This window comes from Trichosurus vulpecula, chromosome 1, assembly GCF_011100635.1.
Source record: "Trichosurus vulpecula isolate mTriVul1 chromosome 1, mTriVul1.pri, whole genome shotgun sequence".
NCBI lineage: Eukaryota > Metazoa > Chordata > Mammalia > Diprotodontia > Phalangeridae > Trichosurus > Trichosurus vulpecula.
This window is the reverse complement of record NC_050573.1, coordinates 103,752,467-104,015,691: the sequence shown is the minus strand read 5'-3', so window position 1 is coordinate 104,015,691 and position 263,225 is coordinate 103,752,467. Positions and strand designations below refer to the sequence as shown.

Genomic DNA, 263,225 nt, shown 5'->3' with positions numbered 1-263,225 from the left:
TTTCCTTCTCCAGCTCATTTTATAGGTGTGGAAACTGAGCCAAACAGGGTTAAGTGACTTGCCCAGGGTCACACAGCCAGTAAGTATCTGAGGCCACATTTGAACTCAGGAAGAGTCTTCCTGATTCTAGACCCAGAGTTCTATCCACTTCACCTGAGTTCAAATACTGACTCAGATACTTACTAGAGCCAATCAATTTTCAATGCATTTCTTATCTTTGTAATTGCATAGTCCCACCCTCCTCCCTACCCCATTAGATGGAAGATTCCTTGAGGGCTAGGAATGTATCATAGTTTCATAGATTCAGAAGTAGAAGAGAAATTGGAAGGCATCAAATCCAGCCCTTTCATTTTTATAGATAAAGATACTGAAATAGAGGTTCAGCAGCTGCAAGGAACACATAGCTGGTGAGAATCTGGAGTGGAATTTGAAATTGTCTTCCTCATTCCAAGTGCCCCGCCCCTTCCAGTATACTGTAATTGTCTTTCATTTTTCATCTCAGTAGACCCAGTTCCAACAATAGTGTGTTGCTCATAGTGGACACTTAATAAATGTTTGTTGAGTTGAGCCCCCGTTAAAAAGGTAGATTGGGCCAAGTACCTAATTGGGGCATAGTACACTATAACAAGATCAGTCAATAAATGTTTATTATGTACCTATTATGTGCCAGGTACTGTGCTAAGTAGGAGATATACAAAGAAAGGTAAAAGATAATTTTACCAATTTGGGATACTTCTTTAATGGGGCCAACTAGTCAGAAAATATGATGTGTGTGTATATACATATATGCATTTATGTACGCAAAATATGATGTATACACACAAAATATTATAGTAGACAGACAGACAGACAGATATGGACTACTTCTTAAGAAGGAGATTGAAAATATTAGGGCTGCCCAATCCTAGCACATTGAGTGGGTGCTTTATGGGAAATTTATGGGAGATATGAATAACAATTGCCCAAGATGAGAAGGCTTGGCTGGGTTGTGACATGTGCCAGAGAGAGCTGTATTCACAGATGCAAAGAACTATTGGTTTATTTGAAAAGCCAAATGCCCTGGAAAGAAAAACAAGATTTTGCAATTATGTCACAAACTCACCTTTACGATACTATTGATTATTTTAAAGCCTTAGAGAGTGAATATAAAACTGGCAAATTGAACGTTATTTAGACAATATTTACAAAGTACCAAAGAAACTAGTAAATTAAACTGATTCCATCAACAACATATGCTCCATTAGTTAAAATGCCAACCAAGTCAGGTTATTGGAACTCATGTAGGCAAAAAGAACTGGTAGTCTAACACAAGTTATTCATTTTTTGGACCATCATGGCGGCATCCTGGAAAAACAGCCTGTGTGTCTTCATTTGGGATAAATGTTTTCAAAATCTAACTGATCTAATTTTCATGTAATATCCCCATTTTTTTCTTTCTTGTGGAATGTGGAAAGAAACCTCAGTGAAATTAAAAAAATATTGCATTTGCAGCCAAAACCTTGTATTGTTGCTGGGAATAGCTTTTTAAAAAAGAAATCTGTCTAAATAACCCTTATATAGCCACACTTTAATTCCCTCACATTAAAAAATAGAACATTAAAATTAGAATAGAACTTAGAACATAGAATTTTGCAACCTAGAAGACTGAATGATAGAGCTGGATTGTACCTTAGAACATAAAATGCTATAACATAGAATGCTGCTTCTGAGAAAGATCTCAGAAGTCATTTAGTCCAGACCCCTCATTTTACAAGTAAGGAAATTGAAGCTCAGAGTGACTTGTAGGTTTTGCAACTAGTTAGTGGTAGATCCAGAATTAGAACTCAGGTCCCTTGACTCCAGTGCTTTTTTTATAATGAAAAGAATGAGTATAATGATCTTGGTGCTGGAAATTCATATGATAAACAAGAGGCCAGGCAATGGGGTGTTAATTAAGTAGGTCATTATTTTCAATTTCTCCTCAAGTTTTAGGACAATGTAGGGGTTCTTAAAAAGTGGTTCATGATTTCTTTTTTTAAAATTTTGATACCTGTATTTTCAATATAATTTGTTTCCTTTGTAATCTCATGTATTTTATTTATGCATTTAAAAATATTTTTCTGAGAAGGGCCCATAGGCCTCCCTGGACTGCCAAAGTGGTCTATAACCCCCAAAAGGTTCAGAACCAATGAACGATGAAATCTCATACTGACATGAGAATGGCTGCAGGTTCTTTAAGACACTGCCAGAGGCAAGGCAGACTTTATTGCCCAAAAGGCACAGAGTATAGCTAGACAATGAACTGTGTGTCTGCTCTCTGGGGACCAGCCTAACTACATTCAGGGAAGCTCATCCCTGGATTAACTACAAGGAAATGATTCACCATAGAAAAATCTTCAAGGCCATCTATTAATTTAAAGAGAAGTCAGAGCTTTATGACTGTGGAAATAGCACCCACATGGACAAAATCACAGAGTCTTCAAGCATTGAAAGGAGCTAAATCACCCATGATCACATTTCAACCAATGTCTTCCTCACACTTGTCTCAGAACAGATTATGAATAGATTAAGCTGTCAAGGAAACTGGCCATCAATGCATTTTGCCATCTCTAAGATGCTCAATCAAATCCCAGGAGTCTTTACAGAGTCAAGGCAGTGAGTTATTAGAGGGGTAAATGAGGCTTTTTTTAAAGGGCAGTTTCATATTTTCCTCTCACATTTCAGTCCTTCCGATTAAAGGTCACATTTTCTGCTCAATAAGCAAGGCAGAGGCATCTTTTTGGCCCACGCCAGCTTTAAGTTTTCAGTATACATCTCATTTATTTATGTAGTTATTTTTTTTTTCCAAAGAGAGCTTGCTGCCTTAAAGCAGGAAGCTAAACTTAGCTTTGACTTCAGCCCTGCCTCATACAGAATGCTCTCAGCTTTCCAACAGCTCCCTGGACCCCCAGCCTCAAAAATTAGAGTTGCTTCCTTCTTCAGCTTTCTTACCATCAGGGAGCCAAAATGGAGGAAACCCGTGGTTTCTTTAATATCTGTAGGATGAATCTGTTAATAGAGACTTACCTGTTTTCTGATGCGGTTGAGAAACTTCCAGGGATTAAAAAAGCTAAGAAGGTGACCTCTGAGGTCCCTACAGTGTACTTCTATGAGTTCTTAATGAAAGATAGAGGAATGGGTATAGGGGAGGCTGATACTTATACTTTAAATCCCCAGAAAATTATATTTTAATCCCCCAGAAAACCTGGTGAGGTGAAACAGGATCTCCTCTGGAGCCAAATGCCTGCTCTCCCTCTTGAATGCGATCTTAAATGAGATGATTTAGTGACAACCTACCTTGGGATGGGAAACTACTGCTGTCGATAATTACTTTTATTGAAAGGATAGAATCGAGGGTAGTGGGTGGGGCATTTTCTCCTTATTAAAGAGGCAGCTTTCACAAGGGTGAGTGAACCAAATAGCAAATAGTATGCTTGACCTTCTGGGTCCCTTCAAAGAAGGTCTAAGGATGTTTTTAGGTTCAGGTGAAACTATAAAGGAGAGGTAGAGAGTACCTCAGCTCTTAAAACTCTCTCTTAACAGTGTTGGGTAGTCAGGAAACTTTTGAATTCCTCTCTGACACTAGCTAGCTGTATGACTTTGGGCAAGTCATTTAACATCTCTGAGACTCAGTTTCCTCTTTTGTAATAGAAGTATTAGATTGCATTATCTCTTAGATACCTTGCAGATGAAATGTTCTGATTCGTTTTTGTGCCTGGAAACACATATCACATTTTTTTTTACCTTATAGTCCATTACTTTGCTTAGAGATGGGAAGTATTTTACTCTATAATATTGTAGCCATTACATAAACTGTTCTCCTGGTTCTGCTCATTTCCCTCTTCACAAGTTTATACAGGTCCTCCTAACTGTAATAATTTCTTATGGCACAATAATATTTCATTTCATTTGTAATCATAGTATTGTGAAGTAGAAACTCGATTATTTTAATTTGCATTTCTCTTATTAGTGATTTGGGACATTTTTATAATTGTTGGTAGCATGCATTTCTTCTTTTGATAGGGTCTTGTTCATGACTTTTGTCCATTTATCTATTGGCAATGTTCTCATTTTTATATATCTGTATCCATTTTATATTTACCTTGGATAACATTGTTCAAGAAATTTTCTGCAAATTTTTTTTTTTTGCAGTTCACTGTCCCCCTTTTAATTCTAACTGCCCTGATTTTGTTTGAACAAAATCTTTTTAATTTTATGCAATCAAAAATTGTTCATTTTATCTTTTATGATCATCTCTGTCTCTTGTTTGGTGAAGAACTCTCCTACCCATAGTTGTGAAATGTATCTCCTTCCTTTATTCTCTAAGTTGTTTATATGATCTTTTATATCTAGGTCATGTGTCCAATTGGAACTTATTGGGGTATATGGTATGAGATGTTGGTCTAAATCTAATTTCTACTAGAATATTTTCTAATTTTCCCAGAAAATGTTGTCAAATAGTGTGTTCTTACCATAACAATTGGTGATTCTTTACCATTCCATGAGAACTGGGTTATCTTTAACAATTCTGCCAAGAGCCTAGTTCTTCTAATTTTTACTTCATCAATCTTTTCACTAGAATGTCATTCAATACCCACTGTACTTATCTGAATTATCTTATGCACTTATCTGAATATCTTAATTAAATTTCTTCTCTGAAATTATGTCATTCAAGAAAAACGAGCATCAGAAAGGTTAAGTGATACGAGGGTCTACAGCTGAGAATTAGAAGAGATCCCAGAGGTCATCTAGTCTAACTTCTATCAGCATAAGAATCATCTAGAGATGTTTCTCATCATGTGGTGACCCAGACTCCATTTGAATATTTCCGGTAAGGGGAATCAACCCTAAAGATAGGTTAAGGGTGGGTTGCTGATCTGTTCTCATGGAGTGTGTTTCCACTTTGTGAATTCTATATAATGATAAGATCAAAGGTCCAGAGCTACTCTACCCTTGCTCTCTCAAAAGTACTTGTGTGCATTGGCCTGGACCTGTGAAACTTTCTTCAAAGATGGAACTGAGCAGCTGTCTTGTAACGCATAGTGTTAGAGAGTTGCATGGGCCAACAGGAAGTTGAGGTTCAACTCTATGGTCACATAGCAATAATGGTACATGTGAGAGAAGAGCTGGTCTTCCTGACTCTAGGCCCAGTTCTCTTGACTACCAGAAACCAAATGCTTCATGTATTGCTTAAAATTTAACAAAATATTTTTCTGACAATAACCTTGCAAGATGAGTAATGTCAGTATCATTGTCTCCATTTCATAGATGACAAAACTGTTGACCCAGGTCTTCTCTTGCATATTACGTTTGGTGCACTAAACAAATGTCAAGGGAGAAACACTTGCTGTCAGCGTCCAATTAATAAATGGGAAGGCTAAGAACCTTACTGTTGTGCTTAGAATACTTATGGCCTAACTGATTATGGAAGAGCCTGTCAGAGCCCTTACCTAATTCATCAACATGTTTCTGCGTCCTTTGTTGTTCTCTTAGTAATTCAGTGATTATGAGTGATCAGGGAAACTCTGTTCTGGGAAACTGATTTGTTTATACTTTTCTGTGGAAGGGCTCCTGTGGTAAGGGCAGAGGTTAAAAACAATCTCCTGGCTTCAGGGTGAGGAAATTGAGGGTTTTTAAATGAATAGTTTAAGTCAGCATTGTGGTTGTCAGGTCATTCCTGACTCTTTGTGGCCATATTTGAGGTTTTCTTGGCAAAGATGCTGGGGTTGTTTGCCATTTCCTCCTCCAGCTCATTTTACAGATGAGGAAATTGAAGCAAACAGGGTTAAGTGACTTACCCAGGGTCATGCAGCTAGTAAGTGTCTGAAACTCGATTTCAACTCGGGTAGATGAATTTTCTTGATTCTAAGCCCAGTGCTCTATTCACTGTGCCATCTAGCTGCCCTGTAAGTCATTTAGCATATGGCAAAATGGATTTTGAATTCTGTGAGATGTAGTTTCTAGTTCTGACTCAGTGTACCCTTGAGCAAATAGGTCAATCTTTCTGAGCCTCTTTTCCTCATCTGTAAATTGGAGACAGTAATGCTGGAACCTGAATGTCTCAGAAAGGAAGAACCAGGAAGAAGGATAAATTCAAACTAATGCAAGTGAAGAACACAGGAGAGGTCTCTCAGTGAGCTGATTATCAGCACCAAATGAGGTATAAAACAGAGAGACATATACTTGCCAAAGGGGTTGGTCACAGTATGGGGCAAATCCTGTACAAGCTCTGAATAGAAGGGACATTTCCTCAATGTGGTGAGATCCTCCAGATGGTTTTATTTGAGGATGAGATGATGATTGTATTGAACCATGGAATGTCATAAGGCCTCCTTGTAGCACCCATGGCACTTGTAAGAGATTGTGCCTGGCAACTCAGTAAATGGGAAAAATGAAGTGGATGAATAATCTATGCTATTCACATTATGCCAACTGAATGTAAAATCCATTGAATTCACAGCATCATAGAAGTGTCACAGAAGCAGGACTGGAAGTTGATCTCAGGAGCCATCTAGTCTGACCTGCACCTGAACAAAGGTATTATCTATAGTATTCTTGACAAACAAGGCTTTACTTGAGGATCTCCAATGACAGAGAATTTACTCCCTTCTAAGGCAGCCAAGAAGAGAAGTAATTGCATAGAGGCACAGTTAGGGCTGATGTCAGGGAAAATAAATTTTCTAATGACTGGATCAGTCCCAAAATAGGATAAACTTATCTATATATGTACATATACCCATATATTTATCATGGGTGGTTTGTGTGTGTGTGTATGTGAGCAAGAGAGAGAGACAGACAGACAGAGATAGAGACAGAGAGACAGAGACCAAGACATCCAAGAGAAAGAGAGAAACACACAGAGAGACAGACTTACAGAGAGAAACAGAGACAAACACACAGACAGAAAGACAGAGGCAAAGATAGAGACAGAGAAAGAGAGAGAGATGAGAAAGGAAGAAGGGGAGACAGAGAGATAGTAACAGAGAGAGAAGAAAAGGAAGAGATAGGAGGAAGTAGAGACAGAGAGAAGGGAAGATAGAGTGACAGGCATCAGACAGGCTGAGACAGAGACAGGATAGACACAGACACAGAGACTGTGACAGAGACATACAGATGCAAAGTCCATCATCCTATATCCTAAACAAATAATGGAAAAAGCAGACCCAGAATTGAAGGGAACCAGGTCCACTTACATTTAGGAAGCTGGGCAACATTTTCTTTTTTTTTAATATATATATATTTTTTTAATTTAAATTTATTTATTTGACATATTTAGTTTTCAGCATTGATTTTCACAATAGTTTGAATTACAAATTTTCTCCCCATTTCTACCCTCCCCCCCCACTCCAAGATGGCTTATATTCTGGTTGCCCTGTTCCCCAGTCAGCCCTCCCCTCTATCACCCCCCTCCCCTCTCATCCTCTTTTCCCTTCCTTTCTTGTAGGGCAAGATAAATTTCTACGCCCCATTGCCTGTGTATCTTATTTTTTAATTGCATGCAAAAACTTTTTTTTTTGTTTTTGAACATCTGATTTTAAACCTTTGAGTTCCAAATTCTCTCCCCTCTTCCCTTCCCACCCACCCTCCCTAAGAAGTTGAGCACTTCAACCTAGGCCACATGTGTATCATTATGTATAACCCTTCCACAATACTCATGTTGTGAAAGACTAACTACATTTTGCTCCTTCCCAACCCATCCCACTTTATTGAATTCTCTCCTTTGACCCTGTCCCCTTTCCAAAGTGTTTGTTTTTGATTACCTCCACCCTCATCTGCCCTCCCCTCCATCATCCCCCCCCCCTTTTATTTATTTTTTAATCTTCCTCCCTCTTCTTTCCTGTGGGGTAAGATACCCAACTGAGTATGTATGGTATTCCCCCTCAGGCCAAATCTGATGAGAGCAAGATTCACTCATTCCCCCCTCACCTGCCCTCTCCCCTCCTCCCACAGAACTGCTTCCTCTTGCCACCTTTATGTGAGATAATCCACCCCATTCTATCTCTCCCTATCTCCCTCTCACAGTATGATGCTCTCTCATCCCTTAATTTCATTTTATTTCTTTTAGATATCTTCCCTTCATCTTCAACTCACCCTGTGTCACACATATATATACACATAGATATATACATACATACACATTCACTTATATATATACATAAACATATATATATATATATATATATATACATATTCCCTTCAGCTACCCTAATACTGAGGTCTCATGAATCATACATGTCCTCTTTCCATGTAGGAATGTAAACAAAACAGTTCAACTTTAGTAAGTCCCTTGCAATTTCTGTTTCTTGATTACCTTTTCATGCTTCTCTTGATTCTTATGTTTGAAAGTCAAATTTTCTATTCAGTTCTGGTCTTTTTACTGAGAAAGCTTGAAAGTCCTCTATTTTATTGAAAATCCATATTTTGCCTTGGAGCATGATACTCAGTTTTGCTGGGTAGGTGATTCGAGGTTTTAATCCTGGCTCCATTGACCTCCAGAATATCGCATTCCAAGCCCTTCGATCTCTTAATGTAGAAGCTGCCAGACCTTGGGTTATTCTGATTGGGTTTCCACAATACTCAAATTGTTTCTTCCTGGCTGCTTGCAGTATTTTCTCCTTGATCTGGGAGCTCTGGAATTTGGCGACAATATTCCTAGGAGATTTCTTTTTTGGATCTATTTGAGGAGGCGATCGATGGATTTTTTCAATTTCTATTTTGCCCCGTGGCTCTAGAATATCAGGGCAGTTCTCCTTCATAATTTCTTGAAAGATGATATCTAGGCTCTTTTTTTGATCATGGCTTTCAGGTAGTCCAATTATTTTTAAATTATCTCTCCTGGATCTATTTTCCAGGTCAGCGGTTTTTCCAAGGAGATATTTCACATTGTCTTCCATTTTTTCATTCCTTTGGTTCTGTTTTATAATATCCTGATTTCTCATCAAGTCACTAGCTTCCACTTGCTCCAATCTAATTTTTAAAGTAGTATTTTGGTCTTTTGGACCTCCTTTTCCATTTGGCTAATTCTGCCTTTCAAGGCATTCTTCTCCTCATTGGCTTTTTGGGGCTCTTTTGCCATTTGAGTTAATCTATTTTTTAAGGTGTTGTTTTCTTCAGTGTATTTTTCAGTATTTTTTTGGGTCTCCTTTAGCAAGTCATTGACTTGTTTTTCATGGTTTTCTCGCATCCTTCTCATTTCTCTTCCCAATTTTTCCTCTACTTCTCTAACTTGCTTTTCCAAATCCTTTTTGAGCTCTTCCATGGCCTGGGACCAGTTCATGTTTTTCTTGGAGGTTTCTGTTGTAGGCTCTTTGACTTTATTAATTTCTTCTGTCTGTATGTTTTGGTCTTCTTTGTCAGCAAAGAAAGAATGCAGAGTCTGAGACTGAATCTCGGTGCGTTTTCGCTGCCTGGCCATAATCCCAGCCAACTAACTTGACCTTTGAGTTTTTCAGTGGGTTATGACTGCTTGTAGACTACAGAGTTCTATGTTCCACGTTTGGGGGGGAGGTGCCAGCTCTGCCGCACCAGCACTGCTCCTTCCCCAAGGACCCCCAACCCGAACTGGGCTCAGATCTTTGGCAGGCTGTGCACCCCTGCTCTGATCCGCCACTTAATTCCTCCCACCAGGTGGGCCTGGAGCCGGAAGCAGCAGCAGCCGTAGCTGCCCCACCTCCGCTCCCCTCGGGGCTGGAAGCCGAACCGCGAACTCCTTCCACTCCCGCAGCTTTTCCCACTAACCTTCTCAGCAGTCTTTGGTGTTCGTGGGTTGAGAAGTCTTGTAACTGCCGCAGCTCACTGAATCAGGGCGCTAGGGCATGCTCTGCCCAGTTGCTGGTCTTGTTGGTCCACGCTGCTCAGGCTGGACTCTGCTCCACTCCGTTCCCAGCTCCCAGCTCCCAGCTCCGTGTGGGAGAGACCTCACCCAGAGACCATCCAGGCTGTCCTAGGCTGGAGCCCTGCTTCCCTCTGCTGTTCTGTGGGTTCTGCCATTCTAGAATTGGTTCAGAGCCATTTTTTATAGGTTTTTGGAGGGGCTCGGCAGGGAGCTCAGGCTGGTCCCTGCTTTCCAGCCGCCATCTTGGCTCCGCCTGGGCAACATTTTCAATGATCATTTCTACCATTTATGCCATAGCAGCACACACACATGTATATATCTAGATCTAAATATATTCTCTTTCATGAAATGGCATGCCACTCCAGTATCTTTGCCAAGAAAACCCCAAATGGGGTCAGTCATGAAGGGTAGGACATGACTGAAACAACTAAATGTACATGATGGAAAGAATTGAAGGAAGTGCTTCAAGTGAGTAAACAAAAAGGGAAAAAAGACATTTTAGGAAGGGCATTCACAAACTAGAGAACTCAGAAGTAGGCGAGAAAACATGAGGACTGCACCATATGAGAATCCATTGAAACAACTGGAATTGTTTAGCCTAGAGAAAGAAGTGAGACATGATAATTGTCCTCAAGTTTTTGAAGGGCTGTGATGTGAAAGAAGAATTGAACTTGTCCTGCTTGTCTCTAGGTATAGAACTAGGCAATCATGGGCTCTACAATTACTGGACCCCGGTTTAAATTCCACCTCTGAGTAATCTTAGACAATTAACTTAACATTTTTCAGTTTCTTCATCTGTAACTGGAACTGGATTAGAAGACCTTTGAAGTCCCTTCCAGCTCTAGAGCTAAAATCTGGCGAAACAGGATTGAATAGGCATTGCCAAGTAGAAAACTTAGACTCAATCTAAGAAAAAACTTCCTAACGATTGGAGCTGTTCTATAAATGACCTTGGGGTGCTTCAGGAAGTAGTCAGTCTCCCATCATCCTAGTTTTCCAGTTGAAGATGGCCAGCCAGCTCTTGAGATTATGGAAGAAAGAGGGCATTTTTGGCCTGGCATGGGTTGGAGTAAATCATTTCTCAAATTCTTTTTATCTCTGAGAACTTTGGGGCAGCTATGGTATTTGGGAAGATCAATAGGGAATTAATAGGATTTGGAGTTTGAATTATGAGGATGAAAGAGAGAGGTTAAAGGATTAGACAACTGTCCTCCTTAGGAAGGGCAAACCCAGGCATTGCACTGTATTCCACAGGTGTTCTTCACTGCAGTAGAGAAGGGTAAGGTTGGACATTCAAGGATAGCACATGGCATTGAGTGTTTTGGCCTAGACCAGGGGTGGGGAACTTGTAGCCTCAAGGCCTCCAGGTCCTCAAGTGTGGCCCTTTGACTGAATCCAAACTTCTTGTGGACTCAAGGCCGCAGGTTCCCCACTCCTGGTCTAGACAATACTTTGATGGAGGTCCATTCACACAGAGAGAAGTAGGTGAAGAGCTCCAGTGATGGGTAATTGACCATCTATTACACTTTGGGATACCACCAACTGTCAGGGAGCTTTTCTTTACATTGAGTTGAAATATGTCACTGAACTATCCACGTATTGCTCCAAATTTGTCCTTTGGGTCCAAGAAGAACAAGTCCTAATAGCTCACCACTTGGAGACCTTTTTTTTTTTAAAATCTGCGTTAGAAAGCCATGAGAGACCCATGCTGGAGTCAGCGTGGCATATTATTATATCCTTATTCCAAACCTGTATGAAGTAATGAAGTATTAATTGATAATAATACTATAAGCCCCCCTAACACAGCCTTGTCTGTAATTCACACACACACACACACACACACACACACACACACACACACACACACACAACATATCTGCTGGGAATGTTCCCAGGTTGTTTGAAATTGAGATAGGAAGAATAATTTGAATTTCAGCATTGTGGACACTGTATTCCTCTTCAAGATGAAGTAGCCGCTTTCCCTGAATCCCATGACAGATGGGATGCCCAAACAACTCATGGAAGCTGATCTTTCTTTTGCCTCCCCTGATGTGTGAGATGGGTTTGGAAACAGTGGCTGGGTTTTGAGTACAATGAGGATGCCAACTTCTGAATGAGCTTCTGCCCTTTCTAAGCAGATGGTGAGGAATTTTCTCAGGGATATATTGTTTTGGCTTTTCTTTGCTGCTGAATATCAGTTGTGTGAGATGTAGAAGGACTAATGGTTGAGTGTGACTCCTGTGATCTGAATGTGTGATTAGAAAGTAAGCACTCAGTCCTCATTTGCAGAAAAAAAGCTAATCATAGACAATGACAGATACAAGATTGTATGATGATGTTATTATCTAATAAAGAGAACAAGGACAACTAATAACAATTTTTTTATTCCTTTATAGTTGTGACTATGGTCTTATGTGCAATTTGGAGGAAGGTAAATCTAGCAACAACTATGTGTCCCACAAAGGGTCACTATTACAGGGGACAAATTTCTGGCATCAAATATGGATTACCCACTAATTATGGATAACAACAACAAATGAAGAGGTAGATCATCTAACTCAACCAATTCATTTTACAAATGAGGAAATGGAAGCCCAGAAATTGACTTGTCTAAGGTCACATAGCTAGCTAATGATAAAGTCAGGATCTGAAAAACAGAATCATAGAAGCTACATCTTGTAATTGACCTCAGAATTCATCTAATCCAATGTATAATTGAATAAGAATTCATTCTGTTATAATATTCTCAACAAGCAGTCAACTATCTTTTGCCTGAAGATATATAATGGGGGAGGCATGGCAGGGAAGGGACAACTGACTAACCTCCCTGCAACTTCTACCCATTGCCTGTTGTTCTGCCTCTGAGACCAAACAGAAAATCTGTCTACACCTTCTCCCTCTCTCTCTTTCTCTCTCTCTCTCTCTCTCTCTCTCTCTCTCTCTCTCTCTCTCTCTCTCTCTTTCTCTCTCTCTCTCTCAGTTTTAAAAATTCTTTGCTATAAGGAATATAACAAAGTTAAATCTTCCATAAAAGTCCTATTATGTTGCCTTCTTGTAGTGTGGAGGTGACCCCAGGTTCGAGGTTTATGACAGTAGAATGAAAGCTATGGTAGGTTATACCATGTTGGAGGAGTTTTGAATATGGTCCCTGAAACAAACCAACTCTGCCTCCCAAGAATTAATCAATCAATAAACATTTATTAAATACCTACAATGTTCCAGACACTGCTAAGCTTTGATAGTCATGGAAAAATTGTCATTAGTAAGCTGGTCACATGTTGATAAAACATTTTTTTTGTCTTAGAAACCCATGAAAGGACAAAATAATAAGTAGCTCTCATTCCTGTGCATTACCCTTTCACATGTGCAGTGATGGTGTCAGAGTGATTGAAAGGGGTCAACAGGTACTAAGAAACACTATATTTTTTAGAATATTAACAATCTTTAATTTGACTGTTAGTCCTCTAACTGTGAGATCTTTGTCTAAGAACCAATGGGTGGAAATACTGCTGGAGGAGCTCAATCATATCAATCTTGACATCCCTGATATAAATGAAATCAGAAGAAGGCTGAACCATCTGAAGGATGGCTCAGAGGCCCTACTTGGAGCAGCAAAGAGAGGCCTGTTGACCTCTGTTAGAGTGATAAATTATTGCAAGAAGTCCTCCATGAAAATATTGCAGCTTATACATCAGCATCAATTGTTGAGGCCCAAGTAAATGATGGAGGAATTTTATGCAGAATTTGATAAGACCCTTCAAATCAAATCAACATATAAAATGGTATTTAGTGACTTCAGTGAGAAGTTGGGAAAAGAGGAGGTGAGGATGGGGAGAAATACATGGGAAAGTATGGCTTAGGAGGAAGAAATGAGAGAGGCCAAAGACTTGTGGATAATTACTGACCCATATGCCTACTCTGCTATCTGCACAAAATTTTCAGGAGGATCATCTCTACACAAATTGAGGGCATTCTTAATTGATTAAGTATTTAATAGGGAACTAGCTGGCTTTTGCAAATTTATTCAACGGCGGACTACATCTTTGCCATCTCACAATTGACTGAAAGATGCAGAGAGCCTGCTGTACTTCTTGTTGGTTTATTATAAAAAAGCAATTGACTATAAAGAAGAAAACACCACCTTACTAGGTCTTTTATAAGGGGTTTTCTATCCATAGATCAAGATCATTCAAGATTTCTTGGAGGATGTAACTCCATAAATCATCAAGTTCAATCACTTTAAGATTATAAGCATGCGTGGAGGCATACTACAGGGCGACATTTGCTTGCCAAAAGTATTTGGCAGACATACAAACACAGAATGGGGGTCAAAAGACCTCTGTGTGGATGACGAGGCCCTCTTAGTGCTCCTGTTTCTGGATAACTTTGTGTTAATTGCATTAAGCCCCACAACACTGCACAGTGTCCTGGAAGACGTCTGTAAGAATGTTTGGCCTTTCCATCTGTAAGGAAGAGGGAGAGAGAGAAGGACTGGGAGAGGGGGAGGGAGAAATAAAGGAAGAAGAAAGAACTGATTTCCTTGAATCCTCTGTCCATACATAAAGTAGGGCTAATTATAGCACCTATTTCATAGGATTAATGTGATAATCAAATTAGATAGGCTATGTAAAGTTATAATACTGTATTATCATTATCATCATTGTTGTTGTTATTGTTAACTGACTTACCTTCAAAAGCTAACTCTCTCCCTTTCTGGATCAACTGCCTCATCTGTAAAATGAAAAGATTAGACTCTAGTAAAAGGATGCTCCTTAAAGTCCTTTATAACTTTTTTTTTCCAATTTATTTTAGTTTTCAACATTCACTTCCACAAGATTTTGAGTTCCAAATTCTCTCCCCATCTCTCCCATCCCCCGAACCCGATGACAGCATGCATTCTGATTACCCCTTCCTCCAATTTTCCCTCCCTTCTATCACCACACCCTCTCTTATCCCCTTCCCCTTCTATTTTCCTGTAGGGTAAGATAGATTTCTATACCCCATTGCCTGTGTATCGTATTTCTCAGTTGCATGTAAAAACAATTTTTAACATTTGTTTTTTAAAACTTTGTGTTCCAAATTCTCTCCCTTCCTCCCTTCCCACTCACCCTCATTGAGAGGTCAAGCAATTTGACATAGGTTATACACATGTGCAGTCAAGCAAAACTAACTATATTTCCCCCCATCCTATCCTGCCCCCCCCCATTTATTCTATTCTCTCCTTTTACCCTGTCCCTTCTCAAAGGTGTTTGCTTCTGATTACCGCCCCCCAATCTGCCCTCCCTTCTATTACTACCCCCTTTCTTATCTCCTTCCACTCTACTTTCCTGCAGGGTAAGATAGATTTTGATACCCAGTTGAGTGTGTGTGTTATTCCCTCCTTAAGCCAAATCTGATGAGAGTAAGTCACTCATTCCCTCTCCCCTACCTTCTCCCCCCCACCCATCCATAAAAGCTTTTTCTTGCCTCTTTTATGTGAGATAATTTACCCTATTCTACCTCTCCCTTTCTCCTTCTCCCAGTACATTCCTTTCTCACCCCTTAATTTTATGTTTTAGATATCATCCCTTCATATTTAACACACACCTGTGCCCTCTATCTATATATATTCCCTCCAACTACCCTAATAATGAGAAAGGTCACATGAGTTACAAATATCATCCTTCCATGTAGGAATGTAAACAGTTCAACTTTAATAAGTCCCTTATGACTTCTCTTTCCTGTTTACCTTTTCATGCTTCTCTTGAGTCTTGTATTTGAAAGTCAATTTGTCAATTTAGTTCTGACCTCTCAAGAATGCATTAAATTCTTCTACATCATTGAATATGAATTTTTCCTCTTCATTGATTATACTCAGTTTTACTGGGTAGGTGATTCTTGGTTTTAATCCTAGCTCCTTTGACCTTCAGAATGTCATATTCCTAGCTCTCTAATCTCTTAATGTAGAAACTACTAAGTCTTGTATTATCCTGATTGTGTTTCCACAATATCTGAATTGTTTCTTTTTGGCTGCTTGTAATATTTTCTCCTTAACCTGGGAACTCTGAAATTTAGCTATAATATTCCTGGGAGGTTTCCTTTTGGGATCTCTTTCATGAGGTGATTGGTGGATTCTTTCAATTTCTGTTTTACCCTCTGGTTCTAGAATATCAGAGCAGTTTTTCCTGATTGAAAGATCATGTCTTAAGCTCTTTTTTTGGTCATGGCTTTTGGGTAGTCCAATAATTTTAAAATCTCTCCTGGATTTATTTTCCAGGTCAGTTGTTTTTCCAATGAAATATTTCACATTGTCTTCTATTTTTCATTCTTTTGGTTTTGTTTCATAATTTCTTGATTTCCTATAAAGTCATTAGCTTCCATTTGCTCAATTCTAATTTTTATGGAATTACTTTCTTCATTGAGTTTTGGATCTCCTTTTCCATTTGGTCGATTCTGCTTTTTAAGGCATTCTTCTCCTCATTGGCTTTTTGGACCTCTTTTGCCATTTGGGTTAGTCTATTTTTAAGGTGTTATTTTCTTCAGTATTTTTGGGGTCTCCTTTAGCAAGCTATTGACTCATTTTTCATGATTTCCTTGTATCACTCATTTTTCTTCCCAAGTTTTCCTCTACTTCTCTTACTTTTCAAAATCCTTTTTGAGTTCTTCCACAGCCTGAGACCAATTCATATTTTTCTTGGAGGCTTTTCATATAGGAGCTTTGACTTTGTTGTCTTCTTCTGGTTGTATGTTTTGATCTTCCTTGTCACCAAAGTAATATTCTATAGTCTGAGTTTTTTCTGCTGTTTGCTCATTTTCCTAACCAATTACTTAACTTTTTAACTCTTTGTTAAGGTAGAGCTCTGCTTCCAGCATGGAGGGCACATTGTCCCAGTCTTCAGGGATTTTGTGCAGCTGTTTTCAGAGATAATTCTAGGGACCTGTAACTTTCAGTTCTTCCAAGGTGGTATGATCTAAGAAGAGATGTGTTTACTCCTCTCCTGGCTTGTGCCCTGGTCAGTGAATGACTACAAGCACTCTTTTCTGCCCTGGAACTATGAAGAGGGTTCCTTCTCCACTGTTGCCACAAGCTCTGCTATGCCAGTGTTTCTCCTCACCCCAGGACTGCCACCTAGGATTGCCACCCAGATACAAGTATGGGAAAAGCAACAGAGTCCTTCCTCAGTGCCAGTAAAGAGATCTCTGTAATTTCCTTCTCATTAGTTGTTCGATCCCCTTACCATCTGTTGGTCTAAGAGCTCTGGAAGCAACTGCTGCCACCACCCTGGGGCTGTGCTAGGGCTGGGGCCAGACCTCTTTCACCCAGGTCTGACAGACATTTCCCACTGACCTTCTAAGTTGTCTTTGGCATTTGTGGGTTGAGAAGTCTGGAAACCACCTCAGCTGCCAGTGATTCAGTCACCTGAGGCCTGCTCCAGGTTTGCTGTAGCCTAGTCTGTGCTGGTACAGCCCACACCGGACTGCGCTCATCTCCAAGTCCAGTGCAACAGATCTTTCCCGTTGACTATGCAGGTTGTCTTGGGCTGGAAATTGTTTCACTCTGTTTTTTTGTAGGTTCTGCTGATCTAGAATTTGTTCAGAGTCATTTTTTACAGGTATAGGGAGGGGTTTGAGAAAAAGCTCAAGCAAGTCCCTGCTTTTACTCTGCCCTCTTGGTTCTGTCCCACTCCCCATAACTTTAGATGCTCAGATCCTCTATCTTCTAGGCAGATCAACAGATAGCCTGTATCATCTTTTCCCCTCCTATATGACTGAGCAGGAGGGCACACTAGTTTTTTTAACCTCTGGGGGCCTAAGCCATGGCTCATCTTTTTCTCCTATAGGTCCATATCCCTGCTTTTCTTTTGTTCTCCCTCTTTCTTTCTTCTTGTTACCACAAGAATAAGCATTCTTGAATTGGCACCTGGCGTTACAATTTGGTAAGAAATAATCCAGCACAATCTCATTAGCATTGAAAGTGATATTCTTAATATACAGCAATTATTATTTTGAGTTTTTTCTTCTAGATCTGTGATTTTATTAACATAGAGAACTCCTAGAGAAGAAATGCCCTCTACTAATACAGTTTGGCAACCATTCTGCAACTAAAAGTCTAAGAAAGTTGCCCAAAGGAATTGAAAGGTTAAAAACTTATCTCCAGTCACAAAATTTTTATTTATTAGCAGTAAGACTTGAATTCAAATCTTCTTGACTCCAAACTGGGAGGGGTGGTGTTGTCTGTATTCATAATACCAAATTGCCATCTCTTCAGAAGTTATTTTTTGAGTTATATGTTAGTGTTGAGTTTCCTTAAGGTCCTAATATACTTTCTAATCATGTTAGTTCATCATATACTCCTGTCTTTTCTGAAGTTCTGTTCATTACATACTCCTTTTCTGGAATTCTGTTCATTATATACTCCTATCTTTTCTGGAGTTCTATGTGTGCATGTGCGTGTGTGTGTGTGTGTGTGTGTGTGTGTGTGTGTGTTAAATTGAAACTTAATACAACACAATTTTCCATTGGCCAAATACAAAAGATCCCACCAGTTAATATTTGGGGAGGGGAGTTGAAATGTACTTTCTCCCAGCAGAATAAATAATTGTAGAATAAGAAACATACAAAATAGCTCTGTTTTTTAAAAATAAGAAAATTGAAATCTGAAGGGAGAAATGATGAGGTCAAGAGGGAATATATCAAAGAAGGCAAAAAAGAAACAATGGCAGATGACAACTGATCCAGGACAAGAAACCCATTGGGTTCAATTCAAAACTGAACACCATCCAGGATGTTCTCATCTTTGTTAGGTTTGAAATGTGTTCCTTCAATGAATATATACTTGGTAGGCAATATTATATACAGTCACTTGGCTGCCAGGGGAAGTGCTTTAGTTATTTTTTTGGCCACTGTGTCAACTCCTGGATCAAGTCTGGATTTCCTGATTATTGATTTCTTTCCCAGGATGAATAAAATGTTGTTTTAAGTTACCCTCAAAAAACAAAAACAAAAGCAAAAAAACCAACCAAACAAAAACCCCAAAACAATGACAAAAAAGCAAGCCTTAGAAATATGGTGAACACGTAAAATGTTCCCAAAATCTTAGCATGAAAGCTTAAAATTGCACTAAGATGTTTGGGACAACTTACAGAGCAAAAGAAGCATAGTGGGAGTGAAAGAACCTATTCTCAATCCTGCCTATGCCATTTACTATCAGTGTGACCTTGAGTGAATGAATCATGGAACCTCTCTGGCCCTCGATTTCCTCAAATATAGGGAGAGGGAATTGGAATAGATGATCTCTAAAATCCCTTCCAGTTCTCAATCTATAGCCCCATGACCTTTGCTCCCGATGTCTTGGGATATCCTACCCCTATCCTTCAGTTTAAAAGAGCTTTCAAAGCAAATGACATTCTTTCACTCCATCATTGAAATTTCCGTTTATTAATAAGTGGTGCGGCATTTCTTTATTTGATTGTTCATTTTAAGACAGAACATAAAAAATCAGGTAAGAAGTATCATTTGCATAATATAGATGGAAATCAACATATTAAAGTTGTTCAAATATAGGACAGTGCCAGAATATAAATTAGACATACAGTTTAAAAATTACAGGAAATCATATTAGAAAGAGCACTAAAGGCCACTTGTAGAAAAGTTGTGTTCCCTTGTAAGCCAGAATGTGAAAAAAGCGTATCCTTTGTAGCTTGGAGACAACTTCAGGGAGCAAGGCACCAGAATTCTATGCCATAAAAGGAAAAAAAAATAAAGTAATCCCCCCCAAAGGAAAAACAACAGGTTTGTAATTTTTAAACTATATCTTGTCCTTCAGAGATTCAAAATGGATTATTCTCTTGCTATTTGAAGTCACTTTGCTACATCAGGAAGAAAAAAAAAAAACAGAAATACCCAGCCCCATTCCGACCCATTCCATACCTATTATGGATGGTCTGCCCTGTCTGATCCTAACAATGCACGCATTTTTCTCATTCGGGCCCTTTAAGTGTATCAATTAACAACACAAACCATTTATTTTCAATATTTACCCTGCATTTGCTCATCTCTATACAAGTTATATCCTTTTGGGGGAATATAAACTCCTTGAGGCTAAAGATTCTTTTTTTTTTTCTTGGCCTTTGGATATATTGGACATTGAAAAAATGCTTTTGAGTTGAATTGGAATTAATTAAAACCAGAACTGAATATAAAATTGAGAAGGGGCATAGGGACTGAAGGGTCACTATTTTACAACATTAGATTTTCTCTTCTTTTCCTTACTCCTTGATGCTAGAATTTTCTTTTTTTTTTTTAGGAATAAAGACAAAGTAGATTTGTTAGTATAGAGACTCTGAAAGCAACACCTTACATATGAAAAAAAGGTAAAGACTTTACAAAAACAAAACAAAACAAAACAAAACCCTCCCAGTTCATTCTTCCATTGGGAGTTCCATGCCTGTGCCTGAAAGAAATATGCTGGTGGGTGAAGGGAGAAGCTATCTTTCTCCAGTAGAAAGGTGCTGACATCAGAAGAAAAGCCTTGCCTTCTGACCTTGGGATAGAGAAATTTCTAAATACAAAGAGAAGTACCCATTTTGTGATTTGCCCACAAGAGACCCAGAAGAGAAGGCATTTGAAAATAAATATGCTCCCTCTGAAGAAAAAACTGGCTTCAAATCTTAATAGTGAATAACAAGCCAGGATAGGTGTTGAGCCAATTGGGATATTTGAACCTACTCAATTGAATTCAGCAAAAAATAAAAGAAAAGTTACTGACAGGTTAGCATAAATGGTTTGGAAAAAGAATGAATCTCATGGAGTTCTGAGTAGCAAGCAATTCTTTAAAAAAGAAGTGTTAGTAGAAGCCAGTACAAAGTGAGTCATTCAGTATCCCTCGACACCCTCCCAGGCTTGAGAGCTCAAAGAAATTGGCCTTTAAGCCAGTTCAACAAACATAGAGCCCTCTCCTTTTGCTCCAGTGGTAGATTCCTAAGCACATTACAGCAAATATTTCTCTATCCTAGCAAATCTATTTTGAGACTTCCATGTTTATAAAGTAGTAGAGGACCAGCTAATAGGAGATATTAAAAAAAAACCAAACTTACTAATGTAAAATTAGTTTCCAGTAGGAAATCAGTATATTTGATATTGGAGAGCAGATTTGGCTTTGTGGTATTTACCTTTCTGGTGGTGAAAGAGTACTGTATGTATATATACATAAATATGTATGTGTGTATATACACACATACATATTTATGTATATATACAGAGGCATTTTTGGAGGGAGAAGCAATTGCCCTTTGGGGGCTGCCACTGGGAGCTTTCCCCCTCCTCAGTAGAATGTAACCTTCTTGAAGGCAAGGATTTTTTTTTTTGTGGGGGGGTAATCTTTGTATGTCTAGTGCCAAGCATAGTAACTTGCATAGAGTAGCTATGTTTGCTGAAGTTGCGAAGGCTGTTGAGGGAGATGCTGAGCAGAGGGTCTGCGATCGCCTTATTCCTTAGCCATCTCTAGTCGTCCCAGTGTGTATCTGGCCACTGGACCCAGATGGCTCCGGAGGAGAAAGTGAGGCTGGCGACTTTGCACAGCCCTCCCTCATTTAAATCCAATTCACTTTCATGTCCTGGTATCACCTCCATGATGTCATGGTCCTCTTCAAGAGTGAAGGACAAACAACAGCAGTAACTATGGACATGGTATCCTAGAAGTGTTGTCAGGGACTTTCTTGTTTTGAAACATCGGTGGGAAGGGGCGTTCCTGTGCCATTCTCACTGATTGGTTGGGATATCGATCTGTGTCAGGTCTGACAGCAGCCATAGGCAGCTAGCTGAAACTGGCTCAGCCAGCCAGTTAAGGAAAGGTGTGTTCTCCCTCACGACAGACACTTTCTTAGGCCTGATAAATCTTCCACTAACCCTTTACTATAAAATTCCTGCATATAGCCTCAGGGAAAAAAAAAAAAAAACCAATTGAGTACCTTTCCCAAATTACAGGAATTAAGGCTAACCTTCAACTGGGATCATGGAGGTTAGTATACGGATTCAATTCAACTCAATTCTGTTTGATCCAAATTCACTTTCATTCATTTCAACAAATATTTCTTAGGTGCCTACTATGTGCATAGCACTGTGCTAGATTCTGGGGATACAATGAAAAAATAAAAAGGAAATAATCCCTATTCTCAGGGAGCTCACATTTCTTCGGACTATTGAAATAAACTCAAACATTTTTATCTCCCTAGCTTATGATATTAAATGGAGAATCCTTGGACAAGTCCAGAGTGAACAACACCTGTATTTCTAAAATTGAAGCCAACGTTGTTGACTGCTGCATAATTATTCACCCTGCAGACTTTCAGAGAGACATTTGAAGTGCTCGTTGAAAATGATCGTTTTCCCCTAATACTTGTTTTGACCCCTGTCTTGCCGAATGTCAGGCTGATGTCAGAATGGCGAGGTTTAGAGGACAAAGTACATAGAATTCAGTGAGGATTTCTTCAATTACTTGGCCAACCTCTTGAGGCCTAAAGCATTTGATAACTTTGTTACGCTCGCTCTTGGGAGAAGCTTCCCCTATATTCATAAAACACGACAAAGACTGCCTGAAAACCAGGAAAACAACATAGTGTTTTCTGGGCTCCAGATTTTTCATTTGTAAAAGGAGGGTTTTGGACTAGATGACCTAAAAGAAACTTTCCAGCTTGAAATCTATGATCTTCAAAAAAAAAAAAATGGAAAAAGCACCCTCTGGCAAGGGTATCTAGACCTCTATCATAAATAGAAATTAACTACTGACATCTGGACCCGATCCCTAAATCTTGTTTTAGCCAAAAGGTTTCAACTTTCTCGATGACCCAAGCATGGAATAGCTTGAGTAACATCTGTTTCTACTTCCTTCTGACCCTTTGGTGGAAGGGTTTGGTAATGAGCTACGAAATAGAAGCAAAACTAGAGGTTCAGAGAAGGCTTTCTAATATGAGACCAGAACTTCCAATTATTTAGTTTATTAAGCCAAAACAGTTATTTAGGATCATGTAGATCTCATGGGACTTACCAAATTAACCTCTCTATTTGGTTTCTAACGTGACTTTTGTCACAATGGTGTGTGTGTGTGTGTGTGTGTGTGTGTGTGTGTGTAGATGCCACTTGGGTGTTGGCTATAAGGGTAGGGTGAGTCTAAGTAGTAGACCACCTTATTTGCTGGGATTGATGGTGGGGTGGAAGAAGGAAGCAATTGGAAAAAGTTAAAAGGAAAAAAAAGGGGTGTGTTGGCATGGTCTTAATGGTACTGGATCTTAAGGACTTTTGGTTGACTCTGTTGGGAGGATCTAAGCTGGAAGTGGGGGAAGGGAAAATTATCTCTTCCAAGACATGGGAACATTATCTTCTCTGTAAGGGCAGCCTCTGAAGACTCAGGACATTTGCCCATTGTTCAGGGTGAATAGGAAGGCAAACAAATGTCTACCTAGTCTACTGTATTGTACTGTACTGAATAAAATTTTTTATTCAATGTTTTAAATCTCTAGGTGCTGTCTGTTTTTAAATTTCTGATTCTTCTGTACCAGCAAATAAAGCGAACAGGAACACTGTTCCCCAATTACCAGTCATGGTGCTGAAGTAGAGAAATTTTAAAAGAAGTCATCATAGGATCTTAGATTTAGAGCTTAAAAGACCTTAGAAGCTACTGGGTCCAACCCTCTCAATCACAGATAAGAAAAATGGAGGTGAAGTTATTGGCCTATAGTTATACAGTGTTTGAGACAGAGTCTGAATTCAGGTCCTCCTGACTCCAAGCCCAGCAGCCCATCCACTGTGATAGTGTTATAAGTCTCAACGGGAATCAGAACCAATACATTACTCTCACCAAACCACGCAATTTCATTCATGGCTCTATGTGCCAAGCAAAACCAATTCATCAATTTGACTTGGTTACATAACTTTTCTCATTGGGAAGAAAGAGACGAAAAAGCCACATGGGTCTTTGGTAAGCACCCACCAGGCCCTTCACTTTAAATTGTCCCTGTCATTCTGTAGCATTTTTTCCCCAATTGTCCACCCGTGAAAATGTGAATTTAGCATACCATTGAGATATAATATCCCCTAGGGATTCATGAACTGAACCCAAAGGAACAGGGTCTTACTATCTTCCCATGGTAGTAATAGCTTTCTCATTTCAATTGTTAAATGCAAATAATTCAAAATGCAGAGGTATCACTATCAATAAATGCCTTAAGTTTACAATATCTTAATACTAAACATTTTAGGCTACCTGCCTCACCTCTTTTTTTTTTTGAGCTGTGAAAATTTCTAAAGTTCATAACAATGTGGAAAATTCCAGTTTAAGGCATTATACAGTATAGACACTGTATTGTGAAAATAAAAGGGATTCTTGTGTTCTGAATCTTGAACATAAACTGTTAGATCCTTGTTTCCATTACCTCCTTTGGCTTACAAAAATCAAACTTACATGTAAATGCCCTGGTGTCTAATAATTCAGCACTCTGGAAAACCTTTTGTGATGACACCAGGCTTTCATTAACTGTTTGTTGATAGGAATAAGCCATCCTTAACAACTACGATGAGACTTGATGTGGAATGTGAAACCAATTGAATCCTTTTGAAATACACCTTCAAATTGCCATACGTTTGTCATTGAAAACTCAGATCGAGAAATAAATTCTGGAGGATGCTCATCGTCACATAATCTCTGTTCAACAGAGAATCAGTGTGGCATTATGAGCAGCCAGATCTAGAACCTAGAAGATATGGGTTCAAGTCCTTCATCTAGCCCATACCGGCTTTGTGATTCTGGGTCTGCCACCTAACTTCTCGGCACTCTAGGTAGCTTCTTAAAACTTTAAATTTCAGAGAAGCTTCCTGACTGTATTGGTAAAGGGAATTTCCTTCTCTAGGATATTCCCTATACCAATAACATTACAAGTGCAACCCCTACTCCACATGATACGGAGTTTTCATGGGATTTTTGTCTGTAAAGACTGCTAAAGATTGGCTATGTAGTAACTCTAAGGGTGGGAATTTGAAGAGAACATCCCCATCACCTCCCACAAAATTCAAGCAACCTTTCAGGTCACTGACTCAACTAGCAGATGCCTACAGGAAATTAGTGGATTTCTCTTAAAATAGATATTCTACCATGGAGCAACAGCTTCAAAGACTAGACTTGGACTCTAGGCTAAGGCTCTCCAAGTTGATAATACCTGGGATGCAGGTGAGGGATAAAAATAGACCAAATCCTATCACCAATTGTAGGGATGTCCATCAGGAATGGCTATGTCTCTTGAAATGGATTTAGGAAAGAGTAAGAAGGAGGAGAAACCTGGTTTCACCTACAAAGGAAAAAAAAAATCTTAGTTAATCCAGAGCTCACTCCTTTGTTGAGCCTGGTGTGAGACTAGCCAGGTCAGATTGATAAATCAGAGCCTGAAGCCTCCATCTTGTCCTTAGAGGTGAGGCTGTTTAGAAGTTCTTATCAGCCCTCCATTATAGTCTTCTATCTAAACTCTCTTGCAGAGATAATAAAGTATCAATGTATTTGTGGAAACAGCCGTGTTTTCATGAGGCTGGATGTTCAATAAAATAGAAGCTTCTTAAGGATAAGAAGATTTCTGTTCTCGTCTTTGTATTCCTGATGCCCAGTATAGTGCCTGGCACATATATAAATGCTTGTTTATTGACTGGCCAGATAAAAGCTAAGCTCTCTGTTCTAATCTGATTTGGCTATGCTTCAAAGAGTCAGTTCATCAACAAGCATTTATCAAGCACTCACTATGTGCCAAGCACCATGCTAAGTGCTAGGGATGCAAAGAAAGGCATAAACATGGAGTGCTTTGAAAGTGGACACTTCTTTTAGTCTCTATTACCCTCTTTTACCTATATTACTTTATTATCTATCTTGTTATAAGGCTGGAAGCTTTTTCAATGTACAACAGAATCTTAACTTTCTTTGGAGACCTCAGAAATAATTTTGGATAAAGCTACCTGAACAAGGATAAGTGCTCATTCAACTTTCTCATCTCAACTTTCTCAAATGAAAGTGAGCTCACTCCCTACTCGGCCAGCCCATGGTAAATTATATTACTTAGCAAGTGCCTCATCCATAGAAGATGTTTCTAGAAAGGAGGCAAAAGTCTATTCTTTTTTGATCAGTGAGCAGGAGTATAAGTGTCCCCTCACACCATTTGTTATCTGTTAAGACACCAAGGTCAGGTTTCTAGGAGAGCATCAATTTCTTAGAAAAATTAATTGGTGCAAAGGTAGAAAGTTTGGTCACCAATCCCTTTAAAAAACTTTAAGTGAATAACAATATAGTGATAACTTAGCGATATTTAAGTCATTCCTGGTAAATGATGACCTCTGGATTAGTCAGAAATCAATGTCTGAGAAAAGTACATTTGACCCATTGGATCAGAGGCTCCCAATAATCCATCTCAGAGCTCAGTGTGGCTGGTTGAAAGGTGAAAGTTATTTCTATGATCACCTCTTGTGGCAGCAAGTCATAACGAGGACCACACGCTAGGTTCTCATAACTAGGTTATTCTCTCCTTAACCCTGCTCTGCCCCTCAACCAATCTCAGACTCCTCGGTCAGTACTCCTTCCCATGTGTGAACTACAAACACCATCAGCAACATCCTCCTTTCCCATGTTCCCCCCTCTTGTCTAAACAATCTCCAGAACTCAGAGCCTAAAAGAGTTGATTGTCCATTAGTTAATGTATAAACTCATTTACCAAAGCATCTGCCAGAACTATTACTCCTCTAGGCAAGATCTTGAAGGATTCCAGCCTTGTTAATATACAGGCGACATACAGGCACCAACATGTGCCTAATGTCTAGCTAACTGGGTCACTTTGATAAGAGCTAGTTCTTCAGCAACCAATAAACAACAGCTTTAAGAGGGACAGAACCAATACATACTTGTGCTGCCATTGACCAGGTACCCATCTGTGTGACCCAATCTTCATGAGAAATTCCACTACCAGAGTATATTATAGATTATCAAGTGGTAAAGAGAAACCTTAGGCAGATTGTGCTTAGAAATTAGTGTGGGACGCTGCTACAGGGATATTTGCTTTAACTTTTTGCTGATCCAATGTCACTTAAGATTGAAGTATTTTCAAAAAAGTGTGAGAGGAAGAATGGGTGAACATGGCTAAAGAATTCCTTACTAGGTGGCTGATTTTCTAGTAATGAATCCATCTATATTGAGCTAGTCTGGTCTTTAAGCATCAGATGTAACCAATTGCTGAGTCCATATTTGAATCCTTTCCACCTTGGTAACTTTCGATAGGCCAGGGTCACCTTCACACCTCCATACAATGATGGAGCACCCCATCAACAAACATTCATTTAACTTTTGGTACCCTTAATATGAAACCTTCACTTAATAAGCAATGAAGTAACAGATGGATGAGTCATTATAATTTGTGTCAATGGACGAAGTATCCCACAGTGATGCAATTATGCATTCGCTGAAATAAAGTAATAATAAATGACATTTATACACCTCTCTAAAGTTCTCAAAGTGATTTACATACATGATGTCATTTGAACTAATGAAGAAAACGTGTTGGTTATCATATTGGCCAATTCACACATCAATAAAGCTACTATCAGCCATTTTCTTGAAGCAAAATAGGCAGAATAAAAATGAGTGTATTGTATTTTACAATAAAAAACAAACTTTATGTTTTTTACTGCTCAATTGGAGCACAAAGTAACTGACATTCTGTGTTCAAGGTATCACAGCTAAGTCAGCCACAGAGAAAACACTGAGCCACTTACTACTTGTGTGACTTTGAATAGCAACTTTTCTGGGCCTCAATTTTCTCATCTATTAATTAAAGGGAGTTGGCCTAGGTGATTTCTAAGGTCTCTTGGATGTCTGTGATTCTAGTATAACTCTCAGTATGATTTCTGATCCCTGTTTTCTACACAGAACATGTAAATGGCTTAGAAGTCCTGAGTCCTGTGTTCTGCTGCTCTGACTTTAGGAAAGTCATTTAACCTCTCTAGGCCTCATTTTACTCACATGTAAAGATGTGATTAATGGGGATTAATCCAAATGATCTCTAAAGTTGAATCTATTCCCTGTGGACATTTTGCAAAAGATTACCTGCAGGGAATAGAAACTGGGCCCTTTTTTGAGCACAATGGGATTAGTAGCAAAGTGTTCTTTATTCGGTAAAATCCTATTTGGAAGCCTCAAAATTTTTTTTTCTAGTTTCTTTATAGATTAAGGTATCCATGGTATGGGAAAAGAGATAGGTACCCTTCCTTTTCCTCTGTATTATATTGAAGGAAAAATAACATGATATAGAGGTTAGAGGGCTGGCCTTGGAGAGAGTCAGACCTGTTTTCAGGGCCTGCTTTGGACACATACCAGCTACATGTGAACAGGGGCATCACTAACCTTCTCAGGGTTCCTACACAGCTCTGTAAGATTAGTTACAGAGAGGTTGCTAAATGGCCTCAGTGGAGAGAATTTCTGCTGTGGGAGGTCCATACATGAATGAAATCAGAATTCCTCCAAAAGTAATTATTTTAACTTAAGTTGCATCAAATTAATGCAGGGGGCCAGACCTCACTGCACTTGCTCTCCATTCTGGGAATTTCTGAGAGCTAGTGAAGTTATCAAGAAAATAAATTCATTATTTTGAGAGATGGGTGCAGATTTTAGGGCAGGTGCTAGAACACAAATGGGAAGTGATTCTAGAACTCACTGGAACTATGTTCTCTGTTTATAAAAGAAAAGGAGCATGGAATCTTCTATAGTCTCTTCCTGCACAGGCCCAATTGTGGTTTTTAAATAAGAATAGCAGATAGATATGTATTCTAGAAGAAAGTAGCGGTACCATTTATATAGTGTAAAGTCATGCAAAGCATGCTCAGAATGAAGCGGCTTCCGTGTGGTGTCTTGGAAAAAAAAATGCAGCTGTAAATCCCCATGGAATGGTGCAGTGACTAATACTAACACATGCATTGAATGCAGCCATTGGTATTCCAACTAGTAAGCTTTGGGTGTAAGAGTAAGTGAGCTATACAAAGTTTGTCTACATTACAAGGAGAGGCCATCCAGTGACCCCTCCTCCCCTTTTAAACTGGCTTGTTGGAAGGAGTCCATATGGAATCTGAAATCCCATCCCCTGTTGAAGACAAAGGCATAGAACCACTTGGGGTAAAGGGGTCTGTGTCTGTGTCGGTCTCTCCCTCAGCCAGGTAACGCTTCTCCCTCATCCAACTCGAGCCCCCATTTGGGCCAAAAAGGTAATCGTCTCTGTCCTGGGAGATGCTGAAGCCACTGGGTGAGCGTTCTAATTCTTCATGGTTGACAGAGAGAAGGGATAATGGTGTATCACTGTCCCTGGTGAAGCTCCGTCTCTGCCTGGGTGAGATTCGTTCCTGGTAGGGGCTGCGTAGCTCAGCTTGGGAGTGGTAGCTCACCCGAGAGTCTAGGAGAGTGAGGATAGGCAAGACGGTGGGTCTTTCTGCATAGGGGACTGAGGAGGGCAGAGTCCTCTGGAGCTTCTCCCTCTCTGATGGTGGCCCTCCTCCTCCTCCTCCACCTCGAGGCAAGCTCACTGGGTCATGTGCAAAGAAAGCATAGGGGCTGACTTTGTTGACAGGAACCTGGTGGAAGCTGTAGGGGGTTTCGTGGGTGCAGGGTTCAGAATAGTTGTAGATAATGGTTTTCAATTCAGAATATTGGTTCTCCTCTTTCTTCTCTACCTCTGCTGGGGTAGCAGTGGCCTTTTTGGTTGGGTAGTACTCTGTAACTTGGACTTGGAGCTGTTCCATGTGCTGCATGTGCATATCAACAAGAAAATCCAGTTTCTTCCCCATGTCATGAACCTGGAAAAAAAAGGAAAGAATTGTATTGAGTCATTCTTGATACCAGTTATAAGAGGTACCATGGTCCAGTCATTTAAACTCATTGAGCTTCAGTTTTCTCATCTGTAAAGTGAGAATGATAATATCCAAAGTACTTCCATTGTAGAGTTAGTTGTGAAGGTCAAATGAGACGAGGTATGTAATGTGTTTCATCAACTTTAAAACATCATATAAATGTCGGTTCTTATTCACTCCGACACTTAGCCATCGCTCAGTAATGATAAAAATTGCCATGTTTACAGTGCATTACACTTTGTTTATAAACTATGTTTTTGCTAACAACCTAGTGAAGCATTATTTTTGTTTATGTTTTAAAATTATTAGTAATATTTTATCTTTCCCAAATGCATTTAAAAACAATTTTTAACATTTGTGTTTTTTTTATTTTAAGTTACAAATTCTCTCCCTCCCCAAGATGTCAAACAATTTGATGTAGGTTATAGATGTTTAACCATGCAAAACATATTTCCATATTAGTTGTGTTGTGAAAAAAAAAGAAAAAATTAAGAAAGTGGAAAATAATATGCTTTGATCTACATTCAGATTCCATCAGTTCTTTCTCTGGAGGTAGATAGCATTGTCCATCATGAGTCATTTGGAATTGTCCCAGATCATTGCATTGCTGAGAATAGCTAAGTCATTCACAGTTGATCATCATACAGTGTTGCTGTTACTGTGTATAATGTTCTCCTGGTTCTGCTCAGTTAACTTTGCATCAGTTCATGTAAGTCTTTCCAAGTTTTTTCTGAAATCATCCTGCTCAGCATTTCTTATAGTACTATAAGTATTCTATTACTATCATATAACACAGCTTGTTTAGCCATTTCCCAATTGATGAGTATCCCCTCAGTTTCCAATTCTTTGCCACCACAAAAAGAGCTGCTATAAATATTTCTGTACATATAGATTCTTTTCTTTTTTCTTTAATTTCTTTAGGATACAGAACCAGTGGTGGTATTGCTGGGCCAAAGGGTATCAACAGTTTACAGCCCTTTGGTCATAGTTCCAAATTGCTCTCCAAAATTGTTGGATGAGTTCACAACTCCACCAATAGTGCATTAGTGACCTAGTTTTCTCACATCTGCCCCCCAACATTTATCAGTTTCTTTTTCTGTCATATTAGCCAATCTGATAAGTGTGAAGTGGAACCCCAGAGTTATTTTAATTTTCATTTCTCTGATCAATAGTGATTTAGAGCATTTTTACATATGACTATATATAGCTTTTATTTCTTCATCTGAAAACTGCCTGTTCATATCCTCTGACCATTTATCAATTGGGGAGTGACTTGTATCCTTATAAATTTTACTCAGTTTTCTATATAATTGAGGAATAATGCCTTTATCAGAGACATTCGCTACAAATTTTCCCCCTTGGCTTTCTGCTTTCTTCTAATCTTGGCTGCATTGGTTTTGTTTATATAAAAAACTTTTAAAAATTAATATAATCAAAATTATCCATTTTACATCACATAATATTCTCTATCTCTTATTTGGTGAGAAATTCTTTCCTTATCCATAGATCTAACAGGTACACTATCCCATGCTCCCCTAGTTTGTCCACAGTATCCTGCTGCAGTATTACTAACTTCATTTTACAAATAAGGAAATAAACTCTTACAGGTCAAAGAAGAGGGGACTAATGTAAAGAACCTAATTTTGAAGTAAGAAGATCTATGTACAAATTCTTATTCCGCTACTTATTAGCTGTGTGACCTAGGGAAAGTCACTTCCCCTCTATGAACTCAGTTTGCCTATTTGTAAAATATTTGAGTTGGATTAGAGAATCCCTAAAGTCCTTTAAACCCTAAATTATGGTTCTAGGTCACATAGCCAGAAAGTAAGGAAGCTAGGCATTGAACCCAAACAGTTCTTTGATTTCAGGTCTTCTTGCTTTAACCTCAAAGAAATGGTCCCTTCACCTGCAGCTTGAGGGTAACGATCATTCATTTTTTTATGACCCTATCTCAGCTCTCACTTACTTAGTGAAGACATGGAACATGCTTAGTGACTAGAGAGAGCATACTCAGGCACTTCTAACGCTCGGATGGAATATTGTCTCCACACGGAGATACCCCTTCAGAAAAGGAACTTTGGGTGAGTGGGCACATCCACCACAGAGATGATCATTCTCCTCTAACAACTTTTCCTCCCTTTGAATCGTAGCCTTAGGTTTGTAATGTGGTTACCTAAGTCAGGGACCAGTGTCAGATCTCATTTCTAACCCAATCTAAGCAAAGTTCTTCCCACATCACTATGCTCTTAAGTTAAAGGTACAGGCAGCGATAGCTTTGGAAGCCGGCAGAATTCATGTCTGGCTACATGGGTGGTATAGACTCCATATGAGTCTACAGTGTGATATAGCAGCAAACAAAATGCAGTTTTAGGCTGTATTAAGAGGCATGGTGTCCAGGACCAGAGGCATGATGGGTAGGCCCACTGAACTTTGCTCAGGCCACATGCTGAGTATTATGATCAGGTGTGGGTACTGCACTGTAGGAGGGACATTCATAACCTGGAGAATGTCCAAAGGAAGGCAACCAGGACAGTGAGAGGTCTTGGAATGGAATGGAATATTATCACATGTTTATATCGTGTACCTACTGTGTGCCAGACACCGTGAAAAGTGCTTTTTATAAATATCATCTCATTTGATCCTCACAACAATTTTGTGAGGTAGGTTATTATTACCTATTAACTATAATTATCCTCATTTTGTAGTTGGGGATGATATATAGTTGCCCAGGGTCACACAGCTAGTAATTGCCTGAGACCAGATTTGAAATCAGGTCTTCCTGACTCCAGTCCCAACATGCTATCCACTTATGCCATGTGAGGATGAGCTAAAGGAATAGATGGGGATGTTCAGCCTGGTCTAGAGAAAACTCAAGAGAAGCCTGATAACTATATTAAGTATCTGAAGGCCTATCAAGCAAAAGAGGGATTCAGTTGAGTTTGCTTGGCCACACAGTGCAGAAGAAGGAAAAATGGGTGGAAATTATAGACAGGCATATTTTAGCTCCCTACATAGATTTTTTTTTTACTTGATTAATGCCTGTTATCACCATATTGGCTGGGGATGGCAGAGTCGCTGTGGCCTCAGATGTATTGAGCCATTGCCTGACACAGTTAGTACTGTGGTTGGTTTCCCCCAAGTGCCTTCCAGAAGAATATCCATGATGCAAAGTCTATCTCCATCAGGGCCTATATTATTGGTCAAAAATATTGAAAAGAGGAGGAAGAAAGGTCTTGGGAGAAAATACGATTTTCTAAATGTGTAAAGAATTGACAAACAGAAACAGGAAATTTCATGAGTATAGCAAAACTGTGCTCAAATTGTTATATACTTTATTTAAATGAAATTTTATTATCTTACAGTTAAGAGAGATAGCAAGGTATAGAAGATAGAAGGGCCAACCTCATTGTCAGAATGACCTGGGTTCTGATCTGGCTGTGTGACCTGTCACTTAACCTCTATGTCCCAGGAAACTCTCTAAATCTGTAAGTTTGCTTGATGGTCAGCACTAAGAAATGGAATTTCCTGATTGGAAGTTCCATATACCAGTGAAATCATCTGTTCAAACAAAATAAAACAAAATAGACAGCTTAGTATGATTTACATGGGCTTCTCTAAATCAGCATGTGTTTTAACTAGAACATTTTAATATAAAAAAATGGATTGTGTTAAGCTGTTTTTTTAGTTCTTGAAAACAGGTTGAATTTTTTAAAGTTATGTTAAACAATTATTCTATACTTTCTTTCAAGTTCACCCCTCCCACCCTTTCAAGCATGCCCAGGTTATATAAGAAAATTATAAAATTTAATAAAATTTAATCTAATAAAAATTTAATAAAATTTAATAAAGTTATAAAAAGGGGAATTCAGCTTAATGAGTCTTGTCCAAATTTTCTCAATTTCTAAATAAATAGAGTCAGACTCAGTGATGGTTTATGTATTCAAATCTATCTCATCCTCTCACTACAGGGGACCTGACTTTTTAACCTTGTTAAATCATGTATTTTTTATTTTGTGCACCTGATTGAAGACATGAGAAGCAGTTTAGCGTAGGTGATATAGCAGTGGACTCAAAGTCCAGAAGACCCGAATTCAAATCTTTCCTCAGAAACTTAATATCTGTGTTATTGTTGTTCAGTAGTTTCAGGTGTGTTTGAGTCTTAATGACCCCATTTGGGATTTTCTTGGTAAAGATAGTGGAGTGGTTCTTCTCCAGCTTATTTTACAGATGAGGAAATGGAGGCAAACAGGTTTAAGTGACTTACCCAGGGTCACAAAGCTAATAAGTATTTCAGGCTGGATTTGAACTCAGGTCTTCCTGACTCCAGGCGTAGTGCTCTATCAACTGTGCCACGTAGCTGCCCTTAATATTTGGGTGGCCATGGACGAGTCACTTGATCTGTTTCAGCCTCAGTTGCTTCAGCTATAAAGTTGGACTCAGATGGCTGCTAAGGTTCTTTTCAACTCTAAATCTACAATCCTATGATTCCTATGTCCAGTGGAATAACATGATGTTCAGAAGTTGAGATTATATGAGATGATGACATAGAAACATTTCTTCAATGCTATAAATTGCATTCAGAACCCACCTGTCTTTCAACTTTGACGAATTTCCCCATCATGCTTTGGTCTTCAATTTCTGAGGAGGATGCTTTGGCTACATACGGATCATTTCTAGGAAAGAACCAACAGTCCCATGAGAGCATTGAATCCCATTCCGTTCTGCGATGTTATCTATACCTTTGGCACCTCTTGGGACCTAATGTCATCATACCCACTCCTGCAATGTTATATGGATAAATGATTTCCCCAGAATACTCATGAAACTCAATAGTTCAATTTGAGTGAGGGGAAATTTACATTCTACTCTCTTCAGTTTGACTTTGAAACTAGTGGATAGAAATCCTATGCTTTACTGAAAGATGATGATAACTGGAACCAAAGTGGGAAACAAGTGAATTTTTTTTCACTGTGTGTGCCTGTGTGCGTGTGTGTGTGCCTGTGTGTGTGTGTATGTGTGTGCGTGTGTATGCGTGTGAATTATTTGTGGCACCATTTTAGGTTCTATAGTAGAAAGAGTTTATGATTTAGACTCTGAGGACCTAATTCTGCTAATTCTTATTCTGCTAGTCCTATGATTCCAGAGATATCCTAAGGACAATTCAAAAACATTAGCTGTTCAAAAACATGCTGGCAATTGGTGGTACAGTGAGTAGAGTACTGGGCCTTAATTCAAGAAGACCTGAGTTCAGATCTGGCCTCAGATACTTAACCGTGGGACCCAGATAATCTCTGTCTTCCTCAGTTTCTTTAACTGTAAAGTGGATATAAAAATATCATGGGGTTTCTGTGAGAACCAAATGTGATAATATTTGTAAAGTGCTTAGCCCAGCATCTAGCGTGCTGCCATAATTCTAACTTAGATTTCCATGGTGTTTTAGGATTTGTTAGCTTTCTGTTCTCCATTCAAGAGGAGGATAGCCTAGGTGATGTGATACTCATTTAATTTAAAAAAAAATTTTTTTGGGCAGGGCAATTGGGGTTAAGTGACTTGTGCAAGGTCACACAGCTAGTACATGTGTCAAGTGTCTGAGGCCGAATTTGAACTCAGGTCCTCCTTACTCCAGGGCTGGTGCTCTACTCATTGTGCCACCTAGCTGCCCTGTGATACTCATTTTAAAAATGAGAAAATAATGTTAGAAAGAATGAAGTAACTTGCCCAGCCAGGAAGTGTCAGAGCCAGGATTCAAACTTAAGTTTTCTGACTCCAAGACCAGGGCTCTTGTCACCAAACCAAGCTGTCTATCATACGTTGTACTTCAAGCAAATATGCTATATGAAAGTCTTCACTTATTCTAAATGAAGAATCATTTTGAAAAAGGAATTGCCATAAGACTTCTTTAAATGCAAACTCCCCTTTTGCATTTAGGAAAGGATTTCCATTTGCAAGGACCCAAACACTGCATAAAATTCTCTACATGAGTTCCTTGCTTCTATTCATTCTCCTTCTCCACACCCCAAGTGAATAAAGTTGAGACTCAGGTCATGGAGTAGTGACTTTAGTGACTCTGAGTCAGGTCATTCTTAGCAGCAAACCTTGGAGACTGCTGGGAAGGATAGGTGAAGACTCCGCCTCGTTGGGATTTCTTGTGTTTGGGAGTAGACGGAGGTCCAGGGGTGAAGATCATATCTACTCTGAAAGAGAGAAAGAGAGAGGAAAAAATAGGATATACTATTCCAAAGAACCTATTTGGGACACTGGACCACTCACCACACAAAATAAGGCAGGGACCATAGATCTACACGCAAGAGTATTTATAACTCCAATACATCATCCATTTAGGCTGGGCAAAAATAGCTTCTTATTATTATGGAGAACATTGTGGGCAGAGTCAGAGATAGGGAGATAGATGCATCTTATTATTTCTCTTAGCAACCCTAATATATTAAGCTCTAAGTCTAGCTGGTCTTTGGTTTTTCTCCCCACTAAGACATCTAGTTAGGGAGATTTTTACTGTCAGCTCTAAAGGACCTGTTTTTAGAGGCATGAATCTTTTTTAGCTCTCTAGGCTTTTGCTGGTCATTAGAATGATGGATCTGACAATATTCTGCCGACATAATGCTTTCATTTCCTGCAACCTGCACCATTTCATGATCCTCATTCAGTGGAGCAGAAATGAAACCTCTTCTGCCTCTGCTCCATAACCCTGCGTAGGCAGCAGGCTGAAAGTCCATGCTGTCCCCAGGCTCATGAAGATGGTGCACCAGGAAATGGTCTCTGTGTCTATAATTGTCCACGCAATGGCCTCCTTTTGTCCCTTTCCAGAAAATATAGCAAATTTTGCAATGTAATAAATCCAGAAGAATGTAAGAACCTTGAAGCTAGGAACTATTTCTTAGTATCCCCAGATTCTAATGTGCTGTTTTGCACTTAGTAGGCAACTAACAAGCTTGTGCAGTTGAAATCACGCATTTTCAAAACTTTACTTGGGTTTGGCCTAAGAAAACACATACAGTTCAACAGAGTGATAAATCAGGCACCAGTGTATTCCTCCTTCCCATCCCCAACACCTCATTCACATAGAAACACTTCCATCCATTAATATTAAAGGCAGCAGAGATGTAATATTTGACTCTAAAATCATTATATTTGACTGGCGTTGAAAGAAACTTTAAGGACCTATCTTGCTTTATTGAATCAAGTGCCTTTTAAAAATAGTCAACAAATAATAAACACAGTAGGATGTTAAATTCCCTACATCTTTTCATCAATTTTGTGATGGTAAAGATGTGTTCTACTGTGGAATGCCTTTGCAAAATCCTTCTGCATCCTTATAACATGGTTGTCTTTCAAGTGTGACTAGACCATTACCATGGAAATTTTATATAGGTGGGGAAGTAGGCATACAGATTTGGAATTATGGATAGTTACTTGATTGCCAGGGGGAAGGGGGAAGGATGTCAGGCGGAGGTGTCAAACACTTGGTCGGTTGGCCAGAAAAGCCCACAAAATTCTGGAGGGTGGCTGAACTAGATAAAAATGTAGTTCCTGTCTCATTTTAATGTGCTGATGTATTAACAACAACAAAAAGGAATGTATGACCATGTATGGTTTTCTACATCAATATGCAGCACACAGGGAGTCAGTGTGCCCATTTCTCTTTGAGTTTGACCCCTCTGGTGTACTGGATAGAGATTGTGAAGCCAGGAACACCTGGGTTAAAGTCTTGCTTCTAACATTTACTGCTTTTGTGTCTTTAGGCAAATTATTTAATATCTCAGTGCTCTAGAGAACTCTCTAAGACTGTAAATTACAGAGAAAGTTGCAGAGTCTCACTAGTAGAGGGAATTTCCTCCCCTGAGATTTCCCTATACCATTGAAATAACAGGTCCATTTCTCATCCTTTAACTCTTTTGGTGGGTAACAATGAGGACTAAGAATTTCTCCATATCCTTGCTATCTTTCCCTCCTTCATATACATTGAGAGTTGAACCCCATCAGAGCAGAAGCTACTTGAGAGAGGATTGGTTTTTGCTCTTTCTTTATATCCCCAGGATTTAGCACAGTATCTATAGAAGTAAAGTGTTTAATCAATGCCTATTGGTTGATCAATTGAAGTAAAGTGTTTAATCAATGCCTATCGATTGATTCATCAGTGCTTTCAAAATTGTGCTGCCTCCAGCATGGGCCTTATATGGGTACTTTTGATCTTATTCAGAATATCATTGAAGAAATATATGAGCAAAAATAAGGGCTTGTCATATGTAAACAATAATAATATTGAGATGCAGTCTGGCTTAATGCATGGAACACTGGATATAGAGTTGAGAAGGCTTAAGTTCTAATTCTTCCTCAGATCCTTACTAGTTGTGTGACCTCAGATAAGTCACTTACCCTCTCCCAGCCCTAGTTTTCTCATATGTAAAATGGGAATGATAACAGAGCCAACCTCCCAGGCTTGTTGTGAGGCTCAAATGAGATAAAATAGGTAAAGCTCTTTGTAAACCTTAAAGAACTTCATAAATGTTGGTAATCTCATATGATATCTCATTGGCAAGAGTGAAGGATAAATGTTGGAAAGTCCAGCTGCTTATCTTCTTTTTATAATTTAATATTTTACTTTCCCCAATTACATGTAAAAATGATTTTTAGCATTCATCTCTTTTGCTTGCTCCCATGCTTTTAAAAATAATTTCTACTACTTTTAATAGTAGCTTTTTTTCCTAATTACATGTCAAGAAAATTTTTAGCATTTTTTTTTTTTTTTAGATTGTATCCATGTTTGTTTCTCTCAAAGCAGGTAGTATGCATGGTCCATGCATGGGAGATACGGTTTGGAACAGAGCTCACTTTGGGTTTGTACCCTTCCAACAGAGGCTGATATCACTCTATTATCATTTCACCCCTGGACAGAGAAAATATCTCTATACTGGACCACTCCCAGACATACCAGACCACTCCCAGCCTTGAGCTACCTAGACAAAAGAATCTCCACCCAAGCTTGAATAGAACACAAAGGTTAGCACTCATTCTTACAAGATTTTGAATTCTAAAGTTTTCTCCCTCCCTGTCCTCCCTTCTCCTTCCATATTCCTAAAATGGCAGGCAATTTGATATAGGTTATACATGTGCTGTCCTATAAAACATATTTCCATATTAGTCACAGTTGTCAAAGAAGAAATTGATGAAAAGGAAAAAAAAGACCCACCAACAATAATAAAGTAAGTGAGAAAAGTATTCTTTGATCTGCTTTCAGAGTCCATCACTTCTTCATCTGGATGGGGATAGCATTTTCCTTCATGAGTCCTTTGTATTTGTCTTGGATCGTTGTGTTGCTGAGAACAGCTGAGTCATTAATAGTTGAATTTCACATGATGTTCTTGATACTGTGTACAGTGTTTTCCTGGTTCTTCACATTTTACTTTGCATCACTTCATACAAGTCTTTCCAGGTTTTTTTCTGAAATATGCCTGTTCATGATTTCTTATTGTATAATAGTATTCCATTACATTCATATACCACAGCTTTTTCAGCCATTCCCCAATTGATGGGCATCCCCTCAATTTCCAATATTTTCCCACCACAAAAAGGGCTGCTATAAATATTTTTGCACATGCAGGTCCTTTTTGCTTTTTTATAACCTCTTTGGGATACAGACCTAGTAGCGTTATTGCTGGATCAAAGGGTATACATAGCTTTATTGCCCTTTGGGCATAGTACCAAATTGCTCTCCAGAATGGTTGGATCAGTTCACAACTCCACCAACAGTGCGTTAATGTCTCAATTTTCCCTCATCCTCTCCAACATTTATCATTTTCCTTTTTTGTCATAGTAGCCAATCTAATAGGTATGAGGTGATATTTCAGAATAGTTTTAATTTGCATTTCTCTAATCAAAAGTGTTTCAGAGAATTTCTTCATATACCTATAGATAGCTTTGATTTTTTTCATCTGAAAACTGCCTGTTCCTATTTGACCATTTGTGAATTGGGGAATGGATTGTATTCATATAAATTTGACTCACTTCTCTATATATTTGAGAAATGAAACCTTTATCAGAGACCTTTGCTCTAAAGATTGTTTCCCAGCTTTCTGCTAATCTAATTTTGGTTGCATTGGTTTTGTTTGTAAAAAAGCCTTTTAATGTAATGTATTCAAATTATTGATTTTACATTTTGTAATGCTCTCTACCTCTTGTTTGGTCATGAACCTGTAACTCACTTAACTTCCCCTTTAAGAATTTGGATGCTATACTACTTAGTGCACGTATGTTTAGTATTGATATTACTTCATTGTCTATAGTACCTTTCAGCAAGATGTAGTTTCCTTCCTTATCTCTTTTACTTAATTCAATTTTTGCTTTTTCTTTGTCTGAGATCAGGATTGCTACCCCTGCCCTTACCTTACATTATGTGTATCTCTCTGCTTCAAGCATGTTTCTTGTAAATAACATATTGTAGCATTCTTGTTTTTGCAGTCCACTTCCATTTTATGGGAGAGTTCATCCCATTCATATTCACAGTTATAATTACTGTGTATTTCCCTCCATCGTATTTTTCCTCTTGTTTGTCCTCTCTCCCCTTTTACCATTTCCCTCCTTGACAGTATTTTGCTTCTATCTACTGCCTCCCCTGGTTTGCCCTCTTTTCTGTCAATCTTCCCCTCCACCCCTGCCCCCCACACTTTTACTTAATCTCCTCCCCTCCTACTTTCCTGGGTAAGATAGATTTTTATATTCAACTGATTATGTTTATTATTCCCTCTTTTGGCCAATGCTAATAAAAGTAAGGTTTAAGTGATGCCCATTGCTCAACCTCCCATCTTTCCCTCCACTGTAATAGATTTTTTTGTGCCTCTTCATGTGAAATAACTTACCTTATTCTACCTCTCCCTTCCTTCTGCATCCAGTGTATTCCTCTTTTTCATCCTTTAGTTATTTTTTATGTCATTCCCTCAAATTCACCTTATACTGGTACCCTCTGTATATGTATATTCCTTCTAGCTGTACTATTAGTGGTACAATTTTTAAGAATTACAGGTATTATCTTCTCATGTAGGGATGTAAACAGTTCAGCTCCATGGAATCCCTTGTATTCTTCTCCCTTTTTACCTATTAGGCTTCTCTTGTGTCTAAATATTAGAGATCAATGTTCAGTTCTGGTCTTCTTACAAAAGCTTGAAATGCTTCTATTTCATATAATGACTACTTTTTTCCTCTTGAAGTATTATGCTTAATTTTGCTGGGTAGGTGATTCTTGGTTGTAGTCCTAGCTCTTTTGCTTTCTGGAATATCCTCTTTTGCTTTCTGGAATATCATGTTCTATGACGTTTAATGTTTCAACTGCTAAGTCCTGTGTAATCCTGATTGTGGCTCCCTGATATTTGAATGGTTTCCCAGTCATGTTGTAAGGAAAAAAAAACACAGACAAAAAGCCAAGAAAAATAAAGAAAGTAAAGAAAAAGTATATTTTGATCTGCATTCAGACTCCATCAGTTCTTTCTCTGGAGGCAGATAGCATTTTTCATCATGAGCCCTTTGGAATTGTCTTGGATTGTTGTATTGTTGAGAATAGCCAAGTCATTCACAGTTGATCATCATATAATGTTGCAGGTACTATATACAGTGTTCTTCTGTTCCGCTCATTTCACTTTGCATCAGTTCATGTAAGTCGTTCCAGGTTTTTCTGAGAATATCTTGTTTGTCATTTCTTATAGCACAATAGTATTCCATTACAATAATATACAACTTGTTCAGCCATTCCCCAATTGTTGGACATCCCCTTGATGTTTAATTCTTAGCCATTACTAAAAGAGCTGCTATAAATATTTTTGTGCATATAAGTCCTTTTCCTTTTTTTAAATTCCTTTTGGAAACAGACCTAGTAATGGCATTGCTGGATCAAAGATTATGCATGGTTTTATAGCCTTTTGGGTATAGTTCCAAATTGCTCTACAGAATGGTTTAATCAGCACATCACTTCAACTGGTATCTTCCTAATATCAAAAGAAATCAAGGAAGGCCTGCAGGACTTTGAATGAACTCCCTGTGGGGAACTGAAGGAAGGACACAGATAAGTTGCATGGGTCAGGCAGGCATAAATTGATGGTTATCTGCCTTATTGGAAGGAATACCCACAATAAGTAGGATATAGACCCACATTGAGTACTGGAGAAAGTAACTTCCTAGTCTATATGTGCCCTCTTCCCTTTCTTCAAACTCTCAACCACCATCCATAGAGATAATATTTTGAGTAGCTAAAGGTTGGTTTTAGTGCAAACCCACATGAAAAAAAAGTCAGACTCCTTCCAATCTGGTCCAATCCAATCGAATACAACAAGCATTTACTAAGTACCTACACTATGAACATCTCTACAGGTGTCTCTTACCTCAAGAAACATTCATTCAACTTCACGTATGGCCATGATCTCATCAATCTTCAATAGCAATTCTAAAAGGCCAGTGAAGAAGACTGCTATATGCCCATTTTACAAATGAATAAAGCAAGACCCAGAAAAGTTGTGTGACTCACCTAAATTCATAGAGCAAGTTAGGAATCCAGCCTGGAATCCATATCTCTTGAGCCTCAGTACAGAGTCACATTGTCCTTCAACCGTCAAGATTTATATAACAACTATTTTATAACTGGCATTCCCCAGGAGGGGAATCAATGTGGGCCAGTTGTGGTGGAACATACCTTTAGTCCCTGCTACCAGAAGGGGTGGGGTTGATGGATCACTTGAGTTCAAGAATTCTGAGATGGAGGACAGCTAATAATTTGGTGTCCATACTAAGTCTAACATCAATAGAGAGGGAAGTAGGGATGGACAAAAGGAGCCAGAGAGGAAGGAAGGAAGGAAGGAAGGAAGGAAGGAAAGAAGGAAGGGCAGAAAGGCAAAGAGAACCATGATCAATCAACAAGGGGAGTTTCTCCTTGTCCTGTCCCATGGCAATTTCTGGCCTTCCATGCATTTGAAATTCTTGTGAACAGCTCTGCTAACACTTAGCTGCTTCTTGCTCTGACGTGCTTGTCTTACCTTGTCTGAAGGTACTTTATTCTGGAAAGCATATCCAGATGTCCTGCAGAATACTGTTCAATAACATCCTTTACGTCATAAGGCCTCAAAGTCTCCTTGAATTTTTTTTTGTAGAGACGGAATTGTAGTATTCTGTATGTGAACAGGAGAGAGGATTGTTGGAGTCAGTGTAGCCCAGGGGTGGTGGAGCACATCTTGAGTTCCTGTTGCTAGAGAGGCTAAGGCTGGTAGATCATTTGCACTCAGTAGTTCTGAGCTGCAAGAAGGTGAAAAGCCAATTTAGGATCTGTCTTAAGTCCAGCACCAATATGGTGATCCCTGGGGAGTAGGGCCCTCCAGGCTGCCTAAAGAGGGGTGAGCCAGCACAAGCTGGATCAAAGTGCTCATGCCGATGAGAAATGGGTTTGTGCTCATAGGGGGCTATTGTACTTCCAGCCTGGGTAAGATAGGGAGATGGGGGTGGAGGGAGGAGAGAGAGAGAGAGAGACAGAGAAAGAGAGAAAGACACAGAGAGAGAGAGAAAGACAGAGAGAGACACACAGAGAGAGACACAGAGAGAGAGACACACACACACACACAGAGACACACACACAGAGACAGAGAGAAACAGAGACAGAAACAGAGAGAGACAGAAAAGAAAAAAGAGATAAGGAGGAAGGAAGGGAATGGAAGGAATGAAGGAAGGAATAGAAAGGCAAAGAGAATTGATAAGTAACCTGCTCACCTTTTGCATCTAATTGGTTACTAAATCTTATTGATTACATATCTGTAATTTCCCTCCCACTTGAGCCAGCCTTTCAATTCCCCCTGTCACCATTACAGTACAGAAACTTATTTTCTCCCACATAGACAATTTCAATAGCCTCTTAACAGTGTTTCCTACTTCCTCTCCTTTCCTCTTTTCAATCCACCTTTTATACCATTGCCAGAATAATTTTCCTTTTGTATAAATGTAGTCACTAAAAAAATCTTCAGTGACTGTATGACCTTCCAGTTGAATGAAATTAAAATCTCTCTGTTTGGCTTTTTCAGCTCTCCACTATCTGTTATCACTCTTGCTTTCCACTCTTTTCTCATAACACAGTGGTGTAGGCAGCTGGACGTAAAGCCAGAAGACCTGAGTTCAAATTCTGCCTCTAACACATACTGACTATGTGACCCTGAACAAGTCACTAAACCTCTCAGTGCTCTAGGCAACTCTTTAAGGTGACAAAGTTAAGGAGAAGGGGCTAACCCACATTGATAGAGGGAATTATCCTCACCTGTGAGTTCTCTATGCCAATGAAGTTATAGGTCCACTCTTCTCCATATCCTTATAGCGGTCCCCTCTATTCACTCTCATTTCCAGTCAAACTGTATCGTTCTCTGCTTCTCAAAGTGCCTCATGTTCTCTTGCACCTGGAATGTCTCCACTTCCCATATTCCCAGTCAGTTCCTGCTATAAAGCCCAACCCAAATGCCATTTCCTCCATGAAGTAGCAATGCTATGAAGAGCACTTCATGTAGAGTCAGGAAGACAAGTTCAAACTCTACCTCAGACACTTACTAGCTGTGTGACCCTGGGCAAGTCACTTAGTATTTAGACATCTGCAATATGAGGAACATGGACTCCTTGGCTTCTATGATGCTTTCCAGCTTTAAATCTGTAATCTTCAGTCTTTGCTGATTCCTTCCAGCCCTTCCCCCTCAGACCTCACAGTCACTGCATATCATAGTGATCTGTTTGTATCTTATACCCCAGCAGGACTATAAGCTTCAGGAGGGCAGGGATTTTGTCTCATCAAAACTTTGCTTCTGTCTCAGGCCCTGCAGGATGCTGCACACAAAGTATGCACTTCATAAATGGCTGTTTTTGAAAAAAAGTTACGAGTGACTATGAGATTGTGGAGAGAGAGAGAGAGAGAGAGAGAGAGAGAGAGAGAGAGAGAGAGAATGGGGTTTTGGAGGGGAAGATAGGTGAGAAAGAGGGAGGGAAGAGAAAGGGAAGGGGGAAAGGAGAGAAAAAGGAGAGAGAGAGGGAGGGGAGAAAAAGAGAAGGGACGGAAGGCAAAGAAGTGGAAGGGGAGAGAGAGTAAGGGGACAGAGATGGGGGAGGGGGAAGAGAGACACAGAGACACAGAGAGGCAGAGAAAATGGAACAGGCTCCAGGACAGTAGAATATAGGGTAGTACCAAAAGTCCATGCTCAAGCAAGAGAGCCTGCATTGGGAGTTCACTGGAGTCAACTCAAACAGGCTTGAGAGAGTGGATTGCTAAATTTTCAATATGCACATTTATACCATGGAATTTAGCAAACGTATAAATCAGGGTTTGATTTATTGTTTTGCTGATTGTCTAGACCAGAGTTCTCCAAAATGAGGCCTGCAGGCTGCATGCTGCCCATAGTGAGATTTATGCAGCCCACCTTCAAGCACAGAAATGTACATAAATGCTTTAGTAAACGAAGCCGAGCTACAGCAGAGCTCTCACGAAAATGGCAAATCAACGCATATTGTCTACTGTTTCAATAAAAACCTAAGGTTGGAGAGTCCTGGTCTAGACTTCAGAAAGCAATAGAGAAAATGTGAATGATGCAGATTAAATGGAAATGTGGAAATGTGTGTACCTTCCTCAGCCCCATCAGCTCTTCATGTTTGTTGGTTGTGACCTTGCACAAATCACATCATCTTTCTAGGCTTCAGTTCCCTCATCTATCAAATGAAACGGGAGGGGTATTGAACTAAATGGTCTCTCAGATCCCTTCTGGCTCTAGGTCTGTGGGCAATAAGCAACATTTTTCCTCTCACTTTGCCCTCAAATGGAACAGAAGATACCTCATAACCAATGCTACTAAGACCTAAGGCAGGGTTTTTTGTGGGGTGTGGAGAGGAAAGTGTTTACATATTATGGCTCTGAAATAATGAACCTGATTCCACAAAGTCACAGAAAAATCAGTCTCATTCCTGAGTGCATTGGGTATGGTGAAGTTAGACCCGGACATTGAGTCTGATATCTTAGACTAGGAGTGGGGAACTTGAGGCCATATGTGGCCCTCTAGGTCCTCAAGTGCAGCCTTTTGACTGAGTCCAAGTTTTACAGAACAAATCCTTTTATTAAGGGGATTTGTTGTGTCAAGTTTGGATTCAGTCAAAGGGCTGCACTTGAGGACCTAGAGGGCCACATGTGGCCTCGAGGCTGCAGGTTCCTCACCCTTGTTAGACCTATACTTTACTAGCTGAATACTTTGAGAAAGGCCCTGGCCCTCACTTTCATCATTTATAAAATGGGACTGATAAGACCTATCCAATCTATTCCTTGGGGCTATTGTGAAAAACAAATACAATAATAGATCTCTTCTTAATGTATCACTGATGATATATCAGCCTTTATGCTGTAGTGATAAATTTTGTGAATTAAAATGAAATGAATTTTAGTAAAGAGATTTTTTTCAAATCAAGTCAAATGAAGAGGTTTTGATCTTTATTTCTTATAGCTTTTCACTTGATAGGGAGTCCTAATACTTCAATGTTACATTTCTCTTCCCTCACTCATCTTTGTAAACTTATTTAGCAATCCTACATTAGAATTTCCATGCAGTAGGGAATAAATTTATTTCATGGAGTCCTTTTCTAATGAATCCCTTGGTGATTAATATGATCATATCTTAGTTCATCAGTCTTAAAAAGCTCTGAGAGTTTGAGAGCTGGTGGCTTTTTATATACGGAGGCATGCTTTCATTTTGCCTCTGAATTATTAAGTAAATATAAATAGACAGATTAGACTCTTATGGGTTCTAGTCTAGACAAAATCTTGTGCTTGATTGTCTTGTTAGAGAGAGAGAGAGAAAGTGAAAGAGAGAGAATATGAGGGGGAGAGAGAGAGAGAGAGAGAGAGAGAGAGAGAGAGAGAGGGAGAGAGAGAGAAAGAGAGAAAGGGAGGGAGGGAGGGAGGGAAGAGAGAGAGAAAGCAAAACAGGCACTAGAATAGTGGAGGAGACAAAGGACCTTCAGGCTGACTTGGTAAGGTCAGCACAAAGTCAATCCCTGCCTGCCTTTTCAATCAGAATAGTTATTGTACTTGGAGAACACTGCTAGAAGGTACATGGAAGCTATTCTGTGTTTTTTTTTTAGAGGAAAGAAAGAACCACTGGGAATTACTTGTTACTGTATAAATCACTTTCTCATGTAAGACCAATAGAAATGCTCATCTGAAATAGAATGTATGAAGCACTTTGCAAACTTTAAGGTTCTGTATAAATGTTAATTACTGTTATTGTTGTTATCTGCAGTGTAGTTATCAGTTCTGGGTACCATGTTTTAGGAAAATTTTGACAGGATGGAGCATGTCCAGAGGAGGGAGATAAAGATCTCAAGGGTCCTTGAAAATATTTTGGTGAAGAAACTGGGGAGCTGGAGAAGACTTAATTAAGGGGGCATGATTGCTGCATGCAAACATTTGAAAGGCTGGTATGTGGAAGAAGGGTTAGTTATGTTCAGTGTACCTTTTAGGGGAAGAACTACTATGTGACCAATGGGTAGAAATGGCAGGACCTAGATTCAGTTTAATATAAGAAAGAACTCTGTTAACAATTAGAGCTGTCCAATTAAGCCAACTTGAACTGGAAGTGCCCATCACTGATAGTCTTTCTACAGAGGGTGAACAACCCTGTGAGCAGACTAATATTAAAGAAGGATTCATTCGTCAGAGAGGAATTGGATAGAATGACTTCGGATTTACCTTGTAGTGCTATCATTCTATGAGTCTGTGATTTCATATTATATTCTATAAGAGGGAGTCTTTTAAATTTGGCTTATATTAAGTAAGGGTGGGACAGCTAGGTGGATAGAGCCTGGAGTCAGGAAGACCTGAGTTCAAATCCAGTCTCAGGAACTTACTAGCAATGTGACCCTGGGCAAGTCGTTTAACCCTATTTGCATCAGTTTCCTCATCTGTAAAATGAGTTGGAGAAAGAATGGCAAACCCTCCCAGTATCTTTGCCAAGAAAACCTCAGATGGGGTCACAAAGAGTCAGACATGGCTGAAGCAACTGAAAAATAACAGCAAAAACTAAAGGTGATTCTTACCTGGCCTCCAAAGTCTACCAAGTGCCAGAATTTCCCTGGCCACTCAAGGGAGAGTTCACCTCGGAATAGAAGTAATTTCTTGTTGTTTCACTTTGACTCCACAGAAGCAAAAAAAACATGCAATAAAAGCAATACCTGACTGCTCTGATGACCGACTTGAGTGTGGGGATCATGTCTTCTATGAGGAATTCATTACTGTAGCCCCGTTCTTCAGTCATGGGTTCTCCTGTCCCAGCATCTGGGATGTAGGATATGAAAACTTGAAAACCAGGTCATAGAACCCTGGGGAGCTTAGAGTCTCATTAAATTAGCATCCTGGAGAAGCAGTAGGGTATACTAGACCTGGAGTCAGAAGGACCTGTGTTCAAATCCTGCCTCAAATACTTACTAACTGTGGGACCCTGGGAAAATTATTTAACATCTTTGTGATTCAGTTTCCTTATTAATAAAATGAAGAGTTTGCCCTCTCTGGTCTTTTAGCTCTATGATTATTTTCTAAAAGGATTCCAGTTAATTAAAACTAAACATTCTTAGCTGTAGAGTCCAGGATTGCGTGGCATATGGGACTTCTAGTTGGAAGATTTGGGCTTGGGTATTGCCTTCACCCTTCACTAACTGTAAGACTTTAGGCATCTAACTTAACTTGGCTGTGCCTCAAGTTCTTCACCTGTAAAATGAGGATAAGAATACTTGAACATCAGTGATTGCCTAGTCCAAGTCCCTCATTTTTGCAGATGAGGAAATGGAGGACAAGAGAGGTTAAATGAATTAATTACCCAAGGCCACACAGGAACTAAGTGGCAGAGTCAGGATTCAAACCTGGGTCCTCTGAATCCAGATCTAGCCTACTCTCATATACTCCCTCAAGCTCTGTATGTTTCTCCCCCTCCAGTGCCTAGGACAGTGCTCTGTACACAGAATGTATTTAATACATGTTTATGGTGGCTAATGTTCTGTTTCAACGTCTTGGCATGGCATAGAGGTAAGCCAGTCATTTAAGGTTATGCCAGTGAAGCTCAAACTCAGGTGAGGTCTTTAGGTTGAAAGTGGTTTGAGTTTTATGTGTTTGTCATCCAAGGTTAGGTAAGTTTGGAGAGGCTTACCGTAGGTGATTGTTATTACTATTAGCCACAAATAGTCACAAAGACTGTCTATTAAGGAGTAGAAGGGTTGTGATTTGTGTTGGCGGTTAAACACATCACTGAAATCATCAATTCTTCAGATAGTGGGGTAAGAAATCTATTATTTGTGTGTGAACTCATATATACATATGTGCATATGTGTGAATAGAATTATATATGTGTATATTCATATATGTATATACACGTATATATACACATATGTGTATATATACATATAAGCCCATAAATTTATGTGCATATACATGTATATGTATATATACATTTATATATTCCTGTATTGTATACAGGAATATGTATATACACACACGTGTGTGTGTGTGTGTGTGTTTCTGTTCCCACTATTAAACTGTAAGTTCCTAAGGGCACTGATCACATCTTGTTCACTTTCAGAGTCTATAATGTGCCTAGCACAGTGTTACGTTCACAGAAGGCAGATGATAAATTTTCATCCATTGAATTATTGAGTCAGTGCCTGTTGAAATAGCCTGGTGTCACGTATAAAGTACCGGACTTGGAATCCAGAAGACCTGGGTTTGAATTCTGCCTCACTATCTGTGTGTTCTCAGGTTCGGTCTCCTCATCTGTAAATAAGGGAGGTTGGACTCGATAAGGACACTTCCTGCTCTACATTTCTGATCCTATAATTTATATTCTCTAAATTCCCAGTGAGTGAAGGTGGTGTCACTTCCTAATCCAACACATTGCTTTTCAGAAAGGAAAAAAAAAGTGTTCTCATCTGACGTCGTCTCTTCAGACATTCTTATTAATGTGGCTCTGTCCTAGTCTTCTTACGGGATGGTTGATTGATGACTTTAAGACTCTTTTTCTAGTTTAAGTGAAAATTCAGTTCTGGCAGAATGCTGCCACCGGGCACACAGGATTCTGGGACACAGATTTCCTTCTCTCTCCCAACCCCCACCTTATTAATCGTGCCCCTTTTGTGAGACCCTGAAGAGATGTGGTAATGAAGTGAGCAGTTGTGAGTCCTAAGAACTTCCCATGTACAATACATGCCACATAAGGTATTTATGTGGAGGAGGTCAGTTAGTGACAGCAATCACATTATAAGGGGGTAAGCAATACACTGTATAATAATGATAATAAAAATAGTAACAGGTGTATCTTTAGCACCTGAAAGCTTGCAGATAACTTTCCGAACATAATTTCCTTGGGCCTCATAAGAACCTGTGAGATAGGTACTCAGTGTATCATCTTCATCTTACAAAGAATTCAGGTGAGGCTCAGAGAGTTAGTCACTTGCCCAGGGTCACAGAGAACAAAAGTGTCAGCCAGGATTTGATTAGCAGCTTTTCTTGACTCCAAGTCAACCATGGCACCACGCTGCCTTTCCATATTTACTGTCCTCTAACGCTGGAGGCTCCTGAAAAATGGAGGCACTGTAGCCTTCCTAGGACATAGAGCAAGGGGCTTGGAATCAGGAAGATCTAAGTTCAAATCCTGCCTTTGCCATTTACTTTACCACATGACCTTGAACAAGTCACTGGAAGTCTTTGAGCTTCATTTAAAAGTTAAATACCCAAGAAGAGTCTCAAGTAAGATCATAGAGAGAAAGCCTATTGAAAACTTTATACAGCATTCGACAAATGCTAATGACTGGGATATTTCCTGAAAACTTCCCTCTTAATTTTTTTTTGGGGGGAGTGATTTCTCCTACCCCCAAATGCTTAGTGAGAATGCAAAAGATGGGGGTGGAGTGGTGGAGTTAGGATCGGAGGGAATGAGCTAGTCTGAAGATCCTGGGCAACTTCAGAGATACTTCAATGGAGCTGGGAAAGGAGATGAGCTGGAAAGGAGTGGAGGAGAAGTGAGAGGAAGTTGGAGGAAGGAAGGGAAGCTGGAGTTACCTTCAGAACTCTGCCAAAAGGCGTACGCTTTCATTCGGAATGCAGTCCGAAAACGTTCCTTATTGTTCAAGCCAACATTTTTTGGCTCTTTGGAAGGGCTTTCTTCTATGGCATCTACATTCAGAGGGGTAAATAGCTTTCCTTTAGTATTGGTACCACGAGGATTAGAAAGTCGAACCCGATCCAAGAGACCCAGCTTTTGGCTACAAAATAAGCAAAAGTGAACAATTTTCCTCCTTCAGTGAAGGCTCTTAACATTGCACGTCCATCCCTGTTATGCACCTCATATTCTAAGATCCCCTCACGCATCACCAGGAAAAAGGAGAACTGTGCTTTGTGAAGAATTTTGGAGTTAGAGAGGGGGACCCCTGATTGGGCATTGGGAGATATAATGTGTCGAGTCCTTTGAGGGTGGGGTGGGATTTAAAACAGACAAACACATCGACTGGCACATTATACAAAGACATTTGATGTGGGATGTCAGAGCCCCAAACATTTTAGCTCTGTGTTTGTTGCAGGGGCATATTTTGCACCTTTCAAAGGGCATCTCTCTCTCTCTATAAACACCATGTACTTCTTCCTCACAGAAAATACAAATGACTACCACTGGAACTATTTTCCCACCTTATCAACTTTTTTTCTGGTAACTAGATGGAATTCAATAACAAGGACTTATTAAACACCTACTATACACCAGGCACTGTGATAGGCAGGTAGGTAGATACTGGAGATTCAAAGATAAAAATGAAACAGTCCTTGCCCTCAAGGAGCTTACACTCTAATAGTGGTGGGGAGTAGGGAGGAAACAACATGTATATAGATAAGTCAATACAAAAAATTATATAAATATACAAGGTAAATGCAAAATATTTTGGGGGATGAGGAGGGAGCTACCATTGTATGGTGAGGGAGTACATTCAATACGCAGCCTGTATCTTTGTGGGCTGAGGTAGGATCAAATAGCAACCAAAGTAAGAAGTAGGACAACTGAGATATCTCCTGAGATAGGAAAGGTCCTTACTCACCTGTCTCAAAATACACGTTGGGTACCTGTGTGTCAGCTGGGTTCACTACCAGTTACTAAATATTAGAAGACATTAGGATACCTCCTGTCTACCCATTATTCAGTCACGTTTTCTTAAGATAGGTAATTAATTCTTAAATGGAGCAATTCAGGACAAAGGCATTCAGATGCTAGGTAGCCTGCACCAAGTCCAGTTTTTTCTTGGTATTGTATTTTTTTCCTACTCATGATAATAGTGACACACGCTCCCATAATGCTTTGGAATTTGTGAAGCACCTCCCTCAAAATAATCCTGTGATATAGGTAGGACAAGTATTATTATCTCTGTTTTGTTGAAGTGGAACCTAAGGCTTTGAGAGGTCAAAGAGGACTTGCCCATGATCAAATGGCTATTCAATATCAGAAGTTAGCTTTGAACCCAGATCTCTTGACTCCATACCTAGAATCCACCTTCATTACAATATTCTGCCTCAGTGAGGATGAGTGTTCATTGGACAATACTTATCTTTCCCAGGAACTCACACATTGCTTTGTATTTTACTTATTTAGAATCTACATTATTTCTCTGAGGGCCAGGACTTGTGCCACAGTTGTCTATGTACATCTCTTAGAGGCAGCTAGTGGGGCAGTGGATAGAGCTCAGGGACCGGAGGTCCTTTCCCAAGAAGCCCTGGGTTAAAATCTGGCCTCAGACACTTACTGGCTGTGAGCTGTGTCATCTCGAGTGAGTCACTTAGCTCGTCTGTCTCAGTTTCAATTGTAAAATCGAGATAATAGCAGCAACCATAGGGGTGCTGTGAGAATAAAATAAAATCATATTTGTAAAGCACATAGGAGAGTGCCTGGCACACAGTAGGCACTATATAAAAGCTTATTCTTTTCCCCTTTCCTCTCCCTTCTCTGTATTATCAGACCCTTAGCACATTACCCCTGTGAGCAATCATGGTATCACGCTAAGCTCACTCGATGTAGAGTCAGACAGACTGAGCTCCTATCACAATTCTTCCCCTGACCTGTTAAGTGACTTTGGGTGAGTCATTTTGCCTAGTTATAGGTCTCAGTTTCTCCACCTGTAAAACGGGCATAGTAATTCCCATGCTACCTACCTTACTGGACCGTTGTAAAGACTAGACAAGGTAGTAGTTGTCGAGGACTTAGTGAACTCTAAAACACCGCATAAATTTTAGCTACTGGGCCTCTAGATGGTCTAATGGATGGAGTACTGGAATTGGAAAGATTTTAGTTCAAATTGTGCTTCAGATAGCAGCTGTGTTAACCTCTTTCATCCTCAATTTCTTCATCTGTAAAACGGGGGTAATCACTGTGTCTATCTTACAGGGTTGTTATGAGGATCAACAGAAATAACATAAAGTTTTCTATAAACCTTAAAGTGAAAACTAAATGTTTATTATTATTATTATTAATGCTTTTTTTACTGAACTTTTGGATTGCATTGTTCTGAAATATAAGTACCCACCTTGGACACAACCCACGCACAACCCGCAACCTCCAGTCTCTCTTGATTATAGATGGAAGAACCACGCAGATTAAGGCATTGGCCACTTGGAAATAAGGCCCTTTCTGTATGACTGGCAGCAGGGTTTTTCTGAAATGCACCTCATGATGAATTTTGGAAGGAAGGATTATTCCCCATGGCCAAATCACTGTCAGAAATGCTACAGGCTTGGGTTGCTCCATGCCTCCCCATAGCTAGTCGCTAGCATTTATATAGCACTTTATGACTTGTAACGCACTTTACAAAATATCATATCATTTGATCCTAACAGCAATCCTGAGAGGTAGGTATTATCATCCCTATTTTGCAGATGAGGAAACTGAGGCAGGTGAGGTTAAGTGACTTGCCTAGGGTCACACAGCTATTAAGTATCTAAGGTAGAATTTGAATGTAGATCTTTCTGATTCCATATCCACTGAACCACCTAACTGCCTCACATAGGAAGGTTAGAGGTAGTCTGTGAGAGACAGTGTGCAAACACTGGGCTTGGAGTCAGAAGACCTGAGTTTGAGTCCAGGCACTGCCATATAACAACTGTGTGAGTCTGGAAGGGTTGTTACCCTTTCTGGGCCTCAGTCTGTTCGTCTTTAAAACAAGGGGAGTGACCACCCAAGGATGGCATCTATAGTCAATCCTTTCATATATAGTGGAGCAAGTATTGAATTTGGAGTCAAATGATCTTTTTCGAACCCAGGCTCTGCTACTTATACTGCCCATGTAACTTTGGGGAGGCCACTCAATTTCTCTGGCCCCTTAGCTCCTTCATCTATAAAATGACAGAGTTGTATTTGATCCTGTGATATGGCTCTCTACCCTCTGGTCCTGTCTCTAGTTAATCTCTAAATTCTTTTCCATATCTAACCTTTGGGGATCTGATAAACATTAAAGTTGGAAACATTTTGGAATTTTTTTTTTCCACCAGAGTTATAGATACAGCTGGAACTGTGTAGAGACGGATAGTTTCATGGGGAGAATTGGAGATGGACATCGAAACCTAATTGCTTACTAGACTGTAAGTTTTTTGAAGGTAAGAATGGTATTAAATTCGTCTTTGGTTTTCTTACTATCTTACAGTCTTTTATACCTCAATGAATATTTTATGAATGAATGAAGCATCTCTTATGTTTGCGTATGCCAGGAACTGGAGGTCTCTTCCCAAGAAGCCCTGAGATCAAATCTGGCCTCCGATACTTACTGGCTATGAGCTGTGTATCTTGAGCAAGTTACTTAACCCCAATTTTTCTCAGTTTCAGCTGTAAAATTGAGATAATAGCAGCAACCATAGGGGTGATCCAAGTGTTAAACAGAAAGCTATTGAGATTTATACCTCTCCTATGCAATTATCATACCATATTTTAGATTACGGTCTTTCTGAAGATGCCTCATTTTCTTTACTGAACCACAAAGTCCAGGAGGGCAAGAATCCTTTCTTATTTATCTTTATATCGACCCTTAGCATCTGGCACAGTAGTAGTCCCTTCACGTTTTTTTAAAAATTGGGCTTCTTAGAAGAGAGCATATGAAATGGAGGAAATAAATTGAAGAGCGATATTTTGCTAGAGCATGGAAAGCATTGGGTTATGAATTTCAGTGGCCTCTTGATACGGATTTAGTACTTTATAGATTTACTTAAGCTAGCTGTAGAGTACAGGAAGGCTGACCACACTACAGCCTGTCGGGAGATAAGTGTCTACAGAGTGTATACATAGATCATGGTAAGGTGCTTAAAGTAAGATTCATTGCACATGCTTGTTCCTGATTCTAAACCCCCATGTGTGACTTTGGAATAGATGAGCAAGGGTAAAGAATCTCCGGAGGTGGGTGCTGGGGTGTTTTAGCATTGAAACAGCTCATTGGGTGCAGGTCATACCAATACTATTACCTGTACTATTGGGTTCACCTCTATTTACTTCATACCATATGGGTCCCAGATGATGATTTATGAGTGTAGGGTGAACATGTTGTCAGAAATCGAAGGCATTCAAGTCCAAAATCTGTAATATCTGCTGCAAATTACTCCTTGTTATTATAGCTTAAGTGGCTTAAGTTTTTTCAGCAGTAGGGGGAGAGATCTTTTTGCTTTCTAATTGTGTCACTAGAAAATGAATACCTCAATGGATGGATGATCAGATGGTGGAAAGAGCTCATCCCTGAATCACAATAGCCAGGTCTTCTCTTTTCAGCATGGCTTTCAAGTGAATAATTCTACCCTTGTTCTCTGTGGGCATGGCAGGGTCTAGCATGACAAGCTCGTCTCAGAAACAGCACCTGATTTCTAGGAGCCTGCCTAGGAAGGCTTTTAAACACAGAGAAACCAACAACAAAGGCTAATTGGGTCCAGTTGAAAAGGGAGCTGGAGCTAGAGAAGAGAGAATGAAAGCCTTTTCATTTTGAATGGTCCAGGGGCTAATAAAACACAGTGAAGCTTAACCTCTAGGCCTTGTATGGTTATGATTGTCTCAGAGAACTGGGTAAAGAAAGATTGTCTTAATAAATGCACCTAAGAAAGCATAAGAAAAAGAAGTCAAGTTTAAAAAAAACACCCTAGATTTTATTTTATTTTATTTCATTGTCTCTAAAGAAAAGAGAATGTGAACAAAAAGTGTTACTTTTATCCTCTGGGTTTTATAACTGTATGTCTTTGCTACACAGCTCTCTATGATTACAAGGTTCAGAAAAGGGGGCAGCCTGCCTTGATGGAAGGCTTTCCTCACTTAGGAATTCCCTGCATCAATACCATCACCAGGGTAGTCCCCATCTATATTTTAAAACTCTAAACAGGCATATGGGCTGGGGTGGGGGAAACATCATTGAAGACTTAAACCAATATCCCTTTCAAGTGATCCAAAGGATAATGGACAGGACTCATGGTGGGTGTAGCTGGATGTAATATCTATGAGAATTTGCATGTGAAAAAAATGTTTAAAACACCCTCAAAGATATGTAAGACCAGAAAAGGGGGTTAGTTAGTTGTGTAGTAAGAGTGATGAATTACAGAGAGACAAGAGACAGGAGTAATTACAGGTATAATTAATTGAAAGAATGTTGGAATCAGAGTCAAAGGACTTGAGTTCAAATCTCAGTTCTGCCATTCAATAGTTGTGTGGCCTTGGGCAAGTCACTTAACTTTTATGAGCCCCAGTTTCTCCATTTTCGAAATGAGGGTCTGGACTCGATGGTCCCTTCATGCCCTAAATCAATGTTGCTATGAGACTTATCCTAATGGAGGATGTCTTGCTTGTTAAGGGTTCCTGTGAGTCCTTTGTATTATTTTAAAATTTTCTCTGGAGTGAAATATTAATGATAATATCAGTGACTGATAACAACAAGAACATGTAGCAGTTATGCAGAGTGTCTCAAAAATCTTTAAACTCTAATTGCTTAAAACAGCACTAAGATTTTTGGGACATTCTACATAGTACTTTGTTTTGGCAATTCGCTTTATAAATATCATCTTATTTCATCCTTACTATTATCATGTTATATTTATCCCTGATAATCTTATCTCCATGACACAAATGAGGGAAGGAGGGCCTATCATTATTCTCATTTTACAGATAAGAGAACTGAGGCAGACAGAAGTTAAGTGACTTGTCCAGGATCACACAGCTAGCAAGCAGCTGAGCCTGGATTTGAACTCAGGTCTCCCAGATTCCAGGTTTAGTGTTCTATCCACTGAGTCACCTCAGTGCTTCTATCATACCTAAATCTCCATTCCAACATTAGATCTGTGACTCTATGATCCTATTCCTTCTATGAGATTCTTGTCCTGTGTTCTTCTATAAATCCTTTATAGAAGATCTGCCCAGTGTATGGAGGGACAATTATTATCTCATGGATGGCATTTGCTACATGCACCAATAATGGAAAGAAAATATAGATAGAAAGAAATACCGTGTTACAGTTGATAATAAGACTTTTTGAGAACATTCAAATGTTCTTGACCTCTAGTTAAATGGTGGTAGTACTTTACCTGTTAAATTTGAAACTGAAGCTTAGGCCAAATGGCCTTCCTATTCTCCTCTACCCCTTGGTGTCCCAACTGCTCCCTTCCCTTGCCATATTGATCCCATGGCTGATCAAAAGATGCCCATTAAATGATCTGCTTCCATAGAATTTCACAAACACTATTTACTAGAGAAATCTCTGGATTGGGAGGAACCTGGATTCTAGCCCCAACTATGCCACTGTCTAGGGATATGACTATGAGAAGAGTCTAACTAGGGTAGGGTAACAAGGCTTTTGCTTCAGGTATACTGCTCTAGGGGATAGTTCTAGAAACACCAGAGTTTAGCATCTAATTATCTTCCTCATGCCCATGGTATCGCTACCCTAGTTATGGCTCTGTTTGGGAATGCCAATTAACTTTTCTGAACCTGTTTCCTCATATCTAAAATGGATATAGCATTACTTCCCTACCTAGCTTATAAGGCTTTTGTGAAGAAAGCACTTTGTAGAGTATTCTAATGAGTGCATAGAGAGAACACAATATACATGATCTCATTTGGTACTCACAACTGTGGCAGGCAGAGAGTGCCAGCATTTTTAATGCCCCCAGTGAAATTAGGGGTCCTGGAAGTAGAGAATAATATCTTATAAATGAGGAAATCCAATTCCAGAAAGGCAAATGGATTTGCCCAAATTCAGAGGGTTTGGAGCTTCCTCCTCTGTAAAATGGATATAATTCTGTACAAACTTATAGGCTTAGTGTGCAGATAAAATGAGAAGGTGCATGGGAGATGCTCCAGAAAAGTAATGAGTGCTCCATAAATATGAAGGGTAATGGTTATAGGTGACTTTAATATATGATTGTATAGAAAGACCAAGCAATTCCTGGAGGGGGCACAGTGGATAGAATTCTGGGACTGAAGTCAGGGAGCTCTGTGTTCAAGTCCTAACTTACATACCTACTAGCTGTTTGATCTTGGGCAAAGTCATTTAACTTCTGTCTACCTCCATTTTCTCATCTGTGAAATGGGGATAGTAATAACACCCACCTCTCAGAGTCGTTATGAGGATCAAATGAGATAATATCAGTAAAACATTTTGCAAACCTTAAAGTACTGTTTAAATGCTAATCATTACTGCTACTGCTGCTGCTGCTACTACTACTACTACTACTGCTACTACTATTATCTTCTTTCATAATACCATGTACTGGAAAGAACCCTGGACTAGGAGGTAGGATACCTGGCTTCTAGTCCCAACTATGCCACTGTTGTAGAAAGAGTCTAACTTGGACAAGGTAACTAGACTTTTGCCCCAGGTAGACTATTAACCAAAGACTACTGGTCAGCAGGCAGGCCTTCCTCATTCCAAACTTAGGACATTTCATTTGAGAGAGACAGACAGACAGACAGACAGACAGACAGAGAGAGAGAGAGAGAGAGACAGAGAGACAGAGACAGAGAGAGACAGAGAGACAGAGAGAGACAGACAGAGACAGAGAGAGAGACAGAGACAGAGACAGAGAGGGACAGAGAAAGACACACAGAGACAGACAGAGAAAGAGATTCGGTCCCATCTGCTTATTCAGTCTTTTCTATGCACCTCTTGCAGATATGTACATGTTATAAATAGCTTAGTAAATCAATGCATGCCACCAAGAACTGGACCTAGGGGTGAACAAAGCAGGCAGCCACCTAGGGTGTACTATTCAGGTTGGGGATTAGGGGGAGTTGTTCTCTAGAATGTGGAACATTTTTTAATATGAATTTTTATAAACAGACCCAATTGTAATGCCAGATCACTCTGTTCTCCATAGCCTGCAGTGATTTATATTGTGGGAAATGAAGTCCCTTGTTTTATAGCCAAGCGTAAAAGCCTGCAGAAGAACATAACTAACAGGGGATCCAACCTTGCTTTGGGGGCCCATATGCCTCGTTCCTGCTGGGATGCCACAGTAAGATTCCTCTTCCTGATTCTGCTAACAGTGTTTTCTATATTCTGGCCTTTCTAACCTTTCATCTCAAATGAGATGTTTAAACTGAAGACCTCCCAAAAGTCCTCCTTTTCATACCTTCTACTGTAGCCTGAAGATTCAGACCTTGCTCTCTTTTTTTACCTTAAAGGCATACACCAGGGAATAGGGAGTTCGTCAGCATGCCATGCACTCTGGAGTTCCCAGGCCAAAGGGAGGGGCAGTAACCAGGACAGCAAGAGAGCACACAACCTGAGGTACCAGGGAAGGAAGGGTGGGGTCTGCATTTATTCAAACATACAAAGAGGAACGAGGCAGTTCCTTTCTCTGGCAGTGCTGTGGTTTGATGCTCATCAGTGGGAGGAAATATCAGAAAACCACATAATTAGAAGAAGAGTACCAGCTGCTGAACAATCAGAAAATTACCTGGTAACAACATAAGGGCAGAGACTGTGTCTTTTGCATGTCTCTCAGAACCTAGCACAGCTGTCTGCATACAGTAGGTACTTACTCAATGTTTGTTGAATTGAACTAAACTGAATGATCCAACCTGATCCCATCATTCAGTGCAAATTCTTTGCAATCTTTTGAAGAGAATGAAAATTCCATTTACATCCCACTTCATTCTCTATTATCTGAAGTGTCCTCTTTGTAAATATAATAACAGCTCACATTTATATATATATGTATATATGTAATTATCTAACATTTATATGGGAGCATGGAGCTATATATAATATACATACATATTGGTATATGTATATACCCCCTAATATATATATATATATATAATATGTATATGTATAATTCTCTAACATTTGTAAAGTGATTTACATACATATGTCTCATTTGAGCTTTACCAAAACCCAACAAGGAAGATAGTATTAGTACCCTCATCTTAAAGAAGAGGAAACTGAGGCTCAAAGAGATTAAGCATTTTTTTTTTGCCCAGGATCACACATAAGTATCTGAAGCAGAATTTGAACCCTGGTCTTTTGAATTGTGTTGCTGGAGGACTTTTGAGAGCCCCTTGGACAGCAAGGAGATCAAATCAGACAATGCTTAAAGAAATTAATACAGACTATTCACTGGAAAGTCAAACAGTGAAGCTGCATCTTACTTTGGCCATATGATGAGAAGAAAGGATTCATTGGAAAAGACCCTGATGTTGGGAAAGATTGAAGGCAAAAGAAAAAGAGAATGGCAGAGGATAAGATGGACAGATAGTGTCATGGAAGCAATGAACTGGAGCTTGGATAGAGTCGGTGGAAGTTAGAAGGGCCTGGCATGATATGGTCCATGGGGTCACAAAGAGTCAGACAGGATTGAACCAGTAAACAGCAACAACTTTCTGACTTGAAGTCCAGCTCCCTAGTCATGCTCCTCTGTACAATTTCATGATTCAACATGGAGTTTTTGCTATCAGGGTCACTAGAAATGATGTCAGAGGGGATAATTTCATTGGGCAGGTTGCCAGAAGCAAAAAAGGAAGCTGTTCATTCTCATCTCTATGTGAACATGGTAGTGATAGGAGAAACAACATAAACTTCACATTTTTTCATGGAATAGGAAGTATTGGGAAGTTTTGCTAAGATGGAGTTGCTTTTGTGACCTCATATCACATGGGCGTCTCTTCCCTGAATGGGCTCCGTGCTCCCAGGCTACTTTGTAAACACATATTCCTCTGGCCTGTCCTCAGCATTTTCCACAAGCTTCAGGTCATCTGGGGTTTCAGACTTCTTGACGTCATTCAGAGAGGTTCATGCCACTATTTGGTATTTACTCTCACTTGTCTTTTTTAAATGTCCTTGAGAAATCACAGCTCAGTGCAGCAGCTCCCTCAGTGCCAATGCTTGCATTAGTTTCTTTAGTTGTCCCTCACTTTTCTCCTCATCAGGATTGCTTTCGATTGTCTTGCAGGAATTTTGCATTTAAGAGACTTTCATGCCTACTGAGCTGACATCCCCTTTAGTGTCTCAGAATGAGGTTTCAAATTTACATTTTTCTAAACATTTTGAAATCTGCTGTCTGTGATACACACCTGGATGTATCCAGCGTATCCTTCCTTAGCTATTAAAACTCTTAATACTACTTAAATTTAAGGGACGTGAATTGAGTACTATGTGTCAGGCATTGTTCTAGATGCCAGGACACAAAGGCCATAAGAAAACAGCATATGCCCTCAAAGATCTTACATTCTAAGAGAACCTCATGTAAAATCCCTTCCCTGCCGCCAGTCCAGGTTAATCCCACCACAGATTTCTCATAGTACTTTTAACTGACTCTCCTTTGCCCCACTGCATTATTTTTAGTGTTCGATTGTTTCAGTCCTGTCTGACTCTTTGTGACCCCATCCGGGGTTTTCCTGGCAGAAATACTGGAATGGTTTGCCATTTCCTTCTCCAGCTCATTTTACAGATGAGGAAACTGAGGCAAAAAGGGCTGAGTGATTTGCCCAGAGTCACACAGCTAGTGAGTGAGACCAGATTTGAACTCAGGAGTTGTCCTTCTGATTCTAAGTCCAGTGATCTATCCATTGCAGCACCTAGTGGCCCTATTATACCTTGTATCATATTAGTATATGTCCTATCCCTTCCACTAGATTTTGTGGTCTTTCATCCACCAGAGTGCCTTGTGCATAAAAAGATGCTTAATAAGCAGTTGTTGGATTGGACTGTATTGAACTACATTTGCTGACACAGTATTTTTCTCTCAAGGCTTCCCACATTGCATCTATTTCAACAATACTTCTTTGTGGATGGTCATCAGAAGATGCAGGGTAAAAACTCTCTTCATTATTTCACCTTCCATCTTAGAAATGAAGCAAACCATGAACATGTCAAGTAAAGAATTCATCAGATGATCTGCTTTTAACAGAGAAAAACTCCAGTAGATGAACAGAAAGCTCGATTCAAGTCGGCAAAGACTATAATTGACTGTTTCTAGGCTCTGTGCTATAGGAACAGGGGATACAAGACAAAAATGAAGCAGTGCCTATCCTTGGGGAAGCTTATATTCTACCGAAGAGAGTTTATAACTTGAATATAGTTAAGTATAATTATAAGGTATGGAGTGGTGGGCACAAAGGAGAGATCAGATAAGGGGATCTAAAGGAAGGAGAATACTAATAGATGGAGGGGGTTAAGGGGGGAAGAATCTGGGAAGAAGAGGCACCTATGATGAGCCTTGAAGGAAGGTGGAGATGAAGTGGCTGTACATTCCAGGCATGGATTAAGGCTTGTGATAATGGCCAGAGCCTGAAGAAGTCAAACTCAGAAAACAACAAATAGTCTAGTTTGGATGGACCACAGAGCAAGTGAAATGGAACTGTGTAAAATAAGATTAGAAAGATTGTCAAGAATCAAATTGTGGTTTATATTCCAGGCTAAAGAGCTTGTACTTTACAAAACTATTACAGTGGTCTCAGTAGATGGGATGAAGATGTGAACAAGGATTGTAGCCATACAACTGGAGTGTTTAACCTTTAGCAAGAAGAGAAGCTTGTTCTTTCAGGACCATGAATCAAAGAGGTTTTGAGGAATGGAGTAAAAGATACATGGGAGCTGATACTATTTGGGAATGAGTTTCTCATTCGAGTAGAAGACTTCTTCCGGTCAGAGGAGACAACACTGGGAGCTTAGGGTGATAGAAGAAGATTTGAATCACCATAGTGAGGATTATGATTCTTCATTACTATAGCTTACATTTTTGTTTGTGTGAGCTGTATCAAGAAATTGCTATCCATCTATTGTATTGGGTCTATCTAGAATTAGTGTTCCACAACAATAACATTTATTTTTCTTTTTCCTTTATCCTCACCCAAATGTTCTTCTTCTATTCTTTTAATATCTGATTTGCCGATTCCCATTATCTTTTTGACATATAATGCAATTCCTCCACTCCTTCTATTAGATGTTTCTTTTGAATAAAACATATACTTCCCTCCTCACCACATTCCAGTAATAGGTTTCATCCAGCCACGTCTTGGTGAAATAAAGATGTGTTTACATCCACATATAAAAATGTTAAGTTAATTTTATGATCCATATTGTTTGCATTAGTATATTGCTATTTCATGTCAAAAGTATTGTTTCCAACTGTCTTCACTTGTAAAGAAATGGGTACATCTTCCAACATCATTCTTTATATGCCGAACCCTGTGCCCTCCACAGTAGCTGATTTCAGTTTATCTAGGCACTTATCTTCTCTCACTCTCTCCACAAACTCAAATATCAGTTTGACACTCTCCTGGTCAGTTCAACAACCACTTACATATCACACCAATGCTTTCCAGTATATCTCTTGTTGGGGTGCATCATTCTGGGAGTTCAAGTCATCATTCATAGAGCCAAATACCATTCTCTAATTTAATGTTTAGAATTTGTTATTCACCTCCCACATCCCATGAATTGTATCCTTCTTTACCTTCCAAAGGCATAACCTTTAGCCAGAAGAATGGAGGAAAGCAGCACTTCCCATGACCTTTGATTTTTTATTCCAGGACTTCAGGGTCATTAGAGACTCAGTCTAGGTTTCTTTATCATTACACGAACCAATCAAAGTAGGGAACAGTCTGGGGGTTTGCTGAGTCTCCACATGCCAATGAGAAACATATTAGTGGTTTACTTAAGAGTTAGGCTATCTGGCATGACTCAGGCAAATTGCACTGGTTTTCTGAGCCTCATTTTATTCATTGATAAAATTTCATCTCAACTTGTGTTGAGATGAAAAGTGACATAGCAAATAGTGTATCTTGGTGTGAAGAAGACCTGGGTTCTCTTGTCTCTGGTACATTCTCTTGTGTAATGATGGGCAAGTCATTTCTCATTGCTCCTAGGCAGCTCAGTATGGTATGGTGCACCGAGACTCACAGGACCTGAGTTCAAATATTAACTTAGCTACTGACAACCTATGTGTGACTTAACTTCTCTAAACCTCAGTTTCCCCATTTGTAAAATTAGGGGATTAGATTAGATAATTTCAAAGGTCCTTTCTGGCTCCAGAGCTATCATCCTAGAAGGAAAGGTTACAGGTAAAATGTTAGTCAGTTATCAGCTGAGGGAGTTTCCCCACCAAGGGTTCTTCACATTGATGAAATCACAGGTTTATACTTATTCACTACCTGAAACAAATCAGACTTGCATTGTTAAACTCACTGGGCTGCTGGGAACTTTAGTGCTCTGTGAACTTTAGAATGTGCTATATATGTGTGCATGCATGCATGTATATATGTATATATACACACATGTACATATATGTGAGTTATTATGATTACTGATCATGCAAGGTTGTTCTGAGGATAACAGTGAGATAATAGATGTAAAAATACTACAAGCATGTGGAGGTAGTGTGATTTAGTCCTAGGGAAAGTTCTTAGAAAAGGAATTAGCTAATTTTGGATCTAAGGACAGTTCAGCCACTAATATTAATAGCTAACATTTTTATAGCACTTCCTGTGTGCCAGGCACTGTGCTAAACACCATACAATTATTAACCCATTTGATCCTCACTATAGCCCTGGGAAGTAGGTGCTATTATTATGTCCTTTTATGGATAAGGAAAATTGAGGCAAAGTATCATGCCCAAAGTCAGAGAGCTAGTAAATGTCAGAGGCTGGGTTTGAACTCAGGTCTTCCTGAATCCAGGCTCTATCCATTGTGTCATCTAGCTGCCCCTAACTAGTTGTGTGACATTGGGCAAGTCATTTCATTCCTGTGGGCCTCAGTTCCCTCCTCCAAAAATGAAAGGGAAAGACTAAAATAATGTTTAAGATTACTCTCAGATCTACTAGTCTATACTGTAATTCCCTGTAATGTATGGTCTTTTCCACTAATATTATTATCATCCCTTATGTTTGGGTATCTATCTCTGTGCATCTTCTACTTTTTTAAATTAAATTTTATTTTTAACTTATGGAATAAAACAAGAATTTCCTGGCCATCCCCCATGTCTCTCCTCATCTCCAACTCCTGGCTTCCCTGTCTTCCTTCAAATTTCAGCCAAAGTCACACCTTCTCTGAGAAGCCTCCCCTGGTCTTCCTTAATCTCCATGCCTTACCTCTGAGACTATCCCTAATTGATCCTGTATATAAGAGGTTTGTTTGTAATTGTTTTCACATAGTCTTCCCCATTACATTGTGAGTCCTTGGGAGCAAGAACCTGTTTTCACCTTTGTTTACATCCTCAGAGTTTAGCACAGTACCTGACACCCAGTAGATGCTTAATAAATTTTAGTTGATATCATAAGGAGAGAAAGAAAATTACAGTGGCATGTTCATGAACACTTGGAAAAGTAAGACAATGGGATTCTCCTGGTGGAAACCCTAGTAGGAAAGTGCTTTTTTTAAACATTTAGTTAAGTGCTATATTTTTCAAATTTCCTTCTCTCCATATGGGTTCTGTGAACATTAGGGGCAGAAGGTAATGATGAGGGCAAAGGAAGGACGTGTAGTCACCAATGACAGTGTTCATGGCCCAATGTTTGATCTTATATCTAAATTTTCTGGTGAGGCTGTAGCCAAAGTAAGACTCCCTACTTGACATGACATCTCTGTAAATGAAAGGAGAAGTTACTGAGATGGGAAGTCAAGTAGACGGGTTCCTCCCATTTTGGAATTCTCAAGAATTAACACAGGGGGACACTTACATACACAAAATGACTTAAGCAGAAAATAAAAAGTGGCAATGAGTGATAGTGCCCAGTCAAGAGAGTGGTTTTCTCCCAAAATAATAGCCTGTTTTCATAATCCAGGGGAAAAAAATGTCTTTTCCCCAGCTCAAGTCCCTAATGCTTAGCAGCAATACACAGATTCAGTATGATAAAAACCAATGGAAAGACATCTTGGAGTAGATAAAACAGCATGGCTTGAAATTGAAAGATCTGAGTTTGACTCTCAACTCTTCTGAAAGCTCTGTGTGACCCTAGGCAAGTCATTTTACTTTTTAAGGTCCCAGTTTTCTCATATGTAAATTGGGTGTGTCTGTGAGGAGGCAGAATTCTGAAGTTCCTTCAAGATGCATCACAAGCTATGATGCTCAAAATGATGAATCTCAGAGAAGAAACTAAAAGTGCTTTGTAAAACATCCAAGTGAGATGACAGATGTGTTTTTTGTGTATATTTTCATTGTATTTTGATTCTCTTTCAGCTGCTAATGTATATATGCAATGAGAAAAATGGGCAGTTTATAGAAGTAGGGCCTTTGAGACTGGGAGGTGGGTTCAGGTCCTGCTTTTGACCTGTACTAGTTATCTGTCTGACCTTGCAGAAGTCCACTCAGTGCTCATGGCAAACCTCTAAGATCATAATTAACTGGTAAACGACAATCTGCACCAGTAGAATGAGTTTCTACGTTAGGAGTTTTCTATACATTTGAAATCACAGGTCTCTCTCTCTCTCTCTCCTTACTGCAGTGCTCCTCCAACACCATTGCAAACATATAAAAATATGGGATGACTTTTTGGGGGGAGGTATTGAATAGTGATTTTGTTGGTGTAGGGTACTTTTAGATAGGAAACTCCCTCTACCAATGCACATTGGCAACTGCCAAAATCATGGAACAGTTCTGAGCTCACAATAATAAAGCACTTTAAGATTTATAAAATGTATCCCTCTCAAAAACCCTATGAACTGGGTCAAGTATTTTCATTCCCATTTTACAGATAAAGAAACTGAGGCTCAAAGGTGTTAAATGGATCACCCAAGGTCACACAATCATTATATACTCTTCTCAACCTCAGGCCCATGTTCTTTCCATTACATATCGTATTTCATTCTTTGTTCTTAGGAAAGTATTCTGTGAAATACAAAACCCCTAAGTGTGAGATATTATTATCATAAGATAATATAGGAAATAGAGGCCATTTGCTGTGAGCTCCCTCTTCTCCCATACTCCACATCTCAAAGCCTCTTGCCATTATCCTCTATTTTCTTCTGCCTTGTGTCAATCTCCAATGAAGAAAGAGGCAGCCATTCTCCCCTTCAAAGTCAGCCCCTCCATTTGTACTGGGCTCTGTCAGATTGTTCCCACAATATTACCCAGTTCTGAAGTCATCAATCTCTATCTACTGGCTCATTCACTGATATCTACAGACATGCCCAGATCTACCTTCTCCTTTAAAACAAATCAACAATCTATACATACACTTGATCCTATAATTCTCCTAAGCTACAGTCTTATAGTTCTCTTCCCTTTCATAGCCAAACTCCTGAAAAAGCCATCTACATCACTATTTCTCTATCATCTATAGGTTGTTCGAATGTAGCATCCACTTGGTAACCTGATATGAGAGAAGTTCATAGAATATTCCTTCTTCTCCCAGTATCCAGTTTGTGAGTCACCAGCAAATGACTTTGGGCTTTACCAAAGTAGATGGCAATGCCCCCTTTTCTCCTTCAAATGCGCTCACCTTGAAGTGGGCTTCCATGTCTTCATGATGTGATCTTAGAGAGCCTACTTTTCTACTACTAAATATTTTCCTTAATACCCTTACCACTAAAATCCTTTCCTGATGCCTTATCATGGCATGGTGATGAACTTGGATTCTTGAAGGCTCTGTAAGTAGAAGACACATTTCTGCAGATAATGCCAAGCTGGTATAGTGGAAGGAGCCCTGGTTTTGGAATTGGAGGACCTCAGGTCAAATCTCAGTTATAGCACTTCCTACTTATGTGGCCTGGTCCTCATTTCTGGTCCTCAGTATTTTCATCTATAAAATAAGGGTATTAGACCTGATGACCTTGATGGTGACTTCTAGTTATGTGTGTGTATGTGCGTGTGCGTGTGCGTGTGTGTGTGTGTGTGTGTGATTCAAATACAGGCCTGGTGATGGACAATATCAGTTCAACTGTTAAGATGTGGATAGGTTGTGATGTACATTAGAGGAAGGAGTGCCCATCAAGGTGAAATCATGGATCTTTTAAGTTATTGAAGCAGAATAAGGGGCAGCTAGGTGATGTAGCAAGTAAAACACTAGACCTAGAATCAGGAAGACTCCATTTCAAACCCAGCTTCAGACACTTACCAGCTTTGTGTCTGTGGGCAAGTCACTTAACCTGTGTCTCAGTTTCCTCATCTGTAAAAATGGAGATAGTAATAGCCCCTACTTCCTAAGGTCATTGTGAGGATAAAATAAGTTATTTGTAAAGTGCTTTTCAAACCCCAAAGTGCTGGCTTTTATCAAGAATAAATGCTAGCTATTATTAAAAACTCTCAGAAATTACTTTAAATATATCTTGTTCAGTTTTAATTAGACATTATCCAAGCTGCTAATTCAATGTGGAGTAATGAGTACCTCAAATGAATGAGGATTTCGCTGAGGGTGGATTGTTCTTTGTTCAGCCCTAGCTTGGAATTTCCCTTAATGGATATCAAGCATTCAATGTCTAGGAAAGAAACAACTTGATATCCATCATCCAGATTGTGCAGGGTAGACATAAAGCTTGGATTGGATTTCACACTATTGAATGCTGCACTATAATATTCTTTGCTTCAAATCAGAGCTTATTACAATGGGTCATTACGGACTCCATCCAAGGGAATTTGAAAACTAAACTACGCAGAGGATCTCATTACAAAGTGATCTTGAATAGTTCCATGTCTTGGTTGAGACAGTGCTCCCTACTAGAGAGATGTTTCAATTTATATCTTTGGAAAAATAAATCAGAAAGAAATACAACTTTCCCTTGGAAAGCTATTCATAGATGTCACTAGTCCTCTAATGTTGTCACCAGCTCTCCAAATGTCACTAAGGATGAAGGAAAAAACACAAGCCTTGGAGTCAGAAGTCATGGATTCTAGTTATGGCCCACACACTTATTCACCATGTGGCCTGTGGCGAATCATAGTCTCCCTGAACCTGTTTCCTCATTGGAAAGTTGGAGATAACATCTGCCCAGCCTACCTCAAATAGGGTCATGAAGAGTAAGATGTGGCTGAAAACAACGAAATAACAACATCAGCAACGTACTTGAGTGACAATCCCCTTTAACGCTTCTTGTCAAGTGGTCAGTACAGTTTAAGAGGATTCATGACTTCAGAGACTGCCCACTCCACTTTTGAATAGCTCTCATTTTCAGGAAGGAACTTTTGCTTTCTTTAAGCCTAGATTTGCCTTTTTGCATCTTCCTCCCCGTTCTGCTCTCTGGGATCAAACAAAACAAATCAAATTCCTCTTCCACTTGATAATTCTTAAATAGTTGAGGAAAGTGTTCATTTCCCCCTTAAGTTTTCTCTTCCTTGGATGAGACACTCCCTATTCATTCGACTGAACCTCATATGACAGAAGGCTGAGGACCTAGGATCATAGTTAATTCTCTTTTTGACTCTGTTCATCTATGCAATGCCCTTCCTAAAATCAGATACAATATTCCAAAGGTGGTCTGACTAGAATATGACAAGACTATTATGGTCCTCATCCTGAACACTGTATTTGAAGCCTAAGATTATATTAGCTTTGGAGGCTTCTAGAACACTCAAGTGACTCATACTGAACTTAGGGTTTGTGAAAACCAATACCACAAGAATTCAAAAATTCTTGAAATTCAATATGGTGTCTCTTCTCACTTTAATTAGTTTGATTGATTAATTATATGTCCTAACTTTGTTCTTAGACATATTTCTTCTAGGTCCTTCAAAACCAGCTATAAGTCCATTCATGCCTAATAAAACATCAACAGTTTCTGATTATTGAAAGTCATTATTAGTTTTCCACAGAATATTGAAAATGTCATTTTGCTAGACTCTGCCATATTGTTTCCTGAATCTAGTAAAAGGAACTCTGCCAAAAAGTGATAGTTTCTTTTGAAGAACAGCTTTATAAAGATGTTCGTGTCTCCACAATCTCACAATACTTTTTAAACCAGTTGTTTTAAAAAGTACATCACTAGACAAATTTGTGGCTCCATTATGTGCCACTCCATAGGTGTAATAAGGTTGAGAGAAGGGGATATTTAGTGCAAGACTTGTGATTGGAATTTGGGTCTTCTCTTGCTGTTACCCTTCCTGCTTTTGTTTGTGTTGATTGACATATCTCTTGAATGTGTGTGTATATGCATGTGTATACGTATATTTATATATACATACATACATACGTGTCTGTGTGTGTGTGTGTGTGTGTGTGTGTGTGTGTGTGTACTCTTTGGAGTATTCTTTCCTCCCGGGCATACAGTAAGTGCTTAATGAATGCTTTATCACTCTATCTAGTTATGAAATCTTTGTAGTGAGTATGTGTAAGTTGGAGGAGCCTGGGACTGAGGCTATTTCCTGAGAGAAGCTTGGTATTTCAAGATGTGAATATTCTCCCATCAAGAGAATGAGATCTTTGAGTGCCAGACAAAGATTCTGGAGGCCCCTAGCACTGAAGAATGAAGAACTTCATAATTTGATTTAATATTTAAAAGAGAGTTATTATTTGTAGAAAATCATTTAGATTTTAATCATTTAATCATTTAAATTTATCCAGTATGTGATTTTAAAGGTGGTATGTCATAGCATATAGTATAGTGTTTGTAATAAGGAAGACTGGGTTCAAATCCTGCCTCTGACCCTTATTAGCTACATGGCACCAAGAATGTTACTTAACATATAGTAATACCTTAGGACTTTTTAAGTTAGAGACAGGTCACCATCTGTATTGTTAGAGGGATTTCCTGCACAGGGAGTTCCCTTTTCTGACAGAATCAGAGATTCTTCACGTATTCATACATATAATTTTAATCATTTGATGTGTAAAAATATATACATTATATACATATATCTATATAATTCGCATTATGAATGTGTTTGTTTCACACTCTGGGAACCCTGAATAAAAAAGTATTGTATAAGGAAACAAAATGTTCCTAAATCTCCTTCTAAATATAGCTTACTAACTGGCATTTGATAGCACAAAGGGAGTTAACACAAGATGAAGCCAGAAAAATTTGCTAGCTTAACAATTCCATGTGAACAAGTGGAGTCCCTTTGGCTACAACATGCTAGCCTATAGGCAGGATCTTGATGACTTGGGGCCCTGATGTCATAGAAGGAATGAAGGAAGGAAGGAAGGAAGGAGGGAGGGAGAGAGGGAAGAGGGAGGGAAGGAGGGAGAGAAGGAGGCGGGAGGGAGGGAGGGAGGGAGGAATAAAACCTTTCATGATTCCTCTCAATGGTAGTGCCTTCCCCCTGAAATTATCTATAATTTATCTTGTCTATATCTCGTTTGTACCTAGTTGTTTCCATGTTGTCTCCCCATTAGAATGAGGCTCCTTGAGGGCAAGGACTGTCTTTTGCCTTTCTTTGTATGCCCAGTACTTAGCATAGTGCCTAGTACACAGTAGGTGCTTAATAAATGCTTGTTGACTTGAAGAAATTGAGCAACAAGGAACACCTACCTGGCTGCTGCCTCCAACTGCTCTTTTCTGTAAGGAATGGAAGAGGGAAAGAAAAGGTGAGATAGGTTAGAATAGCTCCCATTGCTGAGACCTCCCCCTCCCCTGCCTCCCATTCAGAACAGGCCTACAGGGTTTCTGTCAGAAGACAACAAGACTGAAAACAGGGAAAGAGAAAGGAAAATGGGTTGAATGTAATAAGGTAAAGGCATGAAAGACAGTGTGATGTAGGGGTGGGGCCCTAACTCAGATTTCTGTAATACTTTTTCACAAAAGCCTATGAAGTATAAGCATTTTTAAGGCCATTACACAGAAGAGGAAACTGAAGCTTAGAAAGGTTTTTAGCATCATATTAGCTAGGGAGTATCTGAACAGGAATCTGAACTCAGGTCTTACCCAATTTCAAATCCAAAGACCTTTCCATTATACTACACTGCCTCTCTGAATAGTTTTTCCTCAATGTTGCTCTCTTCATCAAAGGGAAGAGAGAAAGAAGAGGAGGCAGGGAAGACCAGAAGATGATGAGATAGGGAAAAGAATGAGGCTTTCCCCAGTCTCTTCTCCTCTTCCCTCTGAGGTTACCCGAACTTAATAATAGCTAGCATTTATGTAGCGTTGGAAGCTTTGCAAAGTGCTTTATGAATATTATGTCATTAGATCCTCAGAACAATCCTGGAAAATAGGTACTATTATTATCTTCATTTTACAGATGAGGAAACTGAGGCAGGCATAAGTTAAGCTAACTTGCCCAGTATCAAACAGCTAGTAAGCTCAGCTACTTGTCTGAGGCAGGATTTGGTCTCATGTGTTCTCGACACCAAGCCTTACTTACATCTATTCGCTGTGCTCCCTGGCTACCATGCACACTGTATGCATCTTGTATATACCAAGTGGTTTGCATTTTGACCCCTCCCCATTAGACTGCGAGCTCATTGAAGCCAGAAATTCTGTATTCTGCTTTTCCTTCTATCCCCAGCACTTAGCAAGGTGTCTAGCATATAATAGATGCTTAATAAATGTTTACTTGACTCACTGATTGAGAAGATGGGAACGGTGACATTGGGTGACATTAGCCTGGTTCTGCCCATACCCTGAATTGTGAAGATCATAACTAAGGCCACCAAAAGAAAGAGAGAAACACCTTCTGATACTTGTATTGTGTATTGGTCTGAATCTAGACTGACTTCAGGACATATTCCGGAATTTATCTTTAAAAAACAAAACCTTTATCATCAACCTTCTTTGTAAATGTCAATTATTATTATAATTTCACATGAGTGCACTTAATACTCTTGAAGATAACATTTGCATGCCCCTATGTCTTATCTGCATATAGATCTTACCTTTTCAATGGAATGTAAACTCCTTGCAGGCAAGAAGAGTTTTATTTTTGTCTGTGTAGTCCTAGCAGCTTGCCCAGTGACTTACACATGATAGGCACTTAATAAGTATTCCTTGAGTTGTACCGAGGTGTTCATCCAGCAAAGATCACTACTGATAAACTATTTGTCTAGAAGGGTCATCCTGCTTTAGAGAGCTCTGATTGGTCAAAAACTTTTCCTTAGTGTAAACTAAAATATGTCCTCTTCAGACTTCCATCCATTTCTCTTATTTCTCCCTTGGGTTAAGCAGAACTACTCAGAGGCCTCTCCCACATGACAACCCTTTCAGATATTCAGAGGGATAGCTTGTGTGCTGAGAAGTTCGGAGGGAAGTTGGGTGGTACAGTGGACAGAGTGCTGGCCTGGACTGAGAGTCAGGAAGACCTGAATTCAAGTCCAGCCTTAGAAATTAGTTAGCTGTGAGACACCAGGAAAGTCATTGAACCTTTCTTAGGTATATCAAGTGCATAGCAGATTTGAAAATGTTAAAGTGTACTATTATTCACAGATTAGGCTGGCAGAAGGGAAGAAGAAAAATCTTTGGGAAAGGCTTTTATGTCTGTGACTGTGGGAAAGTCATTTTGCTTCAGTCTGGGCCTCAGTTTACTCATCTCTAGAATGACTATATGGGACCAGACAAGCTCTAGTTTTTCAGTACTGTGTCCTAAGATAATATCTGAATGCTCAGAATGAAATAGATACAAAAGTGAAATGCTTTCATATCCTTTCCTTCTCCAAAACCTTCTGAGTCAGGCAGGGGTAAGGAAAAAAAAAACACTAGCCTAGCAATGTGCGTATATCCAAACGTATGAGTCAGTCAGTGATTCTCCCCAGCATCAAACATTCATTGTTTGATGCAGTGATTACTGTATCAGGTCAAAGATGTCAGAAGCAGAAGGCAAAAGTGTCACTGCACATTCTATTGACGAAGGCCATGAGAACTTGACAACCAGGGATGCTGATGTCATTCAAAGCAAAGCAATCTTTCGGGTTATTTTTAAAGATGCCTGGAAAGAGAGAAGATAAAGTAAAGGAAAGGAGAGAGGAAGGAGGGAAGAGAGAAATGAATAGAAGAAAGGAAGCAAGAGAGAGAGAAAGGGAGGGAAAGGTTGAAGAGGGAAGGACAGGGGGAAAAGAGAAAGAAAGGGAGAGAAGAAATAAAAATAAGAAAGAAGGAGGGAGAAAGGAAGGAAGATAGGAAAGAAGGGAAGGAGAAAAGGAGGGTGGGAGGAGGGGAGAGAGAAAGGAAGAAATGCAGAAAAGGGAGGAAGGAAGGAAGAAAGAAAGGAAAGAAGGAAGGAAGCAAGGAAGGGAGGGAGCAAGGAAGGAAGGAATGGAGGGATGGATATAGGGAAGGGTTAGAGAGGAAATAAGGAAAGAATAAGAAAAAGACAGAGGGACAGAACCTATGGGTTTGCACAAAACCATTCTGTGACTTCTTCTACGTGGGAGCCTTTAAAGTTTCTGAAAAGAGCTTTTGTCCCCACTGCTCCTCCTCCACCCAAACTCCCTTATCCCCTACCGAATCTTCTCTTCTCCAGGGTTTAGAACCACAAAAGACTTTAGGAATCACCTAATTCTCTTCAAAGAGGAAGATAGCTTCTCTATTTTAGTTGGATCAGAGCAGATTCTACCTGATACCCTTTTAACAAGACTCCTGGCCTTTGCCCCTTATCTCAGCATTCTTCCAAGTTCATAATTTCTTTCTTTTTCATGCGTATGTTTTGGTAACTGGGGACTCATAAAGTGATGAAATGGTGATGAAATTGTCAATGGATTACAAGGATAAGGATTTGGTGGAGGGGTCCTGCATTGGCCAGAATAGCTGGTAATTAGAGCAGGATGCTCAGACACTCTTGAGGCCAAAGCAATTAATTCAGTCCTCACTTAGGTCTATTGACTGCTTTTTAAACCCTATAGTTGTAGTCAGAGAACTTAGATTTGAGCTTATCATGTGCTTCTTCCTGTTTCCTAGATTCATAGGATAAATTGATGATGAGACAATATTTGTAAAGCACTTTGCAAACCCTAAAAGCATTATGTAAATGCTATTATTGCTACCACAAGAACAGTATCATCACACAGCCTGGGGTGCAAAGCCAGGTTGTACTTCACACTCTACCACCAACAAGCTTGTGACCTTAGGCAAATGACTTTCATGGTCAGGGCTTCAGGTCTCTCAGATGTGAGATGAGAGGTTGTCCAGATGATCCCTGAATCACCCCTTATGATTTGCCAGTCTATATTCTATGATCCAAGACCTCTTCCTCTTCATAGGGTTATAGACACATGTGGTTTCAAAATGGAAGGGACCTAGAGATCACCTCATCTAGTTCCTTTCCTTTTATAGATGAGAAATCTAAGGCCCATGTAGATTAAGTGACTTGACTAAGGTCATGCTGAAAAAGAAAGCCTTAGTAAGTTTTCTAACTCCAAATTTAATTCTCTTTTCATGAGGCTAGGCTCTTTTCAGTAATAACAACTAACATTTATGTAACACATTGTTTGGACCAAGCCCTTGCCTTTTATTTCATCAGAATAAAGAATTCCCAGAGAGGAAATTCACACTACAAATCCAGATGGACAACTATCCTGAAGTATATAGTCTTAGAGAATTTCCAAGGGCACTGAGAAATTAAGAGACTTCTCCAGGTGTCCTGGCCAGTATATGTAAGAAGCACAGTTAAACCTGAACCTTCTTGACTCTGAAGTCAGCTGCCTTCTATTCCATGCTTCCTCTCAGAGAGTATTTAACTATTACAAAATATATTACATGCATCATTGCATTTGATCTTAGCAAATATAAATATTACTATACCTACTTTATGGTTGGGGAAACTGAGGAAGTGGTCCTTTCCAGTTCTAAATGCATGACTCTGTGATCTGTGGTCCCATGACTTGCTTAAAGTGACACAACTAGGAACTAGTGAAATTGGGACCCTGGTTTTCTTATAGCAAATCAGTGTATTTTCTTCTTTGGGGCCTTTGCTCTAAGCATATAGGACATTAGAAGAGAAGAACCAAGTATCAGTCAGTCGAGAATTAGCTCTCAACATGTGCAATTGGTCAGGGGGGCTGTGGTAGAGAAAAGTCTGTAGAAATTAGCCCTTGATGTGGGGTACATTTTTGCATCCTCTGCTTGGTTGCGGTCTTCATGTCCTTAACTGTTCTTTTCTCTATATTCTAATTCAAGATAAAAGCCTGGGCCAAGTCTTTACCCTTTGTCTAACAGTCGATAAACATTTATTGACCTATGCCCGAAGGGCTATAAAACTGTGTGTACCCTTTAACCCAGCAATACCACTACTAGGTATATATCCCAAGGAGACTGAAGGCAACAGAAAAAGGACCTATGTGTACAAAAATATTTATAGCAGCTCTTTTCATGGTGGCAAAGAATTGGAAATGGAAAGGATACCCATCAGTTGGGGAATGGCTGAACAAGTTGCAGCATATGACTGTGATGGAGTACTATTGTGCTATAAAAAATGAGGAGCAGGATGAATTCAGAAAAACTTGGGAAGTCTTATATGAACTGATGCAAAGTGAAGGGAGCAGAACCAAGAGAACATTGTATACACTACAGCAATATTGTAATGGTGATCAACTGGGAAAAGCTTAGCTACTCTGATCAAGACAATGATCCAAGACAATACCAGAGAACTCACTATGAAAAATTCTATCCATCTCTGGAGAGAGAATTGATGAACTCTGAGCATACTTTCTTTACTTCTTTTATTTTTTCTTGTTTTTTTTGTGTGTGTATGTTTTCTTTTGCAACATGCTAATAGGAAAATATTTTTTGCGTGACTTCTTAAGTTTAGTTGACATTATATTGTCTTCTCAAGAGGTGGGAAGGAGAAAGGAAAATTGGAACTCAAAATTTAAAAAAAGGCTAAAAATGTTTTAAAATGTAATTGGGAAAGGCTTAACAAAGTAAATAGAAATGTATTAAAACATTAATTAAGCACCTACCATGTACCATACATAGTGCTAAGTGCTCCTTGGGGTTACTAGATTAGCCAGAGTTCAGAGAACAGTTTCAGTCCAGCAAAAAGTAAATCACACATCCCTGCAAAGGGCACATTTCATCTCTGCTCCCATCCTCCCCCATTCCCTCCCTAGAATTCTGTGTTCTGTGGTCCTATCCAGTCATTCTCTGTCCTAAGGCACTCTCTAGATATAACATTCTATTGTCCATCCTCTCCTGAGATTCAGCTTCTTTATAAAATTCTTTATTCAGTTTTCTAAAATTCTCAATGCTAAAGTCTCTTCCAGCTTTGGCATTCTGTATTCCATACTCTAAGACCCCTCTCAATACTAACATCTTTGTTTGGAGGTCTTTTCTAGCTCTAACACTCTATTTTCTATATTCTGACATTCTGTGTTCTAAGACCTCTTCCAACTCTTAACATTTTATATTCTATGCCTTAACAGTCTAGGTTAGATGCCTCCCAGCTATAGCCTCCTCATCCTATATCCTGTGCTCTGCTATTCTATGCTCTAGGGTACATTCAAGTTCTGAATATATCAACCTCTATTCCTATTCAAGTCTAATCTTCTAAAAGCCTAAGTAACAAAAAATGCCAACAAAATACACATAGTGTACCAATGGCCCCACAGATATGTCTACTTTCAAGTTGGCAATTGACTCCAATTAGTTGGGAAAAGGGACTACTTCCAGGGAAAATGTTCAAACTGGTGCTCTCCAGAGGCTCTTCAGAAATATGAGGACACATCCGGATGTAATCTTCAGCCTCTTCCTTGACAATAACAATGGCATGCCAGAATTCAGTGACACTTTTCCCCAATGGGCTTTTTTGCCATAATATAACTGCCAAGTGAAAAATTCTAGGGACCTTTTTCTTCTCTTTTAAAAATGTACTCTACATTGACTTCAAAGATGTTCCTAGTCTCACAGTAGTCATCTTTATCACGATGTATTACTACTGAGCCTCTGACTGCTAGATAGTTTCAATTAAGCACATACATACACATTCTCAAAAAGCCATATATACATATATAGACACATTCATAAATATGAAGACACAAACACACAATGTGCTCTTTTCCGAGATTTAGGAACGCATGGAATTTACGACATTCTTATTATCTGATTCTATTGTTATTTTGTGAGTTCTCCTAACTGAGATTTTGTGATTGTGAATGTAACATAAAAAGACAGGAAGGCAGGAAGGCACACACTTTCTGAGGCAAAATTGAAGCCAGTTATCTTGACTCTGGTATTGAGATTGATGACAATAGACCATAGACTGATAAGAATGAAAGGGATACAAGGCCATATCTATACAACTCCCTTATTTTACAGGTATTTCAATACAACTGACTATGCTAGAAAGAAGACTTTTGATTCAAAATGATAAGAAGCATTGTAGTCTCTTGAGAAGGAAATTGGTGTATTGAAAGTGGCTTTGAAGAAATACTATTCCTTCAAAAACCAACAATGTAAGGTAGATTGGAAATACTTAGATTTTGATGGAACCTATAATAAAACCAGATAATTTTAGGCATGAGGATTCTAACTGAGAGAATCTGAGAGGTTGAAGAGTTTGTAGAAGTTATCTACTCACATCCCAACTCGAAGTATGTCATTGGTAAGAAACGATCATCGAGGATCTATTTGAATACCTTCTGTGACACGAAACCGGGGGTGTTGTCAGCCTCAAATGAGATAATGGATGTACAGTGCTTTGCAAACCTTAAAACTCTATACGAATCTTTTACTAATGTTGTTGTTCATGCACATCACCAAGCCTCCACTCTGGGGATGAGCTGAGCTCAAGCAATGGTTATAGAGGAGTACAAAGCCCGTGCTAGTAAATGTTTAACAACCAGGCTCTGGGGAAGGGGGGAGTATGCACACACATTTTAAAATTTAATCTGCATCATTTACACTTATTAAGACTTGACAATCAATAAAATAATAAATCAGACTTTGATTTATAGTTATTGCTAACTTCAAGGGATGAATGCTCACACTGGAAATTTAAAAGTCAGTTCTCAAAAGCTGGTTAGAGCTGGCTCCAGCACATCCCTGCAGGAAACTCACTACTTAACAAGATATTCTTGAGCAGATATCATTGATATTAGTTGTCTCATTTATGACAGCGATTGAAATCAGATTTGACTATTAAAATTGTTATACAATGCCTGTCAGTTAGAATCAACATGCCAATTCTTTGGGCTCTCCAGCTAACTGCGTATCATAGTCTGGACCACAGGCCTTCTTCATTCACTTGTACTTTCCTGTGTGGATAGTAAGGCTAAAAATCATTAAAGTGTTTGTGGATCTTATTTAGGAGGCTCTGCAAAAGTATTTCAGGTATTGCTGCAATTAGGACAAAGTTACCCACAAACAGGAACTTCTAGAGGACCTCATCATCTATGTAGAACTGATCTTGCATTGGGACTGGTTCATCAGCACATTTATCTTGTACAGATGCCAAGAATGTACAATGAGCTAGGCCTAGCAAATAATAGGAGGAAGAAATTAGCCTGGATTGCTTTTCAGAAACTGTATGGAACTTTCAATAACCACAGGCTTCTTTCTGAAACAAAGGCCATATTTTTTTTTACCACTTTTTAACATTTTCCTGAGATACTACAATATATAGCTGTGAAGCAAAATACCATAGTCTAAAAAGAATTAGCCACCCACAATGCAGCAAGCAATACACACATGCATGGTAGGTGTGAAGTTGCATACCAAAAGTGGTACAAAAATATCATCAAAGAATTGCAAGACCAGAAAAGAACGAGTCACCCATGGAGCCAGGGGTGTGCTGGAGTTGGTGGGAGAGATAGCTTTTAAATTTTCTGTGCAAGTATTCGTACTTTGGAAATTGGCAAATGCTACAAATCAGGGCCTGCTCAATTTATTTGTTTGATTGGAGGACTGGAGGGTAGAGTATGAAGCCCCTTCCAATGCCTTTCTTTATAGAGGACAGAAATTGGACTTTTGGGCTCATTCTGCTTTGCATTTGCAAGGGTTAGAGTAGATGTGACTATAATTTTCTGACCTCTAAAGTCCCTTCCAACTCTAGGATTCTGATTAATTAAAAATTCAAATACAAATTTAGGGCAATGCTTTCTGACAGTGCAAATGAATGGACTCTTCACCCCTGTTCCATCTTGGTCAAAATGAATAAGTTGGTTTCCCTTCTTATGCATAGATGGTGGCTTTAGCTTAGCTCCTCTACTTCTGTGGTGATAAAATTATAACTAGTTTTATAATCTTTCCCTTTCTTTTCTCCTCCATCTTTTTTTCTATTCCTAATTTATCTCAGAGACCAAAATGATGGGGAGCAAGGAGGGCAGTATCAAGTTTGCTGGAGCTGAGGTAAGTGGGTGTTTGAGATGTAGCCAAGGTGGCATAGTTAGGCCGGGTTAGACATAGTTGGAGCATGTGAGGTGTTATCAAACCTGGTGAGACATGGCCAAGAGTAGTGAGGCATCTTCAGAATAAGTAAAAAAGGCTGGATGGGAGGAACAGGGTTATGGTTGAAAAATACAGTCAGGAGGGGTGAGGTAGAGTCAGGGCAGGTAAGACATGTCCAGGGCAGTCAACTCAAGCTGTCTTTGCCTTAGTTTCCTCATCTGTAAAAACAGATGTAATAATAGCATCTATCTCAAAATGCCCTTATTTTGATGACAAAAGTGAGGTAGTATTTATAAAGCACTTCGCAAAACTTAAAGTATATAAATGTTGTTGCTATGGAATGGAAACTGCCACTTTTCCCCACCTTGTGCTAGTGCCACTCAGGTATATTTAAACCTTTTTCTAACCTTCTCAGCCATTCAGAGATCAATACACACTTAATGAAATGTCAAAAGGAAGTTGGTTAGACCATGAATCAAAACAAAATCCATAAGCATCAGAAAGAAGTGTCACATACTATAAATTCAAGGGGGAAATAAACGCCACTTGCCTGAAATATGGAAAAGAAACGATGGATTCATAAAATCTCCAAGTAGCCACGAGATCAATCCTGTTGGGATTAGTCGCATAATACCTCCAGGCAGCCTAAGAAAGAGAATAGGGAGAAGGAGGGAGAGCAACAAGGAATTTCGGAAGGAAGGATTAAATGAGTTCAGATTTGTAAAGAGCTTAACAAAGTATCTAGTATGTAGTAGACACTGTAGAGATGCTCATTCCCTTTCCTTCTCTCTTCCCACAAGTAACCATCTAGCTTGCATTTGAAGGCATCTAAGGAGATGGAAGTTACTCCCTTCAGAGGCAGGCTATTCTATTTTCTGGACAATTTGAACCTTTAGTTTGTTATTTTCCATTTACTTTGTATATATCTTGTGTGTACATAGTTGTTTCTATGTCATCTCCCCCATCAGAATGTGATGCCCTCGAGGAGGGCAAGGATCATGCTATTTGCTTTTCTTTGTATCTTCAGTGCTTGGTACATTACCTGCCATATTATGTATACTTAACAAATGCTTGTCGACTTGACTTATAATAAGCTGAAACATAAATGTGCACAATTGAAGCTTCTAAGCATAATTCCTGGGTCTGCTCTCTAGTACAAAGCGGGACAAGTTTAATGCTTCTTCTCCATGTTGTTGTTTGGTTGTTTCAGTCACGTCTGACACTTTGTGACCCCATTTGGGGTTTTCTTGGCAAAGATACTGGAGTGGTTTGCCATTTTCTTCTCTAGCTCATTTTACAGATGGCAAAACCAAGGCAAACAGGGTTAAGTGACTTGCCTAGGATCACACAACTAATAAGTGTCTGAGGCCAGATTTGAACTCTGGAAGATGAGTCTTCTTGATTCCAAGACCAGTAATCTATCCACTGTGACACCTAGCAGCTCTTTAAATATTTGAACATAATTCTCGTGTCTCTTCTAATCTCCTCTTCACTGGACTAAGTGTCATCTGCAGTTCCTTTTCTTAATCTTTATATGGCGTGACCTCTCAACATGGTACAGCAGAAAGAATACCAGAGTTAGAGTCATAGAAACCAGTTTTAAGCCCTATAACCTGCATAACCTTAGGCAAGTCACAACCTTTTGTGCCTCAGGTTCCTCATTTGTAAATTGATAGACATAATGAACTCTAAAGTCCATTCCAATTCTAAAATTATAATCCCATTTTTTTTCATCAGTGTGGGGAACTCTCAATGTAGAAACTTCTTTTACCACTGAAGAATGACAATTCATATAGGTAGTATATAGCTTGAAGCCAGTGGGTTCAAACTCAAGTAAAAATAAGGCCCATTAAATCATACATAAAGGATGGATCCCTATGGATCACATATTGATATAAAAAACACATATTAATATTATCTGTGTTTTATAATATTTTTGTTTATTTTATTAAATATTTCCAAATTACATTTTAATCTACATACAATCTTTAATCTTTAACCAGTTCAGCTGGGTTTTGGGGGGGGGCGGGGTGCGGCTTGCAGCCTGCAGTATTTGACATCTCTGCCTTGGGGGCAATAAACAATGGAATGACTTTCCCATGGTCCCAGAGCTAGCATCATAGATAGGATGTGAAGCCAGGTATTCCTAACTTCAACTCACAGCCCTCAATATACAATATGTCACTCTATTTGCCATTTAACTAGTCATATAAACTCAGGCAAGTCATTCAGCCCTCAAGGCCTCAGTTTCCACATCTGTACATGATAGGGTTAGACTAGATTACCTCTGAGATTGCTTCTAGTTTAAACATTCTATGCTTGTTAAATGTTCAATAACAAATGCTTCTTAGTTGATTACTTAATAGATTGTGATTCTTAAACAAAGCTTAACCCAGCCTAGTGACAATAAACTCAAAGAGAGAGGGAGAAGTAAAGTAATGCTTTAACTTGGTTACTAGAAGATTAAATACAATCAAATCCCACTTTCTGTTTTTTCCTGACCCAAACTGTGATAGAAATGCTTTCCAAAGATTTTATGCCTTTCTCCACCCCATAATTGCTTTCCAAGGAAGGAGCACCCTCTGGTGGAAATGTAAGAAACTCTTTTCACATCATATTGGGGTTGTGGAAAAGCCACATTCTTTGTTCAAAGGCTATTGGGACATAAAAAAACTTTCATATGTCTGCAACATTTCCTAACACTTCACAGGCTTAGCTGAATTTAACATGGGAAGATGAGACTTCTACTCATGAAGAAGTGGTTTTTATTATATTTGGAAAACATTTCCTTAATCCTAAAGTAAACTTCTCACATAAAATGAGGCTAAGCCCAGGTCAAAGGAATGAATTTGGGGTGTGAGCTATGGTAGATGGACTCTATAATTGACCTAATTTATCCTTTTCATTTCTAAATGTCAGAGTGCCAGTTGAGGACAGACTCCTCTAGCCTTAAGCCTATTCTGTTTGCTACATGGAGCATCTGTCTTCAGGAACTACTCATTTTACTTCCAGCTCACCCTCTGATGTGCTCTGATGTCACTCTGGCTGCCTTGCCCTCATGCTGATCTCCTCCTTACCTTCCAAATTCCCTTTCCTCCCTTTCCTTCCCCTATCCGCACTTCCCAGATCTCTTCTCTTATTAGAATGTAAGCTCTTAGAAAGTAGGGACTGTCTTGTTTTCTAGTCTTTGTATTTCCAGCACATGGCACATGGCAAGCACTTAGTAAATGTTCTCTATCTGTCTGTCTCTCTGTCTATCTATCCATCCATCCATCCATCCATCCATCTATCTATTTCATACATACATGGATACATATAGTCACTTTTGCCACAGTTAGGGATAGAAGGTCATAAATTTGAAGGTAGGAAGGTGGCAGCTGCTGCTGAAAGTCCTAAAGAGGGTACCAGCATCTCTTCTACTCTGTTGGCCAGGGGACTACAGAAAAGTCCAGGCCTCTGGGTCACTGTTCCCCAAGTATTGAAACTGTGTTCATAGAGCTGCTTCTGTTGAAAATAAGGAGAACCAGAGAGTCCTGTGAAAACTCTTTGTGGAAGAGCATTAAAGCTCTGGGGAATCTGCTTCCCTGAATAGCTTTCTCCTCTAGAATCAGGCTGTGTTCTCTTATGTTGAACATTCTGAGAAAAGCCTTGTATATTGGGTTAAGGAGCAGCTGTCTAAGGTCTTAGGTTCAGAGACAATAAAAGAACAAGGTAATTTTAAAAATTCTGTGTCACATTTTTAGGAACACTGAATTTTTGATGATGTTCTGTGTTCTTCTCTAGTCTCTTGGATGTGCCTGTGACAAGGGTCATGGAACCCCGGGAGTGAGCCACTAAGCACTGGCACATGTGAATGCACAGAGAGAGAGAGAATATACTGGGATAGCATTATATTATCCAAAATTTTAGCTCATATCTTTACAATTAGAAATCCAGGGAAAACAAACCTGTATGAGCTCAGCTGCTGGTTTCCTTCTTTTCTCAAAATGTTTCTGTCGATGTTGTTCTTGTACCTTGAGAGCCAGCCCTGATCCAAGAATTCCCTGATTAAAAGGAGCATTGACAAAACCAATTAGAACAGAGCCCTGGGCACTCCAGACAATAATTCTGCTTTGTCTTTATATTCCCAGCACTGAACAGGTCCTGGCACATAGTAGGAGCTTAATAAATATATGTAAATTGATTGATTTGTATTCATAAATCCATAATAATAATAATGAACAATAATAACGTTTATATTCTGCCTTGAGGTTTGAAAAGCACTTTACAAATATTATTTTCTCCTTATAGTAACCCTGGATTAGGAGGTAAGTCTTATTACTATTCCCATTTCATAATTGAGGAAAATGAGGCTGACAGAGGTTAAGTGACTTGCCCTAGGTCACATATCTAGCAATTGTCTAAAGCAGGATTTGACTTCCTAACTTCAGGTCCATCGCTCTATTAGCCATGAATGTCAGTAGAAACGCCCTAGACAGTATAAAGTTATGCTTTTCAACCCTTAAAATGCTGTATAAATGTGAACATTCATAGGATTAGAGGATCACAGACTGAATGCTGAGAGTCAGTGGTCATCTAATCAATCCTTTCATTTTACAGATGAGGAAATTAAGGGACTCAGAGGGGTGGGGTTTATTTGTCCAAATTTTAAATGGTAGAGTTGGATTTGAACCAAATTCTTCTGGTTCCAAATCCAGTGTTTCTTTTGTTATTTTCAGTTTAGCTCCCTAGGACACTATAAAGAACATATGCCCCCAGGTGAACAAGAAGAATCAAAAGAAGTCACGCACTTGTTCCTCATCTACGAGTGCATTAGGAAGAATGACTTATCTGACACATGCATTTTGGCATTTAATCATCTATCATATCTTACCTAAAATAGAGGAGAAAACAGATTCTTGTCTATGCAATGGCTTTAGGTATGTCTATTTGGGAAGATGGTAGATCTGAGAAAGAAAAAAGGGGATCCCTTCGTGTTCCATTATCCATCATCTTGTCACCATCTGGGATAATCCTGGACCTCATAGAATTACCTCTATGTTCAACTACATGATCCTCATTCTTTCCATATTTGTCCCTCACTCCTCATCACCTCCTTATTTGTCCTATCTTTTACATACCTACTGTATTCTGTACGCTTATAGTATGAACTCCATGAAATCTACCTCGTCAGTGCTCCAGTTCAGAGCTCTGACCTTCCTGACCAGAAGAAACACAGGACAAAATAGACATGGAAAAAGTATCTTTAGGGAATTGGGTACCTGTAATGAACAGTGGAAAGAACACTGGAATAAGTGTCGGACAACCCAAGTTCAAATTCCAGATCCATTACTCATGTGTCCTAGGGAAAATATATTCTCTTTTCTGAGTCTCTTTCCTTGTCTGCAAAATGAGAGCTTTGGGCTAACTCTATATCCCATGATATGATTACTACTTATTTTCCCATTCTCTTTCTTCATTTCCCACATCTGATCCTTTGTTCATGCTGTCCTTCCCACCCATACACCCCCACACCACATCTAGAATTCACACTAGAATCTAGTACCTCAAATATTTCTTTTTGTTGAAATTCTTCATTTCATTCTAGACTCAGATTAAATACTATTTCCACAAAGTCTTTCCTGATCTCCCAGCAAAAAGTAATCTCTTCCTTGAATCTCATTGAATTTTGGATCTTTACTATGAACTGTTCATATTTTAATTTGTAAAGAAAGAAAGAAGAAGCAGCAAGTTGGAAAGGGAGCAAATATAATCCCAGTTTTCCAAAAAGATAGAGAATATAACTGGTCAACTATGGGTCCTTCAGCTTGTCTTAGACTCCTGGCAAAATTACACCATTCATGTTTTTTTTAAAGAGATAATGATCATTTAGAAAAGGAATCAGGGATCACAAAAAGCCAGAGTGGCTTCATTAAGAAAAGGTCATCCCACACCAATATTATGTCCTTTCTTTTTATAAGGTTATTAAGGTGCTAGGTCATAGGGATGCTATAGATATAATTTACCTAGATTTTAGCAAAGTGTGTCACAATGTCATATTGTATGCTTGGAAAACATATATAGAGATTGTTTGTTCTTCATTCATGAAGACATCAGGAAGATGATGCCATGACTTGCAAGTAAATTGGATTTAACTGAGGGAAGGCTGTGCCCAGTCACCAGGCTTACTTTCTCCTCTAGAGACATCTGGGTCCAGTGGCAAGATATAAATCAGGACAACTGGAGATGACCCCCATATGGACTAGAGGCTTGTGATCCACAGTTTAAGGAAGTGCAGAAGGGGTCACAAGTGGAAAAAGTTTAAGAAGCCCTGGACTAGACAATAGCATAATTAGATACTTTCAGAATAGGCTGACTAGTCAGATAAAAAGCAGTCATTTAAGGTTTGATGTAAACTTAGAAGGAAGTCTCCAGTGGAGTACCCTAGGGGTCTCTGTTCTGCCTTTGGCCATCTAACATTTTCATCAATAACTTGGCATGAAGGGCACACTTATCAGCTTTGCAGATGGCAAAAAACTGGGATGGATCACAAGTACAAAAGATGAAGAAGTCAGGATTCAAAAAGATCTTGACAAGCTAGAATATTGGCAGTCTAATAATTTAACTTAGCTAAATGTAAAGTACAAGATGGACAAAGTATGGCTAGACAGTCATTCAACCAAAAAATACATGGAAGTTTTAGTGGGCCATGAGCTCCAAATAAGTCACTCTGTGAGATAAAAGCTAAGAAAGTATAGAAGCAGAGAATTCAGGAACAAGGAGATCCTGTCCTGGTCACACCACACTTGGACTAATGCACTCAGTACTGGCTACCCTATTTTACTTTAGGAAGGACAGAGAAAGGCAACCTAGAAAGCAAAAAATCAATCCCTACATTCATGCAATATGTGTATTGGATGTATGTCAGCACAATGCTTGGCACATAGTGGGTGATTGATGAATGACTGTCGATCGGTTGGTTGGTTGAAGTAACTGGAAATTTTAATTTGGAGAAGGGAAGACTTAGGGAGGTTATGATTGCTCTTTTCAAATATATGATGAGCTGTCATTAGAGGCAGCTGGTTGTCATATTGGAGAGAGTGATGGTCCTAGAGTCAGGAAGACTTGAGTTCAGATGATGCCTAAGACAGTTACTTGCTATAGGTCTCTGGGCAAGTAATTTAATCTCTCTATGCCTCCACTTCATCTGTAAAATGGGAATAATTATAGTACCTGCTGTGAGGGATGCTGTGAGGATAAAATGAGATAACATGAGAATGATACAAACCTTAAAATAGCTACTATCATTTTAAGGAGGAGAGCTTAGACTTGTTCTGTTTGGTCCCTGATAGACCTAGAGGCAATGGGTAGAAATTGTAAAGAGGCAAATTAAGACTTGATATCAAGAAAAACATCCTAACAATCTGAGTGGTCCAAAGATGCCTGAGTAGGGAATGGATTTAACCATACTGGATATCTTAAATCAAAGATTGGGTGACCCCTTGTCAGTCACGTTACAGAAAGATTTTTTTTCTAGGAATGAGTTGGACATGATAATTGCTAAGGTCCCTTGCAGATCAGAAATTTTGGGATTTTACACTTTTTGTCAGTTGCCTATGTTCACTTCTCCAGGTCTGCTGAAACCTCTTTGAGAAAAAGGGCCATTTTAATATATTCTTTCATGTGATTTAGCACTGAACCAGAGATCTTCTAGTCCAGACCTTTGTTTTAAAGATGAAGAAACTGAGGCACAGGAATGTTCAGGAACTTTACCAACAACAAAGAGGGAGCAGAGACAGAATTAAGAACCAGGTCCATTGAATTGACTTTAGGTCTTTCCATTCCATCACGCTTTGTACCCTCATTGTTTAGTATGGTGCCTGGAGCATAGCAAGCACTTCATAACACACCTATTATTGAACAGAAAATTTGTTGTTGGTTTCATGTGTCTTATCTCTCCAAGGTGATTATGCACTTGAAAATAGTGAGCACACCTTAAACGTTTCAGTTTCCCATTATGACAGACACAGAGGAGGTGATCAAGAAAGGCTTCTCAAATTAAACTGAATTAAACATAAATGAAACCCTTCTTAAGGAGCTTCAATATTTCCCTGAATATTGTTTTAAGATAATTTTTATTATTTATTATTATAGTTTATATGAAGCAAATAAAATTTGAGTTCTAGTCTTCGTTAGACCTAAGTCACAGAATTTCAGAGCTAGAGAAGAAACTGAGAGGTCATCTTGTCCAGCCTCCTCACTCTAAGGATTGGGGGAAGAACCTTGAATATGAAGTCAGGAAACCTGGGTTCAGATCTTGGTTCTGATGCTTACTAGGTATGTTACTTTGGATGGGCTAAAGTATGGATGGGATAAAACAAAAACAAACAAAAAAGTGGGCTTGAAACCAGGGGTCCTCTGCCACTTTTTGCCTGTGTGACCTTAGACAAATTACTTAACCTGCCTGGTTTCTTCAGCTACACAATTGCGTATTTGTTAATACCAAACGTTGGAGATGACTTTAAACTCTTACACTGTAAAAGATTACTAGACCAGAGAAGGGAGATCATCTGCAACATAACACAGCTTAGAGAACTGCAGACAGAAGATAAAGCGGTCAGTAGGGAAAATGCGGAGGAAAAGACAACGTTAAAAAGGGTAAGAATTCATCCAATCTGCCACTTAGTTAAGCATTGTGCTAGCCACTGTGCTAGGTGAGGGGAAGATAGAAATACAAGTGATTCAGTTCCTAATTTAAAGGAACTTACATTCTAATGGCAAGGGGTGAGGACTACATGTTTAACAAGAAGGAAGTAGAAAATATATGCAAAAATAAGTACCAAGCAATTTTGGTGAGAGAGAGGAAAAAAGAGAGAGAAGCAGAGACAATGAGAGAAAGATAGAGACAAAGGTAGAGACAGATTTGGAAAGATTCACAGGATACGCAAAGAGACTCAGAAGACCTTAACAACCCTAGGCTTTGTTTTTGTTGTCATTAGTTTTGTTGTTGCTATTTCGTCCTGCCCTTATACTGGGGACTTCAACATACACATTAATTCTCCCTCACTTACCATAACCTCTCAGTTCTTACTCTTCCCACCTCCCTGCTTCCCTTACCATGAACTCCTTCTCTACTCCACCTCAGCCACACACACAAAAATCATATCTTTGATCTTGCCATCCCTCCCATGTACCGCCTCCGTGTTCAAGAATTCCAAAATACCCTTATCCAATAATAATATGTTGGATTTTTACCTCTCCTTCTGCCTTTCCTTACATAACCCTACTCTTCATTCACACCTTGACCTCCAATCCTCAATTGTCTTTCAGGCCATCTCCCCTATATTAGCCATTTTTTCCTCTTCTCCCACATTGAAGTTGTTGGTTAATTGGTTAACCAATTCACCTCTACATTGTCCTCCTCTCTTGAATCCCTAGACCTTTATCATATTGCTATGTCCAGTCAAGCCTCAGTCTTTGATTACTCACACCATTCATTGCCCTCACACCTACACATGTGCTGTTGAAAGAAGGAAAACACAACTGTTCTGACTGGATTCACTACAAATTTACATTACATAGCCTCAACTGGACCCTCATGGCTGCTAGGCAATTCTACTATACCTCCCTAATCAACTCACTATCCCACTCTCCATAGTGGCTCTTCCAAGCTTTATTATCCCTCCTCAAACCTCCCATGGCTCCACCTGCCCAACCCTCTCTGCTAAGAACCTTGCCTCCTATTTTATAGAAAAAATTTAGGTTACTTGTGTAATGTTAAGCAGGGTGGGATTTTTGACTGTTTTCTCTTTTGGAATGCTAAGGCAATCAAGTGCCTTTCGGGCAGGTAAAGTGAGACCTTTTGTCTTTTGTTTTGAAGTGCTTCTCAGCACTGAGGCAATCCAGTGTCTGACTCTTGCCTTTGTTTGAATCGAGAGTCATTGATTGGAAACAATGTATATGATATGGTGCTAGTGATTAAAGATCTTTCCCACACCCTTTTGCTAAGTAGGCACTTAGGGCCCTGAACAGGGTATATATGATCTGATGTTGGCGTTTTTTGCTAAGTAGACACTGAGCGCTCAGGGCGCTGAACAGGGTATATATGATCTGAGGTTGGTGTTTTGTTTTGGGGGCACACTCATTGGAAGGGTGTTGGTGATTTGGTCAGGTGAGACTCTGGGTAGCCATTGGAGCCCCCTCCCACTCCAGCTTTGAAAACCCAGATGTTGGTGCAAGGTAACTATGTATGTAATGTCTATGGTCAGACAGACAGAAGCCTGTCTGTTGATTTGTGTTATTTTGCTCTGTTTATAATTTCTGCTTGTAATTTCTGTTTGTATTTGCTCTGAAGTTCAGGGTGCTGACGTTTCCCCCCTGAACTAAGTGAATGATATATGTATGCCTAATTAAAGTGAGATTGTTAACCCCTTAAAGTTGCTTTCCTTAGAAAAACAGATCAAAGAATCTGTGCTAGCAGCCCTCCTGTGTGCTCTTGTTTGTCTTGCTCTTGTTCCTTCACCTCCACAGCAGCTGCTAGCAACATTGTTGTTACAACTTGCCATAAATTCATTTTTCTTCCCTCCTTTCTATCACTCATATACATTCTGCTACTATCTCCTTCTTCACCTCTGTCTCACATGATGAAATGACCTTATACCTCAAGCCAAGGCTAACCCCCTCTACTTGTTCAGTGATCACATTCCATCCTGTCTCCTCCAACACACTTCCCCCTCTGTGATCCACACTCTTTCACTCTTTGTCAATCTCTCCCTCTTTATTGGCTCATTATCTACTGCCTACAAATATCCCCATGTTTTCCCCATCCTGAAAAATACTGTCACTTGATCTTTCCATCCCTGCTAACTATCATCCTGTATCTCTTCTGCCTTTTGTAGCTAAACTCCTAAAAAGTCCATCTACAATAAGTGTCTCCATTCTTTCTCCTCTTACTTCTTAATCCCTGACAATCTGGCTTTCAACTTTATCGTTCTACTGAAACTGCTCTCTCAAAAGTTACTAATGATCTTTTAGCTGTCAAGTCTGCTGGCTTTTCTTAATCCTCATTCTCCTTGACTTCTCTGCAGCCTTTGAAACTGTTGGCCACTTTCTTTTCCTTGACACTCTCTTTTATCTAGGTTTTGAGACCCCACTGTCTCCAGATTCTCCTCCTATAATATCTGACTGCTCCTTTTCTATCTCCTTTGCTGAATCCTCCAGATCCACCCTCTAATCATACATGTCCATCAGGGCTCTGTCCCGAGGCCCCTTCTCTTCTCCCTCTATACTACTTTACTTGGTGATCTCATCAGCTCCCATGTATCTAATTACCATCTCTATGCTGATGATTCTTGCATCTACCTATCCTGCTCTCAAACTCTCTGCTGACCTCCAGTCTCATTTCTCCAACTGCCACTCAGATATCTCAAACTGGATGTCCAGTATACATCTTAAACTCAATATGTTCAAAGCAGAACTCATTTTATTTCCCCCTAAATTCTCCCCACCTCCCTTCTATTGCTGGAGAGGGCAATACCACCCTCCATCAGGCTCACGACCTAGGAGTCCTTATGGATTCCCTGGTTTCCTCACCGTCTCACACCCCATATCCAATCTGTCACCAAAGTCTGTAACTTTTACCTTTGAAACAGCTCACAAATATACCTCCTCCTCTCCTCTGACACTGCTGCCCCTCTAGTGTAGGACCTCATCACTTATGCCTAGACCATTGCAATAGCTGACTAGTAGATCTCGCTGCCTTAAGTCTCCCCCCTATTCCCATCCACCCTCTATTCACTCCACTAAAGTGATTTTCCTAAAATGTAGGTCTGATTGTGTCACTCCCTACTTAATCAATTCCAGTGGCTCCCTCTTGCCTCCAGGAGCAAATACAAAATTCTCTATCTGGAGTTCAAAGCCCTTCATAACCTAAACTCATTCTACCTTTCTTTTCTTCTAACACCTTGCTTTCTGACATGTAGTCTTTGACCTAGTGACACTGGTCACTCCATCTCTCAGCTCCAAGCATTCTTTCTGGCTGTCATCCATGCCTAGAATACCCTCTCTCCTTTTCAGTGGCTCACTGATACCCAGAATTCTACCATTAGAAATTTGTTCTTTTGGATTAATACTTTTTTAAAGTTAAAATGCAAATGTCCCCAGGAAGAAGTCATATTGTAAGTTTTCCCCAGAACTCCAAGAATATGTATATTCAGTGATGTGGGGGTCTCTTTCCATCGGTGCAAATTGAATCCCCTCTGTGACTTAGTAGATGGTCTTTGGAACTTGCTGTGGCCGTAACAATTATTCAGTCTGGTCCAGCAACCAATGTTGTGATGGGCCTCTCCAAACTTAGCTAAGTTGATACTCAGAGGACAGACATAAAGTCTGTCACTGGTCCCATATTAAAAGCCTTTACATTTTGGAAGGACTGGCTGGAACCTCTAGTATGCCAACATGATCTTTGAGAATCCAGGATCAATACACACCACAATAAAGTGTCATAGGAAGACAAGTGAAGTGGAATGTTTTGTCAATTGTTTATTCCTTGGAGTGAATGAATTTACTAGATCCTTATTTCACAATCTTTTCAAGAACCCTACATCATCTACTTCACAGGCAAGACAATAGCAAATCAGAAGGCCAGAGTTTAAATCCTAGATCAATTTATAATTAGCTGTGTGTCTTTGACCAAGTTTTTGGTTTCTTTGGTCCTCACTTTCCTAATCTGTAAAGTGTGTGTGTGTATGTGTGTGTGTGTGTGTGTGTGTGTGTGTGTGTGTTTGTATGTTAAATATTAGATGATCCTTTCAAGTTTTATAATTCAGAACTCAGGATCATGCACCATAGCTGCCATCCTCAGCACATTACCCCACCCCTTTACCCCAATCAATGTCCTTCCCAAGATACGGTGCTCAGAACTCAATAAAATCCTGCAGATATGGTCTGATGAGGGCAGAGGACAGGAGATTACCATCTCTTTAGTCCTGGAAACTATTGATTTACCCTTGGCCAGGCCATCGTCCTTATCTCCTGTGTCTCTGCCTGGACGTCAGTTAGTACACCAGCATGGAGGGCAACATAGCAAGGGCCCAGGGTTTTAGTACAGTAGGTACCACTAACTTGTCATGTGACCTTGGGTAGGTGGCTTAACCTCTCCAAGCTTTGGTTTCCTCATTTGTAAAATCAGTCCTTGAACTATTGACCTTCCAGGGTTACTATAAGCACCAAACAAGACAGTCTTTACAAAGTGTTCTACAGGGTGTTCCTAAAGTCTGGACACATAGACAAAAATGCATATTTTCAAGAAATGAAATGAATGAAATTTTCAACAACATTTTATTTAGTTGGAATATTAACAAATAACATCTTCAATATGATTTCCATCATTTGTGATGCAAAGGTTGATGCACTTTGCAAGATTCACGTGAACTTGATGCAATAACTCCACATTTCATATGCGTCCAGACTTCAGGAACACTCTGTATAACCACAACCTTGCAATTATAATGATACTTACAGCTGGAAGAGCAAAAAATGAGACTCCAATTAGGGAAAAGGTGGCTGCAATCAGACGGCCTTCCCAGGTTTTGGGGGTCTTGTCTCCATAACCAATGGTTGCCAGGGTAATCTGTACAAAGAACAATTCTGTCACGGTACAGCACAGCTGAGGTAAGCTCAGGGTAACCCTCCTAAACTCTACCCTCCAGGTCTATGTAAGTGCTGGTCTTCTAGGCACTTAAGCCTGTTTAAATAGATAGTAGACAGATGGCCTGGTAGACACTGGAACAGAAGGTTTAAATATATATACATACACACGTAAACATATACACACATTTATTTGTCTGTTGCATCTATTAAAAAAGAAGAAAAGCATGGCACGATACTTAGCAAATGTCAGAACAGTGCTCTTACTTGAAAATGACAATATACTATTTAATTTCATAGGAGCTATTTAATAAGGGCCTGTTTCACACATATATGCATATATAAGCATAGATATATGCATATATATTTATGTGTGTATATGTATATATTTTCAATGATCAAGTTTTATGGTTGTATATATGTGTCTATACACACATATATGTGAATGTATATATATGTGCGTGTAGGTATGTATGTATCTAGATCAAAGTTTCCTTTATTAGGACTATGGACAGATTGACAAATGCCCCTAAATCCAACAAAGCCATTTCAGCCTTTGGTTTTTTGCAGAATTAAGTGAAAAGGAATTAATAATCTTTACCTTGGAGAATCTCCTTTCTACTTCCTCTTTTTTTTCTCTCTGCATATATCAAAATAAACACATTGCATGTATGAGTGTGTAGGTGGTTGGAGTGGGGTGTGATATGAGAGGCAGACTAGATTGGATGGTGGCTAGAAGGCTAGCCTTGGAGTCAAGAAGACCTAGCTTCACCTCCTAACTCTGATATATAACTCAGGGCAAAGAGTTTTATCTCTCAGTGAAGCAGGTAGCTCTAAAGTTTTATAAATTGTAGACCAATTGTTGATTTGCAACACTGGAGAGAATTTCTATAAATATAGTTCCTCTACACTGACAAAAAGCACAGATCTAGGCCGCCAGGAAAAAATATATGCACACAAATATAATAATATTTTATCTGATACATATTATTGAGACATATAATATATACATTTAATATAATATCTATATGACAATTTATCTGTAATTTATAACTCATTAGAATTGTCTAGGGTGCCAAGAAATTGACTGGCATGATAAACATATGTGTATTTTTTGTACATGTATACATGTGGAACATCATGGTCTAGTCCAGTGGTTCTCAAATTTTAGGGGGTCAGGACTCCTTCATACCCTTAAAAATTAATGACCCCCCCATAGAACTTTTGTTTATATGGGTCATACCTATGAAAGTTTGCCATATTAGAAATTAATACAGCTTATTATCTTGAAAATAGTTTTGACTTTGGGGACTGCCAGGGGTTCTTAGACCATACTTTGAGAAACACTAGTGTAGCCAAACGTTGGAGCCAAAAGTAAGGAGATCAGGGTTCAAATTCAATTTCTAATACTTATTAGCTGTGTGACCATGAGGAAATAAATTAATTTCTCTGAGCCTCAGTTTTGTCTACAACGGTTTCACAACTCTATTCTGAGGAGAATGCTTTGCAACTCTAGGATGCTATATAGATGTGAGATACCATTGTCTCCATACTTTGACAAATGTTGCCATTAGTGATGTGTGTGTGTGTGTGTGTGTGTGTGTGTACACATGTGTGCATATGCACACAGAGCATTTAAAGTGCCAAAAATGGAAACAGTTGCTCTACCAAATAGTGAGCTTTCTATCACTGGAGGGTTGGGGCTCGATCTTCAAATGGAAGGTATGCGATCATTTGTCGGTGGTATTATAGAAGAGATTCCTGTTCAGATAAAAATTGGAAAAGATAACCTTTGATGATTTTCTATGATTCTAACTCTACTACATTTTGAAAATTTGAAATTAACAACCATATATAACATTATTTTTATGAAAGAATGCATTCAAAATTCCAAACCAATAACTTATAGTAGTGCTTTTGGGACACAGCTAAGTCCTGAATTTTTTTTTCTCCTTCCTATAGTCTATGTGGCAGCCAAAACATCAACTTGCTCTGCCTCAAGAATATTCTACATTCCCCCATTTCCATACCTTTGCTCACACTATTCCCTCTAATTTAAATTCTATTTTCTCTAAGCTTTGCCTATATAATCCTAAAGGCCCAGCAAAAATGCCGACTTCTCCATCTAGCCACTTGTTTTGGGAGGCCAGGGGATACAAAGGTGGAATATTACATAGTCTTTAGTCTTTGCCTTCAAGGAGTTTGCAGAGCTTAGGTGGGGCTTGGAGATATATGTGACTAAGTATAATATAAAGTAAAGAGTGACAAGAGCAAAGGAAAAATCCAGACAATGAACTCTAGGAAAGGGGAGAAGAGGCATTATTTTCAACTTAGGGTTGGTTGGGGTGGGGAAAGGGATCAGAGAAGGTTTCACAGGGGAGATGGCACCTGAGTCGACCCTTAAATTTACAAAAAAGAGGCTTTGGACAAGGAGAAATGAGGAAGGTGTGCATTCTAGGCCTAAGGATAACCTGTGAGAATGCACAGGGAGGGCATGGTGAGTTCAGAGAAGAGAGGATTGTTTAATTTACCAAGAACTGTAGGGAACACTGACTCTGACAACTCATAGCTATGTTTTTAACTTCTCTGAACCTGAGTTCCTTTGGTTATAAATTGAAAGTGAACATTCTTGCACTACCTACCCACCTCACAAGGTTATGAGGAAAGGGCTATATAAATGTGAGTTACAGAAATATTATTTTTGTTCTATCTCCATTATTCATGACACACTCTTTACAAGTTCAATAACAGCTCAGCAATTCTCTCTCTCCATGGCTTCTGAATATGCCCCAACAAGACTGTGTGATCTTGTAGCAGAGAACCTAGGTTCAAATCCAACTTCTGATGCTCACTGCCTATTTGACCTTGGGTAAGTCACAACCCCTCTGGGCTTGTTTCTTTATCTGTAAAATGATAGAATTGGATTAGAAGTGCCTTCCAGCTCTAAATCTGGGTTCCTATGATCTTTGGCAAGGGCCTTCCACTTTCTGGACCTATGTTTCTTCATCTGTAAAATGATGTGTTTGGACTAGATAAATTCTAGCTCTGCTGTTGTTGTTCAGTCATTTCAGTCATATCTGACTGAACCACATTTGGGGTTTTCTTGACAAAGATACTGGAGCAGTTTGCCATTTCCTTCTCCAGCTCGTTTGACAGATGAGCAAACTGAGGCAAACAGGGTTAAGTGACTTGCCCAGGCTCACACAGCTAGTAAGTGTCTGAAGTCAGATTTGAGCTCAGGTCTTCCTGACTCCAGGTCTGGCACTCTATTTACTGTGCCACCTGGCTTTCTAGTCCTATTACTCTGCCAATCTGTAATACCTATAATAGAAGCTAGCATTTACATACTACTTTGAGGTTTATAAACCCCTTTGCTTACAACCACCCTGTAGAAGAGGTAGTGTGTTATTATCCTTATTTATAGATGAAGAAAATGAGATTGTTAGAGAAGTGATGTTATTTGCCCAGGGTCACACAGCTAAATGAAACGTAGACCCCAGATCTTTTGACTCCAGACCTACCATACTTTCCATTAAAGCACAACTTCTTACAAACACGTCTTTGATCATAAAGGGGTTCAGATGGATAAGTCACTGTAAAATCCTCCCAACAGCTGAAGAAACAACACAACACTCATGCCTTACTGATGATAGTGGTCAGTAGCAACATCTTTTCCTATTAAAGATGGTGCATTAAAAGTGTGAGCTGATTTTAGCTGCATCGAGGAAAACAAAAAGGCAGCCCACTCCCATACCATCTTCTCTTGATTTCAACCACCATGTTTCCTTTCATCATGCGCCCCATGGCTAATCTCAGAGAAGCTGTATGGGCTGTGACTGACCAGGCCCCACCAGAGCGCATCAGCGTAGGTCTCAAACTCTTCTTTCATCTCCACTCCTTGAGCATCGATCTCAGGCACATCTTTCTCCACCAGGTAGACAAGAAATGAGGAAAGGATCAGCGTCAGGAACCCAATATACCAGGCAGTGATGAGTTCCTGCAAAAGAAAGCAATTGAGGAAGAGCATAAATTGATCTCTTTTGGCTTCTGTAAACAATAAATTTGTTGCATTAGGGAGGGAATGAAAATGGAGACTAGAAATGAAACTGGAAAGATCTGACTTTATAATTCCTCAACCCTGGATTTGGGCTTGAAAAACAACTCAGTGCATATGTGAGTTACCACAGTAGAACAATTTTTCTAGCACAGAACCAAATACCAAAGGGCTTAGGTTCAATGCCCAGCTCTACCACCTACCTGCTGGATGATCTTGGCCAACTCACTTGCCTTATCCGAACCTCAATTTTTTGTCTATAAAATAGAGATTATCATATTTCCACAGTCTCCCTTATTAGGAACCGGCCTTCTTAGTCATCTTTGGCAGTACCATAATTATAAATTAATTCCTTGTTCATTTCTCTTTTTAAGGATAGGGAACATAATAACTCACACTCTCCCTGATTTGACTCCAGACAGAACAATGGATTTTAGGAAAGTGGGACCCGACAAGGCAGAGGATCTGGGTTAGCAAGCACCTTTCTGGTTTCAACAGGATAGGCCTTCCTTGATTCAAACCAGATTTGTCCCTAAATCAGGGGAGTAGAGGTAAGTTTCACTGGCCTTAGGATCTGAACTAGAGGCTGGGCATAGAAATGTGATGCTGCCTCCAACTAAAGAGCGCTGAGCCACAGACATAAATTATAACAAGAAGGAACTGGCCATACTACCTGATTAGCCTGTTAGTGGTGGGAAGGATGAAAAGAATCAGGTTTTAATAATTATAGCATACAGATATATGAACAATCTGTTTTAATAAATAAATAAATCACAGTTGCTTAATAAATGGATGGCAGATAAATAAATGTTTGTTGACAGGCTGACTGACGTGTAATAATTAACTAATAGGTCTGTTGTAAGGATCAAATGAGATAAGGTAGGTAAAACAGTGTGTGTGTGTATATACAAACATACAAATATACACACAGCACATATGCACATATGTACATGCATACACATATGAGATAAGCTAAAGAAGTATATGCCTACATTTATATTCATATAGTATATATACATATGTTTACAAATACACACACATAATATATGCATATAAACATGAGATAAGGTAGGTAAAGCAGTGTATGTGTACATATGTATATGTATATACATATACATATACATGAGATAAGGTAGGTAAAACAGTGTGTGCGTGTATATACAAACATACAAATATACACACAACACATATGCACATATGTACATGCATACACATATGAGATAAGCTAAAGAAGTATATGACTACATTTATATTCATATAGTATATATACATATGTTTACAAATACACACACATAATATATGTGTATAAACATGAGATAAGGTAGGTAAAGCAGTGTATATATATATATATATACACATGCTTGCATGTATTGTGTGTATGTATACACAGATATGTGTGCATATATACACATACACACATATCAGATGAGGTAATGTAGATAAAGCAGTATGTATATAAAATATTTACACATATGTATACATGTATAGGCATAGCATATGTATATATACATGCATGTACAATGTATGCATATGTATATACATATGAGATAAGATATGTTTATATTTATATTTTTATATTATAAAGTTGATATATGTGGATATACTTTTACCTACATCTATCTATTTATCTATCTATCTATCTATCCATCCATCCATCCATTTATCTGTCGATCTCTCTATCTGTCTGTCTATCTTCTATCTATATATCTCTGTGTATACGCATATATATCCATTTTATAGGAATAATGATAGCTTACATGGACTAGCACATTAAGGTTCATGAAACACTTTCTATTCTTACAATTAACACCAAGAAGGTCCTTCATAACCTGATTCCTTCCTATCCCCCCAGTCTTTTTTTTTTTTTTTTTACCTCATTCCCCTCCAGTACTCTGCCATCCAAGGACTCTTTCTTCCTTGCTGTTCCTCATGCACACGACACTTATCTCACAACTCCTGGAATGCTCTCTCTCCTCATCCACACCTCCTGGCTTCTTTCGAGTCTCAGCCAAAGTCCTATATTCTGCAAGAAGCCTTTCCTCGTCCCCTCTAATGCTAGTGACTTTTCTCCAAGATGACTTCCCCAATTGATGTTGTACATATCTTATTTATACGGAGTGTGTACATTAGATCCTCCATTCGATTGGGAGCTCCTTGAGAGCTGGGACTATTTTGTTTTTTTTGTTGTTTTGCTTCTTTGTATCCCCATTGCCTACACAGTGCCTGGCACATAATAAATGCTAGTTGACTGATTGAATACATATCTAACAAACTTGCGAGGTAGTCACTCTTTTTATGTCTATTTTACAGACGAGGAAACTGAAGATGAGAGGCTTTATGATGTATCCTAGGCAAGAAGGCTTGCAAGATTACTAGCACATAGCTAGAAAGTGTCTAGATGTATTGGGTAGAGAACCAAGCCTAAAGTTAGGAAGACTCATCTCCCTGAGTTCAAATCTGGCCTCAGACCCTTTGCTAGCCGTGTGAACCAGGGCCAGTCACTCAACTCTGCTTGCTTCAGTTTTCTCATCTATAAAATGAGCTGGAGAAGGAAATAGCAAACCATTCCAATATCTTCACCAAGAAAACCCAGAAAGGTGCCATGAAGAGTTGGGCATGACTGAAATGACTCAACAACAAAGTAAGTGTCTGAAGCAGAATGTGACTGCCAGTCCAGCACACTATCCACCTGTTACATGAAGTGTAACCCAAGTGTAACCCAAGCAAAAACTGGGTGACAGCCTCCTGGGTATGTTGCAAAAAGGATCCCTGCTCAGGTACAGGCTGGATTACATGGCCATTGTGGCCTCTCCCAGCTTTGGTATCTTGTGTTTCTTGCATCGTTGGGGTTCCTGTAAAAAATCTGAATGTTTGTACTGAGCTAGAAATCTCCTCCATGTGCTTCCTGGTCCTCATTAAATATCCTTCCCCCTTCTCTTGTTCTTGGTCCAAGCTGTCGATTGATTCAGCACAGTTTGACCTGCCACAAAGTTTTACTGGCCTGACCAAACAGATTTCTAGGTAAGAAAGTCCTGACCTATAATGGACTGGATGCAGAAACATGGGAAATACCCTTAACAGAGTCATGAGGAAAACGCTTGGAAAACTTTAAAGCTACTGGAAACCATAACAGGGGATGAATTGTAGCAGCTATTTGGTGGCTAGAATTAAGTACAGAACAGATGGATAAGCTGTAGTCCTGGCTCCAGCACTAGTTTCCAATGTAACCTCAGGCAAGTCAGTCCACATGTCTTTGGGTTTTACTTTCATTTGATCAATGGGTCTCAAAATGTAGCATGAGGATTCCTGGGGGTCGTCCCCAGACCTTTCCAAGGGGTCTGCAAGGTCACAACTACTTTCCTAATAATACTAAGATACTATTTGCCTATTAAAATATTCCTCCCTTTCCCCCATTACGTATCTGTGCAAGGCCAGATTTTCTTTATAAACTTCAACCAAAACAACATATTACAATAGATTAAATGCAGAAACAGATAAGAGAATCCAGATGTCTTATATCAAGCTAGAAAATAAAGACATTTGCAAAAATATGTAAAACAATACCACTCATCTAATTTTGGGGGTTTTAGAAAATATAGTTATATTTTTTAAAAATATATTATTTATGTTGACCTATGATGCATTTCTTTTTGTTATTTTTAAATAAATTAACAAATAAATATTTTGAACATTTATCAGTCTTAATTTCTAATACAGATATAACTGACATTTTCAAAAAGTTCTTTGGGTTCCTCAGTCATTTTTCAGAGTGTGAAGGGGAACTAGGACCAAAAAGTTTGAAAAGCATTGTGTTAGATTATAAGGATCACAGATTTCTAGTTCGAAGAGACTTTAGAAGCCATTTATTCTAACCTTTTGGCTTTATAGATGAGAATCTGAGGACTCAGATGTAAAGTGACTTGGGCAACAGAAAATCACACAAGTCAGGGGCAGGATTTGATCTCAAGTTCCTTGACTCCAAATCCACTGTTCTTCCCACTATGCAAGAAGATGACTAGAAGAACCTTAAATCCCATACAGCCTTAATGTTCTTGATTTCTAAGATATCCACAAACTCCACAATGTGGCCTTGGCCTAGAGAGTACCTCACTAATAAATCTGGCTCTGATTTATTGATAAGCGTTATAGTGGAGATGGCTATAATCACACAGAAGGAAATCTTTTGTGGGGTTTGGAGAACTCAACCCCCTCCCCGCTACACATTCTGAGAGAGTTATAGAATCACAGAATCCCCTAGTGATGAGAGTTGGAAGGGTCTCGTCCAGAAGATATAGATACCTGTATTGAAGAGATAGACCCTTGTAGTAGAAAAAGCATGGGAATTAAAGCCAGAGGTACCCGATTCAAATACCAGCTCTGATAGCTACTTCTTGGCATGGCACTTTTTTCACTTCCTTGGGCCCCAGGTTCTTCTTCTATTAAATGTAGATGTTGGACTAGATTGTCTCTGAAATCCCTTTTATCTCTAAATCACAGGATCTGACATTTCATCATCACTGCCACCTCAAGCTCAACATGCCCTGAAGAAGCAAGCTTATTATTTTTTCCCACTAACCTTGCCACTCCTCTAGTCCATGCATGGCAGACTAGGAGTGAGTTACAGGCAGGAGGGTGCTACCGTCAGCTAGAACCCACGAGGCCAATTGTTAAATTTTCAGTGTAAACATTTATACCTTGGAAATTGGTAAAACGCTTAGAGCCAGGGCTTGGTTTATTGCTTTGTTAATTGTCTAGATTTAAGAAAGTAATGGAGAAAAGGTTGATAATTCAGATTAAGCTTAAAAATGTGTTCTAGGTGCATTTTCCCCCCAGAGAGCCAATTGTTAAATATTTATCAGCATACCACTGGTCAGAGTATATACCTAAACATTTTCCAGGTTGGTAGGATTTATGGAAGATAACTGTCTCCTGGCAAAGTATGATATTCCACTTGGAGCAAGACTGATTTATACAGGTAATTAAGCGAACCCCAGGTGAGGAAAGAACAGTCTCAACATGAGGCAGAAAAGATGATGTCTAAGCAAGAGGAAGAAAAGCAAGGTTAGGATGGTATCAGGGAAAGATGAAATCTAAAGGGTTGATGTGTGTAGGAAAGAGGACCAGATCATAGATTCAGGCTGGGAAATTGATAGGAGATCAGGAAGCAAACTGCCGGGAGTATCAGGGAGTTAGAGTTTGACTCAACTCATAGACTCAAAGTTACAGTCCTTTAATGGCAGCTGCTGGTGTCTTCTGCCCTCCTCCAATGCCCTGGCATTGGAGTCAGAGTCTGGTCAGAGTCAGAGTCTGTCTCCTCATGCAGACCCACTGGGGAGTGTGCTACAGCCAACACAACTTTACTGTGCAAAGTACGCCATACTCTCTGGTCCCATAGTTCTTTATCCTTGTTTATAATCTACATAAGGAAGAGGGAAAGGGAAGTACTGGACCTGTGCTTTCATCAGTTTAGAAAAATCACTATTTAAATTACCCCCTCCACCATTGTGGGTCAGCACCTTTTCTGCAACTTAGAGTCTTGGAGAGCTACATAGAGCATTGGTCACACAGCTTGTATGTGCCAGAATTGAACCCAGGTTAAGGTTTTTGTAACAACCAGGCCAGCCCACCTCTGTAATGTAGATCAATGAATTTTGCTTGCTCAAGAAAGAATACTCCATATGCATTATATATAGTTTTGCATCCTGTTATTGGTAACAAAAGGCCTTTTTTCCTGAATCCCAGTGAAATTCCCCTGCTGTCTCAACTCTTATCTGGGTCAGCATTCATTTGAGAGTTTCAAACTTTTTTTAGCTAAAGCTCTACTATGTTCCCTAGGGAGCAAGACCCTTTGGCAATGTAAAAAAATATGAAAACTCTTTAGGATATCCTATTTTCTGATTACTTGTGCAATTTATTGGAATGTCATTATATATAATATATGTATGTGTATATGCATGTATATACATATATATATATTTATATGTATGTAATATATAATTATCTCTTCCATATTGTAGGGATTAAGGGATAACCTCAATCTGGAAAATCTGCCTGAAATTTTTTGGCCCTCCCTTCATACCAGAGAAAAAGTCTGAATTATTATGGTATTAAAGGATAAAATACATTGATATCATAAAATACTATACAACTATTTTATGCATTTATGAGTTTCAAAACTTTTTCTGTGTCATCTGCTGGCTGTCATCTGCTGTGTGTTGTCTGTGGTTTCTGCAAAACTCCCCCAAAATTCCCATTTAATTTCTTTTGCCAACCCATTATATATTGAAACCGTGATAGGGAAAGTCATGATATGAAAGAGATAACTGTACACACCTGAATTGCTTATTATACATAATGTAACAAAATTAATATTATCATATTATAATTATTATTATATTGGGGCAGCTAGGTGGCTCAGTAGATAGAGTGCTGGTTCTGGAGTCAGGAATATTCATCTTCCTGAGTTCAGATCTGGTCTCAGATGCTAGCTGTCAGACCCTGGGCAAGTCACTTCACCCTGTTTGCCTCAGTTTCCTCATTTGTTAAATGAGCTTGAGAAGGAAATGGCCAACTACTCTAGTATCTTTGCCAGGAAAACCCTAAATGGGGTCAAGAAGACATTACTGAAACCATTGAATGACAACAATTATTATCTTAATAATAAGTACCTATTAATATACCTAAATTGTGTGGAGAACTGGTTGCAGTTTATAAAATGGTGATGATACTCAGCTCAGCCTAAACTCTTTGGGGGAGGCAGGATAGCACCTTTGTTCCTTTAGAAAATAAATATCTGCATCCCAAGCAAAAATAAAGATGAGCCTTCTGATCTCATTCATACTATCCTTTTTAGCCAGTCACTGTTCCTCCCATTTTACAGTTGAGGCAAACAGAAGTAGCTTATCCAGGGTCACACAGCTAGTTGGTGTCTGAGGCTGGATTGGAACTCAGGATTTCCGTCTACCTGACCACTTAGTTGCCTCTGCCTAGGACTTTTTTTGGATAAAAAGAGAAAGTTTGTGAGCTATCTTGGGGGTGAGCTGCTACTCTCTTTTTAGGTATTATTATTACACATAGGTGCTATTACCTTAGGCTCTCACCCATAGATCTGAGATTGCAAGACCCTGTACTGCCCAGATAGATTCCAAAAAGCCATCCCTGGTGCTGCAAGTCCCCTGAGACCTCCTGAACGTTACCACCCAACCTCTAACTAGACATATGAAGAACTGCCATCTTTTTCCTCTAGTTGATCTGAGGCAACGGGTCTTTGGGAAGCTCACATACCAACTTGAGAGACATACCTGAGGAATGTTCCATCTCAACACCAGTCATCCCAAGACCTCTACTGCCTTACCTTCTCTGTATGTGACCTCTTTCTTTCTTTCTTGGTTATGGTGGTTAGTCCAGCATGAAATCATTTAGAGGGCAATTGCTGCTAAATGTTGGAAGTAGTAGGAATGGGACACTTTGATTAACTATCTTATTCAATTACCAAAAGTAATTTTTGAGGTATTTGTAAAAGAAGGAAGGTATTAAAAGAAGGAGGAATTGTGTGTTCCACAGATGTGAACAATTTCCTCCTTCCATTATGCACACACACACACACACACACATACACACACACGTATATATACATATACACGTATACACACACATACATATGTGTGTGTATATACACATGAATGTGTATGTGTGCATGTGTATATACATGCACACATATATGATGAATGTATACAAATTCAGCTGCAATATCATACTGTTGAATCATATTAAGTCTAAAGTTGATTAAAACCATTAGATCTATTTCAGAAAAATTACTACCTACCTATAATTACTAACTACATTACTAATTAACTAAAAATTACTACTACGTAAAAATTACTAACTCCTCTTATGCTTCTGAAGTTGGCATTTTGAACCCATGTAAGATTTTCCATATATCGTCTACTGAATTTCATTGCATTCCATGCCTTTCAAGACATGGATTAGCATTTATTCCCAGTTTTGTGACGTCTGCAAATATGACAAGCATATTTGACAGTGCCCCATAGTCGGGTTTATAGGGTACATTGAAGCCCTTTAAAAGGGGAGCTAGGATCAGAATCATAATATCTAAGAGTTGGAAGGTTCCCCAGAGGTCATCTAGTACAACCTGTATGTGAAGAATGAATTTCTATGTGGTGAGATTTCTTTTGCTCCAGAATTTTGCCTGATGGAACGAGTTAAAGCTGGGGTTTTTAGAAATGCATCTTGTTGGAAATTAGCTTCAATAGTAGGTTTGTTTTTTGAACACAATGGGGTTGATTTGCTAATCGATAGTTTGTCTTGGGAGGCAGTGTGGAAGCTGACATAGATCTCAGCAAGTCCTCCCATCTCCGACATCATCTTTTGAAAACACAAATAACTGATGGAAAATTACTGTCCACAGTTCACTGTTTTCATTTCTCCATTGCTACAAGCCCTTCACAACCTAACCCCTTCCTAATTACAAAAACATTAGTTCAATGTAATTCGATAAATGTTTATTAATCAACTTCTACATTCAAGATGTTGCTAGACAATGAACACAAAGGGACAAAAACAAAACAGTCCCTACCCTCAAGAATCTTACAAGCTTTTCAAAGGTGGATAAAACCTGTGTGCAAGTAAGCACAGGACAATGCAATTTAAGGACAGAAAGCTAGTAATTTTTTAGTTGCAATGGTTATAAATTCATTTGGGGTGGGCAGGGATTCAATTTGCTTTCTTAAAGTTGGGTTTCTCTTTTAACCACTTGAAAAAGAAATTTTGTTTACTTGCCTTAAGTATTTTTCTTCCTACAGATGCAAGACATTTTTAAAATTGTAGGGGGTATTTAATCATGTAAAAGTTAAGTAAGCTTCATTGGCAAATCTTAAATAGCTTCGAAGCTGATGCTATTGGTTTTTATGTCATGGAAAATTGGAGTCTCACCAGGGTTGCTGATTTTCTGCCTTAAAAGCAGAAATTTATTTTTGTATTTAGGTAAAGTCAAGAAACAAAACCTCCAGTAGTTTCATTTTAGTTAAGGGGAAGGGTGGAGATAGAAGAAGGAATAGATCCAAAAAAAGTAGATGATGAAGGAAAAAGCCCACGGAATGACTATTTTGTCCCTTCATCTCTACCCCTCAAACTGTGAGATAGCCATTCCTTCTACATTCTTTTCCCCACATCCAGAAAATCTGCTGCTTCTCTCCCTCATGAATAATTTTTAAAAATTTTTTATCTGGTCACCAAAAGAACCGATGGGATATGAATACCAGAACCTTCTGCTTCTCCCCTAGTTCATGGTCATCTTATTGGGACTTATGTCCAGGAGAGGGAATATGAAGAGGGAATCACCTAATATCTCAGTAGCAGGAAAAAATAAGATGCCCCCTAAAGTGAGCAGTTTCTTCTCAGGCCCAGACAGAGCAGGGATCTATGTTCATTTACAACATATACTTTCAAAATTAGTAACAGCTCTGTAAATATACTCTTGTTCTGCAATAGCGCTAGATTTTCATGTTCATAGTGCAAAACATTTGGTTCAAATCCATTGTTCTGCCACTTACTGTCTGCATGAGCTTAGGAAAACTCTTTCACCTCAATGTGTTTTCTATACTCATCTGTGAAACGAGGGATTTTGGCAAGATGAACTCTAAGGCACTTCTAACTCCATATCAAAGGTCTATGATCTGATTCTGTTGGAAAACTTCATAGAATCACAGACTTTCAGAGTTTGGAGGGCTCTGAGAGGACACCTAGTCCAATTTATATGGAGAGTGAGGATGGAGAAGGAAAGAGAATCTTCTCAACAATATACCCAATATTTGCTTAAAATGTCCCACAAAGGGGATCCCACTCACTCCTGTCAGTCCATTACATTTTTGGAAAATTCTAATTACTAGAAATTTTTCCTGGCATTGAGTGTAAATCTCTACCTAGTTCTTACTTGTAGGGCCAAACTGAACAAATTTAATCCCTCCACTATTTGACAGACAGTGGCATATACTCTTTGCAATCTACATATTTGCAAAAGTCCTCCTCCAAATCTGCTCTTTAAATCTACACATTTCTCCCACCAGTCCTCATACACATCTATCACGATGAATAACCACTGTCCATTTAGGGACGTTGGGCAAGCTGACTTAAACTTTTCTGTGATTCAGCTTTCTTATATCTAAAATGAAGCAATTATAGTTAATGGCTTCTAAGGTCCTTTCTAACTCTAAATCTATCCTCTTATGATCCAGTGCAACATATAGTAAGCACCGTTTACATACAAAGGACTTTGTTAGATCCTGAAAAATAGGGAAAGTTTAGTTAAGTTACTGTTCTCATCCTCAAGGATTTTAGCGGAGATAAGACATAAACACAAATAACTAACAAAGCATGGTATTACATAAGTGTACCAGAGAGAACAAAACAAAGAGCTGTGTGAGGTCTGAGGGAGAGCACTGGGAAGCAATAAAAATACTTACAATGAAGGTAAAAAAAGCAACAGCAATATTAAGAAGTCTTTGATGGATCTATGATATCATCAATGTGTGCATTTCCTTCACTGGTACATAGCTCAAACTGTCCATACCTCCCAAAACCTTTGCAACTTCTTTCCATGTTTTTACATGAACCATCAATCACTCAGTCAACAAGCATTTATTAAGCACCTCCTATGTGCAGTACTGTTCTAGGCAATGGGAACTCCACTGAGGATCTGTGCTACCTCCCTCACAAAAGTTTCCTTGATACCCCTAGCTGGTGGTAATAATCATACTAATAACAATGGTAAAACTCTGATTAATTCAGTGACATGTCATAATTCCAAAGGACTGATATTGGGGAATGCTGCTCATCTCCTGACAAGAGACCTGATGGGCTTCCATGCAGAATGGCACATTTTTTGAACCTGGCTAGTACAGGCATTTGTTTGTTCAACTATGCATATTTTTGTGAGGGTTTTTCTTTAATTGTTCAATTGAGGAAGAGATAATAAATACTTGTCAATCAGAAAAGTAATAAATAAATTAAATTATGACAACAAAAATAATATCCATTATTATTGACTAGGAGATTTGTGGAGGAGATGACATTAGAATTGGGCTTTAAAGGATGAGTAAGACTTCCCCAGGGAAAAGGGAGGATGGAATATAGTTCCCTGGCATAGCCAAAAGGCATAGGGCTAGCAGAGAAGGAATGTGGTTGACTTGGCCAGACTTACTTTGCTGTGGGCACAAATTGCAGAACCCAGGAGTTTCCAGGTGCCACCCCTTCTGTCCATGCGGAGCATGCGCAAAATCTGTAGGAACCGTAAACTCCGGAGTGAGGTGGCCAGGACGTTGCCTTGGTTTCCAACAGCGACCACTGGCACTGAAGCAATCAGTACAAAGATGTCTGGGAAACAGGAGAGAGAGAGAGAGAGAGAGATGGAGATGGAGTAAAAGAGGGGGGAAAAGCACATTAGGGAAAAATAAACAAGCACCCTCCATTTAGGTCTATTGAGTTGCCAACTTGCCATGTATTTTTCCATCTGGGGATGAAAAGATCAGAAGCTACACATAACCTGTGTTTGAGGAACTCAGGCAGCTTGTGAAATCTTTGGCTGAGACACCTTCCCAAGCTACAATTTATCTTCTGGGACAAAAATGACTAATCAGGACCATGAGTTGCTTCTTTGCTTGCTATGGCCAAAGGATTGAGAACATTATTGAGTGAGTGCTGAACTCACTAAAGTGAGCAGGCAATTGATAAATCAAGAAGCATTTATTAAGCACCTACCATGTGCCAGGCACAGTGCTAGGTACAAGGGATAAAAATGTAAAAATGAAAAATTCCCTGCCTTCAAGGAGCTTACATTCTATTGGAAAATTTGGTTCAAATGTCACCTCTGGTATTCACTAGCTCTGTGACTTTGGATGACTCACTTACAATATTACGATAGTTTTTAAGATGAGTTTGATAATATTTATAGTGCCTTCCTAACAAGGTCATTATGAAGCTCAAAGGATATATTATAATATATTTATAGCTGGAATGGACCTTAGAAGATAAAGTATAGATACAGGAAAAGTGTTTGAGGAAGTAGGTGACATAGTAGATACAGTGTTGGACCTGGAGTCAGTAAAACCTGAGTTCATATCTGGCCTCAGATACTTCATAACTAGGTGACCCCGGGCAAGTCACTTAACCTTTGCCTGCCTCAGTTTCCTTATCTTTAAAACGGGCATTATAGTAATACCTACTTCCCAGTGTTGCTATGAGAATAAGATGAAATAATATTTGTAAAATGCCCTGTAGATCTTAAAGCACTGTATGAATGCTAGCTGTTGCTATTGTTATCACAAACTTTAAAGTGCTATATAAATATCAATTATTATTATTATTAATGAACCTGTCTGTATTTGGCTAGGAAAGTCCTCAGGAAGTTGACTATCTCTGGGACCTAAATCTAAGCCCTTGCGGTGTGGTAGGATCTATACCACATGGCCATGGAAAGAAGCTCATGTTTATTGATGAGGAGGCTAGGGTCTGGGGTGGTCCCAGGACTTCCCTAAGATCATACAGCAAGTTAGAATAGCAAGCGTGATTGGGAGCAAATCTGGGATCTTCTCTTCCTTCCCTCAGCTGGTCCCAGTGAAAGTGCATAAAAGCACAGCATATCTTTTGAGACCTCCAGGGCTACAAACAATTTTTTTTCCAAGGGTGGGACCTCAAAAATTGTTACACAAACAAAGCATCCTAGAATCAGAACAAGTCTCAGAGGTCACTTAGCCCAGTGGTGTCAAATGCAAATAAAAGCAAAGCCACTAAATGGCAGTAGCCATCTGCTAGCCACATATTGACTTAGTTTTTAAAATAGAATATTAGCGATGATTTGTTATATTTGTATTAATTTTTAAAAAATATTTGCAAATTATATTTTAATCTGGTTGAGGCCATACTCAGGAGTATTGTGGATAGCACAGCTCCTCCTATGTCTTACCTCTGATCTAGCCAGGTTCTGAGTAAGACCCACCCCCCATAATATCAGGGGCAGCTAGGTGGCGCCATAGTGCATAGAGCAGGAAGATTCATCTTTCTGAGTTCAAATCTGGCCTCAGACACTCACTAGCTGTGTGACCCTGGGAAAGTCACTTAAGCCTGTTTGCCTCAGTTTCCTCATCTGTAAAATGAGCTGGAGAAGGAAATGGCAAACCACTCCAGTATCTCTGCCAAGAAAACCCCAAATGGGGTCACCAAGAGTTGACGCTACTGAAATGACTGAACAGCAGCTATAATATCACATGACTTGCTGCAGTTGGGAAATCCTAGGGCCCTGTGGACTCAGACTTTGACTATGCCTACACTGATAACGTTTCATAAATATTGTACAAATTATGAGGGGCACGCATCCTAATAAGAATTCCCATTTCCATAGCATTCCGTGGCTCACCAAGTACTCTCCTTTACAACATCTGAGACATAAGTGGTGCAAATATGATTATTCCCATGTTACAGCTGAGGAAACTGATATCTAGTGAGATGAAGTGACTTGCCTATGGGTACAAAAATAAGTAGAAGTTCTGGGACATTGAAAAATCAAATCTCGGAATCTCAGAGTTTGGACAGGGCCTCAGAGCCCATCCTAGCTATGTGACTATGGGCAAGCCACTTAACTTATCTGCCCCTGCTTCCCCATCCACAAAATGGGGGTAATAAGTGCATCTACCTCCCAGGGTTGTTATGAGGATCAAATGAGATAATTGAGAAGCATTTAGCACACAGTAGTTGCTTCATAAATGATCATTCCTCTTCTCTTCCCTATCCAACCTTTCCTGAACAAGATGGTGTAACGCAAAAGCATTAGTTCCGGAGTCATGGGACCTGAGTTAAAAATTTGCCTCTGCCACGACTTATGTGACAAGTCACTTAATTTCTTTGGGTCTTAGTTACCTCATCTTTAAAATAAAGGGTTTAGACTAGCTGACTTTGGTGATCCTTTCTCATTCAAAATCTGTGGTCTGCTTTGTGATCCACTCAAAATCATATGACCTATGATCATCTGGCCCTTTGAACAAGAATTTCTTATACAGACATCATAGCAAGGAATCAACGTCCTAAGAAGGATTTTTTTCCTCTTGAGGAAGGAGCCCATTACACTTTTGGACAGTTCTCCTTGTCAGGAAGAGTTTCCTTATAGCAAGCCTAGCTCTGCCTCCAGGCATTTTCTATCTCTTGCTCCTAGTATCTACTCTCTTGGTAGAACAAATTGAATTCTCTTCTATGTGATAGTCTTCCAAATATTTAAAGACAACCATTCCCCACCCCCCGCCCCGCAAACCCATGCCCATCCCAAATTCTTTTCTTTTCCAGTTAAATATCCCCAGTTCCTTTAGCCAATCATCACATTTAATGACTTTGAGACTCTTCACCATCCTGGTTACCCTCCATGCTCTGGACACACTTTGGCTCATCAACACCCTTCCTAAAAATGCACCTATAATTGAATAAAATACTTTATATATGGTCCGACCAAGGCCAAGTAGAGAACAACTTTCACCTCCCCTAGTCCTAGACTCTGTGCTTTTCTCAATATACCCTAAGATTGTACTAGTTTTCATTGGCTGCTAAATCATATTGTTGACTCTTAATAAATTTGCAGACCACTATGACCCCCAGATAGTTTATAAAATAAACTTCTTTCTAGACACACCTGACCCATATTATACTCATGAAACTGATTTTTTAACCCTAGTACAAGATTATATTTATTCCTACTCATTTTCAACTCCTTATATTCAGCCCAACATTGAAAAAAAAAGACTCAGGGAGAGGGGTAGTACATATCAGTATTTGAATATTTGAAGGTTTATTACATAGAAGAGGGCTTATATTTAGATTTATTCTGTTGTACCCCAGGGATCAGGAACAGGAGCAACAGATAGAAGATGTAAATAAGCAAATCAAGTCTAGATGTCAGGAAAAAAACTTCCTAGCAAGTAGAGCTTTTAATAAAAGAGTAATATGTTGCCTCAAGACAAGATGTGTTGGGTGTGTCCCTTTTGGAGGTCTTTAAGCAGATGACCACTTGCCTAAAATGTTATAGTAGGGGTTCCTTTTTGTATTGGTTTGGCTTGATGGTTTCTAAGATCTCAAATTTCATGATTCTATCATCTTCTTTGGATGTTGACTATAGGCAAATATGTTATCCATTCCTCCTAGCTATGTAGAGGAAAGAATAAAAATAACTCACATTGGTAGAACACTTTAAGGTTTGCAAAGTACTTTCTTTGTAACAGTGCTATGAGGGTTGAAGTAGAATTATTTTAGCCCCATATTATAGATAAAGAAGCTGAGGGGCCAAGAAGTCAAGTAACTGATCTAATATCCCACAGTTTATAATATACAAGAGAAAATTTGAATCCATATCTCCTGACAACAAGTCCAGGTCTCTATCCCCCCCACCAAATGGGATCACCAGAGGCCTTGCCTGTAAGCCCCTCACTCTGCACTCCCTAGAACCATATATCATCATCTTTACTCCTTCCGTTTTCTACCCTGTCACCCTACACACCCATTCACCACTATCATTGCCTCTGGAAAGTATGTTAATGGACTGCCTTCTTGTTTTGTTCACTGTCTTTATGACTTTGCAGACTTTCTTTTCCTTGGCCACCACTCCCTACATATGTCTCCTCTATTAGAATGTAAGCTACTTTGAGGGCAAGATTTGTCTCACTTTTGTATTTGAATCCCCTCCACTTGGCACATAGTAAGGGCTTAATAAATGCTTTTCACTCATCTCATCACCCCTTATGTTATGCTTCATATTTTAGTAAATCACTATATCATGTGAGTATCTCTTTAAAGAACTAGGGATGATTAGTCAATTGTAAAGAAGATTAGGAGAGATAGGAAAGCTATTTTTGAAGAAATGTGATGTGAGAGAGAAATAAGACAAATTAGAAAGATACACTAGATCAACCAATGAAAGCAGCCTTAGGCTTAATAAGAAAAAGTTTCTTTGCAACTTAAACTGCCTAAATGTGAAGTGGGTTACCTAAAAAGGTAGTGAGTTCCCCATTACCAGAGGTCCCCAAGTGGAAGCTGTATGACGACTTGTTAGAGATGTTGTAGGTGCATTTCTTTCTCAGGTAAGAGTGAGAATAGATGATCTCTGAGGCTCCTTAGAAGCTGAGACTGTTGTTCTAAATGAGTAACAGAGCTCACAGTGGGACCAAGATATTTCCCAAGGGAAACAACTTGGGGAAGTAAGAGATTAAAGGAAATCATTCGAAATTTCAACTATTAAAGGGAAAGTGAGAACCAGGCTGACATTATTTACAGAAAAAGTAGGTCATCACTCATAGTGGGTAAGGAGACGAGATTTTTAAAGCACCAGGACATCTGCTTCTCCAAATTACCACTGATTTTGGATGATGAAAGTGCCTCTGTTAAGAGTTGTACTAGATTATTTTTGAGATCTCTTCTTACTCTAGGAGTCTATTAAAATCTATCCCCACCCCCGATGCCTGAAATTTCACTGTTAGAGGATCATTCTATTAGGTTAAGACATTGTCATGTCTAGCTTTTTTTTTTTTCAAAATTCCAAAATTCCTGGATTGAAGAATACATTAATTTATTCTTAGCTATCATCACCTTGGGAAGCTAGGTGGTACGGTGAATAGAGTTCCAGGCCTAGAGTCAAGAAGACTCATCTTCCTGAGTTCGAATCTGGCCTCAGACACTTTCTAACTGTGTGACCCTAGGCAAGTTGCTTAACCCTGTTTGCCTCAGTTCCTTATCTGTAAAATTAACTGAAGAAGGAAATAGCAAACCACCCCTATCATATACTTTCTTCCAAAGGTAATGCAAAGCACTCAACAAGGAAGGTTGTGATGGGGAAGGGAGAGAGAAGCAGGGATAAGTTTGCATGATGTGGTACTCGTTGCTTTTGATTATGTGTTGATCATGTTGGCAGCTAATGGATAAAGCACTACACCTTTAGTCAGGGGTACTGGACTTCAAATCTGGCCTTAGACACTTACTAGCTGTGTGACTCTGGACAAGTCACTTAACTTCTGTTTTCCTCAGTTTCCACATCTGTAAAGTTGGGAAAACGATAGCACCTACCTCCCAGGCTTGTACAAGGATCAAATGAGATAATATTTGTAATGTGTTTTGCAAATATTAATGTGATATACAAATACTTGCTATTATTATGCTGAACATTTCAACCACAAATTCACCATATATATTACACACACACACACACGCACACACACACACACACACACACTCTTATTGTCTTCTGTCTTCCCTGATAAAATGTACATTTCTTGAGAGTAGGGATTGATTTTTTCCTCTTTTGTCTTTTGAATCCCCATTTCGTCACAAATAGTAGGAGCTTTTTGAATGCTTTCTAACTGATTGATTGACAGATAATGTGAACAACAGGACTTTGTAGCCAGAACTCTAACTACTGCACCACCTGGCTGCAGCTAAAACAGGTTAATGAAAGCATCAATAAAGTTGAATTGGACTAGGAATTTGTACTACCCCACTCCCTCTATGAGCCACACAGTGAGTGGTTAAATGTCTGCATTATATTCTATCCAAATTATTCTGTGTTCTCCAAACCTCACTTATAGAAAGGACTCAGAGACCATGTGAATTTTCTGTCACTATTAACCCTGAATCTAGCCATACCTCTGTGATGCCAATCAGTGATTAAAGATCTTCTACCCCCCTCCTCAGTGCCCCCCCAACACACACACACACACACACACACACACACACACACACACACACACACACTCACCAAGCCCTTTCAATAGGCCTCAGGTGGGGCTAGTTAAAAGAGGCTTGATTAGAGGCAGGCCTATACTCTTTACTTACTAAGTGTTAAGCTGCAGGCCTATACCCTTTCACTGATTGGGTATGAGGCCCTTGGGCCCTAAGAAGATTGTATATACCCAAAAGGTAGCCATTAAGGTCAGAATTCAGCCCAAGGAGAAGATGTAAGAACTCTGAGACGATAGAGTTGAGAATCTGCAGACTAGCCAGCTACAGAACTCAGAGAACTTTGGAGAGATGAGAGAGAGCTGCAGAGAGAGTGGAGACTGGTGAGTGGAGACCAGAGAGCTTCAGAGATCAGAGAACTGAGGTGGGGAGAGAATGCAGGCAAGCAGACAGTTGGGATTTGTGAGTGATTACAGGAAAGCTCCAGCAGGGGGGAAGGTTACGGGATGACTTGGTTCTTTGCTGTAATATTATGTTATAATTTCCTTGTTGTTACATTGAGATGGACTTACTGGCTTTGGGATATAACTGTTGCTATGTCAGGTTGGAGTTATTGGTTTGGGGACTTAATCCTCTGGTGTCTAAATAAATGTTATACTTCGCCTGCTTTCTACCTAGAGAATCTCTTATACTTTGCAATTCCAAACTATACAGGCATGCTCATGGTCATCTTTGAGGTCATAAATCTTGCCTTATTGATACATCCTCATGGAACCTGCTCTAGTTGATGCTAACCCAGTACTGCTTTTGCTGTAGTCTGGCCAAATGATTCTTTAATGATCCCAAAGAGCAATTAATTCAAACTCTCAGAGGGTAGCCTATGAATTAGGAGAATTTGGCTAAGTAAACACCTATTAATACAACCTTACATTTTTTCACTGTAGAAAATCAGAACATTGAACTTGGAAGAGACTTTAGCCAACACCTAATCCAACTTCACTACCTTAAAGGTGAGGAAGTTTAGGTCCAAAGAGGGGAAATAACTTTGACTAAGGTCACACAGTGAGTGAGTAGCGGAGTTAGGACCCAGGCCTCTACAATAAAAGTGCAGTCAGTACTCTCCTTATTTTCCTAATTGTATTAGAAAGGATCATGTGTCACACCAATTAATCAAACCCCTGACATATTCCTAACACTGTATAAGGCATTGTCAGTTCTGGGACATGAAGAATAGGTTAATTTTTGTCTTTGTAGCCTCATTTTCTCTCAAAGTGTCTGGCACACAGTAGGTATTTAATAAATGCTTGTTGACTGATTTATCCCTCAAAATATAAGATATGGTATCTCCTTCAAGGACATGACAATCAATATGGGTACATGAAAATGAAACTTCTTCATCCATGATAGCCTTGAGCACTTGGATGACTTGCTTACTTTTATCCTATAAAATACACATAATGGAACAAAATGATGACAACGATCAAATCCAGTGTTAAATTTCTTTAGGAGGTCCATGGAAATTTAAACAGTCATACCTCCCAAGGATAGGATTATTCACTAATTTATTTATTCAGTGAGTATTTGGGCCCAGTGCAATTCTAGAACACCAAGAAGTATTTATTAAACTTATGCACAAAGTGCTGTGCTAGGTAGCTACAGAGACAGAAGGAGAGCAGTCCCTGTTCTCAGAGGAGATGCACTGAAGGTGGAACCCAAGATGTACACAGACAAGTAAATTCAAATTATATAAAAATGTACACTAGAGGGGGCTCAGGAAAAGGACACCTCAGATAGGAGGTAGCATCTGAACTGTGTCTCCGAGGCTGGGGACTAGACATTGTCAATACCCTCAAGGAGCTCTTGTTGGGGAGATAAAACAGCCATACAAATAACTACAATACAACTTCAGTATATGATAGATGACCAATCAATTGTAAGGGAGCCACAGGAGGGAAAGAGCTACTCTGGCTGGTGTCACCAGGGAAAAACTTCCTTGAGGAAGGGTAATTTGAACTTGAACTTGAATTGAAAAACTTTAAGTCTACTATAATTTGAACTGAACCTTTGAGAAACAGCATAGCGTAGGAAAAAAATAACCTGGAACCTCATTGTTCCTTGACTGCTATGCAGCCTTTGACACTGTTGACCACTCTCTTTTTGTTGATACTCTCTTTTCTGTAAGTTTTGGAGACACTGCTCTCTCCTGGTTCTCCTCCTACCTCTCTGACCACTATTCAGTCTTCTTTGCTGGATCCTCATCCAGATCATGCACTCTAATCATAGATATTCCACAGGGTTATGTGTCCTGAGTCTTTCTTTGCCTCCTCTCCTTTCCTCCCCTCCCCAACCCTCCCCATCCCTCCTCTTCCCTCTCCTCACTTTTCTTCTCCTTCTCTATTCCTTCACTTGGTGATCTCATCACAGATTTATTTACCATCTTTATACTGATCTCTGTACTTGCCCAGGGTCACCTGGCCTACGTTCCTGAGGCCAGATTTGAACTTAAGTCCTCCTGATTACAAGACTGGTGCTCTATCCACTGCACCACTTAGCTTGTTGGCTGACTATACTTCAGTTTACTCCTCTGTTATATTTGGATTCCAGACTTGAGGATCTCTATGATTCTTTCTAGTGCTTAATCACAGGATTCTATGATTGAATAGTGATTGTAAAACTAGACGAAGGAGCAGCATAGAGGGCATTCTAGTAAAGGCAAGACAGTCAAGAAACAGAGGCCATGCTTAGGGGACATCTAATTCAGCTTAAGAACAGGGTGATAGGGGAATGGTAATAGATAATGGTAGGAAAGGTAAGCTGAGGACAGATCTCGAAAGGCTTTTAGTGGAAGGTTGAGGCCCTTAGACTTAATCCTCTAGGCAATCTTTTCCACTCCAACAAACATTTATCAAGCGCTGCTATAAGCAAAGTATTGTGCCTACCCTCAAAGAATCTATGTTCCTGACAATCCATAAGTATTTGTTTCTACCATATTGACACCATGACATAGACCTTCAAAAGACTGAGTGTCATAAACTTCCTATAGAATGTGCCCATTCTGAGTCATATAACATTTATCTCTCATTAAGCACAGTTGATGTGGAAGGGTCAGTGAACCTTCCTCCTTCCTCTTCCCCCAGGTCTTTGGTTGGGTCTTTCACTGTTGGAGGTAGAAAAGAACAAGCTAGGGAGCACAGTTGTACTCCCATGTTCTTCCATTCAAACATTAAGCAACCAAATCTTACCCAAGCACCCAATATATCAGTTATTTAACCAAACAGCAGTGTCTTAGAGCAAAGGTGTCATTAGAAGATTTTCTGGCCAAGATAGCCAGGGACTGGCAATCCAGTTAAGTAGAAAGAGTAGGTACCTACTAGTAGGTACCATTGAACTAGTCAGGCAAGTGAGTCAAGATCAATGAAGCCAACTATATGACAGGAAGGAATTGACAGTTACTGTGGGTTTAGGTAGGCAAGTAGGCAGGTACATAGGTATCCAGGAAGGAAGGGAGGGAGGCAGGAAGATAGGTAAAGAGGGCCCAAAGTCCAAGAAGTCAGAGAGACTACAAGAACAACACTAGTGATTAGAATTGATCTCTGATTCTAAGGGAGAAGCTTTTTTTTGTCCCTGTGTTGTATTCTACTTCCTGAGTATGGACAGCACAGGGCCATACACAGTCATCTTTACCATCAACAAATATCTACATTCTTTATCTAAAAGACTATGTTTGAATGTCAGGAATTTGCAGGGGGGTGTCCTGTCTGTTTCAGAGGGAAGTAGTGTTATATAATAGAAAGAGAGGGAGGCTTAGAATCATAGTGATAAGGTCTTCAGAGGTTATCTAGTCCTATTCATGGCTAGGAATGAAGCCCTCCTACAATAATCCCAAGGAGTAGTTAACCATCCTCCATTTGAAGATTTCTAGTGCTAGGTAAATAGTGTGTATGCCCAAAGGGCAACCAAACTGCGCATACTTTTTGATCCAGCAATACCACTACTAGGCATGTATCTCAAAGAGATCATAAAAAAGGACCTACCTGTGCAAAATATCTATAGCAGCTTCTTTTTTGTGGTGGCAAAAAGCTGGAAATTGAGGGTATGCTTATCAATGGGGAATGGCTGAAGAAGTTGTGGTATGTGAATGTAATGGAATACCATTGTGTAATAAGAAATGATGAGCAGAAAAATCTTGGAAGATTTACATGAACTGATGCTGAGTGAAGTGAGCAGAGCATTGTACGCAGTAACGACAACATTGTACGATGATCGATTATGAATGACTTAGCTCTTCTCAGCAAGACAATGATACAAGACAACTATAGAGGACTAATGATGGAAGAGGTGATCCAGATTCAGTTAAAGAACTGACAGACTCTAAATGCAGATCAAAGTATACTATTTTTACTTTCTGTGTTTTTTCCTGTTTTTTTTCCCCTTTTGCTCTGTTTCTTCTTTCACAACTGTCACTAATACGGAAATATGCTTTACATGGTTCCGTATATGAGTATATGTAGGTGTGTGTGTGCATGCACATCTATCTATAAAACCTATGCATATCAAATTGCTTACCATTTTAGGAAGAGAGAAGACGGAGAGGGAGGGAGAAAAATTTGGAACCCCAAATCTTGTAAAAATGAATGCTAAAAATTGTCTTTACATATAATTGGGGAAAATACTATTAAAGAAAAAGAATGGGAGTGTGATTTAATGAAAACAAACAAACAAAAAACCAAAAAAGTCAAAAGACTGGGTTTGAGTCCCAGCTCTGCCATTTATTAGCTATGTTAGCTGGGTCATATTACTCTACCTCTGAGTCTCAGTTCCCTTAATTATAAAATGGGGAGGGGGGGATAATACTTGGACTATTTAGTTTATTGGGTTGTCATAAGACGAGTGCTGTGTAAATCTCAACTATCTCTATTTTCACCGCTGCAGGGATAGAGATACTAGGACTTCCTCCCATCAAACTCTCAAATAGTTTCTCAAATGAATGATGTTTTGTTTAGGTCGTCACTTTTCAAGATAGGGATATTTCCTCCAGAGAATTTCTTTGTTCCCCAAAGCAAAACAAGAGGAACATTGTGAGTCTCCAGTACTTACCGAGCATACACAATGGCTTTCTTGCAAACTTCAGTCTCCCCCTCCATCCTTTGTACCTGCAGCAACATCCTGCAGCCCAGATCCTCAAAGCAAACTCAGCCCCAAAGATGAAAATGGCAAATGTTTCCTGCATCCAAGAACAGAAAGACTTGATTAACTAAAATCCAGTTAGCCAAAACCTACAAGTTGTTTTTTTTTTCATTAAGTGGCACTCGGGTTTGAAGGGCTACCGCCTCAATTTTAATGTCTCTAACAGAATCGTTCAGCTTAGCAAAGCAATTAATTCTTTTTACATGGACTCCTCTGTTTTTGTTTTGTCAGATAATTAAAAAAAATTTTTTAATGTACTCAGAGCCTCCAAATGATAGTTAAATAAACAAATCATCTGATTTGAGAAAAGGAATCAGCACAGACAGTTTCCTAATCTCCGGGTAGTTAAATTAGAAGTCATTAGCAAAACAGTAGCTGTGACATACCACATATGAACAAAGATTGATTTTGATACTCCTCCAGTCTCTCCAGGATGATGCTGAAAATTCCATTTCCTTGTTGCAACTCCAGTGAGGTCCCTTTCAGCTCTCTTTCCCTCTCAATATTCCACTCCACTGGTCCAGATCAATAAATATTTACTGACTATCTACTAGGTGTCAGACCCCTTCTTTCTCCCTACCTGAATTGTGTCTCTCTATTTTCCATTTCCTGTCTTCCTTCTTTCTGCATCTTGCCCTAACAAACAATGCAAAGTAACAGTACAATTTTCTGACTTTTAATAAAGTTTTAAGGTTTGCACAGTGCTTTCTATACCATGTCTCATTCAGAGACCACAAAGGCTGCAGGGTTCTGAGACTGCCTAAGGAAAGAGGAAAGGTCTATGGAAATGGTTCTCTTCTGGAAACACCGCCATTTCTTCCTTTTTAAATTTTTTTTATTTATTTCTTATTTCTTTCTTTCACTTGACTAGCTGTGTCAAGAGGCATATTATATGCTCCTTCTGTCCACACTTTTATCTCTCTAACTTTGGAATAGGCAATCCTCAGTCTCTCTATAACATGACTTCCTTATAGAATTGCACAAAGATAATTTCTACTGAAGCAACTTATAAATCCAGCGTAACTGTAATGTGATGAAGGAACGATATTTTTTGGCTTTTCCCTTGCCAAAAAAAGCCATTATGGATTGGAATGGGCTGCTACCCTGCCCTCTATTATAACCCTGGGCTTATTTCTGACTTCTAGCTACTCTAAGAACATTACCGTATTTCCCCATGTATAAGGTGCACCTTAATTTGGGGGCCTGAAATTTGAAGAAAAATGCATTACATGAAGTTATTGAAACCAAGTTTTATTCATCTGTTCATAGCTTTCAGGCATCTTTTGGGCAAGTCTGGTGCATGTATGCGTGCTTAGTCTATTCTGTTTAATGAACCTGAAGCACCAATTGTGTCTTCCTTTCAAATCAGTAACTTCTTTTTCATCAGCATTTCTTCTTGCCTCACGCTGAACCATCTTTGTGGACACAGGAATTCCAATTGGCCTTTGCTCTTCAATCCATATCTTCAATTCCCTCTCTAAATCAGGCCATTTTGCTGACTTGCCTCTCATGGCCTTCTTCTGCCATAGTGTTTTTAGTAGGGTTTCTTCTTCCCATAGCCAGTCTCAAAGTGTTTTCTCAGTTGGAAGAGGACCAAACTTATGTTCAGCAGCACGAATCCCATTCACTTTTGCAAACTGGATCACTTTTAACTTGAATTCAGCACTGTACGAAAATCTTTTCTGAGCCATTTCTGGGCAGAACGTGGCAAAACGTAACCTAATATACCATTAACAAATGCGAAACAATGAGTGCAAAGACAACAAGGGTGAAAAAGTGGGAAATGCAAATAAAAAAATCTACAACCACTGTATAAGACGCATCCAGTTTTAATACCTCAAATTTTCCGAAAAAAGGTGCATCTTATACATGGGGAAATGCAGTAATATCTGTTTTTTAAGTCCTGAATCTGAACTTCTTACCAGCCTACTTCATCCTGGCATAGCAACAACCCTAAATTCACCAATAGGTAGGTAGCCCACATGTTAACAACAGGTCAGGGTTAGCAGGACCTTTAGCTTACCAATAATAGCAGCCAATCTCCTGAAACAGTCTCGTACTCCTTGAACGTGGTCAGTACTGCCAAGATTAAGCACCCCAGAACGATTAGAAACCTAGAAGGAAGAGAGGAGATATAAGAAATCTGCAACCATTTGCTCCTTAATTCTTATGCTGACCATAGGATGATGATTTAGAGTTGATACAGCCTCCCCCACCCCACCTCTAAGCCTTGAAACCCCTTCCCAAAAAGATTATCCCCACTTAAAAAATAAATTCTACCCTTTCCAGGTAATGTATTGCATTCTCACAATCCACCTAGTCTGGGAGGTTTTCCCAGGGTCTTGCCCAAATGGCTCCTCCTACAATTAAAGACCATTATCCTTGATTGGCCCTGTGGAGCAGCTGAGAAAAGTGATCCTTTCCTTACTGAGAAGGATTTGGTTCAATGGTTAGTGCCAGGAGCTTGATGAGAGACTAGCACAGTGGACATGCAGTGGCTAACTGAAGATCCAATGGGGAGGAGATATGATGAGATGTTAAGGCTCTCTGACCTTCTCCTCTCTGCCTGCCATCTGGTTGACTCTACTCTCTTTCTACCCATCTGTCTTGTTCTGTTATCAGAACGAGGTTTTCCCTTTCATCTTTCTGACTTGAACCTCTAGTTATAGTAGAATTGTTAAGATCAAATGAAGAAATATATGGAAAGTGCTTTGAAAACTTTAAAGTGTTCTCTCTCTCTCTTTTTTCCATAAACACATACACATACATACAAACATACACACACACATACACATATATGTACACATGCATATATACATACATATGTTGACTTTCATAATTCTCATCCACATCATTGATTTAAACAAATTTGACTTGACTTGAGAGCCCAGGACTTTGGGCAGCCAGAATCTAAGAGTTTCCAGAATCTTATAGGCCTTAGAGGGCCTCTTCTAATCTGTCTCCTATACAGCTAATGAATGCCCTCTTTAACACTTCTATCAAGTGATTATCTAGCCTCAGTGGTTGCTGAATTCCATGCCATTCCCTTGTTCATATTACCTTTCTGTTTCTTATTGCCTGAAGGTCTAACTCCTTAGCCAAGCATTCCCAGGGCAGCACATTTCATGTTTTTCTTACCTCTAATTACTAGGTAAAGAGGCACTGTATGGTTAGAGTGCCTAGAACATGTTGGCTGTGTTACCCTGAGCAAGTCACTTAAATACTCAGTACTCTAGACAACTCTGTTAAGACTTCAAATTGCAGAGAAGATGCTGACCTGTGTTGGTAAAGGGAGTTTCCTTATATAGGAGTCCCCTAACCCAATGAAATCTCAGGCCTAGTCACTATCCCTATGTGTATTATTAGAAGGTTCTTCTTTATATTAAACCAAAAATCCATTTTTTCTTGAAACTTTTATGAAATTATGCCTGTAGAGTAAAGCAGAAAAAGTTTAATCTGTTTTCCACATATTTAAAAACTACGATTTTTAAAATATCCACAGTTCCTGCCATCTACTCTGATTTCTATATGTTTTCTCCCATTGGAGTGAAAGCACCTTGAGGATAGGGGGTTGTTTTTGCCTTTCTTTGTATACCCAGAACAGTGTCCAGAATATGCTAAATACTTAATAAATGTTTGTTGATTTAACAATTTCTTTTTTGAGCCTCCTATGGCCTGGCTTCATCTTGGTCTTCTCTGCACAGGCTCCAGCATTCTAACTTCCTGTCTAAAATGCATCACTCAGGACTGGACCCAACGTTTGTATCCCCTGAGTTCATGCTCTCAATTCCAAGTCATCCCAAAATTTTGATCTCTTTGCTTCCAAATCCAACCAGGAAATCTGGTTTCTACCTATGACTTGGTGTTCTTAGCTGATCTGGGCCCTGGGTTCTTCTAACCCTGACGCGGTGGTTCAGGTAAAAGACCTCTGCTACCCTCTGCCTTTAACGTGCAGTGCTACATTCTTAATGGGGGGGAGCAGGAGATGAGTTTCTTGCTGAGGCCTAATGGGCATCCAGAATGGGAGGAAACTTCTCATGGAGCTTCCTTGGATCTCATGGGCTGGCTAATAGAATTAGAATGAATGCATAGAATAAAATGCCAACACCTAGAACCAGCGCTGTCTGTGGCAAGTATCACCATCTGGAACAAAGAACCTATCATGCACCTTCTCTTTAACTTTGTGACTTACAAAGTGATAACCAGAGCAATGAAGTGAGTGGAATCTGAGAGTAAGATGGAGCTTCAGAGGTCATCCAGCTGTTTCCTATACACCCCTGCAGCCTTGGGACAGCTCCCTTCAACATAGCTAGTGGCAGGGAGGGTGGCACCAGGATTGTTACTTGTCCTGTGACGGGGCATTCATTACACTCTAAGAGTTTGACAAGACTGAAAAAGGGACTAAACAACATCAGTAAGAACAGGGCAGTGCATCTTTAGACCACTCTATGTGTTAAGAAGCTTTTCCTTATGTCCAGACTAAATTTGCTTCTCTCTAAATCCCACCTACTGGTCCAAATTTGCCTTCTGGGACTAGGCAGACCAAGCAAATCCTTTCCCATGTGACATTTCTCCACACATAAACACACACACATATGTATGTATGTATGTATGTGTGTATGTATAGAGATAGATGTAAATACATAGATATGAAGAGAGATACACATATAAACATATATACATATCTATATATACATATATTTATACATGTATGTTAATATTTACGTACATGTCATGTGCACATCATCCTCATGTCAGGTTCCATACCCCAAGTTCCATCAACTTATCTAGATAAAGCCTTGTTTCCAGTATGCCTCTTCCCATCCTAGTTGGCTTCCCCTGGAATTTCTTTACTTTATCAATTTTTGGTTCCAGAACTGAATACAAGAGTAACTGTTGTCTGAGCAGAACAGAATACAGAGGCACTATCATCACCTTGGGACATTATGCATCTACTAATGAAGCCTAATGTTATATTATCTGCTTTCCCTTCCATGTCACACTATTGACTCATATTAAGTTTACATTTGTAATACTGTTCTTTGTTTTGGAGTGCTTCCCAGAACTAAGGCAATCAAGTGCCTTTGAGTCTTGCCTTTGTTTCAATCAAGAATCTTTGATTGAATGGGGAAGCTTTGATGACCTGGAAGTCACTGGAAGGACTAGGTTACACACACATACGCACACACACATACACACACACACACATACACATATATACATATATACACATACATACACATAAATATACATACACATATACATATATACACATATACACATAAATATACATACACATATATACACACATATATGTATGTATGTATATGTATGTGTGTGTATATATATGTGTGTGTGTGTGTGTGTGTGTGTGTGTGTGTGTGTATAGCATTTTGCCTGGGGCTCACTTATTGGAAGAGTGTCATGTGGAGACACTGGGTAACCATTAAGGAGCCCCTGGCTTTGAAAACCCAGATATTGGTGCCTCTCTCTCTGGTAACTATGTATGTTTAGCTTTGGTCAGAGAGCTAGAAGCCTGTCTGTTGATTTGTGGTTTTTACTCTGTTTATATTGTCTCTGTTTGTAATTTCTGTTTGTATTTGTTCTGAAGTTCAGGGTGCTGTCTTTTTCCCCTGAACTAAGTGAACAATATATGTATGTTTAATTAAAGTGAGATTATTAACCCCTTAAAGTTGCTTTCCTTAGAAAAGCAGATCAAAGAACCTATGCTAGCAGCCCTCCAGTGTGCTGGTGTTATTGGCCTTACACAGCCACAGTAGTGGCAAGTAGCATTGTTGTTACAACATTCCATTAAAATCCAAAGAGTATTTTCATTCATCTGTTATCTTGCTATGTCTCCCTTGTCCTATATTGGGAGAGTTGCTTTTTTTTTTTAAACTCAAGCATAGGATTTTATATTTTCCATATTCAAGTTCATCCAATTAGACCTACCTTTTCCTCTAGATAATTGAGAGAATTGTGGATCCTGAGCTGGTTACCCATGATATCTTTCTTTCCCATAAATTTTATAAGTATGCTATGTGTGCCTTTGATTCAAGTCAATGATTGAAATGTGCAGAAAAGAATCAAGGGCAAATTCCATGAGCACTCCATTAGAGGTCTTCCTCCAACTTGACAGTGACCAATTAATGACTATCTTTTGGGTCCATTCATTCACCCAGATCCAGATCTACATAATCATACCATCATATAGCCTACATCTAATCCATGGCAGCTTTGTCAAAAGCTTTGTCGAATTCCAGGCATGTTATATCCACAGTACTCCCCTAATAATTATACTCCCCTGTTGCCTATTGCCTAAAATTCAAACTTCTAAGGCAGGCATTCAAAGCCCTCTCCAATGTGCTGCCACCTTACCTTTCTAATCTTATTTCATATATTCCTATCCATGTGTCCTATACCACAATCCAATTGACTTATCACTGTCCTCCAAACACATCTTGAATTATCATGCCTACATACTTTGGTTCATATTGTTTCCTTCTCTCAGAATACCTTGCTCTCAGCCTCCCAATGCTTCTGCCCATTTCAATCCTACCCATTCTACAAGGACCAATTCAGATTCCATCCCTTCCATGCAACCTTCACTGATTCTCCAAAATGAGTAATGATTTTCTCTCTAGGACTTCACAAAACCTTTGGCTTAAGCATTTCTGATGTACTTACTGTATATTATGTTTCTTTGTGTATATGTCATATTATACTGTCAGACTGTATATACCAAGAAAACAAAAAATGTTAGCTCATTTAATCTTTACAGCTACTCTAGGACCAAACACAAAACAAGCACCTAACGAATATTCTTGGGAAACATCTTTCCCCATTCTGCTGAAATTTCACCATTCGAAATTCATTCCTTTGTGTAAACAATATATTTTCCCCTCTGGTTGTCTTTAAAAATGCAAATAGCCAGGAAAAGTAATACATACAATAAATCCTTACTAAACTAGCTTAGTAGATAGCTTTTTTCTCAGACAGAAGGAACCTGAACAGCAAAACTTGGTGAAAAGGACATAGGACTTGGAATCAGAAAAACTGGGTCTAAGTCCCAGATAACCATCCACTTACTATCCATGTGACTTACGGGCCAATTGCTTGAACTATCTCAGTGTCCTTATCTGCAAAATAAAGATAACGATACTTGCCCTGTTGTCGGGCAGTCCAAGAGGAAATTTAAATACTTCAGGGGTTCTTGGAATCTATGCACTTTGTTTTAAATGCATTCTAGTAAGTATATTTCAGTAAAATTGGTTTCCTTTGCAATCCCATGCATTCTATTTTATTTTCTGCATTCAAAACCATTACTATGAAATACTCTGACCATAGGCTTCAGCAGATGTCCATAGGGGCGAGGGACCTATGACACACAAAAAAGGTGAAAAGCCTCTGGATCCTGAACATATTCTATGTTTGAAGACCCTTTCCAGGTCTGGTATTCCATGGTCTATGGTGTCTTCCATCTCTAAAATTCCATGTTCTACATTCTAATAATTTGTGTTCTCCGGCTCTTTCCAACTCTAAAATTGAAATAATCACATGATAATTTGGTTCATTATCTCCCTCTGTTGCTGTGGACAACAAGGGAACAGATAATCAAATGCCATGTACCTCGCTCTCCCATCTAGATGGAATGCTGTGAATTTGTCTTTAGCCAGAAGGGGGAAGCAAAACTCTGCATGCAGTATTTCTCAAGCTCAGGAGCCATCTAATCCATTCCCCTTATTTTCCTCTCCGACAACAAATTCCATCCCCTCCCCAAAATAATTTTAATTCCTAAGCAACCCCCAGAGTTTACTTTATGAGATTGGACAAACAATGATAAAATGATGATACTTCCTTCTAAGACATTCATCTAAAATGCTAAAATCATCAAGAAAGTCCTCTCAGCATAGAAAGAGGCATGAGAGAAAGTGGGGAGGGGGGAGTTCTTGGGTTTCTTCCACATCTTAATTCACTGCTAAAATATGCACAATTTTTGTAAGTTTTTTTTGAGATGTCACCTTGTCAGCTGATGTCATTCCTACATGTTTAAAGTGGGTGACCCCTCCTGTGACAGAGTCATCCACTTCCTTTCCTTCTTTCTGTTTTTTTTTTTTCTGGCACTGATGATTCTTTCTTGGCTTTCTTTGTACTATTCATTCTCTATAGTGCTCTCCCCCACCCCTCCCCTTCCCTTCCATCCTTTCTCTCTCCTTATTCAGCCTTGTCTTCTCCCTCCTTGGGCCTTTTAGCTCTTTCTTCTTCCCAGGAGCTATTGATGAAAGCAAGCATAATATTGTGGCTCAGAACCTTTTGAGGGAGAATGGTAGCCCTACCTAGGGCAAAGAAGCAAGGGCTTTGCTCCAAGGCAAATAATTTAGAAGGCGTTAACAGCACCTTTCTGGGTGTACTTCCTCTCCAAGGCAATTTCAGCCACAGATGATCTCATCCCCCAAGCCTTTCATCTTGTCAGCTATTCCAAGCAGTCATGGTAGGCTTTCCCCTTCCCCCATTGGTACCCATTAGCATCCCTGCTCCCTCACCCAGTACCAGGCAGCTTCCCTAGCAACAGACAGCATCTTCCTCTTCAGCCCATCTTATCCACTGGTGTTCCTATGCCCAGCTCCTCCCCTAGCAACAGCAGAATGGTTCTTCCCCTCCTCCTGAAATCACATGAGGTGTCCCACAGTGTGCTGCTTCTCCTCCAGACCACACCCCAGAAGAATCTCTCCTATTCCCTCTTTTCATTGCAACTTGCCTCAGATGGAAATTTTTCTAGTTATGGCTCAGGGGAGTACCAGTTTAAGTAATAGCTAGCTAATAGCTAATAATGCCTAGCATTTATATAGTGCTTTGATCCTTAAGGGGTAGTTTAGGTTACATGTCTTTTAGGATCCTGGGCTTCTCTTTAAAAATTTTGCCAGGAAATACCAAAAGTACTTTGGTAGATGGTCTTTATTTTTTTATAATCTTTTTATATACTTTTGGGGGTGAGGTGAGGCAATCAGGGTTATGTGACTTGCCCAGGGTCACGCAGCTAATAAGTGTCTGAGGCTGGACGTGGACTCATATCCTCCTGACTCCAGGTCCAGTGCTCTATCCTCTGTGCCACTTAGCTGCCCCTAGTATGTGTACTTTAATAGAAAATGTACTAGGCTTAGAGTAAAAAGATCTAATGGCTTCTAGTATTTACTGTACCACTACCTGGCCATGTGACCTGGCAGGGAAAAATTACCTCTTCAGGTTTCAGTTCCTTTACCTATGAAAGGAAAGTCTGAATGAGTCTGCCTTGTAGGATCATAAACTTAGACCTAGATAGTACTTTAAAGGTCATCTAGTCCCACCTCTTGTTTTATAAAGAAAGAACCTAGGCCTATATAGGGGGAATAATGCTTAAGTTCACACATATAGTTCCTGTCGGAGCCAGGATTGGAATCCAGGTGAACTCTATCTAAATCTAGTTCACTGTACAATTTTGCTTCCCATCTGGGAGATCTCTCCCAGTTCTAACATTCTATGACTCACCAGGATTTTCCAATCACTTTCTAAGGGCAGCTAGGTAGAGCACGAGGCCTGGAGTCTTCCTGAGTGCCAATCTGGCCTCAAATACTTACTAGCTGTGTAACCCTGGGTAAATCACTGCACCCTGTTTGCCTCAGTTTCCTCATCTGGAAAATGAGCTGGAGAAGGAAATGGTAAACCACTCCAGTATCTTTGCCAAGAAAACCCAAATGAAGTCATGAAGAGGTAGCCATAACTGAAAATGACTGAACAGCCATAACAATTACTTTCTAAACGAGATAGTCAAAACTCAAGTCTCATCCTCCACATCTACCACCTTTTCCAGCTTCCAGAAAGAAATGTAAAAGATATAATCAACAGAAAGGAAATGAGATGTGTAGATGTATCTATATCTAGATATATTTATGTTCTGTCTGTCTCTATCTTTTGTCTGTTTGTCTCTCCCCTTTCCCTTCCTTCTCCCTCTCTCCTGCTGCCCCATCTCTTCCATCCTCCCTGCCCCCTTCAGAGTTCTCATCTCTTCTGTGACTGGCTAACTCAACTGCCAGTGAGCATCAGACCTGTCAGTCACAATAGAACTAGCATTTAAAAACTTTCCTGGCTAGCGTGATGTTGAATGGCAGCTCAGCCAGCTAGTAATTTTGGTGGAAGGGAGAAGGTGAAGGACTCTTCTCTCTTTACACTAAACTCCAATTTGGGAATAATTTGCCCAGAAACAAACTGCTTTATTATGGTAAGATTAATAGAATCACAGAAGGGAGCATTCAGAAGGTGGCTAGGAAGACCACCCCTTCAGTAGCCCCTTTGGGAGATTTATCTCTCTACAACACTCTTAAGAAGTGATCCTCTTTTCTCCACTTAAACACCTTGAGTGCTAAGGAAGTTATTACTTACTGAGGAAGCCCTTTCTACTTTTGAAGCTCTAGTTATTTAAAAGGAACAGATTCCCTCCACCACCTCCCATGTTGGCTTTTTGTTCTGCCACCCTGTGGTTTTTACTGGTCTTTGTTCTCTCTTTGGGGGTAAAAGAATAAAAAGTCTGATCCATCTTTTCCGCGTCATCTTATACATTTGATGAAAGTTAATGTATCTCCAACTCTCTACCAATTTATTTCTATACTAAACACCAGTAGTATTTTCAGTCCTCATATGTCATGGTCTCCACTCCACTCATCACAATTAGCCTTGTCGGGGCACCTTTCAGATCATCAATAGAATAAGGCAGAATAAGAGTGGTTCTTTCACCTCTCATTCTGGACATGATCCTTTTTAACGTAACTGAAAATCACATTAGTTTTGAGGCATGTGATATCATTCCTGAATCATGCTCAGCTTGTGGTCCACTAAAACCCCCAGGTCTTTTTAACATGAAATTATTTCTAATCATATATGACCCATCCTGCACTTAAATAATATCCTGCATCAAAATACAGGATCTTATACTTAATTCTCATTAAATTTCGATGGAAGCTTGTGCCTTGTAACTATTTCTGAGTCTGGATAAATACAAAATATCGGCATCCAGTCTTGTTCTTCAGTAAGCTGGCAGGGATTTGATGGGATTTTCTAAGTCTGTTCTTCTCTCCCTTGTTTTACAATACAGGATCAGAAACAAACCTGGCAGCAATGATATAGTGTTTGCCAACCTGCCATCTCTCTCTTTCATCCCTCCTCTTCCAATGCAAAAACCAGCACAATTTTCCATGAGCATAGCTGTAGACACTGGCTCTTATTTTCAAGGAAGGTATTCCATAGGCAGAGACTTAAAGGTAGCAGCAAGCGACACAAGAGAATCTGTCTGCTTGCTGAACAGAACACTCACTTCTGTCTGAGTCCCTGACCCTACATACCAAAGAATAACTACTGAGGAATGGTGCCTCATTTCCAAATACTTTTTCTTTTCCCTGCCAACCTGCCCTAAAACTCTTGGATTTATGAAGTAGAATCCTAGAAATTTAGAACTGGAAGGGACCTTAGAGCAACTATAATAGATAGATTTGTATGTTTATTTAGTAGAAGGAATTTGCACCCTGGGAGTTTTCTACACCAATAAAATTACAGTTTTGTACACACACAAACATACACATATGCATATGTTTATAAGATCTTCCCAGTCTTCACAATCTCTGCAAAGTTCTGCAATGTGTAAGTCTTTCCTTTTCCTTTTTCCATTTCCTTTCCTTTCCTTCCCTTCCCTCTCTTCTCCTGTCCTCTTCCTTCCCTCTTTCCATCCTTACCTTTCCTTTACTTTTCTCCTCCTTCTTTCCTTCCTTCCTTCCTTTCAACCTTTTATCCATCTCCCTCTCCCTCCAGGTGCTCCCGGAAATAAAAGCCTATTTTTGGAATTCCAGTTCCATCAATATTCTGTGCCTATAAGGCCTGAAACACTACACTTTCTAAAGAACTGAGATTGAGGGTCATCCAAAAGGACAATGGAGATGACCTGATGGCCACTAGGAAGACAGAGTGAATTAGGAAGAATTAGGGACAGCAGAACAAATACTGTTATCAACAAAGATATGCTAAAAGAAGATGTGCTGATCAGCTGTGCTCTTATAGGTATCTCTGCAATGTCTAGAGAATTTAAGGAAAGCTCCCAGCACATTATATGTGTCCTCTGTGATGAGTTTGTGGGAGGAAATGGGTGAGCCTCAAATAGCATGGGCAAGAGTGGCTGGGTTGTGACCTGCATTACATGGATGAGATCGTAGATCCATTGGAAGACAGGAATGTGTATGTATGTATGTATAAGGAATCCAAACCCTAACTGAAGTATGAATTATATGTATAATATATACAGATATATGTAATGTATATATACACATACATATTATATATATATATATATATATATATATATACATATATATATGTATACACACACAAACACAAGGAATCCAAACCCTGAGGTATGAATTCCCTTCTACAGCCATTCCAACAGGAGAGCTCTCTGAGATGAAGATTTTCCTCATCCCTTAAAGAAAAAAATACTGAGCCAGTAGGAGAGAGACAAATTCATCAGAATGTCCTGTAGATATCTTAAATTCAACATGTTCAAAATGGAACTCATCCTTCCCTCCAAATCCTCCCCACTTCTGAACTTCCCTATTACAGGGAAAATTTCCCTATTTCAGGCCCTTATCACCACATTCTTGGACTACTGCAATCATCTACTGGATGGGTTTGCCTGCCTCAGTCTCTCCTCCATTCAGCTGCCAAGTGATTTACCTAAAGCACAAGTCTGACCATGCCACCTCCCTACTCAGTAAACTCCATTGGTTCCTCACCACCTATAGGATCAAATATAAAATCCTAGAACTCCTCCCCAACCCTACATGTACATCTTCTTATACTTTATGACCACAGACTCCACAGACTCTTCAGTTCCTCAAAATACTCCATCTTCTGATTCCCCATATTTTCATTGGCTGTTCCCCATGCCTGGAATCTTTTCCTTCCTCATCTCTACCTCCACAACTTCCCAGCTTTCTTCAAGTTATAGTAAAAAATCCCGCCTTCTACATGAATCCTTTCCCAATCCTTCTAGTGTCTTCCCTTTGCTGACTATTTCCTATGTATCTTGTATATATTTCATTTGCACATCGTTGTTTGCACAGCATCTCTCCCATTAGATTGTGAGCTCCTTGCGGGCAGGAAATGTCTTTTGTTTTTCTTTGTATCCCCAGCACTTAGCAAGGTGCCTGGAAAATATAGCAGTCACTTAACAAATGCTCATTGATTGACTGACTTTCTCTTCCTGTCTGCTGAGTGTGAGGGAACTGTGAGAGGCTGTCTCTTGGATGCCTCATGGAGGATACAAGGGTCTCTCCCCATCTTGGTATCTATGGTGACTGTTCATACATGGCAGTTAAGAGCATTTCCTCATCTGGTTGAGCTTGAGTCAAGGTCTCAGGGACTTTGATGTTTCTTCTGATCCAAGTTGAAGAGGGTGTTTCCCATTACAAACTCTTTTAATGGGAGGGTGATCGTGACTTCAGCTGAAAAAAGGAAGTTCAGAGGAGGGGCTGTTCTGGTTTGGATGTGAATTTAGAGTGCTAATGGAACAACCGGGTGGAGATGTCCTGAAGGTTGTGGGTCTTAGGGTACTGCAGCTCAGCTGAGATTTTAGGACTGTCTATAAAGATTTTAGAATTAGAATAGAGATGATAATTGGACTCAAGGAAGCTGATTAGACCAGCTAGAGTGGGCTTGGAGGCTTGTAGAGGGAGAAGAGGACCCAGGATAGAGCCTTGGGGGACAACCCCTCATAAAGGTCAAGGAGCTGATGAGAAAGACAGACAGGAGAAAGACAGACAGAAAGGAGACAGGAGTGTCAAGTCAAAGGAATATTGAAGAAGAGAGGGTAATCAAGGTGCCAAAGGATATAGAGAAGTCAAGAAGAATTAGTATTAATCAAAGGCACTTGGACTTAGAAATGAAAAGAGATCATTAGAAACCATGGATAGGGTAGTGTCAATAGAGAGGAGGGAATTGGAAAAAAAGATTGTAAGGAGTTAAAAACTAAAAAGACAATGATAAATTGGAGTTAATGAAAGGAGACTTTTGTTTTTAGAAGTTTGGAAATGAGAGGGGGAAGATACAGATGACAGAAGCTTGAGGGACTTTGAGGGTCAAGTGGAGGTATTTTTTTTAAGGATGGAGGAATCATAGGTAGTTTGGAAGGAGTCACATTGAAGACCAGAGAGTTAGAGGGTGCGATCTCAGATACCACCTCTCAGAAGAAATGGGAAGAGGTGGGATCAAGGTATAAGCAGAGGAGTTGATTTTGGCAAGGGAGTCTCTCACTAATGTTACAAAGGGTTTTTGAAGTGTAGATCATGGAAGAAAGGAAGGAAACAAGCATTTATTTACTATGTGCCAAGTACCATGTTAAGTGCAAACAAGCAAAAAGAAAGACAGTACCTGCCCTCAAGGAGCTTATGTTCTGTGATATGGGTATCTAAGATATTGGTAAAGGGAAGTAGGTTTTGAAGTCCAAAAGTCAGGAGCAGAGCCAGAAGAAGCAAGGTTGACCAGGCTAGGCCTGTCCACAAAAATGAAATCCCTAGGATCTGAGGGAGCTTCTAGGATGACAGAGCAGCTGAATCCAGAAATCTAAAGCAAAGTCTAGAGGGGAATAGAGCCTGCATGGACTGAGCCTCTCCACAAACTGGAGGCCCCAGGAGAACACCTTATTGGGGAAGGGCAGGCCTGGCAGAGGGCTATTCCAAAGTGAGAAAGCTGCATAGATAGTTGGATGTACCAGAGTGAGGGGTCTGCTGGCACAGAGAGAAGTTCTAGGGCAATGCAGCAGTGGAGGCATGATTTAAAATTCTGGATATCAGGAGCAGAACCAGGAGATGAAGGAAAGCTGACCCGCCTGGACACCTCCACAAAATGGAGGCTCCAGGCATCAAGGGAAGTTCTGAGATGAGATAGCAGTTGAGGCATGGATTTGAAGTCTGGAAGTCAGGAACAAAGCTGGGAGAGGTGACAAGGGGCTTTAAGGCAAATGGCCTTGATTTTCTCAGTGAAATCTAGTCATACTCTCTATTGTTATAAATGTGTATTGTTGGTATTATCGTCTATCTCCCAGGGCTGTTGCAAGGATCAAATCAGATAATGTATATAAAGCATTTAATAACCAGTAAGCACTATTTAAGTGTGAGTTATTAATACATTTCTAACCAAAAGATGGCAAGTAAGAAAACATCAGCAACCACCAATCCATATGTTTGCTTCACATCTCTAGAAAATCTTCCCTAATATGATCCCTATATGCACTGAGGTTATTATCCTTGTGGAAAACAGGAGATGGGGAACAGGTAAGCTTTCATCAGCAAGAACAGACTGCATCCTTATGATTATACAGTTTGTTGAAGAATGTAGAAAATATAAGGTTCCCCAGTGATTATTATTTGTTGATTTTTAAAAGAGCATTTCTCTCTGAATGGCAAAACTCTCCTCAGACAAAATCATTAAAAAGACCTGCCACTTATATATCGTTTTAGATTAAAAAAATGATTTTGCCCACAATGGGCAACCAGGTGGCAAAGTGGCTAGAGCTTTGGACCTGGAGTCAGGAAGACTCATTTTCCTGAGTTCAAATCTGGCCTCAGATACCAACTAGCAGTGTGACCTTGGCCAAGTCAGTTAACCCTGTTTGCCTCAGTTTCCTCATCTGGAAAATGAGCTAGAGAAGGAAATAACAAAATACTCCAGAATCTTTGCCAAGAAAACTCCAAATGGTGTCACGGAGGGTCAGACATGACTGAAATAACTGAACAATGATTCTTCATAATAAGGGAGACAGTCTAAGTACAATTAGCCTCATATCACAGCTAGGAAACAAACAAAAAAAACTATAAAAATTTAAACAGGTATGTTCAGGCTTTCCTAAACATAGGACATTTTAAAGTTTAATCTGTATTATTAGCAGTTTCTCCACCATTTCCTTAAGTCTAGACAATCAATAAAACAGCCAAGCCCTGAGCTATAGTGTTTACCAATTTACGAAGTGTAAATGATCACCCTAAAAATTTAACAATAGGCTCTGGAGCTGATAGAAGGTGGCTCTGGAACAGCTCTGGTTTTCAGTAACTTCCTGTGCTTGCACGCTATTAAAAGTAAAAGCTGGGGCTCAAACCAATGTCTCCTGGCTTCATACCTCATTCCACTACACCATCAAATTTTTATTATTTATTCTTATTGTTGTTGTTATCCTATATCCTGAATTGATTTGTTTGAATCAATATTGAATTATAAATACAAAAAAACCAGGCATCATCTCCTTTCTGAAAATTTGCCAACTTAGACTTGGCATTTCAAAATCAGTTTCTTGATTTCTAAATCTTATTCCTACCAGGCAGTATGGTAGCTATATAAACAAACCCCTGCTTTAAAGTTTTTTTCGGAGTTCCAATTGACAAGAATTAATAAGTATTCAGGCAGGTGGGAGTAGGTAGATCTCATCTGCCATGAATATACAATGGTTTATTGGAAGCTAGAAGCTCCTGTCTTAGGAGAGAGCTATCAGGCTTCCCCAGACAAGTCCGTTCACACTGCCACCTCATTCAACCCTCCCTGCAAACAATGTGGTCTGACAAAATATATGACAGTCCTATTTGCTCTGCTGCCACCTTACTAGCTCGATGTGCTTTATATCCTGTTTTCATTTGACACTTTCAGATAAAGTCAATTCTATCAAATTTCCTGCAGATCACTTTTTTCTTCCCCAGTAGGCTCAAAATGATCCCCATTAATTCTGTCCTGCCATGACAGTGTGGCAGAGGGGCCAAGAACAGCAGGCGTACACAGTGGGCAACCCCTCAGGGTTTCATTTTCCTCATAGAAAATAATGGGGTTGGTCTATCTGGATAATCTTTAATTTCCTTCCAGCTCCTAACAGACCATGTTCTCTGTTTTAGTATTCTTTGTGGGTATAGTGGAAACGGCATTGTACTTGTAGCTAGAAGCTCCCGTTCATCCTCCAGCTTTGAAACGAGCAAATCACTTAACCTCACCGAGGCTGTTTCCTGATTTATAAAGCAGGGCTAATAATGTTTATACAGCCTACTTCTACGTTACTGTAAAGAAAACACTTTGTTAACATTTGTTATAGATAAAGGCAAAGAGGAACCTTTAAAGATAGGATTAATAAGTTTAGAACTAAAACAAAAAGCTATTATTATTTGCAAGGGGGAAACTATAGAAGCTTTCCCAATAAATGTAGGAGTAAAACAAGGATTATCTCCTTTTCCTGCTGTTATTTGACAAAATTCTAGAAAGGCTAGCATAGCAATGACAAAAGAATAAATTAAAGGCATAAAGATAGGCAAGGAAGAGATAAAGCTATATGTATTTGCTGATGACTTAGTGGTCACTTAGAAAGCCATGGAAAAAAAGCAAAGAAACTGAGACAATTTATAATTTTAGTAATATAGCAGGATGCAAACCCCACAAATATCTATAGCTTTTTGATATAGCAGTAACAAAATCCAAGAGTGAATAATACAAAGGAAAATAATATTTAAAAAATAACTATGAAAGTGCATGAAGTGTCTGTGAGTAAATCTTATAGGACATATTAAAGACCTGTATAGACACAATTACAAAATGCTCCTTAAAGAAATAAAGGCTTAAATAACTGGAAGTATGAGTAATGTCTGCATTGTGCCAATATAACAAAACCACAATGCTACTTAAATCATAAATTTAGTGTTAAATCAATAAGAAAAAAAAACAAGGGTATAATTTATAGAGTTAGACACATTACTTTTTAAAATTTTATAATTGCTTCATTTATAAAGGTAAAAAAAACTCTGAAAATACTGTATATGTCAAATAATTGGAAAAAGGGCTAAAAATATTGGGGCACATTAATATATTATCGTATAGTCAAAATTACAAATATTGAGACTATAGAAAGACTGTGAAGTGATGGAGATGGAAGAAAACAGTCAGAACAATATATATATATATATATATATCATTATAGAGTTAGACTTAGTCATAAAACAATTCATTTAGAAGAACAAGATATCTAGAATCTCAAGGGCAACATGAAAAAAGTAAGGATGAAGGGGAATAGCACTTATAGATTATTGATCATACTGTAAAACAATTATTGAAACCATTTGGTATAAATTAAGTATAGAAAAATAGATCAGTGGGACAGGTTAAATAAAGAATTATAAACAAGTAAGTTCAATAATCCAGGGTTCCATAAACCTGAGAACATGAATTATTCAGGGAAAAATTATCTACTTGATGAGAAATAGTTGAGAAAACTAGAAAAGTTTGGCAGAAAAGATTTAGTTCAACAACTTGCACCATATGCCACAATATGCTCAGAATACATATGTGACCTAAATATTAAAGATCATACCATAAAAACTTAGAAAAAATCATATCAGATATCTTTTGCAGATGTGGCAGGAGCAGAATTCTTTATCAAATAAGGGACAGAGGCAGTCAGAAGATAAAAATAAAAACTATAATGAAATTAAAATGTAAAATATATTACATTAAATTGAAACACTTTTGCACAAACAAGATTAAATACAACTAGGGTAAGAAGGAAAATGTTCAATGGGAAACAGTCTTTGCAACAATATTTCCTGTGAGGTAGTGATATCCAAGATGCATAGGGAATTAACACAGATATATAAGACCAAAATATAGTTCTTGGCGGACAAGTCATCATAGGATATGACCAAATGGTTTTCAAAAGAATTCTAAATGATTAACAGCTATAAAATGGTTATTTTAAATAGTGATTTAATAGTAAGGGATATACAAATACAAACAACTCTGAAGTTTCAACTTACATCCAGAAAATAGACAAAGATGAGAAAAGATGGGAATAGTCAATGTTGGAGAGGTTGTGAAAGGACAGGCAGGATAAGACACTTGATATAACTGTGAATTCACTCAATAATTTGGAAGGCAATTTGAAATTGTGTGAAGAAAGTGACTAAAATTTCCATGCCCTTTTAAAGAGAAATCTCACCATTGGGCATATGCTTCAAGTAGGTCAATGATAAAACTAAAGGTCTTTTATATTCTAAAATGTTTATAAGTCATCCTTTTTGCAATTGCAAATGCCTGAATACAAAGCACATGGCTGTTGATTGGGAAATGACCAAAGAACATGTGTTATATGGATGCAATGGAATGTTATCTGGAAACAATGAATTAGAGAAGCATGATAAGAATTATTTGAAGTGATGCAAAGTGAAGTAGACCCAGGAAAACAATATACATAATGACTACTACAACATTAGGAAGTACACAAGCTAAACATTTGAACTGAAATGTTATGAAATTACATTGATCAAAGTTGGCCTGAAAAAAGCTATGGGACTTTATGTTCCTCTTTTTTTCACAAAGGTGTTTGTGGGTATGTGGGTGTGGGTGTGTGGGTGGGGTGGAGGGGTGTCGTTATCAGTGTGGAACATTGTATATAATGTGAATACATATTAATGTTTGATTTTTTTTGGCTCATTTTGTTGAATTTTTTATTTTCTTTCTTTTTTTATTATCCAGCCAGTCAGTCAACAAGCATTTGTTCCATGTTTACTGTGTGCCAAGAACTGTGCTAAGAACTGGAAATAGAAATACAAGCAAGAAGAAACAGCCCCTATCCTCAAGAAGCTTACATTCCAGTGAGGAAGGGAGGAGAGAAGCAGGGAGAGGAAAGAGAGAAAATACCCATACAGGGCATGTTAGTGAAATCCGGTGAGGTAGAAACAGATTTTTCCTCAAAATGATGTTCTGGGAGGAGCTAATCAATGAGAGAATGAGGGTAGTGGGAGAGAAGGCAATATTCTAGGGTGAGGAAGCCATGGAAGCTGAGGCATGTAGTGAAGCTCAGAAAGTGAGGAGAAGAAATAATTATAAGAGACTGCTCTCTAGAGTTGAGAGGAGGAAGGCACATAATGGGAAACGATTATGTAAAAATACGAAAGATAAAAAGAAAAAATTAAAGTCCTATAAAAAGGTAAGGCACTATTATTATGTTTCAAAGTTTCTTTTATGTTCTATGGGTTGATCTCATGTACCATCTGCTTTATCAGTCCTTGACCTCTCTAATTGTTAATGATCTCTCTCTCTCTCTCTCTCTCTCTCTCTCTCTCTCTCTCTCTCTGCCTCCTTCCCTCCTTTCCTTCCTTCTTTACTCCCTCCCTTCTAATTACTTTGTTCTATACTTACTCTTTTGTACATGCTGTATCCCTTCAGTAGAATGGAAACTCCTTGAGGAAAAAGGGCTATCTAATTTTTTTTTGGTAGCCTCATCTCTCAGCATAGTTACTTATACATAACAGATGCTGACTGAAGCCCAGTCTCACTAAGTATCGGGAGTCTCATTACCAGAAGGGTAACCAATAGGTGGGGAATTTGCTGGTCATGGCAACAAAGAAAATTGCAAAATGGCCCCCAATCTTCCATTTCTATAATGAAATACAGGAAAAATCAAGCAGATGAAGAATGCTTCTGTTTCATATTATGACATTATCATTGGCTACCCCATAGAGTTAGCACATCAGTACATATATCTTAGATGGGCACTGCAGATGGGCAATGAAGTGGAGAATTATCTCCTACAGGGCTTTAGAGACAATATCAGCAGGCAAACTTGGTGGGAAACCTCTCAAACCTTCTTTATATAGGAATAGAAAAGCAGGTTTGCTGTTAGGACACTGCAGTGTTTTTAATGACACTATAGTAGTATTCCTTGAAATGCATTTCTATTTTTTCTTTTTATCTCTCTATCTCTCGACCTACCTGCCTACCTACCTATCATCTGTCTATTATCTATGCATCCATTTATCATCTATTTGTTTGTCTATCAACCTATCATCTGTCAATTCATCTATCATCTATCTTTCCATCCATCTATGTATCTATTTAGCCTTCTAGCTATCATCTGTTTCTATTTGCTTATTTATTTGCCTATTGTGTATCTATTCATTCATTCGTCAATTTATTTATTTACATTTAATTAAAGAAAAATACTGATACCACTTCTTTTTCCTGCCTGTGATATTTACTGCCTTTTAACCCTCTGGGCCTCAGTTTCTTCATCTGCAAGATGAAAGTATTGGATCAGATAACTTTTGAAGTCTCTTTCAGCTTTATTTCTATGATCTATGATTCTATAATTCTGTATCAAAACATACCCACACCCTTCTCAAGATTGAGCTCTCCCTTGTGACAAAGAAAAGATCAAAAACATCCAGTGTGATGATTGCATCCAACAATGTATGCAGTGCTCTATTACTCTCTCAGTATTTCCATGCATCTTTGACGAGAGAGAAAAGAGAGAGAGAGAGAGAGAGAAAGAGAGAGAGAGAGAGAGAGAGAGAGAGAGAGAGAGAGAGAGAGAGAGAGAGAGAGAAGAGAAGAGAAGAGAAATATAGGTGACAGAGGTAGTTAATAAAGATAGGTAACAGATGATAAAGACAGGTGATAGAGATAGATAGATAGATAGATAGATAGATAGATAGAGTGAACTTTATTAAATGCTTAAATGTGTGCCAGGGACTGTGCAAAGCATGAGAGGTACAAATACAAGTAAACACTCAAAGAGCTTACATTCTAATGGGGGAAGAGAATCTATAAAGGCGAGTTGGAAGGGTACAGGGAGAAAAATAATAAATGAGGGACAAGACTGGTGATGGGGAGGAGGTAGAGCAAGACAGAGGGGGAATTGAGCCAGGACTGAAGTTAGCATGGCTGAGGCCTTTCATGAAATGGTGACAAGGCATGAATTTTCCCCTTTTTTTCTCTCTCTTCTCCAGAATCTTCATTGAAAACCTATCTTTTTAATATTAAAACTCTGCCAGTGAGGCCATTAGGATGCAAGTCATGGCAAGCCCCTCTCTTGGAAGAATAAAAATTACAGGTGACCCAAAGGGCAGCAGAGAGATGCAGAGTGAGTGTCAATAGGCTATAGCACATTACCATATGTGTGTTACACATGAGAAATTGCATAAAAGGCACCAGAGAGGAATACAGATCAGAAAATGAAGGGGGCATGTCATGGATGGAGAGTAGAAGGCAGCAGCTTGTGTTGCATTGGTCCTGACGGAAGTTAAAAAGGATCATAAGACACCCCCCACATCACTTGGTGGAATCCTCTATGGAAGACTTATGGATAAGAAGCTGTGTGTGACTTGCAATCTGCACTGGTGGGGGTGTGCCTCCATCAACGAGATCATGGATGCTTCAAAGTACTGAGTCTTATCTAGTTCCAACATTCTAGGTTCCCTGATCTTTTCCAGCTTTAACAATCTATTCCCTATGAATGAATGAGAACCCTGAAAAGATAGAAAAGAACCCAAAGCTTGAATGTTTGGAACCTGGAGCTTTTGATTGGCCAGCATTCACTACATGTAATATTACCAGGGCTTAGCACAGTTCCTAGCACATGGTAAACTCTTGATAAATGTTTGCTGACTGACTTACTGACTCAGACTTTCCAGTGCTGGGTAGAGTAAGACGAGATCACCAAAGGTTTTCTGCGTCATACCAAAGCACCAAGTTCTCTCAGCATTGTCACACACGTGCTCAGACAAAAGAATATAGGGCACCTCAGAACATGCTCCATGGAATTCATCTGCTAGTACTTCACAATGAGAGGTGTCTGGAAACCGTGCCGTGTGAGGACTGCTTAAAAGAACTGGAGAATCTCAAGTGCAATTGTTTGGGTCTCTCTGTCACTCTTTCTGCGAATCTCTTTCTGTCTCTGATTCTATCTGTCTCTCTCCTCCTCTCTGTTTCTTCCCCTCTCCTTCCTCTTTATCTTTTCCTTTACTCCCCACTCTCTACCCTCTTCCCCCTCTCTATCTCTGTCTCTCTCCCTCCCTCCCTCCCTATCCTCCTCTCTCCTCTTCCCCTCTTTGCCCTTCCTCCCCTTTCTCTCCCCTTCTCCCTCCTCCTAGCCACTCTCCTATCCTCTCTGTCTCTCTCTTCCCCCTTTCCCTCTCTGTCTCTCTATCTTTATGCCTGTTTCTCCCCCACTGAATGTTTTCTTCTCTCTCTTTCTGTCTGTCTCATCCTATCTCATAACACTTTGCAGATAAGTAAGATAGATAAACAAATATTTATTAAGTATTTGCTATGATACAGACATTATGCTAAGCATTGGGATACAATATATAAGTACAAGCAAGCAAGATGGTCCCTACACTCAAGAAACTTACATTCTAATCATGGAAGACAAACATAAAGCAGAGCTGTGGGTGGGCATTGTGAGAGTTACATATATTCATTCCTTTTATGGAGTTTTCATATTATAATTTGCATTATATTGATTTGAGAACACGGCTTATCTCCACCATCAGATTATAAGCTTCTAAGCAAATGGTGCTGAGTCTTATTTATCTTTGTATGCTTTTCAGTTCCTAGCACAGTACTTTAAAATACTGAATTTATTGCTTAATAAATATTTGTTGAATAAATGAAGACATGAACTAATGAGTTAGTCCATGTGGAAATTTATACTTTTCAAAACACTTTAATTTCATTTTCTTCATCGCAAAGCAACCCTGTGGGGACAGGGCAAAGAATACTTTCCCCCTCTTATAAATAAAGAAAATGAGCTATCTTGATGTGAAGCTCTAGTGTATTATTAAGCCACTGCAGACATCCTCAGAATCCCCGAAAAGGGGCAGGGTTATTAAAACTGGCCACTTTCTTGACTTAGTGCTTAATAAATAATAAGGAATTCCCTTTGGAATGTTTTGCTGGGGGCTCTGAGTCTGAATTCAACTTGTGGTAGCCACCATTTCAAAGGATTTGTCTTCATTAACCAATAAAAGGCATTAGAGAAAGTTGTTTGACACTTTCTGCCTAAAGGCTATGGCTCTTACGTAGGATTAAGCACTTGTTAAATATGGCTGGTAGTTCCCTGCTCTTTTCCCCTTGGACCTCGTGTTTTATTGGGGGCCCATTTATTTTTTCTTATCTAATTTGAATAATGGAAATTCTACCTCTTTAAAGACTTTGACCTTCAGTTCATGTAGAGGTTAAGAGAGTGGAGGCGGGGGAATATGAAGGCCTTGGGCAAGGTTGTCACATTATTTAAACATTTCTCTCAAGATGAACAATAGCAAGAGGTTTGAAAATGACCAGGACAAATATTCTAAGTACATCTGGCTTTCTAGGCCACATTCTGGTCTGGTAGTATCAGATAATGTTGCTTATAACTCAAAGCATGCATGCAAACAAACCAAACAAAACCAAAAGAACCCAAAATTGCAGTTCTTGAAATGGAAAGATCCTTAGACGACAAACCAGATCAAGAGCCAAGTCTTTGCCTTATAGGGAACCAGCTGCATGAATCTGAGAGCATCCCTTCATCTTTCTGAGTTTTGCTCACCTACTCTAGAAAATAAGGGTAATACGAATCAGGGAGGACCCTTTGTTGTGGAATGGACCTCTCCCTAAGCATCAATCCTTTCTGCTACATCCCTAACAAGTAGTCATCCAGCATCCAGTTGAAGTCTGGAATGAATGACCCCTTCACTAATTCAAGTTGGCTACCTTAAGCTAGCCAATCTGGCTGTTCTCAGGATTGAATGAGATCCAGGAATCCTGGAATCTCAGCATTGGAAAGGTCATCCAGCTGAACCCATAGCCGGATAAGAAGTTTTCTCTGACAAAAGGCTACCTACCCTTTTCTTGAAGACCTTTAGGAAGAGATAGTCTATTACCTACTGAGCCACTTTTGGATATCTTTAATTTGCCTTTTTTTAAAAAAAAAAAAACACTTTCACCCATGACTTTCCAATTCTTCCCCGTGAGGCCAAGCAGAGCCATTCTATTCTCCATGCAATCATCACAGTGTCATCAGACCTGAACACACTTTCCAGCTGTGGTCTGAACAGGGCAGAGTACAATGGGACTATCACCTCCTCAGTGCTGGAAACTATGCCTTTTGCACAAAGCCTAAGATCGCGTTTATTTTCTTGACTACCGTATCACACTTCTGATTAATGCTGAGCTTGCGGTCCACTAAAATTCCCACTGGGCAGGAAGACTCATCTACTTGAGTCCAGATTGGGCCTCAGACATTTACTAGCTCTGTGACCCTGGGCAAGTTATTTAACCCTGTTTGCCTCAATTCCTCATCTGTAAAATGAACTGGAGAAGGAAATGGCAAACCACTCCAGTATCTTTGCCAAGAAAACCCCAAGTAGGGTCACAAAGTATTGGAAACACCTGAAAATGACTAAACAACAACAACAAAATCCCCAAATATTTTTCTAACAAATCTCTAAATAGCCTCATTTTTTTTACTCGTGAATTCTAGTTTTTGACTGTAAGCACAAGATGTTACACTTATTCCTATCAAATTTCATCTGATTTTATTTGACCCAGAATTCTAGTGTACTGAGACCTTTTTGACTCTTGAATTTATCATTTAGTATAGTAGCTAACCCATTTGGTTGACACCACCTGTAAACATGACAAGTACGCCATTCATATCTTTACCCAATGAGATATTGATTAAAAAAAATTAAGCAACAAAAGTCCAAGAATGGATCCTAGGGGCATTCCACTGAAGACCTTTATCTTGTCTGACAAAATATCATTAAAGATTATTTTTAGAAATATGATCTATAAGAATGAAGCACATACCTGAAAATGCTTCACATAAATGTCATACAGTAGAGGAAAGTAATGTGTGCTACTATTTTTATGGAATTTTCAAAGCACTGGGTGACACCGTTAATGTTCCTTATTGAATCAAAATAGAGAGAGGGCCGCCACCTTAGCCCTGCTATTCTGATGTCTAAATTACTGTATGGGGCCAAAGCCTTGCAGGGGCTGCCTAAGTGATATGTGTTTGAGCTTATTTAGCACAGCATAATGGAAAGCATCATGAATTTGTAGTCAGAGAATATAGGTTCTGACACTTCCTACCAGTGGGAGCTTGAAAAAGTCCCTTTTCTTCTTGGGCCCTCAGCTGCTTCATCTGAAAAATGAGGGAATTGGACTCCTGGTCTTTTACAATTCTAAACCAAATGATACCGTGCTTAAATGTGCTAGCCCTCATAAAGGTGGCCAGCCAAAGGAGAAGGCCAGAAAATAGGGTTTCCAGCTAAAACTAATGTGTAAAAGAGTAGAGAAATCCCTAAAAAATGTTGGCCTTAGCAGAAGACTGTCGGGAGAAATAGTTTACCTTACTTTACATGGAAATCTCCACATGAATAATGCTTGTGGCTCATTGCTCATTGGACAATCATCAGCTTTAGTTTAGATGGTTGTGTCCCTATCCCCACAGAGATATTGATATAAATCTCTTCTTCTAGCCAGGCTCCTGTATGTTCTACTTGTGGGTTCATGGATTTAGAGGTCATCTAATCCAAATCTTCTTTTTTACAGATGGGGAAACTGAGACCCAAACAACAAAAATTCACTGCAATCTACCGTATGTCAGGCACTAGAGGTACAATGAAAAAAAAAACAAAATGAATAGTCTCTGCCCTCAAGGAATTTATATTTCATCAGGGGAGTGTATGATTCTATGCAATATATACACAAAATAAATGCAATGTAACTTTGGCCTTGGAGAGGAGAACTGATTTGCCTATGCATACATAACTAAGAGCTATCAGGGGTGGATACTCATCTTCTGAATTCTAATCTAGTGCTCTAGTCTTCATTAAAAAAAATACACCCAAGAGAGAAGAAGCAAGTCCAGAATGGGGCATAACCAAGTAGGACATTTTTGTGTTGTTGATTCTATGATTTATTCACCAGTTCCCACTAAATTTCACTAATATGCAAACTATTTATGAAGCTGTCTGGATGAAGAACTTCATTCTAACAAGTGGAAAAATATTTTGTTTAAGGAATGAAGATCTAATAATAAAAACCATTCATTCAACAAATGATTAGTTTCCTCCTATGAGAAGAGCACTGTGCTAGGCACTGAATGAGATGAACAATCAAGTAAGGCATAGCTTCTGTTCTTAACTAGCTTTCAGTTAAATCAAATACACAAATATTTATAAGTAATGCATGATAAATTTTCAGGAATATTCATTAGGCTGGAATTTAAGGCCTTCTACAATCTAACTCGTGCCTACTTTACTTATCATATTCCTACTGCCTTTCATTAAATTCTCTGTTCTGACCAAACTAGACTGCTAGTTGTTCCCTAGGCACCCTACTCTATCTTATTCATCCATGGATTTGTACAAGTCTTCCTCCATATCTGGAATGCATCCCTCCCTCATCTCTTCCTCTAAGAATCCTTGTTTCTTTTCAGGGCTTACTTGAGGTACCACCTCCTCCATGAAGTTTCTTTTGATGCCCAGTGGTTAGAACTCTCCCTCACTTTCCCAACCTATGATACTTTCTTGTGAACAAGTTATACCCCCATCTTTCCCACGCAAAATGAGAGCTCCTTTGAGGGGGATGGGAATCTTTCTTGGAGTCCTTCTATCGCCAGGGACTGGTAGAGTCTGACATAAAAGGAGCTTAAACAATGTTTGTTGAGTTGAATTGAATTAAATCTAAGGTCAGGGAAGATCAGTTCTGATTAGGGAAGACTCTATATATTATGTGGCATTTGCGATGGGCCTGGAAGATCAGGGCAAATTTCAATAGATGCAAATGGGAAGGATGGGAGAGTTCCAAGCCCAAGGAATAAATAGCCTGATTAAAGGCAGCAGTACAGAAGCATAGGTTCTATTTGGAAGAGAATGAGTTGTCTAGTTTGACCTAACTGTGGAGTACAGGGAGGGGTATGTTCCAAGGTGAATTGTAAAGGAACATGGGGGCCATATTGCAGACAATCCTGAATGCCAAACTTTAAAATTTGCAAAACATTTTACATATATTATTTCATTTGATCCACACAACCACCCCGTGAAATAGGTGCTATTAACATCCCCATTTTACAAATAAGGCAACTAAGTCTGAGAAAAGTTAAGTGACTTTTCTAGTCACATAGATATAAAGTACCCAAGTCAGAGATTTGAACTCTGGTCTTCCTGACCCCAACTCCAACACTCAAGCTAAATCAACTGGGGGACTGGCCAAGGATTTTTAAACTAGTGAGTAGTATAATCTGTGATGTGCATGAGGAAGATTACTTTGGTAGTGATGAAAGCAGAAAGGGACTGGGGAGCAGTGGCAGGGGAGGGGAACTGCCAAAATCTATATGAGAAATTCTAAGGGTCTGAATTATAAGATAATTGTTGTGGGACTGCAGAGGAGGGATAAGAGGTGAACCACAGCAGAATCTCCAGCTGGTGGGAAAGGTACTTTGCAGGGAGGTTGGGGGGAGCCCTCCCATGAACACTGACATCACACATTGTAGGCAGCTACATTCTCTGACTATGTATAAGGCCAGCCCTGAAGAGAGGCCAAATGAAAACCCTGGGGCTTTCTCAGCTGTGGCTGATTCTAAAGCCAGCAGGAAAACTGCCAATGCATAATTGACATATTAGTTACCTTTGTCACATTAGAACAGAGGCTTTTCACAGGCAGACATAAGAATCACTCCTACCAGATCCAATTCTAAAGGTGTAAACATAATAAATTTTTTTGATTCCATTAGCACCTACCTATGAATGGCTCCACAATTTCTTTTGAGAGCCAAGCTCAAAAAAGTATAAGATCTGGATTTCCTGCTGTTTTCTCCCAGCATGTTCCCAACTCTGATTATTCTAAAGAATTTTCATTCTTCTGGCAAGTCACATGGAAATAGAAACATTACATAGTTTTACATTTTCAAAGCAAAATAGCTATTATTAGTTCCATATCGTAGCAGTTTGGGTCACCTTTTACATCTACCCCCTCCTTTCTTTTCCCAAAGTCCTCAACCCAATTTAGGCCTCCATCACCTCTTGTTTGTACCACTGTAATCGTTGCTCAACTAGGCTTCCAGTTTCTCCCTGATTCAGTGCATTTTGAAGGTGTGTGGTCTTGGGCAACTCACAATCTCTAGAGCCCTCTGTTTCCTCACCTGTGACATGAGGGAGTTGAACTAGGTAGTCCTTAAGATAACCGCCAGAGTATACCCAAGGGGTATTGTGCATACCCTTTGATCCAGCAATACCTCTACTAGGTCTGTATCCCCAAGAGAACAAAAAAGGAAGGGAGATCTATTTGTACTAGGGCATTTATAGCAGCTCTTTTTGTGGTAGCAAAAAGTTAGAAAAGGAGGGGACATCCATCAATTAGGGAATAACTGAACAATTTGTAATATATGATTGTGATAGAATACTATTGTGCTATGAGAAATGATAGGCAGGATGATTTCAGAAAAGTCTGGAGAGACTTGACATGAACTGACGCAGAGTGAAGTGAGCAGAACCAAGAGAATGTTGCACACAGTAAGAGCAATAGTGTAAGACGATCAACTGTGAATGACTTAGCTATTCTCAGCAACACAATGATCCAAAACAATCCCAAAGGACTCATGATGTAAAATGCTATCTGACTCCAGAGGAAGAACTGATTAAGTCTGAATACAATCTGAAGTATACTATTTTCCATTTTCCTTCCTTCCTTCCTTCCTTCCTTCCTCCCTACCTCCCTCCCTCCCTCTCTCTCTGTTTTTCTTTCTTTCTTTCTCTCTCTCTTTCTTTCTTTCTTTCTTTCTTTCTTTCTTTCTTTTTCTTTCTTCCTTCCTTCCTTCCTTCCTTCCTTCCTTCCTTCCTTCCTTCCTTCCTTCCTTCCTTCCTTCTTTCTTCAATAAAATGATCAATATGGAAATATATTTTACATGATTGCATATGTATAACTTATATCAGATTCCTTACCATCTCAGGGAGGAGGGTCTAAAAGGGGGGGATTGAGAGAATTTGGAACTCAAAATTAAAAAATAATGTTAAAAATTGTTTTTACATGTAATTAGGGAAAAATGAAATATTATTTTTAAAAGATCATCTTTAGATAGAGCTGCAGTGTATGAGAAATGTCTGGATTAATCTTTCTAACATCTGTAAAATGAGGGAGTTGGATTGTCTGAATTCCCTTCCACCTCTATACCTACAGTCTAGAATGTTAGTTCCTTGCTCAAATATCTTCAATGGTTCCCCATTAACTAGAAAATCATCCTTTCCCCAATTGAGAAATGGTCAAAGGATATGAACAGGCAGTTTTCAGAGGAAGCAATTAAAGATATCTATAGGCATATGAAAAATGCTCTAAATCACTATTGATTAGAGAAATGCAAATCAAAACAATTCTTAGGTACCACATCTCTTCTGTCAGATTGGCTAATATGACAAAACAGGAAAATCATAAATGCTGGAGAGGATGTGGGAAAATTGGAACATTGCTACACTGTTGGTAGAGTTGTAAAACTAATCCAGCTATTCTGGAGAGCAATTTGGAACTATGCCCAAAGGGTCATAAAATGTGCATACCCTTTGACCCAGCATTACCACTTCTAGGGCTGTATCCCAAAGAGATCACACAAGTGGGAAATGGACCAGTATGTACAAAAAATATTTATAGTAGCTCTTTTTGTGGTGGCAAAGAATTGGAAATCAAGGGGATGCCCATGAGTTGGGGAATGGCTAAACAAACTGTGGTATATGAATGTAATGGAATACCACTGTGCTATGAGAAATGAGCAGACAGACTTCATTATAATCTGGAAAAACTTATATGAACTGATGCTGAGTGAGGGGAGCAGAACCAGGAGAACATTATATATCATTACAGACACAGACTAACTTGGAGAAACTTGGCTCCTCTCATCAATGCAAGGTTCAAAGACAGCTCCAAAAAACTCATGATGGAAAAAGCTATGGACATCCTGAGAAAGAATTACAGAGTTTGAATGCAGATTGAGGCAAATTATTTGTTCTCTTCTTCCCCCTTCTTTTATGGTTTTGTTTCTTCTTTCTCATGATTCATTCCATTGGTTATGATTCTTCTTTACAACTTGACTATTATGTAAATAAGTCTAATTTGAAGGTATATCTAGAACCTACGTCAGATTACATGCCATCTTGTGGGGGGGGGAAGAGGGAGGAGAAGGTGAGAGAGATAATTTGGAACCCAGAAACTTATGGAACTGAGTGTTGTAAACTAAAAATAAAGAATAAATTAAAAAAAAGAAAATCATCTAACTTCCTCAGCCTCCCACACATTCAAGCCTTTCTGCAAACTTTCCCTAACCTACCTTTCCAGTTTATCTCCTACCATTATTAAGCATACCCAGGCATCTGTTAATTTGTTGTTAAAATATTTTGATAAGACATTTCAATATAATTGGTTTTATTTATAATCCTACATATTTTATTTATTCATTTAAAGATATCATTCAGAGAAGAGGTCCATAAGTCTTCATCAGACTTCCAAAAGAAAGTTAAAGACCTCTCCTTTATCCAAATTGGAGCACTACACTGTTCTAGGAAAGGGTTCTACATTGAACATGGAAGATTCTCCCCACTTATCACTGTGTAATAGCTATCCTTCAGGAACCATGTCATGCCTCCTCCATGAAGACTTCACTCATCCCCTAATTAGGAATAGTTCTTTCTTTCCTTGGGATTTCTATAACATTTTTTGTAGTACTTCTTTTGTACTTACCATGTTCTATATTGTTTCATAGTTCTAGCATCTGTTTTGTGCTCACTTTAAATCATATTCTCATTGATGGGCCATGTTTCCAGTGGGTGACTGACTACTACTCCCCCTTGGGTTTGAGGGGGATAACCCTGAGACTTGGTGGGGTCTCTAGTGTCATTATTCACTAGCTCCCATAAGTGTGTTCCTGATTATCAGCCAGTTATTTAGAATTTAGAAAGAAAACTCCTAATTTAGAAAGGGTATTTGCTAAGCAGATATAGCAATGATGGTTGTTTTAGAAAAATTCCCTGAAACAGAGGGTATATTCTCTTCTTGCATAATCAAGATCCCTGGGATGAATAGACAAACTAAGAAGACACATGTAGCTAAAGGGTAATCTCACATAACTTGCTTACAGTGGTCTAGTGATTGTCTAAGACTATAAATTGAAGAGAAGGTACCCATACTCATGAAATAACAGGTCCAGTCTCTTTCCCTAGGTTATCCCAGTACTCAGTTTAATTTTTTTTTTTATTGTTTGGTTGATTCAACTCTGCTATGATACAAAAGTCAAAATGCTTCATGTTCCTGACCTAAATCTACCATATCAATCAACAAGTCTTTATTAACACTTGGTCTTTATGCAAGGGATACAATCATTATTTTTTCATATTTATCATTTATTTTTAATATTAATTCTTTTAAAAATCAAGTTACAAATTCTCTCTCCCTCCCATTGAGAAGGCAAGAAATGTGATTTCAATTATATACTTGAAATCATGCAAAATACATTTCCATATTAGACCTGTTGCAAAAAAGCAAGAAAAATAAAGTAAAAAAAATTATGCTTCAATCTGCACTCAACTCCATTGGTTCTTTCTCTGAAGGTGGATAGAATTTTTTCATCATTAAGTCCTTTGGAATTGTCTTAGACTATTTCATTGATCAGAAAAGCTAAGTCATCCACAGTTGATCATCCCTACACTATTGCTTTTTCTGCCTACAATGAAATTCTAGCTTTGCTCACTTCACTTTACATCAGTTCATTTAAATCTTCCCCGCTTTTTCTGAAAGATCCTGCTCATCATTTCTTATAGCACAATAGTATTCTGTTACAACCATATAATGACACTTATTTAGCCATTCCCCAATTGATGGGCATCCTCTTAATTTCTATTTCTTTGCTACCACAAAAAGAGCTGCTATAAATATTTTTGCACATATAGGTTCTTTTCCTTTTTTAAAAAAATCACCTTGGGATACAGACCTAGTAGTATTGCTAGATCAAAGGGTTTGCATAGTTTTGTAGCCTTGTGGGCATAGCTCCAAATTGCTCTCCAGAATGGTTAGATTAGCATCTTAATTTTTCCATATCTCCACCGACATTTGTAATTTTCCTTTTCTGTCATGTTAGCCAATCTGATAGGTGGAAAGTAGTATCTCAGAATTGTTTCAATGTGCATTTCTCTGATTATAATTAGAGCATTTTTTCATACAATTATAGATAACTTTGATTTCTTCTGAAAACTGCCTGTTCATATTCTTTGACCACTTATCAATTGGGAAATGACTTGTATTCTTATAAATTTGATGAAGTTCTCTACATATTTGAGAAATTAAGCCATTATCAGAGAAACTTGCTATAAATGTCCCCACTGCAGTTTCCTGCTTTCCTTCTAATCTTGCCTGTATTGATTTTGTTTATTCAAAGTCTTATTAATGTAATCAAAATTATACATTTTACTTCCTGTGATCCTTTTTTCCTCTTGTTTAGTTACAAATTCTTCCCTTATCCATAGATCTGACAGGTAAACTATTCCATGTTCCTCTAATTTGCTAATGATATCACTCTTCACATCTAAATCATGTATCCATTCTTACCTTATCTTGGTATATGGTGTGAGATGTTGGCCTATATCTAGTTCCTGCTAAACTTCCAACTTTTCCCAATAATTTTTGTCAAACAGTGAGTTGTTATCCCAAAAGTTTGGATCTCTGGGTTTATTGACCACTAGATTACTATGGTAATTTGCTACTATGTACTGTATACCTAATCTATTCCATTGATCTACCACTCTATGACCCTGGGCAAGTCATTTAACCTTGTTTGCTTCAATTCCTCATCTGTAAAATGAGCTGGAGAAGAAAATGGCAAACCACTGCAGGATCTTTGGGGTACAAAGAGTCGGACATGACTGAAAAATGACTCAGCAATAGCAACAACAAACCAGATGGTTTTGATGATTACCACTTTGCAACGGAGTTTGAGATCTAGTACTACTAGGCCATCTTCCTTCACATTTTTTCCCATTGATTCCGTAGATATTCTTGATCTTTTTTATTCTTCCAGATGGATGCTGTTATTTTTTTTCTAGCTCTATAAAATAATTTTCGGTAGTTTGATTGGTATGGCCCTGAATAAATTAACTAATTTAGGTAGAATTGTCATTTTTGTTATATTGGCTTGGCTATAAATCTCAAAATTAAATACTTCTCCTCCTCGATGGTTTTACATTCTCTCCAGGGAGATAGCAAATATGTATGTATGTGTGTGTGTGTGTGTATGTATGTATGTATATACCTATATACTTTGTGTGTGACTGTGTATGTGTGTATTTATGTATGTATGTATGTATGTATGTATGTATATACCTATATACTTTGTGTGTTACTGTGTGTGTGTATGTGTGTGTATATTCTGGAGCAAAGGGTAAAGGTGAGAGATTAAACGAGTACATGGGATTAAACAGCAACGACAATAAATGTACAGGTCTTGCATCCCCTTCAATTAGGGACACGTGAACTCCCAATTTGAAAATAGGTAGTAATGGGTAAAGGAGCTAAGCTAATGCTTTACGATATGGTGGAATCACTAAATCTCACAGTTGAAAGAAATCTCAGAGGCCATCTGGTACAACCTATGCTTGACCAAGAATCATTGAATATCCTCAACAAGTGTCCTGGTTTTCATTTGAAAACTTAATCGTAAGAGGTAGCTCATTAACTCTCAGGTCATTTTGTTAGATTAATGGTGAAAATGTCTTTTTCCTTAAAAGTCAAACATGGTTTCATAGCAAAAGGAAAGATAAATTTGAAGTTTAAATGCCTGTGTTCAGGTAGCGCTGCTGCCACTTGTGACTATGGTCAAGTCACTTCTACAGCTCAGAACCTCGGTGTCCTCTTCTTTCAAATGTGAATAGTGATATTTATGTCTACTACTCAAATGGCTCTTGACACAACCTATAAGACAAGCAATAATAACAAGCATCTTTAGAGTATGTCCTTTGCGAAAACATTATAATAAAGGGAGGGTGAAAGAGGGAGAAACAAAGTAGAGACTGTCAAATTATAGAATGTCAGAACTGGAGGAATCCTCAGAGGCCTTCCAGTCCAATACTCACCTGGACATGGATTCACTTTAGAACCCTGACAAGAGTTTCCACTTTGGGATCACTCTAATTATTAGGGCATTTTAAAAATTGGCATCGAGTCTAAATTTATCTTTAGTTGGTGTAATTTCTACATACTGCTGCTACTTCTGCTCTCCGGTTCCAAGAAGACCAATTCTAATCCATGTTTCATATTACAGCCCTTCAAATACTTGAAGGTAAGTATTGTCATCCCTGAATCTTTTCTTTTTCAGGTTAAAAAGCCCCAGTTCCTTCAAACCATTTTTCATACTGAATGATCTTCAATCCCTTCACTCTCCTGGTTGCCTTCCTCAGGACTATCACCAGCTTATAAATGTCTTTGCTGAACTGAACACAATATTCCAGATGTATTCTGAACAGGGCAGAGCATAATGGGAATGGTACTGACTTGGGCCACAATGCTATACTTGACATAATGAACCCAAGATGGTATTAGCTCTCTTGGCCTCCACATCACACTATTAACAGCTTGTGGCATGTTAAAATACTCTAATCTTTTTTTTTATTCCAGAAAACTGTTTTCTAGTAATTTCTCTTCCATCTTATATTTATGCCATTGATTTTTGCACCTAAGTATATCTTTATATTTCCTCCTATTCAATACTATCTTATTAGAGTCAGCTCAAAGTTCTAGCCTTTCAAGACTTCTTGGGACTCTGACCCTATCATCCACTATCTCAGCTAGCCCTCCCTGCTTTATGTGAAAATTGACAAACATACCATCTCTATCTTTATGTAAGTTATCAGTAAAAAAAGAAAAAACATTAAATTGCGCAGGACTAAACACAAATCCTTGGGACATGCCATTGGAGAAATCTTCTAAGCTGACATTGAACTATTAATGACCCTTTGAGTCATACCACTCAACCATTTCTGAATAGATTTAATTGAATCATGAAAAGCATAAATCATGTAGCCCATATCTCTCCATCTTGTCTACAAAAATGGCGCAACTTTGTCAAATGGTTTCCTAAAATCCAGATCATTTATCTATATATATATATATATACACAGTATTCTTAATATAATGTTATGTAAGGGCTACATAAATAGCACTGCTATTAATATAAATATTATAATAGTGGTTGCTATTAATTTTGATTAAATTAACATTGCTTTAATTACTATTGACACTATTAGTTAATAATTATCAATAAGTATTTTTATATGAATGCTATATAAATAGCATATATGTTACATACTTTATAATAATAGTAGCACTTTAAAATGGTAGTACTTTAAGATTTTCAAAGCACTTTACAATTATCTAATTTTATCTTCACAACAACCTGGGGAGGCAGGTGCTATAATTCTCGTAGGGAAACTGAGGCAGACAATAAGTAACTTGCTCAGAGCGACACAGTTTATAACTGTTTGGGGAGGGATTTGAACTCTTTTCCTGACTCCGAGTCCAGAGCTCTTACCAACTGCACTACCTAGAAAGCATAGTGAAAAGAACACTGGGATTGATGTCAGATAACTTCTTTCTTATTTCATTGTGTACTTACTAGCTCTGTGACCTTCAGCAAGAGACTTCAGTTCTCAGTTTCTTCATCTATAAACTAGGGACAATGAATGCAAATTTAAATTGAGAACAATAATAGTCATCCTAGCTCTCTAGTGGGGCTGCAGTAAGGAATGCACTTTTTGGTGAGTCTCTTAGGATTCCTTCACTGCTCTCATGATGCCCTCCTTCCTTGAGAGAAGGGCCCTCATCCCATGGCACATAAGATCCAGTACTGGACTTAGATTCATGAATATATAGACTTTAACCCTGACCCAGTTCTATGGGAAATTGATCAAATAACTTCACCTCTTTCACTCTTTGTTCCTTCTCCGGAAAATGCAAATAATAGTAACATTTACCTCACAGGCATATTGCAAAGCTCAATTGGGATGATACAAAAGGCTTCCAGATTGGCATAGTGAATAAAGGGCTGAATGGATGGATAATAGGAACTGAGTTCAAATCTAGCCTCAGATAATTACTGGCTGTATGACCCGGGGTAAGTTGCTTACTCTCTATCTGCCTTATCTATAAAATATGGACAAGAAGAACAACTACCTTACAGGGTTGTTACGAGGATCAAATGAGATTGTGTATGTATAATATTTTGCCAGCCTTAAAGTGCTACACAATTTTGAGCTACTGTCAGAAAAATCATTTAAAGCACTACAGAAATGTGTTATTACGACAATTCTTTCCTGACCCATCTCAGATACTTAATCCTCATCCCAGGAGTTGAGTACCAAGCCTTATACATAGTCAGAAAGTTCCCTCTCCCAGATCTTACCTAGTTCCCTCTGATACATTCAGCTTACGGCAGTGATTACCCTGGCTGAAGTCCTGCCACGGTCCCCTCCCCAAACTGTCTGCATCTGAGGTGCTAATCAGCTAATATCATTCCTGTCAGCAAGACTCAGCCCTCATCCTAACCCAAGGCTGATTAAATGGAGCGCAGTCAAGGCTCACATTGTCTTCCTTGCCCTGTGTTGACAATCCATCCACCTTGCATTTCAGACCTTGCCCTCATTTCCCGCTCACTCACAGGCTAGGGACAATAAAAGGAATATAGAAAGAGAAAGCTTTCTAAAGCTTGCTAAGCTAAAGGCTGCAATTTAAGCAACTGCCTTTTTAGTCACCTGAGGAGGTGGGGAGGGTGGGAGGATGGGTGGGGAGGGCTGGAAACTGCTGAAGACTGTAGGCTCCTGGGACGCAAAAATCCGGACTCAATCTATCAGAATCAAAAGGGACTTTAAAAGCAATCTTGTCCAACCCATATGTGAAAAAAAAATTCAGAGCATCTTTGACCAGTATTCATCCAGACTTTAGATGAGGGGTTCTTAACCTTTTGTATATCATGGATCCCTTTCTCAGTCTGCTAAGTCTATGCACCCTTTCTCAGAATGTTTGTTCTCTCCATTTATAATGGAAGCAAATGCTAAATGTCAGAAGTCAATGAAAATAAAGATGCCATTTTCCCTCATCCAGCTTTTGTAGCCCTCATGTTAAGAACTCATTCTTTAGACTTTTAGGGATGGGGACCTCACCACTTCCAGAGGCAGCTCGTTCCACTTCTGGACAGTTCTAATTGTTAGGGAGATTTTCATCATATCAAGCCCAAATCTGCCTCTCTGTGCCTTCTGTTTAGTTACAGCTTCTACTTCTGACCTATGCGGCCAAGTAAAGCAATCCTACTCCCTCCTCCACGCAGCATCTCCTCCAACACAGCTATCATGTGCCCAGCCTCCCAGTTAAATATCATCTAAAGAAACCACAATAATGAGGCTTGCAGTTCCATTTATCAAAGTCTCCCAAGCTCTTGCCAACCTTAATGGGGGGAGTGTAATTAATACAGCTAGAGGCTAAGATATACTACTGCCTGAAAAATATAAGATCAGAGTCTAGAAAGGACTTTGATTTCTCTTTTTCTATTTGTTGACAAAGATGTTGTTTTCTTCTTGGAAGAGGGGCAGAAATGCAGGAGAAAAAATAAAAGAAAAATATTCAGAATTTCTGAGAAATAAAGCATTTGAGAAAATGTGTTCTATATAAGTATACTCCCACCACTTGACGTATTTCCTGAGAAGTCCCCTGTATTTAGAATTTCTACTCCTTTAATCAGTTTCTATCTACTTACTCTCTACCAATCTTTAAAGGTCCACCTTCAATGATAGCTTCACTACAAAGCCTCCTTGCAACCATTAGATGTGAACTCTCCTTTCTTTAATATTTTAGCAGATTGGTGACATCATTGATCTGAAGTGCTTTGAGGGAAGACTTCAGTCAAACCTGTCTGATTCTTGCCCACATCCTTCCATAATCCCCGGTGAACAAATTTTTGAGAGCCATTGTCTATTGCACCAATTCTCAATAGAATGAAAACTCCTTGAGGGCAGGTACTCCCTGGGCCTAAGCATCTGTTATTCCTGAAACTTTTACTGAATGTACTGAGAGACTGGCCAATCTCCTTTTCAACTCATATATCTCCTAGATACTATCTAGGATTTGATTCATGCCACTATTGCTAATATATTCCTGACTACTAACTCACTGGTAGCACAGTGGAGAGAGCTCTGGGTCTGAAGTCAAGAAGATTCATCTTCCTGAGTTCAAATCTGGCCTCAGATACTTATTAGCTGTGTCACCCTAGGGAAGTAACTCAAGCTCAATTTCCTAATCTGTAAAGTGAGCTGGAGAAGGAAATGGTAAATTACTTTAATATCTTTGCCACCCCCACCCCAAATACCACCCAACTGGGGTCACAAAGAGTTGGAAATGGCTGAACAACAACATGTGCCTCTACATCACCATTTGGGTCACCAATGATTTTGATGTTTTGGGGATTATGGTATTTAGTGATTTGTGAATATTTGTTATAACTAGGAAAATATTAGTCTTAAAGATATACTTTGGTGACCTAGCTAGGAGGTATGGTAGAGAGAATATTATATAGTATAGCATAGTATATAATATGATATGGTATGGTATGATATGGTATGGTATGGTATGGTATGGTATGGTATGATATGGTATAATAAATACTGCATACCAATAACTATTCTGGGGTAACGATTAAAAAGCCATTAAATGGCATTTAATGGTTAAAAACCGTTAAAATGGTTAATGGAATAAAGTTAAAACAACAACAACCAAGCCAAGAAAAATTTAAAAGAAGAGCCTCTGCCCTCAAGGTGCTTACTTTCTATTGAGAATTAGTATAAAGACATCACCAAGAAGCATAAAACTTCAAAAAGAGGGCCTCCCAGCAGTGAGAAGGAGAACTGTGCAAATGCTGTACTTCTACCTACAAAAGATTGTATGGCCCAGAGGGAGGACTTCAGAGTACTGGGGTGATCACCTACAGAACGGCATGGTGAAGAGAGGCAGAGCATGAGCCTTTCACTGGTGAAAAGACTGCCTTCTGTCAAGATCCAGAGACCTGTGGAAGAATGTACCTTCCATGGAGCCTAACGATGAGCCATCCATACAGTGTATGGTGAATAGATATCAACTGATTCACTAATTATCCCAATGATTCATAAGGTTCTGCTCAGCCTGATGTGATTGAGGGTATTTTCTTAGTCACTTTTTCCCACTCTGAAAATTCCAAGTAGTCTGATTAACTACTGATACAAATTCTGGGAGTTTCAAGGAAGATTAACTTCAACTCTCTGAAGTTTTCTCTCCAACAACTAATTTTTTTAATGATACTGCTTTGCTTGGCACTGCTCTCCCTTAGAGGTGAGCTGGCATGGGAAAAGGTCTCCTGCCTGGAAGACCTGGTTCTACATCTGACCCTCTAAATCTTCTCTCCTCATCCTGGAAGTTCAAATAACAAAGGATTTCTCACACTAGAAGTACCCTCCATTCTGCAGCCCCTTCCTCTGATTGACTGTTTCCTCTCAGAATCTCCATTTTTAGGAAAATGTCCAGGCTGGCCATGTCCACATTCCTCTCCAAGCCACACTCCTGACTTTTCTGACCTCTCTCTTATTTCAGCTTCCCTTTATGGATTTTCTTCCTCCATTAGAATGTAAGCTCCTTGAAGACATCCACTGTCTTTCTGCTTGTATTTATATTCCCAGTGTTTAGCACAGTGCCTGGCACATAGTAAGCACTCAATAAATGCTTGGGCCACTACACGGCTTAATGGATAAGAGTGCTGGGCCTGGAGTCAGGAAGACTCATCTTTGTGAGTTCGAATCCAGTCTCAGAAATTTATTAGCTGTGTGACCCTGGGCAAATCACTTACCCCTTTTTGCCTCAGTTTCCTCATCTGTAATATGAGCTGGAGAAGGAAATAGCAAACCACTCCAATATCTTTGTGAAGAAAACTCCAAATGGGGATCCCAAAGAGTGAGACACAACTGATTAAATAATGCTTCTTGACTTGATTATTCATAGAGCTGCCACTTTCTAGCTTTGAAACTTTGAGCAGAGAACTTAACCTCTGTAAAACTTAATTTTTTCATCTATAAAATGGTCACAATAATACATTTCCTGTTTACCTAACAGCATTTTTATAAAGTTCACATGAGATAAATTATGTGAAAGGGCTTTGAAAAATTTAATCATACATTCTCCATAGCTTGGCTAAACCTTATTCATTCATTCATTCAGTTAATTAGTAAGTGCCAGGAGCCTACCATCAAGTCTCTTGAGGGAGGGGGGAAAAGTACAATGATTTCTTTACACAAATAAGTCAATGCAAAATATAAACAAAGCAAATATTAGGTAATCTGGGGGAGGAGGGTGGGAAGGCCACTAATTTGAAACAAAGGATAAGATTTAGATTAAAAACTATTTCTCTCTTGCTTCCTTTTCTCTCCTATCCAATCCTCTTCATCCTTCTTCCTCTCATTGACAAGCTCAGTACTCAAATCAAATTATTTTTCATCCTGGGGCTATTCAGACAAGTATTCCAATTTTCTTGTCTCCACATCAGTAGCATCAAGAATGAATATTCCAGAAGGCTCCACAAGGAGTATGTGCTACTTGGTGAGGCCAACAAAAGTTACAGAGAAACCAAGATCCCACCAATATGGCAAGTTGAGAACCTCTAGAGTAAATAGGATATCACATACTTCATCTTATTTTGGATTTTCCCCTCTCTAGAGTCAAATCTGTCATGTTAGGTACTGAAAATCATAATAAAAGGATTCTGGATATTTTGGTCACCCTATTCTTCAGCAACCTTTTTTTGGATTCTGAAATTTGTTGGGGTGGGACAAGAAATCCTTGCTCTTGAAAGCACATATAATTATAATTCAGCCCCACTTAATGTGATAGGTACCATTAGAGAGACAGAGAAAAACAGAGACCGGGATGGAGAGAGGCAGAGAGACAAAAGGACAGATGCAGAGAGACCGAGACAGAGAGACTGACAGAAATTGTCTAACAGGAAGAAGGATCTTAGACTTCTAAAATTATTATAAACTCAGAAGACACATTGGATATATACTTTTTCAGACTTACTACAGAAGAACAAAGGACCATATTTTAATTATCTTTGAATCTTTCTCAGTGCCTAATATAGTGTTTTGAATGTAGTAAGATTCAAAATAATTGCTGAAATGAATAAATGAGTGAATGAAAGAAAAGTAAGAAACATGGTTTAGATGTTTGCAAATGGGTCCTGCTAAATCCCTGACAACAGCTTGTTCTTCCTAGGAAGTTATATATTCCCTGTCTCATTTACATTATTCATCTGTTGAGCAAATCCTTTTTATTTTTTTCCGGAGATAATTCAAAAGCAAACTTCACCAATTCCCTGTTTCTGGAGTTCAAATGAATGAGATTATGGTATCTTAGAGAAAATTGCCTTGAGCAGAGTTTTATGTCACTATCACATCAAGAAACATAAATTATGTACCCTTTGCTAAAATGGGAAGCTAAGTGGCCCAGTGGCTAGAGTGCTGGGCCTGGAGTCAGGAAGACTCATCTTCCTGAGTTCAAATCTGGCCTCAGACACTTACTAGCTTTGTGACCCTGTTGCCTCAGTTTCCTCATTTGGAAAATGAGCTGGAGAAGGCAATGGCAAACCACTCCAGGATCTTTGCCAAGAAAACCCCAAATGGTGTCACAAAGAGTCTGAAACAATTCACCAACAACTTGCTGAAAATATGCCAAGTATAGGGATATATTTTTGTGAGTCAGAGAAATAGAGGCAGAGACCCAGAGACATAGCACAGAGAAGTTTAGAGCTTGAAAGGGACCTTAGAACAGAATGTTGGAGGTAGAAGACAACTTTAAAAATACAGCATTAGAGCAAGGAAGAACCTTAGAACATAGAATGTTAGAACTAGAGGGGATATTGGAACATTGTATGTTAGAACACGGAGGAACCCTAGAATATAGAATATTTGCATTTAGAACATTGCTAAGAAAGGGAAGATGGAAAGTACTGAACACTAATTGCACCTACCAGGCACAGAGGTGCAATGGAAAAGATATCGGATTATCTGGAGATACTTATCTCTTTGACCTTGACCAAGTCCCCTATGCCTCAAGGGCATAATGAGGAGACTGGTCTGGATGTTCTTGAAGGTCCCTTCTTTCTATAAATCTTATGATGTTGGTTTTTTTTTTTTTGTTCTGAATGTGGTTAGTTTTGTAATGTGTTTTCAAAGCAAATAATCTAGGTAAACACTTAGATTCATTAGAGAACCATACTCTGCCTCATACACTACCCAGTTAAGGGAGAGCCAAACTGTATGAGTCCTGTTTTGTTTTGTTCTTATGTTGCTCCTGTGTAATACCCTTTAAAAAAAGATAAATAAACATGGCACACCTATTAACCAGCTAACTATTCGAGTTGGTTAATTTTCTTCATGAAATAAACATAGTATGCATGGCATGCAATAAGGAGAGACAGAGAGAGAGAGACAGGGAGAGACAGAGAGAGACAGAGACAGAGACACCAAGAGAGACACAGAGAGAGACACACACACACAGAGTGCATTTGTTGTTGTCATTTCAGTCTTGTCGGACTTTTTGTGACCCCATTTGGGGTTTTCTTGGCAGAGATACTGGAGTGATTTGCCATTTCCTTCTTCAGCTTAGTTTCCCAATGGAGAGTGAGGCGAACAGGATTAAGTAACTTTCCCAGCACCTCAGAGCTAATAAATGTCTGAGACCAGATATGTACTCAGGAAGATGAGTCTTCCTCATTCCATGCCTGGCACTCTATCCACTAAGTCACCTAGCTGCCCATATGTGTGTATATACACGTGTAACACAATGTACACATGTATATATGCATACTCGTATGTACATATTTGTGTGTCCATGTTACAATGGGTACATACTCATATGCATATTTTATATGTGTGAGTAAATATGTATATGAATAAACATATTATCACATGTACATATATGCACGTACCCATGCAAAAATATACATGCATTGCAAACATGGATGGATACACAGCTGTTAAAAAGAAAACAAGGGGATTAAAATTCTAATTTTAATCTCAATTACTTGATAAAATAGGAGAAAAACATTTAGTAAGCTACTCTGAAAATTGTGCTTAGAAGGTGACGTCAGTTTCCCAATTGAGTTTTGTAGCTGATTAAGCAGCAGCAAGCCCTAGTCCTTCTAGAGTCTGCTATTTAGAAAAAGGACATGGAACAGGAGTGAGAATTTTCAGTGCTTTGTTCCTTTATAATTCATCTGGAAAAATACTAATGCTGCTTTGTCATCTTTTACCTGGAATGTCATAGAATTTTAGACCCAGAATGGACTTTAGAACATAGACTTTCAGAATATAAGATGTGGAATGTTAAAATTGAAAATAACTCTGAATATGAATGCTAAAACATGGAACATTAGAGTTGAAAGGGACCTTTAATGTAATCCCTTCTAATCTCTTCATTGGAATGAGGAGAAAATGAGGCCCAGGGACGTGTGATTAGTCATAGATTTAGGGTCAGAGGACCTGAATTCGAATTCTGACCATGATGTTTACTGTCTGTGTAAAATGAGGAGATTGGATTGACAAACTATATGTGGCTCTTAATCTATTGTCCTATCATATGATTCGATCAAAGTCAGATGACAAGGTCCAGGCAGAGCTAGAACTGGAATCCAGGTCTCCACATTCCCAAGGCAGAAGGATTTCCATTGAATGCTATTGCTTCTCCTATGTCTCATGGGGTTCATTTCAATTTCTTTCCGAGGCTCTCTGAATTCTCCTCACTGGCAGAGGACAAAGTATCTACTGTTCAGTGGGTGGCTTTCCCAAATCTGCCATTTGAAATTCCAAATGCAAAAGGAAGGAAGGCAGACGTGAGGATTCAGGATTTGTTTTGATCAGCAGTTCTCAAAGGACAAAAGTAAATGAATGCCTAGGAAGTAAAATGGCTTTTATGGGGGGAAAGCACAGAGCAATTGATCCATGGAAAAGTGGAGAAGGGTTTGTAAGGATTTACAGAGGCAATGATAAGTACATGCTGAATCTGAGAAAGTGATGAAGTGGGGGCTGTTCGTGATCAAATGTGTAGGTTATACAAAAGCACTGGACACTCTAATAGCTTAAAATAGCACTAAGAATTTTGGGACACCATGTTTAGTATTACTTCACAATTCTATCCGTGGCTGACCTAGATTTGCTCATACCTTTTCTGCTGAAAAATCTATAGTGATTTCTCCTCTGTCTGCTAAATAAAGTTCAGACTCTTTTCCTTGGCAATCAAGGACTTCCAAAATCTGGTACCCCACACCCTTCCATGATTTAACTTAAATTTCTCCATAATAATGCTACATTCTAACTGGCCTATTCTCTGTCCCCCCAATATGTGTATCCTCCTGATTCTGTGTTATTGTTTACGTTGTTCCCTCAGCCTGAAATATGTTCTCTTTACCTCTTCTTCATTAAATTCCCACCCCTTCTTACATACTCAACTCAAATGTTATATCTTCCAAGTCTATCATCAGGGGGATAGAGGTTAGCAAATAAGTAATTATTCTTCCATAACTTTTTTTTTGTTTTGCAACTCCCTAAAGTAGTATAGTTTTCATACATTATAGACATAACCTATGGCAAGGAATCCCACAAGTTCTGGGGACACATAAACATGGCTTATTTCTAGGATTTTCCCTAAAACATCTCTTTTCTCTTTGACTCTCCATTGTCTATACTTAGAGTTTATTCAGAGACAGCCACTGAATACAGTCTCTATTTGGTTTCTATAGCTATGAATAACAGGTTTCCCCAGATCCCATACAAACACTCAAAGTATTAAATGTATATCAGGGAGAAGACAACCCTCATTTATTTTTCTCCAAATAAAAAAACAAAAGGTACAAGGATTCAAAGGATCTCATAACAAGATGCAGCAAACACATACAACAGTCATGAGTAACCCATAAGCAAACCAAACAAAGCCCCTCCCATTCTGTTGTCTTTCCATCAGGATTCTAGAGTCCTTCTGACTTAGCACTGCTCTGTGATTTGGATTACCCTCAGAAAGAAAGTTGATTTGTTACTGAATAACACAGTAGTCTGCATATGTGTTCAATCCTTTCACTAGACTGGAAGCTCTGCGAGTACAGGGGTTGTGTGTTATCTAATCTTTTTCTCTCCCTCAGAAGATACAGAGACTTCCACGTGAAGCTTTGTACGTAAATGTTATTCTAACAAATGTGAGTTGAATGAATGAATAACCCCGGCCATAGCCTCCTAAGACCCAGGCTTATATGTTCTTTCAATACCGCTTCAGCAAGTGGAGTACTGAGGTTTATTCCCCAATCTATAATTTCAAAACCATGTCTTCTTTGTTTGTCAGAGCCATTGAGTTTACCAGTGGCAGGTCACTCCAGTATTGGCATCTACTTATTACTTTCTACTTGCAATGGGATTTCTAGATACAGAGATGCTTAGAACATCAAGTTATCGTCATGACTCTACAAGGAATAGAATAGAAATTACATTCCTCCATACAAGAAACTTTATCTTCAGGGAGCTGACCAAGCTCCACGAACTCTACAATTTGCTTTCTTTTTGAAATACAGTAAAGCTTCATTAGTTTGGGGTCTATTAATTCAGTTTGTGAAAAGAGCCAGTCCTATAATTTGGAAGAAAAGTCACAGTGGGAGGCTTTGTGTAAATAGGGCACAAGGCACTGGTTTGGGGGATGGAGGATGATAATGGGTAGGCATCTTGGCCAAACTAGGTCCCTAGGACTCAGGCTTATCCAAACCAGCGCTATCCTCTTTAGTTGTCTTATACAAGAGTCATAATATAGGGACTGTAGGGTGGAAATATCTGGAAGAAGCTTAGAAATTTAGTCTCTAGTTAAGTAGAGTCTTAAGTTGTCAAGTAAAACAAGGGGAGGCAGGGAAAAGGACTCAGGTCTGGAATTACTTGGGGTACCAAAGGGCAGGAGGGAGGAGAGAGATAGAGAGACAGACAGACAGACAGACACAGTGACAGAGAAGGAAGGTAAGGTAGGGTAGGGTAGTTCCAAACATCAATTCACTTAATTTTTTAAAATTTTAGAGAGTTGTAGTATTTTAGATAATCGGAACAGGGCTGAGCAGAGGTTAACCACTACACAGTCTGTGAAGGAAAGATTTGCTAAGCAAATTCATCCTGTAAACATTGACAAGATTTAGTTTAGCCTACTTAAAAATACAAAGTGTCTTGAAGGTCTTTAGCATAGTCCATAAAAAATATGTACTTCTCCACAGAGAAGAGCTAGCTACAATACAATTCTTTTCTGGACAAACTCAATGGGCTTCAGTTAATGACATACAAAAAAGACCTCAGTGGAGGATGGTCTTTACCATCCAAGGAGGAGGGTCCTTGGACCCCAAAGATAGCAAAGTGTCATCATAGATAGGTTAGATTATTTTTAATTACAAAGATGCTGTATTGTGGTGAAGTATTATTAATTCAATAAATATTTGCTAGTCTTCTACACTGTGCACAACACCATGCCAGGTGGTGAGAAGATGCAAAGTAGAGATACCTATTACCTTTATAATTTTACACAAGTTAATTAAAGTCTTCAACACATAATTTGCTGATCTGTAAAATAAGGAGGCTGGATTAGACAATCTACAAGGCTCTTTCCCATTCTAAATCTATGATCATATGTTTCCATAATGGCATAGTCCCTGCCTCATGGAATTTATAATCTATGAAAAAGGTATTACGTACTGACACAGATATCAATGATACACAATAATTATTAAATAAATCCGAGAGCTTCAAAGTAATGTGTTACGTGAGCTCTGAGAGGAGAAGTCATTACCAATAGAGGAAGATGTGGGAAAATTTCATGGAGCATGTGGCATTTGAGTTGGGCTTTAAAAGATGAGCTGATACAATCATTATCACCACCATTAATATTATTAATAATAGTATTAAATATCATCATGATAAATTTAGGCTCTGGTGTAATTGAATATTGCCAGCTGCTCTCTCAGACAGCTGGTCGGCTTCTGCAGACCACATCTAAGATGGTTTATCAGTTTGTCCCTGACTTGTCAAACTGAGGTAGGTTTGTGAACTGATATCCACCAGCCCCAATAAAGAGTTAAGGGAGAAAGGACAGTCAACACCTGGAAAGGATCTGCATATTACATTACCAGGAAGAGGATCTCAAGAAAAGGATGCCAGTCTTGGAATACTGAGAACAGGTGGTCCCTTGAGGAGAAGACAGAAATCATGGTTATCTGTGAGAGTTGAAATTTACCAAGAAATTAGTACCTAGCCAGGACAACCTGGGATCATTTCTAGGAACTCTAGTTCAGAATTTTATGTATTTTCACAAAACTCATAATGCTCTTCAAAGCACCCCTGAGGAATAGGAGAAACTCTCTTATCAGAGAGGCTTGACTTAGATATAAGAATACAAGTCTTTGCAATGATCCAGCTTTCCAAGCAAAGAGCAAAATATCACCAACAAACATGAGCAGTAGAGGGACCTCATCATCTCTAGGGAATTCCTCTTGAAATGTAGTGAACATCTTTCCATGACAGTGGTAAACATCTTTAGTGAGGAACCAGTTTGATTCCTGTTTTCTGTCTGGCTTGATAAAAAGGACCACGGGGGATACTGAGCAAAGTTATCTCTGTAGTTATATATGCTCAGGCAGCTAATTGGTACAGGGGATAGGATGGTGGACTGGGAATTGAGAAAACCCGAGTTAATATCCTGCCTTCTGAGGCAAGTCACTTAACCTCTCAACCTCAGTTTCTTCATCTGTAAAATGTAGATAATAAAAGAACCTCCTCCCAGGGTTCTTGTGAGGATCAGATGATATAACATATGCAAAATACTTAGCACACTTTAATGCGATACAAATACTAGCTATTATTTCCTGTATCTCTTCTTATACACTCATTGAAGATACCCTCTATAAATGCAGATTATTTTTAAAAAGAATGTAGAGATGGAGAAGTAGACGAATGAGCCAAATTTAACCCCTAGCCTTTGAAATCCCTCCTGTCCTTCTTTCAGCTACCTTGGCAACTGATTCTTCAATGCCCTTGATTTTGTGCTGCTTATAAAACAAATTCCCTCTCTGTACACTGGGTCTATCCTATTCCAGCTTCATTTTCTTTAGGGCCATTTCTCCTTCCTCTTGTAGCACATTAGGGACTAATGTTAGAGTTTTCTTGCTGTAGCATATCCAAATGCCTTTTTGTTGATTTCAAAGTTATTTATGTGCTGGCCCTACCCTATCTAATAGCACTCATTATCTGATCCCCCAAGTACTCATTTTTTTTTGTCAATTTCACCATCATTATCTTAGTCTTTCAGGCTAGAAACCTTGAATTTGGCTCTTTTCTTTCCTTCATGTTCCATACCCCATTTCTCACTAAATCCTGCTATTTTTTCCTTCTGCAATGCCCTTTGGATTCATCCATCCATCTATATTTTCACACCTGGGTTGCTGTAGCAGCCTCATATTATACTCTCCCCTCCTGTTTATCTACCCAACCTGTGGCTACCAGATTTCCTGAAAGGCCATTATCCTAGCATCAGGGCATATGAAACCTTTTAGGACATTATAGGTGATCCAGCCCAACGCTTTTTTTCTTCCTTTCTTTTTTTAACAGACAAGGAAACTAAGTAATGAAGAGGCAAAATGCTCTTCAATACACAATAGCACAGTGACACTTTGAACTCACAACTGGTGATGCCTAGTTCATAGCTTTTCCTCTTTGAAATAAGATGCTTGCCCTTTAAGTCACTCCCTCACTCAAGAACCTGACGCAGTTCCCTAGGGCTTATAACACAAAGTTCAAACTCCTGTGCCTGATTTCCAAGACTCCATTCGTTCTGCCTTCTTCCATTAATTCAGTCTCTTTCCTTCCTCTCTCCAATGTGCTCCTTTCACATTAGCATGACAGTTTGTCACACATGCCTCCACATACTCACTGCTGCCTCCCTGTTCTGCTCAACCTGGTGAGGTTCCCTAGAATAAACTTTGCTTCTCTCCTCCATCCATCCCAATCCTGCCTATGCCCTAATTTCATTAGCAAGACCCATCTCTACCAGGAAATCTTCTCTGACTTTTCCAGTCTTAATATACTTTCAGTAAACTCAGGGTAGCTAGGTGGCACATACAGTGCCAGAACTGAAGTCAGGAAGATTCATCTTCCTTTGTTCAAATCTGGTCTCAGACACTTTCTAGCTATGTGATACTGGGTGCATCACTTCACCCTGTTTGCTTCAGTTTCCTCATGTGTAAAATGAGCTGGCGAAGGAAATGGCAAACCACTTCAGTATCTTTGCCAAGAAAACCCCAAATGGGGTTGTGAAGAGTCAGACATGAGCAAAACAACTGAATGACAAAAACAATTGGCAAACTCAATGCATATAAAGGGAAAAAAGGGAACATGCATTTATATAGCACCTACTATATGTGCCAGGTACTGTCCTAAGTGCTTTTCACAGATATTATCTCATAGATAATACTACATAGTGAAACACTTAATCACTACCAGTCATTCTTTGTTTTGCTTTCCCAACAAGATTGGAAACATTCTGAGGGCAAGGGCAATGATATTAAATTTTATAATGAGTAGCTTAAGGATAAGTGTGGAGATAATGAATTGGATCTGTGCCTTTATCAAGGGCACTTGCTCAATATTGCAGATGACAACTTTTCCATGCCTTCTCATCCTTTGTAACTTTTGTTCGTGTCAACCCATATACCTACCACAGGAGTCCATTCAATGTCCTGGGCAGCCTTTTTGCTCTTTAGACACTGCACAGATAACAGTGAACTCATTTATCTCTTCTTCTTGCTTCATGATCAGCCTACCTTTTTCATATCATAAGTCTCTCTGGGTCTAATCTTTATGTTGGTTCTCCTGTGCAATTCATTATTAGTAATATATAGTCACATAATATGCCCAGGAAGTCCAGGTCAAACACAGATGAATTTCAATCTGCATTGTGGGAGAGCAATCCCAAATCAATAAGATCTTAGATCCATTGAGTAGTTCAGGATGTTGGTCACTTTAACTTAGTTGACTAAATAATGATTAATTGACTAATCAATTGATTTCCTGGAAATATCTTCTCCATCTTTGAATAATTTCCCATTTTCACCCCCTGACCTATGCGCAGCATGGTCCTATGTGCCTAGAATGTCTTGTCACCTCCTGATCACTTAGCCTTCCACATCTTTCTTAAATAATTTCTCCTCTATGAAGTTGCATTTCTGATTAATCAGAATTTAGTGCACAATACTAAAATGGCCTTTACAGTTAGCCCACACCAATGATTATGTTCTAAGTGACTATGTGCTTTCATATACCATCTAATTTAACCTTTCTTTTATATCAGAGCATAGGAACAGCTAGGCGGTACAATGGATAGACTGCTGGACCTGGAGTTAGGAAGACTCATCTTGCAGAGCTCAAATCTGGCCTTGGACACTTTGCCAATAAAACCCCAAGTGGGGTCACAAAGAGTCAGACATGACTGAAAACAACTAAACAACAAAACTATCAGAGCATATTATAGTCTCTCAAATTGTCATCTCTCCCAATTCAACTATAAAGGATTTGATGATGAGGATTAGGTCTGCCTACTCTACATATGTGTAGCAATTAGAACAGAGGGTGCTCAAAATCCTTTTTTATTATAATAATGATGATGCTAGATCAGTCAGTCTATAGTAAATAAACATTTATTAAGTGCTTACTATATTCCAGGCCCTGTCCTTAACAAGCTTACATTTTAGAAGGGGAAAATAATACATAAAATTGAGCTAAAAAGGAAAGCATTTATATTATTGTAATCATTTAATGCTATAATTATTGGAAAGGGCCTGAGAGTATAGATGTATTTATTTTGAACTTAACAAGCACCAAATAAAATGAACATTTCTGTATCCATAGCAGATCAGAAAAAAGAGTATTGTACATGAATCTGCAGACCTCTGTTAGGTAGAATTTGCTTTTCTTTAAGAAAATGTAACAAATCCAACATATAATTTTCAAAATTGTCCTCCTTACATATGATTCATTATGGCCTTCCTCCTAGAATATAGAATGTTAAAACCAAACAAATTCTATATTTAAAGATCTCTTTAGAAGCCAGAATGTAGAAGATAAAATGTTAGAGCTAAAGGCACTTCAGAATAAAATAACCTGGTAAAATATGGGATGCTAGGGATGGGAGAAGCCTTCAAGGTCATCTAGTCTAATACCTTCATTTTATAATGGAAGAAACTGAGGCCCAGAGAGTGAAAGTGATTTCTCCAAGGTCCTAGAGCCAGCCAGTGGTAGAGCTGGGACCCAGAGCCAGGTTTTTGGTTCTCACTTCACTACTTTCCCACTGCTGCTGCTGAATTCTGGGCATATATTTGCATACGTTTATAGCCTCAATTCAACGCTGAATTTGGAATCCTTTGTTGTTGTTTCCTTAAGCTCTATGCTGGGGTGCACCAACCTCTATGTGACTGTTCTTCCCACCCCGCCCCCCATCCTTTAAAAGCTCTGATATTACTGAAAAGGGGGCAGGGTAAGGGGGCAGCTCTCTGGACTCCCTGAATTAGGATGAGATGGGAGAAATGTGCTCATGCTGGTGAATTTCCTTTTACTCTGAAATCTCAGGGAACCACGTTGGGAGGGTAGGGTTGGGGGTGTTGTGCCTCCCAATGCATCCCAACTAACATGGAGATAGGACAATGAATCTTGCTGCGTGGTTCATTGGAAAGAAAACTGACCTTGGAGTTGGAAGAACTAGATTCTGTCAATTTCCAATCTCATTACTTTACTGACTGTGTAATCTTGAGCAAATCACGATCACCTCATTAGGCCTGTTTCCTGATTGGACTAGGTGATCTCTAAGGTTCCTCTTAGATACTAAAATTTTCATGAATTTTTCCCATCTGGAAGTTATTTCTCCCTCATCTGATCCCAGAGGACTTTGGGTTCCTCTTATACCCTGAGCATGTTCTAATTTGGAAGAGAAAGTGAGGCTGAACACTGTGCAACTTTGCCTCACTTAAATCCAATTCGCAGACAAGTTAAAACATCACCCTGTTATGGTCCTCTTCCAAAACAAACCACAAGGACAAATAGCAACGGCAATTCTAATTTGTTTTATATGTCCAATTGTATTCAAATACATATAAGGGGAGAGGGAGAGAGAGAAACACAGTCCCTTTGCTTGCTTCTCTTGAAAGACTAAGTTCCTTGTAGGGTAGTCAATGTATCTCATTTTATTTTTTTTTGGAGGAGTGAAGGCAGGGCAATTGGGGTTAAGTGACTGGCCCAAGGTCACACAGCTAGTAAGTGTGTCAAGTGTCTGAGGCTGGATTTTAACTCAGGTCCTCCTGACTCCAGGGCCAGTGCTCTACTCACTGCGCCACCTAGCTACCCTGATGTATCTCATTTATTTTAGTATTTCCCCAAAGTCTAAGTTTTCAATTCTAAGGCAGGGGTGGGGAACCTGTGGCCTCAAGGCCACACGTGACCGTCTAGGTCCTCAAGTGTGGCCCTTTGCCTGAATCCAAACTTCACAGAACAAACCCTTTTATTAAAGGTGAAATTTGTAATTCGCTCAAAGGGTTGCACTTGAGGACCTAGAGGGCCACATGTAGCCTTGAGGCCACAGGTTCCCCATCCCTGCTGAGTCTAAGGGAACAGTGCATTATACATAAAAGGTATTTTATAAATGTTTGTTGAATGCTGGATGAATAAATGCATCAAAGGCATCAAGTCACTTGGCTACTTGATAATTTAATTCAACCCAATAATAACTTGTATGCTATAATGCCCACAGAATATTTGACATACACATCATCCCATCCCTAATATCCAGAGCTACCATGTGAGATAAGTAGAAGATCACTATTCCCATTTTGCAGTTATGGAAACTGACGTCCCAAATGATTAAATGATTTTCCCAGGACTTCTCAGCTTATAACTAACAGACCTGGGAGTCCAACCCAGGTCATGGGCTCATAGACCTAGAGCTTGAAGGTACCGCAGAGACCATCTGGTCTAACAGCTTCTTTTTACAAAGGTGGACCTCAGTCCAGAGAGGTGAAGCAATTTGCCCAATATCACAAAGGTAGTAGTAAGTCATTGAATTCAGGGCCTATGCCTCCCAATGCAAAATGCATGCCCTGACAGCACAGCCCCTCTGCTGGCTAGACGTGTATATGTGGTTGTATTAAGAAGTGATAAGGACGGACCCCACATTGGTCCATCTCTACCTTGTATAAGGCACGCACTGTTTACTAAAGATTCCACACACAACATGACCTGCCAGCATGATTTAGTTTGTACACAGATGCTCTAGGCCAAATACAACAGAAATTTAATACTGCTTCTCAGTCTCCTGCAGGGAGACAAGGGGCCCGGTAGGTTGATCAACACACATAATTGGCTTCTTTCCCATAACATCATTCAACCCAGGGAGCAGCTTGTGGGGGGTAGAAAAGGAGGAGAGAACAGAATTGGGCCTTATCCTTCAATTTCCCAACAGTGAAGTAAACATTTTGCAACTGGGGGAAAGATGCCTGTCAACAATCTTGGTGGGTTGGTTTTTTGTTGTTGTTGTTTTCCAGCCTCAGGGCCACACTAGCTGTAGAGTTCCAGTGTAACACTGACAAAGCTTCTCCCCCCAGTTTGTCCCCAAGGCTGTCAGTCTGTCAGGTAATTCCAAGCAGCATCTATTTGGGCCTCTCCCACATCTCTTAGGGAGGATATCTTTCTAAGGCAGCTGGGTCTGCATTCTGAGATGACAGTCTTCCCTCTCCCTTTTCAAAGCAGAGATTTTATTTTTTTGAAAGCTTCCCTAAGTTCCAAGTTGAAACCCCACTAGAGGAAAGAGGAATAACGCCCACGTCCCACTGAAATGCATCTTTCCTTTTCTCAACCTGTCACTGCTATGAAGGACGCAGCTGTTGCTGCCACCAGAGGCAGCCAAAAGAAAACCCTTTCAACACATGAAGTCACAGGATTTTCCCTGCACATGTCTTACTGTCATTCATTCAAGGAAGTCTCTGGTATATTATTTTGAAAACTGCAGCACAGGGAGGGTTAGGGAGGGAGGAAAAGAGGGAGTGGGGGTGGGGAGGGAGAAAGAGAGATAGAGAGAGAGAGAGAGAAACAGAGAGAGAGAGAGAGATAGAGAGAGAGAGAAGACAGACACGGACACAGAGAGAAACAGAGATAGAAACACAGAGAGAGAGAGACAGACACAGAGACACAGAGTGACACAGAGGAAGACAGAGAAATATATTCCTTACACTCAACTGAACAATAAACATAAATCCTGGACATCAAATAGAGAGACATAAATCTTTGACATCAAATAAAGAAAAAAGGTCACTTGCATTACCTTGGATCAAAATTTGCCTCTCTGGCCTTGAGTGGACCCTTTGCTTCTACTTTGTAAACAATGAGGTACAGTGAGAGAATACAGTGGCTCTGGGTGTCTGAGGTCCTGAGTTCCAATCCCACCTCTGAAGCTTACTACTTGGGCAAATGAGTTAACTTCTTTCATTTGCTTACAGTTTCTTCAGCTATAAAATGACAGGGTTAGACTAAATGGTCTCTGAGTTCCTTCCTACCTCCAGATCTATGCTTCCTATTTATCCACATGTCTTACCTCTCCAATTAGATTGCAATCCCTCTGATGGCAAGGACTAGGTCACATTCATCTTTGTCAGACCACATAACAAATCTGCTTAGTTCTGGATGTCAGGACCAAAGGGCGGAAACCAGAGTGGGAAAGGTGCTGAACACTTGGAGAAAAGAACCAGAAGTAAAGTTTGGGAGAGGATTGTGATAGACATCTTCAAGTATCTGAAGGTCCAGCTTGCGCAGGATTTAAATTCTTCGGCTTGGCCTCAGCTCACAAAGCTAGGAGACTAAGCTATAGAGAAGTAAATTTTTATTCCGTGTAATTAAAAATAACCCAACAACTTCCTAACAGTTAGACCCGTATGTTCTCCAGAAGTATAATGGGCCACCTTAGGAGCCAATAGCTGGTGTTTATATAGGGCTTGATGGTTTGCAAAGTGTTTTACGTACATTATCTCACATAATCCTCTTAACAACCCTGCAAACTAAGTACGCTAGCTAATTCTTTTGGCCACATCTATGATTTCATGTATGGAAAATGCCTAGTGTAGAAATTCCCTGTTGGCAAATCCTCTGTAACTTACAACATTGAAGAGTTACCAAAAGGCCCTGAAAGGTTAAGTTGCTTGTCCCTTGTTCCATAACGCACATGTGTTAGAAGTGAGACTTGCAGCTTTCCTGACTCGAGCTCTACCCTCTATCTATTATGCTCTCATTCTGTGGGTGTACCATCAATATGGTTATTTCCATTTTACGGGTGAGGAGCCTGAGGTTGAGAATTCTAAGAGTCTTGTCCGTGAGTACTTTGCTGCTAAGTGTTACAGGAGTGATCTGAATCCAGGTCTTCCTTGAAATCCTCAAGCAGACATTGTTCCTGCTCCTCAGGAGTGATATAGAGAGGATGCCTAGCGGGGCAGCCTAAGGCAGCTCAGTGGGTGGCACACTGGGCCTGGAGTCAATAAGATCTGGGTTCAAATTTGGCCGTTGTCATTTACTGTGTGATTCTGGGCAAGGCGCTTCTTTGTGACTTTGCTTTGATTTCCTCAACTGTAAAGTGAGATTATGACAGCACGTACTTTATAAGAGTTGTTGTGAGGATCACATAAGATACTATTTGTGAAGTGCTTAGAACACTACCTGGCACGTAGTAGGTAGTTAATAAGTTCTTATTCCATCTATCCTATTAAACTAAAAGTTGAATCACGTTTCTAGGGTCCTTTTGATTCTAGAATTCTATGCTTCTTCTTTCTGGACAGTGACCACCATCGAACTTTGTACTTAGTAGGGGGTAGAACAAATGTGAGGTGAAGTGAAACGAGTGATACTTCTATTGAAGCATCAATTCGTCAAATTTAAATTCTATACAAAGAAAGAATTGAGATAGTGTTTCTGTGATTTCTGTAGTTATTTTTCCTCCTCAATAAAGCATTTCTCCTGGTCATGTTTCCTTTTCCTCCTCTCCCTCCCACACATTCCTAACAACCTTTTTGTCTAGCTGTTCTGTTTGTGTGTGTGTGTGTGTGTGAGCTTCTTACAATTCTTTTGGCTCAGAGGTTTGTCTGGGAACTGCTGAATCCCAAAATTACATGAATTACCACCTTAGCCCAGACATTCTGGCAGCCCCTGATGTCACGGCACATTGTCAATTTGTCCACGGTGTTTAGGATTCATTTTTGCGTTATCTTTAAGCCGCAGGCCCCATACTCGTGTTAACACGCCAGCCAAGAAATCACCTGAACAAGTGAGATTTAAGTCACTGCTGAAAGTATGGATTTTTCCTTTAGGTTCTTTGACAGGAAAGCAGCATGATGTGGATGATGGGCAGAGGAACTGGAAGAAGAACTGGGTCCGAGTCTTGGTTCTGCTGCTTACCAGCCATGGGGGCTTGGAGCCTCAGCCATAGAAGTGGGGTGTGGTAGAAGGAACTGAACTTCAAACAGTGGCAGAATTGCAAAGAGGCAAGTTAAAGCTTCATTTGAGCGGAGGAGACAAGCTTCCTAACCAGCAGTATTGTCCGGAAGTAGAGTGGGTTAGCTGCCTTGGAAGGTAGTTTGTTCCTCTTACCACATGTTCATCGTTGCCTTTTTTCCATCCCTTGTCCATTTGGACAGCTGGTTTCCTCATTCTGCTAGCTTGGCTCCTCATCTTTAGGGCTTCAGGGAGTAATAGGTGTTTGAGTGATTGAGGTAACCTGAGACCCAGGAAAGACCTTAGCTTAAAAAAAGCCAAGGTCTCCCACCGTACCTGGGGCCATTGCCAGTCATCTTGACCTATGTCTAGCCACTAGACCCTGATGACTCTAAAGGAGAGAGTGAGACTGGCGACTTTGCACAGCTCTGCCTCACTTAAATCCAATTCACTTGCAAGTCGAAACATCACAACTGATGTCATTGGTCCTCTTTGAGAATGAAGCACAAACAACAACCACAATCTTTGAGCAAAGGCTGGAGACCACTAACCATGTGTTTTGTAGGGGAGGATGGGGTATTTCATTTTCAGAATTGGATTGGCTGATAATCACTAAGATCAATTTGACCTTTGACATTCTGTAATAACATGTGAGCAGTGGATTTGTTTGAGGAGGAACTGGGTTTGGATACTGGATCCTTTTGGATGTGTATGTGACACTGGGCAAGCCCCTTTGCTTATGTGGGGCTAAGTTTTCTCATCTGGAAAAATGATGAATTGGGAAAAGATGATTGTTGGTGAGGGACATCTTGGCCTAGTGGGTAGAATGCTAGCCAGAAAGGCAGTTAGTCAATAAACATTTATTAACCACCTACTACATACAAGGCACTGTGCAAAGTACTAAGGATATGAAGAAAGGCAAAAGACAGTCAGAAAGACCATGTTTCAAATTCTTCCCCCGGTACTTAGTATTTCTATGACCATGAGGAGTCACTTAACATCTCCATAAATTGAGGATAACAGAGAACCTGCAAGACCGATCTCACAGGCTTATTATGAGGGTTAAATGAAATAGTCCATCTAAAATATCTCATGAACCTTAAAATTCTATGTCAATATTATGAGCTCATAGATTCATAGATTTAGATCTGGAAATAGTCCCTGGAGTCTAATTTCCTCATTTTACAAACAAGGACACTGAGTCTCAGAGAAATTAAATAATTTGTCCAGGGTCACACAGCAAAGATATAGTTCTTCCTGACCTTTGAGTACAATTCTCTATCCACCATGGCTGGAGTTTGTTCCAGTGCTCACATTTTGTGATTTTGATGGTAGAAAATACGGGGCAGTATTTCTCTGGTGTAGTGATATGTGTGCTGAGCTCAGAGTCAAGAAATCACTGAGTTTGGGTTCTGGTTCTACCTCTCACTATAAGATTTTGTCAAACCACTTCACACCCTTGCGCTTCAGTTTTCCCATCCATAAAATGGGAATCGTAATACTGGTAACTCCCTGCTTCAGGGTTGTTGTTGTTTGTCTTCTGTTCTTGAAGAGGACCATGACATCAGGGAGGTGATGACATGATGTGCAAGTGAATTGGATTTAAGTGAGGGAGGGCTGTACAAAGTCACCAGCCTCACTTTTTCCTCCCTGTGCTGAAAGCATGGTGAAACTAGTTGAACTAGAGGATTTCTAGGGTCCTTCTGATTCTAGAATTCTGTGCTTCTTTCTAGAGAGTGACTGCCATAGAGCTTTGTACTTAGTAGGGGGTAGAACAAATGTGAGGTGAAGTGAAATGAGGGATACTTCTATTGAAGCCCCAGGCTGCTTATATTTAGGGGAATCTAACAGTGTTTGTGGAAGTAGTAGCATATAAAGCATTGGATTAGGGAAAATAACTACTTAGATTAGGAAATTACCTAGTGGCACAAGCTTGCCCTGCCAACTAAATCAGCCCATTTTAGCCCCACCCTCTCTTCTGACTTTGATTTGTGCATTGAGCAGTTTTCCTGTATCCTTGAGGTCTCTGCCCATCCAAGCTAATGTCTGGATGCTTTGAATGCTACTTGCCCTGGTGTATGTCATGAATCTTGCCTAGAGTGCAAATAACTTGAGTTATAGTTTTTTCTCAACAAGGTTGTTGTATAGCTTTGCCAACCTTGGAACACTACAGAAATCTGACTCATTTATTTATTTGGGGAAAGGGGCAGATGTGGGTATTCCTGCATTCTCCAAATCTTATTACAAAAGCCATTGCCTGCTGAACCTAATAATAAACTTTTCCCTGAAGGAGAAACTTGAGGAACAGTAGAGAAATGGACACTGTCACCTCTATCTTAGCCACTTCCGTCCTGTTTAATTTTTTTAATTACCCTACTCGACTCCTAAGGTTGGGCTCTGCTCCAGTATTTGGTTACTGGAGAAATCCAAGGAGATATAATCAATACAGTCCCAAGACATGAATAAATGATAGTCCTGGGAGAGAATGGGAGAATTTAACACCTCCCTCAGTGCCCCTAAGGTAATTGCTTCAGGAAATAAAGTACATTTCATGAATAGGGCCTGAATTTGTAAGAAAATGACATGGAAAATGGCAAGATGAGGCTGCAACTAATTTGTAAAGAGAGGAAGTTTGAGAGACCTTCCTATTATTCCCTGAAACCTGAAATGAAGATGAACACTAAGCATAACAGATTGAGGAAGCCAGCTGTCCGAATGGATGAGGGATGGGAAGGAAGGCTCTGATGAAAAGCCTGGATAGAACAATTGAAATTCAGTGCCTCAGCAGTCCACTCAGGATTTCCACAAGGTCACTTCAGTTGATAATGCAATTCAAACTAACTCCAAATTGCCAAACTGGACCCCCTTCTCCCCTTGAAATGAGAGGTGACAGGCCAGATCTAGATGTTGCTTGTGGCCTAAGCGATAGCTCATATAATAATCACAGTCATAGAGTTGTAGGACCAGGAGGAAGGAATTTGTCACCTCAGCTAGTTCAATACTCTCATTTTATAGATAGGGAAAATGAACTCCAGAGAAGGAAAGGAACTGAGGTTATTTAGCCTGGAAAAAAAGATGATACTGGGGTAGAAAAGCTAGGACATAGCTCTTTTCAAAGACCAGAAAGGTGATCACATGAATGTCTGAGTAGACTTATTCTTCTTCGACCTATAGGTCAGAGACAGGGATAAAAGGTTAAAATTCCAATGAGGAAAATTTAGAATTGATCTGTAGAAAAATTTTCTTAACAATTAGAGGTATGTACAAGTGGAATGGGATCCCTGAGAAGGTCTTAGATTCCCTCTCACCCAGCATCTTCAAGCAAAATCCAGATGAACAATGTTGGGGATATTGTATTGGGGATTTGGATATCATATTTGGATTTGAGTTGCACTGGATGACTTCAAGGTTTCTTTTTTCCAATTACTAGTGCCCTCCCTTCCAAATTACATTGTATATGAAGAACTTGTGTTTCTCATGTATTTAATCTGTATGTACAGAGTAAAATATATTCCTCTCTATATAAAATGTTAATATCTACTACCTTTTTAATTTTAAGGTATACAAAGCAATATCATTAAAAACTACTCTCTCCCCGCCCCCCTCCCTCTCTCTCCCTCTCCCTCTCCCTCTCCCTTTCTCTCTCTCTCTCTCTCTCTCTCTCTCTCTCTCTCTCTCTCTCTCCCCCTCTCCCTCCCCCCCCCCTCTCTCTCTCTCTCTCTTTCCTTCCCTCTCTCCTTCTCTCTCCCTCTCTCCCTCTCTCTCTCTCCCTATCTCTCTCTCTTCCTCTCCCTCTCTCTCGTTCTCTCTCTCTCTCTCTCTCTCTCTCTCTCTCTCTCTCTCTCTCTCTCTCTCTCCCTCTCTCGTCTCTTTATCTCAAGAGTCTAGAGCTGTGCCTGATATATAGCAGGTACTTAATAGTTTTTGATTGAATGATTCCAGCTTTGAAATTGTGTGATTCTGTGATTCCTGGATTTGGAGTCAAGTCTACGACTTGAAACAGAATGGGTGAGACCTCATGGCCTGGGTCTCTAAAAGGTACATGAGGCTTTGGGGCACAGAATTCTGATGATAGCATAGTTGATCCTGCTAGGAAGAAGTGTATGTGTATATGTGTAGTGGGTAAGGAGTTGGGGGTGGGGGAAAGCTGCCTAAAAAGGCTCTATGTCACTTTAGGAAGATCACTGATGAATTCAGATTTGCAAATGATACAAACAATTCAACAGAATATTGTTTAGGCTCCTTCTGTGTGCAAGGTATTATATGAGCAATCAAAAGATCATAGATCTAGGGCTAGAAAGAATCTTAGAAGCCATCTAGTCCACTCCTTCCCTCCCCCTTTTACAGGTGAGGAAACTGAGCCCTAGAGAAGTAAATTGACTTGACCAAGATCACATGGTTCTAAGTGGCAGAGCCCAAACTGAACTCCTCTGACTCCAGTGTTCTTTCCCATTGCTTTACTCTGCCTACTCCTTGGGAATGATGGGAGATGACTAAGGATGATAACGACAACGAGGATAAGGATAATTATAACTTCTTGTTGTTTCGTCATTTTAGTCATGACCAATTCTTTATAACCCCACTTGGGGTTTTCTTGGCAAAGATACTGGAGTAGTTTTCTATTTCCTTCTCTAGGGAAACTGAGGCAAACAGGGTGAAGTGACTTGCCCAGGGTTGCATAGCTAGTAAGAGTCTGAGGCCAGATTTGAACTCAGATGTTCCTGACTTTAGGCCCAGGGCTCTATACACTGTGCCACCTAGCTGCCTGATAATTATAACTACTCACATTTATATAGCAATTTTAAGTTTCATAAAATGCTTTCCCCATAACAACAAACCCCAGAAGCAATGTGTCATAATTATTTCAGTTTTACAGATGGAAACTGAGGTGCAAAGAGGTTGATTGACTTGCCTATTGTTATCCTTCTAGTAAGATCCAGTTCCATGACTGAATCTTTCCACTATACCAAGAATGAAAAGGAACACTCAGGTACTTTTGACAAAAGTTACAAACAATACAGTTATCCTTTTGTTTATTCTGGGGACAAGAGGAAGATCAAGAAAGGAATGGGATCCGTGTTTGGTCTGGATGGAATGATGATGACTGGTGAACAGAAGACAGAGTTGTTTAAATTCTAATCTGTTTTCTCTACCAAAGAGAATAATCTTAAGAACAAAAATGCTTAACACAACAATGAAACCCAAGGGTAAGTCAAGACAGTTGATTATCTAAGATATTGGCAGAACTATCAGGTATTACTACTGGCCTGTTATTAATAGAGATTCCGTAAGACTAGAGGTTATGGAGTAACATCCAGATTTCCAAGAAGGGGAAAGAAGGTGGATATTTCAAACTATAGGCCAATCAACTTGACTCCTGGTCAAATTCTTTTGTAAGTGCTTGTCATAGCAATTAAGGTGGGACTTTTTGCTGTTGACCTTTGATGATTCTGGCCTTTGTTTGAATGGGGCAGATAAAGTGGGATGTTTTTGTATTTCTCAGCACTGAGACAATTGGGAGCCATTGATTTGTATCTGATGGGGGTGGGGAACTTTTCCACGCCCAGCCTGGGTGGGGGCCCTTTGGGAGTCCGGAAACAGGATATATAAGCGCACAGGTTAGTGTTCTGGCTCAGAGCTCTGAGCCACAGCCAGCCATTATAACGAGCTCCCCAGCTGAACACCCAGATGTTGATAACTACAAATTGTATTTAGTGTGTAATTTAGGGTGCTGGTTTTTTTCCCCTGAACTAAGTAAATGATATTTGTATGCTGGATTAAAGTAAGATTGTTAACCCCTTAACATTGCTTTCCTTAGTAAAGCAGATGAAAAGGACCTGGACTTGCTGCATTCTGTGAGCTGGTTGTAGTTGGCTTTACACCCTCACAGCAGCTGCTAGCTGAATAGTTGAAACAGTACTTAGAAAGAGGAGTGAGCATTATGCCCTCAGATGAGTTCATCAAGAAATATGCAAGTCTATTTACCTTTAGAAAGAAAATTGATGGACTCAGAGTACAGATTGAAGCATATTTTCTTCTGTTTTCTTCTTTTTCCTTCCTTCCTTCCTTAATTTCTTTCTTTCTTTCCTTCCTTCCTTCTTTCTTTCTTTCTTAGAACAGAGCTAATGTAGAAATTTATTTTGTATGTCTATGCATATATGTAATGGATATTTTTTTCTTGCTTTCTCAATGAGTAGTGGAAGGGGAAAGGAAGGGAAAGAATTTAGAACTGAAAGAAAATCTTAAAAAAAACAAAAAGAAGAACTATGCATGAATTCCTATGATTTAGCATTATAAGAGATCTCAGAGATGATTTAGTCAATTCTTTTTATTGTGCATATGAGAAAACAGGAACAGAAGTTAATACCTTACCAGAGTTCACACAGATAATAAGTAGCACAAACAGAAAAATACAGAAGCTGTTCTCAGTCAATTAATCAATCAAAAAGCATATATGAACCACTTATACTTTGCCAGGCACTGAACTCAGGAAGTTTACAGTCCAAAGAGAAATCCAGACTAAGCTTAATGCACCTTTTCCTGGTGGTCTGAGGCTACGTAGTTCAATTGAAATAATGAAATATTAATATCCCCCTCCCCCACATTTAGAGTTTTAAGGTTTATAGAGTATTTTGACCACAGTTATCCTTTGAGGTAAGTGGTACAGAAATGATTTAATTAAATTTTAAAAATTTATGGAATATCTGTTAAGTGTCGGGCACTGTACTAGGTACCAGAGATGACAAAAACACAAAAAGAAAACTTTCCCCGGGTGGGGATAAGACAATGGAAGGTCAGAGATGTGACTGGCCTAGGGTCACACAAGTTTCTGAAGCAGAATGTGGACACAGGACTTTCTTGGAATTACAAGGAAAATCGACCAAATTAGAGAATGGGAGAACAATAGCCACACCATGCAATTTTAAAAACATAAATGTTAGCAATTAAGTAATCTCAGGTAAAAGCGAAGATTTTTCTCTGAATTTACTTCTACTATATAATAATGGTTCATTGAATTCAACAACCGCTTTTTAAGGGCCTACTCCAAGCCAGGTACTGCACTAGGGGATACAAAGACAAAAATGAGAATCCCTGCCCTCTGGGAGCTTACAGTCTATTGAGGGAGTGCACAAATAAACAAATATGAAGAATAGGTTCATGAGAAGTGAAGCAAGTTTAGAGATCGCCTAGTCTAAACTTTGCATTTTACAGAGAAGAAAACTGAATTTGGGGAAGGGGAAGTGACTTTTCCAAAGTCACTGGGCTGTTAGACGACAGTGGATAGAGTGCTGGGCCTGGAGTCAAGAACTCGTGGTTCAGTCACTTCAGTCACGTTAGACTCTTTCTGACCCTATTTGGGGTTTTCCTGGAAAAAACACTGTATTGGTTTGCCATTTCCTTCTCCAGCTCATTTAAGAGATGAGCAAACTGAGACAAATAGGGTTAAGTGACTTGTCCAGGCTCACATAACTAGTATCTAAGGCCATATTTGAACTTGGGTCTTCCTGACCCCGGGCCACTGAGCCACCTAGCTGTCCTTCCAGTCAGGAAGACTAGACTTAAATCTAGACTTAGACAACTACTAGCTGTGTGACCACGGCCAAATCACTTATATCTCTTTCTGCCTTGGTTTCTTTATCTATAAAATAGGTATAATAATGGCAACTCTCTCCCATTATTGTTATGAGGACCAACAGAGATAATATTTATAAAGCATAGTACCTGGCACATAATAGACTCTTAATAAATACTTGTTTCACCTCCTTGCCCCCGTCCTCCACCCTAAATCATAGGGGCAGCAAGTAGCAGAGAAGATTTGAACTTAGGGCCTCTGAATCTAGCGCCAACACTTTTCCCTGGGCATAGATCATGTAGATCTACATTGGGTCCTTTATTGAAATCTCCACATTTTGTTGCTTGATAATTAAGCTCTTGGCTGCTTTCAGAGAACAGAAAGGGGCAAGGAAATGAATTGCAAAAAGACTATTGATTTATTTATTCTAATCGCTTAGGGCAGGAGCTCACTGCCAACCCTGGGTGACTTTGAAAAAGGTCAGTTTTGCAATTTGCCTTTTGAAAATCAGTCAGGCTTTGGGGCTGCTGGCTGTGGTGTACCTTTCTTTCCCCTGGGAGAAAGCTCAGCTTCATCCCCAGGCAACAGAACAGGGAAGGACCTGTCTAACCATCGTTAGCAAGGGCTAATTAACATTTACTCAACACCCACAGAGTGCAAGGCCCTGCCCTCAGAGAGAGAGCAGAGATGGCCCAGCCAGGCACTCAGAATCCAAAGGCAGGTCACCTCTGCAGACTAATAGCCCTGCAGGAACCTGCATGACCTTAGTTTTTAAAGGTTGTGCTGGTAATTACAAGTAAAAATGACTTTTCTTCACTGTGTCTAATTCTCCTTTCCAGACCAAACATCTTCCTCAGCCCTGGCGGTGGCTTGCTTGGTCACTGAGCACAGTTTTTACAGGGAGAAATAGCGGTCAAGTGGTCAGTCTTTCTGGCATCCCATTGGAAGAGGGGAATTAACAAACCAGAGGTGGTCTAGAGGAAAGAAACCCAAATGACACTATGGATGAAGAGAACAAGATCCTTGAAAAAGCTGGGACTATTTAACCTGGAGAAGAGAAGGCTTGGGGTGGGGGAGGGGGAGGGGGAGGAATTTTACATGAAAGCTACATGGAAGCATTAAAGGGTTGTTATGGGGAAGAAGGATTGGATTTAATCTTCTTGGCCTCAGAGAGCCAGACCAGGAACGCTGAGTAGAAATTACAAAGCTATTTCCTGACTTGATTTAAGGAAGAAGAAAATTCTAACAGTGAGGATAGTCTTGATTAGAATGGGCTGGCTCGGGAGCTGGTAAAGTCTTCATGACTTAAGGTCTTCAAGCAAAGGTTGCAGAAAACATGGTAGAGAAAATTCTTCCTTAGTTTAAACTTGGATTAGATGACTTTTGAGGCCCCTTCCATCTCTGAGATTCCATGATTTAAATTCAATTTTAAAATGCTTATTCAGCTCTGAGCACAGGTTCCTGCCCTCAGAAGCATAGAATCTAGTTGGAGAAACCAGGTTAACGAGCCAGGCAGAATAGCCAAGCCCTGGCAACTGATATAAGCTCTTCCACTAATCGGTCATGGGACCTTGGGCAACAGCTAGCATTGACTTTAATATTTAGCAAGCAGTTCAGGAGTGCTTTCTCATTTGGACCTCACCATAGCCCTGTGAGATTAAGTACCACAGGGACTGTTATTTCCATTTAAAGGTTTGTCTTTAGTTACATAACTATGTAACATTGGAGGCAGGATCTGAATGCAGGTCTCTGCTGACTAAGGGACTTGTTCCACTATATCTTGCTTCATTGTTCCTCCTTTATGGGCTTCTGTTTTCTGATCTGTAAAACTCCTGGGTTGGACTAGAATGCTAGAACTCTGGCCTACAGAATGATGTTATGTTCTGAGGAAACAGAACTTTTAGATAAGGCAAGGTCTCTGACTCATAAAGCTTATAATCTAGTATATTTATCTCTTCTTCTGAAAGGGTTGTCTTGGGGTTAGGAGACTTGGCTTCGTTATGGATCCAAAGACTGTAGGATTAAAAGATGAGCTAGACCTTGAAGAGCATATAATCTCACCTCCTTATTTACAGAATAGGAACTGAGGCCCAGGGAGGGGAGGGGATGTTTCCAGCATGACACAGGATTCAAACTCAGGCCTTTGTACTCCACTCTACTACATTGTACAAAGCCTCAATGGCCCCTTGTTACCATTTAAGTCCAAAGTAGGCTGTCTGGAGGACATATTACTCCCCTTCACAACATAAATCCTTTCATTTTATCAGGCTTGCCTCCTCACTGCCCCCCAATTGTGACATTTGCATGAGGATGGGGGAACCACTGAATTGCTATAAGACTCAGTTTCTTCCTTCGTATGATGAAGAGGACAGTACCGTACACTAGCTAAGAGGTATCCTTTATGAACTTTAAGCCTTATAGAAAAGTCAAGTGTTGTCTTTCTTGCCAGGAGCTGGCCAATATTTAAGAGCTACTGTCCACATCAACTAGATCAAGGGGCTTCCATCATTGTCAGGAGAGTTATACAGTGTCTTGGCTTTAAAAATCTGGGATAAGGAAATCTGGGTATAAAAACGGTTTCAGACAATTCCCTGTCTGTGATCTTGGGGGAGTCACATTACCTTTCAGAGATTCAATGTATTTTCGTCTGGCAAATGGGTGTAATAATGCTTGCATTACTACCTTATAAAGCTGATATGAAGAAAGCACTATAAAATGTGACTTATTGCTATTAACAAGAGAAGATGGAATTTTTTTTCATTTTAAATTAAATTTTATCTTTTTAAATTAATAAGCAATTTTTGGTCTCTCCCCCAACTCCTTTTACACACTCTTCTTCTCTCTCTGTATATATGTATTTGTATACATACATACATACAGGTGTATATATGAATGTATATGTATCATGTACATACACATGTGCATGTACATATGCAGAGAGAGAGAGAAAGAGAGAGAGAAGTTTGCAGAGGGAACAAAACTCTACTTATACTCAGAAAAGCTAAAATAAAATTACCTTAAACATTACATCTGTCAATTTTGTCCATTATCTATTAGGAGGTAGGTAGAATTCTTCACAGTCAGTCCTTTGTTATCATTGATCATTGGTCATTGAATTGGGCCAATGTAGGGGTTTGTTTGGCTTGACTAAGCATATTTGTTACAAGAGTGCGTGTGTGCGTGTGCGTGTGTGCGTGTGTGTGTGTGTGTGTGTGTGTGTGTGTGTGTGTGTGTGTGTATGCAGGATGGCGTATAAGGTAGTAGCGCAGGTATTATTATATCCATCTACCAGATGAAAAAAACCCTGAGTCTCTAAAAGGCAATGTAACTGCCCCAAGATCACAAAAGCAGCAAGTATCTGAGAGTCTTTATACCAGATTTCCTTATCCCAGGTGTTTACCCAAAACATTGGACAACGCTTCTGACAATGATGTAAGCTCCTTAGTCTAATGTGTGTAAACACACACACACACACACACACACACACACCCTTGTAACTAATATTTGTGTTTTATATTTACAAGTACATTTACATATGTATATTTTGTATAGATGTATAGACATATACATATATGCATGCATATGTATTCACACATGAAACCCTTGTATATTGTATACATATACAATATATACATGTATTATGTAAGATATATGTATACGTGCATATACATATGTATGCACAAACACACACACATAAACACACACACAAAGGCCCTTGTAACAAATATGCATAGTCAATCTAAAACAAATTCCCACATCAGCCAAATTCAGTGCCTAGTCAAGATGACAGAGGCCTAATGAATTCTACCCACCTGATGAATTCTACCCAATAGAGAGGTAAAAGACTAAATTGACAGATGTAAAATCAAAGGTTATTTTATTTTTGGCATTTCTGGATGTAAGTAGGGTTTTATTCCCTCTGCAAACCTTCTTTAAATACAATTGTTTTTTAAAAAAGAAATCAATCTTTCAGAGTAGGTGATAAACTCAATCAGTAATTTCTACAGAGTGATCTCATAGGAAGAAAAGATGCTTTTACTGATGCCCTTAGTAATCAGTGCTCCCCGCCCCCACCTCCTCACAATATATTGCATACACTTCTCTGTTTACATGTCGTATTCCATTGCATCTCATGGAATGAAAACTTACTGAGGCATGGCACTGTATATCTATGTGTATATATAAGTATATGTATATATGCATTTGCATATTTGTATGCATGTATATATGTATTATATATGTGTGTGTATACGTATACACACACACACACACACACACACACACACACACACGTAATGTTTGTCTCTGCAATCCAAGCCCCTATCTCAGTGTCTTGAACAAAGTGAGAACCTAATAGATATTTGTTGGATTGGACTGAAGGCAGATTAACAAATCCCAGTACCTACAAGAAAACAGACTAAACTTGAAAGACAGTTCAATTACTGTCCTACTCCTTTCCATGATCAATAGGCATTTAGAAACAAGTATTTAATGATTACCTATTATATGTCCAGGCAGAGATGGGGTAAGGCATCTGGGTACCCAAGGTGATGTTGGTACTTGCACATCCTGTATGTGACTGACTGTCCACCAGATCCTGAGCATCCCATAGAATAACATATGACTTGATTAATTCTAAAATAAATCCCTAAGTGCAGAGAAAGGGGAATTTTGTGGAATGAAAAAGTATATGTCATATATACAATGTCATGTTAAATACTGTCCCTTGGGGATAATAGATCACATTTATATAGCCCTTCAAGGTTTGCAAAGCAATTTGGACATCTCATTTGATCCTCAAATCAACCCCGAGACATAGGTGATAATAATAATAACAATAATAAATAGCTAACATTCATATAGTCCTTACTATGTGCCATGTACTGTGCTAAACGCTTTACAATTATTATCTTGGTTGATCCTCACAACAACCCTGGGAAGTAGGAGCTGTTATTATCCCCATTTTATACATGAGGAAATTGAGGCAGATAGGGGCTAACTGGCTTGCCCACCATCACAAAGGTAGTAAGTGTCTGAGACTGGATTTGAACTCAGGTGTTCTTGATTCCAAGTCCAGTACTCTATGTACTGTGCTACCTAACTGCCTCCACCTCCTATGTAGCCTATTTGCTACACATTTATTCTAGTCTTGACTTGGTGCTCAGCACTATGCAAGTTGCCATGGGAGAAACCAACAAAGGAACAGACATGCTATCATGAAGATCACAAGTACAACCCCCTCGTTTTACAAGTAAGGAGACTGAGGCCGAAAAAGATAAGTGACTTGGCCAAGGCCACACAGGCAATAAGTGGCAAAACTGGAATATAATGATAATAACTAACATCTATTTAGCTTCTGCTATCTGCCAGGCACCACGTTAAGAGCTTTATAATTATTTTACAATGGCATACACTTATTATTGGTAATGACAACAATTTTAATACTTTCAGTTCATTGAAGCTCTTTCCCACTGTAAAACGTTGCCTCTTGTAGGTTCTGACCTCAAGGTGCTTAATATCTAGTTGGGAAGATAATGTCCATCCATATTAAATTAGAGAAAAATTCAAACGAAGCAGCATTAATTTATTCTGCTTGGGCCCAGAGAGCAGAGTTTAAGAGCTTCAGATGAACATTATAGGGATGCAGATTTGCACTCAGTAGGAGGAACAACTTTCTAATAACTCTAGCTGACCCAAAGGGGCCAAGATGTTTTGACAGGTAGTAAGCTCCTTGGCCTCGCAAGTCTTTCAGTAAATAGTACATGACCAATCACTTACAGAGATATGGCTAAAGGGAGACCTGCTTCAGGTGGGGATGGACAAAGTGATTTCTGAAGTCCCTTCCAAATTTGAGCGCTTCTGATTTCTGTTGTTCAGGCTACGTGCAACTATCATCATTTAGGGGAGGTGTTGAGCAATGTAGTCTGGTATAGTATGGGAATAAATGGAGGAAGAAATCAGCCAAGCCTTCAATGATAGGTAGGATTTGGGTTGAGCATATGTAATTTTAATGAGATATAAGATCTTCCCCACCCATTAATAGGCCTCATGTGGAGCCCATTAAGAGAAGCTTGCTTGTAGGAAGGCTTTCATGCCTTTTGGTAATTTCTAATTAGGCACTGAGTCATGAGGGTTGTGATGCCTTCTGGCTCTGAGAAGTATATATACACTCTGAATTGGTATTTTGTTTTGGGGGCTCCCTTATGAGAAAGACTTTGTGATTCCCTGATTGAGACTCTGAGTAGCTGTATGTTCAGACCCCTGACTGCTGAGACGTAAAGGCTCTCTCAATCAAGTGGTGTACGTAAAGCATATAGCAATTTTGCTTTGATTCAGGCAGTCAGAGCCCTGTCTATTGGTCTATTTTCTCTGCTTCTATTTTCTCTGTATTTTCTGTGCTTATATTTTCTCTAACGTTCAGGGTGCTGACTTTTCCCCTGAACTAATGAATGTAATTAAAGAAAATTGTTGACCCCTAAAAAGCTATCTTTCCTAGTAAAGCAGACTAAAGAACCTGTGCTAACAGGCCATCCTGGGTATGCTAGGGTGTTTGCTATTACAGCATAAAAGTATGGGAAGGGGGAGAGAAAAAGGATATTCTAGGTTTAATATGAGTTTAAGAATAAGTTTGAATTTTTTAGAGGGATATAGCTGGTTTGTTATGTTATCTTTTATTTTATTTTAATTCTTTTTTTTTTCTTTTGAATGGGGGAAGGCAAGGCAATTGGGGTTAAGTCACTTGCCCAAGGTCACACAACTGGTAAGTGTGTCAAGTGTCTGAGGCCCGATTTGAACTAAGGTCCTCCTGACTCCAGGGCCAGTGCTCTACTCACTGTGCCACCTAGCTGCCCCTGAACCAGTAGGTATCTTGAAACTTACGGTGAAGAGAGGAAGCATTCCCTATGAGCCCCGAGAACAATCTGGGACTATTGAGATCTTTGAAGTGGAAGGCAGATTTGAGCAGCTGTGCTCATCTCTTCAAGGACTGAGGCAAGTAAGAAAAAAATTCTATTCTTTCCCCAACATCTCTGCCTATTCCTGTCCAGTAGTAAACACTGTAATATTCTCATTGATTTAAAAAAAAACCTAAATATTTCCTGTATCCTGATTTTTGCTTCAAATATAAAGAGGCCAGTGGTTAGCTATATGGTAATAATGATAATAGCTAGGTAGTATAGTGCTAGGCAGTGCTTCCTATATGCCAGGCACTGTGCTAAGTGCTTTACATTTGATTTCCACAGCAACAATGGGAGGTAGGTATTATTATTATCTGCATTTTACAATTAAGGAAACTGAGGCAGACAGAGGTTAAGTGACTTCCCTAGGGTCACATAGCTACTAAATGTCTGAAGGTATAAGAAGACACAGGTTTTCCTGATCACTGTGTGTTGGGAAGTAGAAGCAAACGAGAACTGTATGGAGCCCAATTATGCAAAGGATTGAAAGCCAGGTAAAAGAATTCAGACTTACTTAGGGCAATAGGTAGCTATTAGAAGTTCCAGAGCAGAGATGGCAGGTTGGTTTTTTTTTTAAAATGGAAATTCATATTTATGTAAACTAAAAATGTTTACTACTTTTTTTTGAACAAAAAGGAATTTAATTTTAAGCAGTGAGTACCCAGTTGTTTTGCCACTATAAACACGCACATTTTCTACTTTGTGAAAGGAGCATGTTATTTTCATTGTGTATGTCTTGACTGTATCAACATCTAGTCAATAAACTCTATTGACTTGTTATTACCTCCATGATCACATAGATGTTCTGCTTTGTATTTAAAGCTCTTTACAATCTTCTCCCTCCCTCCCTCCCTCCCTTTCTCCCTTCCTCCTTTCCTCCCTCTCACCCTTCCTCCCTCCTTCCTTCCTTACACCTTCCTCTCTCCACAAATACCATACAGTCCTACCTGCCATTCCTTGACATTGACACATCATCTCTCACCTCCATGCCTTTGCACTGGCTCTCCTAGTTCCCCCAGCTGCCAGTGCCTTTCCCTTTGAGACTATCATCCATCTACTTTGTATATTTGCATACTTTGTAGATCTTTATATTTCTTGTATATACTTAGTTATTTATGTTTGTCTTCTCTGCCAAAAGACAAGGTCCTTAAGGGCCTTTCTTTTTCTCCTCGGAGCTTGGCACCTTGTCTGACTCATGGAAATGCTTAATAAATACTTGTTGTATTTATATGGTCGATTGACTGTCTATACAATCAGCATGAAATGGAATATAGTGTACCTTCTGTGCCCTTAGCACAGTGCTCAGTCTTGTAAGGAATAATAGCTAGCATTTATAAAGTGCTAAATACATATTATCTCATGTGATCCTCACAACAACCCTGGGAGGCAGCTGCTATTATTGTCCCTATTTTACACATAGGGAAACTGAGGCAGATAGAATTTTAATGCCTTGCCTTGGGTCACACAGCTAGTAAGTGTCAAAGACTGGATTTGAACTCAGGTCTTCCAGAGTCCAGGTTCAGTGCTCTATCCAATGAGGATATGGAAAAGCACAGATATTCCCCAGATGATACTAAAACAATGCTATGCATTTGAAGGAGCATATAACTTAAGAGACCTGAGTTCATATATCACTGAGGCCATTTACTAGTCGTAGGTCTTTGGGCAAATCCCCCTACCTCTCTGTGCTTTAGTCTCCTCACCTGTAAAATGAGCAGGTTGAACTAGTCTCTTCTGGCTCTGACAATCCAGCAAGGATAAGGTTGTTATAGGGAAAGCACTTTGTAAATCTTAATGATGGGTTCAGGTTAAAGATCATTAAAAATGTATATTATATCTGTATGTAATATTTATTTCATCATATTTTAATTTAGTAATGTTTATTCTATTTAATTTTGGCAATAACATTCATTTATATAATTTTATTACATAATTATTAAATATAATTATACAAATGATACAACTATATTATTTTATTTATATAATACATTATTTTATGATATTTAATAAAAGACAAAATATGATAAGTGCCCAGTGAGGAGGTCAAGAGCCATAGGCATTGAGAAAGACAGATCAGTACAGGAAGACAAGGCCATGGAATGCTTCTCTGAGGAGGTAAGACTTTAGTTAGGCCTCAACTAGAGATGACAATGAGTGTCTCTTGAGAGGTAGGAATAGGCAGGTAGGGTGAGTTCAGATTATGGAGAGCACTGGATTAGGAACAGAGAAATAGTGAGGGGTATTACAAGTAAGATGCGCAACTTGGGCAAAAGTTGGAAAAAGCAGATCATGTGCTGTGAAACGACTATAAATCCCCCAGTCTAGCTGAAGTGTGTAATGTCTAACAAAAGAATTAAATGAGACAATGGTCACATTCTCCCTCTTTCCTTGGTTATTGAATCTTCCTTCAAAGACAAGCTAGCCAGTTCTGGAAACTTCCAGTAATTGTGCTGCTCATTTCCTGATTCTTTGCCTCTCAGGATAACATATCAACTTCAAAATCTTCCATGGCTGGAGATCTGTGAGGAGCTTGTTCTAAAAAATATTAAGCTATATGAGTGTTCCTATCCTTTGATGAAATTCATAAGGAAATCAATTACAAAAAGGTTTGCTGGGGCTACAGATGCCAGCTGCTAAATGGAAAGATGTAACTTAACTGATAAGGTCCTCAATACACAGTGGACTCTGGATAACAGGAGATTAATTTTTCCTAAACCTCAATCTGGTCATGTCACGCCTTGACTCAAAGTCCTTAATGGCTCCCCATTGTCTATTGAATAAAATCCAAACTCCCTCATCTGGTATTCAAGGCTTCACACAACCTGGCACTATCCTGTCTTTGAGCTGTGTTTCATATTATTCCCAGCCACACCTTCTATTCTCCTGCCAAACTGGACCACTTTCTGCCCCCTGTATCACAGAGGACATAGAGACAAAAGAGACCTTAGTGATCATTTCATCTAACCTCCCCATTTTACAGATGAGAAAACCTAAGAGAGGATAAAGGACCTGCCCACACTATGTAATAAGTTCTAGAGGGAGGATTTGAACTCAGAGGTTTTGATTCCAGATTCACCAATTTTCCCTGTGCTTTCTTCCTTCTATGTTCACCAAACTTCCCTATGCTTTCTATGCTTTGCTTATATTATTCCCTTTATCTGGAATGCCCTGCCTATCTTTATTCTATAGAATTGCTACTCATCCTCCAAATGCTAACCGAAACATCACCTGCTCCATTCAGACTTTACTTACCCCTGACAATAATAATCTTGCTTCTTGGATCTCCCATAATGCTTTGTTCTGCAACAATCAAAAGAGCTTATCACATATTATGATGAATTATCTTTATCTGCACTTATGTCTTGTGTTCCTTCTCCTGTAGAAGCTCAGTGATGATAAGGACCTCTACTAACCTGCCATACACGGTAGGGATTTGGTGATGTTTGTTGTATGAATACATGAAGGAATGAAGGATTGATTTGGATCCAACCTCGAGGCCCTTGTTGGGATGTCCCCTCTACTGCATATTAAATCCAAAGTGCTCCTGACTCTTGATGTGCTATAAGCTCCATGCAAGTTCCTGGGCAAGTCACTTAACCTCTGTTTGCCTTAATCAATAAGACAAAGAAATGGCAAACCACTTCAATATCTTTGCCAGGAAAACCCGATGGACAAAATGGTCCATGGGGTCACAAAGAATTGATGTAATCAAACAACAACAAAGTTCCATGCAGCCCCAAGTTGTCATTAACCTTTGCATTTCCCACAGTCATCTACGTATAGCTTAGTGTTTTTACTTGAACTAAATTCCCAAGCCCTTCACCCACAAATTCTTGGACGATGTATTGATATCTTCATTGTCACCGTTGCATCTTTTTTTGAAGCTCCAGGTTATTCTGAAGTGGGATGCTAACATTTCAGTTAAGAGTTTCCCATCAATTCTTTGTCAGCTGCCAAAGGCGAAGAAGGTAACAGATGGAATACAGAAGCACCACTGTCAAATAAAAGATTGATGTTTATAAAGTGACTTTAGTTTACAGATTTCTTGTAAATTGAGGAGGGAGGTTGTTCCCCATTTGACAAGTGGGGGAATCAAGGTAGAGAAAGATTACGTGAATTACCCACAGTCACATGGCTACTGAGTTAGAGTCCAACCCTTCCTCTTGAAGTTGAAGTAACTGAGTCCACAGAACTGAAAGTACTTTTCAAAGTTGACACAGTGAGAGTCAGAGCTGGTCTTAGAACATTGGACTTCCTGCTCCCAGCCCAGTGCTCTCTCCCCTCTACTGAACTGCCTTTTAAATCCCACGTGATTAGTAGTCTGAAACCCAGGATCATATAAACTGGGACAGATAAGACACTGATAAGCCAAAGATGAAGTACCTAATAATAAACATATCAGCATAATTAAATTAACTATGTGACTAAGTTATGAAAATTACCTTTTAAATAAAGCAAATTTATTTTAAAAAAACCCCAAAGAATTTCAATATACAAAATTGACTTCACTTACTTTAGTCTCTTAAAGATTTAAAAAAAAGTCATCTCAGCCTAGTCACTCAGATATTAACTCAGCTCTTTGTTTCCAATTGTCACACCCCACCCCCCAGACAGAAGTCTACCACCCACCAAGCTTTCAACTTTGATCGCTGACATTCTAATTTTTTGAATCTCGTGAATTTAACTATGTTATTGATATTCCCTTTTTGCTAAAGATCATTTTAGGGAATGCAAAGATTCTGACTCTAAGAACCCCGTTTCCTTCACCAATCCTAGTCAGATGGCCATCTCCACCTAAAACCAGTATCAGCCTCACCTGTATTTCTCAGAATGGTTTTACAAGTAGAGGATTCAACCACATAGAAATGGAAGACAGCTTCCAGGCCATCTGGTACAGTCTCTTCATTTTATAAATGAATAAATAGAGATTCAGAGAATTTCACTGACATTCTCAGGGTTACATGGGCAATAAGTATCAGAACCAGGATTTGAATTTAGTTTTTAAAACTCCAAATCCAACACTCTTTTTTACTATACCTCATCACCTGTATACATCATATTGATATCACATCATGTACCATGCATCTGTGCCTCCTTTTTAGTGGCTTTCCTCAACTAAAGAGGAGTTACACATGTTTATTTTGTGTATACTTATATGTATATATAATTTCCTCTGATAGAATTTAAACTCACTAATAACAGGGACTGTTTTAATTTTATCTATCCCCAGCATCTAGTTCTTAGAATACAGTAGACATTTAATAAGCGCTTGTTTGCTTGATTAATATGTAGTCATTTGTTCTGTTGTTTCCATACTTATAAACTAGGCTTATAAACTTAAGGGCATCTCTGTACATGATAATACATACCTCAAACTCAGCATGTGAAATTTATTACCTAGACTTGTGAAAATGTCTCCTTCTCTCAACTTCCCCTAGATTCAGAACTCAGAGCTCCTCCTGACTCTATTCTTCTACTACCTAGAGCTAATCACACTTGCCAAGTGTGATTTATTCTACCTCCACAGTATTCCTCTTGCCGATCCACTTCTCTCTACTCACGTAGCCACCATCCCAGTACAGAACTTCATTTCTCACATGAACTATTGTAATAGCTTCCTAAGTGGCCATGTCACCTCCAGTCTATACCTCCTCCCCTGCTCCAAAGCCAACCTCCACAAAGCTTCTAAATTAAAATTCCTATAGCACATAGCTGATCATTTTTCTTCTTGGTTCAAAAACTTTTCAGTTGTTCCTTGTTGCCTCTAAGTTAAAATATGAACTCCAATTATAAGGACGGAAGTTTCCACCTTATTCCAATTAATGTAGTCATAGAAAACACAGATGCCTTAGCTCAATCAATCAATCAACCAACAGAATAAACTAGTTATTAAATAATTTCCCATAACTTCATCACAAAATGTGGAAACACTCCTAATTTGAAAGAATTATTGAACTTTGGATGTTTAATGAAAGATAAATGATATCGTACAATAAGAAGCATCTTGTAATTGGTTGAGAACATCAAGTCACACTTCTTAAGCTAAATAAAAATCAGCAATTAGTCCAATAATGAGCTCATTTTATCAGTAGGTCAGTTAAGCGGTGGAAGACTTCAGGCCCACAAACTCCTTGAGGAGGCAAGCCCTATGCTGAAATGGAGAGCAGAAAGGGAGGAGAGCAGGCCTAGAGAGAAAGTTCTACTACAACTCTACACACACGTTGTCCATTCTGTTGGAGATGCTGGACCAGCAGGAGACAACACCTCCAGTAAGGAACAGAGGAAACACACTGAGAAAAATACAGATAAACACAGGTGTAAAAAGCTAGCCAACTGAGGGAAGAAACAGCTTTATGGAATATAACCTTTCATGGCAAAGAGAAGTTATCAACCATGGACTCTGCAAGGACACTGACCTTTGGAACTCAACAGAAAGCTATACTTAAGAACTTCATGAGTATTCTGAAAGGAGAAAAGGACTTCTAGTGTCCAGGAGTTCTGAGATACCTGTCACATGTGTTCTCCACATGTGAAACTCACTATCTTTGTGAGGTTTAATTTTGAGTCCACTCTCCCCAGTGACCTCATGTGTACTAGGGGAGTGTACATTCTCTGTTTGGGGGGAATGTTTCATACCAATTCTTTCTACTATAATTTAGTAAATGTCATTTTCTGAAAAACTAATTGCCCGGCTGATTGTCTATGGGAAGTGTACCAGTGGGGGCTCATAAAATAAACAAACAAATAGATAATTTTAAAAAGCAGAACTAGAAACCCAGGCCATCCTGGTTAACCATGTGAATCCTGAGAGGAGCATTTGGTCTTCTGGGGACCAAATCTGCCAGTGAAAATTCAAGTATAAATTGGTGAAATGTTTGGGGTTGTAGGGGAGGCTGGATGCTACACTAGCATGTAAGGCCCTCCATAATCAGGATCAATTTCTTTTTCTATTTTTATTTCACATTATTCCTTATCACAACTCAATATTTCAACCAAATTTGGCTCCTAGCTGTTCTGCTAGAGAACATGATGTTGTGCATCCAACCTCTGTGCTTTCTCACAGGTTTTCCCTTGTGCCTGTAATGCACCCCCTCCTCATCCATTCCTTTATCAGAACCCTTATCTTCCTTCAAGATTCTGCTCTGGAGCTGCCTAATTCTCACTCAGTCACCAGTATTCCACTTCCTCAAGTTCATCTTGCGTGAACTTATCTGTTTACATAAGCTCATGACATCACACATTTAGAGCTGGAGAGCTTTTTAGAGGTAAACTAGCATGATTTTGTAAAGCTCAGCTTTATAATCACTTGCCCAAGGTCGCAGAGATAGTGAGCAGAAGAGAAAGGATCTGAAATGAGGTTATTTGACTCTAAATCTAGCATCCTTTCAACTTATGGAGCTGCCTCCTGTGTTCTACTCCAACCCCTCAGTAGAACATACTTGAAGGATACAGACTTCCAGAACATACTAGAACAACATACACTTCTTGAGGGCGGTGATTACTTGACTTTTGTCTCTTCAATGAATAGCTCCTAGTGACTGGTACACAGTGGCTACTTAATAAATGTTACTATATGAATATTATTTTATAATATGAATAATATATAATATGAATATAATAAATGTATAAATTGTTCTGCAAGTGTTTTAGTTACGTTGTCTCATTTGATCCTCATTAAAAACAAAGAATCGAACAAAAACTTTTTCAAGAGAGCAGCTGCAGGTTTTATTGCTTCTATTTTAAGAGATGAGAAACCTGAGTCTCAGAGAGCATGGTCACACAGTTAATGATTGTTGCAGACAGGATTTGAACCTGGGATTTGAACCTTAGCTCTTTCCAATAAATGGTTCTACGTGATCCCTAGAAAGCACTTGGTCAATATTGGACTGATAGAAATTGAAAGAAGGTGTATATTGATGGCTTCAAATGAGAAAGTCCAGTCTTAAAGAAGAGAAGAGATTACAGTTTTCTCAGCCCTGAAACATTTAGCCTGAGTTGTCCAGTACTTAAAAAAACTAGACAAATTGGAAAATGATAAAGGAACTGAGAGGAACTGATTTACACCTAAAGGTGAAAGGATTCAACCCATGGAGCTTAGATAATGCTTAAGACCAATGCCAGTGATCTTTGGACATCTCTAGGGTTCAAGCTCTGAGAGTGAGGCTCTCTGAGAGTGAATTATAAGAACCCATGGACTTTCAGTGTGGCATATTGCAAATGGCACAAGACTAACAGACTGGCCAACTTGAGTTTTTGCCTCATCTGTAGCACTTGTAACCTTGGCCAAATAACTTTGTACTATTTACAAAGGCAGCTAGGTGGCACAGTGGATAGAGCACTGGACTTGGAATCAGGAAAACTCAACTTCCTGAGTTCAAGTCAGGTCTCAGACAGACACTCACTAGCTGTGTGATCCTAGGCAAGTCACTTAACCCTAGATGCCTCAGTTTCCTCATCTGTAAAATGTGCTGGAGAGAGAAATGGCAAACCACCTCAGTATCTTTGCCTAGAAAACCCCAAATGGGGTCATGAAGAGTCAGACACAACTGAACAACAGTATTATTTACCTCCCGACGTTATTTTGACAGTCACAAGAAGAACTCAAAGTGGCCTTTGTAAAGACCAAAAAACAACCTGTGTGTTATTTTTGAGAGGCAGCATGTTGTAATGGTTACAGGGCCAGGCTTAGAGTAAGGAAGACCTGTATTCCAGTCCCAGGTCTGATTCATTCTGGATGTGAGACCAGTCACTTCTTAGTATTTCAGACAACTCTCTAAAATTATAATTTATAGACAAGATGGCAATCTGTATCTGTGGGGGCAATTTTCACAATGGGAACTCATTACCTGGCTGAAATCACAGGTCCGGGCTAGAAAATTTATTTTTGTTCTAAATAATAATGAAAGAGCAGTTTCTGTGGCAGACCCAGGTTTCTAGATATTTAAGATTAAAGACTGTTGTCCTTGAGGACCCAAAGAAAATGAGGTTCTTACTGTTATGGCCCAGAGCCCTCAGTTATTTTAAGGAGAGGCCTGCTGCTGTGACAGATACCATCTCTGTTCCATTTTCATATTCTTGTACACATGCCCAGAAACCTCTGGGCAATGGGCGAACTTTTAATAAGCCTGAAAAATAAATAAATATTCTCTCCTCAGTGGCTCAGTGGATGGCTTCATACATTTCCAATAAGTCATTTGTCTTGGGGTGAAAGCAGGAGACAATTTTTGCCCAAAGCAGCCTCTTTATGAAGAAGCCCCAAAGTGCCTGAAAAGGAGATCCTTCGAGGAAAAGTGCTACCTCAGCATTCCACTCCAGTGCATTGTGGGGGCAATCTTCAGTTTGAAGTGGTAGCCCCAGGTGATTCTTTACTTTTTTTGTTTTTTTTTTATGGTGGGGAGGCACAGCTGTGGTTAACAACACCTGGCTTATATTATGATCATGCTTTTTTTCCCAAGGAGTACTGCAATATATACGGAATAGTACATTTTATACTATTACAAATTATATTATTATATATCACTCTTTTGACAGAACATTATAGCCTCTCATCGGCTTTGAGGGGGGACAGTAACCTCAAGAGAAAATCTGCTTTTTTAAGCATCTCACTGTGGCTTTATGGAAGAGCCAGGAATCAAACTCTAGTAATTTGGTTTCTATAGCCTTAGGTATCACTGGTGTCAGAGCCTACCACAAAGGTATTGTTTCAAGAGGAAAGATTAACACAGTCTGCTACCATCAAGAAACTAGTCATCAATCAACATTTATTAAGAACCCACTATGTGCCAGGCACTGTATTAAGTGCTGGGAATACAAAAAGAGCCAAAAGACAGTCCCTGCCCTCAAGGAGCTTTTAATCGAATGGGGGGCAGGGCAACCTAAAAACAAATATACACAAAGCAAGATTTATACAGGATAAATAGCAAATAATTAACAGAGAGAAGGCACTGGAATTAAGGAAATTTGGTGAAGGCTTCCTGAATGGGATCCACTGGATCCTTTGATGTAGGGAAACAGTGGGGACAATTGAGACGAGGTAGAATGATTGGGGAGGGCAAGTTTATTAAAAAGCATCAAGATCAGGGGTCTACTGTGGATTTATAGAGTGAACTGATATGCTACGCACAATGAATTAAACCAAGAACACTAGACATAGCACAGCTAGGGTTGACATGGCCTGAGATGCTGAGATTTTGGAGCTAACTCTTGCCTAACTCCCTTTACTGTTCCTAACCGTTAACCTGCCCTCTTCTTCTGATAACCTATATAGGGGGTTCTTAGATCAGAATGGCTTGAAGAATAATGGACTGAATTCAGATCTTAACTATAATATTTCTAAGCTGTATGACTGGATAAGTTCACTGATCTCTCTGACTTAATTTCCTCATGATGCTAATAAGCCACGTATGACTAAGCTCATTGAATAAGGTACCTTATAAAACATTCTAGAAATGTATATTATTATTATTATTATCTGGAAAGTGGTTCTCCAATTCCTCTTTGCTCATTTTCTAATTTAACCCTCCTTTAAAAATTATTGATGTTTTTTTGTTGTAATATTGCATTTATTTACAAATATATTCCTCTTTTCTCCCCTAAGCAATGAACCATCCTTTGAAATAAAGATTTAAAAGGAAGGGTAGGGGAGAAAAGCATTTCAACAAAACCAACTAATAAATCAATTCTATTTGACAGTATATGCCTCATTTCATACCCAGACTTCCCTGCCTCTTCAAAGAAGAAAGGGTTGCATTTTCTCAACTTGTATTGTCTTCTATACTTGATCATTCTAATTAAACGGTCTTCAATTTGATTTTTCTTTCCAATTGCACTGTTGTTCCATCATATATATTATTTACATGATGCTGCTTATCTCCCACTATATCAATTCCTGTAAGTCTTCTCATGTTTCTCTGACTCTTGAGTTGTTTATACACAGTGCAATGACATTCCATTCCATTCATGTAATGTATTTTGTTAGTTGTTCCCCAATCCATAGCTACCCATTTTATTTCCAATTCTTTGCTACAATGAATCATTCTTTCTGCCTCTAACCTTCTTAAGTGACATGCCTAGCAGTGGTATCTCTGGGTCAAAGGGTAAGCACACTGTAGTCACTTTCTGAGTATAATTTTAAATTGCTTTCCAGAATGGTTAGAGCAAATCACAGCCTCCATTAACAATGCCTTGGTGTGCCTATTTTCCCACAGTCTCTCCAGCATTGCCTATTTCCATCTTTTTATCTTTGTCAATTTGTTGGGTGCGAAGTTGAAACCTCAGAATTGTTTTGCTTCTCATCAGCGATTTGGAGCAATCTTTCACATGGTTTAATTCAACCTTCTTTTAAAGACTTGTATTACATCTGCCTCTTCCCAATATAATGTGGCTTCCTGCCATAATTAATTTAATTCACTAATTTATCCCACTAGAGTACTTATTTCCCTGCTGTGGTATACTCAGCATGACAGTGGCAGCGTCACATCCAATAGAAGTATTGAAAAACAACTGAAATTCTGCTTTGTACCGCCAGTAATTCAACAACAGGCTCTTCCTTTCTTCTATCTTTCTTATATGTGGCTTTGTTTATGTCACTTATATCCTTAAAATTGATGGAGATAGGGGTAAGGATAGAGGTAGGGATAGGGAATGGAGCAGGGAAAGAGATAGATATGTAGTTAGGGATAGCATAGGGATGGGGTTAGGGAAAGAATAGGTATAGGGAAAGGGACAGGGATAGGGTAGGGCTAGGGATGAGGATAGGAAAGGATTGGGAGAGGACAAGGGAAAGAGTTAGGGAAAGGGATAAGGATATAGATAGGGACAGGACAGAGATAGAGACAGCAATAAGGCTGGGTGTAGGGGTAGAATCAGGGAGAAAGTCTTAACTTATCATTTCATTGGTATACTGAGCCTCCGGGCAACGAAATTGTCTTCTGCCAATGCAGGCTGGGACCTTCTCTGAAACTAATAGTCTTAGAGAGTTGTGTGGGACACATGAGGTTCAATGACTTGCCCAAGATCACACAATTATTTTGCATAGGCAGAAGGAGGACTTGAACCCATATCTTCTGAGCCATCCATCCAATATACCATGCCATCTCTCGCAAAATAAAACAGAACTGGAAAGTTAGGATGATGCCAGAATGTGCAGGACCTTGAATGACCACTGAAGCAGTCTGAACTTGGCAAAGCATGCAATAATAAATCAAAAACCATCTGGGTTCAAGTCCTGACTCTGACACATCCTGGCTGTGTGACCCTGGGCAAGTCTATTAACTCTTCAGTGATATCGAGCTCACATAGAAATGGGAGCCACTAAACCATACATAAGGTTCCCTGTGGGCTGTATATTGATGTAGAAAACCTCATTAATATTACCTATATAATATTAGTGTCATAATATTAATAATATTTACATTTTATTGTATTTTGATAAATTTTTTAAAATATTTCCCATTTAAATTTTTTTAACTTATAGGATAAAATAAACATTTTCATAAGATAGTACAATAAAAAAGACAATTATAAATGAACGTATTTCCCAGTTTTTGACTTGGAGTTGCTCTAAATCTATGGTCCCACAACTTGTACTTTTCCACTTATATAATCACTAGTAAGTAAGCATGGAAACTCCAAGAGGCAGTGTCTTTCATCTGATCAGCCTTCACTTCGTGTTTCTCCAATCCCTTAGCATGGTGCACTGTACAGAGTAGGCACTCAAAAAATGGCTTTTGAACCTGAAACACAGGAATCGGCCAATTTACATTGCAATCTCCCCTATACCTCACCCTGCTTTACAATAATATCATAGCGCCATATTTTTAGAGACCTTAGAGATGCTTTAGTACAACTTTCACATACCAAAATGCACTGATTTCTCTGCCTTTAAACATCCCTGTACTTTCCCATATCTGTACATTTGATCATGCTGTTCCTCATTCCTATGTCCTCCATGCTTTCTCCGTTCTGTTGAATTCCTTCTCAATCCCTAATGTCCAACTCAAATGCTATCATCTTTGAGTCCCACTTTCCCTTCTCCATGTTTACACTGGAACCTCAGAAGAGCCCTTGTTTTTACTTCTTTAATGTACTTTTTTTTAATAGAAAGATCAAGTGTCCATCATGGTGTCTAGCATATAGTAGGCGCTTAATAAATGTTTCCTGATTATGTATTGTAGTCCCTCGTGTTGGTGCCCTATGCCCACCTAGACTGTAAGTTCTACGAAGGGAGGGATAAATCCTTATCTAAACTTTGTGTCTCCCCTACCATCTGACAGGTCACTCTGAATTCAGCAGGCCTATACAGCAGCTCTTGTAATGTAAGATTTACTTTCCAGATAATAAGAATAATGTCCAGTGTTGCTGTAACATATTTATTCATAGGTTCCTAGAATTTAGAGTTGGAAGGGATATTGGAGACCATCTAATCCTTCTCCTTTCATTTTACCAGAGAGGCTGAATGACTTGTCCAGTGTCCAACAGGGAATAAGGAGCAGAGTCAGGATTCAAACTCAAGTCTTTCTGTACAATACTATGGGATGTAGTGTATTATAAAACCTACTTCTTTCCTGGGACTCAGTTTCCTCTTATTTAAAATGATAAGATTGGACTATCAGAAGTCCCTTCAAGAGTTACATCTACAATCCTTTCTACAAAGAGAAGGATTCTTTATACACTATTCTGCTATTGCACTTGAAACAATACAGAGAATCTATAATGTCTGGGAGATAATGACATTACAAATTTCATCAAACTGGAGGGAAAGGATATTATTTTGAAGTAAAATTCAATAGTGAGATTCTCCTTCCAGTTCTACAGAAGAGTTAACATCCATCTAATGGTAACAGACCACATCTGAAACATGTGATAATCTTTTTCCTCTCTTTCTCTCTTCCTCCATTTCCTTTCCTTCCTTCCTTCCTTCCTTCCTTCCTTCCTTCCTTCCTTCCTTCTTACCTTCCTTCCTTCCTTCCTTCCTTCCTTCCTTCCTTCCTTCCTTCTTTCTCTCTCTCATCCTGTAATTTCATTAATACTGGGAACCCTTAATGAGGAAATTCCCCCTAGTGATGAAGATCAGTACTTGCACTGCAACTTATGGTTTTAAAGAATCATCTGGACTACTGAGAGGTTGAATGCCTTGCCAGAGTCCTGCAGCCAGCATTACAAGCTGGGTGCCCTCTCTATGATTCCAAGCTGCCTATCTGTCTATAGCACTGGAAGCTTTACCAGAGGTATTCCCCACAAAAACCCTATGGTTCTCTTCCCAAGTAGAACAAAAGATCTGTGAAGACAAGTATGGTTTTTCTTTCATCTTTGTACCCTCAGCACCTAGTACAGGGCTTGCTACACAGCAAGTCTTTAATGAATACTTGCTGGTTGATCAATTGAATGATTAGAAATAAGGAATGCAAGTGTTAACAGTTTTTTTCATGGATGGGGCAAAACAACTCAGATATAGGAACGCCTTTTTATGTTCAACATAACCAATAAGTAGCAGAATTGGGTTCTAAACCCAAGTCCCCTGATGCCAAGTCCAAAATGCTCTTTCGACTCTGCCAGTCTGGCACTCTACAAAGGAGCCTTTTAGCTATTTCTGACTGGGAGGATCAAAGCTCTCACTCTATTTATTATCCTGGTCGACATCCTCTTGGATCTCTGTCTTGAAGCCCCTTGTGACTGCTCTTGAACATGCTTTGATCTGACATGCCATCATGTTCCTCTTGTAATCAGAGCAAGTCTGCCTTCTTGGACTTATTCTGTTCAAGGTAAAAGCCCTGGGCATGTTCCACATCTCATTTGAACTTAAGTCTTTTCTAATCTTGCATTCATCAGCCATCCACTATACCATGCAACCCAAATTATCTCAAATGAGATAATATTTGTAAAGCCCCTAGCATGGTGCCTGGCTCATAGTAGGCATTTAATAGATGTTTGTTGCCTTCCCCATTCCCTCCCCACCCCCACCCCCATCCCTCTTCCTGCTTCTCTTTAGTTATTGTTGCTGTCATCTCCCTGAGGCCTTGGCGTTGGCATCCAGGCCACAGCCTTGCATCCGGCCATTCACTCATTTGACAAGTATTTACCGAGCATCCGCTAAGTGCTAAAAATCTGGCAATACCCATACAAAAAGGAAATAGCTCCTGTCCTCAAGGAGCTTCCTGAAGGAACATAATATGTGTTCGGATAAATGCAAAATGTATACAGAGTAAATGGGTAACGTTTTCATCATCCATAACAGATGTGAATGTATAATAATAACACTAGCCAACATTCATGTAGAGTCTCATAGCCTGTGTATGCCTTGTGAGGTCAGCACTAGTCAAGACAAGTCAACCAGCATTTACTATGTACCAGGCAATATGCTAAGCACTGTGGGTACAAAGAAAGGCCAAAAGAATCCTTGCTCTCAAGAAACTGACAGTTGAGTGGAGGTGGGGGAGCACAATAAGTCGATAACTATAAATCGGAGGTAGCCTCAGAAGGAGGACACTTCTTTTAAGGGACGGGAAAAAGCTTCATGAAAAAGGGGAGATTTTAGCTGAGATTTGAAAGAAGTCAGGGAACCCAGGAGGCAGAAACGTGGAAGGATAAAGTACTGCACTATTGCAGATGAAAACACTGAAGTTCAGTGAGATTAAATGATTTGTTAATGGTTACATAATTCATTAGTGCTACAGATAGGATTTGAACCCAGATCTCTCCTGATTAAAACTCCAGTGCTGTTTCCACCTTCCCTCATACCTATTGAGAAAGAATTTTGTGCCGTATTCACCTCCTTCCCCCAAAGGCTGCTTTCTAAGCAGTCATGTTACTGTGTTTATGAGGAAGATGTATTTCCAAGGTGAGAGAATAAGGCCTCATTATCTTTCCCAGCTCATGGTGCAGGGCTGGGACTAGAGACTGGCAAGATAGGCAGTTGCTTAGGGTGTAACATGTTTGCTTATTATTGCTTGGAAAGGCACAATGAGAAATACTTTTTAATATCACTTTTTAATAAATGTGCACATTTTTAATGTAACCCCGAGGGTTGGAAAGCAAAGCTGTGAAAGATATCTTTTTCAAACTGGTTGGGCTAATAGAGGCTGAGTTTATGAAGAGATTCAGAACTAGGGAGGCCAAATAAATTTCTCTTATAAAAGGGAAGATTATGTTCATACTTTTCCTGGGGGCATAAGGAGCGGGCTACATATGCAGTTTTTCTCTCTTGGCTATAAAGGCCACACTTCATTCCTCTCCCAGCCGTGCTTCTGACCTTCTGGACTTTTGCCAGCTGCCTTTTCACCCTGGAACTTCTCTCAGGACCTGGGGTTTTTCCACCCTGGACCGACCCACCATACTGGCCACCACTGGTGAATCCCTTCTAAGGCCTCCAAATTGGGGATGGGCCTAGGCCAGCCATGCTTCATTCCTCTCCAGGCTATGTTTCTGACTCTCTGGATTTTGTTACAACAGAAATTTTCCTCTCTGACACTTACCCCTTCCCCATTTCAGCCCCCTTTTATATGTTGTCTTTCTCAATTAGAATGTAAGTTCCTTGAAGGCAGGGACTATCTTTCTTTTTGTTTATATTTGTATCCCCAGCACTTAGCATGATGCTTGACTTGTCATTCAGTTGTGTCCCTATTTGGGGTTTTCTTGGCAAAGATACTGAAATGGTAGGCTGTTTTTTTCTCCACCTTATTTGACAGATGAGGAAACTGAGGCAAACAGGATTAAGTGTACTTGCCCAGGGTCATATATCTAGTAAGTGTCTGAGACCAGATTTGAACTCAGGAAGATAAATCTTCCTGACTCCGTGGCAGGCACTCTATTCACAGGGCCACCTAACAGTTTGACTTGTAGTAAACATTTAATAAAGCTATATTAGGCTTATTGCCGAACCACTAATATCTATCTTTCTATCTATCTTTTTATATCTATCATCTATCTATCTATCTATCTATCTATCTATCTATCTATCTATCTATCTATCTATCTATCTATCTATCTATCTATCTATCTATCTATCTATCTATCTATCTATCTATCTATCTATCTATCTATCTATCTATCTCCAATAGCTACCAATTATAAAACTCCTTTGTCTGGTTTTAAAGGCTCTCTATAGTTAGACATCACATCATGATTCCAACTTTGTCTCAAACTACTCCCCACCTCCTACCCCCACTGCTGGCTGCCATATTCTCTATACTCCAGTCAAAATGGACTTTATTTTTGATCATAACTTGTGCTCTCCCACTCTTTGCTTATTATGCTATCTATTCCTAGAAAGACCTCCCTTCCCCTACTTACCTATTAAATTCCTGCTCATTTTTAGAAGCTCAACTTACATATTAACTTCTCCTTGAAGTCACTCATAATATCCCTTCTTGAAAACAGCCATTCTCCCTCTGAACAGGACAGAACACCTGATTTTTCACCTCTTTGATGTAGTTATATACTACAGTTACGTTTGCTTCTGTTTTATCAGTAACCCTACTAGACTATAAACTTCTTGAGGGCAGAGATTCAATGAAAGGCAGTCATTCTAATATTTCTAATAAAATAGGGTAGCTACATGGCACAGTGGATAGAGCACCTGGCCTGGAGTCAGCAAGACTCATCTTCCTGAGTTCAAATCTGGCCTCAGAGGCTTACTGGCTGTGTCATCCTGGGCAAGTCATTTATCCCTATTTACCTCTCCTCCATACAATAAGCTGAAGAAGAAATGGCAAACCACTCCAGTATCTTTGCCAAGAAAATCCCAAATGGGCCATGAAGAATCAGGCATGATTAAAACAACTGAACCACAACAAAATTCAATAGAACTCCAGGAGCCTCAAGAATTAGAGTGGGGAGCATTTGGTAATGATAATAACAGCTAACTAGCATTTATGTAGCATTTCAAGGTTTGCAAAATGCTTCACAAACCTTATGTCATTGATCCTCACAACAACCCTGGAAGGCAGGTGCTATTATTATCCCCATTTTACAGATGACGAAAGTGAAGTTGAGAGAGGCTAAGGTCCTTGTCCAGAATGCTACAGCTAAATAGATATCTGAGGCAGAATTTGAATTCAGGTCTTTTAAACTACAAGTCTCCATGACCTATTATACCACTTTGTTTCCTCTAATAAATTTCCTTAAGCTATCCCAGATCTGTTGTTATTATTGCATTCTCCTACTGTGCATTGCCATCTAGTTCTTAGAATCTTTTTAACTAGCGTTGTTAATCACAAAACCATGCTACACCTTTTCACTATTATAAATTGAACACGGTGCTTGAAGTTTAAAAAAAGAAGGTATTTTTGACTAATTAGAAGGATAAAAGATTGACTTTAAGGTAATATAGGTTAAAGAATAGTTTAATAGGATTGTGGATCTTAGTAATTAATTAATTAATTAACATTATGCAAAAACTGAAATCTAGACTGTTCAAGTGACTTACCCAAGACCACAAAGCTAATTTGTGGCAGAACCAGGATTCTGGTCTGTGATTATTTCTAGATTGTTTAGCAGTACAAGGTAGTGAGGGAGAGACTATTTGGAACTTTTTTTTAACACCCTGGCATACTAGTAATTCCTTGACCACAGTGGCAAGCCTCTGAGACAGTTTCCTTGTCTGTAAAATGACAAGAGCTTATAGCTCCTTTAGTCCTTAACTCATTAATACGTAGTAGATTACAAGAACTAGAATTTCCTACACTTAGAACATCACAGATCTTTGACTAGTGACTATTGATAAGATCATTTTAAGGAACAAATGAGAAGATTGGTGGGAAGAGAACCAGGAGGAAGTATTATCATAGAAGCCCAGAGAAGATAAAGTATCCATGAGGATGGGGTGGTCACCAGTGTCAAATGCAATAGTTAATTTAAGAAGAATTGAAGAACAGAAAATTTTTTTTAGCTGCATAGAGATTCTATAAGAAAGGAAAAAATGACCTCAGTTGGTCAGACCCTGTTTCTTCCTGCCCACTGTTGTCTGTCTGAAAGGTGTCAAGATATCAGGAGACACCATTTTTTCCAGAGCTAAGGCCTAACTAACAAAGTGTGCCCTGATCATGGCATAACAACAATCCTTTGTGCTCACCCTCTGGGGGGATCTCACCCTCTGACAAAATCACACAATTACTGCATTGCTTTGACCAGTAACCATGTGGTTCTCTGAGCTCAGATAAGTTCTGATCATGAAGCCTTGTCATGAACCAAACTCGCCACGTTGTTGCTGTCACCTCATTGTCAGGACTTAGCTCACTGTGCAACCATTGGTGTAAGTATTGAGATCTCCCCACACTGCCTCAGGTTCCCCCACTAGGGGTGAGACCCCGGCATGTGTCTAATCTGCTTCCTTGCTTGCAAGCCATTACCCTTGCTTTGAAATTAAACTTCTGTTTGATTCCTGACTGGTCAGCTCCTGCTGACGAGTCACTTAACCCTGTTTGCCTCAGTTTCCTCATCTGTAAAATGAGCTGGAGAAGGAAATAGCAAATCACTCCAGTATCTTTGCCAAGAAAACCTCAAATGGGAACCTGGAAAGTCAGACATGACCAAAAGGCCAGTTTGGTCTGGTTGACATTAATTGGTGTCAGAAGTGACAAAAGGGACCCCAGGGATGTACTTTAGGAAAGTGTGGTTATCCTCCTTCCTTCATATTCTCTCAGAGGTTACAGATGTGTTCCTTCATTCTAGTATTCCTTCAGAGGCCTGTTATGAGCCTGTCATCTATGAACTTATCTAAACTTTTGAAAAAAGGTTATTGTTAGCTTGTACTCTTTGGGGTCACAAGCTCCGAACTTTCTTACTGTAAAAAGTAACATTTCTTTTTACTTGCCCTGCTTTCTACCTCTCCAAAGCCTCAAGAGAAGGAGGAAGCCCGGTTCAGGCATTCTGGGATTTGGCAGAGAAGGCAATTAAAGGACAGAATCATAGCATGTTAGAACTAGAAGACACCTGTGAGATCATCTGTCAAAATCCTGTCTTTATAGATGAGGAAACAGAGAGCTTTGGACCTAATTACCTAGCTGGCAAGTTGGAAAGGCAGGACTCCTGACTTCTCATTGATCTTTCCACTACATAACGTCCAATCTCTCTGTACTATTCATACTTTGTAAATTAAAAAAAATTATAAGAGCTTTCTCAGAATTACATGTGTAAAACAAAATCTTTGAGCATTGTATTCAAAACCATTTACTTTGAATACTGTGTTTAAATAAACCAATAATTACAACTAGGTGGTGCAATTGGATAGAGGGAGGGCCTGCAGTCAGGAAGATCTGAATTCAGATCTGGCCTCAGACACTTACTAGTTGTGTGACCCTGGACAAATCACTTAACCCTGTTTGCCTCAGTTTTCTCATCTGTAAAATGAACTGCAGAATGAAACAGCAAACCACTCCAGTGTCTCTGCAAAGAAAACCCCAAATGGGAATCGGGAAAGTCAGACATGACTGAAATGACTGAACAACAACCACCGCAATAGCTTGGCAGGTATTTCCTCTAAATCCCTTCCAATAACTTTAACCACACATTCATACATGTGTAATTTTCTAAATTTCAATCATTTTCTTGAATCTAAGACTCATATTCACCTAAACCTTCCCTTCTATATTAGGATTATCTTAAGTTCATTCAACTCATCCTCATAGGGTAATCTACTCAGCATTTTAGTGAATGCGCAAGGGTCTACTGTACTCTGAATTCATTTCATTCAGCCCATGCCCTTTCAAGACATGACTCCCATTTCTAAGTACAATATGCCAAATGTGTATTTCGTGTCCAACATGGACGACACCTCCCTTTGCTTTGGACCTAATGCTTCTAGTAATACAGCCTAGGCTGAGTTGGCATCTCTGGCTATCACATCGTCCTATCGACTTATGTCTTGACTTGTAGTGCATTGAAACTTCCAGTATTTTTGTTAAATAAATTGTTCACATATCTCCCCATTCTCATACTCGATTTTTTTTAAAACCTGAGAGTTGTACTTTGTATCTTTCCCTTTTAATTTCATTTTATTATGTTTTGTCTATCTTACAAGTTCACCATCCTATCAGGATCTGTTTAGATACTTACATATCTTTCAGGATATTAGGTAACTCTCCCAGATTTCTGTCAACTACACATCTGAGAAGCACACTATTTAATGTCTTCTGAGTAATTGATAAAGAGCCAAATGGAATTGTCATAGAGTACTTCACTAGATACTGCCCTCTAGGTTAAATAGCATCAGTTCACTGATCAACTTTCCTGAAGTCCACTCATTCAAACAGTTCTGAATTATCAACATGGCATAGTTGATAGAATGCTAAACCTGGAGTCTTCAAAAGCTGAGTTCAAATCCTACCTTTATATTACCATAGGCAAAGCATATGATCTCTCTGAGCATCAGTTTCTTCATCTCTAAAATGAATCAAGCAGTCAATGAACATATATTAAGTTCCTACTGTATGCCAGACAGTGTGCTAAGTGTTGAGGATACAAAGAAACAGGAAAGCCCCTACTGTCAAAGAGCTCACAGTCGAGTGGGAAAGATAACATGAAAAAGATAAGTTGGAAATAATCAGCAGAGGGAAGGCTTTAGATTAAGAAGAATGGGAAAAGTCTTCCTGTAGAAGGTAGGATTTTAGCTGGTTTGAAAGGAAGCCAGGAGGCAGATATGGGGAAAAGAGAGAAGTCCAGGCATGGGGCATAGCTAAGGAAAATTCCTAGATTTGGGGAGATGACTAATCTTGTCCTAAGGATGACAGTACTGATCAAATGACATAAAATGCTTTGCAAACTTTAAAGGGGAAATAGATAGAAAGGAAGAGAGAGAGAGAGAGAGAGAGAGAGAGAGAGAGAGATAAAGGCAGAGAGACAAAGAGATGGAGAGACACACAGGGAGTTGTTTGATGATGATGATGATGATGATGCAGCTCACACTTCTGTCTTTTCCATAAATGTTAAATGTCTTTCTAAAGCTGTATTATACTCATTCTACATCATTCTGTGATCTAGAGAATCTGGGGTTATAAAAGGAAGTGTGGTCCATATGGCTTGACTTGTTCTGGGATAAATCCATTCTAGTTTTTAGTAATCACCTACTTTCCCAAGTGTTCTCAAACCTAATCCTTTTAGTCTTGTGCTCTGTTTTTTCCCAAGAATAAGCATCAAGCTAACAATTCTACAATATGAAGAAGTCCATATTCCCGGTTTTTTTCGAATGTCATAACATTTGCGTGTCATCAGTCAAAGGGACCTATCTACTCTCCACTGCCTCTCACCCCTGACATCACTATCCCATACAGTTCCTCCAAAGATCAGTAAGTCATCACATCATTTCAAGTACACTGAGATGTAAATCTTTCAAATTCCCACTAGAGGGCATGAAGTAGAAGCTACATGGTTACTAGTCCAAGATACGGTGGAAGGAATTCATACATTGGATTTGTGAGCTTGGGTAGAAGGCCACTTATGCCCTTTGGAAGGGCAAATGGATTTAGAATCAAAGGACCAGATTTCAAATCCTGGCTCTGCCTTTTAAAACCCATGTGACCTTAGCCAGCAGTCAGCCTCTTTAGCCACAGTTTCATCTTTTGTAAAATGAAGAGGTTAGATTTGGTCATCATTAAGGTCCCTTCCAGCTTGAAGATTCTTTGGTCTTCCAACTTCTTTGAAGCCCGTATTCTATGCCCTTTTCTCTTGTGCAGTCGCTTTCCCCAATAAAGCGCTGCACTTGCCTTTCTTGAGGTTGCCAGCTCTGCTCAGCAGGGGTCCACTCTGCTAAATGGGCCTTCATGATTGTACCCAACTTTCTCCTCACTGTGCTTCCGCCAGAGCATCTAATATGCTGCATCAATGGGGAGGCTTGTTCTTTTTCTTAACTAGGTAACTTTCTCTGCCTCTTCAACATCATTCTTTATTCCCTTTCCAATCCCTTCTTGCCAAGTCCTCTGACCATAAACATAAAACCAGGAGGCCCTGCAGAAACCAAGGGAAAAGGGGACCAGTATTGGTATATTTTTGTTTTGCACAGGAAGAGAATCTACAGGGAAAATGTGGGTGGTGTACACAGTGGGAATGGAGAATAAGGCACTAAGCTGTGCTGGTGTGTAGCAGATGCAATATTTGGCACTGCAGGATGAAAGAGGAAAGAATCGGGGGGAAGGGGACATCTTCTTAACTACAGATGAATATCAACTGGAATCGTGGAGATGAGTACTTCCCAGCCCCTTCCCTAAGTCTTTTATGATGCCCCAATTAGTCAATAACTTGAGTTTTCACAACAACATTCTCTATATCATCTTCTTTACAGGTATAGATTTGCATCTTAGTCGATTCAATTCAACTACATCCAGAGTAAAAATCAGCATCATAAAATATCAAAGCTGGAAGAGACCCTAGGGTTGCTTTTTTTTTTAAAGTGTGGTAAAGTAGAGGGAGTACCAGATCTGGAGTTAGGCCATCTGGGTTTATATCTTGGTTCTGTCACTTACTAGCTGTGTGACCCCAGGCAAGCCTTTTTGATCTTTAAGGAAATTGTTTTGACTTACATTCAGTTAACATTTATTAAGCACCTACTATGTGCCAGGCACTGTGCTAAATGCTAAAGATACAAAGAAAAGCCAAAAAAAAAGCTCCTCTTTCCAAGGAGTTCACAGTCTAATGGGAAAGATAATATGCCAACAATATGTCCAAACAAGATACATACAGGGTAAATTGGAGATAGTTAACAGAAAGAACCCACTAGCATTAAGGGAGACCGGGAAAGGCTTTTTGTAGAAGGGGAGATTTTAGCTGGGACTTGAAGGAAGTCAGGGAATCCAGGGGGCAGAGATGAGGAAAGAGAGAAATCCAGGCATCAGAGGTAGCCAGAGAGTCACGAAGTTGTGTGAAAAATAGTAAGGAGGCCAGTGTCACTGGATGACAGAGCACGAGGGGATGAATAAGATATAAGAAGACTAGAAATGAGTTTTTTGCATTGGGGAAAGTAAATCAGGAAGAGTTTTGAATGCCAAACAGGATTTTATAGTTGATCCAGGAAGCAACAGAGAGCCATTGGAGTTTATTGAGTGCTAGAGGGAGGTGATAAGGTCTGGTCCTTAGGAAGATCCCTTCGACAGCTGAGTAAAAGATGAACTGCAATGGGGAGAGACTTGAGCAGGGAGGCTACTGCAATAGTCTAGGCATGAGGTGATGAAGGCCTGTGCCAGACTGGAGGCAGTATCAGAGGAGAGAAGAGAGTGTATAGGAAAGATGTGATGACTTCACAGGATTATTGTGGAGAAATTGCCTTGTAAACAAACTTCCAAATGCTCTAGAAATATATTATTTATCATCTAGTTTAATTCTATTATCCTATAATGGATGAAACTAAAAGCCAGAGAAGTAAGAGCTACACCATTTGTTAGAAGCAGAGATTAAAATCTCAGAGCATTTAGTAAAGTCTTAGGAGTCCAATGGGGGCTCAAGCCAACAGGGATGGCTTTAGGGTTCATTCTCAGGGAAAGACAATGATTATCCTTTGGTAATCAAGGCCTACCTCCTCTGTGAAGCCATCCCTGACTGTTCTAGTACCATCAACCTCTCTTCTCTCTGAATTACTAGAGTAATGAAAGCCTGTAACATGCAATTTAGCAATTAATTTCTCCTATTTTCTGTTGTATTTTATAGCAAGAAACATGGAATAACTTACATAACTGATACAGTTACTTAGGGGCAGGCAACATCTTTTATTCATGAACAAGTGTATGAATAAAAAGTCATTTAGTAAGTATTTACTGTGGGCCAAGTGCTTGGAATACAATAGCAGAGACAGTCTATGATCTCAAGAAGCTTCTATTATAGTGGAGTTAGCCAATATATATAGGGGAGTGGTGGATTCCCAAGAGGTATTTTGGTTTGGAGGTGTCAAAGAAAGTGAATGGAGCCATGAGACAGTAAATTGACAGAGAGTATTGATTTGGTTATTGTTCCAGAATTGGAAAGTGGGTTTAGAAGGGTGCATAGCATAGGTTATGGTTATAGTGGTAGGACGGTTTGGTGAGATGACTGGGCCATAAGCTAAGGCTGCTCTCATTTAGTTGGGGCTGCCTAGATAAGGCAGGTCACCAGTCAGGCCAGTGGGTCCCCAAACACGAGTTCCCTGATCTGGTATCCCTCACAGTGCTTGGCAAAAGGACAAACATACTGAATTCATAATGAATCACAAACAAATCATGCGTACTCCAGCCCTAGCTCATGCTGTTTCCCTTCCTTTCACCAATCCTAAACCTACAATATCTTTCCTTCTAGGCCTATGCCAAGAACTACTTCCTCTATGAATCCTACTTTAGCTATTACAATCCATACTAATTTCATAGACACACTGAATGTGAAGCTGGAATGAACTTGAGAGATCTAGTGCAGCCCCTACATTTTACAAATGAAGAAACTGAGGCCCTGAGAGGGAATAGTCAAGGTCACTCACGAGGGAGGTGGAAGAGCTGATACTAGAACCCGAGTCTCCAGAGTGCCCATTTTGCCCTACCAAGATGCCACTTCTCTGATTCTTATGGTCATCCCCGCACAGTTTTGTACTTAAGGACTCTGTGGCACTATAGTTGTAGTAGAGCACTTATGAATCCAATGACAGCTTGAGTCCCAGATCTGACATATTTTACTATATAATTCTGAGTAAGTGATGTAATCTCATCTATAAAATGGGGATAATCACAGGAATTAGAACTGAAAGGAACTTGAGCAAGCAATGCCCTCATTTCAGAGATAAGGAAAATGAGACCAGGAGAGATTAAATGATACACCCAAGATCATGCAGGTGGTGATTCAAAGGGATTTCAACCTGTCTTATGACTCAAATTCTAGAACTTTTTCCTGTATTTCACTACCCATCTCAGACTTGTAAAGAAAGAATTCTATAAAACTTTTAAGTGCTGTAGGGCTCTGAAATGGTATTAGCATTATAACTGTTTAATGCGTTTTTGTGTCATGGCCCCCAAATAGACAGTAAGCCCTCACAGAACGGAGTTTTGGGAGAGCTCTAATTTTTAGGAGTTTTTTTCTTGTGTCAAGCAAAAATCTACCTCTGCAAATTCTAAGCATTGTTCCTATTTTTGCCCTCTAGGGACAAGAAAAGCAAAGCTAATCCCTATTCCACAAGATAGCTCTGTGATCCATTTAGGGTCAACTGAACTGGGGCTTGGATTTTGCTTTCACCTAAGTGAGTTTAGATGAACCACTTCATCTCTCTGGGCCACAGAACCACAGAATATGAGTCGGAAGGAATCTTAAAGACCGTTTAATTCAACCTGTTCCTAAAGAAGAATCATAGTGTTGCATCCCACTCTGGAATCATTCTCCCAAAATTCACTTACATTGGTAAGTTAGGTCCCCAGAGAGTATCTGACTACCTCTCCCCTTAGGCTTCTAGGAGGAACCCTGAGGGGGCTGGGTGTGTTTCTCAGTACGGCTATTAGAATACTAGATTCAGGCTTGGTGTGTAGTTTTAAGACCCACTGGGTGGGACTGATTCTCTCCAACCAATTCTAATACCTCTCATCATCAGATTTCATCCAGATACTCAAAGGATTTTACCCTTCCCAAATTGATTGTGCCTTGATTTATTGATTCAATAGATGGGTCTAGGCCTTGTTCACATTTACTTTATATATTTGATTGGATGATTTACTATTTTATGCTCTGAAAGAGGTATTTTCACCTGATAAAGGCATCAGGGCTTAGAAGAAGCATTCGTAACAGGTGTGTGTGTGTGTGTGTGTGTGTGTGTGTGTGTGTGTGTGAGAGAGAGAGACAGAGACAGAGACAGAGACAGAGACAGAGAGACAAAGAGATATCCAGTCACCTTGGTGACAGTCAGAAGACAGAGAGAAAGACAGAGAGAGATAAACCCCTTTGGCAGTCTAGTGAAGCCTATGGATACATTGTTAGAATAATGTTTTAAATACAGAATATAAAATACATAAGATTACAAAGCAAACAAATTGTATTTGTATTTGTATATAAAGTTTTCAAAATATTTTAAAAAATATATTCTAAGACCTCCCCCCATGGTTAAGAACTCTGTTTGAGAGTATCTCATGGTTGCATTAATTGGGGGCACTCTGTACCTTTGATTGATCGATTCAATCTAGGTGTCAAACCTACTTTACACCTCAGTTTGACCCACTGATTCTGTAACTTAATCAAAGAGGTGTTCACACCTGATAAAAGTGTCAGGGCTCAGAGCATCTTGTTAGTTATAGTAATTGGAGTTGAGGTGTGTGGGACGTCCCTCTTATCACCCTGTATCTTCTTTTTTCCAGGCTAAAAATTCACAGCTACTATCAAGTGATATAATCTCTAGTTTTCCCAGCATCATGGTTACCCACTTGCACAAGCTTGTCTATGCCTTTCCCAAAATATGCTGCCCAGGATGGACCATAATGTTTCAGATTTGGTCCAGACGATATCATCAACCTTGTTACAGTTGTTGTAGTGTGTACCTAGGTTTGAATTCTACCTCTGACTCTCCTTCTGTGATTTTAGGAAGATCACTTAACTTCAATGAGATTTTGTTTTCTCTTCTGGAAAATGAGGAAAATAATAGGACTCATTTAGAAGGGCTTGTTGTAAGGTTCAGCTGATATCATAGTCTTGATTTTATAAACCTTAAAGCGCTGTAAAAATGTGAGCCACTAACAACAATAACAATAATAAATTGTTTTATATATATGCCATGGGGCCCACAACATTATTTAGCACTTAGTAAATGCTTGAAAAATTCTTGACAATATCCAAAAAGCATGTAATCATTTCATCTCCCAAATCAGGCTCTGGAGTTAAGCAGCCCGCCCACATACGTCTTTGTTAAGGGAAGATTCGGGGGGATTCCCATGGGGCCTATTCATCATGTCACAGATGTAAACTATCTATATTAACCTTTACAGTTGACAGTTGCTTTCTAAATAAGGACCGTCTACAAAGGCCAGCGTATATCGAGGTCATCCATTACCAGCCAGAGCTGTCCCATGTTCCTAGCCCTGATCCGTGAGCAGGCCCTCTATAGACAACACAGCAGCAATCAGGAGTCACTCAGTAATATGGCTGTCCTGACAGCTCTCAATCAAAACTGGAGAAATAACAATCCTTTCCCTCCTCCTGTCCATGAAATAGAAAACTTAGTTTGCTTGGAACCACGATAGAATTCAGGTATATTCTATATAGTAAGAGCATACTCTTCATGACCTGGCTTACTTTTCTGGATTGCAATGAAGGAGAGATAGAGAGAGAGAGAGAGAGAGAGAGAGAGAGAGAGAGAGAGAGAGAGAGAGAGAGAGAGAGAGAGAAAGAGAGGGAGAGAGAGAGAGAGAGCAAGCATTTTCAATGGCATTAATTACCGAGAGCCTGTCTCCAGTCCCTTGCTGGGTTATATAACTCCACAGATAATGGTGGAGGCTTAGAGCCAGTCACCTTGGTGACAGTCAGAAGCCTTCCAATCAAGTCACTGCACTAATGCAAAAAGCTTATATGGGATGCCAAATGTGACAGTCTGCTGTTTGGGGCCTCATTAGCAAGGGCTAGGCAGAACAGGCCTTCGTTATGAAGGTCCTTTCTCTGCCCTCTCCCCATTTTTTGTCCAGATCTGTGATTTCATTGGGGGTAAGAACTACCTCCACCAATGAAGATTGGCAATTTATTTGTAAGATAGAGTTCGCACAGATAATGTATCTGGTCTTCTTCACTCCAAGGTCAGCCAGTCCTCTTCCCACTACTCTGAAATACCTCTCATACCAGTCCTTTATTACTGCCCCAAACCCCTAAATGTTTCAACAGATGAAATTGATCATTGTTGGAAGTATTCAAGCACTTGCTGGATGGTCACTTAATCAGGGATATCATATAGATCATATATACATAGATCAAGAGATGGAAGGGACCTCAGGAGCCCTCCAGTCCAACCTCTCCATTTCATAGATGAGGAAATTATAGACCAACAAAGTTAGGTCACTTACCCAAAGTCACGCATCTGGCAAGTCAGATAGGAATCAAACCCTTTGTTTTTGGTTTCAAGAGCCAAATGCTATCTGCTAAGTCAAGGCTGAACCACGTACCCCCTTCAGGCTGTACCATTTCCAAGACCCTATGAGTCTATTCAGGACAAGTAGCAGCACAAAATATACGACTACAGAAATTCAAAAGGAATAAAGCCCTACCTCCCTTCTCAGCTGACATAATTACTTAATCAACAAGGGTATACTGTTTTGTTAAGTGGGTCTCTGTGCTGTGTGAGTGGGTGTAGAAATGCACTATGGGAATACAGATGGACAATGAATTGTGACTAGAATTGAATAGGAGGAGGAAAGTGGGCTGGATTGCATCTGGGAAACTGTACAGAGCCTTTCGGAATCACAAGGTGCTTCCTGTGAACTAAAGCCACTCTTCTCAACACAGACATTCTCCCAGTGGTGCCACAAGCCTCAAATCGTACAATCCCATTCTTAAAAGAATTTAAGGCTCAAGTGACTCTAAAAGCAATTGTATCGGAAGTTATCAAAACACTAAAGGTTGGCCTAACCACCCATCACTGGCAATATAGAGATTGCAGGACATTGCCAGTGAGGACTTCTGGGAGAGAGGTGACGTGAAAGGTATCATCTGGGACAAGAGAGCATTGTGGAGAGTCCTGAACTTGGAGCCGGGAAGACTTGGGTTTTTATTCAAACTTAAACATCTATTAACAATATGACTTCGGGCAAGTCATTTAACTCCCTCAACTTCAGTGTTTTCATCTGTAGAGTGAAAGGCATTGATCTAGTGGACCTCTGATTTCCTTCCCAGTCTAAAACCTTTTCCATATGACAGTCCTTTGTAGGAGCAGAAAAAAAATGCTTGATTTAGAGTCAACAAACTCAAGTTTGAAACCTAGCTCCGCTATTTACAATCTGTGTGAGCCTGGATGAGTCACAACCTCTCTGAGTCTCAGTTTCTTCGCATGACAAATGGGGATAATAATACCTAGAAAACTTATTTTACAGAGGTTCAGGTGAGAAAATGGACCTAAAGTGTTCTGTATGAAACTTAGCTATATGTAAAATGATATAGGGCATAGTAGAAAGAGAGCTGGCTTAGAGACAGAAAGACCTAAGTTCAAATCCTGCCTCTGATACATACTGGCTGTAAGACCCTGGGCAAGTTACTTAATATTTCAATGCTTTAGGCCACTGGTGTCAAACTCAAATAGAAAGGGAGGCCATTGATCTGCACATAAGAGTTGCTATGTACCATAAATTGATTTAATTTTAAAATGTAGTATTATCTATAGAGTAGTTGGTGGTACCGTGGATAGAATACCAATCTTAGAGTCAGGAAGACCCATTGTCTTGAGTTCAAATCCAGCCTCAGACACTTACTATCTATGTTGACCAGGCTTACTTCAGTTTCCTCATCTGTAAAATGAGCTGGAGAGGAAAATAGCAAACTACTCCAGTATCTTTGCCAAGAAAACCTCAGATGGGGTCATGAAGAGTTGGACAGGACTGAACAACAACAAATGGCCTATGTTTAATTGTATCTTTATTTATTTTGTTAAATGTCTCCCAATTACATTTGAATATGGTTTAGACTGCACTCAGGAGTGTTGCAGGCCAATTTTTGCCCAAGTCTATGCGTTTGACACTCTGCTATATGCAGTTCTAAGACTAAAAGTTTCAGAGAAGGCCTGCTTGGAAGAGGGAATTTCCTTATCCTGGAGTTCCCTACAACAATGAAATCATGGACTCAGGTCCTGTAATGATGATGATGGTGATGATGGTGGTGATGGTGATGATGATGGTGGTGATGATGACGATGATGATGACGATTATGATGGTGGTGATGATGATGATGATGATGATGATGATGGTGGTGGTGATGATGATGATGATGATGATGATGATGATTGTGTATGATCAGAAAAGGAGATAGAACGGTCATGTAGTGAGGGCAAGATAAAACAAGAGGAGGGTAAATACCATACTTGTATCCTTAAAATACTGCAACACCTAAAGGGAGGCCTCTACTTTGTTCGATAGATTTTTTAGGTAGAATTTACAGAAATAAATGGACAAGAATCTTCAACAAAGACATCGCATGGATTTTTTACCTATGCCATTTGAAGGGGGTGTCCGTATTGACTAGAGTAGAGATGAATTCATGGATGAAAATAAATAGATATGTCAGGTGATAATACCTCAGAAGTTGCAGAGATCATAAAATAGTAATTAGTTGTCCTGGATTGTGGCTCAGGGAAAGCCTCAGGAGGGGCAGCTGAAAGATAATTATCTGATGGTTCTGGAGGAGATGCCTCTAACAGTTCTACTATTGTTATTATGCTAGATTGAGAATATTTAACCAATTTGCATCATGGACTCCTTCGGTCCTTTGGAAACCCAGGAAATCATTTACAGAATAATGCTTTTAAACACATAAAATAAAAGATATTGCAAAGCACAACAATTATATTAAAAGTCATCAAAACATCAAATATAATAAACTTGTGTCATAATCATATATCTAACAGTGAGTCCAATAACTTGTAATTTTGAAGTAGTTATGAGCACAAAGATTATTTCAAGATATCTGCAAAATCTGTACTGTGTTATAAGTTTCATAGGTGAGATTCTAAAGCCAAAGCTTGTTCTACTGCACTAAGCTGAACTCTCCAGACTTTGCTTGAAGACCACCAGGGAGGGGGACCTCAAAGTAACCCATTCCAGTTTTGGACTCGATTTATTAGGAAGCAGTTTTCTGCCTATATTGAGACTGTGTCTGCCTCTTTGTAGCCTCTCTCAATCACATCAAGTTCTGCCCTCCGGGACGAAAACAAATCTAATCTTTTATTTTCTGGAGGTATTTCAAATACTTGAAGACAATTCAATTTCTACACATCTTTATTAAGAGCTTCCATGTGTGAGGCACTTTGAGGGTACAAAGACAAAAAGATGATATGGCATATGTGCTGTGACCTCAATTTTAGGAGCAGGAACCCACCTAAGTTCACCTTCTAATAAAGGAACAGTGAAGGAAGTGAGCAAAGAGCAGGCACAGTCAAAACAACATACAGAATGCATTCTTGTTAATCTTGTGAGTCTTTAAGTAAGTCTGAGTAGACACAATAAACAGAAGTCTTGATATGTGTCCACATTGGGGATTTAGAAAACCTAACTTCTATTTTTAAATATGGAGTAGTGCGGGTAGTGATAAGAAACCTGGCAAGTAGCACTGAACAATGTCTTTCCACAATCTACTTTCAAACATCTGTAGTGCTCTATACCATTCTTTCAGCCTCACCACTTCTTTGAGGCTGATGAATCATAATCATGAATGAGTATAATGGCGATTATTTGGATAAGATTTCCATCCAAAATTTCCTTAAATTAAATTCAGGTAAGGAGAGACTCAGTTATCAGAAAGGAATTTCTGGCAATACAAAAATGGGCACAAATGTGAATGTTATGAGGGAAGCTTCCTTCCCATTGGATTTCTTTCTGATAGAGTTTGCAATATGGATAGGATCTTATTAAATGGTATAAACTGCTAGAAGTAGGACTCTCTTTTGACAAGAACTACTGGGAAAATTAGAAGCAGTTCAGGAGAAATTAGTTTTAGACCAATATCTTATACCATATACCACAATAGCCTCAAAATGTAACAACCCAAATACGAAAGAATTGAAAGAGAAGGAGATAGATACTTTCAACAGTTATGGCTAAAGGGAAAATCCTTGACTTAACAAAGGATAAAGACCATAAAAGATAACTTTAAAAAATTGACTACTTTTTAAAAAATTCATGAATAATAGAAGGCAACATTGAGAAAAAGAAACAGTGGAGGAGAGGAAATATTTGCATCAAATATCATTCATAAAAGTCTGATATCTGAAACATGTAGAGAATTGACACTAAGAATCATTGTCCAATGATAAATAATTAAAAGATATGATTAAACACTTTCAAAATGAGTTTTAGACTGCAAATGACCACATGAAAACATGCTCCAAATCACTAATAATAAGAGGAAGAAAAAGCAAAATAACTCTGAGGTTTTGACTCACACCATACAAATTGGAACAGATGACAAAATATGTGAACAAGTCAATATTGGAAAAGTTGTGGGAAGATAAGACACTGTGAATATGAAGTGGTCCAACTCTTCAGGATATAAGTTAGGAATTATCCAAGAAAAGTCACTAAATTGTCCATATTCTTTGAGTTAACTGTTCTGCTCCTGGGCATCTGAACTGAGGAAGTAAAAGACAGAAGCAAAGGTCCAATACATATGAAAAAAAATTAAAGCAGTACTCTTAGTGGTAGAATAGAATTGGAAACAATGTGGGTGACAATTAATTGGGCAATGGTTAAAAAAACCTTTATGGTATCCTCATGAAATGAAACATTATTATACAGTAAACTGGGGAATATGAAAAACCCAGAGAAACATGGGAAGATTCATATGAAATGATACCAAGCAAAATGAAGAGTCTAAAGAATGATATATATGATGGCTAAAGTCATGAAAATTAAAATATCACTTAAAAAAGATCCTTGAGTAACTGGAAAAAATTAATATCTTTTAAAAAAATGAACACAAATAATGAAACATACATCATCATGGCAGTGAATGGAGGGAAGGAGAGTTCTTAGGACAGAATATTATGTATGTTGTCAGATTTGGTCACTGTGTTGGATGTTTTTGCTTGGTTTTTCTTTGTCACAAGGTAGCATTTGGGTGGGAGAGTGGGCAAGGGGTGTTGAAATGGCTATGATGTAAAAAAATACTTCATTAATAAAATATTTTAAAATATGGTTATATATTGCATCATCTCCAAAGAGGTAGAGCTATGAGCATACACATGATTGAGTTTGTGACCTAGTTCGGTAATGAACAAACAAACAAATAAACAAACAAGTAAATGAATGAATGAATAAAAATAAAAATAAATTGTAGACCTTTTTTCTTCCCTCTTCTGTCTGCCCCTCTCTCTTTGTGTCTCCATCTCCACATTTGTCTGTCAGTGTCTCTGTCTCCATCTCTGTTCTGTCTCTGTCTTTTTCTGTGTCTCTCTCTTTCTGTGTCTCTGTCTGTTTTTATTTAATTTCTCATCTCTTCAGATATTGATGATAACCCATTACAATCTTTCTATAGAAAAAATCATATGCTTTTTACATGTAGGATAATTGTTAAAGATTTTATTTTTCATACAGAAATTATGATTAATAGGTTTGTATGTTATTGAGCTAATGCTTCCCCCAATAGCCCAGATAGGTAGCTCAGTGCATAGTGCTGAACATGGAATCAGGAAGACCTGAGCCTCAGTTACCTCTTAGCTGTGCGACCCTAGGTAGGTCATTTAATGTCGGTTTCAGTTTTCTCAACTGTAAAATGGTAAAATCCTAATACTGCCTACTTCACAGGTTTGTTGTAGGGATCAAATGAGATAATATTTTTAAAATGCTTAGCACAGTGCCTGGCACATAATAGGTGCTTAATAAGTGCATATTCCCTTCCTTCCCTTTCCATGTGCTCAATAGTTCAACTTATGTTAAATCTTTATGTTCATTACTAAACTAAGCTTTCCTCTAGATAGATAGATAGATAGATAGATAGATAGATAGATAGATAATGATAATGATAATATTTCTCTTTAGAACATAGCTAAGAAGTTATTTTATAAGTTCTGGTTTTTTCTAGTGTGCTAAGACCAAGTCTAAAGAATCCTGGGAGTCCTCACATCCCAATAAATTTAGGGGTGAAGGAGAATCAGCAGCAGGTAGAAGTCATGAAGTTCTACAATGCTTTGCCAATTTTGTTAATACCTCATAACATGGACAGTATGAATATTATCATCCTCATTTTCTAAGCAAGTAAATACAAGAAGTAAGATTACTTGCCCACATTCAAACCACTAAATGCCAAACAGGTTTAGCACTCTCCAAAAGCACCGGCCTGATAGAGCTTTGCGTCTTCCAGGAAATCACAGCTAGTTTTGGAAAGCCTTATACCCAAGACACAGAAAGAATTAGGGAAGACGATGTCAACATTTCCCCGAAGTTTAAACCAAGAGGATTCAGAAAGGCAAAGTGGAGGAGAGGGGAAGGGAAGCTGGGAGGACAGATTTTGAGAGCCTTTTTGCTAAATCTAAAAATTACCAACCTTCTACATGTCAGAAAAAATATTTTTGTCAACACATGTGAGAACACTCTGCCAAGAAAAATCCCAAATCAGCAGATGGACAAGTTCGCAGGCACAGAGAAGTTAGAGATGGAAAAGTCCCTGACTGACAGTCTTGGAAGTCTAGGTCTCTGTAATGCCTTTCTTAGAGGTTGATTCTCTCTACTTCAAATCCTCCTTTCTTATTTCGTAGGGCCATTGGGAGCATCAAACAAAATAATGTTATGTATAATTCTTTGTAAATATATATATATGCATATATATATATATGTTCTTTAATATTTCAAGGATTTTGTGATTTTATTTATTCCCTTCACCAGACAAGGAGTGGAACATCTCTATATTGTTAGGAGAGGTTTTCACGAACTGCAGTGGGTATACATACATACATACATACATACATACATACATACATATATATATATATAAATAAAATATATATATATATACACACATACACACATATACATATATACATATACACATGCATGTATATGTGCATGTATGTATGTATATATGCATATGTGTATACACATATACATATGTGTATACACATATATACATATGTGTATACACACATATGCATATGTGTATACACATATACATATGTGTATACACATATACATATGTGTACCCATCACCTTGTGCTAACTACCTTCTGAGAATGAGAATTTTCTGCATTATAAGTTATTATTATGAGCCTGTTATTCCATCAATGTGGGGACCTCCCAGCATAGAAATTTCCTCCAGCAACACAGATTGGCAACTCATCTGTAACTTTTCCATAACTTCCAGAGTTTTTAGGGTATGGAGAAATTAAGTGAATTTCCAATGGTTACACAGTTGGTATATATAAGAAGCAGGATTTTAACCTAATTCTTCTTGACTTTAAGGCCTTTCTGTCTGATATACCTCTAAGTTCTGTACCAAAATATTTTTATAAGACAATGGAGATGGAGAGGATGATAGTAATTTGGGATCTCTGAGATTCTAAAAGAAAAAGTGGAGGGATCTTATTGGGTAAATTCTCCCTCAAGGATTTCTGGGTAGACATAATAAAAAAAAATCAGGAAGTAAAGGCCAGGAGAGTTTTCAGCCCAAGTCATTGGAGAACGGATTCACAAGGATGAAATCACATAGGGTCAAGGCATAGGGTCAAGGGTTAATTGCGAACTTATGTACTATATAACCTTAAATAAGTAATTTTACTTCTTTAAATCACAGAACCTATTCTTTTCTGGACAATGGGGAGAATAATAGCCAGCAAGAAGATGGAACACTGGGCCTGGAGTCAGGAACAGCTTCGTGCTGGACCTAAGTCATAGAGCTTTTGTAGGGGACCCACTTTATAAACCTTAAAATGCTATAGAAATGGGAGCTGTCTAGTTTTTTATCATCTTGTGTGACAGGGTTCAGGTTGAAGCAGTTCTAAGAAAAGTCTTGTCCTGGTATGGTTCTTTTAGATTTTAGGTTTTATGGACTATTGTCAAAGTAGATTCAGTAAGAGCTTTGTATAAATAAACAAAAGTATGTAAGTGCATCTTGTATGGCAGCATAGAATGCATCTCTGGGGCCACGCTGGAAGCAGACAGGATGACCTGAGCCTTCTTCTATTCCCGCATGATTTTAATTTCTCCTGCTCGCATCTATGTTATGAAAGCATTTCATTCCCCCTAGTTTGGAGATGAAGAGTATTTGGTATGGCAAAATCTACTAAAACATTCTTATATTTCTGTGCCTCAATATTATGTGTGGATGATTGGAAGAGTTGTTTTTTTTCCTTCTTCTACGATTATGCTCTAGCTCCAATCCAAGTTATTTGTCGAATTTTCATGAATATTTTGGGGGCTGCATTTGTAGAATGGGAATTTGTCATCTGTTAGTTTATGAGGGATAGTGAGCTTCTGATATCTAATTCTGGCCACCAAACCGATTTTCTAGGTATTCAGTTAGGGTATTAAATTTTTGCAACCTGCAGTGAGTGATATGCAGCATGGTCTCTATTATTATTTCTAGCATTATCGTTATTACTAAAGGTTAAAGCTCCTCACAACCTAGCCCTACTTTTCCACACTTTATTCTCACACATTACTCCCCTCCACGAATTGTAGATTCCAGCCACAGAAGCCTACTTGCTTACCTGCTACTTTCTTTACATCCTCCACCTTTCATCTCGATGTATGGGCAAATTCCATGCCTAGAATGCTGTCTGTCTTCACCTCTGAGGCCCGACTTCCCTGGATTTCTCCAGGATTCAGCTTAAATCTCACCTTCTGCCAGTGTGTTCCTAGTCGCTGCCACTGCTGATGCCTCCCCTCTGAGATTTCCTCCCATTTACACTGTGTCTATGTATCTGTATGCATCTTGTTTGTACATGGTTCTTTGCATATTGTCTCCTGCTTTAGAATGTGAGTTCCTGGAGGACAAAGGCCCATGTTTTTGCTTTTTTTCTACATCCTCAGCAATAGGACTCTACCTCATTCATAGTGTTCACTCAATAAATGCTTATTGATTGACTGACTGACTTTCCCTGTCCTTTGTTTGCAGAAGGAACTCTGCATCCATATCACACTTCATCATCATAGGACCCTGGGAAGTAAAGGCTTAAACTAATTGATACATGTGGTTAGTAAATTTGCACCTCCTATTTCTCTAATCTCAGTGATTTAGAGTTGTTTCCTCTCAGAGCTTTCCTCTTCTGCCCTCCCTTTCTATTGTGCTCTTTCCATTCTCCCCCCCCCCTCTCTCTCTTCCCTCTAACTCTGAAAAAAAATCAACTTTCCCCATCCAATGATTTTACGGTCCCTTGAAATTTGCTGTTTGACTATACCACTCAACAAAAATTTCTCTCATCTATGTTATTACTGACATACTAACAAGGTAACTATTGATTACAATTGCTTTTCCTCCATGCTAATCCTCCTTGAAATCTCTGAAACTGTTGTTACTATTGAGCACCATCTCCTCATGGACAGTCTCTTCTCTTCTGGCTTCCACGACACAAATTGTTCCTTGTCTCTCCTCTCTGCCCCCTGCCCCTGCTTGTCTCACTGCTTTCTCGTCTTCCTTGCTAGACCATCATCCATTTGCTTCTTCTTTAACATGAGTACCACCCCCCAGGGCTCTGTCCTTGGTCCTTTTTTCTTTCTATACTTTCTTAGAGACTGCCTCATCCATTTCTGTGGTTCAGATATTGTCTATCAGCAAATGATTGTCAAACCTTTATTTGTAACATTAATCTTTCTCCTGAGAGCTCTTCCTGAATAAGAACCACAAACTCAACATGTCCCAAACAGAATCCATAAATTCCCTGATAAACCTCCTTCAGACTTCCCAATTTGAAGGCATCAACATCTTCCCAGACACCGAGGTTTGTAATTTTGTGTCAATCTTTCGTTCTTCTTCTCCCTTAACCACCACATTTAATCAGTGGTCATCTTATTAATCTTCCTCTTTTCTCTACTCATAGCTACCATCCGAGTTCAGGAATTCTCATGACTTCTTAGTCATATTAGCCTCCAAATTCACATCTCCACTTCCAGTCTTTCCTCTCACCAATCTTCCACATAAATATCACAAAATTTTCCTAAGGTATAGGTCTGACCATGACACTCTACTCTCGAAATTGCTCAGTAGCTCCCCATTGCCTCTAATATAAACTACAAATGCCTTAGCCTGACATTTAAGGCATTTCTACAATTTAGTTCTTGATTCCTTTGATACCATTCTCTTCATGAACTCAGTGTTCCAGCCAAACTGACTCATGAGCCCTTCCCCATATTTGACACTCAAATTGCCACCTCCATATATTTGCATAAGCTGTTTATCTGCCAGGAATGCACTCTCTCTCTTCCTCCAGCCCCTAAGCATCTTTATCTTCATTCAAGCTTTGCTCAGGCCTCCCTGTTCTGTGAAGCATTCACTCATCACTCACCCCATTCAAACCTCAGACTGTAAGATTCATTGGGGCAGGTGTTATATCTCTTAAATCTTTGTATTATATACAATACCTGCCAGAGAGCTTTGCACAGAGTAGATACTCAATAAATATTTGTTGAGCTGAATTGATAAATGAATTGATGGTGTTGTATCAATGGCTAATCATGAGAATTTTTATTAATACACCCAAAAGATGCGGGAATTTTCAGGGACTTGTGCGTAGATATCTGGGGAACCAGAAGCTTTTCTCCTTCCTTCAAATTAGACCATATGAACAAGTGCCTTCTCCATTTATATAAACTAGGAGACAGTGGGGGTATGAATGGAAAGCAAATTGGTTTTAGAAAGAGAAGATTCAAGTTCAAATTCTGGGCTCAGCCTAGCCAAATGATCTTAGATAACGCAATTCTCTCTGAGATTTAGTTTCTTTCTTTTTGAAATGGAGTTAATAATGCTTGTGCTGTCTACTTCACTGGGCTGTTAAAAGGAGAAAATCATATACTCTATGTAAAAAGCTTTATAGACCTTCAAACATTGCATACATATCAGCCATGATTTTAATTATTATGACAAGACTACTCTCTCAATTACTAACCATGATCATGTGTGAGATTTTTGACAATGGAACCAGTTAGATTCACTTGACTGTGAGGCCTAAAGAGCCTGACTTAAGAATCTTTCCCCAGGAATATATAATGTAGAGTAAAATATTTGCCAAATATTGCTTACCAGGACCACTGTTTTGCAAGTGAGGACACTTGGGCTCTAGTCCCTTCTCTGAGGTGAGCTTAGAATAACAGAATTTCAGTTGGAAGGATCCTCAGCTATCACTGATTCCCACCTGTTCAATGGAGGAATTCCTTTTACATCATTCTCCAATAGACAGTAGTCATCCAATTCAGTTGGATTCAGTTCAACAGATGTGTCTAGATTTTACTTGAAAACCTCTACTGCTGGGAACTCCATTTCATTCATGATGGCCTATTCCACCTTTGGATATCTCTAAATGTTAGGAAGTTTCTCTCTGTATCTGCCTTCCTGTTTGTCTCTCTCATCTCATCTCATTGGTAAAGTCACTTCTAGTTAAGAAACTCCCTATCTAGTGTAAATTCTTTGGAACATATTGCTCTGGAGTCAAGAAGAACAATTCGAATCCAGATTCCATATGATAACCATTTACAACTTGAAGACAATTATAATGTAGCCTCTGAGTCTTCCCTTCTCCATGCTAACCATTCCTAGGTCACTCAACTGGTTGTCTTACAAATAGGTCTGTCCCTTGCAGGCCTATCTCACCTAGCTGTAAGTTCAGTGGGTGGCTACCTGTCAGTCCTCTCCATATGAGGACCCCATTGTTTTCACACATTTTCATGCCTCTCTTCTGTATATGCTCCAGTTTTTCAATACTCTTCCTAAAATGTGGCACCAAGAAGTGAAACCAATTCTCCAGGTATAGTCTGATTAGGACAGAGTACTTTCTGTTAGAAATTGGACAAGTCATGTGATATCTCTGGGCCCCACTTTCCACACTCTATCTAATGAGGGAGTTGCACTGGGTAATCTTGAAGGTTCTTCCTGTGACTGGAAAATGTCATAATGACATAATACACTGATGCTACACATACCTTCAAAACCTTTCCTCTGTTTCTTTTGTCACTCATCTCAGAGAAAAGAACAAGGCTTTAAGGAAGAATATCTGTATTTAGAATAATTTCTGTATTTAGATTAAACAGTGAGAAAATGACTAGATTATGCATCTCTTGGATCCCTTGCTCTCCAAGTAATGGTTTGTTTATTTACTCCTCCCATTAAGGATGGCTATTTGTTGAATCTGGCAGATGATTACTTCTGTTAGCTCCATATTTGCACCATTTCCAATGCTACTTCCTCCCGGAGACCTTTCCTTCTGCCTTGCCTTGTCAACATCTCATGTCCTCTGACAAGAGCATACTCAAAAAAATAGGGAAAGGCTCACAGGGTATTGTCAAGGACATAGTTGCTGCTCACCTTGTAACACAAAGTCACCATTTACCAAATACCATTGGTGTTCTCTTTGTCTCCGACCTCAGGCAGCTGGGTCTGAGCCCAGTATACTATCTAAGAGACCAATAATCAGACACACAGAGAAAGCTGTCCAGGTAAAGAGAGCCATGCTGTTCTACCATGAAAAAGCCTCACCTGTCTCTCATCCCTCCTCCTTCCAACATTTTCAATTAATTTCATTGACACAGTGTAAAGGCTAATTTGGGAAATATAAGCTTACAAGCCTGGGCATTCCCTGCTATTATCTTCTGCCTGTTTCAACCTCAGAGTAGGTAACACTGATGTTTTCCTTAAAGTGATTGGTAGCAGGTGTAGCCTTCCTTCTCCCACAGCTCAGCTGCCCTGCTTCCCTAAGAGGGCCAACATTTCCCAAGCTTCAAGTGACCCTTCCATCCTCTCAAGTCTATAAGTGTTTAATCTGTTATATTGTATTATATATCTTAATCTCTTATAAACTTTTGTACATAAATTATAGTTTTTTGTTTATAAAACTTCTACCTTGCTCTCAGTCAAAAGTACAAAGTCCTTGAGGCTGGTCTGCCTTTTTTACAGGAGGCCTCTATAGAATTTCTGAGACATTTCCAAAACATGCCCCCTGCCCTCTAGCCACCATCCTCTTCCTCCTCATCCCCTTTGCACCAGAACCTCGGACTCTGTCCCAGATGGCACCCTGTGTTTTGCTAAATGAGCTTTTACTCTTTCTTGCTGAGAACCTGGACTCTAGGTCATTTCCTGACCAAACCACCTCCCCTACTTTCTAGTTCCCTTTTATTCAAACTTTTCCACCATTGGAATGTAAGCTCTTTGAGGTCAGGGGGGGTCTTTCTTTTCTATATTTGTATCCCTGTGCTCAGCATAATTCCCGGAATGGAGTAAGCATGTAAAAAAAAAAGCTTTATTATTCATTCATTTATTCCATGTCTCAGATAAAATGTGTTTAAACATGTTGCCTGAATTGGGTGCTTGAATAGTCTGGGTGTTTATGGCTAGTTTTATTATTACCTTTAAAGTCAGCCAAAAAAAGCAAACCTTCTCTGCCTCTGCTCTGCTTCTCCCCACAGAGCACAGATGACCACTCTGGTTTGATTCTACATCTGTCACTCTTGGAGACAGGACACACCAAATGAAATTTTGTTTTGATTTGATCCACTAGCATTAGACATTCACCAATACCCCACCCCACTCCCCAACAGCTATTGGAGGTTTCATTTGTTTGCCTGTTTCATCCTCTATGTAATAGATCCTGCCCCATTGCCACTTCCTCTGCTTCCCCTGCCTTCTGTTGCTTCTGTCCCTAGCCCAGAGAGTGATCATGGTTCCCCAAACAAGCGCCTTGCTAGTACTGCTTGGCTTTTGTCTCTCTCCTTTAGCAGCCTGCCAGTCCTTAGGCCCCTGATTTCTATCCTTTCCCTCTCTCTTCCCTGACTATTTGCTGCCAAGAGCATTGCTGCCAAAGAAGCTTCCAAAATAGAATTGCTCTGTGACCCCCTTCCTACTTAGGAGGTTGCCCTCCCATTGGGTGAGACTGCTTTTCCATCCTTGCAGCCTGGCCCTGGTGATCAGGCTGGGACTCAGAGCACTATGGGGAGCTCTTCAGAAGGAACAGGGGGAAGAAGAAGGGCAGCAGCAAAGAGTGGAAAGGAGGGGAGGGAGTCAGAGAGACAGAGCATGAAAGATACTGGGCAGAACAGCAATACGAAAGGACAACAAAAGAGAATGAAGGGGAATAAAAGAGAGAAAGTAACTGTTGCCCGCTGATCTCCTTGTGTTTCATTGCATTTCTCTGGGAAGGATTGGAAAGAAAAGGGACAGCTTAAAAGGATCATAGGATTTAAAGCTAATCCAGATGGAATAGTAAAGTTCAGCTGTCACAGGATCCTCGATGTAGAGCTGAAATAAGAAATTGTGATATAGGAAGACCAATGATGGCACATTTCTCACATCTTGGATAGAATTAACAGGTTGGTTTGTTCTGTTTGAGTATTTGTCACAAGGGAAGGATTTTATGAGGGGTGAGTAGCTAGTAGCAATAATGATGGAAAAGAAAAGACAAAAGAATTTTAGCAAAACATTGAAAAAGACACAGAGGAGAGAAGGGAGTTCAGAAGTTGGGCACAAACGGAAGTTTTGTACTGTTGTGTTAAATTTAAAATATACTTTTAAAAAGCTGTCACGATTTTATATCCAATCTTTTTTTTCTCTTCTGTGTATATTGAAATCTTCATATTTGTTGATGCTTAAGTTCATTTGTATATATGCATACATATGCCTATGTATGACTACATACATGTGGATATATGCATATATATGTACACACATATGTATATGCACATATACATTGGGTAAGAATTCCAACTCTGCCACTTCCTACCTTGAGCAAGCAACTTAACCTCTCTGGATTTGTCTCCTTATCTTTAAAATAAGGCTATCAGCTCTAAGTCCTATGATTATCCAAACATTTCAAAATTAAGGCTTCCTCTCTAGAATAAAACCCCACTTTCAACCTTCTAACGGACTCTAGATCCTTCCCCATAAGTTTAGTGACTTCCTACATGTAAGAAATAGTCAAATCATAGTATTATAGAATCATAGATTTAGTTAAATCATAGTATTATAGTCAATATACAATCAAACAGTCAAAATATAGTGCTATAGAATCCTAGATTTGGAAAGAAAAGCACCAATAGATGAATCTCTTATGATATGCTCATGCAGTATTTTAATATATCCAGTGACAGGGAACTCATTACCTCTTGAGGCCACCAATTCTACTGTTATTAAGCTTTCATTATTACAAAATTCTTCCTTATAAATGTCAGTTATTTATGTTACACTATGTCAAAATCTGCCCCCCTGTGGGTCTTCTATCTTCTAGTCTTTCATCCTTGGGAGAAACACAAAATAAGACTAATCTCATATTAATGCGCCAATCTTTCAAACATTTGAAGAAAGATATCATGTGACCCCTAAGTACTTTAAAAAATCACATATCTCTGAAAAGTGATACGTATTTCTATGTGTGTATAATGTAAGCGTAAGGAGGCACTGGTAAGTGATCTCATCCCTTAAGAGTGAGTCTGCACAGTGTTTGGCTGATGAAATTCCCTCACGAACAGATTCCAAGTAAAAAAAAATCTGTTCCTGTAAGCATGTAGAGGAAGACCCTCTTTGATCACCTATGGAGCCAGAACTGGGGGTACATTCAAAGAGCAACAGTCAACTCAGGCCTCTTTGCTCTTGGTCTGGCTCCTTCCTGCCAGGCTACATTCGTAGTCAATGAAAAAAGATAATGCTATGAGGAAACAGATCTGGATCACTTAGCTTCCTTTGAAAGCAGTCAAAGTGATGGTCCCATTGCCAATAAAGGAAAATCCTCTTTACCACCTGATCAGCAAGATGGAATTGGTTACAGAAAGTCTGCACGTGCTCCAGAGTCCATTTGGTAATTTCATTAGCTGAATGAGGGCTGTGCTTATTAGCCAGTCTTATTATATAGGTATGCATGTGTGTATATATATACATACAAATACACATATACACACACATATATATAATACACATGCATGCATGTATATACATATATATATATATACATGTGTATATATACACATAGATACACATGCATATTTGGTATATGTTTGTATCTATATTATTATTTATGGAATAAAACAAGCATTTCCATAACATAATAGGGAAGATTATTGCACATGAAATTTCAAATCTATTACATACAGCTCACTGTTCCTTTTAAATATATAATAATGTTAGGTATTTTTCTTTTTTCCCTTTTTTCTCCTCCCCATCTTATATTATCTACACACAGTTACAGGATGATTTGCATCCTATATAAATTACAACATTCCATAAATGCATGATTTATTATTTTATTCTCACAATGACATCATGAAGCAGGGAAAATATTATCCTCTTTTCAGTGATGAAGTAATTGACCATTGTTCTTAGTTGGTTTGTACAAGACAATAAAGGGCAAAGTGGGAGCTTCAAATCAAATCTTCTGGCTCTAAGTTCGGTGATTTTTCTTCCATACTTCAGTGTGTGTACGTATACACATTGAAGATTTTCATTTCAATTTATGTGCATCTCATTTTCCAGTAACATTTTAAAATCCATTAGGTTACCTAAATGCAAGACACAATTCAGAGTTCTGCCATTTTGAATTTCTATCTTCCTGCATAGCAGAGTAAGTATGATCCATATGACATCACTAACATCGTTGTCTCATACACTAGAGAGTATACAAACACACACATACACACACACAGAGTGTTCTGCTTAACTTTGATTAAATTTACCCCACTGAAAAGCCCTCGCCAGACAGATTTGGAATCTTGACAAAGAAATTGTATACGGCTATTGATCAGATAGGATGTTTTGAAAGCTCTGACAATCTCCCAGACAAATCTCTTCCTCATTCACTGTTTTGAGAAAGCTTTATACGATATGTCCTCAACACAGCTGCCTCTGCATCACTCCTTAGTAAATGGGACCCAGGTGGTTTCACAAAGGGCTAGGGGCTAATCTATAGGGATAAGCCCTTGGTCCAGTCATCTTGATGACTGGGGGAGCCATTGTTAACTACACATTTAGTGAAAGTCTACTACAGAGCTTGACAAAGCCAAGAATCTTAGGTCAGACTGGGGCTCTGAAGAAAAACAGTATATCAGACTGTGTTGAAAGGTAAAATTAAAAAAAAAAGATAACTTCAAATGTCTGTTTTGTAGAAAATTGAAGAGAGATAAACAAGTCAATATCCGGAGATGTAGACATTCAATAGAGGACCAGTCTGACCCACAGACAGAACCGATGACTACTGATATGGTGTATTTTGTTGAGTACAGTGAAAACAGTGCTGGGTTTAGAGTCAGAGGCATTAGGTTCAAATCTTTACTTTGGCATTTATTCTGAACATGACCTATGGCAAGTCATTATATCTCTATGCTCCTCCATTTGCTCATCTGTAAAATGTGGGGATTGGAATTGAGTCAATTGAACAAATATTTATTAAGCACTCTCTGTATGCCAAAAGCTGGATATCCAGCTCTTCTGAGTCAGTCTATGATCCTGTGATTTTTAACCCAAGATATTACCCCTGATCCTACCAGCCCTGCCTGAAATTCTCACATCAGCTTTTCCTTTGAGTAACATAGATTATAATAAATGGAGACGGATTGTCCTGGCTGTAGGAAAACACCTCATTTTCAAAAAAAGACACAGGCAGTACCAAGAAAAAGAATCATAGTTGATATATAGATAGATGGACAGATTAATGGATGGATAGAGAGATAGATAGAAAGATAGAAAGAAAGAAAAAGAAAGAAAGAGAGAAATATAGATAGAAAAAGAAAGAAGGAAGGAAGGAAGAAAAGAAAGAAAGAAAGAAAGAAAGAAAGAAAGAAAGAAAGAAAGAAAGAAAGAAAGACAAATGAATAGATGGATAGATAGATAGATAGATAGATAATTTTAGGTGGATGTTAGATTACCATTTAGATACAAAATGGATTTAAAGATGACTCAAGTTCCTTCCAACCTGAGATTCCGTGATGTATCTAGAACTCAGTACATTCAAGAGATACAAGTGAAACATTATGGATGTTCCAAGGTGCAAGAAAGAGGTCTCTCCCACCTATAGGGGAAGTCTCACAAAACAATGGTATTTAAACTGGATTTTGGCATCACTTCCAGAATCAAATATAAAATCCTGTTTGGCTTTCAAAATCCTTCATAACCTGGCCCCCTCTCACCTTTCCAGTTTTCTTACATCTTCTTCATCTCCACATACTTTGTGATCCAGCCACACTGGCTTCCTGTTTGTTCCTCACACAGGATGCTTCATCTCCAACTCGAGGCATGTTTTTGGCTTCCTATTTGTTCCTCACACAGGACACTTCATCTCCAACTCCAGGCATTTTTTTCTGGCTGACACCCATACCTGGAATTTCTCCCACGTCATCTCTGGCTCCCCTGAAGTCTGAGGTTGTCTCACCTTCTGCAAAATACTCTTTTCCAGGAAATGGCTGAACAAGTTGTGGTATATGAATGGAATGGAATACTATTGTTCCATAAGAAATGATGAGCAGGTGGACTTCAGAAAAACCTGGAAAGACTAACATGAACTGATGCTAAGTGAAGTAAGAAGAACCAGGAGAACATGGTACATAATAACGGCAACATTATGCAATGATTAGCTTTGACAGACTTAGCTCTTCTCAGCAATGCAGTGATCTAAGGCAATTCCAAAAGACCTGTGACAGAAAATGATATCCACATCTAGAGAAAGAATTATGGAAACTGAATGCAGATCAAAGCGTAGTCTCTTTTGTTTTGTTTTTTTCTTTTGTTCTTATTCTTCTTTCACAATGTTTATATATTTAATATGATTGTACATGTATAGCCTATATCAGCATGTATACCATCTTGGGTAGGGGGAAGGGGAGAGAGGGGGGGAAATTTAGAACTCAAAATCTTATAAAAGTGAATGCTGAAAACTAAAAATAAACAAATGAAAAATTCTTTCCCAGTCCTCCTTAATCTGAGTGCTTTCCCTCAATTTATCCTCCTTCTATCTTGTTTAATTGTTCCTAACATCATTTCTCCCCCTATCCTGTAAGATTCTTGAGGAGCAACTATGTTGTTTTATTCTGTTTTGTTTTGGCTTTCTTTGTCTCCCCAGTACTAAGCATGATGCCTAGCACAATGTAGGTGTTTAATTAATGCTAGTTGACTGATTGACTGACTATGGTTGACATCGTAAGGAGAAAAAGCAAAGTCCAGAATGCTCAGAAAAATCAGACAGCAGTATTCTCCTCGTGGAGACCCTGAAATGACTGAATGACATATAGCACTTATAATGTGTCAGGCACTGTGCTAAGCATTTTTAAATTATTATCTCATTGGATCCCTACAACAACCCTGGGAGGTAGGTTATCATCTCTCTTACAGAAGAGAAAATGGAGGCTGAGAGGTTAAATGACTTGCCCAGAGTCACAAGGCTAAGTGTTTGAGAAAAAATTTGAACTCACATCCTCCTGACACCAAGACTGACACTCCATCAAAATAATATAATACTTGTTAAGTAGTCAGCACAATGGCTAGCACTTTGTAGGTATTTAATCGACACTCCTTTTCCTCCTTCTACTGATCTAGTTGTTACCATCTACTTGTTCTGCCTACTGGGACCTTTTTGTCTTTTGTATATAGTAGATTTAATGATCCCTTTTGAATAAATGAATATCCAGCCTGTGGAGGGGCTCCTCCTCAAGCAGAGTCAACCACCAGGTAATTATTATTATCATGACTGTTGTTATTATTCAGTTTTAGCCAGAGCAACTCAAGAAACAATACACTAAGACATATTGTATAGGAAATTACAGGTCCTAGGACAAGCACTTGATTTATAGACAGATGGATGGACTAATAGATGGAGAGATAGATAGATAGATAGAAAGAAAAAGAGACAGACAGGTAGGTAGATAGATAGACAGACAGATAGACATAGATAGATAGATAGATAGATAGATAGATAGATAGATAGATAGATAGATAGATAGATAATACATGCTAGGTACTTTGCTAAGTGCCTATATAAATATAGGGTATAAGGATATAAATAGAACAAGACAGTCAGTTCCAATCCTTGAGGAGCTTATATTCTAGTTGGGGATGACAATATACATAAAGGGGAGTGAAAACACATGATATATGTCTAGTTTTAGAGTTGGTTGAAGGAAGTACTTTGGAGGCCCAGTTTTAGCAAGATAATGTGAAAGCTCATGTCTTTGACCTCAGGGTGCTTTCGAGGTGGAGTCCAAGTTTCCCAGGGGAAGAAGGTTAGGGATAATGGCAGGAATAGTGGCACCATGGTTTAGAATTGGGAAGTGTGTTCAAATTCAGAGTTGCCCCCCATGTGGCAACAACCTCTGTGGGGAAGGAGAGATAAGGAGATTTTTGCAGTTTCAAGCCAAGGGATATAGGCTCTTTAGAAAGGAGGAAGAGTATTGGAAAAGAAAAGATTTAAAAAGAGACTGAAATGGAGAAGAAAGTCTGTATTATGTTCTGATCCCTGGGGTTTGGGGTGGCTCTCCCGGGTGTCAGAGTAATTATATGCCATCGCTTTAGAAAATTGAATGTCATTATAAATATGCCAGGGGCTTCCTGAGTGTTCGCTCACCTGCCTTTTACACAACATAATGTGCTTTGGCCGCTTTTTCTAACATATCAGTTGGAAAAGAATGTTCATTTTGGAAAATGAAGCACACAGGGGTGCGGAGCTGTCCATTGGAGTAGCCCCTATTTCTGCATCTGGAAAATGAGGGTGTTGGCCTAGATCTGATCTAAATGCCCTTCTAGTTCTAAATCTATGATCCTTTGAAATTATTTTCCTGCTGGCACAGTACTTTGGTAATCTGCAGTAAAAACTTCTACCAAGAGAAAGTGCAGACTGTGGAATGAAGCAAGAATAAATTATTGGCCTGAGAGTCAGAACACCAAGGTTCCAGTTCTGATCCCAACATTTAATAGCTGTGTGACCTTGGAAAAATCACTTACTTTCTTAAAAATCTCAGTTGTCTTTTAAGGCTTAAAAAAAATCTGTCATTCTAGTTAAATAAATGGGACAGCTAGGTGGCACAGTGGATAGAGTGCTGGGCCAGGAGTCAGGAAGACTCTTCTTCCTGAGTTCAAATCTGACCTCAAACACTTATTAGTTGTGTGACCCTGGGCAAGTCACTTAACCCAGTTTGCCTCAGTTTCCTCATCTGTAAAATGACCTGGAGAAGGAAATGGCAAACCACTCTAGTATCTTTGCCAAGAAAACTTCAAATGGGGTCATGAAGAGTCAGATACAATTGAAAATGACTGAAGAACAGGTATGGGTTTTTCCCTCTTAAATCTTTATAAGAGAAAGCATTCTGATATTATGCTAAATCACCAAAAGGGTACAAATCTGAATATTTCCATTTTAGAGTTGAGAAACATGAGACTCAGATGAAGTAAAGTGATTTGTCCTGGCTCTCACAGCTAGTGAGTGTTGAAGCCAAGATTCATCTTCAGGTCCAGCGTGCTTTCTACCAGACCAAGCTGCCTCTTGCTTGACAGACTGTTGTGAGCTGGGGCTGCCCATGTGACAGGAATCTCCAGAACCCAGATAAGAATAGAACCATTTGTTTCAATAGGTCTATTTTTGCTCAACACTTTGAAGGACTGCCGGAGGCAGCTGTTACTGTGGATCTCACGGGCTGTCGGAAAACACCCCGTTTTCAAAAAAGACACAGGCGGTACAAAGAAAAAGAATTGCAGACAAATAAATGACCCACAAAAAAGTCTTGTGCCCAATATTTTATTGATAACAGACACAGCAATCAAATTAATGGATCAACATCAGGATGGGTCTTTCTGAAAAGTAGACATGGACTCATAGATCTAGAGATGGAAGGGGGCATCCAGTCTCGCTCATTTTAAGGGTGAGGGAACTGATTCCCAAAGAGTGATGTGGACAAGGTCACATAGGCACCATGGCACATTTGCACCATGGCAACGTCAGTCTTTAAACTTAGGTCTTGTAGCCTTTTTTTTCCATAAATCAATAGGTCTTTATTATGGCTTGTATTATTACATAAAAAAGAGGCTCAGGGCCTAAAATTAAACATCCAAGGGGCAGGGATAAGGTGATAAAGATACAACCAAGGCAATAGCCAGAACCTCAAGTGAACTGGTCTTTGGACCATGGAAGTAGGAGGAAGGGATGGGGTCAGGTATGGTCCTTCAGAGAGTCCTCTCTTGGACTCAATACGTCCAAGTCTTCTAGGCTCTCCACCTTTCCTTCTCTTTGTTGCAGGATGGGTCATGATCATTTTCACATCAAGTTTACCACTCTTTCCACTGCACCAGGAGAAGATGGCTACTGATAGGGTGTGATTTTGGAATCTCCCCAAGACCAAATGATCTCCTTCAGTAGATTCCCCAAGCACTTACATTCTGAGACAAAGTATTAGAACTTCACAGGGATCATTATTTGACAGAAAAAGCATTGTCCTCTTTACATAGATGAATTCCAGATCTATGGGTCCACACTGACTAATCTTCATTTTGACAAGAGAGTTGACCTTGGCATTGGAAGGCCTGCATTCAAATCCTGCCATACAGGCATGATAGGGAGGTGGCCCCAGGGCACAGTGCTCTACTCACTATGACATCAGCTACCACTTGGCTAATTAATCTTGTATTAGGCTTATCTGCCAGTGAAATATGAGCTCCTTGAGACCAGCAATTGTTTGTTTTGCATTTTCTTCCCCCTTAAATCCACAGTGCTTCTCACATAGTAGACAACTGAACAAATGTTCATTGACTTGAAGCAACTGAGAACCAGAGGAAGGAAGGAAACAAACATTTGTTAAGCACCTAGCATGTGTCAGACATTGTATTATCCAATTTACAAATATCTCATTTAAGACTTGCAACAACTCTGGGAAATGGGGGATATTATTACCCCCTCTTTACAATTTAGAATACTGAGGCAGACCGAGGTTAAGTGACTTGCCCAAAGTTACATAACTATTAAGTATCTGAGACTACATTTGAATTCAGAGCTTCTAAGCCCAGCACTGTATCCACTGCTTCACCTCCTAAATCCAAGTCTCTGGTTTCCTAGTCAAGTGCTATTTATTAATGACTTATATTTCTATGCTATTTTTAAGCAGCATAAGTGTTATCCAAATTTTAGTCAAAGAAACTGAGATTGAAAGATCTGACAAAGTGATATTACTAGTGCATGACAGAAATTAGAATTCTGACCCAGCTGTACTGCCTCCAGACCAGGATTCTTTCTATCTGTCCCACCAACTTTTAGAAGATGATTAGATGGTCTTTTTAAAAGTCTACAATTCTATGATTTCTCCAGATTGGATGGGGCAGGTGGGGGAGGGGGAATTATTAAGGATGCTAGAGGGTAGGGAAGACTGGAGAACACATGTGATATCTCTCACCTAGCACTATGTTAACTACAGGTCTGAAAATTAGATTCTTTTCTAGTCTTTGGAAAAGAAGACATTTCTGAAGACAATCTGTCCAACCAGTACAGTTCCCAAACTCAGCTGGAATTGTTTATTCCCCCACGCCCAATTCCCCCTGATCTGGACTCAAAAGCCTGAGTTTTGGACTAGAACTGGGACAGTAATTGGTTGGGGTGGGGTGGGAGGTAGGGGGAAAGTGAGAGAGAAGGTGCAGCAAGTGGGATATTGCTATGGAATCCAACACTGGCTTGTCACCTCATAATGTTATTCCCTTGCGGCCAGTGTTCAGTTCCCTCAACTGGGTTGCAGCTGCCCAGGTGGCTAACTATTTTTATAGCAATGAGTTATCTTATAGCCTAAGGATACAGATGAGCCATCTACTCTCTTGGTGGTAGACTGTGAAATTTATATCTGGGAAAAAAGAAAGGCACCAGCAAAAGAGGGAAAGGGCTTAAGGCATCCACACCGAGGGATTGTTATTACCAATGGCAGGTAAGAGCAGAGGTTGGGGGCAAGTAAAGTCTACATTTCTCTCCAAAGACCTTACTGACTCATGGACTGGTTTCAGGGGTGGGGAAACTGAGGCAAGTTGACTAGAAGATACGAGAGAAATATAATTTTTAAAAAGCCCCAGAAGGCTAACACTATGCCCACTGATGATGATAACAGCCTTTAAATCTGCAATACTAAAAAGTTTACAAAATGTTTCCTTCACAATTAACCTACAAGAAGAGAAAGTATCATTATACTCATTTTATAAATAGAGGAACTGAGGCTTATAGAGTTCAACAAAGTAATTTGTCAGGAGTCATATAGTTAATATGTTGCTGCTGCTGAAGAATGATGGTTTAACTGGTTAATGAAAAGGAGTGAACAAAACAAAAAAAGTTCCAGAAGCAGTTAGTTAAAAGAAAATCAGAAATTACAAAGAATTCTACAACCAATAACAAAGGAAAATTGGAGTGGGGGCAGAAGCCATTCTGAAATGCAGTTACTGAACTATGAATACTCTTTGACCCATTGATGCCACTACCAGATTAATAAACCAAAGAAAAGAGGAAAGGACTCCTGTGGACAAGAATAATTATAACAGTTCCTTTTATGATAGCAAAAACCTGGAAACTAAGGGGGTACCCAACAAATGGGTAATGACTGGACCAATAATGACATGTGACTGCTAACAGAGTACCATGGTGTCTTAGAAATGATGACAGGGATAATGTCAGAGAAATATGAATATGGAGGGGCAGAGTAAAGTAGGCAGAACCAAGGGAACATTAGCGAACATGACAAAAGTGGACATTCTGAAAGACTATAGAGTTCCAATCATGGCAATGACAAGCCATGTTTCTAGAAGACTGACAATGATGCACTTTACCTGATGGAGAGGTGACAGACTCAATACTTAGAGGAGAACAAGACAATTTTGACACTGCCAATGTAAGAATTTATTTTGCTTTGCTAGGCATATTTGTTATGAAGAGTTAAAAAAAATTCTCTGGAAGTAGGGGGACTCGTAGTAGAGAGGAAGAAAATAAATGCAGATTGATTGAAAATATATAAATAAATATTATAAAATAAATGCTTATGTTATAATTATATATATATATATAATTGTTATGGTAATTAGGGTGGGACCTTTTTTTAGCTGTTTTCTCTTTTGGAATGCCAAGGTAATCAAGTACCTTTGATGAGTCTTGCCTTTCAAATGTAAAGGCAAAGTGGACTTTTTGTTGTCTTTTGTCTCTTTGATTGAATCAAGAGTCTTTGACCTGCTTAAGAAACAAGAAAGCCTAGTTCACATAGGTTTGAGTTCACATAGGCATTTTGTTTTGAGGCTCTCACTCACTGGAAGAGTGTCCTGTGATTTGACCAGATGATATTCTGGGTAGCTGTTAAGAGGCCCCTGGCTTTGAAAACCCAGATGTTGGTACTTCTCTTTTTGCTAACTATGTATGTGATGTCTTGACCAGACAAAGCCTGTCTGTTGATCTGTTTGTAATTTTTGTTTGTATTTGCTCTGAAGTTCAGGGTGCTGGCTTCTCCCCTTGAACTAAGTGAATGATATATTTACATTTAATTAAAGTGATATTGTTAATCCCTTAAAGTTGCTTTCCTTAGAAAAGCAGATCAAAGAATCTGTGCTAGCAGCCCTTCTGTGTTCTCTTGTTGTTGGTCTTTCACCTTCACAGCAGCTGCTAGCAACATATATCACATTACATAGTATATATAATTATATAACAAAATAAATATAAAAAATAAATTTAATGAAAAAAATTCCTTAATCCCAGCAGTGACAAATCAGTACCCGCACTACTTCCAGCAATCCTTGAACAGCTTCTCTACCTGCCCTCAGCATTGCTTCTTTTCAAGAGCTGCTTGGGCATAAGATGTTTAGCTCAAATGCCTATAATTTTGTCCTTCACAATGTCCTTACTTCACTACAAACTTGTGAGGCTGGTGGTAGGCTTTTCTTGTTTTTCCTATTTTGTACACATGTAACTGAGGCAGAAAAAAATCTAATCATGGTGACATAGGTAGAAATTGTCATGGCCAGGGTTCAAATGCAGGTTTCTTCACTCTTTGTCCCAAATGCTTTAATGCAGGTTTCTTCACTCTTTGTCCCAAATGCTTTAAAAAGAGTTATCTTGAATATGATTCCCTAGCAGTTAAAAGTGAGGTGAAAAGTTCATCTTTGGAGTTAGTTGTGCTATCCGGAAAGTGGGAATTTACCATGTATTATTATTTAATAATTATTTAAGTATTTAAATATTATTAAATTATTAAATATTTAAATAATTATTTAGTAATAATTATTTAATCTATTATTTAAGGAGGTTCTTGTTTTAGGCTCATTATATTTTTATGCTGGGAGAGACCTTAGAGATCATTTAGTTCAGGAGCATTATTTTTCAGATTAGGAAACTAAGGCCAGAAAAGTGAAGTGACTTGCCACAAATCACAGGGCTAGCAAGGAGTAGAGTGTTAGGTGAATCTAGGTCATCTTATTTCATATCCACTTGTCCTTATTGATATCCTTTCTAAATCAAGTGGACACTGGAGGACACTGAATGTGCTCCTGTGTGTCCCTATTTGGTTTTGGGGAACATATACTTTCAGAAGGAAGAAGACAGAAACAGCCTATGTGCTTTTTAGGTTCCTTCTTTTCTGTGTTTCATTTGTCAGAGATGCTGAAATTTAATTGTATTTTTGGCTGCCAGGTACCAGTCCATTCCTTCTGAATTTAGGTGAGCAGCACTAACAGAGACATACATGCAGAGACACATACACATGTATGCATATCCATGCATGCATAAACATATAGGCGATCATGTACATGTACATATAGATATAAATATATGTATAGAAACAGACACAAGCACATACACAAGCACACATCCGTACAAGTACACACACACATATATATAAATGTCAACACAGATATAAAGACAAATACAAGCATATGGACACATATGGAGACTCATATACACAATTCATGCACATATAAACATATAGACATCCTTTAAACATTGCTATAAAGGTACAAATACAAAGATGTACTTGAAGAATTTTGTAGGAAGCAACTAGAAATGCATCTAATAATATTTTCCAAGCAACAAAGCTTAATCACTTCTTTAAAAAAAAAAAACCCTCATTGTGAACTTAATTGTAAAAACCATTGGAAAGAATGTAATTCCAATGTAAATCATTGATGTTTTATATTGGTCACAGTGATGAGCGCTCAGTAGGCCTGCAACAAATGCTTAGAATAGCAGAATCCCCAAGCTAGAAGGGATCAGCCCTACTGGGCTATTTGCTGTTCCTTACCCAGAATGCTCCTTCTCTCATCATTGTTTGTTTTGTTCTCTTTTCACACCTCCACCTCTTGTAGAGTCTCTGGTTTTCTTTACGAACCAACTCCAGTGGCACCTTCTCTAGGAGGCCTTTTCTATTTTCCCCCAGCTACTAATGCCTTCCCATCTTTGGATATGCTTTGTATATACTCACATATGCATGTTGTCTCCCTTGTTGTAGAATGTAAGTTCTTTGAGGCCAGGCAGTTTTGATTTTGATTTGTATCCCAACGAAGGGGAAAGTTCATGACATACACTGAGGGTTAATAAATACTTGGTGATTGAGTGACTGACCTTGGAGATTGTCTAATCTGATTCTCTCATTTTACAGATGTGGAAACTGGTGATCAGAAGTAGGAAACTACTTGCCCAAGAAAATCCAACTAATTAATGGCAGAGCTGGCAGAGCTGGGACTAGCTAGACCTTGTGTGTTCTTACTCTAAATCTTTCCGTGAAACAAGACTCCCTCTTTCTTGGCTAATTGAGTGCATTATCTAATGTGTGTGTGTGTATGTGTGTGTGTGTGTGTGTGCATGTGTGTGCATGTGTGTGTGCACGTGTGTGTGTGTGTGTGTGTGTGTGTGTGTGTGTACACATCCAGTTTATTACATTATGGAACTGGGGGTGAGGTTAAAGGTTCTGGTCTGTCTTTCTAGTCCCCATTATGACAGAACTTTTGAATTCCTTCCCATAGCCTGTTCTGAAATCACAGTCTTGCTGTGTGCCTTGGCTGCTGCCAAATCGTAGAACGACATGAAGACAGATGAGGGAAGCCTTATGGGAGAATAAAGGATGGCTTTGCCACAGTGCGGAACAGAGAATGTGAAAGAAATATGCTGTTTCTGGAGCAAATGCAGGAAAAACTTAATGAAAGTCAGCACATTACCAGGAACAGAAACAAGAAACAAACGACAAACAGGTCACAGAGACATTCATTTTTGAGTAGATGGAGCTAATACTCAGGAAATGATACAATTATTATTGCTAAGCCCACCCTGAAGATTTTTTCCTTCCCCTTAATTAATCTTAATGTAGATCCCTGGGAGCTGCATGGCATAGTGGATAGATTCTTGGACTCGGAGTCAGGAATACCTGGGTTTGAATCCTGCTACAGATGCTTTCTAGCTGCTTACTATATAGCATTTCTGAACCTCATATTTTCTTGTCTGTAAAATGGAGATGATGATAACCTATCTCGCAGGGATTTGTGCTGCTGACTCCACAAAGATGAGCTACTTCATGATTGTTGGGGGCTATTCACTGAAGAATGTGGAAATGATTTAGGGGAGCCTCAGTTTTCATTTGTTATATAAGCATCTGGCTTTAATAGTCTGTAATTCTGTGAATTCAATCAGATTTAACATAGCTTAGGAGATGATGTGTTGTTAAATGAAATAAGGCACACAGTGAGAGTTTAATAAATGCTTGTTGGCCACACATAAAACCCTTTGTAAATATTAAAGCACCATATAAACATGGACACTTTTTCCTCTTAGAGTATCTGAGATATGTAAGAGATCTGAACAAGATTCATCAAACTCATTGTCATTTCTCAGCTTTAATCTGATCCTATAAAGACTGGAGAAGGGATTTCTACTCAGGTATTGATTGGACTAAGTGAATTGGGAGATTCCTTCCCACTCAGATAATCTATGATGCTATGCAACCAAATAATATACTTCTTGTGGAACACCGCAAGAGACACGAACAATATCTATGGAATAATTGAAATCCATTGAAGGGCCACATAGCCCATGTTTTCATCTTTCCTGCCAGATGATGTCAAGACTTTGAAAGATAAAGGTCAATATGAAAAAGGAAATGTTGGGTCCATATATGATGCTGAAGAGCCACATTAGGTCTTCCAGAACAGTGTATAAGCCAAGGGAATGGTAACTTGCCATTTTTTCCAATGGCTTGGATGAAACATCCAAGGTTTCACAAATGTAGTAAGTAATAGAGATAAAACCTGAAGCCTGGTCATCTGTCTCCAAATTTACTGTTATTTCCACTACCGCAAATCTTAGGAAAAAATAGTAGCAGCCTATATGTCATGATGCAATAGGCACTCACCTTTTAGGAGATTTCCTTCCTACCTTAGCGTCATATATGAGGCTCATAAATCCTTGGATTTACTCTAAAGACAAATCCAAAAGAGAAGACCAAAACCCAGCAATAACAACCACCCCAAGCAAAGCTTTGAACAATGGCGGCATGCATAGGAACAACATGCTTTTGTAGGTAGAAGATAGTTCATTTCTCAAGAACTCTTGGTTCCTGAGTTCTCCACCATACCCAATTGCAAATAAAACACAGACGTTCCATGCCCTCTATTGTTTTTACCTCTGAAATATTTCAATTCAATTAGCCAATTTCCCCCCTTAAGACAAATCCTTCACTTTAATAAGAAAATGAGATTGCTGTATATATTATTAAATTCCATTTAAAGCTAAAATTGAATTATAAAGTAGCAGCATTTCCTCTCATGTATTAGAAGTTATTGGTTCCTCTATGATTCATGCTTTTCAATGGATTTCAATTTTCCTAGAGGAGGTGGGGAACCTAGCTTAAAATAGTTTTTAATGCTGCTCAAGTGAATTTATTTTTGAGGACTATATAATTTGAGAAACTTTTATAGACACATTTTTACTAATATAACAATGACTGCAGAAGGAAAAAAAACTGTTCTGGGCTTTGACCATGGGTTTCCTTTTCCGCTCTCTTTTGAGTGAATATAAAACTAAAGGCCAATTTTTCTACAACAGATAGAAATGAGCAAACATCCCAATTTGCTCCATGATCTATGAATAGAAGGTATTGGGATCTGTCAAAGGGGTTACAGAAGTTTGTCTCACAGAGAGAGATGCAATAAACACCCCCCAAATGCATATAGCCCATTGGATAGATCACTGGTTCTAGAGTACTGACCTGAGTTAAAATCTAGCCTCGGCTGCTTAAAAGTTGCTTGTTACCTACCTTCTGGCTGACTCAGTTTTTTCATCTGTAAAATGATAATAATAATAGCCCCCAACTCCCAGGCATTGTCGGAAAGATCAATGAGAAAATATTTTAAAGCACTTAGCGCAGACCCTGGCACATATTAGGTGCTTAACAAATAATCCTTCCCTTTCTCACTGATATCTCATCATATTCCCAATTAAATGTGCTTCTGCCTCACTGACCTTCATCTTCTCAGGTAAAGAGAACAAGAAAACTTCCTAGAGTCTGTGCTCCATGGACAGATGAAAATGAAAATCTCAGACATACTTTCAGGCCCCCACAACAAAGCTGTGTATAGAGAAGAATCTTACATTTGGAGAGCAATGGGATCAAATAGAAACTCTTTTATTTGGAATTTAAAACCCTTCATAACCTGCCTCCAACTGACCTTTCCAGACTTATTTCATATAATGCCTCATCACGCTCTATGTTCCTATGGCCAACCTGGACTTCTTGAAGTTCCTTACATGTAACATTCCATTTTTGGTTTCTGTGCTTTTGCATACAGGTGTTCCTCCATACCTGGAATACACTCTTTGCTCACCTCTACCTTTCTTGCCTCCACTTTCCTCACCCCCACACCTTTCTTATCTCCACCTTCCTTACCTCCACCTTCATCACCCCCATCTTCCTCACCTCCACCTTCCTCACCCCTACATTCCTCACCTCCACCTTCCTTACCTCCATCTTCAGAGGAATCCCTAGCTTCCTTCAAAGCTGAGCTCAAGCACCACCTTTTACCTACTTTCTTGATCCCTACCCTACCTGTTACCCTTTTCCCCAGCACCCAAATTACCTTTTATTCACTTATATGCATAAGAGTTGTTCTTCCCTATAGAATATAAGCTTGCTGAGGCCAAGCTCTATATCCCCAGTATCTAGGAGAATCTTTAGCACATAGTCAGCATTTAATAGTGGCTTGCTGATCGATGGCACTTTAAAGGTTTCAGAGCCTCCACTTTGTAGATGAGGAGAGTAAGGACATCAGGAGTTAAATGCCTTGTTCAAAGGTATTCATCTGGGAAGTATTAGAGCTTGGGGATCTGAACCCAGGTTAGCTGACTCCCAATCTAACATTCTTTCCATTTCTCTACAAGCACTATAATACATTACTATTCCTTAGGAGATGATTTCATGAGTTGTTTTGCTCCCTTAAAAAAACAAAACAAATAAAAATAAACAACTCCACCCTCATCACCTAATGACTATCACTAATGATAAGCATCTCTGAATGTAGTTACTATGATCCTTACACAACAAATGCACCCCAATCTACCCCACTCCCCCATTAAAGTGATGGAATGGAAGATAACTCCCAGCACCTTGATCTGTACACAATCATCACTCAATAAATGTTTTTGGAATTTTTTAAAATGATGAATGTTCACATAAATGCCCCTCCTACAAAACCTCCCTACATGGCTGACTCATCCTGGAGGTGACCTTGAGATCTCCAAGGCTATTCCAAGTGAAACATAAGCCCTGATGGATCCCACCATGTTGGGACCACTGGTCCTAGTGACAGACTTATGTCTGTTTTCTGAGGTTCCATGTAGCTAACTTCAGAGAGGCTTCTCATCAGAAAGTTGGCCTCTAGGCAATAGATTCTTTGGCCATGGTAAGCCATAAACTGGGCAGCTAGGTGGCACAGTAGAAGGAGTGCTAGGCCTGGAGTCAGGATGACATGAGTTCCAATTCAACCTCAGACACTCACTAATTGTGTGACTTTGGGTAAGTCATTTAACCCTGTTTGCCTTAGTTTCCTCCTCTGTAAAATGAACTGGAAAAGAAAATGGCAAACCACTCCAGTGTCTTTGCCAAGAAAACCCTAGAGTTGAAGAGCTGAACACCATGAAAACAACTGAACAACCCACAACAACCTACATCTTGAATTGTACTGACACCATAGCTTCCCAGACTCTGGTTGAATTGATATATACTAGATGGCTCATGATTAAAAGAGTCACTGATCCCCTAGCATAACCCAGCTGCACTGATTTCTGGAGAGAAATAATAAGCTATAATTCCCGCTGGACTCTTTTGATCTCTCATACACTTCTCTAATCCACGGATCATTGAAATGACATGATGTAATTTTTTTAAGAGTGGTCACAGGCTTGCCTATTGATGTAGACTTAGGGGTCTTTAATTTATCAAAACATGGAGACCTAGAATATCTAAAATTGCTAGAAATGGGAATTTCTAAAGGAAAGACAACAATATAAAACTAAAGGCCAATTTTTCTACAGAACAGATAGAAATGACCAAACATCCCAATTTGCTCCATTATCCATGAATAGAAGGTATTGGGATCTGTCAAAGGGGTTACAAAATTTGTCTCACAGAGAGATGCAATAAACACTCCCCAAATGCTTATAGCCCATTGGATAGATCACTGGTTCTAGAGTACTGACCTGAGTTAAAATCTAGCCTCGGCTGCTTAAAAGTTGCTTGTTACCTACCTTCTGGCTGACTCAGTTTTTTCATCTGCAAAATGATAATAATAATAGCCCCCAACAATACAAAAGTATTGATGCAAGCCAGGCTCAAACCCTACCTCTTCCTGGGGATCCTCCTTTGATAACTCCCATCCCCACTGCAGTCTCCCTTCCATTTTCAATTCAATTTAACAAACATTTATTAACTACCCAGGCTGTACAAGGTCATGTTCTTGAGAAAGGAGATGCAAAAATGAAAAATAACACAGGCTCTACCTTTAGTCTTATGGGGGAAAGAAGAAAAGTGGTATTGAGATTTGTAAGAATAAACCAAAACAAAATTAAAAAAAAACATACAATAATACAAAAGATATCTAATGCAAATTAGAGTATGACAAGTGCATGGAACAGTCTAGAGTGCCATGAGAGACTGGAGGAATGAAGGACCACTTCTGTCTAGGGGATCAAGGAGGGCTTCATGGAAGAGGGGACTAACTAAACTAGGTTTGAATGGAAAGATTTCAGTAGACAGTTATCAAGGGAGACCAATTTCTTAATTCTTATTATTAATTAATGACTGATTATTTACTTTTGTTTTCTAATAGTTTTATGTCTACTAGATTTATCTCCCTGATTACATGGCCAGCTCCTTAACTTGGGAATCTCTTTTATTTTGAACTGTTGCAAGGAAAATACTTTGTAAATCTCAAAGTTCTATAAATGAGTCATTGTTCTCATTTTTATCATTTGTATTTGTTTCTGGTTATCATCTACCTGGCAAAGATGAGATGAATGAAGAATGTCTATTGCACATATTATGATATGCAATGAGTTGGTAAACTTTCGGTTTGCCTATAAGTATGGATGTCTGAGACAGGTGGTACAGATGGACCCCAGAGTCAAATAGGAGGAAAAGGACAGGCTGGATTTCCTTCAGGAAATTACAAATCCTTTCAGTGTCCCAAGGTTTCATCCAGAAACAACGGTACGTAGTTTAATTATCATCATTCTATTAGTGTTGTTCATAGATCTGGAAGGGGGCTCAGAGCCCATTTGGTTCACCCCTCTTCTTTTACAAATGAGGAATATGAGGCCAAAGAGGTTAAATGATTTGCCAATGTCACCTAGGTAATAGGTCATCTAATACCACAATCAAAGCGCTTTCTGGGAGCTGTGAAACACTATAACCTCAGAAAGAATAGAAATGCCTTTCACAATGAGGTCAATGGAGAAGTTCTTCATGGGTGATTCTAGGTTGCTATCTATGATCAATAAGAAACTCTGAAGAACAGGAGTAAATCTTGGCACCAGGGAAATATATGAAGACAATATAGGTTGCTCATGTGACAAGAGCAAGGGGTGATGGGTGGACAGCTTGAGGGTTCTAACTGGTATCTTGTTGAAAATAACAAAGGCTTACAGGACATTGGGTGGGCCTCCTGTTGCAAACTTAGAGGAGGTCAGCAACAAGAGTCACACAAGATGGCAACGCCCAAGTAATTTGAGATTTACATCATCAGAGGAAATATCTAAGTCAAGTAATCAAAGATCCAATTCATTATGATCAATAACATTTTTTAAGGCAGTTAAGTGGAACAGTAGATAGAGGACTGGGCCTGAAGTCAGGAAGACTTGAGTTCAAATGTGGTTCAGACACTTATTAGCTGTGTGACCCTGGACAAGTTACTTAACCCTGTTTGCCTCAGTTTCCTCATTTGTAAAATGAGCTGGAGAAGGAAATGGCAAGCTATTTTCATATATTTGCCAAGAAAACCCCAAATGGGGTCACAAAGAGTTGGGCATGACTGAAACAACTAAACAACAATAAAAATTCTAGATAGATAGATAGATATAGATATAGATATAGATATAGATATAGATATAGATATAGATATAGATATAGATATAGATACAAATATAAAATGCTTCCCAGTATCAAGGACAGTCACAGATATACCGTAGAAGACAGCACTAAGTTTGGAGATTCAAGCCCAACCTTGAATGTGTGTTTTTGGGAAGTCACCTAACTGTTCTGAAACCTAGTTAGTTCCCTTTTCTGTAAAATGAGAATAATACTTGTAGTGCTTAACAGGGTTGTTGGGAAAGAAGTACTTTATAAATTGTAGAGATCTCTTTATCATCTACTTATATATCTCTCTAACATTTCTTTTTCTTCTATCAATCTATCTGTCATTTATCTATTTACCTACCTATCTACCTATGCCTCTCTATCTATTATCTATCATTCACCCACCTATTTCTCAATCTACCTATCATCTATCTATCTGTCATCCACCAATATACCTATCACCTATTCAGCTAGCTAGCTAGTTAGCTATATTTTTGATTTGGAGCAGTGATATAACTTGTGTACAAAATTTTCCTTAAAGAAACTTTGTCCATTGGTACATATTAACACCTAATCTGTAACCTAAATAAAGGATGGAGTTAGCTGAATCACTGAAACATTATATGACTTGACCATGGCCACTTGATTGGTAGGTAAGGGGCAGCTAGATGGCACAGTGGATAGAGCACTGCACCTGGAATCAGAAAGACTGGGTTTAAATCTGGCTTCAAATACTTGCTAGCTGTGTGACCCTGGGTAAGTTATTTAACCCTGTTTGCCTCAGTTTCCTCATCTTGTCAAATGAGCTGGAGAAAGAAATGGCAAACCACACCAGTATCTTTGCCAAGAAAATCTCAAATGGGGTCACAGTGAGTTGGACATAACTGAAAAGGTTTTCCAGGCTAGGAAAGGAGTTGTGTTTTTTAAAAGAAGTTTGCCATAGATGGACATGTTGCTAAGTTTATATTCTTGAGTGAATCAGTACTAAGAAAGTGAGCCTACAGAGTGATCAAAGTTGATAACTGAGTATTTTGCCTAGTGTCAAGGAGGTAACCTACATTGGGTTCTCTAGCATCCCAACATCCATCTCTTCTCCATTCACCTAGACTCTGTGTTCGAGATCATATCACCCCTTGATTGGACTACCAAATGCTAGATAATCAGACTCCCTTTCTTTCAAATATCTTCCTTCCCCCACTTTCCTCTCTCCAATCTGTCTTCTGCTTAGCTACCAAATTGCTATTCCTTAAGCATAAATCTGACCTGTTATCCCTCAATTTAAAAAAGGGGTGGGGTGGGCAGGATGGTATAATCAATGTATAGAGTTAGATGTGGATTTAGAGGGACCTGAGTTCAAATCCTACCTGAGATAGTGGCTAGCTTTGTGACCTCATGAAAGTTATTTGAGTTTTTCTGGCCTGCACATGGCCATATTTGTTGAATTCACTTTTGGCAACATCCACAGTAGTGATATGATGGGATCTCCAAATTTTATTCTGTACCTAAGCAGCTAGTCCAAAACAAGTAGAAATCTAGCCTCTACTTGCAGCCCCCTCATAATAGGCTACTGCCCTTTGAATGGTCACCTAATGGCTTCATAAATTTACCCAGTCTGCTTTGCAGATCCAATATAATTCTGGGTATTTTTAGCTTGGGGTACTTCCTACCCTCTCCCCTCTCTCCTTTCCTTGACTCCATAGGTGTCTCCCAGTTAGAATAGTTCTTTGTTGCTACAAATGTGGGTGTGACTATCTAGGAGAACTTCAGAAGTAGAAGTAGAACATTTGGATTTTTTATATATTTTTTTAAATTATGAACTTAACAAGAATTACATGAACATTTTGATACATAAAGAACGGAAAAGGAGGACTATGTGTGAAACTGTGTACCTCCATCACATATGTTTAAGAAAGTATATGTATAACTCAACACAAAAATATCATAGGTTCATATACTTAGTATTGGAAGGGACCTTAGAGCCATCAAATGCAAACTTCTCATTGTATTTAGATGTCCCAAGACCTTAAAGCACTTTTCAGTTTTAGTAGTCACTTTGTGGGTACCATACACATATTAGAAACCTACAAAAGATTAAGTGATTTGCCTAGGGTCACATAGGTACTAAGTTTCTTAGGCAGGATTTAAACTCAGGTCTTCCATACTCTAAGCCCAGGACTCTCTATCCACTGAACCACAAGGTTTACCTGCTTCCTGCCCACTTCAGTGCATTTTAAATGTTTTGCTGATGCATTTTGTAAGAGCTGGAACACTATGTAATTGTTAGCTATTAGTCATATAAAATTCTGCTTCCCCCTCAAAAAATTACCCTGTATTTATTTTGCATATAGTTATTTGTGTGTATTTCATCTCCCCCAATAAAATACAAGCTCTTTGAAGACAAAAACTATAATATTTTTGTCTTTGTAACCACATTGACAGTACCTGGCACATAGTAGGTACAATAAATGATATTTCATTGCCTCCACTCATGAGCATTTATCAACCTTAATTTTTTCTTCCTCTTCTTTTTCTTCTCTTCTCCTCCTCCTCCTCTTCCTCCTCTTCCTCTACCTCCTCTTTCTTTTCTCCTCCTCCTCCTCTTTCTTCTTCTTCTCTTCCTTCTTCTTTGCAATAGTTCATATGTATATAGAACTCTATGGATACAAAGCCTTTTGCCTACTGCCCTTCATTTGATTTGCATAATAGTCCTCTCAGGTAGAGAGTTCAAGTATCACTGCCCCCATTTTGGAGATAAGGAAATGGAGACTGGAGAGAGAAGACCTATGTAGCTAAATTAATGAATCATAAATTGTTACAGAGGATTCCAGCAACCTCTGTCTGCTTTTCATTTATACCTTTTGACAGAGTACATTCAAAAATAATGACATGTGAAACTCAATTAATTAGCACTTAATAATCTCTAGTCTCATGTAATTTTCAAATTGTTTCATATGGTAATTTTATCTGTCCAGTAAGATTTTAATTTCTGAGAAGGATGGACCACATCTTACAGTCCTTCAGGATCCTCCACACATCTGGCTAGGCTTCAGCTCACTGGATCCTATTCTCCAGCACTACCTCTCCTCAAACTCTTGGAACCCATGATGTCTTCATCACTAAATCCAATGGCTGTCTTTCCATCCTGTCTCTCTTTTTCCTTCTGTGGCATTTGACACCATGGTCCATGCCCTCCTTCGGAATATTTTTTCCTTTCTTGGTTTCTCAAACACCATCATTGTTAGGAGCATAGATAACTATAAAAGCACCAAGAGATACGAAAAATTTCATGCTTTCTTTTCCCCTACAATCCTTTGTATTTTATTTATAAAGAAGCCAACTAGGTTACGCAATGGATGGAGTGCCAGGCCAGGAATCAGGAAATTTTGAGTTCAAATGTGACCTCAGACATTTATTGTCTATGTGACCCTGGGCAAGTCATTTAACTTTTATCTACCTAAGATTCCCCATCCGTAAAATGGGGATATAATAGCACCGACCTCCCAGCATTGGGAGATAATATTTTTAAAAGTTCTTCACATAGTGCTTGGCAATAGTAGGTTCTATATAAATCCTTTTCTTATTATCATCACACGGTAGGCACTTAATAAATGCATATTTCCTTCTCTCTCTTTCTATCCTACAACTGCCCAAAATGAAAAGGGGTACAATTGTGGCTTGAGGGAGGTAGATATATTTGAGCCTAGGTGCTCTCCTCTTACCATTTTGATGCAAAACCCCCAAAATATTGACAATAACAATGCTTAAAATGAGTCTATAGAGCACCTTAAGCTTTGCTAAGCTCACTACAGATATTATCTTGATCCTCCCAAAACAATGAAAAGTAAACAAGATAAGCAGAATTATTCCCATTTTATAGATAAAGAAATTAAGGTTCCTGGAGGTTAAATGGTTGGCCCATGTTCACAAAACTAATGTCAGAAGCATTAAGATGTAGTTCTCTGCTCAGATCCAACACTAAGAGCAGACAGGAAACTGAGAAATAAAGCCAGCTACAATATGTCTCTCTTTGTATATATAGTAATCCCTGACTGGATCCACATTTCCTAATGCAGATTTTCTACAATCACTTATAGAAATAAACAATATAAGGTCATAGACTTGAGGACCATAATTACCATTTCTGCCATGCTAGGCAAGCTGCATAAAAGACCCCTCCACTTTAGAAAGATGAAATCAATTGAACTGGAGTGGGGTGAGAAAGAAGGCAGAGTACAAGGGCCTTACAGGGTGAGAAAAGGGATTCTAGGACACAGTAAGCCTGAATCACTGTATCCCAGGGAGAGGGAAGGAAGCAGGTAGGATTAGACTGGGAGGAGCTCACCTGGAGAGTAGTTACAAGGGGAAGGAAGCAGGCCACCTTTTACTTTCCCATTTATACTAATTATTCCAGCTAATCATGCGCTGACATGGAAACAGTTGTTTCTATATGCTAAAGGGATGCAAATGTTCTTAGCATTCTGGGACAGAGCTTCAGTTGTCCCACCCTAATTATGAAATACTACTGTGCTGTAAGAATGATGAGTAGGTTGATTTTGGGGGAAAAACACACAGAAAGATTTGCGTCAAATAATGAAGAGTGAAATGAGCAGAACCAAGAGAACACTGTATACAGCAACAGCAATACTGTTCAAAGAGTAACTGTGAAGTTATTCTGAGTATTATAAATACTCAAATCATCTACAAAGGACCTATGAAGGAAGATGCTATCCACCTCCAGAGAAAGAACTGATAAATAGAAGTGTCTATAGTATGGTTTTACATATGTGTATGTGTGTGTACATATATACAGATTTCTATGTGAAATCGTGGCCTCCAGTAAGGAGTGAAGAGGGAAGGAGATAGTTTGGAGCTTAAAATGTAACAAAAAATTTTAAATAAATATTTTTGTTAGTTAAATAAATAACTTTACTATTAAAAAGTTGGAAGGTATCTCAGCAGTATCTGAATAACAAATCCCTCTACAAAATTGACTTTGAGTCTGCCAGTCAAGAGAAACATTATCTCATGAGCCAAGAAGCTGGCCATGGAGAGATTACTTCCCTCTGTGGAGTGAGCACTGAAAAGTCAAAACAGCTAAAAATGAGGGCTGAGAATTTAACCTGAACTGTTCCTTAGCCAAGGTCATTCTCTCTGATCTCCTCACCCTGGCTTTCTTCTAAAGGTCAAAACTCAGCTCACGGATTATACAAAAGGGCTTCCAAGGACTCATTCTGTCTGATTAGAGCCTTATAACTATTGGCAGTCACACACTCAGGATCTTTGTCCACTACAAATTATGGTTAGCACTAAGTAGCTCAGGAAGAGGGAAGCATTAGCCATTGCACAAGATGCTATTATTTACACAGGGAGAGAAAACAAGCAAAGGCTCTGGCCAGCCTGAGCTTGGGTAGTGTTTACAGATGGTGGATGCTACAGCTTTAGCTAAGTCCTCTGTCTGTGCCATGTTCCTGCAAACTTCAGCTTTTGAAACTTTTCATTCACCTGGGCTTTCTTGAGTTAGGGATAGGGGTGGAGTGGGATTCATGTTGTTTTGTTTTCTCAGTGAATGACTTTTTCAGAATCTCATGCCTGGAAGATCACCTCAGAGGGTCAATGGGTCATATAGTAGATAGAGCGCTTGACCTGGAGTCAAGCAGACCTGTGTTCAAAAACACCCTCAGAAACTTATTAGCTTTGTGGCCTTGGGAAAGTCACTTAATATCTGCCTCAGTTTCCTCATCTTTAAAATGTGGATGATCATGACACCCACCTCTCAGAGTTCCCAGAGTTGTTGTGATGATCAGAATATTTATAAAGTGTGGAGCTTAAAGCACTATATAAAGCATTATATAAATTATTAATAATAGCAGTATATGCTTGACCAAGAATCCCATCTAGAGCATTCAAGATAAGCATCATAGTACAACACAAAGAGCTCTGGATTTGGAATCAGAGAGCTTGGGTTTGAGGACCTGGCTCTGCCACTTAATCTGGCCATTACTCTGGATAATTCGCCCTGTTAAAAGTGGAAATAATATGTTCAAATCCTGGTTCTGCTCCCTGTGTGACCTTAGTTAAGTCATTTCCCTTCTCCGGGCCTCAGTTTCCTGATCTGTAAAATAAGAAGGTTGGATTAGATAGCCCTTAATGTCCCTTCTTGTTCTTTAGGTCTAGGAATCTTTGATGCAGCCCTTGCTTGGAACACTCCAGTGATGAGGAGTTCACTACTCCTTAAGGCAAATCATGTCACATTTGGTCTGTCCTAATTGTTAAAATGTCTCAGTAGAGTGCTGAATTTGGAGTCAAGAAGACCCAAGTTCAAATCTTACCTCAGATACCTTCTAGTTTAATTTCTGTCTGTCTCGGTCTCCTCATCTATTAAAAGGGCATCATAAGAGCACTTACCTCCCAGAGTTGCAAGGATAAAATGAAATAATATTTCTAAAGTGTTCTGTAAACCTTAAAATGCTACATATTTTTTCTTAAATGAGGCCTATTTTCTTCTATTGCAACTTCTACCTTTTCTCCCCTAGCCTCCTAATTGTGCTGTCTAGGGACAAGCAGAACATGCCAAATCCCACTCCCACATAACAGCTGTTCTAATACGGCTCTCATTCTCCTCCCCCCAAATCTTCCCTCACTCCCCTTCAACCTAAATATGTTTTACCCCTTCAACTAATCAACTTAGCCTTCCTTATCCTCAGTTTTCTCATCTATAAAATCGGGCAGTTCACCAACTAAATCTATGATTCTATGGCGCTCCCCCCCCCCAAGCAAAATGACTACCAGAAGAACTAATGTCAACAAATTAGAGCTCTTCTCTGAGCTGAACAGTTTGTTGCTAACTTGGAAGGAACATT

At 39.2% G+C, this 263,225-nt stretch overlaps 1 protein-coding gene across 1 annotated transcript; it reads right to left on the bottom strand.

The window, feature by feature from the left end:
• Positions 1-27,694: 27,694 nt before the first annotated feature.
• On the bottom strand, positions 27,695-178,493 carry KCNQ3 (potassium voltage-gated channel subfamily Q member 3). The gene is made up of 16 exons (XM_036741674.1): positions 178,487-178,493; positions 178,248-178,347; positions 123,067-123,157; positions 120,954-121,080; positions 109,357-109,529; positions 97,926-98,081; positions 93,957-94,067; positions 84,406-84,501; positions 81,009-81,103; positions 71,681-71,707; positions 50,850-51,052; positions 47,978-48,080; positions 42,781-42,912; positions 35,842-35,940; positions 34,335-34,419; positions 27,695-29,692 (listed from the first exon to the last, which is right to left on the bottom strand). The coding sequence occupies exons 1-16, from the start codon at positions 178,491-178,493 to the stop codon at positions 28,937-28,939; spliced, it is 2,361 nt and encodes a 786-aa protein (XP_036597569.1). The 3' UTR covers positions 27,695-28,936.
• Positions 178,494-263,225: the final 84,732 nt, after the last annotated feature.

Excerpts from the sequence above, each read along its gene's own strand:
- KCNQ3 (XM_036741674.1), bottom strand. Across the intron at positions 121,081-123,066 it reads GAGATTGGCTGCTATTATTG|GAAACATTTGCCATTTTCAT; the intron begins GTAAGCTAAAGG and ends TCTTGGATGCAG. Across the intron at positions 29,693-34,334 it reads TCGTCAAAGTTGAAAGACAG|GTTCATGACATGGGGAAGAA; the intron begins GTGGGTTCTGAA and ends TTTTTTTTCCAG.